Genomic DNA, 288,358 nt, shown 5'->3' on the forward strand with positions numbered 1-288,358 from the left:
CTCATAGGGCGAGGCCTGCCCTATGAAACCAATGTGCTGTGCGAGCCAGAAAAGCCACTTTCTCCCTCTCTGCCTGTGTCTAATTGTCTGTAATCCTAAAACCCTTTCAAATCCACTGTCATTCATAGTAACAGGTGATCTACACATGCAGCAGAATGAAATTGTTACGTACTGAGCTGAATCCTAGAACAATAGGATTCAGAATGCAGCAGGATGTCCGCAGGAGCCACCCAATCCAGCTCCAGATGGAAGTGAATCAGCAACCTGATTGGCCTGCAGGAGCAGCCCGGGAATAGCCAATTACAAGGGGCCCATTGTGTAAATAATGTACAGTGGTACCTCGGGTTAAGAACTTAATTCGTTCCCAAGGTCCGTTCTTAACCTGAAACTGTTCTTAACCTGAGGTACCACTTTAGCTAATGGGGCCTCCCGCTGCTGCCGCGCCACCACCACACAATTTCTGTCCTCATCCTGAAGCAAAGTTCTTACCCCGAGGTACTACTTCCCGGTTAGCGGAGTCTGTAACCTCAAGCATCTGTAACCCGAGGTACTACTGTATATATAGCAAATGTTGGGGAAAGTTTCATTCACTGTTTTACAAGCTGAAATAAAGAGCATGAACTCCGAGTATATTTCAGAAATCCATAGCTGCCAAGTTTTCCCTTTTCTCACGAGGAAGCCTATTCAGCATAAGGGAATTTCCCTTTAAAAAAGGGATAACTTGGCAGCTATGGAAATCATGCTGTCTTTTTTGGATTAGCCCAGTTCAGAGTGCAAGCAGAGGCATACATGTTGAAAGGTTTCCCCATGAAAAACAAGCCCTCCCTGCACATAGATTGGATTGCCCCATTTCACTATGCATAATTGCCTGCCTACTTTTGTGTGCTTTCATAGCACCTGACAGAAGGGGGGTGGGGTGGGAAAGAAACACAACCTATGAGGTTGGAGTCAACTGACAGTCAAAAGCCCTTGTCAAGACAAAGGGCCTTTTACCACACCTTTCATTCATCTCCATAAAACAGGACTGTTGTCTCTGATGTAGGCAGTATGCCTCCAAAGGCATCACAACTGGGGAGATTCCCCAGAGGCAACTGGCCTCTACACATACAGTTGCACACATGAAGGCCCATCCCTGCAGATGTTTACACTAGAGAGAGGGCCAACATCTTGAATGGATTTAAAAGATGAATAGACAAAGCATTTGATTCGATGACTTCAGTGGCCCTGAAGGTCCTTGCTTATAGGGCCTGAAACTTACGGATGTCTACTGCTTTCCTAGTTTACCGCAGAGACAGATTTAGGGCAGTGCAACCGGTTTCCTCGCACTGAGTGCCAAGCCAAGTGGGGCACTTTGGGGTGTCACGACTAGGATGTACTGTAGTGCCTGCACAGAATGGAAAGTGAGGTGGGGACCCTCTAATTTTGGCCTCACACAGGGCACTGCTGAAATTTGAAAGACCAGAGTCTGTTTACCGTATGGGTGGGAAGATTACTTTTTTTAAAAAAGGAAATTGGCTCAGAATTCACCCAACCAAATTATGGACAATTTTTTTAAAGAGACTTCACTCCTCACTTCTAGCTTTGTGCTCAGGCAGTGAGTTGGTGCACAGAATGCTTCAGCAGGTCCATAGCCTAATCCTCACACAGCTGAGGTACGTATGAGGGGGGAGAGAGTGCCATGACTAAGTTTGTGCAGCACGCAAGTCTCAGGTGTGTTCTGCTCAAGTCATTGGCTCATAGGGTGAGGCCTGCCCCATGAAACCAATGAGCCCTGGGCAAAATATGTCACTCTCTTTCTCTCCATATGTCTAACTGCTTGACTACTGGTGTGCTTTCATAGCACCTGACAGAAAAGAACAGGCGTGGAAAAGGGAGGGGAGGGAACACAGAAATAGACCTGTGAGGGACATACTAGCCAAGCTTGAGGAATTGCCTCCAGGCATGATTAGTGTTATGATTATCTAAAGCTAAGTTTTGAGGTTGGGCAGCATCAAGAGCCACCTCCAGCTCTATGAATAAAACGGTCAGCTTTCACAGCCAGTTTTAGAAATCTCTGATAAGCCTTTCACCATCTCTATCAGGGCAGGAGGAGCACAGGGACATGGGAACTGCTTCATATGTCCAAGTGAAGCCACATTCCCATCTAATTTAGTATTGTCAACAACACTGACTGGCCTCCCCAAGGTTTCAGACAAGGGCCTCTTCCAGCCCTGTCTAGAGAAGCCAGGAGCTGCAGCCTAGCACAGGGAACCTGTACTTTTATTGTCTTCATAAGGTCTTGTGACACCAACATGGTCCTCCTATTTGGGTGCTCGTCCTTTTCTAAAACAGTATTTTCCTTCAGAACTGGGTGTGCAGAGCTGAAGTCACCCTCTACTCTCCGGGTAGCTTCATTTTGTTGCCATCCGTTTCCTTATTGCAGGGAATTATTGTACATCTGTTCATATTGTTGCATGCACACACACCATTCTCAGAGCACTCAGAGACGCCAGGGGTTCCATATATATATATATGGACACCTTTGCCACCCGGAATAATTTTATACCTAGATGAAGAAGTGAAATTTACCACAATATCTATTGGCAATAAAACTCTAGATATGGAAGAAGGATTATTGTGAGTGGCTAGGTTACCGTAATGTAACCTGAGATGGTATGTTGCACTGAAGCTTTTCCTTGATAGCCACTTTGTGACTTTCATTTTCTGCTGCTGAACTAAATTTACCTGTAGGGAAGAGATAACATATATGTCACCCAGGATACTTTTCAGTTTATCTTTTTGCCAGCAACATCATACCCTGCATTGCTTGGGAATTATAAGAAACAAAAAATCAGTGCAGTTATGAAAGGTTCGGTTCACCATTCAAAATGGCATCCAAACATAAGTGAAAACCTTCTGCTTGATCTCAGGAGCCATCATGCAAAAAATTGGTTATGAAATCTGAAGAAGTGTTCAAGTGCATTGCTCACAAACATTTCAAAATGCAAAGCATAATTTATTTTATTTTTATTATTTGAGAATTGTTCTACATTGTTGTTTTGTTTGCTGAATGAATGTATAACAAAATCTGAAGTAGGTTGGCGTCAACAGCCTTCATCAAGATCAAGGGTCTTTTACCACACTTTTCATTCATCTCCATAAAACAGGACATTTGTCTCTGACGGAGGGAGGTCACATATTCCTTAAAACTACACAAAACCCAGTCAATGAGGTAAGAGTTTCTTCTCTGAAATGACAGGTGATGCTCAGCTGGAGGAATATGCATACCTGAGGGTGTTCAAAACACAAACAAAACAAGTGGTCACAGAAAACTGCCATTTGAAGGAGTTGATTGTTGAAGGTGGGGGAAGGATGTCTTTTTTAAAAACACAAGGGGCCCACGGCCCATCTAGTCCAGCATCCTGTTCTCACAGTGGCCAACCAGTTGCCTAGGCCCTCGGGGAATCCGTAAGCGGCACTCCCCAGTTACAATTCCAAGCAACTGGCATTCAGAGGCATACTGCCTACAAGACTGGAGATGGAACATAGCCATAAGGGCTAGTTTCTCTCCAAGAAACTGGTTCAAGTAAGGAAGCTGCTCCACAGATGTACAGCACAATCCTTGCTCAAAAGTACTGTAAATCCTATTGAATTCAATTGGACTTACTACCAACCAGGTAAGTATCCTTTGCAGTCCTGTTTAGGGAAGTTTTTAATGTTTAATGCTGTATTGTGTTTTTAACATTTGGTTGGGAGCTGCCCAGAGTGGCTGGGGAAACCCAGCCAGATGGGCAGGGTATAAATTATTATTATTATTATTATTATTATTATTATTATTAAGTGGAGTTTGGACAGCAGCCTTAGGGAATGAGTAGTTAGCTCAGCGGTACATCTAAGAGGGTGGAGAGTGGGAAGGATAGATGTCATTCAGAATGTCCCGGGTTCAATCCTTGACATTTCCAGTTTAAAATGTATTAGGTGAGCAGCAGATGTGAAAACCTCTGCTTGAAATCCGCTGCCAGTAGATAATATGGGGCTTGGGGGACAAGAAATCCGATGCCATATAAGATGGCTTGCGATGAATATGGCTGATTAATTTGGCATATGTTTTCATAGCTAGCAGCCTACAGACTGTATTGTTGTTGTTTAGTCATTTAGTCGTGTCCGACTCTTCGTGACCCCATGGGCCAGAGCATGCCAGGCACTCCTGTCTTCACAGAATGTATTAGAGACACATAAAATGGGATAGCAGGCCTACTTCCCTCTCTTAAGCAAAAATATTTTTTAAAAACTACTGCTTGCTTTGTAAACCTGGGCTTCTCCATTCATCTGGCCAAGCCATCACACTGCCTGCTTGTCAAGCCAGTTTGGCAGAATACGCTTTCTTGCCAAGCAACACTGGCAGCTGAAGAGCAAATTCCATTCTATCTTCCACACCCTGCTCCGCTCTGCTTGTAGAGGGGATTAATTGTGAAAACCATCTAGAACCACTTGAATATTATTAGACCAGCAACTAATCCTGAGAATTAGCTAGGATTCCTTTTTTTATTGGCAATCAAACCACATAGTCATCATGAATCACTGCCTCAGAATCAATGAAGTGACCAATGAATGGTACTATCAGCACTGCGGGGCCAAGTTAGTCACAGGCTTGGACTCTCCACCACTCCCTTCGCCTGGGTTTCAGAAGACATATTTGTGCATCAGCCGGATCCTTAAAAGTCGGTGATTTCACCTGTTTTGCGGGGGGAAGTTTGCATTCAACCAGTTTGTTGAACTGTGGCTATTGAATTCCAAGAGATAAATTCATGGAGAGCTATCAATGGCTACTAGCCATAACAGCTATATTCCACCTCCACTGTTGAGGCAGCATGCCTCTGAGTACCAGTTACTGGGAATTGCAGGTGAGAAAAGTGCTTATGCACTCAGGTCCTGCTTTGGGACTTCCTACAGGCATCAAATTGACCACTGTGGGAACTGGATGCTGGGCTAGATGGCCTTTGGCCAGACTCAGCAAGGTCTTTCACTCTCTGCTTCACATAGATGCCAGTAGCTGTACAGCTCAATTTTGCATTAAACAGTATGCGGATGATACCCAGCTCTACCTCTCTTTCAAATCAGAACCAGTGAAGGCAGTGAAGGTCCTGTGTGAGTGCCTGGAGGCGGTTGGAGGATGGATGGCGGCTAACAGATTGAGGTTGAATCCTGACAAGACAGAAGTACTGTTCGTGGGGGACAGGAGGCGGGCAGGAGTGGAGGATTCCCTGGTTCTGAATGGGGTAACTGTGCCCCCTGAAGGACCAGGTGCGCAGCCTGGGAGTCATTTTGGACTCACAGCTGTCCATGGAAGCGCAGGTCAATTCTGTGTCCAGGGCAGCTGTCTATCAGCTCCATATGGTACGCAGGCTAAGACCCTACCTGTCTGCAGACCGTCTAGCCAGAGTGGTGCATGCTCTAGTTATCTCCCACTTGGACTACTGCAATGCGCTCTACGTGGGGCTACCTTTGAAGGTGACTCGGAAACTACAACTAATCCAGAATGCGGCAGCTAGACTGGTGACTGGGAGCGGCCGCCAAGACCACATAACACCGGTCTTGAAAGATCTGCATTGGCTCCCAGTATGTTTCCGAGCACAATTCAAAGTGTTGGTGCTGACCTTTAAAGCCCTAAATGGCCTCAGTCCAGTATACCTGAAGGAACGTCTCCACCCCCATCATTCTGCCCAGACACTGAGGTCCAGCACCGAGGGCTTTCTGGCGGTTCCCTCGTTGTGAGAAGCCAAGTTGCAGGGAACTAGGCAGAGGGCCTTCTCGGTGGTGGCGCCTGCCCTGTGGAACGCCCTCCCAACAGATGTCAAAGAGGAAAACAACTACCAGACTTTTAGAAGACATCTGAAGGCAGCCCTGTTCAGGGAGGCTTTTAATGTTTAATAGATTACTGTGTTTACTTTTCTGTTGGAAGCTGCCCAGAGTGGCTGGGGAAACCCAGCCAGATGGGCGGGGTATAAATAAATTATTATTATTATTATTATTATTATTATTATTATTATTAACCAGGCTTCCTCAACCTTGGCCCTCCAGATGTTTTGAGACTACAATTCCCATAATCCCTGACCACTGGTCCTGCTAACTCGGGATCATGGGAGTTGTAGGCCAAAAACATCTGGAGGGCCAAGGTTGAGGAAGCCTGCATTAAACAAACCAACAAACCTGAAAGGGGAATTGATGAGCTGAAACATTAGACAGGCAGTTATCACTGGTCCCCCACCTATGCTGATCAGAAAGCAATAAAAAGGTTTAACCCGCAAAGAGGATTCTTAAAATTAACATTTCTGGTAACTTTCTCTGAATGGCATTTAGTATAAGTGAACATTATAAGGGGATCTTAATCTTGTCTGTACTCTGTTTGCTTCAACTTTTATTTCTTAAAGTCAATACGGTATTTTAAGCAAACATTATAGGAGGATCTTAGCCATGGGTAAAATGCATTGCTGGTTAATTTAGCACTACATTAAGTTTCAAGACTCTGTTTTTAATTCTAGCAGAAAAGAACTCTGATCTGGAAGCAACCTTAGTTTAGCCTCTAAAATCATCTTCTTCTATGGCTGCCACATGTCACATAGTACCTGCTTTTAATATTTTCTCCTTCACCACAATTTATCTACAATATATACACTGGATGGAGAATCAAAGAAGCATTGCCAACTTTTCTTCCCAGCAGAGGCTGTGAGCCTTTAATTCTTATGCTTCATGGCAAAGAGAAATTTAGCTGGTAAAACTTTGCACAGACGGCAAGGAGGGTTCCTGCCAGAAAAATGTTGGCAACCCTCCCTTGCCCCATTTACCTACCTGGCTATCCCGTTCATACAAGGAAACCATATAGACCAGGCACCCCCAAACTGCGGCCCTCCAGATGTTTTGGCCTACAACTCCCATGATCCCTACCTAACAGGACCAGTGGACGGGGAAGATGGGAATTGTAGTCCAAAACATCTGGAGGGCCGGAGTTTGGGGATGCCTGATATTGACCCAATCTTCTTGTAGATTAAGAATTGCATCCAACATAGTGTAATGATTTCTGCCTGTACCATCCTCCCCAAATCTGTTCCTTATGGTTCCTCCAACCGTCTGGAGAAAATGGGGGAGCATGGGTGTGGGAAAAGGTAGAGGAGACCCATGGCATAGATGGAAGTCCTTGCGCCAACAGGGCAGCTTTGTTAGATATGGGCCTAGATTTTGAGTGTGCAGATGCTCACATAATCTACACAAAGTTTTCTTGCACAGAAATATTAGGGTCACCACTTGTTTTATCAGCCTTTTAACAGCCAGTGTGGTAGGAGTCAGTGTGATATAGTGGTTTGACTGTCAGACTAGAACCTGGGTGTCCGGGGTTCAAATCCCCACATAAAACTCACCCAATGACCTTGGACCACCACTCACTCTCAGTCTAAGCTAACTCACATGTTTTTGCAAGAATGAAATGAGGAAGGAGGAGAACTAGTTACACCATCTCGAACAACTTGGATGAAAGGTGGGATATAAATGTAAGAAGCTAATAAAATAAAATTGATCAGTAGATGTTATTTCTTTTCTTTTTTATTATTTATTAAACTTATTAGTCACTTGTCCCCAAGAAGCTGTCCAAGTGACTTAAAGCAAAATATACAATACATGATACCATGGCAGGGGAAAAGGAGAATCTTATAATACACGAATATTTCATATAACATAGCGTTTATGGAAAAACCAAACCAACGCGCCAGCAATATAAATAGCAGCAAACATAATTAACAATACTCAAATAATAAAGCGATACTTCCAACCGCTAACTAGCAAATAAACAAAAACCATTCACATCAAACCAACAATGTCCTCCCTTAACCTCTCCATCCCAGCCAGAAGTGTGGTGCCACAGCCAGCTGTCGCAAATCAGCGGTAGGCAGGTCCATCGCTGTCCAGTGAAGGTTCAATGTCTCTCTTCTCCTGTCAGCAGGGGAGAAACAGTTAGTAGAATATCCTACTCCCCATGCTGTAAAAAAGCATCATATACCAATTTCTCAGGTGCAGCATCAGACAGCTGGCGCCTCTGTTGTTGTTGTTGTTGTTTTTTATTCGTTTAGTCATGTCTGACTCTTCGTGACCCCATGGACCATAGCACGCCAGGCACTCCTGTCTTGCACTGCCTCCCACAGTTTGGTCAAACTCATGTTCGTATTCCCCTTCATTGATCCCCTTCATGGATCAACGCCTTGTCGTGGCGAAGGGGCTTGAATAACTCAGAGAAGCTATGAGCTATGCCATGCAGGGCCACCCAAGATGGACAGGTCATAGTGGAGAGTTTTGACTAAACGTGATCCACCTGGAGAAGGAACTGGCAAGCCACTCCAGTATCCCTGCCAAGAAAACTCCATGGACAAAGACAACTGGCGCCTCTGAGCAATTGCCAATGGTCTGAGCCTTCAGAAGGGCTTGCCACCAAACTTACTGCCAATACCAAATGCTACCCAGGTTTCAGTGACCACCCAAGCACCAGAGACCGGGCAGCTGTGAAGAAATTCAGCCTATTAAAACAATCATATGACTCATCTCATAAATAAAGGCATTTGGAGAGAAGGAATTAAGTCCCCCCATTCTCTTGCTGCGTTTTATGGAGAGTCACCATAATGGTTATTTGACATGGGGGGGGGCAAGACTCTGTCTCAGGCGCCAACATATCTTGAGCTCCTCCTGAAATTGGATTTGCCCTGTTTTCTCCTCACGTTTCCTAGAACTCCAGCAACACTACTCCATTAAAAAAAAATCATTTCCATTTCTTTTAATTAAAGACAGTTGGACAGGGTTTTTTAAAAATATGTTCCCCCCACCAATAGCACATAGTTGATGTGGAGTCATCGCTGAATTTGCTGTACACTTGTTAGACATATCCAAAGTGTAGGCTGTGTGACCTTTTGCAGAGATTTGCTGCAGTACATGTGGAGGAGGTGGCGGGAAAGAAATGTGTTGAGGACATTTTCTGCGCTGGCTTTCAAAGTGCCAGATTCGGCTTCCCCCCTTCCTTCCCCTCATTAATGCATAGCCATGTTAGGAAAGGCTAGACCTGTTGAAGTTCTGCCTGTCGTTTTAAAGATAGTGATATCCGAGGACCTCGTCCACACCCCCCAACCTGCTGCCCCCCCAAATAGCAACAGATACTCTTCCAGAATGACTAAAGTCCAGAAAACAACTCATTTTAGGAAGTCTTCATTCTGCAGTGCTTCTCCTTTATAAGATGTGAATTGCCCTGCCCTGTGACCCCTCCCCCTTTACCAAAACAGGTAAAGACCTTGCTTGGTCTAAGGCACAGTCCAGGGCCAGCACAGCATCACCTGATCCAGATGTAGCAGAGATAAAAAATGATGCCCCAGACATTTAAAACACCCTTATGCCACTTTGTTGATCCTGGCTTTGATGGTCATAATCTTGGGGAGTATAGTTTGTTAAGGTTGCTGAGAGCTGTTATGAGATCCTCCAGGGAGCTACAAATCCCAGCACCCTTAACGAACTACAATTCCCAGGATTCTTTGGGAGGAGCCACAACAGTTAAAGTGGCACAAGAGTACTTTAAATGTACGGCAAGGATGTGACCATAGAGCTGAGTGCCACTGGTGTACTAATGACATCCCACCCCAAAAACTCACAATGGCTGCTCCCAGTGGCTTCATTGAGATGCTAAGAAGCATCTATATATATAAAAATGTAAATTGGCCATGTCCGTTAGTATCCACGTTTCACCAAAACCGCTTGACCGATTGCGTTCAAATTTTGACACCATGCCGCATGCAAATATGAGACTAACCCCGTACCGTTTTCAGCGGCATCACGGCGCACAACGCAAATGTCACGCTACGGAGCGGGTTGCCTCGGATCCAGGCACTGGAGCACCACCGCCAGCAACCCGCTCCGTAGGGCGACGTGTCCTTCTTCCTACTCAGGCGGAGGCGGAGCTGCTCTCTGGCCCGCCCCTTGCCTCCGCCCCACCAGGAAGAAGCGAGGGGCGAGGCCAGAAACACCGGGGCCTCCGCGATGGCGGTCGCGCTGCCACCACAGTAGCGAGGGGGCACTGCGCTGCCCCCTGCAGAGCGGAGCCCGGGGTGCCCCGCCCCCTATTGCGATGCCCCTGACCATTGTCAAAAACAGATGTCACACATGTGCCAGGTAAAACCCCAACCCCCCGTGTTTCTAAACACACCACTCAGACGAAAATGCATGCTGGGAAAAGAACCAGGTTGCAAACCAGCGCCCTCTAGCGGAGGCTACACTGGTACTGTACCTATAAAACCTTCCCTCTCAACAGCACCTCGCCTCTCGTTTACATACTAGGCCAAAGCCTGGGTGGGGGTTGTGGGAAGGAGGGAACAGGATAGGTCAGGACACGGTGGGGCCAGTCACAGGGAAGAGCCGGGGGTGGGGGGAAGAGGGGGCGGGATACGTCATGGGTCGGGACAGGGTGGGGGGAATCACAGGGATAAGCCAGGGGTGGGGGGAGGAGGGGGTGGGATACGTCATGGCATAGCTGCCAAGTTTTCCCTTTTCTCACGAGGAAGCCTATTCAGCATAAGGGAAAATCCCTTTAAAAAAGGGATAACTTGGCAGCTATGTCATGGATCGGCACAGGATGAGACACGGATGAGCCAGGGCCAGCTAGTTGGTGATAAAACCATACCATAACATGTGCATCCACTTAATACTGCTTGTTGGACTGGACCTTGGAGGAAGGATCAGAACATCACTGCCACACAGCACAGTCTTTACTAACAAAACTACTATAGGCCTCGTAGGGTTGCTGGTTACTCTGGCCTGTTCCTTTAACAGTTTGGGTATCAAGGAATCAGCAGGTGAAGCTTTTCAAAGCATGGAGAAGAGCATTATGAAAGCTACTGCTTCTTCCTGGATCTGCTGCCTTTTCAGGATAGAAATCTGTAGACCTCTCAGTGCCTTGTATTGCTAGAAAGAGTGAGGCAGATTGACTATTAAACAGGAAGCTTTTCCTACATCTGGAGAACTGGGAATAACATAAGGCTGAGTGGGTAAGGAAACCTTACTCATAATCACATGCTTTCAGACTTGCAATAAAATGTTGCAGTATGTAGCTTTCCTAAAAGGAGTTGTTTTCTGGACTTGAGCCAGTCTGGAACTTAAGAAGCCCTTAAGTTCTCTTGGAGATAGGGAGTTTCCACCCCTATCGTTCAGCCCACACACTGAGGTCCAGCGCCGAGGGCCTTCTGGCAGTTCTCTCACTGTGAGATGTGATGTTACAGGGAACCAGGCAGAGGACCTTCTCGGTAGTGGCGCCCGCCCTGTGGAACGCCCTCCCAGCAGATGTCAAGGAAATGAACAACTACTGTATCTGACTTTTAGAAGACATCTGAAGGCAACCCTGTTTAGAGAAGTTTTTAATGTTTGATGTTTTATCGTGTTTTTAATATTCTGTTGGGAACTGCCCAGAGTGGCTGGGGAAACCCAGTCAGATGGGCGGGGTATAAATTATTATTATTATTATTATTATTATTATTATTATTATTATTATTATTTGCTGGTGTGTCCTTTTTCAAGGAATGCTCCCTTCAGATTGCCAGCCAAATTTTTCCAAGTGGGACAATTCACGCCAGGTTTTGCTTTGCTTTTCCAGGTGTACCATATTCCATAGCTACTGAGCAGTCCTTGTTGCCGCTTTAGCTGTTAAAAAACAAGTTTTGTCCTACTGCTGTAAACTTGAGGTTCCCCCCAAAAAGCTTGCTGATACACCAGTCTTGCTGCTCAGGTGTCCCGTTTTGGTTCTAGTCCTGTTGGCACTCACAGCCTGAGTTTGCTATTAGATGAAATGATGTTGGAACATACATTCTTATCTCTGTACATTGAGGGGTTAAAGGCAGAAAGGGAAGAAGAGATTGATTGGTGGTGATTGGAAATCCCTGCTCCCTATTCAGGATTCTCTTCACCATAACTTAGTGGTAATTCTTCCTCTTGACCCTGTAGTAAAATAGTAATTGAAAGGTTATCTCCACTATAAAGTATAGTCCTTTTGTGCTGCAAGTGACTTTAAACGCAGTTCTTTATATTCTGCATTTATTCCCTACTTCCTTCAACCACCTCTGCTGAATTTCTGACTGACTGCCATTCTCATGGCACATGAGCTTGCCCAGAGGGCCATTTTCAGGCACCCATTTGAATGATTATTAACAAGTTAACAGACTTGTTAACTTGAGAGGTTGTGGACTCTCTTTCCTTGGAAGGTTTTTTGGCAGAGGTTGGATGGCCACCTGTCATGTACAATCTAGCTGAGATTCCTGCATTGTAGGGGGTTGAACTAGATGACCCATGGGGTCATTTCCAACTTTACAATTCTATGATTCTGACCTGTTCTTTTGGAACCTCAACAGTCTCACCTCTCCCCAGTTGGACCTTACTGCTCACACTGCAACGACAAATTCAAGGACTCTGTTTATATAAAGCATCTGAATTGTGTCGGGACACATAGAACTGATTTCAGCTGGAGGGAGAGAGACAGAGAACTTCAGCTGAGATACATGAACATTTTGAAGGAGGTAGGGAGAAGAAATCTTAAACACAATTTTTAAAAATCATCTTGCCTCTAGGCAAAACATATTTTAAAAATTCTGTTTTCTTATCTCTTCCACGAAGATGTGCACTTTTTCCTTCATGTACGCTTAGTAACAATGTTAACATCCCTTTGCGTGTCTTTGTACATTATTTTTATTTGCCTATTCACTTTAAAGATTGCACATGGATGAGTCACCTGGTCACGCTTGACAGAATGCAATAACAGAAACACCACCAGCTTTGGTGAATGGGTTTGTGCGCAACATTTCAGTACAATCGGAGGATCTTGGATCCTCTTGCAATCGAAGAACAGGTCTAGCCAGATCAAGGCCATCTCATGTGATATGTGTGCCCACCAATCATAGGCGATTCTACTTCGCTGCCTTGGGCTCTTTTAAAGAGTGATTGAGAGGGGATTTTCTTCAGTACTGTAGGTGTGTTTGGGGATCCAGCAGTGGAATAAGGAGGGTGCAAGGTGAGTTTTCTGTGTCCATGAATTGCATTCCTTTTATGCCTTTGAATGCTAAGGTCCTTTATTTTAAAAAATATTTATTAAGTCAATAGACATTCAGACCTGGTGCTTATTCATCATCTCTTTGCTGCTGTTTTCTGATAAATGCTTACTAAGTTGCAATTCTCTGCATGGTTAGATTGAATTTCATGGGATTTGAGCAGTTTTTGCACAGGGTGGGAGTTTGGAGCTTTTCATCTGTTTCCTACAATGATGATATCATTCCGTGTATCGCTGCTTAATGCTGATACCAAGTTAGGCTGCAATCATAACACTACTTACCTGGGAAGAAAACACTGCTGAATTTGATAGGACTGACTTCTGAGGAGAGTTGGTTAGGATTGCACTGTTAAGAGGCAGGAAAGCAGTACAGGTGAAGGATTTGCATATCCCTTCATTTTCTGTGAACAAGCACAAGATAAAAAAAGGATGAGTTTCTCCCGGTTCAGTTCAGTTCATCAAAAATTGGCATACACACACACTGGCTTTCTGCCTGGTTAACTCTCCATAAAGTTCTTGTAAGGATTGTTTCAGTTTTTCCCTTGTAGTATTTTGAAGGGAGCAGCCAACGAAACAGTTTTCAGGAAAGAGTCTTCAGTGCATTGAGAAGCTTTGAGCTATTTAATTAGGTTCATTGCAATCTTCTGACCTGTATGGTGAATCTGTGTTGTCTCGAGATGAGCCTCTTGTTTTGCTTGTGATCTCTGTGTTGATGAATCATAAGGGGAAACCTAGAGTGTAATTTTTTCCCCCAGATACTCATTATCTTTTTTTTTTTTAAAGTCCCCCTGAATATTATGGGGCTTGCTCCAAGTCAGTGTGTGGCAGGTTAGCAAACTATGCTATGACACAGCTTCGCTCTGATCATACATCCCACCCCAGATGGTTCATTCCTATTTTCTAAAATGTGTTTGAGCACTGTTATTTCTACTATATAATCTGCTTGTCTAGCAAGCCTGTTCTTATTTATCTAATAGCATTGTGTGGATGGATAGCTGTAATTTTATGTTTAAAATAAAATAAAAAAGATGTTCAAAAGCATGGGGGGGGGTGTTCAACTAAGTTTCACAAAGAGTAGAACCATTGAAATTAACGGATCTCACTTAGTCATGTTCTTTAATTCCAGTGTGTCTACTCTGTGCAAAACGTGGCTGAATGCCACCCCCACGACTCCACCTATTTAAAAGGGTTGTATTTAAGGGAGTGTTGTTAACTCTTGCAATTACGTTGCAAATGTTCAGGTGTGCTCTCTTAAAATCAAGAAAACCCCACCCTTTTCAAGGCAGTGTCGATGGTCTTTGAAGCACCTCAAAATCTTGTTTGGAGTGTATTTGTGTGTCCCTGTGTTGCTGTGTTGGGGTGTGTGTGTATATATATTAAAAATGAGATAATATGTAATTATAGCACATTGGAGAAGTAGTATAATCACTTCCCCAAAACAGAACTGCCAAACCATCAGGCACAGTGTTTGGGCATCATTTCCAGTTGATGAGGACAGGATAACAACAGGAATGCATTTGACCATGTGCCCTCTGATTGAAGCTGGTCAGAGGAGGGTGGCAAGGTTGCTCCAAGGTGTTGTGAATGCATTTTTGGTGCCAGCCACCCTCAAGGAGGCAGTGGAGTGCCTGTACCTACTCTTTAAAAAGCGCAACCAGGATCCAACATGGTGCAATGACTACCAACCAGTCTCCAGTAGGGTTGAGGGAGAGACTTGATTCTATTCTCATTTAAACACCAGCCTACCTAAATTTGCATTTTCGGGGGTGGGGAGTGAGAACAGAAACACAGCTATCCTTCCACATTTGCAGTGCTCTGAATTCTGCACACAGTTCTCCAGCCAATAAGCATGCACAAAAATTACATATGCCTATTCTGGTGGAGATAGTATATGAAAATGCATTCTACTGTGGGATATTGCTCTGTAAAAAAATGTATATAGTAGACAAACCTGCATGCTAATATGTATATTAGGAGAAGTTCATATGGAAATGCTGGTGAATATTCATGACTGTTTTTTAAAAATTATAAACTGCTGTGGAAATGTGAAGAACTGAGCTTAACTGTGGGGGGAAATGAGAAAGCGGGACAACCGAAAATGTACAAAATCACCCACACCTGGTCATACTTCTTTTGGGAAGAAAGTGGTGGCGCAGCAACTGCCTGTGTTCCTGGATAACTCTGATTTCTGGACCCACTTCAATCTGGATTTTGGCCTGGTTTCAGGACTGAATCAGCCTTGGTTGCCTTGATGTATGACCTTTAGCAAAAGAGGGAGAGGGGGAGTTGTGTTGATCTCTCAGAGGTCATTGACCACTGTTTCCTCCTAGGTGGGCTGTGTGAAATGAGTTACCAGAGGCACAGTATTACATGCCTACCTGTGCGGTTGAGTCCAGATAGTGCTCCTCATCCTGTGGCACTTGTGCTGTGGTGCTCCATGGGACACCACTTTGTCTCCAGTAAATATTTAACGTATTTATGAAATAATTGGAAGCGGTCGTTGGGAGTTTTGGAGCACGGGGACCTTAGCGTGCTGATGACACACAGCTCTGTTTCTCTGTAACCTCTAAATCAGTTGAAGCTGTGCAAGCCGTGATTAACTGGATGAAGGACAATAAACTGCATCTGAATCCTAGGAAGGTGGAAGCTCTGTGGGTAGGTGGTTTCTGTGTCTGGAAGACAGGCCAGTTGCCTGTTCCGGGTGGGGTTGTGTTCCCTCTAAAGGGGCAGGAATAATGCTTGGGGATACTCTTGGATACGTATTTGTCATTGGAAGCGCAAGAGACCTATGTGGCTAGGAATGCCTTTCGCCAGCTTCCTTGGGAGTACCAGCTACAGCCATTTCTGGATCAGGACCATTTGACCACTTTAGTCCATGCACTAGTAACCTCAAGACTGGATTACAGCAATGTACAGTATGTGGTGCAGCTCTTGGGCTCGATATGGAAGCTCCAGTTGGTGCTGAATGCAGTGGCTAGACTGACCACAGGCAACACCTCTGCTAAAATGTCTGCACTGGTTGCCCCTATGCTACCAGGCAGAACCCGCCTGCCTATGAGGTGAGGTGAGGCAGTTGCCTCAGGTGACAGATCCGGCCTCTGAAGAGTATACTACCACTGCTTGTCTGCGCCCGCTTGCCACCACCCACTCCTCCTTAACTTACCTTTATTCCACCACGACCACCAGCAGCATGGGGGATGGGGGAACAGCGGAGGAGAAACTCATAGTGGGGGTTGCGTTTTGTGTTTTGTCTGAAGCGACAAAATGTCCTGGGCCAGGTTGGCTAGTGGGCCACATTCAAGGCTCTTGTGATGATATACAAAGCCATGAACAACTTGAGTCCAGGATAAATTAAGTAACGCTTGAGGCCTTAGTCACTAGGATCATCTGGAGGAGAGCTGTTAGTTGTTCCCCATGTCGCAGACTCCTGACAGGATTTGACCAGAAGATAGGCACGTTGTGGAACACACTTTCAGCAGGGAATCAGCAGCCATACTCACTTTTAGCATTTATTGAAAACCTTTTTGCGGCTGCTTAAAACATTACTGTTGAGCCAGTCACTTGGTTGATAATTTTGATACTACTTTTAACAGTTTGGTATGTTTTAATGATGCACACTGCCCTGGTGTTTCATGATGCAGCAATATATAAATACTTTTTTATAAATAAAACCATTGCTGGTATACAGTGCTACTTTTCTAGAAAAAGAGGTACTAGAATTTACCATGAACTCTTAGACTCAAGAACCCTTGTTCTCTTAGAATGGCAATGGCGCCCACCAGAGAGGTGCCGGAACTGAGTTCCAGCGAGTTTTGGTGGTGGCGGGGGGGGGGGGCGGGGAGCCCTGCTGGTGTATAAGGTCTTAGTGAAGACCTACACCATTGGTACAATTTATGAAGCCATACTTAGAAGCCTATTTTGGCATTAAGATGCATATGTAATCTGAATGATTGACTTTCTCACTGCCACATCCCCACTGCTTTTGTAACAAAAGGTCCACAATGACAAATTCAAAATGACATGTGGAAATGCTAAATATGACTATGAAATTGATCAATGATGCCATAGATAAAAGTGAAGTGTCTCCCATTTCCCTAGATATAGATATGGCACCTGCGTGTCACGGAGCCTTGGGGCAATGCATTCTCTACCATCAGATTTAAAAATAGCTAGTTAGAAAAATGTATAGGGTTCACTGAAGAAACAGAGGTGTGGTCCTCATGAAATGGCTTGAGGACGTGTTATGGCATGGATGCGTCATGTCTTGGGTGGGTGCTGCTCCTAGAGAGCACTTTGCCAATCTTGAGAAAAATTCTTTTTCTTTTTCTTTTATGCTTCAATTCCTCTCAGTATGCATTTTGTATTATCTGGTGTGCCAATGCCCTGCCCTGAAAATGGGTTAACAGTGAGGTGAAACGGACAACTTCAGCAAGCACTGTTCTTGAACCAACAATCCTGTGGCAAAAGCTTTGGCAGACTATCTGAGACAGAGTGAAAAGGGAGAAATTCAGCCCCTGACTATGAAACTCCTGTATAGGAACACCAATCGCTGAATACAGTATTATCTCTAAGGCAGCAATACCTACATACTGGGAAGAAAGCATCACTAAATGTAATTGACTTCCTTCTGAGTAAACTTGCACAAGTGTGTGTGCTATAAAAGCGTTTCCAGGACGTGCAAAGGCTATAGAAAAAAGCCTTTTAAAAAATAAAAATAAAAACTTACATTTATTTTGAATGCACTCTTTATGTAAAGCACATAGAATATCCCCAGATGCAACAAAATGTCTCTCTTCCATATTGGTCTCTACAGCCACATTGTAACCTTCAAACACTTTTACTTTACTCCCGAAGGCTCACTCCTCCATTGTCTCCTGAGACAGATGGAATATCTTGGACTCCTGTAGATACCATTACCATATAATAACCTCTTGAAGGGGTGATGTCTGGACCACACATACCATGGCAGCTATTCATTCTTCTAATCTAATATAAACCTGGAACTGTCCTTTAGTGCTATTGCTGTACATAGCAATTAGACTGACATGACACTCAAAAGACAAACCCCTTCCAATAGGAGCTTACAGTCTCTAAATTGTTAATGGAGAATGACACAGGGTGACCTGAGAAAGGGAGAGGCATGAGTAATGAGGACTTGCGTTTTATTTGGATGGCAATGCACCTCTCACCTGCTAGTCTAATATGAGCAAGTATAGCTCTGTGAACTTCCACAAGTGGCGCACATACCGGACACCATTTATTTTTATAAAATTATAAACTGCTGGATCAAAAACTTCTCCATTCTCCAGTCTGCCACCTGGTTCACTTGTTTGCATAGGAATTTTAGACTGTGCACTCCACGAATCCACAGGCAAGCAGAAGAGGGTTCAATTTCCCATCTTGCTCATAACAATTCAGGGCAGTTGTCAGTATGGAAGCCGCCTAATGCTGTTTTCCCCTAGATGTGGTTTAATGTGCATCAAGATCATGGCACAGAATTCTCTGTCTCCACACATTATACACACCCACATGCCCAATAAACCCAACTGTTCCTCTTAGAATTTACAAAAATGAAATACAGTGGTACCTCGGATTAAGAACTTAATTCGTTCTGGAGGTCCGTTCTTAACCTGAAACTGTTCTTAACCTGAGGTACCACTTTTGCTAATGGGGCCTCCGGCTCCCACCGCACCGCCACCATGCGATTTCTGTTCTCATCCTGAAGCAAAGTTCTTAACCTGAGGTACTATTTCTGGGTTAGCGGAGTCTGTAACCTGAAGTGTCTGTAACCTGAGGTACCACTATAGATCAGTCTTCCCAGACCTGGTGCCCTCTAAATTTTTCAGACTTTCCTCTCTCGTGATCCATGACCATGACGATGTGAATTATAATCCAAAATATCTGGATGGTGAGCTCAGTTCGGCAATGCTGGTATAGGCTGTGGTAGGGGATGTCAACCTTCTTGGGCCAGTGGACTCCTTTCGATTTTGGATTTGATATCCCCACTACCCTAAGGAGTCTCAAAGCGGCTCACAATCTCCTTTCCCTTCCTTCCCCATAGCAAACACTCTGTGAGGTGAGTGAGGCTGAGAGACTTCAGAGAAGTGTGGCTAGCCCAAGGTCACCCAGCAGCTTCATGTGGAAGAGTGGGGAATCGAACCCTGTTCACCAGATTACGAGTCCACCGCTCTTAACCACTACACCACACTTTGCGATTCTGAGTAATTTCTGTTGGCGCCAGTCACAAAATGGCTGCCATGGAGGCATGTAAGAGAGACTGAGCAATCCAAACAGCTACTGAGAAGCCAGACAGCTGTCTTTCGTGCTTTGTGGATTTTCAAGGGGGTGCGACCTTTCATATGACAGGTGCATTTGGTGCCCATGAGTGCTGTGTAGGTGACACCTGGACTTTGGCTACCCTTTTCTTCATCATGGCATCCTGTTGTACTTTTACATTCTACCTTTTATTTCATACCATCTGTTTTCTTAATACATGCATGGCTTCATTTTGTCATCTGCACTAGACCTGGGCAAAGGGCTGAGAGCAAGTCAGAACTCTGGTTCTGAAAGCAAGCTTCCTGTGTTTGTTTTTTGAGGACAATAAATACATAAACTAACATGATATTAGTTCTGAGAGAAAGATAAAGAAGCCTGTTCAACTGGCTGAGGAACTGGTCTAAGCAGGGGCATTCCAGCCTCTGTGGCACGAAGGAAACTATTATCAGATCTCAAGAGATTTAAGGGCAGTGGAGGCGGTGCAGATTTCACTTGTTTAGGGAAGAGTAGGAAGTTAAATATTTTAAAATTAAAGATTACGATCCCATGTATTACTACTACTTGGTAGTAACTGACAGGCCTTTTGTCTGTCTATACATTTGTGGATTTGGAGTGAAACCTATGCTAGCCATCATATATAGAAAGCATTCATACATACATAATGGTAAAGCATGGTTTAGCATTTCAAGAAAGAGCCTCAGGTTTGTCTCTCTTCCCTACCCTCTCTTCCTCTAGTATCATAGTGAGGATATTGGAAACTTCCACTTCTGCTTTAGATTCACCACAATGTTGAATTAACTTTAAACTTTAAACCATTGCTGTGTTGAAATAACTTTGAACTATGGTTAATCTTAACTATGGTTTATGAAAACAAGCTGGCTTCTAAACTATGGTTTGAAGTTGGCTTGTTTTCACTAATCATGGTTAAGATTAACCAGTTTATCTTGGCTTAGACAATACATCAAGCTGCTCTTCATCCTGAATGGAACCAAAGCTTCTGGCCACCTCATGGCCAGAAAATAGTTGCTGTGAACAGAAAACTCTAAATATAATTGAAATATTCAAATCATAGCAATTGTTTCTAAATTCACACTTGTAAAATAGCATGTGAAAATTGTGTGCAGATCTCAGTCCTCTTCTACCCTCTTTTCACGTGATGAATTTTCTCTCTTTGGGGGTGGGGGACAGGTGTAAGTGGACACTCTACCTGTAGGTAGAGAACTGGGGACAAATACAATCCACTTCTCATTTAAAGGCAAATCTACCAAATTCAAACTTTCCAAAACAATCTGTGAACCCAGACACAGCCATCTTTCAAAATCTGTACATCTGCGAAATGTGCAATGGAGTTTTATAGCCATATATTGTGTATAGTCGAGTAATGCATGCATAAATATGTTTGCAAAGGTGAAAATTGTACACAAAACATCATATTGGTGCCAAGGTGTGCATTAAGGTAAAGGGACCCCTGACCATTAGGTCCAGTCGTGACCGACTCTGGGGTCTCGCATTATTGGCCAAGGGAGCCGGCGTATAGCTTCCAAGTCATGTGGCCAGCATGACAAAGCCACTTCTGGCAAACCAGAGCAGCACATGGAAATGCCGTTTACCTTCCCGCTGTAGCGGTTCCTATTTATCTACTTGCATTTTGACGTGCTTTCGAACTGCTAGGTTGGCAGGAGCTGGGACCAAGCAACGGGAGCTCACCCCGTCACAGGGATTCGAACCGCCGACCTTCTGATCAGCAAGCCCTAGGCTCAGTGGTTTAACCACAGCGCCACCTGGGTCCTCAAGGTGTGCATTAGACACAGTTATATACAAATGTGACAATTGGGGGGGGGATTGTATTAAAATGCTGGTGAACTTTCTTGATAACCTTTTTTAATAAAAAGGTTACAAAGTGATGTGGAAATGTGGAAAACTGAACTCAAGACTGGAAACATGAGAAACCAAGAGAAACTGAAATGGACAGATTTTCCCTTCCCTACCTGTGCAGCAACCTTTTTAGGGCATGCCTACTCTTCTTCATTAAAAGTGAGAACTGAATTGGTAGTGATGAAACAGCCTTTCCCAAATGTCTTCTACACCTTGTCAAAGACTGGCTTGGCTTGGATGCTCTTATGCCAATATCACTTTTTTTGCACCCCCCATCTTGTTATTCAATGTCTCCGTGGACATTAACCCTACTGCAGGGTTTCCCAAACTTGGGTCTCCAGCTGGCCTACTGGACCGTTGAGCCTCTTAGATATATACCCTGCAAAATATTTCATTCACAGTATCCCTACCATTTTAGTAGGCCAGGTGATTAGGATTACAGTGGGTGTTGATGGAACTGGCATTAGGGCTGTTGGTTTTATTTAATGGAAAAGAGGATCTATATCCAACAAAATCAGCGGAAATTTGACAGGGGCAGTCCCCCTGCCACCCCTAATTGTGTGTACTGGAATGGCTAATAATAATAATAATAATAATAATAATAATAATTTATTTATACCCTGCCCATCTGGCTGGGTTTCCCCAGCCACTCTGGTCGGCTTACAACAGAAAAATGAGATAAAATAATCTATTAAACATTAAAAGCCTCCCTAACCAGGGCTGCCTTCAGATGTCTTCTAAAAATCTGGTAGCTGTTTTTCTCTTTGACATCTGATGGGAGGGCGTTCCACAGGGCAGGCGCCACCACCGAGAAGGCCCTCTGCCTGGTTCCCTGTAACTTGGCTTCTTGCAGTGAGGGAATCGCCAGAAGGCCCTCGGTACTGGACCTCAGTGTCCGGGCAGAACGATGGGGGTTCACCTATTGATTTCAGCCTGTGGTTCAGTTATTAAAGGTGCAGAGGTTCTGTCCATGAAAAAGGTGACTAGCATGATGACACATCATTCCTGTCCATAGATGAAGGACGTAAGCCCTATTCAGATGTTTAAACCCATGCATTTCCCATTGTACAAGTGCGGGTGTATGTGTGTGTGATGTGCATCACTGTGCCCATCCTCACAAACCCTCCATGCATGGAAGGGTGAACTTCTAAGGCAGGCAGACTACTGTATCCTGCAGGCTCACAACATGACTTAGAACCCTGATCTGAAAGGGAGCTGAAACGAGTGTGCCAGGTTCTTCACTGCAGATGTTCAAACCCTGTACACGAAGGACTGTGGGATCCAGCTGTCCGGAACATGAAGGAGGAGCTTGCCTTGCCCCTGTCTGTAGCGTGTCAGAGTTCCGTGTTGAGGGTATTTGAATTCCGTTAAGAATTCCTGGGGTGCTCAGTCGAGAGGCTCAGAACTTTCAAAAATGCAACTGGAATGTGACTCTCCTGGTCTCTCATGTTCTAGCTACAACTGGCTCTTCACATTACCTTCCTGTGCCTCTTTTGTCACGGATGCTGAAGCATAGTTTTAGTGTCTCACATGGGTGTGACTTTCTCCCTGGGAAGGTTGGGTCAGACTTGCTGCAGGCAATCTGCTGTGAAATGGGCAATGACATTTTCAGCTATGCAGCAGAACCCATAGCCCAAGGTAGAAGGCGCCTCCTGGACTTGAAACGGGTGTGACAAGTTTATGAAAACACTTCATGGATGATGCAGCTTTAGACACAGAAGTGGGAGGGTGTACAAGCATTGTATTTTATTTTTATTTTTTAGAAGGTGACTGTAAATTGAAGCAGGGCTATATCGTTCCCTCTTGTTTCTGATGTTTGGGTTTGAGTACCAATACTCATTTAGTCAAAATTCCACCATTTATTATTTATTATTTATTTATTGACTTTATATACAGTACCGCCCTCTACCTGGGGGTCTCAGGGCAGTTCACAGAATAATATGCACAAAAGTGCACAATACAGTGGTACCTTGGTTTACAAACACAATTGGTTCCGGAAGTCTGTACGTAACCTGAAGCGTACTTAACCTGAAGCGAACTTTCCCATTGAAAGTAATGGAAAGTGGATTAATCCGTTCCAGACAGGTCCGCGGAGTACTTAAACTGAAAATACTCAAACCGAGGCGTACTTAAACCGAGGTATGACTGTATGCACAAAAGTGGGGTACCGGTTTTGAAGAAGTACAAAAAAGATATTTAGGAAACAAACCTAAACCTACACATGTGGACTTCTTTGGTGGCTACAGAATGCTGACCAGGGTGGGGGAGATGGCAAACCAGATGGAAAGGGTAACAGAATGGAGTATCCCAATGGAGGGCATGGCCCACTGACTAGAACACTGAACAAGGCTATTCCACAATGCATCCTTTTGTGTATTTGTGATCTTGGATATTTGTGTGTGTGTAACCTTACAAATGTTGTATTGCAGGAAATATAATCAGTCTGAACCTGCATGATCAATAGTATTAGTAAAAAGGCCCACCAGGGGTTGTATTTCTTGCATCAACTAAGAAAATTTAATTTGCCCCAGGAAGTGTTGATCCAATTTTACAGAGGTACCATTGAAACTGTTCTCTGTAATTCTATTACTGCCTAGTATGTCACAGCGTCCAAGATGGACAAGAAAAGGCTCCAACGAGCAGTAAGAATTGCAGAAAGGGTAATTGGTGTCAGTTTGCCTTTCAATAGAGACACTTTATACTATCCGAGCTAGGAAGAGAGCAGAGGGAATTGTTGCAGATCCTTTGCATCCCGGTTATCATCTGTTTGATTTACTTCCATCTGGACTTCACTACAGGACTCTATACACAAAAACGGCTAGGCACAGGAACAGTTTTTCCCCTTGTGCCTTCAAATTGTTAAATTTGTAGTTGTGTAGCGGAAGGAGAGGCCAGTTAGGGGTGGGGTTCCTTTGCTGTGCTATTGTATTGTGAGTGGAACAGTGTTTGTATAAGGTACGTTTACATTGCAATGTAGTCGAAGCAAAATTCCAAGTATGTTGGTACTTGGCCAATAAATTATTCCTCCTCCATTTATAGATCACTACACATTTACAACATCTGTGCTGCTGACTCTCAAACTTTGGGAATACACCAGGCATCCCCAAACTGCGGCCCTCCAGATGTTTTGGCCTACAACTCCCATGATCCCTAGCTAACAGGACCAGTGGTCAGGGATGATGGGAATTGTAGTCTAGAACATCTGGAGGGCCGAAGTTTGGGGATGCCTGATATAGACCCAATCTTCTTGTAGATTAAGAATTGCATCCAACATAGTGTAATGATTTCTGCCTGTACCATCCTCCCCAAATCTGTTCCTTACGGTTCCTCCAACCGTCTGGAGAAAATGGAAAAACCAAACCTGAAATACACACACACACACACACACACACACACACAAAAGCAACCAATCTGAGTTGTGCAACTCAAATTGGTTGTAAGGTAAAGGTAAAGGGACCCCTGACCATTAGGTCCAGTCGTGACTGACTCTGGGGTTGCGCGCTCATCTCGCATTATTGGCCGAGCGAGCCGGCGTATAGCTTCCAGGTCATGTGGCCAGCATGACAAAGCCACTTCTGGCAAACCAGAGCAGCACATGGAAACGCCGTTTACCTTCCCGCTGTAGCGGTTCCTATTTATCTACTTGCATTTTGACGTGCTTTCGAACTGCTAGGTTGGCAGAAGCTGGGACCAAGCAACGGGAGCTCACCCCGTCACAGGGATTCGAACCGCCGACCTTCTGATCAGCAACCCCTAGGCTCAGTGGTTTAACCACAGCGCCACCTGGGTCCCTTCAAATTGGTTGTACTAGACCCAATATTATTAAGCAATGTGGACTAAAGTTGCTTCTGGGGGCCATCTGGGATTAGGGCCTCCAGAAGTTTAAGCTTCATTAGTTCCATAGTAGATCGGCCCCTGAACCCACTGAACAGTTCTACTCAAAGGGCACCTTGTTGATTGCAGCATCAGGTATAGCCAGATGCATTTTGCCTATTCTCTTCCTTCTGTGCCTGGCCATTTGGATAATTGAGGATACCTGTGGAATTCATGAAACTTTCTTTTCCTAGGTATAGTTTATACCAGGGATGGGAAAGCTATGGCTCTCCAGGTGTTCTTGAGCTCCAATTCCCATCAGTCCCAGCCAGCATGTCCAATGGTTTTTAATAATCTGGAAGCCCCTCTCATTTCCCATCCCTGGTTTACACTGTGATCAGATTCATGTGTGTTCCGTTTACTCTGCTTGCCCTTTGAACAGCCTTTGGTCCAATAAAAGATCTAGCCTCTGTTTGCTCTCTCTTCTACTTTTTTATCAGTTCTCAAATGATCTCTGAGTTACCTTTTAAATTCCACAAATGTATACATATATCATATCTATCTGTGATGAAACTTTCCATTTTCCATGGCTAGGTATTGAAAGAATGTACAAACCTGCTTACAGGTACACCAAATAAAAAGTTATGTGGATAGTTTGTTCTGATGTAATTTCTGAGGCTTCTTTCTCAATATATCATAGTAGTTTGCGTGTGCTTGTTCTTGCTGTCAAGGGCAGAGGTGGGAGGGCAGGTGGAATGCTTTTGGGAGAACCTACAGTGCTGATAAATCTGTAATTTGCTTCTAGGTTGCACAGCAAACTGAAAATGGCAAAAAGTGATACTGGTGCACGATGTTTCCAAGGCTTGCTCATCATGGGGAATGTCGTCATGGGGGTAAGTGGACTTGACTTCAGGGCCGGCTCTAAGGCAAGGCTGGGTGGCACAGGGCGCCAGGGTGCCAGGCTGCCAGGGGGCGCCATGTGGCTGTGCCTGCCAGACAGCTGCGGTGGGAAACAGGGCAGGGGGGGGGGGCGCCGGAGCGATCTTCGCACCACGGCACCAGGGCTCCCGATATGCTTAAGACGGCCCTGCTTGACTTGTATAGTATGCGGGTTGGCTACTTCAGGGATGCAGTCCCTCGTGTACTTCTAGAGGGAAGCACTTTTCCAGTGATATGTATGTCTCTTGAAATTATCCGATCAATACATATGCGCTTGTGTAGTAGAAGGTATCATGATTATGCCTGCAAAGACAGATGAATATATAGATCCACATTTTTGATCCCCAATAGTCTTGTCACATTTGAAGTACCACTGTATTCCCTCCTCTGAGGATTGTAAATGCAATTTTGTGTGTTTTAATTTTTTAAATATATATATATATATATATATATATATATATGTATATATATATATACATATATATATATATGTTGGCAATGCAAGAAGGGTTGTCAAAAAAACCTTGAAGGCACATCTCCCATTTCACTCTTCAGAGAAGTAAAAGGAAAAGAATAGCAAGGTGTTTGTGTAGGATAGAGGTCAGCAAAATCTGGTATATGTCCGGGGGGGGGGGGGAATGCTGGCACAAGAGGCATCAAGTAGCATTTAACTCAAACACAAGCAATGGGGAATGCAAGAAAACTATTGCCATGTTAACTATTGCCTAGCTTGTTCGCAAATAAATCTGAAGATGGAGAATTAGCTGCGACAGGTCATGTGGCAGAAGTGTAGATAGCAATGTGTGGTTCTTGCAATCACAAATTTGTACAAGCATTGGACGATGTGGGGTGCCCTTAGTAGTAGGTCAGTGAGCCAAACTTTTGAATTGTGTGATCAATATGGGCTCAAGTTTTTGTCTCCAGGTCAAGCAAACACTCTTGGGTTGACAGTCACATGTCTGTTTGGTTGTGTCTTCTCAGTGTTGTGGCCTTGCACTCATGGCAGAGTGTATATTCTTCGTGTCAGATCAGCAATCACTTTATCCATTGTTGGAGGCTACTGACAATGATGACATCTATGGTGCTGCCTGGATTGGGATCTTCACTGGCTTCGCTTTCTTTTGTATGGCAGTCCTTGGAATTGTTGGTGTCGTGAAGTCAAATAGGACAATGCTATTGGTGGTAAGTTGGATAGTCACCAAGAGTATTCAGCATTCTCTAAGAGGTTGGTCAGTATATTTCTGACTTTTTGCAAACAAAGGAATTTCCTAAACGGTAAAAAGGGTGTTGGAGAGAGTATTTCCTTGGCAACTTAGCCATTACTATGTGTGCAGAGTCCCAGAAAATGGAATAATCATGAGTGTCAGGGACGTTGTACACAAATGAAACTTAATGTTTTGTCTTCCATTCTGTTGCAGTTCTAGCACAGAAGAAGTAGAAACTTATTCAATTATAGATATGTGTGCATAGTTTGCTGTCAATCATTGTGAAAGATATGGCAGAAAAAGTGAGAGACATATTATTCTGAGTAGATCCCTTGCATTATTATTCCACAAAGCACAACTGCAAAAAAGAAAAGAAAAAAGGATGTCAATGTAGGAATTGTATCCATGAGTCTCTAGTCTGAGAGGAAAAATCTTCCAGTTTACTATGACTGAAATTTTACTGTAGTGTAAAGCAGTTTTCTTCAGCCTTGGCCCCCAGATACTGTCTACCTGCAACACCTGTCCTCCATGCCCATGGCTAAATTGACTTATGATGATGGAGGTTGTCATCAGACAATATCTGGGGACCCCAAGTTGAAGGACACTTGTGTAAGGAAACATCTCTTTTTAAAGGGATGATGTAGCTATTATAATCCATGAATTCATCCTTGTTTAGGAGGAACTGTGTTGTTGTTGTTGTTGTTGTTGTTTGTTTGTTTGTTTGTTTTTGTTGTTGTTGTTGTTGTTGTTAATACCCCAAACAGATCTTCCTATTGAAGATAGAGTGGGCATGAGGTGGAAATTACTTTGCAGTATAGAATCAAGATGTACAACTTTCTGAAGAAAAGAAAGATTTTTCAGAGCAAAGGACCACCTATAACCCCTTATATTCCCAACGGATCACTGGGGTCTTTGTGGGAGTCCCTGTAGGTGATCTCCTATGACTTTGAGGCATGGCTCATTTACACTAGGAATCATGTGTTCAGAATTGGGGGCCTGATTTTATGAAACTTCCTTCCAGCTGAGCTCAAACAGGGTCTCTCCCAGCACCTGCTAAAGTCATATTTATTTCTTTATTTATTCCAGCAGGTGTTTTAGTTTTTACCTTTCCTCTAGTGTATTTTCTGTACACTGCTTGGAAGCAGTTGTAGCTAAGCAGTACTGTATATAAATTGTTTAAGTAAATAAATAATGAGTGTCTCAACTCTTGGAGGCAGTATGCCACTGAATGCCAGTGGGGATTATGCTGGGATATTGGGCTGGTGCTCTTTTGTTCCAGTCCTGCTTTGGGGGTTCCTGTAGTCATTTAGTTGGTTGTTGTGATAAGAGGATGCTGGACTACATGGGTCTCTGGCCTGGTCTGGCAGGCTGCACTTAATCTACCTTTTCAGAAGGAAAAAGTAGAAGCTTAGCAACCTACCCCAAGAACCATGTGCTCCTTTTCATCTCAAGGATCTAAACCTGACGGCTAAGTGTATGTAGCATTCTTTGTTGACATGCTGTTGTGTCTTTGTTTTGCTTTTCAGTATATCATCCTGCTGATGATAGTCTTTGCCTTTGAAGTTGCCTCCAGCATCACAGCAGTTGTGCATCGAGACTTTGTAAGTACTCTGCACCATTGGTTTCTCATTCTCTCAGATGTTCCTAATTTCATCCTTGAAGTGAAAAGGCAAAAATCTTTGGTGGAGGCCCTTCTGATGGTGCTTTCCTTAGCAAAAGTACATCATGAATGTTGGAAGGAGAGGCCATTTTCTGTAGTGGAGCCCCAACTTCGGAAGGACTTCCCCAAAGAGGTTGAACTGGCACCAACATTGCAATCTTTTTTGGCATGAGGACAAGGCATTTTGATCTGCCCAGGCATTTTAAATCAGGCACCCCCAAACTCAGCCCTCCAGATGTTTTGGGATTACAACTCCCATCATCCCTAGCTAACAGCACCAGTGGTCAGGGATGATGGGAATTGTAGTCCCAAAACATTTGGGAGTACTGTTTTAAATGGTTGCGTTTCCTCAGTCTGCCTCACAGATTTTGTTGCTACAGATTTTGCATTTTGTACAAAAGTATTTGGTATGGATGAATTTTATTTATTTATTTCTGTCTGTTTGTACACTGACCCAGAATCTTTCTGGCTGAAGGGTGGTTTAGCAATAAATTAATAAAATTAAAACTGCTTGGGCCTGGGTTGCACAAAGGCATATGGCTCTACATATGGCCAAAGGCATATGGCTCTACTCTACAAGAATGAGGCTCTAAGCAGAATGAACATGATGGCTAAGAAGATATATGACGGATGATTTGTTATTTCTTCTCTATGATTTATGCTATACAGTATTTATGATGTTTTATTATGTTCTATCATATTATTTATTGTTTGTAAGCCGCTTTGGGATTCATTTGGGTGAAAAGCAGCATAGAAATATTATCAGTCAATCAGTATGTGGGAGACTTGCAAGTATTTTAAAATGGAAAAGAAAGCTTCCTGCCCACATCTGTGGCCTCAAAGTATTATTAGGTTTTATTAGATTATATAAATTATTAGATTATCAAGTAATTTGGAGATATTTAATTTTAGTATTTTGGCCATTTCCTAACAAAAATTTAGGCAGCAATGAATGGCAAAATTTTCATTATTTATTTCCTTGAACTTTACTCATGAAGTAATTCTCTGTCAAAGTCTGGTCAAGGGTGTCTCTGCATTTACACAGCAGTTTATTCCATTTCCCTACTAATTCATTATATTTGAGCTTTCACAGCATGTAAAAGCCATTCCAGAAATCAGGTGGAAGATAGTGCAAGTTTTGTTCTCATTCCCCTGTTTCTTCTTCTTCTTCTTCTTCTTCTTCTTCTTCTTCTTCTTCTTCTTCTTCTTCTTCTTCTTCTTCTTCTTTCTTCGTCCTCCTCTTCCTCTTCTTTAATAATAAAAAAAACATTTGCAAGCCTGGGAACCTGGAAAATCAGGGGAGTTTTGCAAAGGGCTGTTGACTGGATTCAGCCAAGGCCTTACAGGATCACCCCCTCCCCTCAACAGGTGCTGAAAGGAGGTGGCAATCCCAATTTCTAATGTTCCTTTCACACTGTGGTAACCTACTGGTGTGAATAAGATTTAATGTGACATGGTGTGGTATACAGGTTCTGCAGTGCGAAAGAAATGTTGGAAATTGCGACAAGAAGTGCTACCATTATACTTAGTAAAACAAGCACAATAAATACCATGTTTGGATGATGATGATGATGATGATGATGATAATTTATTACTTATACCCCGCCCATCTGGGTGGGTTTTCCCAGACACCCTGGGCAGCTTCCAACAGGAGATTAAAAATACGTTAAAACTTCCCTAAACATGGCTGCCTTCAGATGTCTTCTAAACATCAGATACTGTAGTTGTTTATTCCTTTCACATCTGATGGGAGGGCGTTCCACCAGGAATGTAGCCCCTGTTGGTTACTACTGGGGTGGAGGCTTCAGTCCTATTGAGAGTCTTTCTTTCTCCCAAAAGAAATCTGGCTGACATTCAAACGCCCCTCTCTCATTGTCATGCAGCTCACCCCCAATCTCTTCTTGAAGCAAATGTTGGAAAAATACCAGAATCCAGACCCCATCAACAATGACGACAAGTGGAAGAGTGAAGGGGTCACCAGGACATGGGATCGGCTCATGTTGCAGGTAATGATGAGGGGTGCATTTTCGTATGGTAATGCAAATCTTCACTCCAGCCTTAAGAATACAGCTCTAAATGTTGTCAGACTCTCTATTGTGATGCTTCTGCAGGTACATCTTTCCTCTGTCCTGTGAGCAAACAAGCTCTTTCTGGACGGTTCCTATGTTTTGTATGAATATTAATAATGAAATGCTGCTAAATCCCTTCTAAGGCTTCTGTTGGATTTATTAAGTATTTGTTTATTCTTACTTTTATGTTGCTGTGCACACTTCCTTTGGGGAAGGCGAAGGGTTTTTGAGAGTGGTCAGTGTATTAACAATGACTTTCCACATCTTGTTACTGCCCAGTATTAGAAGCACCACCTTTCAACACTTCTTAAACTCATATTATCCAACTTCTGTATGTCAGCCCAACTGTTGTTGTTGTTGTTGTTTAGTCGTTTAGTCGTGTCCGACTCTTCATGACCCCATGGACCATAGCACGCCAGGCACTCCTGTCTTGCACTGCCTCCCGCAGTTTGGTCAAACTCATGTTCGTAGCTTCGAGAACACTGTCCAACCATCTTGTCCTCTGACGTCCCTTTCTCCTAGTGCCCTCAATCTTTCCCAACATCAGGGTCTTTTCCAAGGATTCTTCTCTTCTCATGAGGTGGCCAAAGTATTGGAGCCTCAGCTTCACGATCTGTCCTTCCAGGGAGCACTCAGGGCTGATTTCCTTAAGAATTGATAGGTTTGATCTTCTTGCAGTCCATGGGACTCTCAAGAGTCTCCTCCAGCACCACAATTCAAAAGCATCAATTCTTCAGCGATCAGCCTTCTTTATGGTCCAGCTCTCACTTCCATACATCACTACTGGGAAAACCATAGCTTTAACTATACGGACCTTTGTCGGCAAGGTGATGTCTCTGCTTTTTAAGATGCTTGTCTAGGTTTGTCATTGCTTTTCTCCCAAGAAGCAGGCGTCTTTTAATTTCGTGACTGCTGTCACCATCTGCAGTGATCAAGGAGCCCAAGAAGGTGAAATCTCTCACTGCCTCCATTTCTTCCCCTTCTATTTGCCAGGAGGTGATGGGACCAGTGGCCATGATCTTGGTTTTTTTGATGTTGAGCTTCAGACCATATTTTGCGCTCTCCTCTTTCACCCTCATTAAAAGGTTCTTTAATTCCTCCTCGCTTTCTGCCATCAAGGTTGTGTCATCTGCATATCTGAGGTTGTTGATATTTCTTCCGGCAATCTTAATTCCGGCTTGGGATTCATCTAGTCCAGCCTTTCGCATGATGAATTCTGCATATAAGTTAAATAAGCAGGGAGACAATATACAACCTTGTCGTACTCCTTTCCCAATTTTGAACCAATCAGGGTGGTATATAAATTCAATAATAATAATAATAATAATAATAATAATAATAATAATGCATGTATTGGATTTGAACTGGCCTATATATGGCTTGGAGTAGACACCTCTGTTTAAAACTTTTTTGAGATATTTTACTGCTCTCTCTACTTCTCCTGGATGGATGCACCATCTTTCCACACATGAATGAAATTATCTTAATCCAGATTTAATTATCCTGATCCAGACGGAATAGTTGGGAATAATTTAGGCCAGTTTTATTTTAAGCATGCCTTCCATGTGAATCCCACTCAGACGAATAGAATTATGAAAAGGATTCATCCAAGACCTAAAGGCTTTTGAATGCAATGTATGGTTAGGCTCCTTTTTGTTTGCAACTATGTGATTCCGTTATGTTTTAGGTAAGCCGTTTTAAGATGACATCTGTGCCCTGGAAAGGTGACCTAGAAATAACAAAAATATTTGATATCTACAGGTGAATTTACAGGATTTACTAGTCAGAGCAAGCTGTAATAAACATAGCCCATTGATGTGGTACTCACACTATGTTCTTATAATTTATATAAATATAATATAATAATATACTACTATACTATACTATTATAATATATTAATAAGTCACATAACATAGGACAGTCTTTAGGTGATGAAGGCTGCAATCCACCCCCCCACTTTTGCGCAATGGCACTGAAGCCAAGGCAGGATCTCAGTGTGGCTCAAGGGATTCCACCAGCGGAAGTCTTCCCCCAACACTCTTGGTAGCCAGCTTAGCTGGGAAAGCTGATGGGAGGGGCATCTCTGTCCACATCAGCTCCACCCACCATCCAACCCAGTGCCATGGGAGGTTGGATTGCTCAGTTACAATCACGTTTTAAAATCGTTAAGAACAACAACCATGGTGGAGGTGGGAAGCAAAATTTCAACAACTTACTATATGAAACAGTGTTCTCGAAGCTACGAACATGAGTTTGACCAAACTGCGGGAGGCAGTGCAAGACAGGAGTGCCTGGCGTGCTATGGTCCATGGGGTCACGAAGAGTCGGACACGACTAAACGACTAAACAACAACAACAACAACTATATGAAACATAAAACGCCAGCTTCCACCTGGCTAAGGGGAATGTTCTGGGACTTTTCAGCAGCCTAGTGCAGCACTAACATAAAGCCTTGAATCAGCTGGATGAAATTCCATGAAACACCCAAAGGGAAGGGAAAAGTCTTAAGCTGGTGTTCAGAAGTATGTGTGTGTTGGAGCCAGGCAGGCCTCGCTTGGGAGGGCAGGAGACCACAGCCAAAGATTCCAGCAATATTCTAGTAGTTTCACTATTTGTGGAGCATGGGGTCCCTTACTGAATACCAGCCTGAAATATACTCGGAGTCAAGAGTGAATTTCATGCTCTTTATTCAGCTCATAGTCATCAAGGAGGAGAAGAGAAGACGAATGGCTCTTTTCCCAAAACCATCTGCTTATATACATTATTTACACAATGGGCCTTGCGTGATTGGCTACTTCAGGGCTACACCTGTGGGCCAATTATATTGTGGATTGACTTCTGCCTGCAGCCTGATTGGCTGCTCCTACAGGCCAATCAGGTAGCAGATTCACTTCTGCCAGCCGCCTGATTGGCTGCTCCAGCAGGCCAATCAGGTTGCGGATTCACTTCCACCTGGAGTTGGATTGGGTAGCTCCCGCTGATTCTGAATCCTATTGTTCTAGGATTCAGCTCAGTACATAACACAGCCTATCCTACATTATGTTACATTCCTTTCCTTCTCAGCAAAGTTCTCTCTAGTTTTTGAATGTCGCATTAGGTGCTTTATTGCCTTAACCCTAACGAGCAACTTTCTCTCTCCTTCTTAAACCCAGAATCACTGCTGTGGTGTGGAAGGCCCATCAGACTGGCAAACATATAACTCTGTATTTAGAAAAAGGAATCAAGATGCAGATTTTCCTTGGCCACGCCAGTGTTGCGTAATGGATATTCTAGGAAAATCAACCAACGTGGATGCCTGCAAACTGGGGGTGGATGGCTATTACCATAAAGATGTAAGAATGCCTTCTTTGTCTTACTTTTTGGGTGATTGAAATGCTTATCTCAATTATTTACTTCCCAGAATGCTGGTGAAGTGCTGAAAACCAAAAGTGTTATAAAAGGCTGAAGCCCCGCGGCTGCAAAAAAATTTTTTTAATAAGATTATCTCTTCCTGCTCTCTATTTGGGGTGGGGCAATAGAAAGCACAGGGCCAGGGGGATAGGATGGAGAATCCTGGGAAAGGGACATGGCTGGCCTGATCAGGAGCACTCCACGTGGCAACATTTTGTCCCACTTATACCCTTTTATTACTTGGGAAGTGGCACTTGAACACAAGTTGTTTGCTGAGAGGTGGCAAGATGCCAGGCGAACAAATTGTGATTTTGGAATCAATTTCAATCTGTTACCTCCGAAGGTGAGGACAGGCTGCTTGGACGAATGAAACCAACCGCCTGTCTCCTTGATCCTTGCCCATCCTGGCTCATAAAGCGAGCCGGGAAGGGCTGGGTGATGGGCTCTGTGGGGTGGTGAATACTTCCCTCTGTGAGGGAGCCTTCCCAGACCTGCTGAAAGTGGCAGTCATTAAACCGCTTCTTTTAAAAAAAATCTTTAGACCCGGCCAATATGGCCAACTATCGCCCAGTTTCAAATCTTCCATTCTTGGGCAAGGTGATTGAGCCGGTGGTTGCTGAACAACTCCAAGCACGCCTGGAGGATGCAGACCATTTGAATCCCTTCCAATCGGGATTCAGGCCTCATCATGGGACTGAAAATGCCTTGGTCATGCTGGTCGATGATCTCTGGCGGGCTAGGGACAAAAGTGAAAGCTGTTTCCTAATTCTGCTGGATATCTCAGTGGCCTTTGATACCATCGACCATAACATCCTTCTGGACTGTCTTGCGGAGCTGGGACCTGGGGACACTGTCATACAGTGGTTCCACTCCTTCCTGCTGGGCCGTGTCCAGAAAGTGGTGTTGGGGGGTGAGTGTTCAGACCCCTGGGCCCTCACTTGTGGGGTGCCTCAGGGCTCTGTCCTCTTCCCCCATGCTTTTTAACATCTACATGAAGCTGCTGGGAGAGATCAGTCAGGGGGGTTGGGCTGGGTGTTCATCAGTATGCGGATGATTCCCAGCTCTACCTCTCTTTTAAATTGGAACCCATGAAGGCGGTGAAGGTCCTTTGTGAGTGCCTGGAGGCGGTTGGAGGATGGATGGTGGCTAATGGATTGAGGTTGAATTCTGATGACAGAAGTACTGTTTTGAGGGGACAGAGGGCGGGCGGGAGCAGGGGACTCCCTGGTCCTCAATGGGGTAACTGTGCCCCTGAAAGAGCAGGTGTGCAGCCCGGGAGTCATTTTGGACTCGCAGCTGTCCATGGAGGTGCAGGTCAATTCTGTATCCAGGGCAACTATTTACCAGCTCCATCTGGTACACAGACTGAGACCCTACCTGCCCGCAGAACCTAAGCAAGAACCTAAGTATTTATTTATTTTTAGGATACATATTCCACTTCTCTGTGTCCAGGGCAGCTGTCTACCAGCTCCATCTGGTATGCTGGCTGAGACCCTACCTGCCCGCGGACTGTCTCACCAGAGTGGTACATGCTCTAGTTATCTCCCACTTGGACTACTGCAACGTGCTCTACATGGGACTACCTTTGAAGGTGACCAGGAAACTACAACTAATCCAGAATGCGGCAACTAGACTGGGACTGGGAGCGGCCACCGAGACCACATAACACTGGTCTTGAAAGACCTACATTGGTTCCCTTTACATTTACGAGCACAATTCAAAGTGTTGGTGCTGACCTTTAAAGCCCTAAACAGCCTCGGCCCAGTATACTTGAAGGAGTGTCTCCACCCCCATTGTTCTGCCCGGACACTGAGGTCCAGCACCAAGGGTCTTCTGGCGGTTCCCTCACCGCGAGAAGCAAAGTTACAGGGAACCAGGCAGAGGGCCTTCTCGGTAGTGGCGCCCGCCCTGTGGAACACCCTCCCATCAGATGTCAAAGAAATAAACAACTATCTGACATTTAGGAGACATCTGAGGGCAGCCCTGTTTAGGGAAGTTTTTAATGACTGATATTTTAATGTATTTTTAATCTCTTGTTGGAAGCCGCCCAGAGTGGCTGGGGAAACCCAGCCAGATGGGCAGGGTATAAGTAATAAATTATTGTTGTTATTATTATTTGTGGCTGGTGCACTCTCATGTGCAGTGATCATTTGTCAACACACTAGTATGTACAGAAGCTGGGAGACATAGCAGCAAAGCTGTGTAAGTGCCCATAAGTTTATTTTTGTGCAAGTGGGGCCTGAAAGCATATTTGGACTTCAGGTTGACGGCTGCAGTCCTTGTTCCAAGGCTTAATACTGGAAACAGTGAGCTAATCTGAGGCTATAGAGTTTCTCGACAACCTCACCAACTCTAAGCTTTTGATGACTGGAATGATGCCTTGGTTGCCTGAAACTGATTCTCTTGTTGGTTTGTTTTGATTACTTAGGGCTGCTATCCAATCATCTCTGGCCCAATGGACAGACATGCTTGGGGTGTTGCCTGGTTTGGTTTCGCCATTCTGTGCTGGACTGTGAGTATCTAATCGTAATGTCTTGCATGTTGGGTAAGATGCCTCTTATTTAGTGAAAGCATGAAACTTGTTCTGTATCTGTTGGGGACTCTCTGAGTTCAGAATGGTACATATTCAGGTGCTATGTCTGAGTTTTCCATTTTTAAAATGTGGTGTCTTAATTGTTTTAACCTGCCCTGGGACCTTGGGGTAAAGGATGCTCAAATCATCATCACTATCATCTTCCTCTCCCCCACCCACTGGCTTTTAAGAATACAGTGGTACCTCGACTTACGAAGACGATCCATTCCACGGCACTCTTCGTAAGTTGAGGTTTTCGGATGTCGAAGCGCTCGTTCTGCACATGCACGAAGCACGATTTTACGCTTCTGCGCAGGCGCGGACCCTGCACGCGTGGCGAAAAGACTTCCGGGGTTGTCGACTTCGTAAGTCGAAACCTTCGGAAGTTGAAGCATTCGTATGTCGAGGTACCACTGTAAATTTCCTGGACTTATTAAAATACACAGTTTTCTTTATTGAAATGACAAAAATTAAGTTATTTTTTTGCTAATTGAGCTTTTGCCTTTGCTTCCAAGTTTCCAATCATACATTCACTTCAGTTTCCTAAGAAAGCTTTAACTGCCATGAATGACATATTTGAACTAATACTGACTTCTGATGGTGTGAGAACCTGATGACTTTTATAATATGTTGAATGTAGCAGTTTATGAAGATGATGATACACAGTTGTTTTAGAATTATAGCTCCTAGTTTTCGCTATTGGTAGAAATCAGTTGGCAGGATTTTTACTTTCAACGACAGTATGTTGGTGATTATTGCCAAAAAGACACAAACACACACCACAAAGCACAGTAAGTCCCTGCTCAAACACAACAGCTAAGAGGAGCATGTTAACTCCTTATCACTCATTCCCCTTTGAAACTAGTTCATCCCTTGTTACTCTTGCTGCTCTTCCACCCTCCTGCCATTTTAGAACTTGATTGTAAGCTACTTGAGGCAGAGACCTGCCTCTTCCTTCATATTATTCTGTACACTAGTGATATATAGCCAATGTCACTTGGTTATCAATGAATTATAGATAAATAATATGGCTTGATTACTTGAAAGACGCTGCTGGAAGAACTCTTAAAAATTTATTCCTGTTTTGGAACTATGCCTATGGGTTGATCAGTACTAAGCTTTTTGAGCCAGCTAAGGTCAAATAAGCCTTTTGCATCCGGGAAAACTTGTTTCAAGTAGCCAGTTTGTTTGCACTATCCTTCCAGGACACTTGCAATACCAACCCATGTTCACATAGTGCCTAAACTGGTGTAACCAGCAGCAGTGTAAATGTGAAATGACCTCTAGGGAGACAGTAAAATGACTGTGAATAAACCCGGGAGACGGGTTATTGCCTAATCACAGGCATGTGGACAGCACAGACTGGTCCGCACGTAATACAAAAACAAGGAGGAGTCACTGCAAACTTTGGGGTGTGTCCCCCCCCTTCTTCTCTCTGCATCCAACACAGCTGAAAGCAAGAGACTGGAAGTTTCTGCTACCAATTTCGAGTAGCTGTTCACTCAAACCGTAAACTGTAGTTCAGCTCAACTATCTTTTGTTAACAATGGTTTGAGGTTGGATTTTTTTTTAAAAAAAAGCAAACCATAGTTTAAACCCAGTTTGTTGCGTTCAGATGACATGGCAAGACTTGATTGATCTACAATAGAAGTGGAAGCTTTAGGATTCATCAATGCCGCCATAACAGAGGGGGAAGTGGGAGTTTGTGAGCCCTAACGGTAGTTAAGATAGTTCTCATAAGATTAAACTATAGCTTAGCAAATATTTGCACCACCCATGGGGTATACAAATCATCTAAATCAGGAGTGAAGAATCTTTTTTTGGTCAGATCTTTATTAGATCCTATCAGATCATGGGTGCCCACGACAATCACCTGACATCACATATGTTGTCAGATGGGTGTGGTCTGATGAACCCCCTGGTGGGCCAAGTTTGGTGCAAGGACCACAGGTTCCCCACCCAATCCCAAATTATAAGCACAGAGAAATAAAAGCATGAAATGACCAATGTGGAATTGGAGGAGGTGGAGAGATCAGGGCTGAGCAGGAATATGGACCTGCAAATTAATTAATAGCTTCAGACAAGTGGAATATAGTCTCTCTCTCTCTCTCAAATATTGAAGGATAGGGATCCAGCAGGAATTGGACCAGGGTGTCTGTGTGGTAGAAGGCATCAAGAAAGAAGTACCCTTCCAGCACAATAGCTTCTCTCCCCCGCTCCCCCAAGCTCTAAAAGGAATGGGTCAGTGGGAAGGCACCTCAACCTAATTTCTTCTCCACTTCCAATCTTTTGTTCCCTCCTTTTTGTCTTATCCAATGGGAAATGTCTTGAATGTTCTGGAAATAGATTGTAGCTATGCTGTAGTTTTTCTGCTTTGGATGGAAACAGTACTAAAATGTTAACATTATTAGAAGATGAACAGAATTGTAAAAAAAAGAAAGAAAGAAAATAGCCTGGGAGTCTTGGCAGGCCTCCTGTGAAAACCTCTTGTTGCTGCTGCTTTTCAGCATATAAGTCTCCTGCTTTTTAATTCCAGTGCATTGGTTTTCATCTGTATTTCTCCATTGTGGTCAAACATCCCACAGAAACTGGGCCCCAGGGTCAAATATAGCAGATGCAGCCCAGAGCTACTTCCATTCCACATAATTATGTTGTTTGTTCAGACTGACTTCAGGCTGTCCCTCTGGCTGGTGGAGTTTTGGGGTGGGAAATCTGGGCAGGCTGCATAAGTAAGCTGTTGCCATGGCATAAGGTGTGCTCCTTCCTGAGTTGTTCTTTCCTTTTTCCCTTGCAGACTTGGGTCCTTCTTTGTACCATGTTCTACTGGAGCAGAATCGAGTATTAAAGAAGCAGTATCCTACCAACCGGTCCTCCTTGGAGTTGACATTTTTCTTCTTCTTTAAAATGTGATGTCTATGTAATATATTTCTCTCTATGGAAGTTCTGACAATCTTGATCTCTCCTTCTCTTCAGCACAATGCTCCCCACCCACCCCCACCCCCATTTCAAACACAGCAGGTCTAATACCTGCAAGATGAAAAACGGGTAGTTGCCTTTTGATTTGCTCTGTATTCCAAAACTTTGGGTACGTTGAAACATCATTGGATGGGTATGCTACTCCCAGAAAGAGCAAAAGAGGAAGAAATGGCTCCAAATGCGTCAACTAATCTGAAGCCAGTTGTCTGGAACAAGTAGGTTTCAAGATGTAATGCTCCATCAAGTATTATAATTTCCTCTGCTTTGTGTGTCAGATCTCTTTCTTTTGTAATGTTTTGAACTATTTTAATGGACCATTGATCTCCTTACAAATATACAGCAAACAACTTTATCCATGAACTGATATATGTTGAGCTAGTTGGATATCACCCTTTCGCTATAAATATTGAATTGGGTTAGCCTGCTTTGCTGTGGTGATCAGTAAACTACATGTGTGATGCTGGTTTCATAGCTACCTATTTCAAATGATCACTGATATTCACACCTTTTCCCGTGGTTATTATATCAACCAGCCCACGTAATATTTGTTGTCACTTTTGCTTTGGAGAGCTTTATTTTTAAAGCAGCAGAACCTGGCAGTGGAAGAATATAACATTTTCTTCTCCTCTTGAATGAAATATGTTGTTCATGGAGTTCACTGGAAGGCTAAGCTTACTAACGTGACATGAGGGCAAAACTGGTTTTGCAAGGAATATTTGTTAACTGGTCCATTCTGATACTTTGTTCTACATACATCAAGTTTTGCTCCTTTTGTGATATTTTGTTCCTTGTACAGAATGTTCTAAGATGAAAACTTCCTCTCCCCCCACCACTCCACATGTAAGCTCTAAGAACATACCACCTGCCCTGTTTCATGTATATTTTATTCTTCAAATCTTTAATAATAAAGTGGAGTTAAAATATAAGAAAGACAGAAATGTTTAGGACAAATGGAGCTTTCTTTCACATGTGATCCAAGTATATTGGTTTTGTGTCCAAAAGCTGAAAAATGAGAGCAAATAAAAGTTTATGCTGGAGGAAAACCTTCGAGGACAAAACTGGCTAGTTAATCCCAATGAAACTTCACATTCTTGTGATGAATGCAACTTCACATTCTTGTGATGAAAATGATAGCATCGTTCCACAGTAGGAGTCTCAAGCAACAGGACCTGACTTTGAATATAATTTTAATGTTGTTATTTCAGCACTCAACACTGCCCACATGAGAAAAGTGAACTGCATATTTAACAGCTAAATTGGTAACTTACAAATGAAATAGCAGGTCTGTAAGGCAGCCCTGATCTACTACATGAAAACTTAAGCAGCTATTATTACTGGGGACTTATCTAAGATGAGGTTGCTTTAGACCCTCTGTCTACTGCTTGAAAATAATAGGGAAATGTGCCCTTTTTAATAACACACACACACATACAAACTTCCCATCGCTGTGTGAACGCAGATGTTTGCTTCTCAATATCCCACCTTCACAATATCTGATCACCTGATCAACAACACAAGCTGTTTCTCTTCATTGCTGAGTAAAAACAGCTATATTGCATTTTCCCAGCAGCTTATACAAGGTGGTGTGGTATTTAACTAAGCAGCCAAGTATGTGGTTGTCATTCTGCATAACTGGATTTTGTTATAAATCCTCAATGGTCATGTCACTTCTCTGCCAGCTTAGTACTTAACGAAGTTCACGATCTAATGGCATGTTGGCATAATAGAACAAGAATGGGTCAGTGCCCAATCCAGCCTGTATATCGTCATATTCTAATGTGTGCCCCAGTAACGCCTGGACTTTCTAGCTGGAATTAGTTTGGAGTGTTTTTCTTCAGCGTTGCAAGTAGGCAGAGGAGTGCAAGCATTTAGGATGAGATTGTCAATCGTCTTAATCTGAGGCAGGGACAAATGGCTACTTCCTGCCAGAGAATTACTAGGCTTAGTAGTGCTGTTTTTAACAGTCAAGTTATGTGTACTTTTCCCAAAGAGAGTTGCTGTTTATCACAGAACTGTACTTCCCTTTGATCGCATACCAAAGCACAGTCCATTCTATGGCCGAAGAATGGACTGGTGGCAGAATGCTGCCAGACAGGCTTACCTGGAGTTTGCACTGCTGGTTCTGGTTTTCTGGCCCCTGGAGTTATCACATGTCAGTCTTTATTGTCGTGTAAGCTGCTTCTACTCCTCTGCTGACTGTGGCTGTTGGAGATTCCAACACAGGGTGGGTAAAGGTCAGAGGAACAATTGCAGAAAAAAGAAAGGGAGAAGCAGTAAGGAGATCAACATGCTCATGCGGGATACATGAAGTTTCTCCTGGAAGGCAAATCTGCCATACCTCTGGTGCTTGTTTGGCAACAGAAGCCAGGTCTGAATCAGTCAGCGTGACTTCCAGTATGCAGACAGTAATAGTTTTGAAGCAGACTACTACAGTGTCTTTTATGAACACAAGCTTGGCATCAGCTAGCCTTTATTTGGTGATCTGCAGCTCTAGATCTGCTTAGCTTTAGCAAAATTGTGGCATCATGTGCCATTAAACCAGGGTTTCCAAAACTTGAGTGTCCAGTTGTTTTTGGACTACAGTCCCCATCATCCCTGACCACTGGTCCTGCTAGCTAGAAATGATGGGAGTTTTAGTCCAAAAACAAGTTTGGGGAACTCTGTTTTAGCCTAAGGGTGAAGGGAACCTGTAGCTCTCCAGATGTTGTTGGCCTCCAACACCCAACAGCCCCAGCCATCATGGCCAATAGTCAAGGATGGTGCAGTCCAGCAACATCTGGAGAGCCATGGGTATGAATGGGGGGGGGAGTTTGATTCAGTTCACATTCAAAACCAAGCCTAATACAAACTTTCTGAAACACCATGCACACTTCTCTGAATTTTGCCGTATGGGTCGCCAAACAAAAAATATGTTTAAAAAATGAATATGCTGCCATAAAGGGTGCATAAAGATGAGGATGTTGGTGAAAATAGCATGTAAAATGCATTGTGTTAGAGAAACTTGCTTTGCAAAAATGTGTATATTGGAAGAAATTTCACACTAAAATGCTGAATGTGCATGATGCTCTTTGAGGAGGGAGCAAACTAATGTGAAAATGTGGAGAACTGAACTTAGTGCTGGGGAAATGATAAGCCGAAAGAAACTGTAACTGACAGGTTCACCCTAGCAACAGGTTCCATGCTTTCCATCGCAGAAGCATTTCTGAACAGGTCATCCAGGACATCAGATATTTTCATTAAGTACATGAGATTTGCTGGATTAGACCAAAGGCCCTTCTAGTTCAGCATCCTGTCCTTACAGTGGACTGTCAATATCAGGCGTGACTGTGGAGGAAGAAACAGAGAGTGGGGGGCTGAATTGTTGGAACTGGGGTTGGAGAAGGGGGTTCTCCACTTTCCAACACAACAGACTCTCTGGAAGGGGTAGCAGGGACCCTGATTCCTTCCCCCAACCTCCCTGTGGAGAGAAGAGCCTCAGTGAAGGCTAGGGAGGGTTTGATCAGCTGGAGGAGGCAGAACCGGAGGCAGAGGCAGCAACTAAATGGGAGCCTGAGCAGAAAGGTGCAGTCTTGTTGCTTAGGATTGGGTGCTACATTTGCAGATGGGAGCAGAACCACCCACCCCAATGGAGCACTTACTTGCAATCATGATACTCCCACAAGGTGAGAGAGTCTTGCAGGTGAGCTCGCCATGCCACATCTTTGGTGGGAAGGGAGGGGAAACTTGTTGGGACATCTTTGGTGCTTCCATCCAGTTTGGAACTTCCTGCCCTACTCCTGAACTGTGACCCCTGAACTCTTTGTCTGCTGCTGAGCATACACTGTTACTTGCCTGAATAAAAACAAAATCATTTCTTGCTTTCAAGTACTAGTCTGTGCCTGCATGTGTCCCTTGAAGCTCACTTATTACCTTGACTTGACACTTCATCACTGGGAAATCAGTTGGGACTCCTCTCTTGCTTGTGGATGGAGTCAGAACCTGTAACCTCCCAGATGTTCTGCTCCAACTCCCACCAGCCCTAGTCACCATGGTCAATGGCTAAGGATGATAGGACTCAAAGGCCAGCAACAAGTGGAGAGCACCAGATCCCTAACCTTCCTTTACCTGGAGATTCTGGAGATTGAACCTGGCCACAGTATGCTTTTGATTCCTATGTTATGCACTCTCTTCAGAAGCACCATTTCTTCCTTGCCAACTAAGTCTTTCATGGATCAAGCTGCAAACAAGGCCGTGCTTGCTTCAGCCCTGCTCACAAGCATTTGAGCTGGGGCTCTCACAACATCCCCATCTTTGCTCCACCAGCACCTGAGGGTATTAGAGAACCCCAGACTCCTAGTTCACCATAACTTACATCCAGGACATTTCTCAAATGAATTTTGCAGTAGTAGCAGCTGATCCACTGAGGCAAAGCCGAACCCCAAATTTCCCTGTGAGCTCAATCCTACTCGGAAGTCTTATCTTCTGCAACCATTAAGCAAAGCCTTTCTGAAATGTGCAGTATGTGTTCTGTGGAGAAAATCCATTGCAGAATCTCTGATCTGAAGCATCTTTCTCAACTACCAGAAAGCTGGTTGGAAGATGCTAGGCTAGGTTTCTGAGTGGGGCATGAAGGCTTGTAGAAAGACTGGAAGGGGCTGGGCAGCCTGTAACAGAGGCTCAGGTAGCTGGTTGAAGCTGCGGGCACTCTAGGACACGTTGAAAAACATAAGGGCTCAATTGTGAGCATTTTTCTCATTGCAAAATTCCTAAGAAATGCAGTTGCCTCAGGCAACAGTAATGAGATACATTGAACCTTGAATGCTGTATATGCTTTTAATTCTTTCTTTTTTTAAAGAGCCGCCTTTTCAGGTTCTCTGGATATTTCAGAATGAATTCAGCATCTGCTTTTTGTTTGCTCACTTAAGCTTTGCCTTTCAAAAACGGCTCCTTATGCAGGCAACTTCAGCTACGTTAGTTTATCCCCTCTGCCCCTGCCTTTAATCCCATGGTTTATTCTTAAGAAGCTGCTGTATTTTCTTTGAAGTTCTAAGGTCTTTTCCTATGGACAGAATTAAATATTTCTGGGTCAGAGATTTGCTACAGCCAAGAGAATGTGTTGCAGTCCCTTGGTTTGTCAGCATCACCGCGATTGTATCGGAGAAAATTAGCGTAACTATTGTGGCTAAGCATTAGGGACCTAAAAGCCAAGGCTGAGTTCTGTTTTTCACATTAGTGCTAGTATATATAGGCCCAACTGTTGTTCCCTAGCTGTTGTTTCCATTTTTGCATTACGAATTCCATACCTGAAACTTTCAACTTAATTTCTTCCTAATCAAATCAGATTGCAACTTAGAATGTGCTGAAGCTTTTGCCCTAAACCATATGACAGCTGATATAATAGCAACGGCAAAGCCAGCACATTTATCTCCTACATCTTGTCATCTTGTCAGGCACTTTCTTTTGCACCTGGAGCTACTGTAAACATGAGATGCTATTTTGAGCAGGAAAATGGTAGACACGCTACAAAACCCTGCATCTGTTTGCCTTTGTGTCTCATGTCAGGATTTCCAAGCACAAGAGAGAGGATTACTTGTGTAAAAAAGGAAGAACGTCAGCTGGTATAACCTCTTTCACCAATGCCTTTCTGGCATTTTCCCTTGTATGTACCCAGGAAAGGAGGTGTTGATAGCCTATGCATGACTCTCCATACGTTGTTGGACTACAACTCCCACCAACCCCAGTCAGTACGGGCAAAGGGCAGGGATGATGGGAGTGGGAGTCCAACAACATTTGGAGGGCTACAGGTTTAACACCTCTGATACAGAAGCCCTGGCCCATTTCAAATCTTGGAACTTTAGCAGTGTCCTACATCTGACACCTGGGACCCAGGTGGCAATGTGGTTAAACCACTGAGCCTAGGGCTTGCTGATCAGAAGGTCGGCGGTTCGAATCCCTGTGACGGGGTGAGCTCCCGTTGTTTGGTCCCAGCTCCTGCCAATCAAAATGCAAGTAGATAAATAGGAACCGCTACAGCAGGAAGGTAAACGGCGTTTCCATGTGCTGCTCTGGTTTGCCAGAAGCGGCTTTGTCATGCTGGCCACATGACCTGGAAGCTATACGCCGGCTCCCTCAGCCAATAATGCGAGATGAGCGCGCAACCCCAGAGTCGGTCACAACTGGACCTAATGGTCAGGGGTCCCTTTACCTTTACCTTACATCTGACAAGAGCACAAGAGCAGGCCAGGGGTCCCGTCCCCCCGATCACATGGCAACTCTAAATCCAGTGCTGGCAAGATTTCAGGAAGGAGCTGGAGGTTAAACCAACCCTCCAAGTGTGGTCCCGGAGTTCTGGTGTTTCCCATCCAAACCCCAGGGCAATAGCCTTTGTAGAATTACACTCTCCCCACCCATCCCCACCCCCGTGGCAGCGCTGCATCTCAGCACACAAGCAAGACACCAATGAATGCATTTGTTTTCAGAAAAGTAACAGGCAGCTTCTGAAAGAGAGATTAGAGAGCACTAAATCACTCCTATTCAAAAGCTGGTGTGACAGCAGTCAAGATGGATGCTTTGTATAAAGGTGTGCGGATCAGCTACCACAGAATGTAGCATTCGATTTATTCAGGTTGCTGTGGAAACAGTGACGAATGGCGTGCTGCTAATTTTCCTTCAGGGGACTATACGGAGGGAGCCAGGGTACCACAAGGAGCCTCAGTCCATAAAGGACCGCAGAATTGCCACACAGTGACTTTCCCTTCTCGGACTCCTGCCCACAGGTCCGTCTGAATAAATGAACCGCAATGCATCCCTGTGGCCAAGCATTCTGTTCACTCTTCAGCGCTGATAACTCTGTTCCAAAGTACTCTTCTTCTCACATTCAGAGAGCTCTCTGTTCAGTCCCAAGGAAAATCCCAGCCAATCAGGGGGCATGCAGAGTGATGGCATCACATCAACCAGCATTCTCTTAACTTTGCCTACATGACAATGGCACAAAGCGGAACACAAGTGAGAACAAGAAGCGTTGCCCTCGCTCTGAAAAAGTTTCCTGATGGTGCCACATATATTTGGTTGTGTGAATATAGGAAACGTGAAATGGGGGGGGGTTTGCTTCCTTGCCTTACTTTGCATGACTTTTTCCAAACACCCAAATGAAGCGGAGCTGCATTTCTGGAATGTTAGTTTTTCCCAAGATGCAACACACACACACACACACACATTTTAGTTTATTTCTAGGGAGATGATAATTGCTTCAGACCCATTTATTTTATTTACAAATTCCAGGCGCATGCAAACCTTGTCGCCGTCCCCCACCAAAGAAAGCTGGGTTCCTGAACATCTGGAGTCAGTTTTCTTGTATTATATAACTAATGATGGATCAGTTCCAAATTCCATGGTGCTTTGGGCTAGCTAGTCAAATAATAGAGACCTCAACAGAAGCAGTTCTTTGCGTTCACCGAGATTGCAACAAATAAGTAATCTTCAAACACCACAAGGACACATTTCATATGTTGTTGTTTTTAATTAAAAAAAAAAAACCCTCCAGTTTAATCTCATGGTTGAGACTTAGCAAAACCCCAAAGCAATAAAAGCGCTGAAACAGATAGCCACAGGAACAACAATGAACCATGAAAACAATACCCACCAGGGCTACCAATGAAAACACAACACATTCATGCATGTTCCAGGCCTCTTCGCACTGTGATGGACTCTCTCTCTCCCCCCCCCCTCCCTACATGGAATTTAATGGATATAGGAGGAACTATACACTTCTGCTTATTCCTATGCCTAGAAAGCATGGGTCGGACCGGTTTTCCCCTTGCCCTATTCCTTTTCCAGAGAAAACCCACTCTTTAGTGCTAAATCAGAGGAAATGTCAATCCAGATAAACCTAAATTGCCATTTGCTCTGATTGAGCACTAAAGAGCAGGTTTATCCCCCGGGGGGAAACAGTAGGGAAAGAGGAAGTGTGGATAAGCCATAGGTTTGAGCACCCTTTTCCTGGAATAAAGATATATATTTATCTCTTGAGTTTACCCCTCCCCACTCCATCGTTTGTGTGTGTTCAAATATTAGGAAGGCAGTGATGTGAAAGAGCTCTGTACCTAGGATCCTAGAAAACTGCTGCCATGCAAGAGTAAACAATACTAAACTGGATGGACATATAGTTTAACATGGTATGAAGCAGCTTCCTGTGTTCCTATAGAGCAAGGAGAACCTTGTGTTCCTATAATGGCAAAGAGAACCCTGAACCATCAAATGTGTTGCAGTGTTGAGCCATCAATAAATATTCATTCTTGAGTACAGAACTTGGCAAGAAATTGCAGCAAAACCTATGCTGCAGGTTTGGGGGGATTGCGACCACTGTCCTGCGATTAAGAAAAAAAATATGTTCCCATTTCATTGCAGAGAACCACTGGGAAAGGGAAATGTTGGTGTGCAGACATGTTATAACTTGCACTTCTCCTCCCAGGCTACAGCTCCTGATGATAAACTTCAGTAGATGATAGATGATAGATTCAATAGATGATAAACTTTAATTACTGATCATTTGCTTGGTAGGCTCAAACTGCTATTATGGGCAATGCAGGAGAAGGGACGAGGAGGGGCGGGGATTGAAAGGTTGGTCTTGTGATCCCATTGCTTGCCTTCTTTAGAAAAGTTTTTGAAAACTTGCACATGAGGAGTTTTCAACAAAAAAGTCATTTCTGTACATTGGATCCACCCAAGATTCGCAGGTGTAACGAATGCTGCTCGGAGACAATTTCTTAGTTTTTAATTACACTTTAATATATTTATATACGTTCTGTTTATATATAAATTTAGCACAATATTAATCAATACAGCTATTTCAAAACTCTGAAGAGAGGAAAAGCTAGCTATAACTTTTGGTGGCAACTTTTGTGGGGCAGGGGAGGGGGGATTGGTCAGTGGGAAGCTGCTCAGACCCTTGTGCATTTTCATAACCGAAAAACTCAAAAGCATTTAAACATACAGGAACACTGTTTTGGAAAATTTCTCTGCTCTTGGCAAAACAATCAATACTCTAGGTTTTATGCAAGTCCTAGGTTTCGTTTCAACCAAGGGGAAACTAAGGTGGTGCACTGCAGGTCTTAATGGACTACAACTCCCATCAGCCCCTGTCAGCATGGCCAATAATTAGGGATGATGGGAGTTGAGTCCAACAACATAAGGAGGGTACAACGCTGGCTACCTTTGGATTAGACGAAGGGACGATTCCTTCCAACCAGATGAATTTTGCACTACCTCCCTTCTCATTTAGATAAGTAACTCTTCTGCCACAATTTGAACCAGCGAACTCTTCCCGCTATTCAGATAGTGGAATGATAAATTAACCTACTTCCCTCTGTTCAGACCACCTGTTTCACTCCTACACCGATCCTTCCTTATTTCTAACAAAGAGCACAACCTCATGATACTACTTAAGCTACAAAACCAAGCAATTCCATCTCTTCTTCACCCTCTTTCCCAGATCTTATAAGCAGCATACTGTGGCCCGGCCAAACTGGAGGATACAAAACCCCTAGCAGATGCCCCTCACATTTTTGCTCTATGCACAAACTTGAGTTAACTTGTGGATCGATCTAAAAAGCCATGATACCTAGTATATTGTTTAGCCGAGTTTCTTTATGGCCAAGCCAAGAAGATCATTTTCATTTTAATAAAAATGAGCAAAAAGGAAAGGCAGCACGGACCTTTCCTTCTTTAGAAACAGGCAGACAATGCTCTGGGACTGATGGTGCTCAAATCTACTCTTACCATAATCTTTCAAATGCTCCCACAAAGTTTTTGTTGCAAGGCAAAGTTAGGGTACCCCAAAGGACATCTAGATCTCTGGAGCCTCAGAGAAGAGGTAACCATTGTTTTTCATGAAGCAGCCATCGTGAAATTCAGTTCTTCACCATCAGGGTTGGAAATTCTAGGAAGAAGTACAGGCATCACAGTAGATATTCATGCAGCTCCCTGTCACTACAAAATCTTGGCACAAAGTGCCGCTCTCCAATACAAGCAAGGCTCCTCCATCATGCCGCCCCTTCCATTTTGCATGCCAACACTCACTACAACATAGCTTATCTACATTTTTACTGCCTGTAGCCAAGTCACAGATCCAATCCAAATGCACCCTGAGAAAATGTAACTCGAAAATGCAATGTTGTGACCTGGGCCCTGATCTATGAGAAAACAAAATGTAACGTTTTTAATGTGCCGGGCTTTCAGATGCTTTCAAGGCTCCCAGTTCCAACTTAGTGACTCACAATTGCAAATTAGCACGGGGATTTCTTCGCTAATCAGACCCTACAACTGTTTCTCGCCAGCTACAGTCCTGATCATGCAGACTGAGTGGCAGCTTAAAGAACAAGCTTATTTTGAGCAAGCAGCAGCAACACTTCTTGAAAGAGAGAAGAAAAACCACGCTGTGATGTCTTCAAATAAAGAGCAGCACACTATGAAAATACAAGAAATGCAGTTAGGTTGCAGCTTATTGCGACTGCTCTGTCCACCCCTTGCTTCAGCAGCTACCAAGACCTGCACCTTATACTGAGAAAGACTAGCGGGGGGGGGGGGATGCAGTGCTTTTTTGAGAGGGTCAATAGAGTCAGCACAGTGGTGGGATCTGTCCCGGCTATTGCATAGCTAACTCTGCCAATCACTGTGTGTCAGCAGGTAGTTTACATGGCTATTTGTACAAATCCTTGTAGACAATTAATATAAGAACTCTGCAGTTAGCTCTACATTATCAAAAATTACGAAGACACAGGTGCTAGGGGAATAGGACTGTAGACACAAGCAGGTGCTTAATAGCAATGGCAGCCCATCGGAAAAAAGCTTTAGCTCGAATTCATCACCATTCCTCTTAAACCACTTAGCTGAGTGCCCATTGAGCACATAACTCTCATCAAAGTAAGTCTGTGCATAAACAAGTACAAAGGGAAGGGAAAGCCTATAAACTTTTAATACAGATGTGGACTGGAACCCCAGGAATACGACAAATCAAGATCAACAAGGAAGCCATTTCAGGAACACGGCGAGGAACGGAACATTAGTTGCTGAGATGATTCTTGTGATTGTTCTCTGTTGAAAGCTGAAAGACAAGGAAGAGTCTGGAGGGGAAAACTTTGGCTAACATAACAAGGATTGATCTCTTATTTTCTTTCCAAATAATATTGCTTTCATTGGCACACCTTTTTGCCAAGGTGGACTCAAGGTCAAATCGACTAAACATTCTATCAATCGTCAAAGTGACAATCAGTAAAATAAGGGATTGTTGGAAATGACAAAGGAAGTACTTTTTGAGTAGTATGGGTTTAACAATAATCATAGTTCTCTGTGTGACCACCCCATCTCATCCACCAGGGAAGAGAGGTGAAGGGAATGGGCCTTATTCTATCTGTCTCCCGCTTCTACCATCCAGAATCACAGACCTCCTCTGGGGTTGGTAGAAGCAGCTTGTGGAAGTCTCTAGTCTTTGGCCATTCTTTGGAATGGTCATCTTGTTCCGAAGTGTGACCCCCTCTGAAGCTGTCCCTGACAAATCACTGGAAATGGGGCTTGCAGAAGGGGTCGGTAAGGGGCTTCTTATGGGAGAAAGCAACACTCTGGAGTCTGCAGAGGAGGAAGGATGGTCCATGATGGGAAAGGGAGGACTAAATAGTATAAGACTCTGAGGTCTTCCTGGTCTAGATCTGTAAGAAGGCTTAGAAACCCCTGAAGACCTCTCCATTTTTGAGGACTGGGGATTGTCCCCTGTAGATTCCCCTTCAGAGCTGCGTTTCCGACGAAAAACTGGTGCATCCTGGGTGGAATTATGATTGGCAAAGGATGGTTCTGCCTTTCTACTTGCCGTTGAATCTATAAAGGCTGCACTATTATTTTCCTTCCCCTTCCTTTCCACTGGTGGACTCTTTGGAGGTTGCAGCTGACCCTGAGAATTTTCCGTTGACTTGCGTTGACCTACATTGGCTTCCGTTTCTTTATTCTCTGGCGTCCTGCAGTTGGGGTTCTGTGTCTGCAGAGGCTGTGGGACCTGCGTGTATTGAATCTTAGGTGGTATAACCGGCACAGCTCTAGCCTGGCACATCTTAACCATGAAAGAGGTTCTCACTGCCGAGACACTCACCGGAGCAGAGTTGCGGCGACCAGTGGTAGCATGAGCCATCATTATGTAGTCTAGGTCTACATCTTGGGGGTCAAAGTGAGAACCCCAAAGGTCAGCTTTGTTTTTGCTCGGACAGGCCACAGGGAGTGATGGCACAGAGTCACTCGTCTTAACTTCTTTTTGCCCACACAGGAAGCACCTGGGTGGGGTGGGCACAGAAAGACTCTCAAAATTAAAAAGGTTGGTTGCGGGTAGGACAGAATCCAAATTGAGAGAAGAAGGCCTTGGCCTCCCTTTTCGTGGGATGTCTTCACCTTTACCGGTCTGTGACTCTTTGACAGAACATAGATCTTTTGTGGCAGAAGTTCCAGAACTTTCAGCCTGTTGTATACTGGGTACATCTTTTTCTGGGCTGTTTAAACTCAAGGAACTTTTCTCAGTATTATATTGTGGCAAAGGAGACTCAGGCTTCAAAAATTCTTGGTCTTCTTTGTCCTCGTATGCTTCCTTCTCACCTGACTCTTTGTGAGCAATAGGGTAGACCCTGTCATGACTGGATGACAGTTCTCTGGCTGCAAAGCCTGCTTCGTGGCTCAGAAGTCTCCTGCTTGTCTCATCTGGCTTAGAAAGCTCCTCTGGACGATTCAGCCAGGCTTCTCCTCCGTCACTTTCTCTCCACTCTGTTTGTGAGGGTTGCTTGACTCCTGATCGGATGTCACCACAAAGATGCTCCACATCTGCGCTCTCAAAAGGCAGCTGGATAGCCCGGTGCCTCTTCACAAAGTCTTTACTATCTAAGGAGAAGCTACGATTGAAACATGGCTTCTTGAAAAGGCTCCTGGTCCCTCCTTGGTTCTGTGTCTGAAACTCATGAAGCGCCTTTCCTTGGGTGTCCTTGAAGGTAGGGGAGTGGAGTGGGCTGGTGACCCACTGGTGCTCTTCCCATGGCTCCACCAACTCTAAGCTCTGAACATGGTCCACCCATGTATCTTCCTCTTGGTGGTCAAGAGAGTCTCGAGCTCGATTCTTCAGTTTACATTCCTTGAGCTGGTGGGCTCCAACTCCACTTAAGGTAACTGAACTCTGTAAGCCTCCGCTCCCTAAAAGCACTTGATCCTTTTTTGCTGCCTGGGTCATCACAGCAGCACCTTCCTTCTCTTTGAGAAGAAGCCATTCACTACTTTCCCACTCTGGTTGGTCTAGATGCTTTTCTTCAGGAAACAATGACTCATCTCTCAAAAGAGCCAAGTTTTCTTGTGGATCTGATGGAAGTTTCCAATCATCGGGCTGAGATGGATGGACACACCTGATGTCCTCTGTTTCTAAACAGTCCTTTGGACAAGGTTTCCCACATGGGATATTTTCCAGTTTTAATGAAGCGGAAGAAGCACCATCTTGCTTTGGGGATAGTTCAGAATCACAAACAGGTGAGTCCTTTGATCCTTTGGAGGGAGCACTGAACGAATAAATGTGAGGTGCGACTGGTGGATTTCTCACCGTGCTTTCTTCTTCGGGTGGCGTCACAGGCAGCCCAGAACTGCATGGCAAATTGTTTGATTCCAAGGATGAAATCAGTGAAGCACTGGGTTTAAGGTCTCGCTGTTGCTGGCCTTTCTCAAGGGCAAGTGGCAGCTCCTCTTCAGATTCAACAATTTTCAGCTCTTGTTGAATTTCTGGCCACAGAGGTTCCATTGAGGCACTGGGATGACTGCCATGAACCTGAACAAAAATAAAAATAAAATCAGCATGATCAGAAACTCTCTTTCTTGGCAGTTTGCTCTCCCTTTCTTCACACACAATCACATTCTTCCCTACATGCTGCATCCTGGGTAATAAATAAGTTAATCTACACATATGAGCACATGCACATACAGAAGCACACAAATGTGTGTGTAAGTACACACACACACATACATATACATGTAAACTAGAGAAATCCTTCTTCATGTGCCCCTCAAGATGGGGCTCAGATGAAGTCTGTTTAGTGATAGCACTGGCTATAGAATTGCCCTGCCTGGGAAACTCACCTGGCTTTCACATTGTTGGCTTTTTGGCACCAACATAAGACTTTTCTGTTTTCCCAGGTCTTTTAAGATCTGGTTTTATGTCCCTGTGACGTGGCTGGTGGTTTTAATGTATTTGATATAGTTCTGTGCTCCTTAGGGTATTTTCATTCAATGCTGGTTGTCTCTTAAGCTTATTATGGTTGTCACTGTTGTTTTTAATCATTGTACAAAACTTACCTACCTGACTAAATCACGCATGCAAGACCGGCGCAAGGCATTTTGCTGCCTGAGGTGGAAAGCAAGATGGTGCCCATCTTGTGCCTGTTCTATGTACAGAAGCTGACTAGACTGGCAGTTGGATCTTACTTCAACATGCTGGAGCATCTTCTATAGCACCTAATGGAAGCAAGCTAGCTTAAAGAGTGCAGGGTAGGCTGTGTAGCGTACACAGCACTGATTTTCAACACCATTCCACATACTTAGCATCTGTCGCCCTATGGTAGGGCCGGCCCTGAACACACACCATCTTGTTAAAACTAGACGTTCTTTAACATATGGATTTTCAAATGCAATTTACAGCAGCACAGCAGTTAAAGCATGTACCGTACCATGCTGAAAGAAAAACAAATTTCCTTCAGGCTTTGCATTACCCTTTTCTATTTTTTTAAAAAAAATACATGGCGCATCAAACATCACATTACGTAAATACAGAGAAATTGAAGTTCATCCCCACACTGACGGTAGAAATCTTAATTACTTGCCTATGCTGCTCTATTTGGAACCAAATGTTAAGAACACAAGATGTGTTGAGGAGCTCTGGAGAGGTAGGAATAAGTTTTGCAACCCACACACCCCTGAAATCATTTTCCCCAAAATTATTTCAAAGGGCAGCTGTGACTACCTGCCCCCACAGCCTCCAAAATGCATATATACTGATCCTGGTCTACCTTTTTCTGCAACTTAGGAAAAAAATTGCACCACAGCCACCTGTTTATGATGTTAAAAACTTTTCACCTGCTTCTTTTCTAAACTAAAAAGTCCCAAACCCTGAAACCTGTCCTCATAAGGGAGTGGCTGGATCATTTTGGTTGCCCATGTTTGAAACTTTTTCAACTCCACAATATCCTTTTTGATGTGAGGCGAACAGAAGTGCACACAGTACCCAAAGCACAGTTGTATTGTAGATGTGTATAATGACATTATGATACCAGCAGTTTTGTTTTCTATTACTTTCCTAATGATCCCTCGGAAGGACAGAAAGCATGCAGTCTGTTATTTCAGGCCATGACTCCAACACAAATCCTGACAGGGCTGACCCTATTATTTATTTATTTATTTATTTATTTAATATACCGCTCTATACCTGGAGGTCTCAGGGCAGTTCAGGGTCAGACAGTATTGACACATAATTAAATTTTTCAGTGTTAGACTTTCACTGTTAGACTTTCTGGGTTTGAGCTTGCATGGTTTGTCCAATCATATTCAATTTTCCAAACCTGTCCAACTTCAAAATTTAGACAGCAGTTTCCAGACACACAATAGGCTAGGGCAGTGTGAACCACCTGACAGTTAGCATGCATTGCTAACTAATCTGGATAATTAACTTGCATTGGTTCCCAAATAATAATAAAATGATCAACTGGAAGCATAAAACCTAAAGACACAATTATTGACAAATGGATTAATTCCATTTATATCCTCCCTTTCTTCCACCATGGAACTCAAAAGTGGCACTCGCAAAATCATAGAATTGTTGAGTTGGAAGGGACGATGAGGGTCATCTAGTCCAACCCGCTGCAATGCAGGAATTTGTTTTTTTACCCAATGTGGGGTTCAAACCCACAACCCTGAGATTAAGAGTTTCATGCTCTACCAAGTGAGCTAGCAGTTTCCAAGCACTGGCCAGACCCAGACCTGCTTGGTTCAGCCAGAGGTTTTTCTCAATGGGACTTTAAGCCACATCTGGGGACAATACAGCAATCCAAAGTGGAGGCAGCATCAGATAAGCAAAGTTATTGTAGCAGGGAGCACTGGAGCTAGACTTTAAGTCGAGGAGCCTTATAGAGGCTTTTAACTGAAAGGAGACAAGTCTGGGACTGCTTAGTAAGGGGTACATGCAAAACTATGAACTATAAAGTTGACAGGCGCTTGGTGGAAGGTGGTACAATGCAAAAAAAGAAGGTATTGCCAATGGGAGTTGCAGAGAAAACAAGTTTCTTAGCAAAGTGGTGAAACATTTCCCAACCAGTTCAGATGACCATGCAATCATAGAGTTGGATGGGACCCCAAGGGTCATCTAGTATAAGTCCCTGCAAGGCAGGAATCTCAAACACGCAGTCCCTCATCCAATTTGCAACCATACCAGATCCTGCTTAGCTTTGCAAATGTGCAGTCAATTTTACCCTGTTTCTCATATTTTAAGGCATCCCCATAAAATAAGCCATAGCAGGATTTTTAAGCATTCAAGGAATATAAGCCATACCCCGAAAATAAGACATAGTGATAGGAGCAGCAGCAATGCCGGCCGCGGCAGGAGGAGGAGGAAAAAAATAAGACATCCCTTGAAAATAAGCCATAGTGTGTTTTTTTGAAGAAAAAATAAATATAAGACGTGTCTTATAATATGAGAAACACGGTATTGCTGCGCCACCAGATGGAGGGGCTGGGGTGAGCTTCAGCAAGGGGAGAGGGAGGGGATTTAGGTTTAGCTTGCATTTTAATGCAAGTATATCTAATGTACATTTCCCACAAAAATAGGTGAGCCAAAACACAGATATCCTTTGAAATTCGCAGTTCTCTGAATCTTGCACTGTACAATTTTGTACATTTTTTTCTCCAACAAAATGTCTATATAAAATGTGTACAGTGGTACCTCTGGTTACAAACTTAATTCATTCCGGAGGTCCATTCTTAATCTGAAACTGTTCTTATCCTGAGGCGTGCTTTCACTAATGGGGCCTCCCACTGTGCGTGCGCCTCTGGTGCGCAATTTCCCGGGATAAAGTTTGCAACCAGGAGCAGCTATTTCTGGGTTAGCTGAGCTCGTAACCCGAAGCATGTATAACCCGAAGCGTTCGTAACCAGAGGTACCACTGTATGATGATAATAATAATAATAATAATAATAATAATAATAATAATAATAATAATCTATTATTTATACCCCGCCCATCTGGCTGGGGTCCCACAGCCACTCTGGGCGGCTTCCAACAAAACATTAAAATATACCAAAGTATACCAAAGTATACTAAGAGGGCACAAAGATGCACATATCAGGGGAAAATGCCTGCAAAAATGTGCATATAACTGGCAAGATCGTATTTAAAATGAGAGAAATGTGCATTAAAATGCTGATGAATTTTGGGGAGGACTTAATCACCTGCCACAAATGGATGTGAAATGTCAGGAGCTGAATTTAAGAGTGGGAAAATGGGAGACTGAAACTGAAAACTGCCCCACCCCTAGGTTCAACACCTTCTTCTTACCGGCTCCTTTAAAAGCGATGTGTTCTCTGCTTTATCCCTTGTCTCTTCCTGCGTCCAACAATCTTGCTCTGGCTTGTCCTTCATCCCTGGTTGGTCCTGGCTTGCTTGGCCTGCCTGTGGCTGGCTTGTTGGGATCTTGATTTGCTGCTTTGGTTCCAGTCCCTGTTTATCTCCTGAATCTTGGCTGCGGCTGCTGCCATTGCTCTTTGTCTCCCAAGTTTTCATTGTTGGCTGAGAGGCATTTGTGGACTCCAGCTTGTTGGCTATTGTTGGATCTTCAGTAATAGAATCTGTATCAGAGGCAAAAAGAAGAGCCTTAAAAACTTCATTGGGAATGGGGGTGGGTGGGACCCAGAAATGTAAGTAAAAGGTGAAAATTGTCACAAGGTGGCCGGAGCTTTCAGCATGGGCTTCTCTCAATAGCTCCACATTGACTACCCCCCTCTTTTCTTTATTTTTACTGCAATAAGTTCAAAATAGACTAAAAAAAGAAAGAGAGATTTATATGCCTACATGAGAGCTAACCATGATTTCAATGGGCTTAAGCACACTTATGTCTATTCAGAAATAAATCTCATTAATTTCAATGGGTGAGTGTTCCTAAATAAGTGGGATGAGTCTATTGCACTTCTTTTAAACTGAATGTTCTGTTCAGTGATGTGTTTCACATGAGACATCTGTACATTTATAGCACGGGGTTCTTCCAGACAGGGGTTTAATTTCCAAGGTGCTGGGGGGGGGTCACTGCCAATGGCTCAGTTTTCCTTATTGAATTTCTCCTGGAAAGGGTGGGTCTGGATTAAATGTGGCAGGGGTGGGAATATGGGCTGCCATTTTGATGCCGGCGTTGTGTGGGTGCTGCACAACACTGTAAGCACTAGGGCTGGGCAATGTATCGGTACATCATCCAAACCCAGTTTGAAGTCCATATTGCGATATCAATTTCATAATTTTTGACCTGGGAATATATCGCTTAATCATGGTGTGTGTGTGTGTGTGTGTGTGTGTGTGTGTGCGTGCTATGCAAAAATCGCAATGTGGGGGAAATCGTGAAGCCAATCAATGCTTCTCTCAATTCTTGCAGCCCCTGTTAACTCTGCTGGCTAAGTTCTCCCCTGCCTCCTACAGGGGGCAGCAAATCACAAGAACAGGCACCAGCAAAAATCACGGCCCAGGAAAAAACATGAAACCAGTCAATGCCTCTACATACAGTGGTACCTCGACATCCGAACGACTCGACTTCCGGAAGTCTTTTCACCCTGCGCGCGGTCAACGCATGCGCAGAAGCGCAAAATCGCGCTTTGCGCATGCGCAAAACAGGCGTTTTGACAACCAAAGACTTTGACTTATGAAGAGCACCGCGGAATGGATCGCCTTCGTAAGTCGAGGTACCACTGTAGCTCCATCCTTATTTCAGACATTGTGATATATATCAGTCTGTTTAACCATTTCTCTTAGTATGTTCTTGGGAGTGATTCTTTCAGAATCCTTTAATGACTACCGGTATGTGGGAATAATAATAATAATAATAATAATAATAATAATAATAATAATAATAATGTATTATTTATACCCTGCACATCTGGCTGGGTTTCCCCAGCCACTCTGGGCAGCTCCCAACAGAATATTAAAAGCATGATAAAACATCAAACATTAAAAACTTCCCTAAACAGGGTTGCCTTCAGATGTCTTCTAAAAGTCAGATAGTTGTTTATTTCCTTGACATCTGATGGGAGGGCGCTCCACAGGGCAGATGCCACTACCGAGAAGGCCCTCTGCCTGGTTCCCTGCAACCTCACTTCTCGCAGGGAGAGAACTGCCAGAAGGCCCTCGGAGCTGGACCTCAGTGGCTGAATGATGGGGGTGGAGATGCTCCTTCAGTCGCATCCAGCTGTTCCTTTCCAGGATCAAGTCCTCTGCTCAATTTGCTTCATCCTTTGTATAAACTTACCTTCTACTGCTTTGGAGTCGGGCTTCTTTTCTTCCTTGACGGTGGTATGCTCTGGCTTGGTGTGGCTGTCTGCTTCTGGGATTGTGGAAGCGGCGCTGTCCAGCCCCAAGAAAGAAGATTCCTGTAGGCTCGAGAAGGCGGGCTTCTCTTTAGCCGGCATGCGGCAAGGGGTGCTGTTGATACTGATAACAGCAGACACCCGAAGGGGCACCGACACAGCAAAGGGCTCTGAAATGTTCAGGGCTTTGCGTTGGTGGCGAGGGGAGGCTTCCAGGGGGAAGAGGGTCCCGTGGAACCCCGATTTAGCCGTCCCATCATTGGAAGTGTAGAACATACGGCACATCTTTGGGGACGTTTGCTCATTCTCCGGGTCTTCTATGGCACGGAACACTTTCAGTTGCTCAGGAAGTGGTCTGACATGAGTAGACCGGGGGGCATCGTTCTGCCCACCATCCTCCAAACCTCCTTCTGCTCCTTTCACAGCACCCTTTGGATCCCATTCGCTCTCCTGTTTGCTGAGGTCCGATGAGCTGCTTGGGCCCCCTGTCCGAGGTTTTATCGCTGGAACAAAGAACCCTCCAGCCATGACGGTGCGCTTGAAGTGGCCCTTCCCATCATCTCCTGCAGAAGGGAGAGAGAGCAAAGCCACAGAGTATTGCCAAAGGTACCCTCTTATTCCAAGCACATCTGGGGAAGACAAGGCAAGAGCCATCAGTCATACAGAGTTCTTCTGCGTGCTTTTTAAAAGGTTTAGTCACTGAAGAAGCCTCTCTTATGAAAAGTTTCCCAAGTTTATAGTGACTGAGAAGATACGGCCCCAGCCAGAACAGATCAAAGGGGTATCAAGGCCAACATTCCCTTTCCTACGATGGCCAATGGCCAGTTGCCCATGGTAGGAAAGGACCTTCCATTATTTGGAAGAGGGAGGACATTTACTTCTGGGTAGTACAGCCCAGAGACCCTGGTTTTGATTGAGGGGATACCTATTTTGAAAGATCTGCATTGACTCTTTATTTCCAAGCCCGAGTTAAGGTGCTGGTAACTACCTTTAAAAGCCCTAAATGGCATATGACCCAGGGAGTGCCTCTTCCCATAGCAGCCTGCCCTGGCCTTAAGACCTTTTGAAGAGGCCTTGCTCATAGTTCCCTTTTTAGTATTATTTAGTATTATTATTATAGTACAGGTACACTACACTTCTATGGGACACGGGTGGCGTTGTGGTCTAAAACCACAAAGCCTAGGGCTTGCCAATCGGAAGGTCGGCGGTTCAAATCCCCGCGACAGGGTGAGCTCCCATTGCTCGGTCCCTGCTCCTGCCAACCTACCGGTAGCAGTTTGAAAGCACATCAAAGTGCAAGTAGATAAATAGGTACTGTTCCGGCGGGAAAGTAAATGGCATTTCCGTGCGCTGCTCTGGTTCGCCATGGTAGGAAAGGACCTTCCACATGACCTGGAAGCTGTACGCTGGCTCCCTCGGCCAGTAAAGCGAGATGAGCGGCGCAACCCCAGAGTCATCAGCGACTGAACCTAATGGTCAGGGGTACCTTTACCTTTACCCTACACTTCTACAGAAGAGAAGGCCTTTTCTGTGTTGGTGCCTTGTTTTTGGAGTACTCTCCCTCTAGGCTCATCTAGCACTGGCATGGCAAACCCTTTAGTGCCTTCCTATTTGCCCAGGCATGTTAGATTGCAGAAGATTTTTTGGAATTGTGTTCTGTCCTGCTTTCTTGTATTTTTATTACACAAATGTGTTGCTTTTTAATTGCTGCAAGCTGGTTGGGTGACGAGCAGGAGGGGAGGCAAGGGGTTGGCCCCACACTGTCCTTGGCTGGGATTGGACTGGCTGTCTTTTGGTGGCCTTCCAAGCCTCTGATTCTGTGAACAGAAACACATTTGCATATACAGGAACATGCAAAACTCTTGGGATATTAAAAAAACAAACCTATTATTGTGAACAAAAACATATACTTTAAAAAAAAATACCCACAAAGGTAGCTGTAACAACCTCTCATGTGCATGCCAACAAAATCTCACCTTCTACTGGAAGTGAACACAAAGAGTCCATGCTTTTAGCTGGCCGAATGGTGACTTTTTCTGTAGAAAAAAAGGTTATAACACACTTAATTTAGTGCTCTGGGTTTTTGGGAGATTGAAGTGTAACTCCAGAATACAGTGCAATTACATGGAAACTAACTTTCCCAAGTGCAGCAGCAATATAGAAAAGGGTTTATTCTCCAGGGAAAACTCACAGCAGCTTCATCTGTGATTTGAAGCTAAGAATGTCAGACTAGGGAAGTATGAGCTCTTTCCTATTATTTCCACAGTTATTTTCCTACATTGCTGAAAAGGGGCATTACATGTTTGGCGTGTTTATCTGCCCAAATACAAGTGAATTTTTAATAGGGTTTTTCCAAACCACTAAATCACTAACTTGCATAATTGTGCATAGTTCGCCACTCAAAGAGTTTGGCAGCTTCTGTTTGGACACATTTTGTTTATTGAAGACACATATCTGAAACTGCAAACATGCAGATAATATCAGTTGTGTCTCTTTGCTATTTCATCGCAAGGGACAATGTAGGGGACCTAGTATAGCTTGAATGGGATGTTAATTTCCCTGTAAGTAGATCTCTAATCAGGAGCACAAATCAGTACAAAGTGCAGACTCCACCAACCTTTCCCAGTATATTTTGGGACCAATCCTTGCTAAAATGACTGGCAGATACATATTCCTAGTGACAGAGCTCTGGCACAAATATTTGACCTCTCTAGCTGTTTGCATGTAGCTGGTTGAAGAGATGCATGTTCACCCCAGTACTATAATGGGGCGTATTGAGAGCCTTTTGCTATGACTGCTTCTCATTGTCCCACTAAAGTGAGACTCCGTATGACGCATGAGGTTAAATATGTGATCTCCCCTCTGCTCCCTTCAAAAGCCTTTCATGCCATCTCTGAAATCCTTCTAGCTTTATTAGCATGAATGCCCCCTTGCAATGTGGTGGAACATTTCTGTACGACACAAAGAAGGCTGAGCTAATGGAGGAAAGACATGTCCCCCCCAGCAAGGCCCACAAACAATCCTTACCAGAGAGCTTCTGTCCTCGGACAAACACACTCCCATTTCGACTCAGTTTGGTCTTGGCTTCCGATCCAGACCTGCCCAGGTTGAATATTGACTTCCACTTCTTGGATTTTGTGGATAACTTTCTCCTGGAAGAGGAATTTAGTATTATTTCTATGAAAAGCAAGTAGGCTCAATGTATTTGTCCTATATAGGGAACAGCAGAGCCCAACTGGCCCCATTGTTTTCAACCACAGTTCAAGAAGGATACTGACAAGCTGGAACGTGTCCAGAAGAGGGCAACCAAAATGGTCAAAGGCCTGGAAACGATGTCTTATGAGGAACGGCTTAGGGAGCTGGGTATGTTTAGCCTGGAGAAGAGAAGGTTAAGGGGTGATATGATAGCCATGTTCAAATATATGAAAGGATGTCATATGGAGGAGGGAGAAAGATTGTTTTCTGCTGCTCCAGAGAAGCGGACACGGAGCAATGGATTCAAACTTCAAGAAAGAAGATTCCACCTAAACATTAGGAAGAATTTCCTGACAGTAAGAGCTGTTCGGCAGTGGAATTTGCTACCAAGGAGTGTGGTGGAGTCTCCTTCTTTGGAGGTCTTTAAGCAGAGGCTTGACAGGCATATGTCAAGAATGCTTTGATGGTGTTTCCTGCTTGGCAGGGGGTTGGACTGGATGGCCCTCGTGGTCTCTTCCAACTCTACGATTCTATGATTCTAGGCATCAACAGCCTTTAAAAATTCAAGCTTTAGTATTACATCAGGGCATCAAGAATGTCTCTCTCACACACATACTGCACATTATTATTATTATTATTATTATTATTATTATTATTATTATTATTATTATTATTACCTCAGGCCTCTCAGGACTAAATTCACCACAGCCTCTCATTCAAGCTAATGCTTCTTTGGATTAATAATTTTCCTGCGATGGTCTTACAAAGATGTTGTTATGCAGTGGCTGGTTTGATTGAATACCTTAGGCACAGTAATTTAAGTAACTTGAAAGCAGCGCTGACAACTCCACAGAGGCCAGATGACATAAGACTCATGTTAGCACTTCTGCCATCTTGCAAGAGTCTCCACATTGTGCACCCGGAATGAGAAGTAGGCCTCTCAGCTGCCCTTCACATGCAAGAACAATTGTGAGGTACGGTAAGAAGCGAGCGAGCGAGAGAGAAAAGAGAGAGGCAGAGATGGACGCTGCATGTGTCATGGCGGCAGGTCACCAGCAGGTGGCTCTCTTACGACAGACGTCTCAAGAACCAATTGCCATTCAGCTCACGTTGATCAAAACTTGTAAATGAAGGAAAGTGGGAAAAGCCATTTCTCCAAAACAAGCCTATATTCATCTCTCTCTCTTTCTGACTAGTAAGAGACATTTACACTGGTGGGGAGCCATAGCTCAGTAGTGGCACACATGCTTTGCATCCATAATGTCCCAAGTCTCCACCGATAAGCAACAAAGAATGGAAAACAGCTGGAAGTGCCAGGGAGCATCACAGGAAGCAATGCTTGGCTAGAAGAGCCTCTGGTCTCCACTCCCCATGTTCATGTGACAAGGGGAAGCCTAGTCCACCTTTTGGGTCCAGCTTTCAGATAACGGAGAGATGGAGCCACTTACTTGCTGTCAGGTAGGTCGAGGACGGTGTGGAAGAAGGAGCCTGTGACTGGCATGATTTCTGGCAAACTGTTCTCCCTCCGCTCCTTGCGGGCAGGATGGCAGGCGGACAGGCTCCGGGCCTGTGCTTCTTCCAGACTCACCAGCTTCATCGGCAGAGAGGTGGAGGGCAGCGTCAAGCTCTTCATCACGGGCTTGTTCTCTGGAAAGCGACAGGGATAGGAAATTGCAGAGCCCAGTCTGGTTTGAGGGTTGCAGAGTGGGAGAACAGAAGGTCCTCAGTGGGCCCTCAAGCGTTTTCTGATTGAACCCTTCCAGCGAAAACATCTTTTGGGAGCGCGCTTGTTGGTTGAATTCTCCTCTTACATAGCAATCTAATCCATTGCCCCTTCCTTCCACCCCAGCAGGTCCCTGGTCATGAGCCAGACTCCATAGTGCTTTGGCACGCATCTTCTAAATATGAGGCCTGAAGATCCCTGCTGAGCTGAACTTTAGGATGGCTCAGCTCCAGCTCCGACCTTTGAGATGAATGAACTTTCTCCTCCCCTCCCAATCACTTCAGGAGATTTGTTCTGAAAACTGCTGCCTCTTTTCCTATTTAAGCAATGACAACTCTTGTTAGCAGGAACTGTCAAAGTGCCAGGTCTGGAACCGGGGTGAGGGGTGGGAGGGATCCACACTTCCACTTGTCCTGTGCCTAGAAAGCACTTTCCAAGCATGGTTCCATGTGGTTTTCCCCTTGCCCTACTAATTTTTCAGGGCAAACCTGCTCTTTAGTGCTAAATCAGAGCAAAGGTCAATCCAGAGAAAACCTGAATTGCTGTTTGCTCCGATTAAGGGCTAAAGAACAGTTTTCCTCAGGGAAAAAGCAGTGTGACAAGAGGAAGTGTGAATAAGCCCAAAGTTCTGTGGAGGCCATTTTTCAGAGCTGGTACTTTAGCACTTCTCACTAACAACAATAGTAGTCACTGATAACCAGGAAAAGCAATGGTTAAGCAACCCCCCCCCCAACTTTCCTTGCAGAAAAACGGTGTGTGTGTGTGTGTGTGTGTGCGCACACACACACACACACACACATTTTTCAGATGCTTATGGGAAGGCTTCTGCGGGTGGTGGCAGGGGCACATGCCAGTGGTTGGTGAGGCCAGAGGCATATGTTGGGGAGGCTTCCCACCCCTGCAGTAAAATAAAGGGTGGAAACAAGCAAAACATAAGGGAACAAAGACCGGTTGGAATTAGGAGGAAAACAGCAGCCTGTACCAGGCCAAGGTTGCGTGAGATGGTCTATAAATTTAGTGATGGGCTAAAAATTGAAAACAACAACTACAGTATACTTAGGGTCTGTTTAGATGCTATTAAGGCCATCACACAAAAGCCATATAAATTGCTACTCAAGGCAACTATTAGTATGGTGGCACCTCGCCTTTGGATGCCACCACACTATGTAATATGTAACATATTAGATGGTGTCATCTCTGTTGTCTTTTTGGTGCCTATCGAACACTTTCCTCTTTCAACAAGTCTTCTAAGTTGAGCTCTTTCTCCTAGTTTGCATCTGCATTGCAACTAAATACAACTCTTTTTATATATAGACTTGCTTTTTAATCACTTTTTACACTTTTCTTATTTCATGACTGTAAAAAACTGTTTCATCTGGTTTTTTAAAAATATTTGTGTATTTTATGGTTCTAACCCACCCTGGGACCAAATGGGAAAGAGGGGGTAAGAAATCTAAATAAAGAAATAAATGCCTGTATTATTTTTTTAATCAAGACTGTTTGCATGCTGCCCCATTAACAAAATGTTCTCTGGGTGGCTTCTTGTGGATGCGGAATTGGTCATTTCTGACATGGAAGGATTAGATCAGAAGGACTCACCTTCATTTTCCTTTGGTTTGGCAGGGACATTGTCACTGAAGATTTCGCCCACATGGTTCAGTATGAACTCAAACACCAGCTGCTGGACTCGCACCTCCAGGAAAGCTGCGTCTCCATTGCAGCCTGCAGCCTCGATCTCCTTGGACCTGTGACACAGTAAAGGAGGAGGTTGGAAAAACAATTCCCAAGCCATTGCTTGTCAGGAACAGAATCGTAGAATCTCAGACTCCTAGAGCTGTAGAGTTGGAAGGGACACCGAGGGTCATCTAGTGAAGTGTCAACCCCATTATGCCTTCTCTGTACCTATTACACACACACACACACACACACATCTCCCACTAACTAGATGTGATGTTAAATACATTCTTTCATTTAACATCCAGGGTTGGTTTTTTTTTAAAAAAAGATGCAAACTCTGTGTGTATGTGAGTGTGTGAGTGAGCGTGCGGCTAATAGTTATCAGGGTGACAATAATTATCACGCTGAGCACCACAGAGGAAAGGTGGGATACAATTACAGTGGTACCTCTACTTACGAATTTAATGCGTTCCAAACGCACATTTGTAAGTAGAAAAAAATTGTAAGTCGAATCCCATAGGAATGCATTGGGAGAAAAAATTCGTAAGTAGAAAAAATCCTATCTAAAAATTTGTAAGTAGAAAAAATCCTATCTAAACCGCATCCAAGATGGCGGACGGAGCTCCATTCGTAAGTAGAAACATTCGTAAGTAGAGTTATTCGTAAGTAGAGGTACCACTGTATATAGTAAATAAATAAAGAAGAGCTGTTCTTTTAAAACATACTAAACAAATAAAATAGTGTAAGATTCCCCCCCCCAAAAAAAACTAATGAAAAAGAACCACCAGCATATCAGCAGAAACAAATGCATAGGCCTAAATCATTTCAGATAACTTCAAAGAGCATTCTGATCAAATGCTTATCTGAACAGCACTCTTTTAACTTGTCGACTGAAGACAGAAATTTATGGCCCAGACTTATCAGCAATGAACCAAAGGAGAGATCTTTAGACTGCAGCACATTTCTTTTATTATTTTATAGATTTTTGTTGTTGTTTGCTTATTTTATCCCACTTTTCTGGAGAATCTCATTGCAAAGCATTGTATATGGGTTTTGGTGGGACAGCAACCCCGGGGGGAAACCAAGAAGGGCAGGGAATGGAAGCCTAGCTGAAAGCATGAGAGATTCTTGCATGGAACACTCTGTCTGGAAACAATACTGCTGCAAGCTGTCTAGGAGGCATTTTACACTCTCAAAAGACCTGATGTTTTCCGAGGCACTGATGCGACATAGGACATTGGGACTAGGGAAGGGCAAATGTGTCCATTTCTTTTTCTAATCTTAGAATCATAGAGTTGGAAGAGACCACAAGGGTCATCCAGTCCAACCCCCTGCCAAGCAGGAAACTAAATTCTGTTCACCACATTTCTGCAACCGTTTGTGCATTTGTTTCGTTTTTTTTAAGTTCATGAATATTCACCAGCATTTTACTGTAACCCCTCTTACTATACATATTTTTGTGTTTAATTTAGCCTGATATTCTGTATTTCTGTATGACAGTTTCACAAATTTATGTGTTTCAATGCATACTTTCTCACAATAAATGCAGTTACGCATGCATTTCTGTCACTGATGAACTGTAACGCAAAATTCAGAGAAGTGCAAATTTCAGAGCATGACTGCATTTCAGTTCATGGATTGATTCATTTGCTTTCTTTAGTTTACTTGTGCCCAACCTTTCCTCCAAGGAACTCAAGGTGGCATGTGTGGTTTTCCCTCTCCCCATTTTATCCTTACAACAACCCTGTGAGGTAGATTAGGCTAAGAGAGAACGACTGGCCCAAACCCACCCTGTGAGCTTCCTAGCAATCCCAGCTCCTAGTCCAGCACTCTAACCACGACACCACACTTAGATATATCTTTGCATTAAAACACAAACTGAACTGCATTCCTCCTCGTCCCTAATTGGCACAAGGGACTTTCAGAGGGGCTGGGTCCACAGGAGCTGCAGATACCCGCTCCCACCATAACTAGCCTACCTTGCCAAGGGATTTCCTGGCAGGCCATTTCACTTTGCAGACCAAGCATGGTGTGATTCAGCTGCAGCAGTGCTAGTTACAGCTGGGGCTGGGGCAGCTTAAGCTAATCCTCAGGATTTAGTTTATCTCTGAGTAGAACCATCATATCAAAACAACATCAAGTGGGGATGGAAGGGAAAGCCTCAACTGTGAGCATCGCAGCTCCTCTTGGCGAATTTTGTGGGCCTTGTGCTTTTCCCAAATGCCTGCTTCTTGTTCTCCATCAGCTCGCTGGTATGGACAAACCAATCTCTCCTTCCACCCACATCCCCCCTCCCACCCCCCAAACAGAGTAGCAGACAAACTGTTCCTTATCATGACATGCCAAAGTGTTACTGAAGACATTATCTCTGGGCAGCGAATCCTTTGTAAAGTTAATGGCTGGAGTGTGAGATAAAGCACAGAGGGGGCTTTTGCCAGTGGAATAGCCATGTAAGGAAACTACAGCTGTGCCTCCCACTTCTTTCATGTTCTCCTTGGGACCTATATTTATAAAGGGAATTAGACTCCCATCAAAAAGAAAGAGGACAATAGATAGAATGAAAGATTTTGAGCTGTGGGTGTTCGGTAGATTTAACATCTCTTGCAGTCATCATGGGATCTTTTCTGCCTTGTTTGCAGTTGCAAAGTTTGAGAGAGTTTATCCACCCAGGACCAGCTGTTTTATTTGCTATTTATTTTTATTAACAAAATTTATATACCACTTGATTTTTTAAGAAGCACCTCTAAGCAGTTTACAAAAGCTGTAAACGCTGAGGAAGTTTATCTACGGTTACTCAGCTAGGTGACAATGCTCCTTATTTTTTCTTCTGCTATTCTAGTCGCCAGGCTATCACATAAATGAACCAGGATTCCTCAACTGAGCTGTCTTTAGCAGTAGCTCACAAATATGAAACAAATAGTTGAAACAAATATGACATGTGACTCTCATTTATTGTCTTGGGTTGTTATAAGTAGAAAAACCCATCAGATATTTCTATTTTTCATAAAACATTGCAAAACTTAATTGTGGGAACTGGTTGCGTTCTGATATAATTTCAAACCATAGTTTAGTGCTACCCATCTGGTTCTGTTTTCAACCAATCACACTTTTTCTTCCACCCTAACCAGGACAATCCATGGCCGGTTTAAGCTACAGTTGAATTACAGTTGAACTGCTAACCTAGCAGTTTGAAGGCATGCCAGTGCAAGTAGATAAATAGGTACTGCTGCAGCAGGAAGGTAAATGGCATTTCCATGCGTTCTGACTTCCGTCACGGTGTTCTGTTGCACCACAAGTGGTTTAGTCATGCTGGCCACATGACCTGGAAAGCTGTATGTGGACAAACGCCGGCTCCCTTGGCCTGAAAGTGAGATGAGCACCACATCCCATAGCCTCCTTTGACTGGACTTAACCATCCAGGGGTCCTTTACCTTTTTACCTTACAGTTGAATTAAGCAGTAGCTGAATTAAGCAGAATTAACCAGTAGCCCATGCACAGGGTTGGAGGCAATGGTGTCATCCTGCTGGTGCTGTCTTGTTGGGGTGAGGCGCTGGTGAGGTCAGATGAGTTCTGGGCTGGTGGTAGGTGCCAGCACCTTCATGGCAGATGCCATCAACCCAAGTACCTCTGACCTTCCCCCCTTACTGTCCCAACCAATGCAGCGCTGCTTTCACTGAGAAAACACCACTGCTTCCATACAGCCTTGCAAGCCACCACTGGCTGGATCACTCTAGCCGGTTCTTAAACTTATCGCAAATTCTAATAGACATTCTTAGTGCTCCCCGCTTCGTGATGTGAAAGAATAAGAGTGTCTACCATACCTGAGGAGATTAGGTGCCCACACTAAAGCGAGGTTCCTGGTGTGCATGTTGGTCATGCTGCTGAAGGACGCTAAGTGAGTTAGGTGCTTGCTCAGGTATTCCAGGGTCCTGCAATGATGTGACAAAGATAAAAACAAAACACACCCACATTGAGACTTGCACATGCGGTTATGTCTTGGCCAACTGGTTTTGTTCAGAGAAGATAGGTGCCCAAAATTCCCAAGCACCATATTAAATGTCTGAATTGAGTCAAGAGCTGCAACCCATGACACTCATGCTAGCCCAGTAACCTCTCCCCACTTGCATCCTGATTTCCCCTCTATCATCCCTTGCTTCTCCTCCTACCAACCCACCTGTGCCCCCTTATCTCCCCTCTTCACCCAGTTGCCCAAAGACCATGTTGCTCCTTCTCACAATTCTCGACTCTTTCCATCGTATCACGTTTAAAGGTCAGCATTTCGAATCCCCGCGACGGAATGAGCTCCCGTTGCTCGGTCCCAGCTCCTGCCAACCTAGCAGTTCGAAAGCACGTCAAAGTGCAAGTAGATAAATAGGTACTACTCCGGCGGGAAGGTAAACGGCGTTTCCGTGTGGTGCTCTGGTTCACCAGAAGCAGCATAGTCATGCTGGCCACATGACCCAGAAGCTGTCTGAGGACAAACGCCAGCTCCCTTGGCCTATAGAGCGAGATGAGCGCCGCAACCCCAGAGTCATCCACGACTGAACTTAACGGTCAGGGGTCCCTTTACCTTTTAAGGTCATCTACCCTGAATTGCTTGGGAGTCACGTGGGGCCAGCTGCTAGTACTGCTATCTGCCACAGTGTCTACAGATGTGAAACTTGGAAGCAGGTCTACCAGTGGGGCAAAGCTGCAGCAACAGCCTCCCAGCAGCAGCAGACAGTGAAGGGGTGACAAGGTTGGGGCTGGTGAGAGTGCTGGTCTGGCTCCGCTGATGCACCATGTTCACCACTCCCTCTTCTGGTAAGTGGCAGTGGCATTGCTGTTCAGAGGCTATTGCTGTGGCTCCCCCACCAACACAGCTCCTGATTACAAAGCAGAGTTCTACAATACAAATAAAATAAAAGGGTCCCTGTGACAAAATCCGCAATAGCCTCCCAGCAGGTACAAGGAACTGCTAACACCTGAGTAGCTCTGAAACATAAGATCAGCCTTTATTATACAGGTGAAACCTGGAAAATTAGAATATCGGCGAAAAGTGCATGGATTTCAGTAATGCAACTTTTTATTTTTTTATTTTTGCAAATGCTTTCTTTTGGAAATTCCACAGTAATAAAACAAATAGTTACAATAATACAAAAATAAACATTGCTATTACAGTTCATTAACTCCATTCCATTTATAATTGACCCGCCTAATGGCAAATAATTACAATTACAACAAATAAAGGCTTGACATATCTTGCTTTGCATGTCATGCATCTATCTCATATATTGGTTTCACCTTTTAAGTTGCGATACTGAAGTAAATGCACTTTTCGACGATATTCTAATATTCCGAGTTTCCCCTGTAGGTAAGACCACTGCACATAACTCATTCACAATTTGCCGTATGCATTCTGTGGGTTTCTGGGGAGAAGAAGCTTCAAAGAGAGTCATCTTTCCTTGAACAGGTGAATCAAGTCTGCCTAATGCAAATAATGAAAGGTGAAAATAAAGTGATGGACTCGCCATCTGCATCCCTAGGTAATTCAGGTAACTACCATTAATCATTACTAAGATTGTCCCTAAACCTTAGAAGCCAAGGCTTAGAGGCCAGGTTTCTCTTTTACCTGTAATGAGATGGCGGAAGTTCCTGGATGGCATTTTGAATTTGGGCCAGCTGCTCTTCCCCTGGGAAGCACGATACTGCCTCCTGAATAATATTAATAATAATAAAGTCAAAGACCTGTGGGACTGAAAAAGACTTCAAGGGTTAATTAGAGCATTACTTCCCGAAAGCAAAAACCACAAGTCTAAACCAGGAAATTATGATTAATGCCTTCAGAACACAACAGGATATTAAGCCATCTTCAAACCATGGTTTATTATGCTGGCTTCTAACCATCATTTTGCTGAAATGATAAAATGATAGTTCATGGGAAAACCTCCTAACTTATTTGCTCACTTGTAGCAAGGGAGGAGGGTAGGAATTGGGTACATACCCCAAAGGCCTCTTCAGTTGAGACGTGATTGCCTAAACGTGGCCAACATCAACTTCCCCCACCCACTGCACCTTCCATTTGGAGACCCGCTGAGTACCAAATATTGTTGTTGTTGTTGTTGTTGTTGTTTAGTCGTTTAGTCGTGTCCGACTCTTCGTGACCCCATGGACCATAGCACGCCAGGCACTCCTGTCTTGCACTGCCTCCTGCAGTTTGGTCAAACTCATGTTCGTAGCTTCGAGAACACTGTCCAACCATCTTGTCCTCTGTCGTCCCCTTCTCCTAGTGCCCTCAATCTTTCCCAACATCAGGGTCTTTTCCAAGGAACCAAATATAGGAAACTCAATGGATTATGTGTTCACTTAGCTCACTGTTGTATGCTGCAACTGGCAGAGCTCTCTATAGTCTTAGGCAGAAATCTTTCCAATCAACCTTATGAACTAGAGATGCCATGGACTGCAGCTGAAACCATTTGCTCTACTACTGAGCTATGGCTGTTCTCCAGAGAAGTGGCAAGAACCCCCACCTAGGGTACCAATAGGGGATTTTCATCATCATCATCATCATCATCATCATCATCATCATCATCATCATCATCATCATTTTCTGCCCTTCACCAATAATTACAACAGGTTACCACAATTTAAAATTAATAACAGTTAAAACAGATTACTCACACGAATGGTGTGGTCCCTGAAAACCCACATCTCAGGTGTCAAAAGCCAGGATAAAGAGGGGCTATGCAAATAGCAGCTCCAGAGGAAGGATTTCCCCCCTTCTCAAGGCATGTTCCCCATACTTACCACTCCCTCCCCTGTGAATGCTGTTTGCATTTAAAGGAATGTGCACGATAAAGTCACAGGTGCCATCTCACACCCTGCCTAGTTTGGTCCTGAATTGCTGTTCTCTGAGCATGTCTCCTGCTAGGAAGAAGGCACACTCAAAGCAGTGACTCATGCAGATCCTCGGGTGGCAGTCGCACCTGAGAGCATGCAATTCTGCTGCTGCTTTGCACCAGTTGTGATTAGAGGTCCATCATATTTGACTCATAGCTGCTCCGCTGTGGGTGGATACTTTGGGTTTCCTAATTAATTTCTCATAGTACATTAGCACGTCCCTTGCAACGCAGTCATGGGAAACGCTGTTTGTGCCAAACCTGACCAATGATTCACCCACCTGGTGCTAATAAGATAATGCTGGTTTCTTAACTGAAGCTCACACTGAACCTTTCACTTTAGTGGGGAAAAAAGAGTTGCCCAGAGATAGTCCCTTATTTGCAAAAATTCAACTCTGTAAATCCTCTCTCTTTTATCAGTTCTTTCTCTCTTTGTTTCCTGTCATTTTCAAAACCAGGTATGTTTGCTAAAATGAGAGGCAGAGAGAAGGGGAAACAACACAAGCAGAGAGCAATGCATCACTTTGTGAGCATTGCAGGAAAGAAAACCCTGCAATGATTTTCTGTATTTTCAATGAGCTCTTTTATAAAGTGTGTCGGGATGAAAGGGAGCAGAAATCTATGCTGCATTAAATATTCACTACCATAATTAGGCAGCTGTATACAGGTAGTGTAATTTGTTTGGCACAAGATTGGAGATACTTGGTGTAATGAGCATCTTAGGAACGTGATTGTATAGTTTGACAGAGGTGGTGATTCTGCTTCCCACACACGTCTTGCAGCATCCCATATTATTCAATATTCCCAGAGTTTAACAAAACTCATAGTTTTCTCTCAAGGCAAGCCCTTAATCCCATTTTATAGAGTGATGGCATAGGATAAACCAGTTGGCCAAGCACAGCAGTGCTGGGAGACTGACAGGAAGATGGGGTCAAAAAAAGAATTACAGTGGTACCTTGGTTTGCAACCGCAATCCGTTCCGCAGAGGCGGTCACTCGCCAAAGCAGTCACTCCCCGAAGGCATGCTTCTGCGCATGCGCGAAGCACCGATAGAGCGCTTCTGCGCACGCGAGAGCTGCGCAGATTGTGTCTGCGCATCCGATGCCACAGAACCCGGATGTAAACACTTCTGGGTCCGCGGCAGTCGCTCGCTGAAGTGAGGTAGACGTAACAGAGGTAGACGTAAACCAAGGTTTGACTGTAGTAGCCTCTGCCTGCCATTGGCTTTGGCTCCGCCCACTGTTGGTTTCCTGCCTCTCATCCTAACAAACTCAATGGGGATCAGCCATCGCTGGTAGAGAGGTAATTCTGCAGACGCAGGTGAACCTGACTGCAACACTGTGAGCCTTAGTTTTCAATCTGCGTTTGACACCTCGTATACATTAGTCACTTTTGCAATGAATAAACAATTATGATAGAAAATCAAGCTACTTAAAGCAGCCTTCACCAACCTGATGCCCTCCACCATGCCCATCACACTCCAGCCTGTTTTTCCTGGGGCTGTTGGGAGTTTTTAACCCAACACATCTGGAGAGCACCAGGTTGGCAAAGGCTGCTCTTATTATGCCTGAAGGTAGGCTGTATGCCTGGGATCCTTCCAAAATCTGGATCCAGCAAGTGTTTAAATCTAAGGAAGGATTCAAGTTGTCGTAACAGCCAGACACGTTTCTTGGTAACAGCCCTCTAAGTATAAGCCATTAAGGAAGTGGCTCTGTTCTAACTGGTGGTTAGAAAGACTAAGTTGGGAGTAGGTGTGTGTAACACAGAAGTTGGAGACAGGCTGCGGCTGAAGCCTGTGAGACAGAGCCATGCCTGATTTCTGCTGGAATGCAAAGCTGTGGCTATGGGAGAAGCAAGACCTTCTTGTGATGTTAATGCTGTGAGTCCCTCCACCATAGGCTCAGGCTGCATATATGTGTAAATAAACCATTCTGAGATTCTGGGACGCCTGGAATTTTGCACCTCTCGGAGATTGAGTTGGTGTGCAACAGCTGCCTTAAGAGTTGGTAGCAGTAAGAAAAGGTGAAGTCCAAAGCGGTATGAGTTTACAGTTCCTTGGTCAATTCAGAAGTGACGAGTGAATGGCAGTGGCGGTTGATCCCCATTAGGAGTGGCAAGGTAGAAAGTGACTAACAGAAGGTGGCAGAGCCAAGTATTTCTAGTTTTGTCCCCATCTTCTACAAGGGCACTACTGAGACTCAGGGGAAGGAAGCAGGTAGGCGGTGCCACTCCCTAGACTGGATGTAAGGAAGAAAGAAAGAAAGAAAGAAAGAAAGAAAGAAAGAAAGAAAGAAAGAAAGAAAGAAAGAAAGAAAGAAAGAAAGAAAGTAGGAGCTTGCTGAAGGGAAACTAATGTTGCTGGGGTAGTGCCCTATCTGCCCTGTGATGAACCAGCCTCCACTGGGAGAGGGGCCCTTGAAAGGGAAAGGTCACACCAAGGGACTGATGTTATGGCGATGGGCTGCATGCACGGTCAGTCATGACAAGAAGGAATGCTGCTCTCAGGGACAGGATAGTAGAGAATGGAAGGAGGCAGAAGGGTTCAAATCATGTATGCCCTTATCTCTGAGACCTCTTGGAAGGTGGTTATCCAAACTGCATTGGGACTCTACTGAGTGAGTTCCTGGCTGAGAAAACATCTGGTCAAACAACCGTACTGGTGTTAACTATTCAGCTAATTGACATCTTGCCACTGTAATGTTGTTGTTTAGTCGTTTAGTTGTGTCCGACTCTTCGTGACCCCATGGATCATAGCACGCAAGGCACTCCAGTCTTCCACTGCCTCCCGCAGTTTGGTCAAACTCATGTTCGTAGCTTCGAGAACACTGTCCAACCATCTCGTACTCTGTCGTCCCCTTCTCCTAGTGCCCTCAATCTTTCCCAACATCAGGGTCTTTTCCAGGGAGTCTTCTCTTCTCATGAGGTGGCCAAAGTATTGGAGCCTCAGCTTCAGGATCTGTCCTTCCAGTGAGCACTCAGGGCTGATTTCCTTAAGAATAGATAGGTTTGACCTTCTTGCAGTCCATGGGACTCTCAAGAGTCTCCTCCAGCACCATAATTCAAAAGCATCAATTCTTCGGCGATCAGCCTTCTTTATGGTCCAGCTCTCACTTCCATACATCACTACTGGGAAAACCATAGCTTTAACTATACGGACCTTTGTCAGCAAGGTGATGTCTCTGCTTCTGTAATACTTATGATAATTATTACATTTGTTGACCCTATTACAGGACCAAGGAACAGCTGCACAGTGCAGATTTTGACAACAGAACTTCTGGCCTATTGCTATGGCTCCTCCAACCTGCTCACAACTTTGGAGCTAATCTGTACTCATTTCCCCCCTCCTGAATCAAGTCATTACATTTTGCATTAAAGTTGTTTGAAGATTTCTGCTTGGACAGTTTCCACCTACACCCACTCTCTGCATTCATGGCATGACAATTTTGAACCTGATTTTCCACTGCTGTGCACCTTGACTCATTAACTTCAGCCTAAGCAGGGAGGAGAAAGTAGCTCTGGCACCAGAAAATATGCTGCTTTCACCCATTTTGCACTGGATTAAGTGACAGTAAAAGCCCCTGCTGATAAAATTATAATAAGAATCCACTGGTATAAGAATTGTGAAAGAAGGTTTTTTGTTTTTTAAAAAAAGAAAAGTTACCCAAGCCCTGCTTGGAAAATTGTTACGAACAGAAATAGTGTATTATGAATTCCCAGAACTGAAGATGAATCTGGTTGCAAAAAATGTGTGGAGCCCAATTTTTATTTCATTTTTAAATCTTTGATATTGCATCGATCTTGTGACCATTATTGTATGGCCTTTATAAATAACTGAATTTGTTTTTAAAATCTTCCTAAAAACAAATTGCAGGCAGTCTTTTATTATGATTTCAGTGCGCTACTATATTCTAGCAGCCGCCACCTTCTTCACATCCAAGACCCATCGTTAGTCCAAAAACAGCTGGAGACCCAAGTATGGGAAACCTGATCTAGTCCAACCCCCTGCAATGCGGGAATCTTTTGCCCAACGTGGGGCTTGAACCCACGACTTTGAGATTAAGAGTCTTATACTCTGCCAACTGAGCTACTCTTCCTATAGAAGAATCCTGTCCAAAGAATCCTGGGAACTATAGTGTGTTAAAGGTGCCAGGAACTGAGGAATAAACTACAGTTCCCTGGATTCTTTGGAGGAAGTCATGTGCTTTAAATATGCTTTATGTATATGACACGTGTGTAAAGTGATTTAACCATCAATTCCTCTTCCCAAGGAACTCTGGGAATTGTAATTCTGTGAGTGTGGTTGGGGGTCTCCTGACAACTGCCAGCACCTTTAACAAGACCACTTTAACAACCCCTCCACATGCGCAGGGGAGGGGGTAGGGACAGTCCCGTGCGATTGGGGGGTTCCCGGCTGCGTCACTGCCCAGGCGACCAATTGAGTCGCTCAGGAGATGTGGCCTGCTCAGTTTAAGCAGGACGCAGGCGGGACCTCTCCCCTTTTCACGCTTCCAGGACTCCCTGAAGACGGGCAGGAGTCAGATATAGTCGGTTAGGTCCAATGCCTAAGCCAATACCGCTCACAATCTGTAACCAATAAAGTTGTGGCCTTTTTTAGCCCATTAACCTAAAATACTGGTGTCAAGTGTCTTTATTCAACTTCGGGGTGGGACGGGGGGGCGGGACCTTCCCATGCAAACTACAGCGCCCAGAATTCTTTGGGGGAGGCCATGAATGTTTAAAGTGATATCATAGTGTTTTAACTGCATTGCATGAATGTGGCCCTGGACTTCTAAAATGGTAGTACAGGCTATAGGAAAGCCCACAAGTGATAAAAGTGTGGTGTGGGCCAAAGAGTGGAAGAGGCCTCTCAGGAATGGAGACATAGCAGAAAACATCTCACCGTGAATTTCTTGTAGAGCTCATACGTGAGGAGGGGATTCGGTAGCTCCCTGAAGTATAACTTGCAGAGTGAGCCCACACAGTGAATGTCCTGGAGGTAAACTTCCCTGGTCAGGTCTGGGCATTGATCTGATCCAAACTCTTGCCTGAAACAACAGAGATGGAGGAGGTGCAGAGGGTTTAACGAGCTAGAGATGGAATCAATTTGCATCTTGATTTCTGCCCAGACAAAGGCTAAAAAAGGTGTACTGATTGGGCAGCAAAGATCTGATAATGTATTACCTCAGTGACGGGGAACCTGCTCAGCACCGAGGATCACCATGGAAACCTATCATAACCTTGAGGGCTGTATGGATTCTGCATATGCTAGTTAGACATCATTTCCATGTTTTAACTGCCATTTGCATGAAGATTATCTACGATAAGCCACCGCCGAGCTGGTGGCCATCATTCTGCAATGGTTTTAGGGCTGCTTCACAGAAGGCCCAATTACACACGCTGTACAAAAGCGCCTTTGCAGGAACAACCCGTTCAATTTGTGTTCTTTCTCCCCACGCCATTTTTATTTTAAGAGGAATGGAGAGAGACCTAACTGAGTATATTCATAAGCAAGTCATAAGCACCGTCTAGCATCATCCATTCACCCCTTTCCTGCAGCAGGAAACTGACAAGAGTGAGGGTTTGACCTGTAACACACATATATAGGCCTTAGTTATACAGTGGTACCTCGACTTACGAAGACGATTCGTTCCGCAACCGTCTTCATAAGTCAAAGTCTTCGGTTGTCGAGGGGCCCGTTCTGCGCATGTGCAAAGCGCAATCTTGCGCTTGCGCGCGTCGCTTCTGCGCAGGCGCAGAACGTGCGTGCGGGGGGCGCGGGGCGAAAAGACTTCCGGGGTTGTCGACTTCAGAAGTCAAAACCTTTGGAAGTTGAGTCGTTTGGATGTCGAGGTACCACTTTACTATAAGGGGGAAAGGAGTGGGGCAGGGCTTACTCCCATAACCTAATGCAGGCATCCCCAAACTGCGGCCCTCCAGATGTTTTGGCCTACAACTCCCATGATCCCTAGCTAACAGGACCAGTGGTCAGGGATGAAGGGAACTGTAGTCCAAAACATCTGGAGGGCCGAAGTTTGGGGATGCCTGACCTAATGCCTATAGAACACAGAAGCCATGAGGATAAACCTCAGGTAGATCTTAAAAAATAATGAAATGAGCGTTGAAGAAAGGAATGAGTTTTCTCAAAGCCCGTGCTCTATGATCCAGAGTCCATCTGCACAGGAGGGCTTCTCTAAAAGCTGGACACATTGGTAATCTGCATTGCAAATGCCCTGTAAAGTTCAAATGACTTAGCCCTTGTTATGAACTCCTTTATCATGAGCTTTAAGGCTGCTCTGGAGTTGGCTTGCCATCACTGAGTTGCTATCTGTCCACCGAAAGCGAGCCACCCTCGATCCAGGCATGTTCGTATGCTGTTCTAACGCAGTGGATGATTAACACCGGGCCTTTCTTGCATTTGGTTCTCTTATTCACCTCACCTCAGTTTCTGGATGTTGGACGTCACTCCAGAAAGCCGGTAGATTCCGTCCACAATTCCGTGCGTCTCTATGAACTCTGCGCAGCTCCTCAGTACCGGGGGAACTAGAAGGAAAGAAAGAAAGAAAGAAAGAAAGAAAGAAAGAAAGAAAGAAAGAAAGAAAGAAAGAAAGAAAGGAAGGATTAAGCACAAACCTGGGGGTCCTCGTCTTGAATTGCCTTATATGCCATAATATGATCATTTACAGTGGGCAAAAGCTGATGAATAAAGAACATAAAGCTTTATTATTTGTCACATTCGTATGCCACCCAAGAACAGAGCAATCTCTGAGTGGCTTCCAATAAAAGGGGGGGGGATTATTTATTTGCAGTATTTATAGCCCACTCTTCATCAAATGTTTTCTTATTGAAGTAATAAAAATAAACCCAGGAAAAAAACCAATATACAAAATAACAAAATCATATAGGCAGGTCCAATAGACAACTAAACAATCATATCATGGGGTAAACAAGCAAAACTATCCTGCAACAAAAATATTGTTTCCTATTTAACCAAATACTGAGGTAAAAATGAAGAAAACGTTCAATTTGAAAAAGATTAACCAACTGAAGGTTCCAACAATATACTTCATTTACAGAAGCCAACTCATTCCCCTGTCAAGAGAATGAGGAATACACTATTCCATACACACATACACATGCATTGAACAACCGTAAAATCTAAGGAGATCTCCACACTTGCACCTGTCCAGCATACATAAATATGAATTAATACCAAAATAAAAACGTGGAAACTTTGCAAAGAGGCTTATGTCTCCAGACACTCATTATGAATTCCCTGTATAATTAACCTGCAGTACAGTGGTACACATGTCCAATCAGAAGTAATTTTGTTTGTGTTTAATAGGGCTTACCACTAGGTGAAGCCACACAGAATGGCAGCCTAGGCTTTGGTTTACGGTTGGCATTTGGGCTTAGCTGCCAAGTATCCCGTTTTTCGCGGGAAACTTCCGGATTTTAATCCGTTTCCCGCTGTTCTCCCGAATGGAGAAAAATCCCGGAAATCCCCCGGATTTCCTACCTGCCACGGAGCCTCCATTTTGGGTGCTGCTCTTCCCATGTGTGGGCACCGGAAATAGGGCAGAGCGGCACCGGAAGTCGCTTCTACGCATGCCTGGTGGCCATCTTGGTGGTGGCTGCATGGCGGCGGCCACCACCAAGATGGCCACTGGGAATGCGTAGAAGCAACTTCCAGTGCCACTCTGCCCTATTTCCGGAGCCCACACATGGTCCGCTGCTGATCCCACATTTTTCAGCGGGAGACTTGGCAGGTATGCATTTGGGAAAAGCATAGCTCTTCAGCCTTTAGCAGCTGTGTGATAGGCAGAAATTCAACAGGCTAAGCCTTTTCTAAAAAGGAAATACAATTATGGGGAAAGCTTCACCCGTTCATATTTCGGCATTCTATTACATGCATGGCTGCTGGTTTATATTTCGACCCTCCACTCCCAAGAGGACACAAACTTGCTTATGTCACAAAGCCTATGCAAATTGTATGTGAGGGGGTAAGAGGGCCCGATCTACAAACAGTGCTGGCACCCTTGCTTTGGCACACAGCAACAAATATGGGATCTAGCATGATGTGAAGTATGGATGGTGCAATATGGATGCTCACATTGTTTCTTCTCACGTGTGGCTTATGCTGTCTGCATAAAATCTGTGTTTTCGCACATCTGTGCCACGGGCAGGACAGAAATGAGTTCAGGTTGTTCATTTGAGTCAAAGGTCTTGGGATATGCTAAATGAACATATCCCGAATGGGGGGGGGGAACCTCTAGGTAAAATCACCCTTAGATTATATCCTGCTGCTAAACAATAATCTTGCAACTGTAGACCTTAGCTTCTTATTTCAGGCTTCAATGAAACAAATGGGGTAGGACAGCTCCATTGAAGATAAAACAGTTACAGGTTAAGAGCTCAGAAATCCTGAAAAGTACATCTTATAAACTGACAGGATCTACATGCGACAGTTTTCCACTGTCCATAAACCTGTCATCCGAATAATGTGGCTATCAAGAAAGAAAAATAACAGTCACAAATCTGAAATCGTTGCAAATCATTTCTTTCCTTTCAAGACTACTTGGTGAGAGTGTAGATTTGCAGCAGGAAATGGGATTACACTGAATACTGAAACCTCTTCACTTTATCTTATGCAGAACACATATTCTCTTAAGAAGCAACTTAGGTCAACAAGCACTGTGAACGAACCTCGCACAAACCAGTTTAAGGAAGCAATTTTCATCCACCCCACCAGAACCAGAGTAAGAGCCAGGTGGAATATACAAATTGCTTCCTTGAGTTTCCTTTCAGATGCTTGCATTTCCCCCTTTTCCTGTTCCATAAAAACCAGCCAGATTTCCTAACTTGATCTCTGTTAGAGGGACTCACTTAAATATGCCACAAACCCTGGAGCCCTGAACTATCCTGCTGTCTCAGGTACAGTGGAGGAAAGTATTCAGTCATCAACCTTGAAGTAAGATTCAGCTGCCAGTCCCGTTGCCTTCTGTAAATGGAATGAGGAAAGAACATCACCTTGGCTTTTGCAGCAAAATTGCAGGGACTAATCTTGGCATCAAGGGACACAGGAGGTGCCTGGCACAAACTATAGATAACCCTGAGGCTACACTAGGCCTCATTACACAGGCAAGGGTACCGTGGCCACATTCGCACCATATATTTAAAATGCTATGATACCTGTCAGGGACTGGGCAGAAGAGGAATGGTGGAGACCGCCTCCCCATCCTGACCCTTCCATGGAGGAGGAAGAGGAAGACTTTACAACAGGGGTTTGAGGGAGGTCACAGCTCAGAGGCAGATGAGGGGGGAAGTTCACAAATCATGGGAGAGCCGAGCAACACCTGGCTGACACGTCGCCATTAGAAAATATTCCAGACCCGCCAGCTCCCAGAACCCAGCGAGCCTTAAAAGTAGGAGAGCAAAGAGCTCAAAGACAGAGGGCACTTAGAAGCACCCATAAGAGAGATGATGAGATTGACGAATGAGGAAGCGGAAGAGATGGGGTTTGGAGATTCACTTAGGACAACACCATTATCCAAGAGACCAGGTTCTATAGCCTCTCTCTGTAAAGATTGAAATAAAAAAGGACTATAAGAAACTTTTCCTTGTCTTTATACTTTCCTAGGCAACCAGCTGGGAGCTGCTAACAGCATCCTGACAATACCACAAGTTATGGCTTGCCCCCAAAGAATGATCAGAGCTGTCGTTTGTTGAGGGTGCTGAGAGTTGTTTAGAAGATCCCTGTTCTCAAAGAGCTACAATTTCTAGAGCTTTAACAATCAATTCCTTTTCCCAGGGAATCCCGAGAATTGTAGCTACACCTCCCAGAATGCTTTGGGGGGGAGCCATGACCGTTCAAAGTGGCATCATAGCACTTTAAATACCTGATGTGAAAGTGACCCGTCTCTGAAGCATTCTGGAACCACAAGTTTGGGGTGGATTAGAATGGCATCACACACAAAAAAATGTATTCTCCTTTCCCCAATTTCCACATCATGGTTGCTGCTCCCCTTCAACCCGACTAGAGAGATCTTTGTTATTCGGGTTCTTGTGCCAATTTACTTTGCTTTCATCATTCTAGTTTGCCACAGCCTTGACCTGCAATGCCAAATGTGGCATTCCAACTCTACACTTCCCACACCACTGCAGCCAACTCCCTCCCCTAACTCCACACACATCATTTCCTGCTCTCCCAGTCCTTGAACTCTACAGAAAACAGGCTATTTTGTCAGACTGTGGTTTTGTGATGTCAAACAACAACAACAACAACCAGGGACTCGTTTTTGCTTCTGACCAAAAATTACAGCCCTGACCTCAAGTCCCTGGAGATGAAAGGGCTATGCATCAATTTCCTGCAGAGCCCAGCTCCTCAGTGCATTGATTGTACGAACGAAGAATACAAAAAAATGTTCTCTTTCAGGGGAGCCGAAATCCAGAAGTATCTTTGCTCTCTGACACATTAGGTAGTGCTAGCAGGAGGTGGGGTTAAGATGGTTCAGTAATCACTACATGGTAGGTCCTGAGATAATTTATTTCTGATTAGTCTGCAGAGGTTCTGTGCGGAAAGAAAACGAAACTCAGATCCATTTGCAGCAAGATCCGCACATGATACGTGTGGAAATGTAAATGGAAAATTCTTGAACTCTGAATAAGAACTTTTCAGTTGTTTCTTTGGGGGGGAGAGAAGGAGGAGGAAAGCATATGTAGGCAGCGGGGAGGGCAGGGGGTGGAGCTGGATGTCCCAATCTTCTCATGTCTATAATTGAAACCATATTCAAGGCTTGGAAGTTGGAAGAGGCAGCTGGTGTCACACAGTTTCTGCTAGTTGTGCCAGGCAGCCAAAATGTCCTCATTTTACAACTACAATAGAAACCAGATGTAGAAGAAAGAGAGAGTGTGGACCCCCGGCATCCGCTGGGAGGGGAAAAAATGAGTTGCAATGAAAACATTTCTTTCTTTTATTAAAAATAAAATCAAATCAAAAAGTTGACCAAGTGTGATAGAAACACTCCCCCAATCTAGGGTATTGTGTGATATCATTAACATGTCCTGATAAACCCAAACATTTCCCACTCTTGTCAATCTTCTTCCCATCTCCTTTGTGTATGGGTGCATTTTATATTTCACAGTCCCCTGCTTAACAATGTTAGATAGCATTTTTCACTTGTTTCCCTCCTATATCCAAAAAATAAAAGCACTTTCTGTAAGCTGCTCAAATCTGTTTTGAATTGCCAGTTTCTAGAAGCTTGGAGTGCATGGACGTAAGGAGGCTGCAATTTCTGTTCTGAACTGCATTTGTCACCATCGGTGCTGCTTCCGTTCAGCTGCAGTTTGGTTCTTGCCAAATACTACATTATTCCTCTGGCTGTCTGCTATTTAATGCAAGTCATAGAACAGTAGAATTGTAATATTGGAGGTGATCCCAAAGGTCATTTAGTCCAACCCCTGCAATATAGGCATAAGAATAATAATAACAATAATTTCATTATTTATACTCCACCCATCTGGCTGGGTTGCAAGGCTCATATTCCTCTCAGTGTAAAGGAAATGTCAAAACAATGTTTAAAAAAGCAATTTATATCATTTGTGGACTTAGAAACAACAACAACAATGATGAAGCTGTGAATGAATACTGATCGTATTTGCTTGACCAATTTCTATCCTGACTGTACACACACACACACACACACACACACACACACACTGCAGCAATTTCCCCTTACTTCCTTTTCAGTTTTCATCAGACTTCTCTGACGTGCCTATTCGAGTTTGCGTTTGATTAGGCCCTGGCTGGGCAGCTGAGCAAAATATTAAGCATATAAACTATGAGCAAAATATTAAGCATCTGAATGATCTCATTAGGAGCCAGGTTTCTTACATTTAATGTTAAGCAATTTCAGGAAAGCATGGAAAATTATACCAGCTAAGCCAGAGCTCGGCAGCATACAGTCGTTCTTGTCTCCTTGGTATTTTGTTGCATATATGTATAAATCAGCTTTTAGTTTCAGAAGAAGTTTCCAGTCTTCATGTCTCACATCTGCAGTATTGCACCTGCTTTGACATTTCAAATTATATTATAATGTGCTCTGAGTCAATGTGGCTTTTGTGCAAAAAAACCAAAAAACCTTTTATTGGTTATGAAGTATACCTCCACTTACTACTACCATTGGTGTGCCATCTTTCAGTAACAAGCCCTGCTCAAGAAATCAGGCCTACGTCCTTGTAGCTCGCTCAACCAAAATCCCAAATCTAAACACACACGCCCAAACTTACAGTAGGACATAAATCAAACCTTTATTGCCCATTGATGATAACCTTGGGACGAGAACCTTGTAGTAGAAACTAGGAAGCAGGCGTCCAAACAAAATGTTATCTCCACATTTTCTTATGCAGTTTACTGCATCCATTTTACTGCACATGTAGCAACTTCCTTGTTATACACGCTACCTTGTAGCTTCTTTCTTTTAGAACAAAACAGGAATTTGTTGCAAGCAATAAATATTGCATCAGCTAGAGCTGGAAACTTCACATATTTATTTCCTAATTTGAAGATCCTTGGACAGTTTAACCGAGAATTGTCATTAAAATTTACCTTTGGTACTAAGACAGCACACCCCACAGTGTGTAATGCATTTTAAAAGTGCAAATTCTATAATGAGGCAAATCAGGTATTTTGCATGAAGCAGGGAACTGGAGACCTATAGACCACTATGCCTTTCTGCACTAGAACAAATTATGTGGAAAGGCCTTCAGAGTTGCCCCATAAAAGGTGGTGCATTTCAGCTATTTGGTATGCCTGTTTATGGTGAATGTTTACCTACTGTAGATTTGCACACACTTCGGAGGAAGATACATAGCAAAGGTCCTTATGGGGCAGATGAGAGACTACTAAGGACTGGATATGTCCCATTTTCCTTTTAGACAGACCTACTGAGATCAGAGGATGAGACATGTCAACAGAACAGTGCGAGCGGATGTCTGCTCCACAGTGCCGTATGTAGACAAAGGCCTTCGTTCTCCACAGCTGTCAAACCAACACCTTTCACCAGCAATGCATTTAATTTCTAAAAGAAAGGGACCATGGACCAGCCCTCCTCTGCTAATGTTTACTTTGGCTAGGGCGGCTGGGCTGCTGGAAGTCCCAGGCACCTGTGTTTGAACAGGGAGATAGCTAACCAACATCAAACAGATTTAAAAATGAATCTCCCTTTTAAAACTTCCACACTCACTTCCACTCTGGTTGCCCCACGCCCGGCTTGGAAGAGGAACAGACATGTCGACACTGCTGTGATCCTGGACTATCTATGTAGCAGGTACTATTGCAATTTCCCACTTCATTTTGTTGGACAAGTTGCTACAACACCGTCTTTCGGTAAAGGAAATTGAGCCGTTTATCTCAATACTTAGATGGCAAGTGTTAGAATTCCTACTGCTCCACCAGCAAAGTTCTTCTGAAGCACAAGTCTAATAATGACAAACAGACATGTTCAAGTACTTTTACTAGCTCTCAGGGCTTGCCCTAGCAATAGGGGAGAAATTCAACGCCGTTCAAATCCAAAGGCAAATCTACCTAATCTGCACTTTCCCAAACAATCTGAGGACCCAGAGGTAGCCATTTTTCGACATTTGCACATCTCCCAATTTTGCCATGCTGTTCTCCATGCAAGCAACGGGTACAAAAATGCATATACAAGGGTGAAGTGTGTAAGAAAGGGCATACATTTGTGAAAAGGGGAAATGGCTTTGCACAAATGTGGGGCTGGACAAAATTGCATACAATCATGTATATATGAGGAGAATTTCATATCAAAATGCTGGTGAATTTTCATGAAGCCTTTTTTTAAAAAAAGCAACGTTATGTGCAAATGTGGAGAACTGAAGACTGGAAAAATGAGAGACCATGTTTGACAGATTCACCCATCTCTTACTTGACCGGAAGATTCAGGGGTTTAACTTCCTTCTCAGAGCCTCCAGCAGAAAGGTCACGGGGGCAGCCATGTCCTCCCCGTCAACTCCCTCTGGGAACGATGGCATGTCATCAAGTCCTCTTGTTCCCAGAGGCACTTGCTATAATGTCGTTTTGAATGTGTGTGCTGGTGGCGGCAGCGCTAGCTAGGCACTTGTAGGCCACTGCATTTGCTTTTGAAGGGAACCAGGAAGACAGAGTTGGAGAAGGATCCCTCGGGTCACCTTGCAACCCATTAATGAATTGCGCACATTTCTCCTGCTATTCTGTATGCAAACAAGGTAAATCTGCTTTTAGCCCTGTCCCATCCTGAAGCAGGATGTGCTGGATTTTGCTCCTGGTGACATCCCACTGGGTTTTTATGGGCGTTTAGTGACAAATCGCTTGTTGTTGTTATTCCGGCTGTATTTTTATTTGCCCTGGCGTTTCTAGTGTTTTATGTAGACGCTCTACATTTTAACTTGACACTTGCTCCGAAATTGTTCACAACGAAGAGTGTGGTTGATGCGCTTTTCGTAAACGAATAATATATAATTGAGCAGAAAATTCTACCACGAACCCCAGGCACGATTCCAAGGGGTTTCAGCTCCATCAAGCTCAGTGGGGCTTACTTTACATGCTGATGACTGCGCTACACATTAGCCTGGATGCTACATTTCGGGTCATCACATCACACTCACACTGGGGTGCATCTGGGGCACATTTCAGATATATCAGAATCAGAATCGGCAGGCTATGAAGCAGGCAGGCCTTAAGGAACTGTGCTGGGGAGAGCTCTATGGACGCTCTCCCCAAAATGTCTGCTTCTGTCCTAATTGATTCCTTTGCCTAAGTTCAGCCTCTACTTACAGCACCTGTTTGTGTCAAGAACTCTTAACAGACCGCTTCCTCTTTTTACCATTGCATGTACATGGCTTCCTTTCGGTTAAGTCGCCATAGTGACCCATCGTTGCTGTACCTCCCTCCCACCAGATCTCCCACACGCATTATCCCATTGATCTACATCATTCTAGAACTTAGGAAGGCTTGCTCTGATAAAATTTCAGAATGATACTTGACGAGTTCATTTTAAACTTCCAAGGCTCTCACAGAAAGAAGCAGCAAAAAATGGAAATGCACACACAAAGCAGCAAAAGTGAACACGGAAAATTATAGTTCCAGAAATTTAAGAAAAGCAGTATTTTCCCATTCAATTACATGCATAGCTAGACCTTTAAATATACCATTCTGAAACATATCTATACTCAAACTTTCCCTGGAGAATTTGAATATCTAATACTTAGAAGTATGAAGCCCAGCTTTTCTCCCACTGAAATCCCTGCTTTCCACTGGACCCTGCTATGTTCTGTGATTTGCTCCTTGTTTTGTTTTCCATTTCGCAGACCGCAGGCACAAAATCTATCATAAGGGAAAACAAGGCCTTTTCTCTCTCCGCTATCTCTGCTCCATGTCAGACCAGGTAGCGCTTATCATTTCCTCTCTACCACACACAGCAGCGTATATTCATTTCCTGCTAGCTAGCTCTAAATTACTGGCAGACATTGTTTCAGAGAGCTCTCTCTCTTTAAAGCAGCAGTAGCTGGGCTGCCCAGGGCTTCCTGTTGATGTCAGGTCCCACTTCCTTTTAAAGCAATGGAACTTCCTGTTAGCATATGTAACCTTTTCCATGAGAGCCATTTGCCTGCAGAGGAGATAAATAAATAATAAAAGAAAATAGTGGAAATAGTAAGTAGGTTTGACTTGCCTTACATTTTTCACAGGAAATCGATGTCTCCCCCCTGTTAAGGAAAAACGATAATATATCCAGAACAGAACAGCTATATCTCTGTGATACCCGTGCTTAAGAGTGATTTCCTGTGATGCAGAGTCTACAACAAAGACTGGTTATAGTTATTGATTTGTCACTATTACAGAATGCAGGAATAACAGAGCTGCTAGTCAAAGGGTTAGTGTTATTTGTATGTAATTTTTTTTCCTAGCATGACTAATTCTCTAGTGGTTCCCAATTAGCTAAGAAGTATGAACCCTTGTTTTTCAAAAGCCAAGCCATAGGCCCCCTGCTTTTGAATATTTTGATATGTCTGTGGTAGTTTTTGTTATGTGAATGGTGCAACAGACACCTAGGAGAGTTACCAATTGGGAACCACTGTTCTAGAGTATTGGCGGGGAATCTGTGCCCCCCCAGTTGCTGTTGGGTTATAGCCCCCATCACTCCTGAGCATTGGTCATACTGACTAAGGGCTGATGGGAGTTGGAGTCCAAGGATATCTGGAAAGCCACAGGTTATCTGACCATTCTAGAGGCTGCCAGTTAATTCTGTGGCTTTAAAAGTACATGCACAGTTCTTCAGGGAGCAATTGCCATGCTATTAGTGTCCATGTTGTCACGTTGAAAAGTGTGCAGAATAACGTTCACCTACACATTTTTGCATCTGCAATAGCAATTTTTCAGAAGTCTCAAAGCATGCAAAATGTGATTCTATGGCTTTACACTTTTGGAACAATTCAGGATTCTCCATTTTTTTTGCTCAGAAGTGGGAAAAGTGGGATGAGTGTATATACACACCATTTTCAAAGTGCCTTCAACCCTTTAAAAAAACTAAGGTCTGCCGCCACCCCAACACGCAACTGTGAATTTAGTTGGTAAAACACCAGAGGAATCCAAAGCCATTACAAAAGCACATATCCAGCATCTAGGTTCCATCAGAATAAAGAGATGGCTTTAAGCTGTTAAAACAATTGACGTGACCTGTTCAAGCAAGCAGGCCCACCAGAAATTCCAAATGACTAATAGTCTATCCCAGTCTGGGGAAAGCGAGAGTATGCAATTACTGGTGATAGGGTGTGACGGATTGGCCTGGTGGGCAAAAGAACTCCAGGGTGCAGAGAGTTAAACCCCAACCTCCTGGATAAATGACGCATTCCATTCCTGAGGGGCGGGACTGCCAGGAGTTTAAAAGGAATGGGAGGGAGTTAATTCGGTTGAGGGAGAGTTGTGGGAGCGAGGGAGAGGTGGTTAGGCAGTTGGCAGTTGGGAGTTAGGGAGTTGGTAGAGACTGGGATGCAGGAGCTGTATGAAGAAAACTGTGTTAAATAAAAAGAAGATTTGTGCTTTTAAGAACCAAAGAAACTCATGTTTAGAAGTTAAATAATAAAGTCAAATGTGCTTAAACGTTCACTGACTCGGCAGTGTCTCAGTACCTTCAGAGGTGTGACAAAGAGGGGAGAACAAAGCTTTCCTGGGGAAGAGGAAACTGTTTGCTGTTTCTCCTGTCATACAAAGGGCTGGTTAGCGAAGCCGAAGGAGCCACATAGTTGCCTAAGGGAGAGGCACACTGTAGCTGTAGGGAACCCAGGGAGGAAGACCCTACTGGTGGCCATAGGTTTCGAACGCAGAGCCTGAGGTACTCTGGAGACAAGTCCAGTTTGGACTCTGGAGGTTTTTTTTTTTCTCCCGTTTGTGGAGAAGCACAGGGAGAGCCTCTGAGGTTTAAGCAGTGAGGTGGGGGATCCATCACATTATTGGTGGCAGCGTCGTGATCTGAATCCACAACCAAAGTTGAAGTTTGTGGGAGTTTTAAAACGATATTTTCCAGAGAAGGAAAATGGCACATTTAAGAAAAGCAAGAGAGGCTAAAGGGGATGAGAGGACAGAAGGGGCTGAGGGGAGCCCAAATTCTGAATTAGAGCTTATGAGATTGAGAATTGAGATGTCTAGAATTGAAAGTGAAAAGGAGAAGGCTAGGATTGAAGTTGAAAGGGAAAAGTTAGCGGCTGAGGAGAGAATGCAGTCTGAGAAATTAAAAACACAATTGGAGCAGGAGAGATTGCAAGCAGAAAAGGAGATGCAGCTGGGGAGAATGCGTTTGGAAGAGATTCAATTGAGAGGAGAGGTATCTCCAAATAGAGAAAATGTGGAGGTTACCTCAGCAAACCTCAAGAGATTCCCAAAATATGTAAATGGGGATGATGCCGAAAGCTTTCTATTCAGTTTCGAACGCATTTGTCAGGAATTAAAAATAGCTGAGGCGGACTGGATGATGTATCTGAGGCCTCAAATATGTGGCATCTTGAGTGAAATATACTCAGACTTAAGGGATACTGAACTATCCAGTTATGAGATATTTAAGCAGCGGGTGAGAGTACGCTGTGGGCTAACTGCTGATCAAAGCCGAAAAGCCTTTAGAGAACTAAAAAGAGGTCCCAAAGAGACATTTTCTCAGCTGGCAAGCAAGCTAGATCGTTTGCTGGACAGGTGGATTCAGGGGAGCGGGGTGACCAGCTTCCAAGAATTAAAACAGCTAATTTGTGTGGAGCAGTTTTATAAACATGTCCCTATGAATCTACGCTGGTTTATTAAAGACAAAAGGCTGATGGATGTGTCCAAAATGGCTTTAATATTAGATGAGATTGAAGGAGATTGTCCTGAAATGCTGATTCCAAGGCAGTGGCCAAAGAACAGGCAGATGAAGCCTTATGAAAAAGGGGAGAAAGCTGACCGGGCTCCTGACAAAGTAGACACTCCAGTAGTCAGAAAAATATCTTGCTATTTTTGTGGATTAGAAGGTCACATAAGATCAAGATGCCCGCAATTAGCAAAAAAACAAAATGCCAACACGGCTACCAAGTCAGTAAAGTTGCTAACCCAAGCTGAGGAAAAAAAATCACCTCAGGAAAGTAACCCCGAATCAACTGTCAGTGCCTCAGAGACTGTGGCTAACATAAGGCAGGTCTGGAGAGCTGATCAGGGGATTAATAAAGACTTTATGGAGCCAGTGATTTTAAATAATCAAGAATATTTGGGTTTACGTGACACAGGTGCAGAAGTGAGTCTGGTTAGATCACACTGTGTGACACAGGATCAGTACCTTAAAGACCAAACTTTTAGTCTAAAGGGAATATGGGGACCTGAGTTCGAGGTTCCGGTAGCAGAAGTGGATATAGTTTATAATGGCGTGAGGAGAAAATGGAAAGTGGGCGTCTGGGATAACATTGATACACCATTTCTGATAGGCAATGATGTGATCAAGCCTGAATTTAAGGTTCAAGTTATCACTAGAGCCCAAACCTCCGCAAAAGGGAATCCACTAACTGCCATACCAGAAGCCCAAGCCGATCCTGAGGAGAACGGAATGTTGGGGAAAATGTCAGTTGTAACCACCATAACTGCCAACAGGGCCCAGTTCCTAGCAGAACAGGGGGAGGATGAAACTCTGAAGGGACTGTGTGAAGAAGATAAAGGGCAGTACGGCACAGTGGTGACAGTAGAAAGGCCCAGGGTTTCTTGTATAAAGGAGGAACCACTAATTAGTAAATCTGAGACAGGCAAAACTGCAGCGGAGTGGGAAAGCAAAGAGCAATCAGTGTTGCCAGAGAAGACCAGTCTGCAAGAGCCGCAATTGGCACATGATGCCCCCACAACAGCGCATTTTGAAATAAGCCAAAAGGAGAGAGTCCAAAACCAAATTTACTGGACTGCTATAAACAAAGACACCAGAGGTTCTAAAAGTGAGAACAGTTTTATTTTAGACCTCGGGGATAGAGCCCTAAGATTACCAGAGGAGATTCCTCTGAGGGAAAATGTAAATAAGACTGTGTTAAAAGTCAATGGAAATGATTTAACAAGACAGAGCTTACCTAAGGAGCTCATAGCCGACTTGGGTATGAAGGAGGTGTTGCCACTTGGCGGAGTTAGCTGTGTAGAGACTGCAAATAACTTTCTGCAAACCAAAGAGCTTAGTGAAAAGAATGAGGGAACACCGACCTCGTCTGTAACACCTTATCCTATCCACCAACAGTACAGGGTGTCTGAACGTTGGCAACCATTTGTGTTAAGTTTTGACTTGATTAGTCGGGAAGGCAAATACAGCCCTTCTGAGCTGGTTGATGGGCAGCAAACCAGTGCTCTTTTACAACTATTACTGCCTGAAAGGAAGGAGGAAGAGAGCGTGGCACATCCAGTGATTATATCTACCATACTGGAACTGCTTCGCTATGTGCCAGAGACTAAAAGGCAAGCTGTTAGCGGAGTGCAAAGGGCACAGCAATGTTCGACATCAGGGGTTGTATACCTGATGATGAACGGGAATCCCGTGTGTGGCAAAGGAGCAGCTCGAATATGTAAACATGCTCCTCATTCGTCATCTTGTGATCCTGCTAAGGCTGAGTATGTTCCAGCGAGGAGTCGGAAACAGCGCGAGGCCCACAGGAAAATGATTGCCCGTAAGCGAAAGCGGCTTGAGATTTGCTTGCGCCGGACTATTGCACCGAGAGGCATGTTCCAGTACCATCTGAAACTGTCTGCAGAGTCGTCAGTGCGAGGCAGAAGGTCTACTCAGCGCATGGCCGGTGCAGCGCAAAGAAGGAAAAGCGACGCGGCAGGAGGAGGAAAAAGGACTTGTTAAAGTGCAACAATTTTCTTCCAATGCAGAGTCGTCAGGAGTCCCACTGACTAACACAGCTAAAGACAATCTTATGCACCACTTATCGAGACTTATTCCTTCTAAAGTCATAATTGACTGGTGGGAGGAGGGTTTCTTTTTATTTATTAGGTGTCGCAAGAAGAATTGCTGAGAACAAGTGCCTTCATCATTTGGGGAGAATCTATTGTGCTTTTGTTGAAGGTGACAACTTGATCTTTTTATGACAGCAGTGTATTTCAATGTTGCTAGAATTTTGAAAATGTTTTTGATGGTATGGTATCAATTCTGTTTTGGTTGGGACACATAAATGTTTAGTGTATAATTTTGGGGGAAAACCCTGATTTTTGAATAGAAGGAAAGGTTTAATTTTACACTATATATACATAGGTGGGTATTATTGGGAAAATGCATTCTATTTCTTTTGAAATGTTAAAGTGTATAGTGCATATGTAAGCGTGTATATCTGAAGTCTAGGTTAACTGCAGGTATAGGGGTAAGTTTAGCAGGGGAATTGAGAGTTGCAACACAGGTTTGTGTAAACAGCGCACCTGGGGGGAAGGTAAGCCAGGAAATTCACGACTCTATCTCCCTGCTTCGGCATTACTCTGATATTTTTGAGTATGCCTGCGCAAGGGTTTTCGGGGGAGGGGAGAAAATGTGACGGATTGGCCTGGTGGGCAAAAGAACTCCAGGGTGCAGAGAGTTAAACCCCAACCTCCTGGATAAATGACGCATTCCATTCCTGAGGGGCGGGACTGCCAGGAGTTTAAAAGGAATGGGAGGGAGTTAATTCGGTTGAGGGAGAGTTGTGGGAGCGAGGGAGAGGTGGTTAGGCAGTTGGCAGTTGGGAGTTAGGGAGTTGGTAGAGACTGGGATGCAGGAGCTGTATGAAGAAAACTGTGTTAAATAAAAAGAAGATTTGTGCTTTTAAGAACCAAAGAAACTCATGTTTAGAAGTTAAATAATAAAGTCAAATGTGCTTAAACGTTCACTGACTCGGCAGTGTCTCAGTACCTTCAGAGGTGTGACAAAGAGGGGAGAACAAAGCTTTCCTGGGGAAGAGGAAACTGTTTGCTGTTTCTCCTGTCATACAAAGGGCTGGTTAGCGAAGCCGAAGGAGCCACATAGTTGCCTAAGGGAGAGGCACACTGTAGCTGTAGGGAACCCAGGGAGGAAGACCCCACTGGTGGCCATAGGTTTCGAACGCAGAGCCTGAGGTACTCTGGAGACAAGTCCAGTTTGGACTCTGGAGGTTTTTTTTTTTTCTCCCGTTTGTGGAGAAGCACAGGGAGAGCCTCTGAGGTTTAAGCAGTGAGGTGGGGGAGTTCATGATTTCATGAACAAAAGCGGACAAGGAAATCAATCATGAAGTGCAAGGTAAATTGAGAGAGGCAATTGGGATGCCAAGTGTGGATGCAAACGATACATCAATCTTCACACTAACTGAATTAGAAGTGGTTCTGAAGGCTTCTAAGACTGAAAAGGCACAAGCACTTGATAAAACCCATTGCAAGTTCCTTCATCATCTTCGGCCCCATGTCAAAATGAACCGCATTTCTTTAGCTTCCCTAAAAGGTGCTTGAAGTACTGTATTACTCCTGATATATGGTAGAAAGGTAAAATTGACTGCAGTACTCCAGCCAGGCTAGACTTTAAATGACGCACAAAGTTATAATCCAGTTGTTCTATTACATTGGTTGAAAACTTAAGAGCAGAAGCATTTTCAGAGCTTGCCACACATCTCCACCAACATCTATTTCCCCCCTTACTTTGGTGAGGCTTGGGACACCAGGCATCTAAGCCAGAGGACCTGAAGCTATTTTTATTTATTAATTTTACATACATACATCTAAATCCCACCTCTCCTCCAAGCAACTCAAGGTGATGTACATAGTTCTCCTCCTCCCTTTTTTATCCCCAAAACAATCCTGCCTATCATCTAAGCCAGTGTTTCCCAAACTTGGGTCTCCAGCTGTTTTCGGACTACAATCCCTGACCTTGCTAGCTAGGGATGATGGGAGTTATAGTCCAAAAACAGTTGAAGATCCAAGTTTGGGAAATACTGAATTCTTAAGCTCCTATGGTTATTATAAGCAGGTCCTAAAAAAGATTGATGCCAACGTGGAAGAGTCACCTATTATTTTACCTACTACTGATGTTCAGGCTGTGGGTGCTATATCTTATGCATCCAACATGGCACCACCCAGTAGGGTTGGGGGAGAAACGTGAATCAGTTTGCATTTGCAGGCGAATCTACCTCATTTGCACTTTTCAAAAGAATATGAGAACCGAAACACGGCATCCTTCGAAATTTGGACTTCTCTGAATTTTGCAGAGCAGTTCTCCAGCCAAGTGACATGTACAAACACACACACACACACACACTGGGTTAAACTGTGCATAGATTGCATATATCTGTGAAAGTAATATACGGACCTGCAATATTTTGCTTTGCGAAAATTGCATATTAGGCCAAATTGCACATGAACATATGCATATTAGGAGAATCTGTACAAGAATGCTGATGACTCATAGAAGAGTTGGAAGGGACCCTGAGGATGATGCAGTCCAACCCCCTGCAATACTGGAATATACAGACATCCCATACAGGGACTGAACCTGCAACCTTGGCATTATCAGCACCATGCTCTAACCAACTCAGCTGTCCAGGCTTTTGATGAAAACTTTTTGCTTTAAAAAATGCAAACTGATGTGGAAATATGGAGAACTGAACTAAAGACTGGAAAAATGAGAAACTGAGCAAAACAGAAATAGACAGATTCATCCATCACTGCCCCCTATCCACAAGAGGCTGGGATCAGCAGACTTGGGGGAGCCCCAAGGTTTGCAGATGTATGGCACATCTTTAGAGGGGAAAACCTAAGTGGAGAGGGAACCTCAAAGACTGCCAGTGGTGACTGAGCATACTTAGTAGCCCTGGAATGCTGAATGACTGTTGGGAGAGAAAAGGTGGAGGAAGAACTCAAACAGAGTGGCTGGAAACATGAAGAGCAGTTCCCCATCATGCTGCGGGTTCTATTATTCTTCCATTCCTCAAACCAGACACTGCAAAACAAAGACATGCCTGGTGCCAAACTTCAGTAGGTCCTTGGCATGGTGCTGCAGATGCCTCTCTAGACCTCTGGTGCTCTGCTACGGCTTGTCACACACTTCTTTGAGGTGTATTTATCTGGTTGGCAGCTGTGATGGCGTTGTTTGAATGGGAGCCAGGCCTTTGCTCTGATCTGTTGTGAGCAGTCATCATCTTAGATTGCCCAAACTTGCTGTGCTTGGGGCTGGGCATGGCATTTTGGGTGACCTAAGAAGGAACTGCCTACAGCAGAGCCCACCAGCAGCTCAGTTCACACCCAAAAGTGCTGTGGTTGCCTGTCCAAGAGGATAAGATGAGTGACTGCAACCCTTGAGATCCCCAGGTAGCACTGCTGCTCGCTGTCACTGCCAGTCACTCACCTGCTATGCCTGGAAGTGAGGGGGGGTGGTGCTTTTGGATGGGAGGAAACAAAGCCACCACTCAGCTCCGATGGATGGATGGATGGATGGCTGGTGGTAGCAAGCAGCAGCACATGGTATGGTCCCAATGGCCTTTGCAAGGCCAGATGGTGGTCTACAATGTTTGGGTGAGTGGGGCTGGACTTGACTGCTCAACCACCTCAAGCCCTGGTGTCTTCTTCCAAGTCCCAGGAACACCAACCTGTGCCCAATCATGCCAAGACTGAAGACAAACTTCAGCAAGAGAGAGATCTACTATGTCACGGGTGGCCAACTCCCAAGAGACTATGATCTACTCACAGAGTTAAAAACTGGCAGTGATCTACCCCCTTTTGGGGGGTTCGGGTCAAAGTTGTTGAGTTTTTTCAGGGAGGAGGTAAAATGTTGAGCTTTTTTTTAGGGGAGCCACTGTTGTTCAGCTTCTTTGGGGGAGCCAATGATCTACCAGTGATCTACTGCAGATATCCAGGGATCTACCTGTTGGACTTGCCTGTACTATGTCAATAAATCTATGTACGGTAGGCAGGACTTATGTGTCAACACAACAAAAAAGCAACTAGAGGTAAACAACAGGGAATGGAATCACCTTCATTGCTTTTAAGCTTCCAGGGGCTTTTAAGCTTCTCGTTTGTTGCTATTAGAAACAGAATGCTAAACTTGATGAACTCTGTATGCTCCAGCAAAGCAACTCTTAATTTTTGCCAGGCTGCCAACTCCTCAAGAACCTTTTAAACTATGACATTACAAGCGCTGATTTGCCCTTCTCGGCAGGAGAAGCATTACTATGCTTATCAAGCAAAACTGCGAGACAGAAAGCCCACTAGATGCTGTGCAAAGGGTTTATGAGTTTCTAACTCTACCAATCTGCTAGTAAATTGATCTAACAGACCCGGCATTTGACAACGATGGATTTACATTGGCTCACAGAACTGGATCATTATTTTATGTAACAACCATATTCTCCATCCAGCTTTCCAACCACACCTAATCATAGAATTGTAAAGTTGGAAGGGACCACAAGTACCATCTAGTCCAACCCTATTCAGTGCAGGAATATTTTGCCCAATGTGGGCTCAAACTCACAACCCTGAGATGAAGAGCTTCATGTTCAACCAACTGAAGCTCCTGAAGCTGAGGATCCAATACTTTGGGCCACCTCATGAGAAGAGAAGACTCCCTGGAAAAGACTCTGATGTTGGGAAAGATGGAGGGCACAAGGAGAAGGGGACAACAGAGGACGAGATGGTTGGACAGCAGGGCCGTCTTAAGCATGTCGGGCGCCCGGGCGCCGTGGTACGATGATCTCACCGTGGCGGGCGGGCGCAGCACTACTGCAGCGGGCGCAGCCGCACGGCGCCCCCCTGGCGGCCCGGCGCCATGGCGCCCTGCGCCACCCGGGCTTGCCTTAGAGCTGGCCCTGTTGGACAGTGTTTTCGAAGCTACCAATATGAGTCTGACCAAACTGCGGGAGGCAGTGCAAGACAGGAGTGCCTGGTGTGCTCTGGTCCATGGGGTCACGAAGAGTCGGACACGACTAAACGACTAAACAACAACAACCACTAGCCAGATCAAAATTATTCACTGGAAAAATTGCATTCATAGGCAGCCAGCTATCCATCCCTGTCTTGCTTTTCATTATTTTGAAATTGGCACCTCCAATTATTATTATTTTTAAATTCAGGATGACTATAAAATCTTACTGATATACAGACATAAAAATGATAAATGCTGGAAAAACAAAAAGAATCTGTAACCATTTCGAGGAGGAACATTTTAAAAAAGAAGCTAAATTTGTCTGCTCTCTAACATGATGTCAGCTACTGTAAACAGCCCTATGGTCTCCTAAGTATCACCAAAATACAGTTATATGTGCCTGAGAACCACTTGTGTCTACAAAGCCAGAGAAAAGGGGATGCTGACATCACTAGTTGGTTCTTTAGAAGATATTTCAGATCCAGTGGGCTTAAAGGTCTCCATCCGTTTCCATCCCTGGATATGCTATTTTGTTGTGGGTACACACACAGAATTCCTGCACTGTGTTCCCTCCCACATATGCATACCTCCCTCCTCCTCTGCTATACTGGGAAAGAGGTAGGGCAATTTAATTTTGAACAACTGACAGCCTCCCATTGATATTTTTGTGTTTTGTTCTGCACTTGTATGGTTTCATATTGTTATGAGTTTGCAGTGCTGGCCCCTCTAATCCCTGGATCCAGCAAGTCACCTGGTGAAGTGTAAGGAGAACAAATGAAGGGCTTGGTGGGGCAAACATGAACAAGACAACCCTCTTCCCAGAAGGAATGTGGAGCGAGAACCTTTGGCTCCCCCCCTTTTATGAACATTGTATATAATACATATCATTGGTTCTGAACAGAAACCAAGAATAGATGCAAACAAGTTTGCCCCCGTTCCACTCCTCCCCAATCAAGATTCTTCCCTCCCTCCATTTCATTGGAAGCACTGGTGTGCTGAAAGATAGAGCGCTACTCAGCAGTGTAAGTATCATGTGGAGAAGAGTTCAAATTCTTTCTTTCTTTTAAAACATTATCTGGATACAATCTCAAAGCGTTTCATGTTCAATCACCACTTAACAGGTTCCGTACAGAAAGGAATTCTGCTGGTCAGGGCCCTGACAGCGTCTTCAGATCCTACAGGACAAAACTTCACTCAAGGCGAGCAAGCCATGCGATTCTTGTTCCTTGTTAGAGAAAGTACATATATGCTTTAAAAATGTTCTACAAAAATAGACCAGCAATTACCACAGAAACTCAGTTTTTCCTTTTGCTGGCACTCTCAGATTTTCTCCTTACTTTTCAGTACAGTTCCCTACCCTTGAATGAATTACCTCAATCCCTTCTTAAACAGCATACTGGCCAGGAAACGGGTGTGAGGATTATTAATGGAAAAATCCTTGAATCCTTTAACCCAGTGTTCTGTCTAGTTACAGTTACAGGGAGAAAAACAAAACAGGATACTGAGCTGTTTATGCAGAGGGCTGAAGCTGTGAAGACCTAAAACTTAAGGGAGCAATGAAAGTAAATGCAAAAATAGGTGTGCAATAGAAAAAGGAGGAGAAGGAGACTTAGGTTGCGTATACACCGTACACTGAAAGCATATGGCTTCCTCTAAAGATTCCTGAGAACTATCGTTTACCTATCACAGAGCTGCAATCCCCAGATCCCTTGACAAACTACTGTTCCCAGGATTCTTTAGGGACAGTCATGGGCTTAAAATGTATGGTATGCACACAGGCCTTGTGTTTGTAGGAAATGTTTTGTGTGTGTACTATTTGCATTTTTTGTAGGTGTTTGCCCTGTATCTGCTGGATAGGATTAGTTAAGGAGAAATTTAACTGCTACACAAATATGGACACTTGGGAACAACAAAAAAAAACTTTAGATTTTAGTGTGGGACAAGAACTTAGAGCAACCTAGTCTAGTCTCCAAGTGGCCAAACTAGAAGCACACAAGCAAAGCAAAGTGGGGACAGCCATCCCTTTGAGCTGGCCCCCAGCTCTGAGAAATCAGGGGTATACTTCTGCTAAATGCAGACTTGCATTTTAGCTGTCCCATTGCAGAAACCTATCTGCTCGGGCCGCAAAATACTGTGCTCAGACATCCATATTATAAGTTTATTGACCAAATGTCTGGCATAGAGTTTTCCTATAATAGAGAGGAGGCTGATAGGGTGATAATTGCGAAGAAGAAGAAGAAGAAGAAGAAGAAGAAGAAGAAGAAGAAGAAGAAGAAGAAGAAGAAGAAGAAGAAGAAGAAGAGGAGGAGGAGGAGGAGGAGGAGGAGGAGGAGGAGGAGGAGGAGGAGGAGGAGGAGTTTGGATTTGATACCCCACTTTATCATTACCCGAAGGAGTCTCAAAGCGGCTGACATTCTCCTTTCCCTTCCTCCCCCACAACAAACACTCTGTGAGGTGAGTGGGGCTGAGAGACTTCAAAGTAGTGTGACTAGCCCAAGGTCACTCGGAAGCTGCATGTGGAGGAGCGGAGACGCAAACCCGGTTCACCAGATTACAAGTCTACAAATCTTAACCACTACACCACACTGGCACACTAGTGGGTGGTTGCTTTCTTAAATAAAGGTACCAGCATTGCATTGGTCAAAGAGCCCAGCATTAAGCCAGTTTCATCAATTATTGTAAACAGAGCTGCCAAGAGATGGCTTGCCAGTCCAGAACAGCTATAAGAAACTCCAGTGGAATTGCACCAGGACCCAAAGCCTTCCTAGATACTAACTGGACATTTTAGCTGTCACAGAAAATTGCCACTGATAGGCCTAGCTTCCAAGCATTTGTCTTTCTTTTAAAAAGTCATATTGAATACTGAAGATGAAACTAATTCCACCCAGAACAGGCACCCAAACCTGTGTTGCAGATGTATGTACACACACACACACACACCCTTACTTTTGATGAAAGTATTGTTAATTGCTGTTGGCTATGCAACCAGAGTACCCAATCCACCAGTCTTTTATGTATTTAGTATCTGCTCTCTTTGGGCCGATCAGTTGCCTTGACTGTTTCTTGTCAAGGTTTTATCTGGCTGTTAATCTACTCCAGATCTTCAGTCATTGTTCATAGACCCTGTATCCATCACATGACATCAGCTAAGAAGAAGATCCAGCTGGAAATTTAACTCTTCTAACCGCAGCAAAAAGCAATCAAGGCAACTAGCTGGCCCAACCAGAGAAGATACTCATTGAACAAAGGGCTATTTGTGTCAGGTGGTCTTGATCACCTAGTTCACAGTCTCAGGAAGACACGAAGGAGACCAAAGGCTTGATTACCTAGTTCCTCCCCAGGTTAGGGGAGGTGGACATAGCTAAGCTTAGCAGGACAGCTTACTCTATGGTATTAACCCCTTCATCCATTAATTAGACTTCGGCATGTTTGTTAGATGAGCTGGTTATCCCACAGATATCAGCATTCAATTTGTAAAACGTGTGAGCATTAAAAGCTGAAATGAACCTAAGAAGAGACCCTCTGGATAAGATGAAAGGCTCATCAAGTCCTATATCCTATTATCAGAGTGGCCAACCGCATGCCAACAGGAAGTGTTAATATATTTTATATATGTTTATAGTTTAAATTTTATCAATGTTTATTATTATTATTATTATTATTATTATTATTATTATTATTATTTCCACTTTTTAAGCAGTTCTTATTTTCATCAGTAAGCTGCCTTGAGTCATGTCAGGCACCTGACGGCAACAGCAGTCTCCCCACTTGTGTGTCCTAGTAATCGGTAAACCGAATCAAATAACTGCGAAAATCAGGGGACATAACTAAATCTATCCTAGAAGCCATCACAGTATCTTCGAACGAAGCAGTGTTTTCTTTCAGAAGTTGGTACACAAGGTGTCTAAATGTATTTTTAAGACCCCTTTTGCTTTTTTCAAAACAGTCCTCGAAATCCAGGCACGGAATACCAGATGAGGAACTAGAGGATACAGAAGGAAGGAGCTAGCTGATACTATCCATCTGCTCTTCCTGAATCGTCCCTGACAGGTGCAGCTATTGGTGCCGCTTCCCAACTGCTGAATAAATACAACAAATAAGCACAGAAGTGGACCACGAAACAAACCCTGAGATTGTAAAAGACAACACAATAGTTGAGGAAATCCCAGGAATTTATGAATCTGGCATTACTGCCTGTGACGCAAGACTGCACCATAAATCACCTCAAAGAAGCCACGCTGGCTGAGAGAATACAACAGCTAATAAAAACCCAGAGAACATCTATTATATGCTTAGTGGGTGACATTTAAAGCCTGTAAAATTTTACATTTTATACATCAACTTTGTGCATTCAGAACATATGCCCAAATGCAGTGCTCAAGAAGAAAGTACGCCGCGTGTACTTTGGCTCTTAGGGGAAGTTAGGTCAGGAATTTTACAGGCACAGTCGGTGAAGAATTTATTCAATATTCTGGACATCCCTCCCCTCCAAAAACAAAAAACACAACCCCAAACAAGCCTTGCAATTAATCACAGTGCAAAAAAATGGGGGGGGGGGGTTGGAACCCACCTGGTTTTACACATAAAGGGTCATTGCTGTCACCTAAACTGCATCCCTGTGATTCCTTCCCTCTCCCCATAAAATCTAATGTTACAACACATCCAACTACTTTTCTATCTGGGCTGACGGTGCCAGTAGTCCTACCGATATTAGTCCCCTTCATATGTTACTCAAATGACGAAGGGCTCATGCGGTCAAGAAACAGTGTGGGTGGCACAGCTTCCCCTGGCCCCAATCCTAACATCCATGCATTAGAATGGGTGTCTACAGCAGCGAAGCATATACTATATGTGTAGATCCCAGGTTCCAGGGAAGACTGTATGTGTAGTGAAGCTACCGAATCAAAATGTTTAGCACTCAGCAAACCACACAGGAGAAGCTCCTTTGAGATTCTCTCTCATGTGTTCCTGTTCTCACAACAACCTTATAAGGCAGGTCAGTATTATTAACCCCTCTTTTAAGAGATGAGATGGGAGTTGATGCTGTGAGACAGCAGCCTGCCTATAGTGATTAGTTCCATTTATAACAGAGTGAGATTTGATCTAAGCACCAGGGTGAACTTTCTGGTGGTAAGAGCTGTTTGACAGCGTGGACTCCCTCAGAAGTGATGGGCTCTCCTTCACTGGAGGTTTTTAAGAAGAGGTTGGATGGCCATCTGCCATGGATGCTTTAGGTGAGATTCCTGCATTGCAGGGGGTTATTATTATTATTTATTAAACTTGCATACCATCCTATACTGCAGGTCTCAGGGCCGTTCACAAGGTAAAATCACAATATAAAAAAACAAAATACATGATCAAAATAAAAACAAAAACAAAAAGATTTTAAAAAGGCATTGGATGTCAATCAATCAAAGGCCTGGTTAAAGAGAAACACTTTTGCCTGGTGCACAGAGTGCGTTGAACTAGATGACCCTCAGAGTCCCTTCCACACAATTCTATGATTCTGTGATATGACCAGGGGCCTTCCTGATTCACAGGTCATTCTGTCATCCATTCTGCTACACGCTAGTCCTCCTCCTCCCTTTTCACCTGTATTGACATTTACGAGGAGTATAAGGGGGAAATCCCTGGTATGGTGAAGTCTTATATGATAACACTTGAGGGTGACCTCTGGCTGAGTACATTTAGAAAAGAAAAGAAAAGAAAAGACTTCAAAGTTCCTCAAAATCTTATTTCAGATGAAATTGGCAGTTGGTTCATTCCAACAGATTGCCAAAGACATCAGGAAACACAGCCAGATGAGGCAGCAGGAGAATCCCAAGACTCTTTCTTTGTTGTCTTTATTTCTGGGAAGGAACGCCAGTGCTTCAGACGCTAAACAAAACTGCGCAAAACTCCAGAAGAGTCCAGATGTGTTGGAAACACCAACACTATGGTACTTTAGAGACTAAGGGCCAGTTTATAAATAACATCCACACAGAAAAAGCTCTTGCAGATGTAGGCTGCCCATATGGCCGGCACTAGGTCTAAAATATTCTTACTCTGTGCACTGGTTTGTATATATGCAGCTATCTGTGGCCCAGGCATGAATCGAGATGCCTTTCATATGTTGGCTAGCCTTTCACACATGATGCCACAATAGAAGTCAGAGCTGGCTCAGGTGAGTGTGTGTTTGTGGTCTCCATGTGTCCATTGTTATATTTAACTGGATCATTCAGGTGATATTAGAGTTGTCACTGCCTGCCATACACAGCTTGTCCCCCCACCCCGGCCCCCATCTACAACAACAACAACAACTTGTTATTTATACTCCCCACCCATCTGGCTGGGTTTCCCCAGCCACTCTGGGCGGCTTCCAACAAAGATTAAACATACATAAAACATCAGTCATTAAAAACCTCCCTAAGCAGGGCTGCCTTCAGATGTCTTCTAAACGTCAGGTAGTTGTTTCTCTCTTTGACATCTGATGGGAGGGCGTTCCACAGGGTGGGCACCACTACCAAGAAGGCCCTCTGCCTGGTTCCCTGTAACTTGGCTCTCTGATACATTTTGGTCCAACTGCCTTTGCCTTTGCCGTGGCACTTACTATAATACCTGAGAAAAGCCAAAATTACCTTCCAGATGTGTAACCACCAGCTTTGCCATACACATGTGTACTGTACAGTGGTACCTCGGGTTACAGACGCTTCAGGTTACAGACTCCGCTAACCCAGAAATAGTACCTCGGGTTAAGAACTTTGCTTCAGGATGAGAACAGAAATCGTGCGGTGGCGGCATGGCGGCAGCAGGAGGCCCCATTAGCTAAAGTGGTACCTCAGGTTAAGAACAGTTTCAGAATAAGAACAGACCACCAGAACAAATTAAGTTCTTAACCCGAGGTAGCACTGTATATTTTAATGTGATAGTTGCAAGCACACATTGGATAATGTCCATGCTAGTAACATGCTCACCTACCATCTGCACATAGAGTACATTTTGATGTTGTTGTGTGGAGTCAGGGTTGCAGCTTTAACAATTTTGTTGTACTATTTTACTGCCTAGTTTGACTGCCTTTTGGGGTTGTCTTTTACAAGAATGGTGGGTTACAAAATTCTCACAAATAATTTTAAAATAATTCATGATGAGAAATGAATAATAACTACAGAGATACCCTAGAGCAGTGGTCCTCAACCCCCGGGCCATGGACCGGTACCGGTCCATGGATCAATTGGTACTGGGCCGCCCAAGGAACATTTAAATACAATTAAATTAAAATTATTAAATCAAAACAATCTAAATAAAATATAAACAATCAACGTTCCCCCCCCCCAGCGGGCCGCGGTAAAATTATCAAACGTCGACTGGTCCGCGGCGATAAAAAGGTTGGGGAGCACTGCCCTAGAGGACTGCGTGAAACCTAAATTGAATACACATAGAAAGTCTTGGCCAAATCTTGGTCTTTCCTCCAGTCCTCCAGTCTTGGCCAAATCTTCCTCCAGTCCTCCAGTCTTGGCCAAATCTTGGTTTTTCCTCCAGTCCTCACCAAGTTGAGAGGGAATAATAGGGATCTACCTCTCAAGGTACTCTGATGCCAAACCCAGTAAGATGCTACAGTGCTGTGTGAAAAGTAAAACTGTGGCAGGTTATTTATTTTTTGTTTTACATAGCAGTAGCACTAGTAAGTACTGTAGTATGAAAGTCTGCAGAAACAAACATTTCCAAGGCACTCTTCAAAGCAGTGCTGTTTTGTTTTACAGCAGAGCTTTCCAAACTTTTCACGTTGGTGACACACTTTTTAGACATGCATCATCTCATGACACAGTAATTCAGTTTTGCATCATTTTGTGACACAGTAATTCAGTTTTACTAGCAAACTGGAGGTTAAATTAACCCCTTTCCAGCCCCAGGGGGGAGCGTGGGGAGCGTTCGCACAACACAGCTACATACTGCAGCCGACACGCTAACATGTCGCGACACACAGTTTGGAGAGCTCTGTTGTACAGGGAAGGTTGCATGCTGTCTTAAACACTTCTGAAACCGGATAGATTGCCAACTGCTTCAACATCCACAAATAAACAGTCTCTCTCACATGGCTGCCTCTGTACTTTGGGTCATTATGCTGCCAGCGGAATACAAGAAAACTGCTTTGGTGCAGGCAGATCCGGGCTTGTCCCCTCCATTACAACGTGAAAGGAGCATCTGTTGTGTGTGCTGATTTCTGAACTCTGGAAAGGCCCCAGCTGACAGAGGCTGACTGATGCATTTTCTCTGATTAAAGGCCAACTGTTTGGAGATCTTTTTCCTGTCTCTTATTAAGACCTAAAAATGCACAGACACTTAGGGTAAGGGCGGGATAGCTGCTAAAAGAAAAGAAAAGGTTATGACCTTGAAACCATGCAAATCCTCTGCTAATCCAGAAACACATGGTTTTCTATGCCCTGAAGTGCATGTCGCGGTTGGCGGGGTGGAGGCGGGTGGAGTATATTTTGCCTACTCTAAACAGATCTCTGCTGTGTGTCCTGCAACTGGAAAAAAATCACCTTTTTTATTCGTTTGTCAGCATCATAGACACATTAAAAACGATTGCAGTTGAGAGAGAGAGAGAGAGAGAGAGAGAGAGAGAGAGAGAGAGAGAGAGAAGATGTTGCAGAAAAATGCAAAGATCTCGCTTAAGCTTCCTCATATGTTGAAAGATTTATACTTGATGCATTTAATGAAAGAAATTCCACAGCACTGCATACTTCCAGCATTCAAAACAATGTCAAACTTTAAGGAGTCTTGGATCCAGAATCATATTTAAAATTCGACAGCTATTTCAAATGATGGATTTTGCTGCAATAAAAGCTAGGCCTTTACTTCTCTGTTGCATGTAAACAGCAATTTATTATTTTTATCTATTCGTTGGAAAACAGCCATTTTTCTAGAGACAGTCAGTGGGAACAGTACTCATCTGCAGCTTCTAAACAGCAAATGAGGGAAAGGGGCAGCACAGCTCCTCACTGACCAACAGCACTCCCTATGGATTAAGCCTACACCTCAGCTAGGCCTGATGTCAACAACAACAACAACAACAACAACAACAACAAATAAAATTCCATAAGCCCCCTGAAGACAAAAAACCTCACTGAGCATGTGCAACTCAAACTATTACTCCCATCCATTCTTAAAAGTCCATAACCCAAAATTATACATGCAACGGTCACTAATCTGCCTAGGTGTTCTCCTGGGAAGCAGTCCCACCGAGTGCAAATCGTGGTTTTCCAATGCTCAAACAGCTAACAGAATTCCACGGGGAGGGTGCCATTACTGAGAAGGCCCTGTTCCTTGGAACCACTCTTCTGGTTTCTGAAGACTGATATACTTGGAGCAGAGACTGTGCCCATGATCAAAGTGGGGGGGGGAGCAGTGGCGAAGCTGCATGCTCCGCTACCGGGGGGGCAGAGAGCAGGCAGGGGGTGTGGCTGGCGCCCCCGAGTGTGTGGCGCACCGCCCACAGGGGCAAGGCGCACGTTCTGGGGGCCTGATGCGCCCCCTGTGGGGGCGTGGTGCCCGGCATGCGGGGGTGCATGGTGCATTTTGAGGGGTACGCCGCAATGCCACTCTACCCGAATAGTGGTGCCAGGGGTGGTTCGCTCCCTCCACACTCCCGTTCCCCCACCAGTGGGGGTAAGGTTCCTTAAGATATTCCGGTCCAAGACCGCTGAGAGCTGAAAACAATAAAAGCCAGTGCTTTGAATTGCATGTAGAAATTCACTGGGAGGCAGTGAAACTCTCACAGCACAGATGTAAAGCACATTCTGCGGCCAATAACTGGGATGTTGCCTTCGGAACCAAACTTAGTATCTGCATGATCAACAAAGGCAATGCCACATAAAGAGTTTGTCCATGAAATCTGACATTTTCTGAAGTGGGAGGAAAGGTGTGGTGAGGTGATTGTCTGTCTGTCTGTCTGTCTGTCTGTCTGTCTGTCTGTCTGTCTGTCTGTCTCTCTCTCTCTCTCTCTCTCTCTCTCTCTCTCTCTGCGTGTGTATGTGGTAGATGTTTTGTATTTTTCTTTAATGGTACAATGTAACTATGTCTAATAATACATTGTAAGTCGCTTGGAGATCTTTGCAACTAAAAAATCTAAAATAACAACAACAACAACAACAAAAATAAAGCATAGGGACGTGTGTGGTGTGGTTGTTCAATGAGGCCTTTAAAAATATGACAAACTCTATGGACAGTAATAGAACACTATCAGACCATGTATAACAGTGGGCTGGCCCTCCCTCTCTCACCCATGTTTATGTTTATGTGTAAGTGGGATGGCTATGATTGAATGGTGATTTTTATATGCTTAGAGGCAGTATAGACTTTTGGGTATAGGGCGGTATAGAAATTAAATTAATAATAATAATAATAATAATAATAATAATAATAATAATAGTTTATCAGTGCAAGTTCCAGACACAGCACTGCAAAATAGTTGCAAGCAACTAAGCTCTGATCTTCTCCATATTCTTAAACAGATCAGAGCCTATTTTCAGGGATTTGATCTACAAACTTTGCAAATCTAACACGAGGCCTTCCATGCCTCGCTTTAAAACAAGAGAAAATCAGGTTCTTCCTCTCCGCCACCGCAGAACACCATCTGGTTGATTCGCAACCCTTCCTCTAGCATTTTGCCTGGCCAGATTGTTCATGCTCACTTTCTTCCTACTTTCATTTCTTCTTCAACTAGTCTTCAGATTTCTTTCCTCTCTCCATCAGCCCTGCTTTTGCTGGACTGTTTGGGATTTCATCCGCTTTCGCCACTAATGACTTAACTTGGTCCTAGTGGTTAGGCGGGAGATTTTGAAGAAAAATCCAGGAACTCTCTGGGTGACTCACCAGCACCAACCCATCTGGATGAGTCACTGAACCACAGCCCCATGTCACTATGGAGCCCTTAATATTGTAAAGTGGACAAAAACCAGATACTGCTCACTGAAAGCCTTCCCTATTCACAAGATGTGAGGCAAACAGAATGCTGCCTTGACAGTGCTGGCGGATATTTTGGCACATGCTTGTGTTCAGCAGGATCTGTCCTGGCTGCCTAAATGTCATCAGGCCCAATTTATGGTGTTAGTTTAGGCTTATAATATATACAGTACTTGTTGAAGTGCCTTTTTCTATATAGGCCACCCTGAGCAAGCAGGGTCTTCATCACATGCAGGTGTGGCTCCCTATGCAGTGACACAAGGCAGGGCCTTCCCTCCAGTGGCACCCTGGCTGTGGAAGGCACTTTTCCTGGAGGGCTCAGATAGCTACAACTTTATTAAGTGTCTGACACCTGGTTAAAACTTCTCAGGCTTTTGGTTGGTTGGTTGTAAATGGTCAAAGGCTTTGTCTGCTCACCTGTTGTTCGTTTACTGCAATTGTGTGTACTGGTTTTTGGAACTGCGTGGTTGGCTTAGTGTGTTATTTTTTATTTCATTTTTCATTTTTTAAGAAACAAATTCATTGACAGCTTCACAGTATAGAGGCACTTGAGTGGTGTGCATGTTAAAAAGAGAGAGAGGGAGGATAAAGCATAGAAAACGTTGTTGTTGGAAAGTTCAGTGTCATTACTACGTAATGATGGGTGACTTATAAATAGAGTTTAAAATAACAAATAAATAAGCACCTCAACCCAATTTCAGGAATTTCCTTCTGCTATTTCACTTAAGACACTTGGAAGGGTTTTCTTTTTAACGTTATGGGCGAGGTTGCTGTGAAGCATCTCGCAGTTTTAACTCAAAGGAGTTAAAATATGCTCTGTCCTTGTCATGCTTCAGAGCAGTCACTGACTGCCAGAAGGTGAAAAAGGGATTCCATTAGGAGGTCTTTATTAAGTCTGCCCCAGTCGGCTTCCCATAAGCTCCTCTACAATGCTGAATGTAAAAGGAGAGTGAATCTGAGAATTCGAGGGGAGAGAGCTAGATGCTACTAGATGCTAGTGATAAGAGCAATCCTGTGTCCAGTTTACCCATCTCTTTTAGCTTTCCGGTCTCCAGCAACTGGTGTTCGGAAGCAGACTGCCTCTGACTGTGGAGGCAGAGTATAGCCATGTAGCCACTGATAGCCCTCTATGAATCCGTCCAATACAGTGGTACCTCGACTTACGAACGACTCAACAACCGAATTTTTTGACTTATGAGTGGGGCAAATGGCCGCACGCTTACGAATTTCTCGACATCCGAACAGAAACCGCGGCGGTTTTAGATAGGGTTTTTCCGACTTACGAATTTTTAGATGGGGTTGCTTCGACTTACGAATTTTTCCATTTCCAATGCATTCCTATGGGAAATCGCGTTTCCAATGGCGCTTTTCAACTTACGGATTTTTCGACCTACGAAGGTGCCTTCGGAATGGATTAAATTCATCAGTTGAGGCACCACTGTACCCGTAATCTAAATTGGTGGCCATCACTGCCTCCAGTGGGAGTGAGTTCCATAGTTTAACTATGCATTGCATAGAACCATAGAATTGTAGAGTTGGAAGGGATCCCTGAGGATCGCCCAACCCCCGGCGATGCAGGAAAATGCAGCTGTCCCATATGGGGATCGAACTTGCAACCTTAGCATTATCATCACCACGCTCTAACCAACAGAGCTATGCAGTATTGGAAGCATTTCCTTGTCTTTGTCCTGAATCTTCAAGCATTCAGTTTCACTGGATGTCTGTGAGTTACCATGTTACGGGAAATGGAGAGAAGATTTTATCCATGCACTTTCTCCATGGCAGGCATAATTTCATAAACGTCTGTCATTTCACCTTTTACTTGTCTTTTCTCTAAATGGAAAAGTCCCAAATGCTTCCAGCCTTTCCTGATAAGGAAGCTGCTCCCTGTGAAAACAGGAGCTGCTTCTTGTGGAAACTCTTCCCAGTTGAATTCACCATTCTAGACTTTGTAGAAACTGCAGCCTTTCTCTGCAGGTTTAATTTTCTTCTTTTCACCCCACTACCTTAGTGGCAACACACAAACATGTGTGGGCATGGATAAAGCACAAGTATAAAAAAGGAATCGGCATGTGCTTGTCTGCCCATCTTAGACTGTATGCCCTTCAGATCGCGCACTTGTGTGACTCTAAATGCTGTCTTATTTACCTATGCAGAGCCTAGAGGGGGCGGAGACAAAAACGGAAGGAAACGGAAGCTGCAACAAACTGCATACACACCAGTTGTACAAGTAATTTTTAGAAATTCTCTGCATTAATTCGGAAGGGAGGTGGTATGAAATCCTGTGCCGAGCAAAACCATAGAACAATACAGCCAGTCCCTTGAAATGAACAGTGATAAAGCTAAGGCAACGCTGGTTTGTTGTTTTTTTCATGAAATGTGCATCGAATGTCCACATATCAAGTTTTTTTTAAAATGACCAGTTGAAGTTAGCTTGTATGCTACTGAGCATTTTTATTTACAAAGAAAGGCACTATTTTAATAGATGTGTTCCAAAGTCATTAGTTCAATTGTCGCAAATTGTACTTTAATGAAAATTCAGCTCTCTCCTCTGAAATGTGTGTGTGTGTGTGTGTGTGTGTGTGTGTGTGTGTGTGTGTGCGCCAGGACAGCCATGAGGGCAATGAGGGCCACCAACTTGGACAGCTTTAAAAGAGGACTAGACAATTTATGGCTACGAAACCTGATGGATATGTTCTTCCTGCACTGTTCGAGGCAGTATGTTTCTGAATACCAGTTGATGGAAACCCCAGGAAGGAGAGAGTACTGTTGCAGTCAGCTTGTTCCCCCAGGCATCTGGTTAGCCACTGTGAGTAAAGGATGCTGAACTCGATAGGCTACTGCCCTGATTCAGCAGGCTCTTCTAATGTTCTTAAAAACTTTATTTTAAAGCCATGACTGGTCCTTCTTATAAGGTATGGCGAGATCCTCCCTGGTCTCAAAGCAACAGTATTTTAGTATATTGTTGAATGGAAGCAAATTCTCAATTATTTACTTTTTAATTAGATGTTTACAGCCATGCCGGGATCCATTAGGACTTTCTGCATCAGTCATGGGCTGCCTTTTGGCTAAGCTGGGCAGTCATGAATTGTGGGGTCGTGGGGACGATCAGCTGCTGGAAGGCCCCGTTGCCAAGCAACAAAGAGGAGGGTGACGGGGACGAGGGGAATGAGGTAGCACTCACACTTGAATTATTTAATTACTTAATTTTTAATCCACTCCCGCCTTCCTGCCAAATTGGCACAAAAATAAACTTTAATATCCATTTGCCCCATTTCAGAATTCCTCTCACATGGAAGGGCAGGGTTCACACCATGGTCAGGAAGTTTCTCCACTCTCTCTCCTCCCCCCCCCCAGATAAACAGAAGGCCATTTTAAGACGGGGGACACAGGCAGTCCCTGAGGGGGCAGAAAGTCTCCCTCCGCCTCAAACAAGTAGCTCCCAAGCCATCAGAGTTGCTGGAGCCCTCGAGTTACTCGAAAAAGCACTTTTCATGTTTACATTATAGATGAATCATCAGCTGGAAATTAAAACAAGACTACGGTTTCCTAAGTGTGCTTGCTTAGTTAACGCAATCCGAATCAACAGGCCTTCATTGAGAGAAATGTATGCTTACGTGGGGAAGTTAATTTGAAAAACAACAACCCGTTATTTCTCTTTCAGAAAATCTAACGCAAGTTCCCCCTCTTGGCTGCCCCATGCTTTTTCTCTCTCTTGTGCTACCACTGGTGTTTTGCAAGAGGTATTCCCTGATGGCAGAAAAAGCTTAGAAAGGGACCAGTTTGAGAGATGTAGGAGTCTGCACAGATAATGGTTTAAAAATTGACTGCATAGAGTTTGCAACTTCCAGGCTGCCACTGTTTTCAGGAGGGATTCAGTTTTCAGGGATACCAGCAAATTCAGATTTGCTACTCCTGTGCAACAAAACCATTTCCCCCTCAAAAAAAAATCAGGGGAAGTGGGGACTACGATATGGAAAGTGCCAGGAGAATGCACCATAAAGTATGGCTTAACAGTTGCTTGATGCAACATCATATCAACTCCCTACAAACAAATAAGAATGAATGCTTAGGGCGCCTGGAAGCGACCCGAATGTCAAAACCCCATCCATACCAGTATCAAGAATACATTTAGAGCAGTAAGCAGTATCATACCACTTTAAACAGTCATGGATTCCCCAAAGAATCCTGGGAAGCATAGTTTGTAAAGGGTGCTGAGAGTTGTTGGGAGACACCCCCCCCCCAAAAAAAATCCCCCTCACAGAACTGCCAATTCTGGAGTGGTTTAACAATCAATCTGTCTTTGCAGGGACTCTGGGAATTGTAGTTCTGTGAGGGGGACAAGGATCTTCTAAGAACGCTCAGCACTCTTAACAAACTACAGTTCCCAGGATTCTTTGAGGGAAGCTATGGCTGTTCGAAGTGGCATCATGCTGCTTTAAGTGCATAGTGCAGTTGGGGTCATCTTCTTAAACTTAGCATAGGCTTAAAATCCCAACTGCTGTTGGCTGGAAGCCTGATCCGAGTTTGTTGCTACCCCTTCCATCACTTCAGCTCAGTTCTCGGGGTAGCTGTGCTTTAGCTGGGAGTGAAGATGCTTCTAACACGTCTGGCAATTCTGCTTTTGGTAGCTTTGTTGGGGGGTGGGGGGGCTTGGCTGAAATTGCTGACATGTCTCAAATTCCCCCCAAGCCAAGCCAAGTGAGTTCAAGGAGCCATTTGGCTGCGTTTGCAGTGTCCACGCGCCAGCAGCCTGCTCCTTGCTCCCTAAGCTGGGATAATTGGACATTGTTTAGTTACTGAATTGACGCTCTGTAGGTCTGCGTGCTCCTGCCGTAGAGCTGAGCTAATTAACATGCAAACCGCTAAAGGAAGGAGCAGGTCAGAGAAGGCCCTATCTCCTCCTGTTTCCAGATAATAAAGAGAGGGATTATACATGTAACCAGAGCTCCTGTTGATGCTGCAGAAGGAATGCCGCTATGAAACATGCTCTATTTCTCTGCTTCAGACGCATCTGATTTGCTAGCTGGAAGCCTGGCACTCAAAATCCACAGCAAATTCACCAAAGGCTGCACCGACTTTTGCTTGACTTATGAGCCAATCATTATATATATTTGTCACCAACTTCTGCAGAAGGGTTGGGTGGGTGGAGGGCTGGCCTCTCACGGTGTGAACTTCGGGAAATGTCAGTAGCAATGCAAGTGCCTCTCACTGCTTTTTTGACCCTCTCTCAATTTCTACTGCAGAAAGACCACTTCCCTCCGTTTCTGCCTTTCCCCAAAACTCAGCATGCAGAGAATCCTTCATCCAGGTTCAGTCCACAAATAAAAGTATCAAACCCCTTGGCAAATCATATTTCAGCAGTTCCATGTTGTAGTTCCTTTGCTCCATTCTGACTACTAACTTATCTTTTGCCCTGCTCTTTCCACACTTTTGATGCTCTGTGTCCAAGCATGGTTTTTTTTTGCCCCGAGCTTTCCCTGTGAAAGGCAGCTCTTTAAAGCTGAATCAAAGCAAATGGAGACATTCACTCCGATTCAGCTTTAAAGGGTGAGTTTTTGCCTTTCTTGGGGCAAAATAAAGGGTGTGCTCAGGCATGGAGCTTTAAATCTGGGCTGCATCAATAGGAGTATAGCATCTAGATCAAGGGAAGTAATAGTACCGCTGTATTCTGCTCTGGTCAGACCTCACCTGGAGTACTGTGTCCAGTTCTGGGCACCACAGTTCAAGAAGGATACAGACAAGCTGGAACATGTCCAGAAGAGGGCAACCAAAATGGTCAAAGGCCTGGAAACGATACCTTATGAAGAACGGCTTAGGGAGCTGGGTATGTTTAGCCTGGAGAAGAGAAGGTTAAGGGGTGATATGATAGCCATGTTCAAATATATAAAAGGATGTCATATAGAGGAGGGAGAAAGATTGTTTTCTGCTGCTCCAGAGAAGCGGACACGGAGCAATGGTTTCAAATTACAAGAAAGAAGATTCCACCTAAACATGAGGAAGAACTTCCTGACAGTAAGAGCTGTTCAGCAGTGGAATTTGCTGCCAAGGAGTGTGGTGGAGTCTCCTTCTTTGGAGATCTTTAAGCAGAGGCTTGACAGGCATATGTCAAGAATGCTTTGATGGTGTTTCCTGCTTGGCAGGGGGTTGGACTGGATGGCCCTTGTGGTCTCTTCTAACTCTATGATTCTATGAAATCACAAGCCATGCCTGGGAAGAGTGGGGAAAAGATAAGTTTGGATAAGCCTGCGAACTTGAAATCTTTCGCCGCTGGCCTTGTGAAAATCGCCATTTCAAATTTCCTGGCAAAGTGAGACTGCGATGTTATAGGGCTGAATTACGAGACATCAAATTCAGTGCTACCAACTGTGAACTGAACCAAGACAAAGTATTTTCACTGTATGTGTTAATTTGCTTACCAGTGCCAGAATGTCTGTGTTACCAAGAACTGTTCTGTGAAGCATAAGAAGAGGGGAGAGGGAAAGGCAGAAGTCCATGGCACAGGCAGAAGTCATTGTGCTAATGGGATGCCTTCATTAGATATAGAACTCTCTGTTAATTACTGTCTGCACTTTTCTGGATTGCATTTCCCTCTGACCTCACTGTGACTATATATTTATAATTCAGTGTAACCCTTCATGCAGCTGATGTGGCTTCATGCATATGATAGCTTATGCCAGAATAAATTGGTTAGTCTTTTAAGGTGCTTCCATGTTCGTTTTGCTGCAGCACAACTATTCCTTTGGAGGGGGAGGGAAGCACAAAGCTCATTCTAAGAGAAGCACAAAGCTCATTCTAATTATTTCTGAACCAAGTCATTATGCCTATCTATGCCAGTATTAATTTCATTTTCAAACTTTTCTTGGCCAATCGATAGCCATGCAGTTTCATCTCCCTCAAAGCATTTCTCATTCATTTAGTCTCGTTGGGCTTGATCTGCTTCCTCACAAAATGGGGCAGGAAACAGCCTAAGCATGTTAACTGGCTCCTACAATCAGAACGTGAGTTTTTGGAAGTGGAGAGCTGGAAAGCACTTCACAGGCCGGGCTACAGAAATTAATAGCTAACGATACAGTACTTCACATTTATGTAGTGCTTTTCTGAGTGTCAAAAATGTTTAGCGCACAGTACCCCAGCAGGCAGCAAACACAGTAAAGGTAGATTGTGGTATTATTATCATCCCCATATTGCAGACAGCGTGGAGACAGGATGCTGAGAGAGGGCCTATTGCAGATATTAATATTGCACAGCTTGAAGCAATCGGATGAATAAAAACTGACTCCTCTTGGAATAAGACATTGTCCAGAACCATAAGTATTGTTCAAAGCTTTACTAACCAGAACTTTTTCACACACAGAAACAGGTACAAAACATCAATGATATATCCAAATAATTCCATACAATCATGTGCATGTCTAGCACAGGCTCAGCTTCTTATAAAATACTCCAAACGGATCTAAAATCAGAGGCCTGCCTTTCCCCATAGCCTCCATTACAGCCTGGAGAGGTTTTCCCTTTAGGAGAGACCACATTATCGCATCCTTTGTCTTAGCTGCTTGAGAAACATTCAACAGGCAACTCCCTTCAAGATGGAGATCTGCAACTGAATACCCTCACACGATCTACTATACAGTGGTACCTCGGTTTACAAACACAATTGGTTCCGGAAGTCTGTACTTAACCTGAAGCGTACTTAACCTGAAGCGAACTTTCCCATTGAAAGTAATGGAAAGTGGATTAATCCGTTCCAGACAGGTCCGCAGAGTACTTAAAGTGAAAATACTCAAACCGAGGCGTACTTAAACCGAGGTATGGCTGTAAGGTGAAACACTCACATGAGTGCTCAGAAAGCAACAACAGTTAAGTATCAACTCAATTAAACACTTAGAGAGCTCTTTTTGCTCTTCTTTAGCTTCAGTGGAAATTTCCAGTTAAACCCCGAGTAATATACAGTGCAAGACAGGAGTGCCTGGCGTGCTATGGTCCATGGGGTCACGAAGAGTCAGACACGACTAAACGACTAAACAACAATATACATACAGGCATTCTCCATTTCAGTGTGCAATTAAACAATTATACTTAACAGTGCCATGGCTAAAGTCACTCTGTAAGCCCATCCCGGAGGTAAGATTTGAATTACGGGGTTCTTAATTTATAGCTGAATCTATTAGCTGCTTCGTTATAATTCCAGCAATATCATTCCCTAATATGAACACTGGGTTCAGTTGCAACAGATGCCTTGGCCAGGATTTTGTCCGTTTTTGCTTTGATAAATAAATACCCATGAAAATGTTGCTTGCTTGCAATGGGCCCAGTGGAGACTGGTCCATTAGGGCACAGGGGGCTCTAAATGCTCTAAGTCACTCCCCGCCTCCCTCCTTCTTACTTGCCACCACCTTAGGGGGTGGCACTGCCTATCAAGTTCCTCCTCATTAGTCAGCTTTTCCCACACTTGGGTCTCCAGCTGTTTTCAAACTACAGTTCCCACCATCCCTGACCACTGGTCCTGGTAGCTCGGGATGATGGGGGTTGTAGTCCAAAAAACAGCTGGGGATCCAAGTGTGGGAAACTCTGGTCTAAGTGTTGCCCTTGTAGAACTCAGCAGGAAAGAGGATAAGGAGAAAATGAACTGGGTGGCTCAACCTATCATTGGCTCTGGCCCCATCTACTGTAGGTCTCCCTGTCTTCCAACCTACCAGATCCCAAGGGCACCAGCTAGCACTGAATGGGCTGGATAACCCTGCATTTCCTTTCAGACTGCTGGGATCACCCATAGTTTTAGAGTATTTCGCTCCCAAATCTTCAGATACAGATCCGCCGAGCAATTTGGAACCTAATTCTTAAGGACTGGTTGCCTGCAGACCTTGCTGTTTTACTTACCACTCTTCCCTTTTCCCATACTGTCATTTTCTTTCCCATTCATTTTATCTCTTTCTCTTTCTATCAGTCTAGATATCACACTATTGATAGCTGTCTTAGAAGGAGGATAAAATGTGTGGCAGAGGGGTGGGTAAGGAAGAGAAAAACATATTAGGACTAATCTCTTTCTTAATTATTTCTGTTCGCCCTTACAAATAATTATAAAGATTTTAAAGCTTAACAGAAGCTTATCAGGAAAAACATTATTGAAAGACATACTTTCAGAGAGTTTGTTTAATTGATTGCAAATGCTTATTAGAGTTTTCCCTCCAGACTACAGCAGAGGGACATTCTCACCTCCGAATGCTCTCATTATGCTAAGGAGAAAGATTCTGAGTCATCAACATCCTATTTCCTGCTTTTCCTTAGAGAACACCCATCCAAGGACCAACCAGCCGTGGCTTGTATAACTAGTGCTGCTCACTTCATAGCCTCCAGATTACGGCGCTGCCATCTTTGTGTGTGCATGTGGGAGAGGGGTCATTAATCTCCCTTATGCTGATTCTTCTGACAGTGTGAGTGGCAGCCCGCTATTTAAGTGGGACAAAATTTAGACCTAATTAGAATTCGCCACCTTCCTGTCTGCAGATTAGATAGCTCCTTCTCCTCCTTTGAAGCTACCTAATTGATAGTGTCAAGGAGGGGGCTGCCTGCCATTTGAAGTTGCTGTTTCCACTGGCGATGCAAAGTGATGCGGCTTTATCCAAAGCAATGTGGCCTGGATGGAAAAAGCCTGCTGCTTGGTCCTAGCTTCAAGAGACCATACTGAAACCTGTCTCTACTGTCTTGAGTCTCCTCATCCAAATCCCATGCCTCATATATCTTGCTCTTTCATCTCCAGACAGCACATACATAAACACTAAAACAGTCTCTGGCAGGCACCTGATTCCTCAGAAAATGACAGCAGCAGACATTGACACAGTCAACCCGTCCCTCTCATTTCTCCTGTTAGATCTGCCCTTGGCACAAGAACCTCACAGAAAGATTTGGCTTGGCCAGTACTGAGATGAAAACAGCAGCCTCAGGAAGGAGAAATTATGTATTAGGGGTGTGTGTGTGTGTTTGTGTATTCTAAAGCATTCAAAAAGATTCCTGTCAGCATTAGCACATTTGGAATTCATGTCTTCTTTTTAAATCTGCCCCCGTGCTCGAAATGACCTCTCGTTTTCTAATGACCAGGCTGATTTTCTATCCCTCTTTCAATGCCTCATCAAACCATTTTGTCTCTCGCTCTGAGTCACTTTACACTCCAATAAATGTTATCTGGCTTCAGTTTCCAACCTGCAGAAGAGGGGGAAAATATTGTGCTCTTGCGATGGCAAAGACATCAAGGTCACCAATCACTGGGTGGATGCGTGGGAATTATGGGCTCCAAGAACTGAGCTGAAGCTCTGTTCCTTGAGCCACTGCCAGGGGCGTACCCAGGATAAAAACTGGGGGGGGGCAAGGGATGGGGCCAAGGCATGGGAGGGGAGGAGCCACAAAGTGGGAACATGGGCCCTACGGAGCCCAGGTAACTGACTCCGGTCTCACCTAGGCGCCGTGAAGCTTTTTGCAGTCAGAGGCACTGGGGCTCCGCTGACAGCACGCAGCCAGGGCGCTCGCTCTGGCCTGCCGGGCTGCCCCTGGTGCACTATGGCCAGGACCCCGGCGGAGCGCGGAGCCTTGGGCGACAGCGGCGCTGCCGGCGGGGCTGGTGGGCAGAGGTGGAGGCAGAGCACAGCCCAGCGGAGCGTGAGTTCGGCGTTCCCGCCCGCCGCACCACGACTTCCAGCTTCCCGTCACGCTCTCTGGTTCCCCGCCGCGCTTGGCCTTGCTGGAGGGCGTGGCGGGGAGCTGGAGGGAGGGCGCCGAATTCTGCCCACCAGCCCCATCGGCAGTGCTGCTCTCGTCCACAGCTGTGCCAGCCCTGCTTCTGGGGGGGCAGCTGCCCCCCCGCCCCGCACTGGGTACGCCCATGGCCACTGCAATTCTTGGGGAAACTTTGGCTTCTGGTGCTTCCAGACAGGAGTTTAGTTTGGAATCAGGGCAACTCACAGTGTGTTACATCCTCATGATGTCATCATCAAAATAACAACCCGTACTTTTTGAACATTTAACCCAGTTATCCTCATACTGCAGAAAACCCAGTTAAGTAGAACTAGGCTGTTTTGCATCTGCAATCACAGTTGGTTTGTAAGCTCACAAGCACATCTTTTCTGGTTGGTGGTTTGTCATGTGTGGTGGGTGATGTTTCAGTGGGCAGGCTCTGACATCTACTTCCATCATCTCCTTACCAAAGCACAGCCTAGCCATTTTGTTTCTGGCAGCCAAATGCCTGTTTCCAACAGTTGCACACTCAGATTTTAATAACCCAGTTAGGTTAGGGCTTTTAATTATCAGTGTTATTTTGAACAGATGTCTTGCGCAACACCTCTTTATCACTTGCTCAGGTAAATATCACTCTTAGGCAAAACTTCAGTATTTTTTTTAAAAAAATGTTTAAACCATTAAAGTACAAGCCTCCATTTTGCTTTGATAACTAAGGCCACATTCATACAATGCATCTAAAGCATTATGATTCCCTCACTTTAAACAGCCATGGCTTCCCCCAAAGAATTCTGGGAGCTGCGGGTTGTTAAGGGTTCTGATAGTTGTTAGGAAACCCCCTATTTTCCTCAGAAAACTGCAATTTCCAGATGCCTCTTCAGAGGGATCTCTGGGGACAGTAGCTTCCAAGATTCCTTGGGTGTTTCTCTCAAGCAAGAGGTTCCAATTTTCCTTCAGATGTTCACTAAAGGGGTGCTCATTTCAGATCCTCACCACCACCACCCAACATACAGAATGACCAGCATGTTTGTTGTGCTAAGGAATGATAACCTGAAAAGACCCCCAATCCTACTATACAACTACAGTGGTATCTTGGTTCTTGAACTTAATCTATTCCGGGAGTCCGTTCAACTCCCGAAACCATTGGAAAATTAAGGCACGGCTTCCAACTGGATGCAGTGGCTTCCTGCATTCAATTGGAAGCCACGTCAGACATTTGGCTTCCGAAAAGCGTTCGCTTACTTGCGGGTTTGCGGCATCCGGGAGCCGATTTGTTCAACAACTAAGCTGTTCAGGAACCAAGGTACCACTGTACTTTTTGTGGCTGAGTGTCAGCATCCTGCCTAGATTTCCTCTCCAGAACAGGGGTTGGACTAGATGATCCTTGGGGTCCCTTCTATGATTCTATCATAGGGGCAGCCCTGCTCCAAAAACACTTTGACTGACGGAGTCATAATTGGGAGAGCAGAGACTTAGCCCAAGGACTAAAAAGTACTAAAGTACTAAAAGGACTAAAAAGGACTAAAAAGTTGTTGTTGATTTAACGTGCATGCATTATTCAAAGAGAACGGATAAAACTCCCTGATTCCGTTGATAAAGTCCGACAGATGCCTCTGGCCTGTAACACCATATTGGATAAGAGTATCTCCGAAGACAGCTGGAGCTGCTCAGCCTTGAACATGGAAGAGGGCAAGGAGTGAGAGAGGGGAGGAGGGCAGTTGTGTGGTATTGGGGGGCGGGGGGCGGGGGGGCAGCGGAGGATGAATGGAAGTTAACTCTGCTCAGATGCAAAGGCAGAATTCCGAGCCTCAGCAGGCAGCTGAGAATCCAAGAGCAGGACAGACATTCCTCCTGCCTGCCTCCCCTCTCGCCTCTGCAGAGCATGGTGTATAATAACAAAGCATCTCTAAAGCAGCCTCTGAACTCTCTGTATTAGTTGCAGGCATGCCCAGGATCACATTACAGCAGAGAAGAAAACAAATCCAGGACTAATTGGGAGGGGAGGGTGGTGCAGGCATCACACATTGTTTGCCTGAAATTCGTGTGTGTGTGTGTGTGTGTGTGCGCGCTTTGGTGGAAGCCCTGAACAAGTTTGTGAAGCATGACATACTGACCACGGCTCACGTCTTTGAACCCGCGCTGCATTTAAATAGCTGCTGTACCATTTATTTCCCTTAAATTGATAATAAAAGTGAAATATGAGGGCGATGGCCAGCCTCTCCCACCAGGAACACTGGAATTCCCCACTTCACAAATTGCCATTCCTTGTTATTTCATACAGTGGGATGCCCAAGAAAGGAAAACATATTTTAATATTGCTGCTAGTGAAAAGGAACATTTCAATTGTTATTAGAAACAGCTAAGGTCAGTAACTTAAACACCATCATGTGTGTGTGCTGCTGCAGAATTAACAGAGCAGTGGGCTACTCGTCCGTTAGATTTAGCACTCAAGAGCCCCTTATTCAAGAATCCATTGCAAAGTTTCAACACGTTTGGTGACTAAGGGTGTTTTGGGGTGGGATTCAATCACATGCTAGCAAATTCAGGTTGCGCGATTATAGATAATTAGGAGCTTTGATGCAACTAATCCTCTTCCCCCCCAAAAAATAAGAAAAGTGTGTGTCACAAGAAAGTGTGTGATGACACTTGCTTTGACAAAATGCCAACTAACCTCCGCACAAACAAATCAGAATGAACACTCATTGTATAGTCAACATCACCCAATGTCCTTGCAAAGAAAAAAGAAGGACCGCTCAATAAACAGGCCATCTGGAGGTGTCTTAAGAGCAGACTCGTGTCAGCCTTCCTTGATGCATGCAGGGCGCCATGTTGGGGAAGGCTGCTCACTGTGCAAACTGCTCATACAACGCACATGCAAGCAGTAATTTTGGGCATATAATAATGAAAAAAGCAGCTCTTGGCAGCAAAAGATCATAGCACCCACATAACTTGAATTCCCATGCAGCTTGATCCATAACCCAGTCAAGTTGGAATACCTAATTTGTTTTCATTAAATTGGCAAATCCATCCGTCTTGGCAGAGCATTCCGTCTTAACTGGACTGTGGAGACCAACTACTAAATATTTATTTACTGAGCCAAGACATCCATTTAATTGGGGGGGGGGGTTGTATGTTGGCATGATATAATACAAGTTGCTCAGGAACCACAGAATACAGTACCTTCTGAACTGATAAAACGCTTGTTTCATGGAATGGGGAGATCCATTGAAGGTTCTCTTTCATCCCTTTCACTTGGGCCCTTAGATGCCTCTCAGACCAAATCTGCAGATGAGAATCTGCATTCCACTTCATGCTGGACCCTGTTTAAAGAAAACATCTGCAAAGCAATTCCCCAGTGACAGGCTTAGCAGTCTGGAAAATCTGATGCATTTATGCTGAGTTCATTATGGGGAGTTTCAGTCAGTTAAATATGAAAACTAAATGGCTGCTTTTTAAAAAATGAAGTGCAAAACAGTTTTACAATTTCTTTATGCTAATCCTTTCTAACTTTTGCATCAATAGGCTATTAATTGCCAAGGAAAATGCAAAATATCAAAGAATGGAGAGGGGGGCAGGGGTTGTGGAAGAATAAGGAGATAGCGTGTTTGGCACCCAAACTACTATGACAGTAAAGTGCAGATACCCTGGAGAAGAAAAAGTTACTATGCCAGAAGTACCAGTGAATATTGTATAGATTTGGTTTTTTAAAACAGGTTTCAGCATAACGGGAATATTCACATCACTGGCTGGGTTCCCGACTAAAGCTCATGGCAGAGAACATGGGTACTATACCTGAACAGGAAATATGAACACAAGTAGGAAGCATAGGGCTGCACAAACCACCAGGCGTATCCCTGTCTGCTCAGTCCCCAATCTTCCTGTGTTCAATCTGGGAAGCTACACAGGAGTTTCCATTCATGTTCCTGCTCAGCGCAAGTAGAAGCCTCTCTTTTACCAGGGTTCACAGAAGCACAGGAAGCTGCATTATACTGAGTCAAACCATTGGCCCATCTAGCTTAGTATATTGTCTACCCTGACTTGCAGCAACTCTCTTGGATTTCAGGCAGGGTTATCTCCCAGCCCAACCTGGACATGAGAAGGACAGAGCCTGGATCTTCTGAATGCAAAGCCACTTCTCTATCACTGAGCTACGAACCTTCCTGATTGTGCCAGGCTTCTAGTCATGTTCGAGTGAAGAAGCAGAGGTAGCTATTGACATTTGGGTGCCAGGAGCCATTTTGAATCACGATGGCGGACCAAAACGTGACTTTGGTGTGACTCCACCAGTTTTTAAGCAAAGGTTCTGCTGCCTCTTGAGATATTGTCATCGTACTCAGTATGAGGGATGCTGAACTGGGGGGTGAGGGTGTACATCGCCATGTGGGTTCTGAGAGCCATTTTGAATCAATATGGTAGACCCAGACGTGACTTCGGTGTGATTTCACCTAATTTTTTGGCTCACAAATTACACACTATCCATTTCAAAATCACAATGGTTTTTTCTTCTTGTTGTTGTTTCTAGAAATTCACAGGCAGTGCCGGGCATTCCACGGTGATAATAATAGCGATAAATAAAAATAAGTTGCACTTGCAGGCTCTCCAGGGTAAAACCATGAATCACTTTGAAGTCTAGGCTGGAGAATGAAATCAGGCCACAAAGTATTCCATTACTTCTTTGCCTCATGTATCTGCCTTCACTCATCTACAACGTCTGTAACTTTTTACAGCTGAAATATACTACATGCTCCAGAATACACACCCACCCACCCACCCACCCCATCCCAGCATGTATCTGCTGTAAGAAACTGTTGAAAAGATGGGGGTGGAAATGCCTTCCCTTTGAAAAAAAATATGTATCCTTGTAAAATCTGATTTGGAGAATATGCCGCAGAAAACATGTGATTTGTTTAGCAGCCTGGGAAGAGGAGAAGGGGGCCCAGTGCATTTGAACGAGATGCGTGCCTCACGCAAGGACTGCAGAGGGAAAATGTAAAACAGGATATGCAGCAGAGTGAAACGTTTTGCGTTGTTGTTGCTGTTGTTTCAAGTTTGCTAAAGGAAACGCAGAAACAAAGCCGAGAGCTGTGATAGCACCACGAATGTTCAGCTGCAGCGACAATAAGCCGCAGCTCCCAGGAAACAAGCAGCAGATTGAGGAAATAATGAAAACATAATCTCAGATGAGAACGGACAGCAAAGGAACAAGAGCAAACATATGGCTTCCGCTCCCAGTGATATCAGTGTTAATACATGGCCCTGATTGACAGGGTTTGTCAGTTTTCCCTTTGAGGTAACCAAATTGCTGAATCTCCAGAGGAGATGTTAGCTAAAGACAAGGGGGGGCGGGTAGAGGGGGGGGAAGAGGCACAGTCTGCTGTTATAGATTCTTGTTCTCTGCCACTCTGCAAAGACTGAAGGATGGATTTCATGCACCTGTGGAGATTGAGAAAAGCGCTGAAGTCCCCACTCCCCAAAACTGAATGCCTGATATCTCTGAATATCGCCAAGCAGTTCTTCTCATGCACTAATTATAGTGGGCCTGTAAATAGCTGTACATCTTTGATTGACTTGGGCCAGTCCTTCCAGGTGACCAGGCATACTGCTCTGTGTACATCAGGAGATAACAGGTGTTCTGATGCGCCAAGAGGGCAGGCAGATGCACATACGGTAATTCTAGCCAGAAGGCTGCTGTGGAAACACAGCCACCGTATTTCAAGCACACGTGCAACCCACAAGGGAAACTCGTCCTTCTAGCTTTCGGCAGCACTGATTGGCTGCTCCTAGTGTGAGTCATAAAGCCACCTCCCCCTTTTTCAGGGCAAGGCTGTGGACAGTGCTAATTGGCTGACCATTGTCAGTTACATGTGCAACCACCACCCACCACCCTGCTGCCACCTTCTCAGCTAAGTAAAGTAGTAGTAGTACAGTAGTAGTAGTAGTAGTAGTAGTAGTAAATGTTGAGTAGGAAAGAAAGGAAGATACTAAAAAACTGAAGACAAAGTGGAAAGGCAGGATGAAGAATGAGAAGATCAGATGGAGGATAGTTTGGGTGGGTGTGAAGGTATAGTGTGTTACAGGAGCAGGGATAAGCAAAGGTCAGTCCACACCATAAATCTGCATTGCTTCTGTTTGAAGGTATGCCTGGATGCTGTCTAACTGGTGTATTTTTTTATGTGTACAGGTTAATTTTTATGAACTTCAGCCTTGCAGATAATTTTCTTTCCAAATAACTTTTTCTCACATTTGCCTTCTGAGAGCTGACTTCAGTACTGTACAAGGCAAATCTAAAGTGGCTGCTTAGGGGCACATTTTTAAAAAGTGGGTGCCTCTTAGTGCAGCAGAAAGTAAAGACCAAATACTGCAAATGAAACTTGTCACTAATTATAATACATTACTTAGTTCACATTCAATCACACCTACGTAGTCATATCAATATTTGTAGCTTTTTAATATGCATATTGTGCACACATTTTGTCCCCTTCCAGGCAAAAGATATGCAAATGGAGCTAGGAGAGAGGGGGGGAGGGAGGGAGGGAGAAATATAATAAAATCTTGTGCATGGGTGCTTTAGTTGAGATGCCTGCATTGCAGGGGGGGTTGGGCCAAATGACCCTCAGGGTTTTTCCAACTCTACAGTTCTATGATTGTATGCTCAGATGCACTCTCTTTATTGGTTTAGCATTGTTCCACAGCACAAATAGTTACCAGGAATGACTGCGGGGAACTCTAGCTCACAGCAAGCCCAGCTTAGAGTGCCAGAATGCCTAAAACTATCCCAAGCCTCCAACTTTTGCAAACACTCAGCTAGACAATTTCAGTTTATTAAAAGCTGAAACAGCCAAGCCAGTTTTTTTTTTTGCCCAGCAAGAGAAAAAGTCACATATATGAATTTGCAGAGCTATTTTGCACATATGCCAGTATCTACTGCAGTATACGCCTACAGACCGTGCTTATTTCAGTATACACCACTATTTGCAGCCTGCTATGTTCTATAAATAAGGACTCATTTGCCTGGACATTTTGCTCATCACACAGCGTTCCCTCTAACAGTGAAGCGGGTGGCACCATGGTGACCAGCGAGGTGGAAAAACTGGTCTCACAAGCATGTGGGTGGAGGGTGTTCTGCATATCTGATAGAAACCCAAATATGCAAGAAAAAAATTCGTTTAAGTATTAAATAAAAGAGAAGCCAAAGAAACCAAGCTACTAGAGCAGGCATCCCCAAACTTTGGCCCTCCAGATGTTTTGGACTACAATTCCCATCATCCCTGACCACTGGTCCTGTTAGCTAGGGATCATGGGAGTTGTAGGCCAAAACATCTGGAGGGCCGCAGTTTGGGGATGCCTGTACTAGAGCAATCATTTGCTGTTTTGGTTAGAGTGTCGGACTAGGACCTGGGAGACCCAAAGTGGACTTGGGCCTATCACTCCTAGAATCACAGAATTGTAAAGCTGAAAGGGCTCAAACTCACGATTAAGAGTCTCATGACCTTTAGGTCCCCTCTAACTCTACAATGCTATGATTCTATGCTCTACTGACTGAGCTACATTCCTTAAACTTTAAAGTATCCGGGAATGAGTGGAGCTGAGATTAGGATCAGGTTATGCACAAATGTAGGTGTGCACCCTCTGCCTTCAATTTCCCCTGAACTCTCACCCATTCTAGCCCCACGTCATGGCCCTCCGGTCGAGGCCTGGCTGGACATTGTGCTGCAGGAGAAGCACCCCTAGCTGAAACACCACCACTGCATGCTACATGTGAAGTTTTAGGGGTGATTGTGCCACATGCTGCATAGCCTGTGTGGAGCCTGGTGCTGTAGCACTATAATGCAAAAACTGAACACTCAGCCCCTATACTGCCCATAGTATGAATTGGGGAGCAGGAGAGGTAATCAGCATGGAATCATACAGGTCATAGACTACTCATAGCTGGCAGGTTCCTCAAAGGTCACCTGGACAAACCACTTCCAGTGCAGGAAATCTGCCACTACTGCATCCCTGCCAGGTGATCATTCAGCCCTTGCCTCATACTGCCATAGGAAGTTTGCTTCTGAATACCAGTTGCTGGAAACTACAGGAGGGAGAGAGTCCTGTTGCACTCGGGTCCTGCTTGCAAGCTTCTCACAGGCATCTGGTTGGTCTCTATGAGAACAGGATGCTGGAATAGCCGGGCCACTGGTCTGATCTGCTGCCAAGGAGTGTGGTGGAGTCTCCTTCTTTGGAGGTCTTTAAGCAGAGGGTTGACAGCCATATGTCAGGAATGCTTTGGTGGTGTTTCCTGCTTGGCAGGGGGGTTGGACTGGATGGCCCTTGTGGTCTCTTCCAACTCTATGATTCTATGATCTGCCAGGGCTTATCTGACATTGTTCTGCTTAAAGGACTCTAACAAAGGAGAAGTAATGACCTTCTGAGGCTGTCTCTTCTGCCGTTGAGGAGCTCATACCATCACAAAGGCCTTTCTGGTGTTTTGTCAGAATCCTCTTTCTTGTCATTTGAACCCGTTGGTTCAGGTTTCATTCTACCATCTATGTGACAGCCCTTCAGATCTCTGGAGATGGTTATCCCATCACCGCTGAATTGCCTCTTCTCATAGGACTCAGCTGCCTCAGCTGTTCCTCATAGGCAGGCATCCCCAAACTTCGGTCCTCCAGATGTTTTGGACTACAATTCCTATCTTCCCCAACCACTGGTCCTGTTAGCTAGGGATCATGGGAGTTGTAGGCCAAAACAACTGGAGGGCCGCAGTTTAGAGGTGCCTGCTCATAGGACTTGGTCTCCAGGTTTTGGGAAGTTATCAATATGCACAGATCAAATTCAGCTTTAAGTCAGCAACAGACTAAGAGAGAAACAGTAGCAGGGGTCTTTACATACCTGGCTCCAGACAGGAAGTTAATTGAAGCACTGTGTGTGAGAGAGGGGCAGAAAAATGTTTGAAGACATGTGGCTTTATTTTGGTGTGTTTCTTTCCTCTTCAGTCGCCTGATTAAAACATTATCGCTACATCTGTTGTAACTGTGCTGAGTGCACTTTGGGCTACCTACTAAATTTAAATCTATCTGTCTTTTTTGTGTAACAAGCCAATACAACGATAAAGTATGTACACAGGGAATTTTTTTCAAAATGCACTCCCTCCCTCGTACACATATGTATCCAGAGAAGAACATATCACACTGCCGAAAAGTTTATAAAAATACAGGCCTGAGCATGCAGTTAGGGGAGGGGGGAGCCACAATAGAGACAACCCAAATTCACATCTGGACAGCAGGTTTAGAGTTTGGCTCAAAGAGAGCTTCTCCTCAAATCAAAATGCAGATGCCACAGAAAGCATGACTGTTCAACAGAACAAAGAACAAAAGTACAAATTATGCAGCAAACAGCATGAAAATCCAGTTTCCTTCTCACGTGTGCCCGATGCCCAGATTTCAAGATCTCTCCTAGGGAATGTTTGCAGAGGAATAGATGGAGACCTGGATATTTTCCTACATTTCTCTGGCACTAAGTGTTTTGCTCTTCATATGTAAATCAAAAACCAAAGGCAGCTTTAACATTTTCATCATGTTATCAGTCGCACAGGGGACTGATGGTGCTGAGCTTTAAAGCCCTAAACGGCCTCAGCCCAGTATACCTGAAGGAGCATCTCCACTCCCATCATTCAGCCCAGACACTGAGGTCCAGCAGCGAGAACCTTCTGGTGGTTACCTTTCAAGTGAGCTTACAAGGAACCAGGCAGAGGGGGCCTTCGCAGTGGTGGCACCCACCCTGTGAAATGCCCTGCCATCAGTTGTCAAGGAGATAAACAACTACATGATTTTGAGAAGACTTCTGAAGGCAGCCCTGTTTTTAAGTTTGATGTCTTATAATTTGTTGGAAGCTGCCCAGAGTGGCTGGGACAACCCAGTTAGATGGACGGCATATAAATAATTTGTGGTGGTACATAGGAAGTTGTTCTATATTGAGTCAGGCCAATTATCCATCCAACTCAATACTGTCTACACTGCCATCATCCCTGGTCATTGGCCATCTTGATGGGAGTTGCAGTCTCAAGCATTTGGAGAGCACCAGATTGGGGAAGGGTGATCTACAGCTCTCCAGGATGTCAGACAGAGGTCTTTCCCAGCCATGCCTGGAGATGCCAGGAATAGAACCTGGAACCTTTTGCATGCAGAATAGATGCTTTACCACTGAACAATGGCCCATTCCCTAAAGTTAAGGGATTTGTAGCACTCGGGAAGAAAAAGCTTGGTGCACCCCCCTCCCCAATACATGTGGCAGTTGACCAATGCCCCTGATTTATCTTGGCGCAGTACTTTATAATTATGCCAACAGAACCTTTGCATTCTTTCTTCTATATACCACGGAGCCACCTGGGATGAACAGAGACATCAGATTCTTATCTCATTATGCATGATCTAGCTTTCTTTTGTGCCTCAGCCCTTGCTCCCCCCCCCCCCCCCCGCAGGACGAATTGCAGTCATCAGCAGGTTCACCACTACTTTCAGCCCATCACCCATTCCCACCCACCCACCCTCTGAATATACATAAGGGTCTGGTTGATTCTGTTTCAGTGTATCTGACGAAGTGTGCATGCACACGAAAGCTCATACCAAAATAAAAACTTAGTTGGTCTTTAAGGTGCTACTGAAGGAATTTTTTTTATTTTTCTTCTATATGTGAGTGAGTCTGTTCTCAGGATTAGATAATTAATGGTCTTGTCCTCAGTCAGTATGGGGACCACAATGGCCAAAACAGTTCTCCTACGGCATGCTTAGATGGTGCTCAAGACACCTCCTCTGAAACCGTACTGACTGTGGCAGCGAGACTGGGACAGCGTTGAATGAGTTTATCCTCAAACACATTGCAAGTCTGTGAACTGAAGGCTCCTGACTGTCCAGATAATCCCAATTTAGGGCCAGACTTCACCAGCCCACTAACTACTCTAAACAGCTCTGCTTGAGAATGCAATAGTAGCGGAGAGGCAAGCTTTCTCCAGTGCCATCACCACCACACGAGAGGCACAAGTATGTACAGTAAACCCACAATTTACGGGCTTTTGCCACCTTTACATGCTTGCTGGAAAAATGCAACCTGTGCCATTGATAAAGATAGTGCAAGCCATAAAGCACGTTGGCGACAAATATTCACACAGTTGCTCACAAATAATTTTACACCATTTATCAAAATTTGTGAGAAAGAGACAATTACTTACAACGTGCCATGAAAACTTACAAACTACCTAAAATAAAGTGAACTTGCAATATCAGATTTTACTAGGTTCTTACAAAGTCTTGACTCAGTTTTTCGTTGTTTCTTGTTTTTTAAATAAGTTCAAGAAGATTCAAGAAGAAGGTAAGTTCAACGATGTTCCCAGTAGCTGTGAGGTGCAGATGAACCCGCGCATGAAGTTATAAAGAAGACAGGGTAACAGCGTTCTATCTCCTTTTCGCCCTAGCAGTCCATACAGTTGAGAGGCTGCTAAGCTATTCAGTCTTTTATGCTTAAGCCAAGAAATTGTCTCTTCAGCTATATGTAAGTACATAATTATGAACTTTTGCATCAAATGTGATTCTTTGTAGAATCATAGAATCATAGAGTTGGAAGAGACCGCAAAGGCCATCCAGTTCAACCCCCTGCCAAGCAGGAAAGACCATCAAAGCATTCTTGACATATGCCTGTCAAGCTTCTGCTTAAAGACCTCCAAAGAAGGAGACTCCACCACACACCTTGGTAGCAAATTCCAGATAGTGGGAGATTGTATACAGTATTTACTTTATATTTAATTGAACACCTAGAAGTGTATTATGTTAATTCTAATAAGATTCTGTTTTGATTATTATCAGTTAGCACTAGTAGACACATAATGGCTCAAGACTACTGAAGAAGCCCAGAAAACTGTGCCCAGGGAGTGTGCTATCCGCCAACCCCAACAAATTGGCCCCACCGGGGGCAAAACAGCAGCTTCTCTCAACTGTATGGACTGCTAGGGCGAAACAGGGATAGAACGCTGGCCCCCCAAGTCGAGAATTTGTAAGAACCTAGTAAAATCTGATATTGCAAGTTCACTTTATTTTAGGTAGTTCGTAGGTTTTCATGGCACTTTGTAAATTATTGTCTCTTTCTCACAAATTTGATAAATGGTGTAAAATTATTTGAGAACAACTATGTAAATATTTGTTGCCAACGTGCTGTGCAGATTGCACTAGCTTTACATGCTTGGCAAAATATATAGAAACAAATAGAAAGGGGGCCGGAAAAGGGGTGGGCTTCCAAGAAAAAAAAGACATTGGCTGTCCAACCCACCATTGCACCCAGTGTGTTACTATGCACAATTTTGGCTTCTCCCGGAACATAACCCCAGCATAGGTTGTGGGCTTACTGTACTCTAACTTATCTTCCGTTGTGTTTGCTGTGAGCTTTCAACCACTTGCGTCCCAGGCGTTGTTGAACTGGGTTCATTGTCCAAAGTTCTCCAGAAAACCAGGGTGCTCTTTGGGCTCTATAGCACAGGAGAGGATATTTAGGACCAGGGACGAAGGAGAAATTTGGTTTGGTTCAAATGCTAATGCAAAACTGCCCAACTCGCACTTTCTGAAACAATACGAGAACCGAAGCACAGCGATACTTTGAAATTTGCACTTCTGTGAATTTTGTAATGCAATCTGACAACCAAATAATGCGTGCAGAAATATGTATATGAAGAGGAAAGTGTGCCTTAAAAATGTATATATGGTGAAAATAACATAAATGCATACATTGGACTAATTTGTTTGCAAAAATGTGTATTTAATATAATTTTGCACTAAAACGCTGACAAATTTTATTAAGGTTTTTGTTTTGTTTTCTTTTTAAAAAAATGCAAACTGAACTTAAGACTAGAAAAATAAGAAATCCAAAACTGTCAAGCCTACTCAGGAAAGGTTATTGGCAGGAGTAACATTCATGTCAACTGGAAAATTTTCAAGAGAAATAGTTTTTTATAGTATTTTTAAAAAATAAAAATAAAAACTTTAATTGTATGATTTTTCAAAACATAACAAAAACAATTATCTGTCCAGTGCAATAAAGTTCCAATGCAGATTCCAGTACCTTATAAAGGAGTTCATTTATCTAACAAAAAAGCTGATGTGATAAATGCCATTTGCCATTTTATAAGACAGTGTGACCTTGTTGCCTTGCCTTCAGTTTGTGATCCATCAAAGACCCTGGATCCTTTTTGGCAGTGCTAAAATCTGGCTGGTATCCCATTTTCTATTTGTGGCTGTGAATGCTTCTTCCTTCTCTTCCTTGATGTTTCATTAAACTGTTTCAGGCTGAGCTCAGTTTACATTCAGGGTTGGGTTTCAAAACTATACAATGGGAATCTATTAACGTTAGCCAGAAAGAAGACCCCCTGTGTCTAATGAAGTTTACTCTCAAGTAAATGCACACAGAACTCCAGCTGCAGGCTATGCAAAATGAGATTTACTTCTGAGCCAACATGAATAGGATGGGGCTGTGTGTCTGTTTGCTCAGTCATCATCCAACCACCAAATTCTAAAAGCCTGACTTAGCATAAATGCCCAGAGAGTTAAGTAAGTGTTCCCTTTGCTTGAAGAAGAAATTGTGGGCTTGGCTCTGAGCAGACAAGGCAGCCCAAGAAAAAAATGTGCTGTTTCCAGTGTAAGCTGGGGAACAAGGAATTCCAGTTTACATTGCTGATGTCAGGGATTAATAACATTTTGTTTTTGTTTGGTTTTTTTAAAAAAGGAACTGACAAAGTTTCCATCTCCGGTTGCAAAAGAAAGCTTGAGAAAGTATCTGCTACCACAAGGGATGCAAAGGAGCTGAGAAATTTCCTTTTTTCATTTAAAGGAGAAAGCAGTGGGGAAGGAGTGCCAAGGTGTTTTCATCATCATAAAATATTAAGTTGCTGTAAGAAATCCCTAAAATAGTGAGGGGAAACACCTCTGGGAGTTCATGTGGTTTCAAAGAAAATGAGAGAATGGATACACTTGTGGCATAACCAGTATGCCTCCCTTTGACCCTTCTGCTGTTGTGTGTAAGGGGGCGTATTTTAACATTCCTCCATGGGCAAGACGCATGGCTACCGTCTTGCATGTAATTTGCACCAGAAGTGCAAAAAAGAAAAGGCTGGCTTGTGATGAGTTGTGTGCACACTCCTTTTCACACTGCACAACACCCCAAGCTACACTTCAAAGCCAAGCTTAAAAGCCACTTCCTACAGAGAAGGAAAAAGGAGGGGAAAGAAAGCTCATCATGACCTCTTCTCAAGGAGCTCTAGATTTCCCAACCTCTGGCTCTTCCACTTTTGAAACCCTCTCTCACATCCATTAGTTTCTCTTCTTCCTTTTGTAACGCTTACATTTCGTAATGTATGAACAGCCAAGTGAGTGGCTGCTTTCTCTGTTGGTACACGCTGCTAGCAGCCAATATATGGCAGGGCAGAGCTTCATGTAGTAAGACCATGTTTTACAGCAAAGGTGTTGAACCATCAACTCGTAGGCCCATTCTGGCCCAACTAGACTTTTCTGCTGGTCCACCAGATCCTCACCCATTTTACCAGGGCAGGGTGTAGAGGCATCAGCAGTGGCAGAACCTTAAACATAAAGCATTCAGGCTTCTGAACCAATGTGCCAGCTACAGCAGGGTGCATAGCTCCATTTTTTTCCTGGGCACTTGAACATTGCAGATTGGAACACTCCTTCCTGTTTCCTAAGCATTCCAATGTTTCCCACATCCTGGGAATGACTAGACAGTTGCGAGGAGGAGGAGGAGGAGGAGGAGGAGGAGGAGGAGGAGGAGGAGGAGGAGGAGGAGGAGGAGAGGCTTTCTTTGGCTATTCTTAAGGGTGGGTAACATCATGGTGCAGGGCTGGGTGAAGAGACATTTAATGTTCTGCACCCAGCCCAGCACTGTGATGGCTAGGAAAAAATGCCCTCTCTACTCTTCAGGACAATTATCTGAAGATCAGAGAGGGTATAATTTTGCTTCCCATCTCAATGCTGGGCTTGGCAGCAATGAGGAGGGAATTGCCCCTTTCCCTGCTCCTTGCTGATCTGCACAGATCACATGAGAAATCTCTGTGCACCCCACAGATGCACATGAAAGAGAAAAAAGAAAGGTTGAAAACAAAGGAAAGTGAAATGTGGTGATTGTCTGGATGCGATCCAGGAGGAGCAAACTATTTTGCTATGGGAGGCTCAAATTCCAGGTGAGCAAGTCAGGATAGTGGCTATGCAGGCAGGTAGCTTCATGGGAACCCCAGCTCAGATGACTGTGTGCCATTCAGTTGTTCTGAAAGCGTCCACAAGCCTGCTCGCCGTGCTTCTCCTTCACCTGCCAATCATCAGAGCAGGAGAAACAAGTCTGTGTTTATCCCCCCTTTTGCCTCAAACAGTTTCACCATGGAAAAGCCCATCAGCCTCTGCAACCTTTGTGCTCTTCGGTGGCAGAGCAGACATGAGGTTAGATTGACATCTCAGCCAAAAGTAAGCAGTTCTAGCGACCCAGTCTCCTGCTCACCACCCCGCTCCTTGCCGCTTTACATAAGCCAAGGGTGATTGCTAAGAGATGACCTAGAAGGAAGAAAGCTGTACAGAACTGCCAAACCACTTCCTGTGACTACATCTAGACATTTGTTTTAGTCGGAATCTCTCTCCCAACCATCAAACTAGTAAGTGCCCTTCCCTAAGTCGTAACGAGAGCTGGGAGTATCAGTGCACAATTCAATCAAGTGGAGGAACTGGTTTGAGTGGAAGACGCAGGACAGGCAAAAGAAAGTACCTCTTCAGTGTGAAACTCACTTTCACAAGTAGTAAGGGGGTGACTCTCCATATGTTGCTGGACTCCAGCTTCCACCAGGCTCAGCCAGCAGGGCTAATAGTCAAGGGGGGGTGCCAGTTCAACATCTGGAAGGTCACAGGTTCCCCACCTCTTCCTCACAGAGCCCCACATCTGAATGCTTTACTCTGAATAAGAAGAGGAAACGCTCTAGCTCAGTGGTTCCCAAATGATGGTCCAATTAGTGGGTCCGTGGCACCGTTCACATTAACAAAAACTACCGCAGAGATAAAGTAGGGGGTCCATGGCTTGGCTCTGGAGAAATAGGGGGTTCACAGTACTTAGCTAATTGGGAACCTCTGCTCTAGCCCCATATCATATGTTCAAGCTCCTTGAAGAAACAAAATCTCAAAGGAATCCTAAAACCTTTTTTTACAAACAAAAAACCCCCCAAAAAACAATAGTGGCCAGATCCATCTGTAATGTCCACCCTTTCCACACAGGGTGAACTATAACAGATAGAACGCTTCCGCTTTCAAGGTTATTGCTTGGCTCCCATTTGTGGGGAGGGTCTGAACAAACGCTTTCCCCCGATAGATGGTTGCCCATCACAAATGAGGCCATTTCAACTCAAGGGCTCCAATTAGGGTAATTTGAAGACTTCTAAGTCTCAATACTAGTGATATCTGACCCCCGCCTGCCCTCACAGCTACCTAGAGAGCAGATTTGGCTTTAATATTATTCCACCTCCTTGCCTTGCCGCAGAACAAAGGAATAAAAACTCCCACATCTCTTCTGCTGCTTGTTATCGTTAAGATTTAACCTACACCCTATGATCTAACTCACATCCTTCTAATGGCTCCTGTAACAATGGAGTCTTTCATTACTAGATCACACACTGCTGGCCAATGGGACATGCCATTCAGCAAACATGAAAAGGAATTCACTTTTGCCCATTTTTGCTCCTCACAACAAAGCACGCTGGTAGACCGAGCCATCTTGCAAAAGAAGCTGATGACAAAGTCTGCAGTCACTGGAGAATATACAGGATCCCATCACGCCTTTCTTCAAAATAAATAAAGGCTGCCTTCTTGTTCCTGTTTTCCTGGCTACATTGAATCGAGAACAAGGCAGCTCAACTGGAGACCCACAAAGCTATGTATGGTGTCCCACAAGGGACCAGTAAATCTTCTGTATTTGCTGCCCTTCTGAGACTGCAAAAACCCAGGGCGGGAGAAGGTGGGCGTCACGCAGAAAACAATACATTTATTTATTAAGGCACTTTTCTCCCCGCGTTTAGCCCCAAGGGCAGCTTACAACCATTAAAGAAATGCATTAAAGCAATAAGCAAGCAAACAAAACAACAACGGAGAACTAAAAACCATAGCCAGGTAGAAAATACTCACATAGGAAGCTGCCACATCAAAACAGACCTTTGGCCTATCTAGTTTACTGCTATCCACACACAAAAGGTAGTCAATGTTGAGCTCTCCAGATTTTGCTGGACTACACCTCCCACCATCCCTTGCTGGCTGATGGGGCTGGTGTGTTGCTGTGTGGGTGTTGCTGTTGTTGCTGTCCAGGGACCACAACTGAAAAGACCCTGACTCTAATCCCGAGTTGGAGCAAGGCCTCAGATGAAGAGAGCAGGCAAATCACTAGGGTTGCCAGACTCAATAGAGGACAGGACTTCTGTGCCTTTAATTGCCCTGCTCTCTGTTGAGTTTGGAAACCTTGAAGAGAAGCCAGCAGACCCTTTGTTTAATTTCCAAGCAAAGGGTCTGCTGGTTTCTCTTTAAGGTTTCCAGACTCAAAAGAGAGCAGGGCAATTAAAGGCACAGAAGTCCTGTCCTCTATTGAGTCTGGCAACCTTACAAATCACGTAATTCCACATTTAAAATGACTGGTGGACAAGGCTTGATTTTGTGGTTCCCAAGTTGTTGAGACCTGATTTGGGAAAACTTAGACCTCCCCCTGCAGCTCATCCTTCAGGTTCCTCGATGAAAGGGCCTGAAGCATTGCTATGGACAGCCAAACGAGAAAAACAGCAACCTAAAAGTGGCTGCATTTAGGCACCAGTTGCAATGTATCACAGCGACACAAATGCCATGAACATTTGTCAAATGAATTAAGTTTGATGGACTGATCTGGGGGAAAAACACATGCTCTGTATAATGTGCTTCTGTAACAGAGGAAACATGAGAACAACGTCATGTACTCTGGCAGCCCACAACACTGAGTAACAGCAAAGTCCCTTAGTTTATTATGAATACACTTCCTTTCTGAGGCCTCTGTAATGACTGTCACCCACATTTATTGAATAAACACCCTAATAATGTTGCTCAAGGAGCCGCCTCGCTCGGAAAGTCTGAGTTTTAGGAAACCAAATAAATCTAAACTGTGGGAACGTCATGTGGATGCAGATGGCAGAGGAGGGGAAGAATCCTGAGCGATTTCTCATCAAATATTAGTTTCCAAGAAGAAGGTGGGAGGAATCCTTCTACCTTCCAAAGACCCGGCAATATGTTTCGCGTCACCCAGCCCACTTTTAAGAAATGTTCTCTGCTTCTCTCTCCTATCTCCTATCTCGTCTGCTTGAAAAGAAGATTGGCACTGCCACCTCCCACGGTCTGACACATCATATGCTCGCCTGAGAAAAAGGATTGTAGGCAAGGGGTGTGGGTTTCTAGTAAGAAACACCGGCTGCTGTGCTCCCACTTTGGCGGGTCCTTCTCCCACATCCTTGTCTTACAAGTAAGAAAATTTGGGGAGCCTTGCTTGGGCCTTGGTTACATCTTCATTACAACCTTTATTCTGAGAACTGCTGTCTGTCTCCTGTTTCCATTGATTCGGTGGCATCCTGCCACATCCTCAGGAGCAATCTTGAAGCCTCGTGCTCACACACCCCACCTCTGAGTAACTGAAAAGTATGCTTTCTCTGTGTGCTTCAAGTTAAGAGACTTGGTGGCAAATAGTTAATCTTCCTCTCTCACACACACAGCAAAACATTTCCCTGAACTAAGCATATTGCTAGTTGGTCGCTGACAGAACAAGGCACTAAAGTCCTATCCACACCAGATAATCATTCCCTGCTTTATTTCTGTAGACAATTAATCCTCCCATTCAAAAGGCACTGCAATAGTCCCATCTCTAGACAAAGCAAGAATAAGGCCTTGGTTGTTGTTGTTTTTTTAAAAAATATATTACCATCTTGTCCAGTGCTCTCCAGATAGTCTGTCAGATCACAGCCGAAGACGTTTGTGGCTCCTTTCCTCTTGACTTTCGGCTTTCCTCCCTTGTTCTTCATGAGTTGGTTCCGAAAAGAGCGTTTGCCCCCCTCCTTCTTTCCCCCCCCACCCCCTCACTTTGCACCAGACAAGTGCAAAGCTCCCCCGCTCCCTCAGACCCTCGCCGTCGCCCGTGTCCCGCTTCCGGTCAGCCACATCGAAAGTCCAGAAGAACTTCCAGCTGGACGTCTCCACATTAATCCCCACCAGATGTGAAGCCGCTGCTGTGGCTGCTTCTGTTGCAGAAGGGAGAGGTCAGGACAATGCGGAGATCTCCAGCAGGCAGCAGCAGAGAGACCATAGCCCAAGTTCAGGAGGCTTCTCCAAAGAGGGAGGTGGATGGTGGTGATGAAGCAATGCCTCCAGGGAGACTGGTAGCAACGGGGCAGATGTTAGCTGAAGTTCTCTCTTCCTTCGCTCTCAGGTCCCAGGAACCTCCAGAACCAATCCAAGCCGGCAATCAAAAGTATATCAAGCTGGGTCCTTCAGGCAGTAGAGATTGCAAAATGATTCTTCCATGAGCTTGTAAAAAGACGGAGGAGGAGGGCAAAGAGCAAAATGACAGAGAGAAAGGCAAGTTAACTACTTTTTACACCCCTGGTTGGTTGGTTCCCCCCCTCCCTGCAGCCACTGGACAGTGTTAGGAGAAACAAGGGCTGAGTTTGCTAAGTTAGAGCCCTCACTCTCGCTCTCCCCTTTCCCCTGTTTTTACAAATCCTGGGATTATCCAGCTCAGGAAATGCTGGAAGGAAGTTAGCTGAGGAGGGGGGCGGAGGATGGACTTTTTTGGCAGTGGAGAGAGAGAGAGAGAGAGAGAGAGAGAGATGTAGGAGTGGGGGAAGAGGCAGAGAGTGAAGGGGGCTGTTCAGAGCAGGGAGAGACGGGGACGTCCTGCCAACTAAAAGGTAACGGGACAGCCTGAAAGGAAATAATTTCACTGAGTCGGGCTGCAGCAGCTCGGAGCTCTGACGTTTCCTGTTCCACAAATGGACAGCTCTGAAAAAGGCCTAGGGAGGGGCTAGAGGAGGGGGGGGGGGAGAAAGAGCATAACTGATTTCAATAAATGCCCAGCTCTACTTATTGGATTGTTGTTGTTGTTGTTGTTGCTGCTGCTGCTGTTTTGCTACAGCACTGCTCTCAACCCAAATGCATCTTACTTCACACTTGGGACAGAGTGCTCTTCTCTCTCCTGTGTGTGGCAGAGTTGTGTGCAAAAGGGGATCGGGCAAGCAAAAAAGAGTTGTGGCACAAGTAAAGAGAAAGGTAAATGCAGCAAGAAGATTCTCTCTGTCCAGCGCCCGCGCCCCCCGGCCGCCCCCCTTCCTCAACACTCCTTCAGATCAGAAACCAGCCATCAATTACCTCACAGCCTGCCCCTCCGCAGTATGGATGCAGTGTAAAAAAAATTACCAGTTAGCAAGAAGGAATCTGCTACCCTGTAAAAAAAGTATGGATATTACTGCACAGCTTTCATCCTCACTTTTCTAAAGTATGTTCGGCACCCAAACAATAATATTATATTGTTGCACGCCAGCACAATTTCCGAGCGGTGCAAGATTCCAGGGGTTCCTGGTGCTTAACCAGGGTTTGTATTTCCTCTGGGAATGAGGCACAGCAGAAACTGTGGTGTCTTTATGATATATGGTTTATTTACACATGAGCCTATGGTGGAGGGGTTCACAGCATCAACACCCCCAAAAGGTATTATTTATCCCATAGTTGCAGCCTTGGATTCAAACAGAAACCCAACATTGCTCTGACTCTCCAGCTTGCTGCTTTTCAGCCAGCTCACATCACTACTTGCTCTCTGCTCTCAACGCTGGCTAAATGGATAAATGGACATAAATCTGACATCAGAAACCACAAGACAGAGAAACCAGTAGGAGAACACTTCAATCTCCCAGGACATTCTATACAAGATCTCAAAGCAGCTGTTTTACTACAGAAAATTTTCAGGAACAGACTGGAAAGAGAAGTTGCTGAATTGGAACTCATTACCAAGCTTAAAACCATGGAGCCACCTGGGATGAATAAAGACATTGGATTCTTATCTCATTATGCATGATCAAGCTTTCTTTAGCGCCTCAGCCCTTGCTCCCCCCCCCCAGGATCAATTGCAGTCATCGGCAGTCGTTAACAGCCATCTACAGGTTTACCACTCCCATCAGCCCATCACCCATTCCCATCACCCCCATCCCCCACCCTCTGGATATACATAAGGGTTTGGTGGATTCTGTTTCAGTGTATCTGACAAAGTGTGCATGCACACAAAAGCTCATACCAAAATAAAAACTTAGTTGGTCTTTAAGGTGCTACTGAAGGAATTTTTTTATTTAGCTGGCTTTTTCTGTTGAGGAAGGGGGCCCTACCTACAGCAGTACCTTGGTTCTCAAACTTAATCTGTTCCGGAAGTCCGTTCCAAAACCAAAGCATTCCAAAACCAAGGCGTGATTTTCCATAGAAAGTAATGCAAAACGGATTAATTCATTCCAGACTTTTTAAAAACAACCCCTAAAACAGCAATTTAACATGAATTTTACTATCTAATGAGACCATTAATCCATAAAATGAAAGCAACAATCAAGGTTTTGTACTATAAAATAATTAAAAAACAGTATTGTAGATGATGAAAATAAAAAATTAAAAAAAATCTTACCTGCATTGATGATAGCCATTGTTTGGAAGGGGGGGGGCTTTATCCATTTTCACAGTCACACAATCAACCAATCAGTAGCTGAACTGGGTTCCACACAGTCACAAAAACAAATTAACCAAAAAAAGCCTCAAAAACAAAAATACAAAATAAGTTGCAAAAACAAAGCACCAAACTTAATCCGTTCTGTAAGTCCGTTTGACTTCTGAGATATTCAAAAACCAAGGCGCAGCGTCTGATTGGTGCAGGCATCCCGGAAACAATAGCTGACACCCACATCAGATGTTCGGCTTCCAAAAAACATTCGAAAACCGGTACACTTACTTCCAGGTTTTCGGTGTTTGCGAACCAAGGCGTTTGAGTACCAAGGCATTTGAGAACCAAGGTACTACTGTCTTTGCCATCTCACGCTGAGCCCCTTAATCACCCATCACCTTACCAGGAAGCTAGGTTGACTATATCTAGGAATTAGAAGGCTTGGTTATCCTTTAACACTTGCTGGATCCAGGGATCGGAGACATCTGCCATACATCTTAACACTCGCACCCCAAACTCATAACAATGCATTTCTGTATCTTTTTTTTTAAACTGAAAAATGCAGAAAAACATTTCGATAGGTGGGGCAAAGAGTCCTATCTTACAAGCTGTATTTTTTACTACTGGTCCAATTATTTTTCTATCCCATCTTTGTTTATAAATTAAAACCAAGGCAGCTTACAGTGTTCAGATTACAAAGTACCAAATGCTTGAAATGTTATCAGTAAAATATCCAAACCTTTTTTTAAAAAAATAAAAATATATAGAAGATACATGAACCGTCTTCCTATTCATCTTTGCAATCTCCATGCTCACAGACAGGTATGACTCTACTACAGACACATTTTCTTTTCCTGTTCATCACTCCTCAGAAGTCAGAGATAGGATGGCAGTAAAGCACTTTGCAAACTAAACATCTGGCAACATAGAGTTTGGGGGTTTCCGCCATTGCTACCATCTTCCCTGGGATTTTTTTATTTTATTTTTATTTCTTTTTGTGCGAAACATGTCAGAGTCTGGGTATTTTGAGCTTCGTAAGTCAACCACGTTGGGCAATCACATGAGTCCTCGCGGACCTTATGACATACAGTATAATGTCATCACTGAGGGCTGTTTCACCAAAGATGGTGAAACAGCATTCTAGTGGGAAATCTCTCATGTACTGTAACGGATGAGGAACAAACTTCAAAAGGGCCAGACGTCGGATTCAGACAAAAGAGCCCCAAGAAGCAGATATTGCTCAGATATTTTTTTCTTTTTAAAAAGGAATAAATGATAGCAGCCAGACAGAGACTTGCTTTTGTAAGACAGCAAATAAATCTTACTTCCCACCAGAGAGAATATCTCTCTCTGTGTGTGTGTGTGTGTGTGTGTGTGTGTGTGTGTGTGAGAGAGAGAGAGAGAGAGAGAGAGAGAGAGAGAGAGAGAGAGAGAGAGAGAGAGAGAGAATTGCTGCTTCTTGGCAAACTAAGAAACCACCAACCATACCCATGCAATGTTTTGCTGAAGGGCTTTATTTGTATATACCAATCGTGTTCCCAGTTGTCCAAATGCTGGTCCTTACTTAGTTAAAACAGCATCACCAAAGGACAAGATGGAAGGGGTAATCTAAGGAGGGACACACAGACACCGAAAGTAGCCCAATGGAGACTTCGTACATGCTCAGCAGCCACACGTAATGCTGATTACTTGTGTGGATGGACATGGAATGGAGTATTTGTGCAAAGAGCAGAGAAAGATGGATGGCATTCTGCAGCGTTTTGCACTGCAACGTTTCACCCCACTTGTTTTTACCTAATATTGGGGTTCTTGCTTTGCCATCTTAAAATTACAGGAGGCAGGAGTTAGGTTTCATTGACAAACCAGGGGAAAGTGAAGCAGAAGAGCAGAAGAGAAGGTTAAGGGGTGATATGATAGCCATGTTCAAATATATAAAAGGATGTCATATAGAGGAGGGAGAAAGATTGTTTTCTGCTGCTCCAGAGAAGCGGACACGGAGCAATGGATTCAAACTACAAGATAGAAGATTCCACCTAAACATTAGGAAGAACTTCCTGACAGTAAGAGCTGTTCGGCAGTGAAATTTGCTACCAAGGAGTGTGGCGGAGTCTCCTTCTTTGGAGGTCTTTAAGCAGAGGCTTGACAGGCATATGTCAAGAATGCTTTGATGGTGTTTCCTGCTTGGCAGGGGGTTGGACTGGATGGCCCTTGTGGTCTCTTCCAACTCTATGATTCTAGAAAAGAGTAGTTCTTTTAAAGCGTTAAGTTTTCCAAAGTAAAGTGCGACAGTTAATAGGGCTCTATGGAAACGGATTGCTCATGCCTCCAAATTGCTAATTTGATATGGGTGTGTGCATGTAAAATCACTAAGGGCTTGCGGGGTTGGTGGGGGCCTAAAAAGGAATGTGCACCCATAGTGGTAAACACAAGAAAGAACAAACAAACTCTTGTTGAATCGCATCACCATAACATTGGAATAGAAGGCTATTCCACAAGGCTGGAGCCATCTTAAGTGTTTGGAAATGGATATAGCTGCTTTTCAGCCCAACCAGTGCTTTTACAAACTGGGTAGTATATGGTGCAATCCTACACTATGACTGAGAGGCCATAGAATCCAACAGAGGGCGAGAAATGTTAGGAACTGAGATATAAAAACTAGGAGCTGAATGGCACCTTAAACCTAGGTTATGGGCACAACAATGGAATGTCTAGGCCCACTTTTTTAATAACAAGAATACAAAGCTGAAAATGAATGAACTGCAGCTAAAATATTATGTTCATTTTTCACATGGCCTAGTCTTTCCCTTGCACACACCCCTAATATTCTTAAGAGGGTCTCTTCTGCAGTCTTCAGAGAGTAGCTGGAAGTGGGGAAGCAGAAAAAAGTCCTCCTTTCCTTCCACTCTGCAGCTTTAATCCAAAATCTTAGGAGCAGTACTGCACCCAGAACTCGGAGACTGCTTGCACTAATGAAATTCCCTGTCGCAAAATGCGACTAGAACAATGGGAGTTTTGAACACTGAGTGCGAGTTACGCTGGAGACACTTGCCTTCTGTATACCATTTTCTGGTTGTGTTTTCCCCCTCCCTTCCTGAGGCGAACAGAGCACACAGAGAATGCAGTAGCTATTCTACAGGCAAAGTGGTGATGTTTTGCCACCTCTACCCCCAGTGTATAGAACTGGAGTAGAAGATTGCTCTACACTCATAAAACACTCATTAGGGAGCCATCCCTTTCAAATACAGCGGAACTTACTGTTGTAATGTTGCTTGCAAGGTTTTGCAATTGTTGGCAATCAGCTGATCATCGGCACTTTGTGCCTTTGCCCACAACAGTTTCATTTCATGCCACATAGACAAAGGAAAACAGATCACCTGACATCACAGTGACATCAGGGGCTTGGCCCCGCCCACCTGCCAAACCAGATCATCAAGAGCTCCGAAAGCTGGTTTGTCAATCTATCAGCATAGTGGTCAAATACCTGACCTGAAAGGTCAAAGGGTTTGATCCAAATCAAGTTAGTCCCACGTGGTACCACTGAAATCAGTGTAAAATTACTCACAACTAATACATGTCACACTAAAAACAATGGGACCTAAAGTACAATTAACTTGACAAACGATGTCTGCCTCTGAATAAAGCTAATAATCACAGTATCGCCTCTTTTTTCAAACCACCCTAAGGTCCAATTTGCAGATAAGAAAGTGTTTTGTTTTCAAATGGCACAAAAAAACCCTCAAGCCAGTTAAAAAAGCATATCTCGGATGATGCCCTTCACATTCATAAACAGCTGAGAGAATGCCTATTTTTATCAAAAGGCTAAATTAATTCATGAATATCAAATGCTAAGGGTCTTTCTGTATGGACCATGGAACTATCCATTATCCAGAATTTATTATTGTTATTGTTAATATGTATTTATTTATGCCCCACCTTTTTTCCTGACAGAGAGTCAAGAAAGCTTACAGATAAATATAAGAACAGCTAAAAACATAGGGAAAAACAATTAAACATTGATAGAATTAAAAGTGTATATACATTAAAAATATATTAACAACATACAAATAATTACAATAAAAAGAGCACAGTGCCAGTCATTTCATTAAAAGCAGTCAGTCCCCCAAAGCCTGTTGGAATAACAAGGTCTTCACTTGCTGACGGAAGAACAGCAAGCAGGGAGCCAGTCTAACTTCTCTAGGGTAGGAATTCAGGAGTCTGGGAGCAGCCACCAAGAAGGCCCTCTCCTGTGTCCCCAGCAAGTATGCCTGTGAGGGTGGCAGAACAGAGAGAAGGCTCCCACCCCAAAGATCTCAGAACCCAGGCAGGTTCACAAGAGGGAATACGATCTTTCAGGTAGCCTGGACCTAAGCCGTATAGAGCTTTATAGGTCATAACCAGCCCTTATTGTGCCCAGAACAGATCAACAGTCACTGGAACTGCTGCAACAAGGAAGCCGCATGCTCCCTGTAAGAATAAAATTAGTGGAGGAGGAGGAGGATTACAATTATTATTACTATCATACCCACATCTGTGGGAATGATGCTTAGCAGAGTAATGACAACAACAATACAAAATACTAACAGCAGCAATACCCTTGCAAGACTCTTTAAAGGTAAGCACACAACTGGAGTACAGCAACGAGGAATGGCCTTGGATTTCACTGAATTTTGTTGTAATTTTCAATACAGTCAAAATAAGCACTTTCTGTGTGGGTGGGTAAGCATGTGGCCCTCCAGATGCTGTTAGACTACAACTCCCATCATCCTTGACCACAGGCCATGCTGGTTGGGGCTGATGGGAGATGGAGTCCAACCGCATCTAGATGGTCACCCTGCTTTAATAGTTTGTGTGCTTACTGTAGGGACATCAAAACCTAATGCTCCATTTGGAGATCAGCAGATCCTCCATGTGTCCCTATTTTCCAGGGATATCCCTGATTTAGAGAAGCTGTCCCAGTTTCTGATTTGATGCCGGAATGTCCCACTTTTCCTTCGGATGTCCCTATTTTCATTGGAGAAATGTTGGAGGTCATAGAGCCGTCTGAAGGCAGTTCTGTATAGAGAAGATTTTTTAATGTTCTATTATGTTTTTTATATATATGTTGGAAGCTGCCCAGAGTGGCTGGGACAACCCAGTAAGACGTGTGGGGTAGAAATAGTAAAATTATCATGATGGAATGAGACATCCCTATTTTCTTCGGAGAAATGTTGGAGGCTTTGGTTCAGTAACTCGCTAAGGTAGAAGCCGAGACTATGGGCTGCAAGGCTGCAGTTTGGAGTGAAGTAGGATTTATCGTAGGAGCACAACCTGGCATCAAGTTACCATAATAATTGCAGCAGCCTGACCCAATAAACCAATCTGCCAACCTAGGCATCTACAGGGAAGCGGGCCTGATGATCTGTTCCAAACAAAACTGAGCATAATCTGGAGCCGAGGGAAGGCACTCTCCCAAACCTATTTTGGGGAAGCGTCATCCTCCGTTCCCCTGTCATTTTCCCTTTACAGCATGATGTGTTTGATGTTTACTCATATCCATCTATGACTTGTTAAGTCTTCGCCTACCTCCCGGGCTGAGGAAAAGAAGTGGGAGGGGCCAGGCTACAGGAAAAAGAAGAGAGAACTCCCCTAAATATAGCTTTGCTGCGAGGATTGTTTTCCTGTCACACACACGGTTCATTGTTAGACCCTTCCCTATGACCTCCCTCTTTCAACCTCGCCCCCAACTTTCTTTTCCGCCTATACACACTCACACACCCCTACACACCTTATTCAGTTTCCTGTCAACATTACAGCTTCTACCACAGGATGACGCGTGTGTGTAAATTAAAATCGGCATTGTCTGTGGGTTCTAAAACGCCTCCTAGGCAACTTGACTTCCTACAAACTAAAGGATTATTTGGGGTTGTGGGGAATATCTGTTGCGCACAAAAGACAAAGAACGACTTATCTTCAGTAACTCCGCAACTTACAAAGGGACCTCACCTAAAGCCAAAATCGCATATAGCCAAAACACATTGGGTTCAATGGCGGGTGGGGTTGTCAACGTCTTTTTACGGGATGCTTGCGCCCTTTTTAGTTATTATTTTTCCCCGTTATTTTGCCAAGCACATAAAGCTGAATGCGCACAAGTTAAATGCACGTAAGTTGTGGGCTTACTGTATAAAATCCAAGTGAAAGTCAACAACAGGTGAAATATTGCCATTCCCAGTAGCAACAAAGCAGTTTAGAACAAAGCAGTTTTCTTCGATATGGCTTCTTGAACTGGCCACATCGCAGTTCAAGGTTAGGCTCATAGTGTAAGGTTACCAGATGTCCTCGTTTCCCGGGAACAGTCCCCGGATCTACAAATCAGTCCCCATACAAAATCCTATCATTCCTACTGAAGTTGAAAAGTGTCCCCAGATTCATTGAAATAAATCTGGTAACCTTATAGTGGAGGATATGACATCGACTGCCAACCTCTAGTCCAGCCCCACACCAGTGAAGGGACCATACTGTGTACATTTAAAGCACATTCTAAACACATTCCCCCGTTCCAAAGAATTCTGGTTACTGTAGCTTGTCAAGGGTTGCTGGGACTTGTAACTCTGTGAGGGGTGAACCTACCGGTCAGAAACCCTCTCAGTGGTTTACAAATAACATTCTAAAGACCCTCCTAATGCTTAATCTAAGCAACTGTCTGCCGTATGCATTCCTCTGGCTGGGGAGCATCCTTGACAGATACTGGGAGGGGATTGAAGCCTGTGTTTTCTGCAATCAAGCCCAAGTCTCTAGCTGAGGGGCAGCCAGATGTTGCTGGGCACCAACTTCCATTGGCTTCAGCGAGCATCACCAGTATTGTAGTTCAGCAGCAGCTGAAGGGCTACCCCTGCTCGAGCTAATATGCCACACTGTCTCTCACTTAAGGAACTGCTTGTATTTTCTCTGTATTGTTGATTAATTCCACCTATGCCTCTAGCTTTACGCAAATGCTTAGTGTTTCAATTAAATGGGCGGTGTGTGCTTTGCACAGTCCAAGTATCTATACCGTGCCAGAATGGATTTTTAAAAACCAGATACAATTTATAACAAGTGCAGTGGTTTTAATCCAAATGTGCACCCTCAGACCCTTTTCATGTTCCAAAGTAGCACAACAATAAAGATTTTAGAGACGCACAACTGTTTCTAAACACCCCTCTTACAGCTTTATAAAGGCTGTTCTTCCCACTACAGTTAATTCCTTTTCACCCCAATTGCTCCCTCTTTGCTTCAGTAAGGCAGCCGCATTAGTCCTTTGGGGGAAATCACCAGACTGATTGTGGCTTTTTTTATTTTTAACATTCCAGTTTTATTCTGAATGCAGCTTGTGGTTTTTGAAAGACCTGAAACGCGCCCATCTTTTATATGCAACTTTCCATAGCCATTTCAGCCAATGCTCATGTCTAAATTGGCAATTCAGGTGTCGAATTCAGATTCACCTGTGATCTCCTCTCCATGACTCCAAGCATTTGCTTGCTCATGCTCAGCCATCGTTCGGCTTAGTGTTGTGTGTGAACATCAAAATACAGGGAACAAATAGGGATAAACAATATTAAGCAAATGCAAAACTCTACATTGTACAAGCACTTAAGAATCCATTAAAAAAGTTCTTATAACGACAAAAATTAAAAAGCAAACGAGCTACCTATAAGCCAGTCTGCAATAAATATACTGTACACAAATTGCTGCATGGAAAGCAAACCGCCATGGACAGCCCTCTAAGGCAAATCAATATGAGTAACTTCCTTCATAACACACTCTCATGTCTAATGTTTCGGCTGCCTTAGTCTTCCTCAGTGGTGCACTGTAGTTTTAATAACCCTCATGAAAAAATGTTACTGTGTCTTAAAAGCATGAACGCAGAGGCAGTTGAAGTTGTTTTTAAGTGATGCATGAAACAGCCTCACTTCTCCTTGCAGGAACAGGCATTTCAGTCCATTCACAGTATGCAACACGTCTCCAATGAAAATAGGGGCGTCCCATTCCATAATGATATTTTTACTATTTATACACCAGACATCTTACTGGGTTGCCCAAGTCACTCTGGGCAACTTCCAACATATATAAAAAACATAACAGAACATTTAAAAAATCTTCTCTATACAGAATTGCCTTCAAACAGCTCTATAACCTCCAACATTTCTCCAATGAAAAGAGGGACATCGTAAGGAAAAGTGGGACATTCCAGGATCAAATCAGAAACTTGGACAGCTTCTCTAAATCAGGGATATCCCTGGAAAATAGGGAACACTTGGAGGGTTTGGAACAGTGAAGAGTAAGCTGCACAGAGGTAGCCATCATGGTGCCCTCTGGTTGGGGCTGGACTACAACTCCCAACATCCTTTGCAACTGGCCATGCTGGCTAAGGTTGATGGGAGTTGAAACATCTGGAGGGGACCGTGTTAGCTACCTTGAGGCTCCACATAAGATGATTATCTTGTTTCTCCTTCCTTTCTGAGACCCCTCCCTTTCCTATCAAAGCCCAGGTGCTCAGCAACAGGAAGGGATACCTCTCTCTGCATTCAAGGGGCATTCTTGTCTTCTCCAGCTGAAACCATTTTCCTGTTTCCCAGAATGATATCAAGTTTGGGGTGAAACCCTCCAGCTGATTTCTTGCACACAAGCTGAGCTGAAGCACTCCCATTTTATTCTGTGGGGAATGTCACCACAATAAACTGCTTGGATCGTGACAAAACAAAACAAATCCACAAAGAGGGCTAATTGCGCCTCGGTTTGGCTGCCCAATAAGTTTTTGAGAGACCTAGAACAGGTTTGCCACCCCTGGCTGGATCATTTCACTCTTCTTCCTGCCTTGGTTATCATACAAAATATTAGCCCTTCCTCCTACATCACAATGGGGCTGTAGTTCAGTGGTAGAGAACATACTTTGCATACCAAAAAAAACCCCCAAGGTTCAATCCCTGGCACCTCCAGGTAGGACTAAGGAAGCTGCTGTCAATCTCTACTCTTAAGTATGATGGGCAGAGCAATACAAATGGGCAGCTGGTATAATGTATGCTGAGGTAAATTATCCCAGTGTAACTCACCCCTATTCCAGCTAAACTGGCCTAAGCCTGAGCCTTTAAAACAGAGCTTGATTTGCACCACCCTTTCGGCCACTGCAACTTCTGCTGAGTTCCTAGATAATGTGACTGAGCTGAGCAGAGTTTGGAATGAGTAAGTCCCATTCTTGCCATGCCCCCTTTTGGGGGACTGAATGGAGGACTTACACCAGTGTCTCTATGGCCGAGATGGCATTTCCACAAAAGAGTGCAAAGAAAATGGTTGGGCAGATCCACACCACACCTTTAAAGAATACCCAATGCACATATAAATCACATGGCATGCCCCCAAAGAATCCTGGGAACTGTAGTTTGTTAAGAATACTGGGGGTTGAAGATCTGCGAGTGGGAAACAACAGTTCCCAGGATTCTTTGGGGGGTAAGGCATGTGCTTTAAATGTGCACTGGGTGGTACTTTAAATGTGCGGTGTGGATATACCCTCTACGTCATGTGTTGCTCTTGTGTTGCTTCACAGTCAACCTCCACAAGATAGCTGGACTGGGTGTGCAGCTGTTTTGGACTCTGCTTGAGCCTGCTTCAGAGCTTCCTTTAGAAAAAAGCAGTGAGGTTTTATCTGTGGAGGAAGCTGCAGCCGAGAAGCTTGGCTCCCTGAAGCTGCCTCTCTATTTTTAGTCCCTCGTATGTGCCCACCCAACGCTGTTCCCCTTGTTTGTTTCCTACCAAACAATGAGACCTGAAAGAATTGCTTGGAAAACAGCCAGCCTTGATGGCGGAGCTGTCAGCTGCCAAACCTCGGACAGCTTTCTGCAACCCCCAAGGTAGTATGAAATAGATGTGAAATGTTAAGTATGCTCTTCTGTTCCACTTGGAACAGTTTTCAGGCCGTAATGCCTTTGTCTGTTTTTATAACTGTATGCTGTGATGTTGTAACCCATCTTGGGACTTCATGGGGGCAAGACCACGGACAGAACCTCCGCAGCATTTCATGTCCCCTCAAACACACGTGTTTTTCTGTGGAAAATGCTCACTCAGGCCATTTGAAACTCTCGTCTCGGAAATACTGCTGAAGAAAGGAAGAAGAATCGGTACAGAAACAGGGGGCAGTGGATAGGAATTCCCTTCACACATAAAAAAATAACACAATTGAGAGTCTTCCCCCTTCTTTTAATATGGTCTTGTTGTTTAGTCGTTTAGTCGTGTCCGACTCTTCGTGACCCCATGGACCAGAGCACGCCAGGCACTCCTGTCTTGCACTGCCTCCCGCAGTTTGGTCAAACTCATGTTCGTAGCTTCGAGAACACTGTCCAACTATCTTGTCCTCTGTCGTCCCCTTCTCCTAGTGCCCTCAATCTTTCCCAACATCAGGGTCTTTCCCAAGGATTCTTCTCTTCTCATGAGGTGGCCAAAGTATTGGAGCCTCAGCTTCACGATCTGTCCTTCCAGGGAGCACTCAGGGCTGATTTCCTTCAGAATGGATAGGTTTGATCTTCTTGCAGTTCATGGGACTCTCAAGAGTCTCCTCCAGCACCATAAATACAAAATTTAGGAGCACAGAAGAAGTCTGAAAGTCTGGTTTTTTTTCTTCAGTACACCCAAGCCTTGAATCCAGGGCTGTCTCTAGCAGGTCGGGCGCCCTGGCGCTGAGGCACAGAGATCGCTCCAGCGCCCTCGCCCTCACAGCGCACAGCACGGCTTCTGCGCGGCTTCGTTGTGCAGCGCCCCCCCCTGCCGGCCCGGCGCCCTGGCGCCCTGCGCCACCGGGACTGCACCTAGAGCCGGGCCTGCTTGAATCATGTCTATGTCTGTGGCGGACCTACAGTTCAGTGCTGTTATGAATAGTTGCTTTTCAATGCTCAGCTACGCACTGTGGGGACACTGCACACTTTTGCCTGTGCCAGAGTGTCTCCTCACCTTTTTCTGATTCAGTGCTTCCAGTGTCTGAACTTTTCTTGTTTTAATATACATTTTTATTAGTTTTTACATATATTTTCCAAACAGAACATATCATCTCATCTCATCTTATCCAACATTCCGGCTATTTTAGCCTGAGACTTCCATCAACAGCGTCTAATGATTTTCAAACCTCATCTCTTAATCTTACATTTATTATACTAACTATGACTTTTAATAATCCATAACTTAAAATCCATTCTTATACTGTAAATTTTTTCTGCAATATTTCATATAGTTCTCCTTGCAAAACTTCTTGTAGTCCTACAAGCATAGGTTACAATTGTCTTTCAGATAACTCGTATATTTACTCCAATCTTTCAAGAATTTCTGGTCCCGCTGGTTTTGAATTCTCCCTGTCATCTTATCCAATTCTGCGTAGTCCATCAATTTCATCTGCCATTCCTCATTCATCGGTAGTTCTTGCTGCTTCCATTTCTGTGCCAAAAATGCTCTTGCTGCAACCAGTGTCTGGACTTTTCAAACTGTCCTTGGGTCTCAAGAGACAATGTATAGAGCACAATAGTGACGACTTACAAAAAAACAACACCCCCTCAAAGCCCCCCCCCAAAAAAAACCCTGAGAGAAAAGCAAACATATTAGCAAAACACTCATACGCATGAGAAATAAGGTGATAAAAATAAGTCATGATTTGTTCCTGACATTCTTAGGCTGAGGGGGGGATGGGGGGGGGAACGGGACAAATAGGTTTGTTATTTTTCCCTAGCTTCAGTTCTGAGTTTTCTTGTTGCTTTTCTGGATATTATTTTAGAGCCAAGTAAAGAAAATGTGATAGAGACAGGAAGCTGCCTCATATCATGTCATATATGAACTGACCAGGACTCTGAGACCAAGAGGAGATTTGATAGCAATCTTCAAATACTGCGAGGGCTGTCACATGGAAGAGGGAGCAAGCTTGTTTTCTCCTGCTGCGGAGGGGTAGGGCTTATTTCATGCTGATATCTGCAGGGTTTCTATTAACTAACATGGTTAACTTTATAGACAGAACTATCTAATTATATAAAAATATATATGGCATAATATGTATATTAAATGTATAATACACATTAAAGAGTCACACCCCAAGCACTGCTTTATTTCAGCTTCATAAGTAAATAAGTATCCATGCACAGGTATTTTTATACAGTTCTATCCATTATTCTATGTATCTATTTACGTGCTGGCTACTTTAGAAATCCTGGAGTGGATATGCATAAAATATACATATAATAAGAATTATTCAGATTTGGAGAGTCCTTTTGCATCTTATATTGTTTTGTTTGCATTTCTTTTGCCCAAGTTTGTGTACCTTCTGCTAATTTGGGCGACACGTCAGAAGCTTACTTGCCGCTTTTCTTGCCTCTGCCAATTAACCATGCTGGCATCCTCCTGCCTCTCCCTTCCCTGATGTGTGAGATTTCTGCGATAATTGCACTAGTGTGCACTGAATGTGACAGGGCCTTCTCAGTGGTGGCTCTTTATTTATGAAATGCCCTCCCTGTTGAGGGGCATCTGACTTTCTCCTTATGAACATTCAGGAGGAATTTAAAAACAGTCCTGTTCACCAAGGTATTGGATTGCTGAAATATACTTTGACATTATTGGCTATGAGGATATGTGACTGTCTTAAAAATGTTTTTTAAGACATCTTTAATATTTTTAAATCTTAAAAATCCTTTGGGAAGAAGAGCAAGATGGAAATTTGATTGATTAATTAATTAATAACAAATAAAATGGCAAGCAGTATTAGTTCCATACTTTATCGCTCTCTTTCTGCTTCCGAAAAGTCCAGAAAAAAGTTGAATTAATGTGTTGCTTCACCAGTATTGGCATCCTCCTGCTACTGATTATTTGGAATGGGGTTGTGTATGGTTTTCCTTGTGCTTTTTATTTGAAATTACTCACAGGAGCATTTTTTTTCTGTGTGTGTGTGTGTGTTTGTGCGCATGGGATTACTGAATGCTGGCCATTTCCTGTTTAAGCTGGCCTCCAGTTAGATTTAACTGGTTGTTGTTTTTCTCGATGAATGTACCCTTGTGTGTAACGCTATTAGCTGGTTTCTATAAATCCTCTCAGCATTTAGAAATTCTCTCTCTGAGAAAGTTTGCACTGGCACATTTTTGAGCAGTTGAATATCCGCAGATGATGGCAGTTACCAATTCTAAATGGATCGCTGTTGAAATAATTGGGAGGGACACCCCCCCTCCCCATGTCTACTATTATACTTATCAATTTAAATATATCACATCTTTTGACTTCCAAAGCACTCAAGGCAGTTTTGAAACTAATTCATTTAAAGCCTAGTAAAAAGTTAAAACCGATGCAAAAAGAGAGAGAGAGAGAGAGACCTCAAAAAACAACCTAAGGTTATAAATGATAAAGCTACCGTAGATGTTAAAAACAAATAAATGTTAAATAAATATTGAAATATAAAAGACCGGGACAGTTTTCTCCTGGCACTCTGGATACCCAAGTCCTGGCCCATTTGGGGTTGTAAAAGTCAATGCTAGCAGGACAGCAAGCCTCTTAACATTGATTTTCTTAAAATTCCACTCTGTTTTCCCTTTGTTTCTTATATCCTTCTCTTCTTTTTCTTTTTTCTTTTTTGAGTTTTAAATTTATTCATTAATTTACACCCATACTCAAACTTAGGTTCATACACAGCCTTAAATAAGTATACAGTACCATTAAATATTGATTTAAACTTGCTTTTTTCTTATAATTTCTAACTAAACAAAAATAAACCAAAGTAAAAAAATCCAATAAACTAAATTCCAATAAACTAAATTATATGAAAACAGACTTCCCGTCATTTCCTGATGTAAGTTACATTTTTGCGTGAATGATTGTTTTGTATTTCCCCTTAATCTATCTGACAATTGAGCCAATTCTGCATATTCTAGTAACTTATTCTGCCATTCCCTTACTGCTGGTACTTTCCCCCCTTTCCAGTTCGATGCAATTAATAACCGGGCAGCGGCTGATGCATATAAAAAGATTTCTCTTATACTTTTATGCCTAAATTCCAAGTAGAAATGCTTCTGGCTTCTTTGCGAATGTTAATTTAAAGATCTTTTTCATCTCGTGATATCCTAATCTTCATTCAGTTTCAAAAATAAAATAAAATTGGAGTTAGGAATGAGTTTGTCACAAGCCCAAGGGATTCTTGTCTCCTTGAAATCTGATGGGAGGGCATTCCACAGGGTGGGCGCCACTACCAAGAAGGCCCTCTGCCTGGTTCCCTGCAACTTTACCTCTCGCTGTGAGAGAACTGCCAGAAGACCCTCAGAGCTGGATCTCACCATCCAGGCTGAATGAGGGGGTGGAGACACTCCTTCAGGTATACTAATTATTATTACAGTACTGTATTATTATCAACAGTGCCTACAGTTTAATAGATGAGACGGGGATGGAAAGAGAGATGAGGGGCAATGTGTGTAGTGGAATGTAAGAGAAGCAGGTGTTTCCTAAGCAACCATTGGGTAAGTGATATTTTCTTGCAGCTTTGAGGACAGGCATCTGGATCCCACAATAACCAAGCAAAAGCTGTGCTGTTGTGCTTTTTTTTGTGTGTGGGGGGGTGTTGCACAAAAAGGTACCCTTTCCAGATGCAAAGGCCACTTGCATCAGTTGTAAGCAGCCACTTGCATAGCCCGTCCAGTCTCCTTTCAGGTATCCGTTTCATCCTGTATTTTATGCACTGTGATGAGCCTGCGCTGGGCTCATCCACACCACATTTTGTCCACATGTTAGCACAATATGACACTTGGGGAGAATGCACTCTTGCTGCTTACTGCCACCCTCGCCATTTAGTGGTGACAGTGTGAAGGATTTTGTACATAATACAAAAGTGGCAAGACCCTACCCTGAGGAGATTGTTGTCATCTAAGTAGGACAGATAGGACAAAGGTCAAGCAGGGGCCAGAGTATGAAAATAAGTAGCTATTGCTAGAATACGAGCAAGGAAGGTCGCGGTTGGACTATGTCTCCCAAGTGCTTCTCTCTGACCTCACTGAGGTCACATTCACACCAGCCATACATTTAAAGCACTAACCCTAACACTTGAGCAGCCATGAAGAATACAGTGGGCGCTCGGGTTGCGAACGTGATTGTGCGGGAGGCATGTTCGCAACCCGCAACACTGCATCTGCGCACGCACAGGTTGTGATTTGGCACGTATGCATATGCGCATGCGCAAAGCGCGATTTAGCACTTCTGCACATGTGCAAGCGCTGAAACCCAGAAGTAACCCGTTCTGGGACAGAGTTCCCAGCACCCTTCACAAACTACAGCTCCCAGTGTTCTCCATAAAGAGTGCTTCAAATGTATGGAGGTGACATTAATTTGTTACAAAACTGGAAGTACCCATGGTGATTATTATTATTATTATTATTATTATTATTATTATTATTTATCAGTTATATCCCGCCTATCTGGCTGGGTTTCCCCAGCCACTCTGGGTGGCTTCCAGCGAAATATCAAAATACAATAATTCATCAAATATTGAAAGCTTCCCTAAACAGGGTTGCCTTCAGATGTCTTCTAAAAGTCAGAAAGTTGTTTATTTCTTTGACATCTGGTGGGAGGGTGTTCCACAGGGTGGACACCACCACCAAGAAGGCCCTCTGCCTGGTTCCATCACCAATGCCTTCTTTTACCACCTGTGTGTACACAATTTGGCACACCTAAAGCGTGTGCACATATACGGCTCTTCCAGATGACCTGTTTGTTGAGCACGCATCCGGGTTTCTTTTCACTAAGTTTGCGTGCGGTTATATGACATCAAGCAATTGTTATTCCACGTAGACTAGTGCAGTGTTTCTCAACCAGTGTGCCTCCAGATGTTTTGGGACTACAACTCCCATCATTCCTGACCACTGGTCTTGCTAGCTAGGGATGATGGTAGTCCCAAAACATCTGGAGGCACACTGGTTGAGAAACACTGGACTAGTACATCTCCCTTAAGCAGAAAAGGCCCGTGTTTGTTTTGTTTTGTTGAAGTTCTCCCTGCTCCATCTTCACTATCAAACTACCCTACAATATGTGAATGCCAGCAACGTGAATGGGGCGAAGTTGTACTTAAGTCACACAGTCCGATGCCAGCTTTTTATTAAATTAATTGCCTAGTGCAATTAATTGCCATTGTATTTAAATTAATTGCCTAGTGCTCAGTCTGCATAGGAACCCCTATGGGCTCACCATCACTGAAGTACCTGCGTTCAGAGACTTACTTAGTAAAGAATCATAGAATTGTAGAGTTGGAAGGGATCCTGAGGATCATCTAGTCAAACCCCTTGCGATGCAGAAAAATGCAGCTGTCTCAAATGGGGATCGAACCTGCAACCTTGGCGTTATCAGCACCACAGTCTAACCAACTGAGCTATCTGGGCATTCAATAATATGGTATATAATTATAATATAATGACAATAATAGATGCCACAGATCTGTCCCCTGTCTTTGTCTATTTTTTAAAGTCTCTCTCTCCAAACTCCACTTAGCTCAGAAATTCTCTCAAAACTTAATTATGAGGTGCGAATCTTTTTAAAATGCTCCCAACATCTGTGTGTTTCCAATGCTTGCAGGAGCAGCTGACATTCTGTGTGCTCGTTCTGGGCCAACAACTCTGGACTGCAGACTCTACAATGTCTCCTGCCTCTTATTTTGCTGGAGTAGGGAAGGGAATTTATATGAAGGCATCAACAGACCCCACTGCAGACTGTAATTGAGGAATGGCTGGCTGGGGTGAGTAGGGGCATGATTAAATTTATTATTATTATTATTTTAGCCTGCACAGAAATGGCACTGGCAGCCATAGCTAAAGCCATTTGACCATGCCAAACACTTTCTGCTGGGAGAATATAATGGAATCAGCCCTTTCACTGAAAGGGCAACAACAGGAGCAAGACAAGTCCTCCTAAGATGCTCCTTGAGGGAGGCTGGGAAACTGGGGCAGAGGTTGACACCTAGTGGTAACAAACACTGTAGGGATTGCACATGGAGCATGGGAAATGAGCCACAGAAGATGCTGTGAAACAAACCCTGTGCTACAGCTGTAGACAAATGTCCTTTCCAAATTCCCCACTTTACTCGAGGACAGAGAAATTGGGGGAATCTACGTATTTCACCAGATTTCTTCAAAGAGAGGAGAAATTCTCCATCCTTTTCCATTGGGTTGGGTCCACCAGCAGCAGAGGGTGTAGCATGGCTCCATTCAGGTGGTCTGTGTTTTGTGTGTGTGGATTTGTTGTTGAAGACAGAAGGCTGCACATCAATTGCTCTTGGGTTGTATTTTTTTTTAAAAAAATTCTTCTTTTAGTTCTTACACTGTACTGTCTTTTATCATATTGCACTACTGTTTGAATTCTGCAGAATGCAAACTGCAACACAATGAAAATAAACAAAAGAAGCAATTAAATACAACTGAAACCATCCACTTCCCAGCACAGAACATTGCAATTTGCTTACAACTACCAGAAAAATAATTAAGTGGTCTGTCAGGACCCTCAACAGCTTTAAAGTGCACCATGAGGGGAAAACTCTAAGGACCACTGCTCAGGAGCAAACCTTCTTATGGGGCATTGTGGCAAGGTGGGGGGAGGTACAATGGCTACACTACCAAACAAATGATGAATAATACACTGAGGAAATTCTGCAAAGCAACCTTCTTCTATGAGGAGTAGGGAGGAGAAGAAAAATTTCAGAACTCTTCACAGGAAAAAAATGAATTGTGATAAATTTCAGAGTCAACCTGAACTGGGCCTACCTGCTTTGAACATGAAACAGTTCAGAAACATGGATGAAACCGGCTGAGGCAGTTGCTTCTCAGAACACAATGTTGTTATGAACAGATCGCCTCAGGGATTGCTTTGAGCTGGGCTGGCTTATTATGCAAGAAGTTTCTCTCCTTTAGTTCCCCTTAAGGCTTTGGGTGGCCTGGAGATCACTGGGAAGTAACCAGTAGTCAGAGTTGGTCACAGCAAGAAACACTTCTGGAATGCACGTGTGGGTGGGTGGAGATTCGTTTTGTCTGGTCTGCCAAACTTGCTAAGAAATTTGCGGAGAGAAACAATGTGTGAATGCAAAGGTTAGCTCCATACCCTCCAACATTTCTCCAATGAAAATAAGGATGTCCTAAGGAAAAGTGGGACATTCCGAGATCATATTAGAAACCGGGACGGCTTCTCTAAATCAGAGACGTCCCTGGAAAATAGGGACACTTGGAGGGTCTGCGGTCCTGCTTGCTTTATTCGCCAACTCCATCTACCTCCCACCAACCACCCCTTGCCCAAATCCCCCTTCCCGGGAGCCCACCAAAAAACCCCTCCCACTCAACTTAGACCTCACTAAAGCATCACCACTCACCTGCCTGCTCACTCTGCCACTTGCCTGGCTCACATAGCTGGTCTCTCACTCTCTTGGTCTGTCCATTTACTTCGGCCACCTGCCCATCTACCCATTAGCCCTCCTACTTGCTTGCTTCCATCTCTGGTTCCCTCCTCTCACACTCCAACCAGTGGTGGAGGAAGGGGTGTGTGGTGGGCGCGGGCCGCCCTGGGTGTCACCACTGAGGGGGTTGACAAAATGCCAGGCACTCACCACGGGGCCTGCAGTGTGCCTGCACTGACTGTCAAAATTGGCTCAGATAATGCAACTTTTGCATCTGGGGCTAGGTTTTCCTAATGACTAGGGAGTTTGCTTTTGGAGTTTTGACAGCGTTTGTCCCTGGCTGAAAATTTGAGGGGTTCCATGCCAGATTTAGATGCTAACTAGTTTGAGACAATGAACTGAATTTTTTTGTCACCCATCTGGTGAAGAAATATGTTAGAGGCACAACTGTCACTGGAGAAATTAAGCGTTAACAAAACTAAACAATAGCAATTCCCTTAGAACCTGTAGCTAGGCTTGTTGTTTAAAACGAATAGGAGAAAGGAAAAAAATGTTTTGATATTTTGAAAGGGGACTCACAATCTGCAAATATTTGATCAGTTCATTACTTCTAAATGTATTATAATGGACTACTGGTTAAATTTTAAACACAGCTTTTCTTGCATACATGTTTATAATTCATGTGATGCATTCATGAATTTGTGATATGTTATTTGGTATTCATGAAGTTGGGGTTATGAACCTTTGTTTAAATAACCTGTGGTTTGCCCAGGCTACACTCAAAACCTTCAAATAATTCAATTTTGTGTGTACGTGTCCATTAAAGACAAAAGGTTCACTTTGATTTTATTAAAGTGGGAGAATCAAATTAAGTGCAGTCAGAGTCACTGACATTTAGTTAAACAGTCTTGAGTTTGCCAAAGTGAATTAATTGAAGTCAGAGTTCTAAAAGGACATACTTTTGAACTCAAAAGTATATTAAAGAAAATGAAGTCTTATGTTTGATTTGCAAATTTTCAAAACACGCCCCCCCCCTTCCTGGTATGCTAGTAGTCCAACTCATGAACTCTGTAACAGGAGTGCACTAGAACTGCTTTGGTGATTTGCTGATCAGGTACCTTAACCCAAAACAATCACCTTAGAATTGTTCTCCTTCACCAGCTTTGTAAAGTGCAGCAGCTGGGTGAAAACTAGCTGAACCATATTGTTGCAGACACAATAGGCTATGGAGAAATAAATCAAATTATAGCTTCTGTTGAGAAATTTCTGCTTTGGCCCTGACCTCCTCTCCACCGGTTGGTTTTGAAATAAGTTCAGTTAGGATGAAAACAAATGTAATTTTTTTTACAGAGCAAGGTAGTTTGATAGTGATGCTGGTGGCATTGTACTACAAAAAAACCACATACTGTTTCTGCCATATGACAGAAAATGCCGGCTCTGCAGTCTTTAACACTGTACACTATGAAAAGGAGAAAATCAAGCCAGGGCAAGCACTTATTGGACAATGTCTGTAACATTGTCAACACATCTCAGTACAATAAAAAAATTCCTTCAGTAGCACCTTAAAGACCAACTAAGTTTTTATTTTGGTATGAGCTTTCGTGTGCATGCACACTTCTTCAGATACAGTGAAATGGAAGTTTCCAGGCACTTATGTAGAGAAGGGGTGGGGAGGGGTGGGGATGGGGAGGGGGGATCAATCACCCATTTCCACCACCCTTCTGAGTGATCCCCCCTCCCCATCCCCACCCCTCCCCACCCCTTCTCTACATAAGTGCCTGGAAACTTCCATTTCACTGTATCTGAAGAAGTGTGCATGCACACGAAAGCTCATACCAAAATAAAAACTTAGTTGGTCTTTAAGGTGCTACTGAAGGAATTTTTTTATTTTACTTCGATCCAGACCAACACGGCTACCTACCTGTAACCACATCTCAGTACAGGAAGTGCCCTGATCTTGTGTTTAAAACTTTTTTCTTTTCTTTTTTTGGTGCGGCTGCAATATCAGCTGATCAAAGTAGTGTGGGGCTTCTTTTGGCAATACGTTATCTTCCCAAGGGTGGACTTTGGCACAGGATTCCCCACATCTGATGTGACCCCAACCAATAGAATGTGTAAAAAAAAAGGTAAAGGTAATGGACCCCTGGACAGTGAAGTCCAGGCAAAGGCGACTATGGGGCTGAGGTGCTCATCTTGCTTTCAGGCCAAGGGATCCGTTGTTTGTCCACAGACAGCTTTCCGGGTCATGTGGCCTGCATGACTAAACCGCTTCTGATGCAACAGAACACCGTGACAGAAACCAGAGCACACAGAAACGCTGTTTACCTTCCTGCTGCAGCAGTACCTATTTATCTACTTGCACAGGCATGCTTTCGAACTGCTAGGTTGGCAGGAGCTGGGATAGAGCAGCAGGAGCTCACCCTGTCACATGGATTTGAACCGCCAACCTTCCCATCAGTAAGCCCAAGAGGCTCAGTGACTTATACCAGGGGTCCTCAAACTAAGGCCCGGGGGCCAGATGCGGCCCAATTGCCTTCTAAATCCAGCCCGCGGTGGTCCGGGAATCAGCATGTTTTTACATGAGTAGAATGTGTCCTTTTATTTAAAAATGCATCTCTGGGTTATTTGTGGGGCATAGGAATTCATTCATCCCCCCCCCCAAAAAAAGATATTTTTCGGCCCCCCACAAGGTCTGAGGGACAGTGGACCGCCCCCCTGCTGAAAAAGTTTGCTGACCCCTGGTTTATACCAATAGATTGTGTATAGATGACATGAAGCAGGTAAGCCTTGTATATAAAAATGGGCTCTAAACATGTGATCTGTATTGCAGCTGATACTGCTCCTCTGGGGAGCAATAATGAGGTAGCATTGGGAAAACATCACAGAACAGAAGACACCCACAAAAAAGCAAATCAGCAGTTGGAGGAAACCCCAGAATCTTCACTGCCAGTGGCAGCAATCTTGACTAGAAAACAGAGTGGTGGGAAGCTTTTTTGTTTATTTCAGTTGAATCTCCTTGCTTTTTCCTTGAACCTTAAAAAAACTGAAAACTAGATGGCAACCTTTCTAAATGTATCTATATCATTTATTTACATGCTGCCTTTCCTCGAAGGAACTCCAAATACTCCTGCCCCCTCTTACCTATCCTCAAAACAATCCTGTAAGGTAGGCTAAACTTCGAGATATTGACTAGTCCAAGGTCACCAATGAACATCAGGGTCAAGTGCAAATTATCCTCACGTGTCCCAAATCCTAGTGCAACATTCCAACCACTACCACACTGGCACTTAAAAAAGAAAAAGAAAATGTGGCTTATAATAAAAGATGGGTGGTTTGGATAGTTTTCAATGGCATGAAAGTAAACCCTCTTAAGCGCAGCAGTAGTTAGGGTGCAGGGCATGTCTTTTATGCAAGGGAATCTTTTCTCTCAATGATATCCTATCTGTAAAATTATCAGTGTCCTACATCGTAGAGTTATTGTGGGAATCAGTAAGATGAGGACTTGGGTGGGTGGGCATTGTATTGCTTCTGGGCTTTTTGACCAAGTGCACATGAGCTTTGCAATGCTAGGATTTGCTGCATAAGAAGATGGGCACTTAAGATGGACTGTCCCAGCTGCTGCCACAGCATACACTATATGATGTGCCAACTCAGGTGTTCAAACATGGGATTAAACCTCAAACATGGGATTCAAACCTCAGAGATTTAAAAGAACAATTCTGAGTGGCCCGCAGGTCCACCAGGACGCTGTACTGGTTTTCTAATCTCAGCGCAATAAGAAAGTGTGGGGAATTATCCTGCCCTTGAAATACAGAATAAATTTGAAAGGCCGGTGCAAAAAGCTTCCAATGTAAAATTGGAAACTCCCTACCCAGGCCATGGAATGAGTCACCCTGCTTTACTCAGTCTGTGTGTCAGCGCTGGGCCAACCTGCACACAGTCGTCTTGGGTGAACCAGGACCTGTGAGCCAAGAGCCAACAGTTAGGACTCTTGGGTCCTGGCACAGTGTACCCATTCCTAACCCGTACTCCATGAGCAGTGACCTTTTCCCCTGGTACCCCTGCTGTTGTCCATTTAAAAACAGCCAGCTTTTTCTTCATCCTCTTTCCTTTTGTGAAACGAAAGCTTTTTCTGCCATGAAGCTAAGCACAAAGATTTACTTGTCACATTTATCTGTGTTAGCTACAGCAGCAAGGGCAGTGCAAAGGAGCTTACGTATCCAGAAGGAGACTCAATCCGGGGCTTTTCCCCATCTTTGATTTTGTGTCTATGGAAGACAATATTGAATCGGACATCTGCTTCAGAATCTGATTTCCTTCTCCTTAGTAGGTTCTCTCTATCAAATTACTGTGCTTTCAAAAGGCTCCATCTTTCGCTAACTGGGTCATTGGAAACCTGCAGCTCTCCTTCATGGTCCTCAGCCCTGTGCTGCCTTTCACTTCCGCAGGCAAGTTCCTCCTCCTCTCACCCCTTTCCTTGGGGAAAAAAAATCCAACCATCTGCTCAAAGTCAAATGTCAAACTCAGGGCGGGGGTGAAAATGCAAGCCAAATGACAAAGGAAAGGAAATGCTTGGGCATTTATTGAATTGCCCCAAGACAGGATCCAGGCTGGTAGTTATTAAACGATGAGGTGGATCTCCTCTGCAGCAGCAACTGGGTTTGGGTTATGTTAACTAAGGGACAAGTATTTTCAGACACCAGGAAATTAGCCATGAAGAGTTTCCTGTTTTTAAAATACAAGAAATGAAAAATACAATGAAATGGAAATCTTCTTATTCTTTGGCATCCACTCATAGCCGAGTAAGATTGTCTTCCATAAACACGGTTTTAACAATGAGTCCGTAAGTGACTGTGGAGACCAATTCTGAATCCACACCTCTTCCACCGTGGGGATATTGGTTTCCAGGTGGGAGTTGATCATGGTGTGGATTTGCCAAGCATGCCGAAGAAGAGGAGGAGGAGGAGGAGGAGGAGGAGGAGGAGGAGGAGGAGGAGGAGGGGGAGGAGGAGGAGGAGGAGGAGTTTGGATTTGATATCCCGCTTTATCACTACCCAAAGAAGTCTCAAAGCAGCTAACATTCTCCTTTCCCTTCCTCCCCCACAACAAACACTCTGTGAGGTAAGTGAGGCTGAGAGACTTCAAAGAAGTGTGACTAGCCCAAGGTCACCCAGCAGCTGCATGTGGAGGAGCGGAGACACGAACCCGGTTCCCCAGATTACGAATCTACCGCTCTTAACCACTACACCACACTGGCTCTCCCTTAGCACGTTTCTCCCTTGCATCCTGAGTTCAAGTGTCTTCAAAGCCCATGAAACCTTTGGTAAAGGCTGTTCTCCAACTGGAGCGCTCACAGGCAAGTGTTTCCCAACACTCTGCAGAAGGGGCAAGTCAGCCAGCCTTGTAGCAGTAGCATAGGCGCCAACTATGTGGGGCCCTGGGTGCCCGGGCACCCACAAATTTTAAATGAAGGGGGTGGACAACACCTCAGCTGGGAGCTTGTCATCATTTCAACCCATTTCAGTGCTTCAGCTATTACAATTTCACATGGTAGTTTTGTACATAAGAAAATGCAAAAAAAAAAAAAACAACCCACACCCCAAATACAGCTGCTTTATTTTAATGCTTGAAAATAAAGCCCAATTTCCTCAGGAAAATTCAAAAGGCTTAAGATGCTTTTAAAAGTCTTTAAAGATAGGATTCTTTATATGAATCATTTCAAAGCCGATTTCCATAATTTTAATGTGATTGGTAGTTGAGCTTTTTAAATATGTAAAATATAAGGCTAAATCTTCAGAGAGAAACCTACGAAGACCCAGTTTTTTTTTAAAAAATGATTAATTCTTATTAGAAGTTAATGACCTGAACTACAGAAAAGTAGAGCTCAATTTCATCTGCTTGGCAGGGGACTACATTTCTGCTCTTTGGATTTCCTTCAACTCCCAGAACAAGTAGCAGCCAGGGCTGGTGGGAGTCCGCCCAAATCCCGGTGCAAGATGCTGAAATTTCAGGTGTCCCTGCTGTCCTTTCTTAACAACATTAAAACCACCCTTTCATGGTCTTTCACTGCCAGTAGAGCAACATGAACACAAGGCACCATCAGTCATGTGCTACGCTGTGATAACAGAAGGGGAGTTTTTGATATATGCATAAGATGCTAAAGTAAGGATGGGGAGATATTGAAAGACATGTTGCGGTTTCTTCTTAATTCTTGGTTGTGTTTGGTTTTCAGTTGAATACAGGTTTTCAGAATACAAGTTTTCAGAATGTAATTGGAGGGGGTGTCTCCGGGGAAATTTAAATAATAAAAATACGTTTTAAAGGATATGTCCTGGAAGAGATACTGAAAGATAGATTTGTGTGTGGCGTTATTTGAGGTTATTAAAATTCAAAAGCAATTCCTGGATGGTGGGTTGACCTGGGATAAAGCTGTAAAGGTGCCAACAGCCATGAAATTCACAGGATTTGCATCTTGACAATAAGGACCCTGAAAGCAAGACTATAAACCAAGTGCACAACTCACAACAGAGACCTGGAGAGATGCTGTTCATCCTCTTGGAGAAGCAGGGATATCTTTGAAACAGAAGGAACTCTTATTTCTTATTAAACTACAAGATTGATAAAGAGGGAGTTCACCCATAGCAGGCAAAGTGTCTATATTTAACTGCTCTCAGTCTCTGGGGGCTTGTGACCAGGAGATCGTGAGCAGGACTAGTAAAAAGGGGCGTTTGCAAGGGATTCTTTGAAGACACAGAACAAGGTGAGCTTTTTGTCTTTGGGATTAAGGCTGATGGTTTGTCAGAGTTGTTAGGAGATTTTGCTGTGTATTTTGCTGTGTGCTCTGCTAGAGCACATGCTCCTAGTGGAAGGGGCTACTGCTGCCTAATGACACCAGGGAGACAAGCAAAGAAAGGCTTTCCAAGAATCTAAGAGGCAAATCCAATTCAAATGAAACTCCGGTCCAATTCAAATCCACACAAGGAGTATGAAACGGGGGTATTTGTAATACCTGTACTTGGAGATGATGATGATGATTTTATTTATTAAATATATATAACACCCTTAATCTGTAGACCTCAGGGTGGTTCACAAGATATGCAGGGAGAAATCTGTAAATGCTGGTTTTTCTCTGTTCACTACAAATTTTTTGCATCAGTTGGCAATTTTTTTATTTTTTAAAAAAAGTCTTCATGAAAATTCAGTACACATTCCTCCTAATGCACATATTTTTATGTGCAACTGGCCCAATATACACATTTCCATCAATTTTCCACAAAACAACAACTTTTGTATGCTATATTTCTAATATATGAAATCTTGTGTGCACTTTTCTCAAATATACATTCTTTTATTATTATTATTATTATTATTATTATTATTATTATTATTATTATTACATTTTGTGGTTGGAGAATGACATTGCAGAATTTGGAGAAGGATACATTTCAAAGGGCAGCTGCACTTCTGGTTGACATCTTGGTATGTGAAATGTGAATTAGATAGTAAAATAAAAAAATTCCTTCAGTAGCACCTTAAAGACCAACTAAGTTTTTATTTTGGTATGAGCTTTCGTGTGCATGCACACTTCTTCAGATACTTAGAATTAAGAACCCTCTTCAATCAACTTATCCCACAGAATATGCTAGAAAACTATGCCACAAGGGTCCGTGAATTAGATAGGTTTGCATTAAAATAAAAAATCGGAAACATGCTGTCCCGCTAAACTGCAAGTCCACCAGACTTTCTTGCAAGTCTAATATATAAGCTCAGTTGGAAAGAAAGCCCACAAATTCCAACAGAGCTGAAGAAGGTTGATAATGATATATCACCAGCATAAAATGAATTATTATTATTATTATTATTATTATTATTATTATTATTATTAAAATTTGTATACTGCCCTTTATTAGAAGATCTCAGGGCCTTTCACAGCATACAAATACACGATAAAAACACACACAAAATACATAACCAAAACAAGAGGACAAACAAAACAAGCCAATAGCCTCACTCCACCCCTCCCCCTCCCATGAACACATCTAAAAGGATATTGGATAATACATATGTGAGGCAGGATAGAGGCTGAAGCATCAACCCCATATTTAACAAATGTGTTACAAAGAAACAGTGCTAAATGGCATCCTTAGCTGGACTCCTTGAAACATGAAAACAATCAATACACCCTCCATTAGTCTTTGATCCAACCTGCCATAGATTATGGCAGTAAACAATTCCCAGGATGAACTAAAACCTTAAATCAATGCACAGATCTTTAAACTTTAGCCAAGCCTCTTTGTAGTTTATAGAATCAAAGGCCCCCTCCCAATCAATGAAGGCAGCATAAAGCCTTTTTGCCTTTCAAACGATTGAATTAATAATGGTTCAGGGATTACAATAATGTTTTTTAAAAAAAAACAACCAAAAACTGGAATTAGTCCAAATCTGCCTGCTCCATCACTGGTAAATTGGTGTCAGTTACCCAGCTTCCCAAATTAATATTTTTTCTTTTAAAAAAAACACCAAAAAACCCTCCTTTCTGTTCTCTCACTGTAGCACTTAGACTAATAAGTCCACATCTGGAGTTTTTCAATTTCTCCCTCCTGCCTTACTTTCCCATGATAGTATTTAAAAAGTAGTGATTTAATGCTGGACACAAGCCTTGGGGCTCACCCACACTTGTCCTGATCCTTATTTTGACTGTGTTGTGTTCTGATTAATTCCCCCAAGGTCCGAGAACTGTTTCCATCGTTGCATGGCTGTGCCTTGCGAAAATCTTGCCTGCTGAATCCGATCTTATCAGATGCATGGAAAATCTGAAGAGAGATTGTGCTTAAGTTAACCAAGCTTCGATTCAGCAAGCAAGATCAGATTTCCGCGAGGCACAGCGAAACATGCTCTCAGACCCAGGAGAATTGATTGGCACACAATGCAAACAGATTACGGGTCAAGCGAAAGCAGGGGTGAGCCCTTAGTCAGGAGAGGGGGAACTGCTATTTCCTTCAGAGCTACAATTAGAATCAGAGGAAACTGCATCAAATCAGATCAGACCTTTGATCCATCTACAGTGGTACCTCAGTTTTTGAACGTCTCAGAAGTCGACCATTTCGGTATTCGAATGCTGAAAACTCAGAAGTAACTGCTTCGGTTTTCGAATGCTTTTTGGAAGTTGAACGGTCTTCTGGAACGGATTGCGTTCGAAAACCGAGGTACCACTGTACTTCAGTATTATTTGCACTCAATGACAGTGGCATTCCAGGTTTGCAGGTGGGAGACATTCCCAGCTCAGTCGCTAGAGCATGAGACTTTTAATCTCAGGGCTGTGAGTCCGAGCCTCATGTTAGGCAAAAGATTTCTGCATTGCAGGGGGTTGGACGAGAAGATCCCCCTTCCCACTCTACAATTCTGTGATTCCTTCTGCATGCAAAACAGATGCTGCACCACTGAAGATATCACCCTTCCCTGAATTTCCAGAGTTCCCCGAGAAGAGCAACTGATTCTTAAACCATTTTGGGAACTGAAGCTCTGGCATGGAAATAGGGGTGTCCTGGCAACTCTCAGCACCCTTAACAAACAACAGTGTCCAGGATTCTTTGGTGGAACAAGCCATGATTGTTTAAAGTGGTATGATATACTGCTTTAAATGTAGAGTGCAGACGGGACAGTAATCAAGAGGCAGGAGATTTCATGACCTGAGAGGGAATAGCCAACGATAGTTCAGCTGACTGAAGTTTAGATTGTTAGATTTATCACTAGAGATAGAGGTGCAATTCATTTTAAATGGATTGATACATAGAATTTAGCAGGTTCTGACCAAACTGATCTTTATCAAAATCAGACCCTCCTCTTGTACAGGTGAGGACTGTCATGAAGAAAGCACAGCTTCTCAGCGTATTCAGCCAAATGCCCCTAGAAGCCCACTCAGGGCCGGCCCTAAGGCAAGGCTGGGTGGCGCAGGGCGCCGGGCTGCCAGGGGGGCGCCGCACTGCAGTGCCCATGAAAGTCACGCTGCGCACTGTGCCTGCCAGACAGCCGCGTGCTCGAAAATGGGGGGGGCGCCGGAGGGATAGTTCGCACCACGGTGCCAGGGCACCAGCTACGCTTAAGACGGCCCTGAGCCCACTCCAGCATATCCTCCAAGCGTCCCAATTTCCCAGGGATACTCCTAGAATTATGAAAGCCATCCTGCCTTCTGATTTGATACTGGAATGTCCCTGTTTCCCACCAGCAATGAGCTCAAGGAGGAGGAGGAGGAGTAGACACTCGTTCTGAGCAAAGGCAGCGGCACCAGTGCCAGCTATGAGAGAACATCCTGTGGCCTCTCCCTGGCCATCACTGCCAGCCTTGGGCTCCCTTGGGCAGCTCATAGCAGCTGGAGGGCTGGCGAGGAGAGGCTACGGCTGCGAAGGTCCAGCCCTGCATGATGGAATGGCTCTGATGTGCAGACAAAGAGCAGGGCTGCCCTGGATGGGAGGAATGGGGGTGTGGAGAGGAGGACAAGGAAACTTGATCTTTTTATTTTAAAAAATGCTTTGTGTGTCCACATCTAATCTTGCCACTTTCTAAAATTAATTTAGGGACAAAAAAATGAAGGGGTTGAGGAGGGTCATTGGGGGGAAAGTGAGAAATGTCCCTGTTTTCATCTGAGTGGTGTTGGAGGGTATTTACTCCAGTGTAGTGGGTGGCAGGAGCACAGGTGAGGATGTATGGGTGCCAAATATGCCCTGCTTCTATTGGGATACACCCATCACTAATTAGCTAAGTGAAAATGTCAAGAGGGTCCTTTTGCAAGTGTTTGTCTAGTGAGCCTTGAGCGCTCTGTCAATAGATAAAAGTTTCCTGGAGTGGGAGGGGAAGTGCAAAGCGTTGCTTGCTCCGATAAAGGAAGTGCCTCCTGTCTTGGGCAGAAAGCAAATAATGGACAAACTACGCATGGCTGGAGAGAGCAAAATAATTGCATCTTCTGCCTACACAACCCCGAGACGCCATATATTATGCTCGAAATGCATCCCTCTTTTTTTTAAAAAAAAAATCAGCAATACAGTCACAGTATCTGCGTGTCCCTGTTGCTTTGACACACAGCTAAGCTGTAACAATCCTTTTAAATTTCCCACTATGCTTCGGAGCAAAACAATCTTTAGATTGCTGGTTTGAGAGATTCCTTGCAGGAAATGGGTTTCTGAGTTAAAAGGAGATAATTAAAATAGAGAAAATTGCTGAAGTGAGTGCTATACAGCCTGTGTGGGTTGCTTTACGAAGAGAACGGAGTGGTGTTAGTGTCTCTCTGGAAGCAAATGCTTGTTAAGCCCCTTGAAATGAGGGTTGTTTCCCCCTTTTTTGCGGGGGGAGGCTGTAAAAAGCTCGGAGCCTGTTTGGGAAGCTGATTAGCGGGTTCACCCAGTTCTGGCCGCCAGGGGGCAGACATCCCAAAAGGACTCTCAGCATTATTCCCATGATAACCAGAATTAAATATTTTGCTTAGAGAGGAGCATAAAATCCCATCTACATTATGACATAACTACAGTGATGGTATGACTGGAAGGAGTTTTCCCCAAGAGATATGACAGCCATTACAAAAGATCTTATATTTCCCATATCATGGATACTTTAGCTGAGATTCCCACATTGCAAGGGGATGGACTAGATGACCCTTGAGGTCCCTTCCAACTCTCTGATTCTATTATTCTTTGCCAAGAACAAGGGCAAAGGCCGGTGATTTCTGGGTTTTCAATATTCCTAACTTTACATGGAATAGTGTCCAGGCTGCGAATGTAACATAGCATCGCCCTATTAATCTGGTACCCCTGGGCTGGATGGATAAATACTCAATGTGGACGGATCACAACTCATTGCATATGCTTTGAATGCAAAAGGTTACAGTTTCAATCCCAAACATCTCTGGATTTGGGGCTTCTTCTTCTTTTTAGAAAAAGGGTAACAGGTAATATAAACAAAAACCTCTGCCTGCTGCCAGTCAGAGTAGATTATTCTGGGCAAGATGGACCTGGTATAAAAGCATATTCCTGCGTTGCTGTGACAAACCAGCCTCACCGAACCCTTCTGCTTCTCAGTGAGGTTTCACTTGACAACTTCTCAGGCAGAGTTTAAAGTCTACTTAGGACAGTAGCTGCATATCATTGGATGTGATGTCCCTCACTAAGGAGATGAAGACGGAGCAGAGCTCACCCCCACACTTCCCCATGGGGCCTTGGCCTCCCAATGATGGAGTAGTAAGTAGAAGCATGTGAGGAAGAGAAGTGCTGTTATGCAACAGCATCCGTCCCACCCCACAGCCTCCCTCATGCCCCTTGACCTCTCTGCAAACACACACACACACACACACACACACACACACACACACACAGCCTACCCGTGATCTTCATTCTGGTATGAATGAATCTTTGTTTCTTCTTCTGCAGCTAGGAGTCCAGGAAAAGAAGCATTTGTGTAGGGAGATACCATGATCTAGGAGCTCAGTCTTCACGGTGGGTTCTAGAGCCACAGAGGCAAAGGAGGGATCCACCAGGAGCTATCCTCTGATTGGCCGGCATTGTGGTGCCCCGATGCTGAAAATTCAGGGCCTTGTATCTTTCTGTGCTGCTGCTGTTTACCTTTTCCGCAACAAAGAATAACGCCCGTTGCCATCTTTTTCTGACATTTGTAGCACTAAAAGTAGCTGAATATCCCCAAACTGCTGAAAGGTCCTTCCAGGGTAGAAGCATTGTAATGTCCCGATATGGTTTTAAAAAATGACTCATTTTCTCTCCACAGGAACCTTATAATTCTTCCTAATGAAGCTAGTGGCTGCTCTAGTTCCAATTCTCCCTGCTCAGCTTGAAAGCAATGTTAGCATCCCTTTGATCTACACCCAAGGGCCAATGGGAATAATGAAGGCTGTGATCAAAAAGACCAAAATGAGGAAGGAGGGAATCTCGGCACTAAATGAACTCTTTCTCTGTGTGTGTTTGTGTCTGCGTTCTGGGCCTCCACCCAGGTCAACATACTCTCAGGTAATTTCCCGGACACATAATATGTCTCTTTCTGCGATGGCAGGATAATATAGCTCCAACCCTCAAGTGCTTCATTACCTGAGACACAGTAGCCACATCCATGCCATATCTTAAAACACCATTATACCACTTTAACAATCCTGGAATCCTGGAAAGTGTAGTTTGTTAAGGGTTACACCAAGGTTAGTATATTTAGCATAGCTGCCAAGTTTTCCCTTTTCTCGCGAGGAAGCCTATTCAGCATAATGGAAAATCCCTTTAAAAAATGGATAACTTGGCAGCTATGATATTTAGCTGCCCCAAGCAATAGGAGCAAAAGGTGTGCTCCGCAATCCTCTGCAATGCCTGCTTTGTCTAGTCAAGTTGTGTGGGATCAATTCCAATCTGTTACCTCCAAGGATGTGGACAGGCTGCTTGGACGAGTGAAACCAACCACCTGTCTCCTTGATCCTTGCCCATATATGTTGGAAGCCACCCAGAATGGCTGGGGCAACCCAGTCAGATGGGTAGGGTATAAATGATGATGAGGATGGGTGATTGAATAGGACATTCTTATTTTAATTGGAGAAATGTTGGAAGGTATGATCCTGCCTTTGAATACCAGCTGATGGGAGTCGCAGGTGGGTAGTGTGCTCAGGTTCTGTTTCCCATGGGCACTTGTTTGCTCCTGCAAGCACAGAGTCCTGCACTAGATGGACCACTGGCCTGGTCCAAGATATTGGCTACTCATTTGAGCTGGCCCTGGACAAAGATACACATTCCATTTCAGCCAAAACGGAGCCCAGCCATTGCCACTTCCACTTCCAAAGTCAGTGAGCAGCCTATTAAACTAACATTTGGAAAGATGAAAGTCTGCTGGGTCTTGGAGTGTAGAGCATCGAGCTAAGGGAGGCTGACTCATTCCTTAGCATTATTTTATGAACACTTTAGATCCTTAAAATAAAATAGAAGCTGAAAAAAATGTGCAGGAAGACCAACGAGGTGCCGTAAAATCAATTAAAGCCGTCAAATGAATGGAGCCACACATATGCACAAAAAAGCACAAAAGAGACAGCTAAAGGGTGGAGGAAATATATAGGTGGCTTCTATGCAAAAGTTAGATGTCAAAGAGCCAGTGTGGGTGCATTGCAGCGCCTGGTATTTAAAGGAGAACATAGGCAATAATAAGCATATCAGAAACCTGTTGAGACAATTAAAATCAATGGGATCCCGGGATCCCAGGGTACACAATTTTAAGGCAAAGGAAGAGTAGGTTTTTTCTGGGGGTGGCTTTATCCTGTATGCTAAAGAAGGCACATAACCAAATAAGAAAAGAATTAGAAATCTGAAACAGTAAAATCACTTTGGGAGGAGATTACTGGATAAAACAGGAGTAAAATGTTAGGGATATAGCAAAAAGGTTACAGGGATTTTCAGTTAGGATAGGCAAGACACACATTTCAGCTATCCACAGAGATATGGAAACACAGAGTTGTATTCATGTATTGCACGAAAATGAATGTTCCATCAGCACAAAGGTTTTTCCCTTGTGCAAGGGAACATTCTCTCCGTCTCCTCCCACTATGCACCCCCTAAATTTGTTCTGGTCTTTCCTCCCAACCCTCAAGAGCAGTTGGGGGGGGCAGTTTGTAGGGGAGAACAGACACAGAATTCCCCTTGTGCACAAAAACGTTGTTGAATATTGCCATCAGATCACAAAGTACCTAATTCAGATCCCATAAACGTATTAGTTGGCCTGGTGTGACGGCAGCTGCCTTATACAGAGTCAGACCATTGGCCCATCGAATTTAGCACTATTTACACTGGCCTTTGGCAGCCTCCTGCCCTCTCTGTATTTTGGACTACAGCTTCCATCAGGACCTGTGGACATGGTGTTGTTGTTCTTGTTTAGTCGTGTCCGACTCTTCGTGACCCCATGGACCATAGCACGCCAGGCACTCCTGTCTTGCACTGCCTCCTGCAATTTGGTCAAACTCATGTTCGTAGCTTCGAGAACACTGTCCAACCACCTCGTCCTCTGTCATCCCCTTCTCCTAGTGCCCTCCATCTTTCCCAACATCAGGGTCTTTTCCAGGGAGTCTTCTCTTCTCATGAGGTGGCCAAAGTAGTGGAGCCTCAGCTTCACGATCTGTCCTTCCAGTGAGCACTCAGGGCTGGTAGACGTTTACAAAATTATGGCATGGAGAAAGTGGGTAGAGAAATGTTTTTCTCCCTTTCTCATAACACTAGGACTCGTAGACATCCAACAAAGTTGATTGTTAGAAGATTCAGGACAGATAAAAGAAAGTACTTTTTCATGTAGAGCATAGTTAAACTGTGCTCACTTCCACACGAAGCAGTGACGTGGCCACTAGCTGGCTTTAGAGGAGGAATAGACAAATTCATGGAGGAGAGGAGGACTATGGTGGCTACAGTCATAATGGCTTTGCTCTGCCTCCACAACTGGAGGCAGCAATGCTTCTGAATATGTTCAAATCCTGCATCATCTTCTTTTTTTAAATTTTATTTTAAGAGCTTTATTTCTCATTAAAACATTCCAATTCATAACAAACAAACACATAACAAGTCACATGAAATCATATCAAAACATATCAAAACATATCAAATCATATCCAACTCCAAATACAAAGGAACAAAAAGAAGTAACAAAAATCAAGAGGAAAAAAAGAAAAAGAAAACAAAAAGGGGGGGAAAGAGGTTCATACCTTTTAGCAAAATATCATCCAATCACAATTGCAGGTACAAAAAAGGAAAGGAAAGGAAAGGGAAAAAAGGAAAGGGGAAAAAAAATCCCCATCCACCTATTCACCCTACACACACACACACACACCCCACACACCCCCTTTGTGACTTCCAGCCTGTTCTCTATTTCGGTTTCGGTTTCCAAATTCTTTTGTATACCTTTTTATATCTTTTATTCCTGAATTTTTTATCTTTTTGAGTCATTCACCTGTCTGCTAAGAGGTTGGCGTTTTCCACATTTTTTTTCTTATATTCATTAAAAAATTCCCAATCCTTATAAATTTTCTGCACTGGAATCCCCTTGGTTTCTCCTATTTTGTTCGCCAAATTTTGATAATTTATTAATTTGATTTGCCAATCCTCTAATTTTGGAATCTCATCACCTTTCTATCTTTTTGCGATAAGAAGCCTAGCGGATGTAGTCGCATACATTATTAAGCATTTATCTTTTTCCTTGATTTCCTTATTTAACATACTCAGCAGAAACAACTCTGGGGTTTTTTTTTGAAAGAGTATTTCAACTTTTTTTTTTCAATTCTATACAGATCTTCTCCCAATATGTTTTAATCTTTTTACTTTGCCACCAAATATGGATATATGAGCCTACCTCTTCATGACACCTCCAACAAGTATTGTCACTCCCTTTATATATTTTCGCCAATTTCGCCGGGGTCAGATGCCATCTGTATTGAACAAATGAAAATTGAAGATGTTCAAATCCTGCTTATGGGTTTCCCACAGACATCTGGTTGGACACCATAAGGACAAGATGCTGGATTAGATGGGCCATTGGCCTGATCCAGTAGGCTCTTGTTATGTTGTTATGTACTACATAGTTCTTATGTAACAGAATCTCCTTCACTTTGCTATAAAATGTTATGTTAAAAAGTAATAATGAAGAGGTTCCTCCCCAAATGCATGTTTGGACTAGAGGTGGGTCCTGGATCTGAAAAGTATGAAGCCTGCTGCCACAGAACAAGCATTAGAAAAACTTGTGGAAAACTCCCTTACCCAAAGACTCATAAAGAAAAATGGTGCCCAGTGTGCTACCATGTGATAACTGTAATTATCACATGAATAGTGCATTTTTTTTATTTTATTTTTTGCCAAGAAAATGAGTAACAGCAAAAACCTTTGATGGTGCATAAATCTGCTTTAGACCAGATGTTCCGCAAACATTCATATGAAATCAAAAGAAACTTTTGTATGAATGCTCAGAACTAGCAGATAAAAACAGGATAAAAGGGATGAGCAGAACAGCTGCTATAGAGTTTGAATGAATGAGCTCAGATGCAAATCATATTTTGGCTGGATCATTTCTGTTCTCGTAAAAATTTGTGTATCTGAATGGACCAAGTACAGAAGGGGCCTGTATCAAGAGTGGTAGGCTTTGGGTTCCTCTTCTGGTTTGTTTACATATGGGGTTTGCTTGTTAGACTGGCAGGGTTTTTAATCTATCTACTACAGTTCAAGCTTTTATTTGGCCTAGAAGAAAAAAATGGGCCTGGCAAACCTCCTCCTTTAGGAAAATGTTCATATGCAGAAACCAGCAAGCTTTTAATGGATCATCTGCTAATTGCTCCAGATCAAACTGCTGCTAAAGAGACAGCTGGTTCAAAAAATGGCATATTGTGTCCTCCCTCAAAGAGGGAGGCAACCGAACCCTGTGTTGTGGGTGGGAACGATTGGTTAGCCACAACACCCTATTGGTAGGTCCCTTGATGCTGGGTTTAATCAGGCCAATGGGATGCTAGCCAAACCGATCAAGGGACCTATATATGCCCATGCACGCGTGACTCAGAGCTTCCTCTTTTGGTCTGAACACCAGCCCACCTCTCCCTACTTTTAGGGCTTGCACGCTTGACCTTGCTATGCCGTCGTGTGTCGTCTGTCATTGGGACAGGGGCATGGCAGGAATTTTCCCCACTTGGCTGATTGGCTGGTGCCACTTGGGTTTCGCCTGCCATGTAGCAAATCGTCACAACTTGTAAGGTTGTGGATAGGCTCTGGTTCAGGTGATAGGGATGGGGAAACGCTCTTGCCAACCCTATGTGAAGGGTATTCCGCTAAAGGAATCCAGGGACTCAATGGTTTGGTCAACCCTGCGAGGGGTTGTGCCCGTGCCTGCCTGAGTCCAGGGGGAACATCTGGGTGGTGGACATAGCATGTCCCCAGCTTCCCACCATTCCAGGTGTTCACCCTAGGCTGACCTATGCTGGTTCCCTGGGTCAGCGCTACCTGCAATGGTGCAGGGAGCTAGTCGAACCAGAGCCTATGCAACCACTCACCTGATGTAATCAATAAAGTTGTGGCCTAAATTCTGCCAAAAACCAAACCAAAATATGAGTCTTGTCTGAATTTATTTAAGGCGGGAGGTTTAAAGGTCTAAACACGCAACTCCAATCATAGGCATGTGCAGCACATTTCATTAGGGTGTGGGCCCAGGGATTTCCTCACACAAGCAGCCCCTCACCCCACAGATCTTGCTCCAAAAAAGATGGCCAGTGAAGCTTAGGTGCAGGTAGAGGCATGAGACAGAGACAAACACAAGCAGAAGAAAAGGGCTGGGATGGATATGCAACTGTAACTTCTCCGTTCCTGCTGCTGCTGGAACCAATCACCCCACTTCCATTTCCAGAGACAGGCGCAGGCAGAAGCTGCAGATCCATTCCAGATCCAGTCCAGCCTTTTTATTCTGCCTGCATCTCTCTCTGTAAGAGAGTAAGCTCCCGTGGATATACCGTAGCACTGCATGCCTTAAGATGATCCTGTATCTGGATGGTTGAGGGCCTTGTCTTCATGCTGGAGGTGGGGAGTCTGTAGCCTTCTTACTGTGGTCCATTTGGCCATGCTGACTGGGTCTGATTGGATTCAAACGACATTGGGGGGGGCACAAGTGCTCTGCCCCTACACTGGAGATAGAGGATTGTGAGTGACCTTATAAAATTGGTGTTACACATCAAAAATTCATATGTCACCTGACCATCTTGGAATCAGATCTAGAGTCAAACCAAGGGAAACCAAATACACAAAGGAACCTAGCTGCCCATGGAGTGAGTTCCCACTCCAAGCATTATAGCTGTACAAAGCGTCTCACAAGTGTATTGTATAAACATAAAGCTGCCTTATACCAGGTCAGACTATTTGTGCATTTGGTCCTGTATTGTCTACACCATGGAAGCAGTTCTCAAGGCAGGGTCCTTTCCACTCACTTACTCTCTTGCCTTTTTTTTTGAATTGGATACACCAGAAATTGAAGCTGGGACCTTTTGTATACAGTACTTATGTACTAGCAGCCTCATACTAAGCATTGCTTGGGAATTCTTAACACATACACCCTAAAATTGGTGCAGTTTTGAAATCAGGGGTTAAAATCAGTGCTGTTTTGAAAGATCCAATCCACTATCTTGATCCAAAATGGTGTCCAATTATCCAAACACAGACATAAATCTGCTCCTTGATCCCAGGAACCATCATGCAGAAATTTGGTAAAATCAGTGCAGTTTTGAAAGGTCCCGTCTGCCACTTTGGTTCAAAATGGGGTCCAAATGTATCCAAACATTCCCTGGAAGGACAGATCGTGAAGCTGAGGCTCCAATACTCTGGCCACCTCATGAGAAGAGAAGAATCCTTGGAAAAGACCCTGATGTTGGGAAAGATTGAGGGCACTAGGAGAAGGGGACGTCAGAGGACAAGATGGTTGGACAGTGTTCTCGAAGCTACGAACATGAGTTTGACCAAACTGCGGGAGGCAGTGGAAGACAGGAGTGCCTGGCGTGCTATGGTCCATGGGGTCACGAAGAGTCGGACACGACTAAACGACTAAACAACAACAACAGTATCCAAACATAGATGAAAGCCTGCTCCATGATCTCAGGAACCACCATACCAAATGTGGTTACAGTATCTTAAGAGGTATTTAAATGTATAGCAAACAAAATGCTTTTCGAAATACAGTGGTACCTTGGGTTACGAACGCAATCTGTTCTGGGTCGCAGTTCGTAACCCGAAAAGTTCGTAACCCGAAAAGGGCTCAAACCGCCATTTTGCGCATGCGCAAAGCGCTATTTTTGCTATTTGCGCGCTTTGCGCATGCGCAAAGGCGTGCAGCGCTTCTGCACACGGCGAAAATACTTCCGGGTTTGCGAAGTTCGTAACCCGGGTTGTTCGTAACCCGGGTTGTTCGTAACCCAAGGTGTTCGCAACCCGAGGTACGACTGTATGGAGTAGAAGATTGTCCTTATTTCCTTGTCTTCCTCTGAGATGCCTCAGAGTCCCTTTCATATAGTTCCCAGGAAGAGTTCCCTCCAAGCATCTTATGGGCCCAAGCCCAGACTTACTTACCTTCAGAAGAAGAATTGTGTCAGGCATTTCCAGACCACTCTCTGGCAATCAACAGCACTTCCCACCAAGCCCCCAAAAGGCATGCTAGCAGCATTTTTGAAGCAGAGGCATTTTGCCCCGTCCCTTTTCCTCTCCCTGTGGGTGCACAGTGACCATTTAGGGATTCACAGATGGCTTGTCACAAATTGCCACTTGCGGTATGAATTGTTGAATTTAAGCTCTATCACCACCTGCTCTACCTCCTTTGCTTGTAAATTCTCCATCCGCAGCTGCCACTTCTAATGAATCTGGATATTATGAGTAGAGCGCAGTCAAAAACTTTTAACATTTGGGCATGGTGTTGAACTGCAGACACCAAGGCTCGAGGGGCCCATTCAAACATTACATTTTGATGGCCCTTCTCAGTAGTGTACCCAGAGGAATGCCGATTAGTAATGGGAATCTTTCTCCTCCTACAGGAATTATGCCACATGGTGAAAATGGCTGTGTCTGCTTCGTGATTCAAATTAGATCCTACATTGCTGTGAGCTTGATAGGCAGGGAAAGCGAACGAAGTGAGAGGCTTGGGGACCATAGCAAGAGCACAGAGCAGATGTGCACTTAAATACATAAGCCGGGGATTGCCAATGCAGCACCCATGGGCATCAATGTGCCAACCAGTACCTTCTTTGGCTCCTGTGAATGGTCCCAGTGCCCTCAAAAATCCGCAATGCATGAGAGACTCGGTTCCTGTTTGCACTGGCTCACCCTCTCCTGCTTTGAACACACTCCATTAAACATGCCCACATTTCACTGGATGCCAAGAATGGAGGCCTACCCTCCCATCCATCCTGAACAGAAGAGAGGTGCAAAGAGTTCCTCTTTATGGATGAGCATGGCAGTGGCTGATATAGGTGCCTTTTTCCCATTGAAGGGCAGTTTATGGTCGGGGACATGCCCACACCACTTTGTGATCCTGTTTCTTTTTCTGCTCTTTTAGGCAGCCATTTTGCCATACCACACAGCAGCCATTTTGTGATATGTGATGCCCTGTGGGAGCCATTTTGTATCATGTCATTCCTTTGGGCAGCCATTTTGTGTTGTGCCATGCCCTGTGGCTACCGTAGCACCAAAGCCCTTTTTCAAAATTCCAAATATGCCCACTGGCCCAAGAGCTTAGGCCTATTTCCCTACTCTCCCATTGAGAGAGGTTTTTCCCCCTGGTCTTAGGGGGGGGAGCAGGGCCATCTTAAGCGCCCCTGGCGCCGTGGTGCGCCGGATCCCTCCGGCGCCCTCCCGCCCCGTTTCCCAGCGCGGTGGGCGGGTGGGTGCAGCGCGGCTGCCACAGGCGCTGCTGCACGGCGGGCGGGCAGGCGCAGCGCAGTTGCCGTGGGCGCAGCTCGCGGCGCCCTCCTGGCGGGCCGGCGCCGTGGTGCCCTGCGCCACCCAGCCTGCATGTAGGGCCGGCCCTGGGGGAGAGTGAATTAATGCAAATTAGGACTTTCCCTCCTGAGCACTTTCATGCTTGCAAGTTTCTCATAGCTATTCTGAGCCGTGTGGGGAGCAACCTGCATTAATGGGGGAGTTCAGACATAAACCTCTCCTTCCCACACATTGACTTTGCAGCAAAAATTGGACTCCTCTATCCCTATAATTAGTTAAGGAAAAACAAGATACATATCTCATTTGGCTCAAATTCTCTATGCCCTGCTTGGATAGGCAAAAGAGGCATTTGCAAGAATAAAGCAGATTTTATTTCCACAAGCTACATGAAGAGGTTGTTTAATTCCTGCTTTGCCCCTTGCTCACCTCTCCCATTATATCTAGACATCTCTCCCAGATGCACAGAAATAATTCACACACACACACACACACCATTAAAAAGTGTGTGGAAAATTTATGCAATGTGGTTAGATAATTTAATGGACTCTTTATGACTGACTGACTGCTCCTAACTAAGTGGGCTCCTTTGGTTTCAACAGGACTTTTTCTAGCTACGTGCGCAACCTAAGTCAGTAAAAATCATTATTACGCTGGTTCACTTCTCTTTCATATTTGTCAGAATTGAAAATCCCTGTTCACAACAATATGTTGTGGAGTACTGTATAAGAATAGGCAGTGCTCCTGAAGACAGGGGCGGTGGAAGTGCTGTGACGATCTGCCCAGGGGGGTGGCGCAGTGAGCTGCCCACAGAGTCCGCCTGGTGGGCGGAAGCCCTACACTACCATTTCGGGCAGTGCAGGGCCCGAGCCACTGTGTCACTCCCAGGAGAGACGCGCGGCTCAGGTGCGCTGCAGGCCAGGCCCCGCAGTAAGTACCACCTCCCACAGTGCGCCATTTTGTCACGCCCTCAGGGATGACAACTTCTTTACTTACCCCCTCAGGGATGACACACGGGGCGGTCTGCACCCTCCTTCCTACACCCCTGCTTGAAGAGAGGTGTGACGATCGGCCTCTACCTTTCGCCTTTACAGTGGAACCTCAGTTTACGAATTTTAAGTTTACAAACGCCGCGGACCCATTTGGAACGGATTAATTCACTTTCCATTACTTTCAATGGGAAAGTTCGCTTCAGTTTATGAACACTTCAGTTTAAGTACTCCGCGGACCATCTGGAACAGATTAATCCACTTTCCATTACTTTCAATGGGAAAGTTCGCTTCAGTTTATGAACGCTTCAGTTTATGAACAGACTTCCAGAACCAATTGTGTTCATAAACCGAGGTACCACTGTACTTCTTCAAACCTCTCAAATTAAAAGAAGTACTAACAGGGGTTTGTTATGTAAAATAAAAACCTCCCATACTTCCCTTTAGTCTTACAAAACACCCCTATAACTCTTGGGGTTTTAGAATAATTTGAGAGTAGTATTTCGAGCACATACGTGGCCAGGTACCTTAATGGACCCATGGCTATAAGTGAGACAGTTCCTTGTGTACACAGATAAGGGCTTCACTTCACTAGAAACTCCCCTACTGAAAAGCTTTCCTCCTTGTAACAACTCAGAACCTGTCTCCTTCCTGTCCCCTCCTCCTGGTGCACTCTCAGACACAAACTAATCCTTCTAGTCCTGAAGGCTGTTTTGTCTTTAAAAAGAGTATTCCCACCAAATGAGTTTCAGGATACCTTTGCTGGCAAAAAATATCACAGACAATGGTTTGTATAACACTTCAACTATGCACATTTATTGTATTGTTTCTTGATGGTTGCTTTCGGGTTTTATTAGTACAAACTTAGTTTCATTGGTATTGTTCCTAATAAGCTAATATCAGATAACCTCACAAATACCACATCTACTCTAATCTACCCTTCTCACAACCTCCCAACTCCCACACCCAATCCCTCTCCCACTGACATAATGGTTCCCCTTCCCATTTAAACCCCAGGCAGACCACGCCTCCCATGGAATGTTGCTGTCAGTTAACCAGGAGTCTGGGTTAACCCTTTGATAGGTCGGTTGTGAAAGAAAAATATAACAGAACAGTTTCACATTCGTCACAAGAGCTTACCTTCCAAGTCCCGGACTGCAGAATCCGGGACCGGCAGCCGTGTGACACCGGAAGTTGCTTCAAAAGTAGCTTCTACGCATGACCAGAAGTGCGTCAACGTAACTTCCGGTGTTGCCCCGCCCATCTATGGGCACCAAAAATGGTCGCCACCGACACCGGAAGTCGCGTCTACGCACTTCCGGTCATGCATAGATGCGACTTTTGAAGCCGTCAGCGGCCATTTTTTGTGCCCATAGAAGGGAAAATCAGAAAGGGGAAAAAATGGCCGCCAGCAGGAAAAAATAATGGAGAAAAACGGGAGACGAAGTGATACGGGGGACCACTGGGAAAAGGTAAGTAAAAACGGGTGTTTTCCTGCGGAAAACGGGGTACTTGGCAGCTATGCAAGAGGCGTGAGTACTGTTTCTGACAGTATATCCCCCCCAAAAAAATATTTTGATATTATAGTGTAGTATACTGTACTATACTGACTATACTATACTATACTATACTGAAATGTTTAAATGTATCTTTTATTTTCCTTGAATCTTCCTGCCACACTTGCCATCCTCTCCTGCCACACTGGTGTGGCATGCCATTTCCTTTGAGGACCACCTGTAACATCTAATTCTCTTTGCTACCTAGACTATATATTGGCACTTTGCTTATTTTAGTGTAATTTGAATGATAAATGTTGGCTGATATACTGCAGGAGGAGAGACCAAAAGGGATATTTTAGGCTGCAATCCTACACACACTGAACTCTGAGCAGACATAGCACTGCTAAGTACACTCCGATGCCTTGATTCCATCAGTCAAAATCCTGCTTGTTCTTGAAAGATTCTCCTGGGTACAGAGCTCAAAGTAAGCTCACAGCTACAGTTGATAACTGATAGGGCATACATGCATCCACTCCACAGATGAAACAAGCACAGCTAAAGAGAAGTTGCTCTTTATTTGTTTATGTACTTCTGAAGTGTCCAAAACGATCTGAGCACTGTGCAGAATTCAAAAAGACAGTCTCTGCCCACAGGCTTGCAGCCTGAAAGAAGCAAAAGGAGAAGAGAAGAGAAGAGGATACATCTCCTTAGCAATCCATGTTTCTTATAGCCAGGTGAACGGGAGTGAAATTGTAGCATTTCAAAGAATAAGGGGCCTGCTTAAGAACTGACGCAGTAGTGAAAGGGTCAGTAGAGATAACAACAAAGGGGTTTATGGCATCTTAAACATTGTGACCATCAGAGCAGGATTTTAGGGGAGACATCCAGGGCCCCACTAAGAAGGATGAACAGGAGCTTCCCCACCCACCCAACACAGCACTAACTGGTGTGCCACATTTTAAAGTGAGTGAAGTAATACACATTACCATCTAAATCAGGGGTAGGCAACCTCCGGCCCGTGGGCCGGATGCATAGCTGCCAAGTATCCCGTTTCCCATGGGAAACCCCCATTTTTACTTACCTTTTCCCGGTGGTCCCCCATATCACTTCGTCTCCCATTTTTCTCCGTTATTTTCTCCTGCCGGCGGCCATTTTTTTCTGATTTGCCCTTCTATGGGCACCAAAAATGACCGGCGGCGGCTTCAAAAGTCGCACCTATGCATGTCCGGAAGTGCATAGACGCGACTTCTCGTGTCGTCGGCGGCCATTTTTGGTGCCCATAGATGGCCGGAGCGACACCGGAAGTTGTGTCGATGAACTTCCTGACATGCATACAAGCGATTTCAAAGCCACCGCCGGCCATTTTTGGTGCCCATAGAAGGGCAAAGCGACACCGGAAGTTACGTCGACGCAAGTTTGGGGGTGCCTGCTATAGACCCTACAGACACTTAGACCCGGAGTTTTTCAGCCCAGCTGGCCACAGTATGTCTACTAGAACAATGAAGATGGTATTGTTTTCTAGGAACAGCAGAAATAATCAGAGGGGGCTCTGATTCTTTTTCACTTACTGTAATGCTTTAATTAAAGGATTATTCAGTCAGTCAACCAATCAATCAATCAATCAGTTGGTACTTGTTCTCTCCTTGCATAGCTGCCAGACCCGCTTGATGCTTCATTCTTGGGTTTTCATCTTGCTTATGGAATAGGCTCCCTTGCCAGGCTTCTCTAAATTGGTAGCTCTGGCTAGCTTCCCTCAGCTGCTGCCAGTTAGATCAGGAAGTTGGGTCCTTATCTGAAGAAAAAGAAGAAGAAGGGATGGCTCACCTCCTGGGCTCACCCAGTTCCAGTGAAAGTAGATTTTCGATTCTTTCAGTTACAGTTGTTTGGTCAATGAGCAGTGTGGCTGCCTTTTCTCATGGTGTTGGAATCTGCTCAATACGATTTGAGGAATGGGGGGGAGACTCATTATATTTCCAATATGTGCTACTTTCACCTTTTCTACATTGAGCTGTGAGTTTTGTTTTAAAACCACCTCTCAAAATGCCTTCTCTGGCTTAATTTCAATCCTTTTAAAGACTAAAACATTTTCTAAAAGCCTATTTAGGTCTTAAAACATATTTAATTGGTGCTCTCTCAAAATATGCATTTAAATGTGTCTTTCTGTATGTTTAATGCAGAGCTTCATTAAGTTTTGGGGTTACACATTATTGCAGCTTCTACCATGGTGGAGCAGCACAGCTCAGCTAACCTCCCTCCAGCTGAGTCATTGCTGCATACCAGGACAGAGCAGAGAGAAGGGCGAGGTCAGAGCAGTGCAAACGTGCTGGCAGGGGTGTCAGATTGGTTCTGCCAATGTGTCTCCACTGTGCCAACCTCAGCCCCCCCCCTCTCCGTTCCCATATGCAGCAGGGACTCTGCCAGAGGGAGATCAGGTGAGCAGCTCGGTCTACTTCTCGTTTAAACAGTGTGAACCACACCTCCACATTTTGAAAAGTGTGAAATTGAATGGCTAGGTAAGATCCAATGGGGATATTAAGTGCAGACCAGAAGTGGCATTTGCCTGTGTTTTACTCAGAGTCAATCCATTGAAACGAGTCTAGAATTGCAGAGTTGGAAAGGACCACAAGGGTCATCAAAGGGTTATTTTGCCCAACATGGGGCTCAAACCAACGACCCTGAGTTTAAGAGTCTCGTGCTCTACCGATGAGTACTCTGGATAAAATTCTGTTAGCTACCACCTCAGGTCACTTCATATGGGAATTTGCAAAGACTTGTTGTTGTTGTTTAGTCGTTTAGTCGTGTCCGACTCTTCGTGACCCCATGGATCATAGCACGCCAGGCACTCCTGTCTTGCACTGCCTCCCGCAGTTTGGTCAAACTCATGTTCGTAGCTTCGAGAACACTGTCCAACCATCTTGTCCTCTGTCGTCCCCTTCTCCTAGTGCCCTCAATCTTTCCCAACATCAGGGTCTTTTCCAAGGATTCTTCTCTTCTCATGAGGTGGCCAAAGTATTGGAGCCTCAGCTTCACGATCTGTCCTTCCAGGGAGCACTCAGGGCTGATTTCCTTAAGAATGGATAGGTTTGATCTTCTTGCAGTCCATGGGACTCTCAAGAGTCTCCTCCAGCACCATAATTCAAAAGCATCAATTCTTCGGCGATCAGCCTTCTTTATGGTCCAGCTCTCACTTCCATACATCACTACTGGGAAAACCATAGCTTTAACTATACGGACCTTTGTCGGCAAAGTGATGTCTCTGCTTTTTAAGATGCTGTCTAGGTTTGTCATTGCTTTTCTCCCAAGAAGCAGGCGTCTTTTAATTTCGTGACTGCTGTCACCATCTGCAGTGATCAAGGAGCCCAAGAAAGTAAAATCTCTCACTGCCTCCATTTCTTCCCCTTCTATTTGCCAGGAGGTGATGGGACCAGTGGCCATGATCTTGGTTTTTTTGATGTTGAGCTTCAGACCATATTTTGCGCTCTCCTCTTTCACCCTCATTAAAAGGTTCTTTAATTCCTCCTCGCTTTCTGCCATCAAGGTTGTGTCATCTGCATATCTGAGGTTGTTGATATTTCTTCCGGCAATCTTAATTCCGGCTTGGGATTCATCTAGTCCAGCCTTTCGCATGATGAATTCTGCATATAAGTTAAATAAGCAGGGAGACAATATACAACCTTGTCGTACTCCTTTCCCAATTTTGAACCAATCAGTTGTTCCATATCCAGTTCTAACTGTAGCTTCTTGTCCCACATAGAGATTTCTCAGGAGACAGATGAGGTGATCAGGCACACCCATTTCTTTAAGAACTTGCCATAGTTTGCTGTGGTCGACACAGTCAAAGGCTTTTGCATAGTCAATGAAGCAGAAGTAGACGTTTTTCTGGAACTCTCTAGCTTTCTCCATAATCCAGCGCATGTTTGCTATTTGGTCTCTGGTTCCTCTGCCCTTTCGAAATCCAGCTTGCACTTCTGGGAGTTCTCGGTCCACATACTGCCTAAGCCTGCCTTGTAGAATTTTAAGCATAACCTTGCTAGCGTGTGAAATGAGCGCAATTGTGCGGTAGTTGGAGCATTCTTTGGCACTGCCCTTCTTTGGAATTGGGATGTAGACTGATCTTCTCCAATCCTCTGGCCATTGCTGAGTTTTCCAAACTTGCTGGCATATTGGGTGTAGCACCTTAACAGCATCATCTTTTAAAATTTTAAATAGTTCAGCTGGAATATCATCACTTCCACTGGCCTTGTTATTAGCAATGCTTTCTAAGGCCCATTTGACTTCACTCTCCAAGATGTCTGGCTCAAGGTCAGCAACCACACTACCTGGGGTGTATGAGACCTCCATATCTTTCTGGTATAATTCCTCTGTGTATTCTTGCCACCTCTTCTTGATGTCTTCTGCTTCTGTTAGGTCCTTACCACTTTTGTCCTTGATTATGGTAATCTTTGTACGAAATGTTCCTTTCATATCTCCAATTTTCTTGAACAGATCTCTGGTTTTCCCCATTCTATTGTTTTCCTCTATTTCTTTGCATTGCTCATTTAAGAAGACCCTCTTGTCTCTCCTTGCTGTTTTTTGGAAATCTGCATTCAGTTTCCTGTATCTTTCCCTATCTCCCTTGCATTTTGCTTGCCTCCTCTCCTCCGCTATTTGTAAGGCCTCATTGGATAGCCATTTTGCTTTCTTGCATTTCCTTTTCCTTGGGATGGTTTTCGTTGCTGCCTCCTGTATAATGTTACGAGCCTCCATCCATAGTTCTTCAGGCACTCTGTCCACCAAATCTAAATCCTTAAACCTGTTCCTCACTTCCACTGTGTATTCATAAGGGATTTGATTCAGATTGTATCTTACTGGCCCAGTGGTTTTTCCTACTTTCTTCAGTTTAAGCTGGAAGGTTTCTCCAAATGTCTCTAATTTGGCTTTCTTGCAAAATTGTATTTTCTTTCTGTCTTCTTTGATATTGTGTATCTGACAGAAGCCGGCACTGCCTACTGCTTTAGAGGAGATGACAGGAGGGAATAGAAGCTCCCCATTCTCCTTATGCATTTTCATTTTCAGTAGTTCTACCCTGAGAGGAATTTCCTTAATTCCTATCTGCTGATGAGTTCCATGGCTTGGAGCAGGAGGATGGCAGGAAGTGGCTGAGCTTTTTTTTTTTTTTTGCCTTGATGGAATCCTTGTGTGTTCTATTCCTGTTGACAAAGTTCTGGTCTCACCAAAGCTTTGCTGCCCCTTGTTCTCTGTTTTGTACACAACATTTCATCTCTCGGTTTAGCATATGCAATCTATGTTCTCTCTCTCTCTCTCTCTCTCTCTCTCTCTCTCTCTCTCTTAAAAGTGGATTTGTTGTGCTAGAACTTCAATCCACTATAATTGCAGAAACCACAATTGCAGCATGTGCAATATTCCCTGTGTAAGAGCCTAGTGGCACCCACAGATAGCTGGCCTGAGGAATAGATGGATTTGTGGTGAGGTAAGTTTTTCTTTAATACTGTAGGCAAAACTACCCTAAACTGGCTAGCATGGATTTCCAGAACTGGTTCATGTGAATGTGATGATTGGGTAGGGAGCTCTTTTTTTGCAAGTGAAAAATGACCAGGGTGAGGCAGGGAGTTGCTTAACCCTTTCCCATGCCACCAGTCATTTGCTGCATATGCCTTACTCTGGACAAGTTTCTAGCTTCTTCTGGTCTCAGAGCAAGGCAGGGAGATAGGGAACAGTAAAACTAAATACATAAGCATACTTGCAAGGTAGAATCAGGGAAGCAAATGGTGGGCTATAAATGAACTGAAACAAAATGAAATGAAATGAAATGAATGGAGGATAGTTCTCGCAATGGCCATGAGCTGTGATAGTTTGACAGAACTTTCGTGTTCAGAGGGGTTATGCTGCTGAATAGCAAATGCTGGAGGCTAGGAATGAGAAAAGCTGTTGCTTTGATGCTCCCACTTGTGAACTTCCTAGAGGCACCTAGCTCTTCAGGACTGGAGTCAGAAGACTGGAGGAGCCAGTCCTCTATGTGATCCTGCCAGGCTCTCACAACTTCACCTGGGCACGCTTGATGCTTTGTTCTAGTCAGTATTTTCAATTCCACTCAGCCAAAAATATGTGAAAACAGTGGTGCTGCCCTATCCCTCAACCATCTTGATTTGAGAGGGTCATCTTGGAATTACAGAAGCCATCCCTCAGATCTTTCAGTGCTTAAATGGGACTTCCATATCCAGAGAGGGATTTGACTATCAAATTTGGGGAACAATTGGGAACGTCTGTCCCTATCATCATGCCCTTTTTGTGACCCTTTCAAAAAACCATCAGCTGGCTCCTCCTGGACAGAGAGCTCTGGACCAGACGGACCTTTGGTTGAGTGAAGCACAGCAGCAGCAACAACAACAAATGATGTTGATGATGATGATCTGAAATATCAGCCCTGTCTTGGGAGTTCATCTCAGTGGCTTTCTCCTCGCAACCATATGATGCTCCTAAAAATACACTGGAAGATCTCCAGCATTCTTAACACCCCTCTCTTAGGAACATTTTCTTCTCCATTGCCTTGTGAGCATGGCAGTCTGATACGGTGCCCTGTAGCCAGGAGACCATATGCACAGGAAAGATGTGAAGCCTGATTAGCATGCCTGCCTTGGGGAGAGAAAGGCTGAGTACACTGCAGAAGGGTTATGGTGTCTTTGACTTCTGAAGTCCCGCTTGACTCTGTAATAACAGGAAGCTACTGGATCCTCCAACTATTTGACAATCGACGTGGAGAGAATGGATTGATCTCTGCAGAGGCCAAGAACACCCCCCCCCCGACTAAGCAAATCTCCAGCTTGGCTTGGGGTATGCATAATTATCCCATTGTTACCCAACAGTCTTTGTAGATTTAGGGCAAGGCAAGTGTTGGGCTTGGGGAGTTTGTTTTATTTGCTTTTGTCCTATTCTTTGCAGGCTTGAGGGGCAGATATTTTCCTATGAAAGTCATTACAGTGGTACCTTGGTTCTCAATCATAATCCGTTCCGAAATACCTTCCGCATTCAGAAATGTTCAAAAACTGAGGCACAAAAGGCTGTCTGCAGATGCAATTGAGAAAATTGCAAAACATGCAGCAGAAGCTGTTCGACCTCTGAGGCGTGTTTGAAAACAGAAGCATTTACTTCCGGGTTTTCGCCGTTCAGGTTCCGAAACGTTCATCAATGGAGATGTTCGAGAACCGAGGTAGCACTGTATCCACATCTCTCCTCTCTCCCCACCCCCATTAAGAAATCCATAATAAAATCAATATGATTATCATAGCAGGAGGGGAAAATTTCCTGGGGGCTAGGAATGGACCCAGAAAAGCACTTACAAAACATCTGAGGGTGCATAAGCACATAAAAACCCAAGAAGAACCTGCTGGATCAGGCCAATAACCCATCTAGTCATGGAAACATAGAATTGCAGAGATGGAAGGGATCCCCAAGGGCCATCTAGTCCAACCCCCTGAAATACAGGAAGCACAGTTAAAGGATCCCTGACAGAAGGCCATTTAACATCCGCTTAAAAACCTCCAGTGAAGGAGAGTACCGGTACATGTCTTTCAGATGGGAAAATGTTCCAGCGGGCTCTGCAAAACATGGAGTCCATTCATCAATTTGAGCAAGGCTCAAGGCAAATTTAAATTCTGGGACATGAATTGTTGGAGCCCAGAGCAGGATGCGGGTGGCACTATGGGCTAAACTACAGAGCCTAGGGCTTGCCGATCAGAAGGTCAGCAGTTTGAATCCCCGTGACAGGGTGAGCTCCCGTTGCTTGGTCCCTGCTCCTGCCAACCTCGCAGTTCGAAAGCATGTCAAAAATGCAAGTAGATTAGCAGGTACTGCTCCGGCAGGAAGGTAAATGGCATTTCCATGTGCTGCTCTAGTTTGCCAGAAGCGGCTTAGCCATGCTGCCCACATGACCTGGAAGCTGTACGCCGTCTCCCTCGGCCAATAACTCGAGATGAGTGCCGCAACCCCAGAGTCGGTCACGACTGGACCTAATGGTCAGGGGTCCCTTTACTTTTACCTTTAGAGCAGGGACTAAACTGGTGGGAACAAAGGAAACTACCTTACATCAGGCCGGACAGTCCAGCATCCTGTTCTCACAGCGGCCAACCAGATCATAGAATCATAGAGTTGGAAGAGACCACAAGGGCCATCCAGTCCAACCCCCTGCCAAGGGAATGCCTGAGGGAAACTCCCAAGCAGGACCCATTTTCTTTGAGTTTTTCTTCTTTAAGCTATTTCTCCCAGAGGAAGGTGGGGAGGTCATATGGGCCCAGCCCCTTGCTTCCTTCAACAATCTCAAAATAATATCTTAGCATTTTAAAACTGGATCCAAAGTTGCGCCCAACATTCAACATGGAGGCTATTTCAACAAAACATTTCTGAGTGAGAAATTTCTAGAACATACATAAAAGGAGATGTCGCATTTAGAGGGGGATGAACAGCTTTCGAAAAGCTTGTAGCAAAGAATGACATGAAGACATTTTCAGAAATCTATCAACTTGTCGGGGCGAAGAATTGTGCTTGGCGAAAAGCTTGTAGGTTGATGCGGGATAAAGATAAGCACAGTGGAAAATCGATGCTGATATTTGGGCATTACTCTTTATAGTTTTCAGTCAGCTTAAATTTAAGAGGGAGCCTTTCTAAGACGACAAATCATTGGTACATATAGCATCATGGAAGATTCATAACATTTATAAAAACTCGCTGTGGAGAAACCTGCTGATGAACCTTTAGGGCTATTTCTTTAATCTTTAGTGGAGATGTAAATGGGCTCAGAAATGCTGGACAAGAGGGAGTTGGAACAATTAATGAAATGATGGATGTCAGGATCTACAGGTGCCTCCATTAAATTTTATTTTAAAATGATGTAGAAAGGCAATTAACAAGAAATGGTGCTAACTAACCTTATTAGTCGTGCAAGGATAATGCGTGCAAGCCACCAGAAAGGACAAGAATTAGCCAAATGAGAAAGGATGGCTGCTGAAGAAGTGAGGAATTATTGAAATGATCAAATCTATCAGTGTTTAAGATGTCCCATGGCAATGTCTGTTATTGCAGGAATCTGCTATGAACATAGCTACCAGATATTCAGTAGACAATGAGAAGATTGGCTGGATTGCGATAAATGATGATAATTTCATCTTAGAATCATAGAATCATAGAGTTGGAAGAGACCACAAGGGCCATCCAGTCCAACCCCCTGCCAAGCAGGAAACACCATCAAAGCATTCCTGACTGATGGCTGTCAAGTCTCCGCTTAAAGACCTCCAAAGAAGGAGACTCCACCACACTCCTTGGTAGCAAATTCCACTGCCAAACAGCTCTTACTGTCAGGAAGTTCTTCCTAATGTTTAGGTGGAATCTTCTTTCTTTTAGTTTGAATCCATTGCTCCGTGTCCACTTCTCTGGAGCAGAAGAAAACAATCTTTCTCCCTCCTCCATATGACATCCTTTCATATATTTGAACATGGCTATCATATCACCCCTAAACCTTCTCTTCTCCAGGCTAAACATACCCAGCTCCCTAAGCCGTTCCTCATAAGGCATCGTTTCCAGGCCTTTGACCATTTTGGTTGCCCTCTTCTGGACACGTTCCAGCTTGTCAGTATCCTTCTTGAACTGTAGTGCCCAGAACTGGACACAGTACATCAGGTGAGGTCTGACCAGAGCAGAATACAGTGGTACTATTACTTCCCTTGATCTAGATGCTATACTCCTATTGATGCAGCCCAGAATTGCATTGGCTTTTTTAGCTGCTGCATCACACTGTTGAGTTAATCACAGGTGTCTCCCTCAGATGTCCACCTGATTGTGTCATTTGTGTTTCTGCATTTTTGTGTATTGAAAATTTGTTTAATTAAAAACACTTTCCAAAGAGACGTCATTAACCCTTCCTTGCTCTACAGAAAGACAGATGCCCTATAACAGCCAGACCTGTTTTCGTGGCAGCTCAAAGCAAATGATGACATGCAGAGTTTATCCATAAATGCTTGCTCCCACTTCATCAACTGAGCTGTGAATTAACTATTACAAACCAAACACAGGACTTTCCTAGCATCTCAATGCCATGTTGTTCAAAGGACTCAGTCCAAGTGTGATTCAGGCCCCACAGAAAAAAACCCCGAGTCAGGTTTGAACCATCGGAAACCCAAGACTAACTTGGAGGACTCTTTCTAAAAAGCGTATCGTTTCATCTCTACCGACTATGTTTATTGAGGACAGTGCTTACGTTTAAAAACAACATTATCCCTTGTCAGACTATAGCAGCCAGCTCCATCCTATAGGTGGACAATGTCTTATCTGCACTGGCATATGCCAAGACAGATAGACTGGAAGCTCCGTTATGTCAAAAACTTCAGCCTCAAGTTCTTATAAGAGCAGAAAAATCCCAGAGTCAGCACCAATGGACTGCCAGCGGTTGCCCAAGGGTGAACGGAAGGGTGCCCGCCTTGGTGCTGCGGTGAATCATGATGAGCAGAGAAACCGCCCCTGCCCCAGCATCTTAAAGGCTGACAACTCTCTTGTGTTGCTTTGCTTATCTGTTTGCTCTTTCAAAATTTGTCGTGGGGATTCCAGGCATCTTTCCCATTGGAAAAGCATCTAAGGACCGAACTAAGACTGTACGTTAAATGTGTGCTTGCATTCCATATGTAGGGTTTGTTTTATTTTAAATAATACAATCATTCAAATAGGTGCTGGTCAGGATTGTGGTGCACAGCTGCTACTGCTAGTGGTAACTTCCTTCTTGTGATGAATAGTAGCTTGGAGGTGAGCCATTTTTCCAGGCCCATGATAGGGAAAAGGGCTAACTGCCTTCCCTGTGTGTCCTGATCCCAGTCTTGACTCCCCTTGCCATGCTCCCTGGCTATTTTTTTTTTAACTAGATACATTAAATGCAATCACGCATTTAATTTTTTCATCTTGCTTGGCCTTAAGTTCCAGTGCTGAGCTAAGCAAAGATGCAAAAATAACTTGTGGGTCCTCGCATGTTAATGGGATGCGCCTCCCAGAAGGTACAAACGAGTCAACTGCAGCAGCATCCAAACTCCATAACCTCAGTCTCCAGAAGCAAACCGCAGTTGGCAAAGGACGGGGTACCTGGCAATGAAAGATCATGCAACTAGCCAGGGGTGGAGCTAGGGGCGTAGGGGGCAGGCTGTCCCGGGTTCCACTATGGGGGGGTGACAGTCGGCACCCCACCCAGCGACTCCCAAGGCGAGCCCCTCCAGCCTCCCAGTAAAAAGCCCGCTCAGCGCGACGCAGCGTGCAGCACCAGTGGGCTATCTACCTGGAGCCTGGACGCTCCGTTAAGCTCTGTTTAGAAGTCGCGGGGGCGCGATCCCCTTCTACGTAGCACGCATGTGTCATTACGTAGCGACACATGCGTTGTTACATAGCGGTGGCGCCCCCCCCCCCCCGGGTGCATGGCAATTTGCCACCCCGGGTGTTGTGGCGGCTCACTACGCCACTGCAACTAGCCCTGGGCTTGAACTTTCTTGAAGGCTTCCCTGGTCTGCTGAACAGCTAACCTACTTCTCTTAACTGCATGAAAGGGTTATTGTTTCACTTTTCTTGTGATTGAAATGTTGTTGTTGTTTTTTAAAAAAATCTTTTCTTTTTGTTTAAAGATCTCCAAGGATTTAATCCAGTGAAATACAGTACAAGAGGCAGTGTGATGGCATGGATTAAAAAAAAATTGCATCCTTGACAGCCCTGCATCAATGTGTGGGTGCATAGCCCCAAAACTCACAAATTCCACTACCATTTAAACATCACAATATTTTTGTTTTGGTTTTTTTAAAGAATTCCTCGGCAGTGCCTGGCACTTTCTTCTAGTTTTCTTCTACAGTATTTCTAAAACATTGTACAAGTTACTGTATATTGTAAGCTGCTATTTGGAGGTAATATGCCTTGGAAAGCAGGGCAGATATACTTAAACAAATTAAACAAAATCAAAGGGTTTTTGAAATGGGCTTTTTATTGTATTGATTTTATGCTCTTCCCCCTCCCCACTGTGCACCACTTTTTAGGTGGAAAAGTGGCTTATAAGTGTTAATGTCAAAATCATTCAAGATGTGCTGAAGCCCTACAATGACAAAATGACGTTCCTTCCTTGCAAATTTCAGCACATGCATACACATATAGGAAAGCTATGAATGTCTGGCTAAGACCCAAAGTTAAGCAAGTTGATTCATGGGTGATTGGCAGTGTGCTAGATGACCCATAGTTCCTTTCATTCCCATGATTTTCTCACAAATTGCTATTCCTTTCCCATGTAAATTAATATTTGTATTTCAACTTTAACTGAATTTTGTTAGGTCCTGATAAAGGAGGCCTTTTCCATTTGAAAAATATAATAATTCTGATTAGGAGATACAAAAGTCTTCTATCAGACAATCACTCAGGTCCCTGGGCCATTGCAATGTATTGATGCATTATCTTTTTGATTGTTCATTGTAGGATAAAGAAAGAGTGAAATGGATTCTGCATTTTTCTTTCTTGTACGGGGAGAAAAGATCATTACTTACTGGTTTTTTTTAAAGAATAATAATAATATATTCAATTGCTTCTTCTGCCTTTCTCTCTAGTAATATAGGAATTAATTGGAAATATATTTGAAAGCATTGTATTTTGCTGTTCCTCTTAACGGGGATATAGGTTTTATTATCATTTCTCTGCTTCAGGTTTTGAATATCTCTTTATGCATATCCATGACTTTTTACTATTTATGGCACCAGTTGAAAAAGAAATAATCAACTAAATGATAGAATATTCCAGTCCCATTGCAATAAATGTTTAAAAGCCTCGTTGAGATGTGAGAAAGGATATGAAAAACAGGAGGATTCCTGGGTAGCATACAAAACCTTTCGCCAGAGCAGTGCAGTACATATTTCTCCTATGTATTAATTGACTGTGCTCTTTTCACTTATCCCCCTCAGTCATTTTGGCAATCTATACGGAGCCTCCCTACCTTCAGACATTTTGCTTCCGTGCCCGAATATGTAGTATCTCTCTCCCTCTCCCCCTCCTTCTCTCTCTCCCCCTCTGTCTCGCTCATCATCGCATGCTTTGCCTTCTCAAATACTAATATCGCTATTAGGAAGCTGGCATTTTGCAGTAGCTACGTTTTGACCCACGCTAGAGTTCTCACCTTGATCAGACTGACAGATTCTCAAAGTGTGTGGCTTAAAACAACCGGCCCACCATTGCAGGAAGCAAAGCCACCACTCTGGTGAACTGCAGAGATGTTCGTTATCACGGGCTCGATACACCTTTAACTTGGAATTCTGTGATTCTTCTACCCAGTGCTTCTTTTCTTTAAAAAAAATGTTTAGGGGTACTCTCATTTTCCTACTCATATTGAAACGCTGCCCCTCAATGAGGCCAAACTTAGATTCACGAAATGTTTAGGGGTATGAATACCCCTGCATCCCCCCAGGAAAAAAACCACTGTGTCTACCTTTTTTTAACCTAGCAATCTGGGATTGGGACCCAGGTGGCGCTGTGGTTAAACCACAGAGCCTAGGGCTTGCTGATCAGAAGGTCAGCGGTTCAAATCCCCGCGACGGGGTCAGCTCCCGTTCCTCGGTCCCAGCTCCTGCCAACCTACCGGTAGCAGTTCGAAAGCACGTCAAAGTGCAAGTAGATAAATAGGAACCGCTACAGCGGGAAGGTAAAACGGCATTTACGTGTGCTGCTCTGGTTCACCAGAAGCGGCTTTGTCATGCTGGCCATATGACCTGGAAGCTATACGCCGGCTCCCTCAGCCAATAATGCGAGATGAGCGCGCAACCCCAGAGTCCCTTTACCTTTACCTTTAATCTGGGATAAGGCAGCAGCTGAGCGGAAGCAAGACTGGTGAGGAGAGATTGCATTACCCTTTACCCTCCAGCCATTTCCCACTTCAGACTTACTCCAAGCTTTTCACTTGTGGGTTGAAAGTCAGGGCACAAGGTAGAGGGACATATATTCCCCCCCCCCTTTGTGGGGGAAACCAGCTTAGGAAGGCTGGTTTCAAGATGGGAGAAAAAGCGGAGGGGAAAGGATTAAGTCTTTCCACACATTCACCTTTTCAGGCATCCCCAGGCTCCTTTGGGTTAGAACATACTGAGGAAAGAATCACAGAACTTCACATAACATGACAGATGGGTGGATCTGCCAGTTTTTGTTTTAATTTTTGTTTTGTTTTGTTTATTTAAAAAAACTGCATGAAAATTCAACAGCATTTTAGTGCAAATTTATCCTCATATACATGCTTTTGTACGCAATTTTGCCTCACGTGCACATCCTTGCAAAGCCAGTTCCCCATCTGTAATGCTTTTTTTTCTTGTATGTTCTTTTCATAAACATATGCATCTTCATGTGCATTATTGGGCTGGAGTACTCACATGCAAAATTGGGAGTTTTGCAGATTATGAAGGATGGCTATGGTTCAGTTCTCCTGACGTTTCAGAAGGTGTGAAGAATCGCTAGGCTCACCTTTAAATGCAAACTCAAATCAAATTTCTCCTCCGTTCCGACATAACATGCGGGCAGAGCTGTCAGCGCCTTGGCTTTTATATTGCTACTATTGTGAGGGAAACTTCCAATTATAAGTTCTGTCTTCCTGATGGAAAGGCAGATTAAACAGGAAGGAATTAAGGAAGTAAAATTTCTAGTTTTGAGACCTTTGGGGGGGGTGTAAGGACACCTTACATTTATAATTACTCTCAACTTTCTATCTGCTCCTGAAATATTTTAACAACTTCTGCCAGTAAGTGAGTGAAGAGCACAGGCATATGTCATTCACTGTCATTAATATTGTTCCATACAGCCCCAAACTCTGAACGGTGCGCGATTCCAGGGGTTTCAGGTTGTCCATGTTTCCTTCAGAATGAGGTACATTAGAGATGGTCTTTATGATATATGGTTTATTCACACATATATACAAGCTGAACCTATGATGGAGAGGTTTTAACCTTTAAACCCAAAGAGGCTCTTGCATCAACCACAGCCACAGCCTTGGATGCAAGCAGAAATCAGGCATGGCTCTGTCTCTCACATAGGTTTCAGTTTGCTTCTTCCTCCAGCTTCTAGTTCACACACACACACACACACACACACACACACACACACACAACTCAGCTCTAGCCTTTGTCTTTTCTAACTACCAGCGAGTTGAAGGGGTGGGGGGTAGGCATCCATTTGCCATCTGGCACAGAGCTACTTTCTACCTTATTTAGAGGGCCATTATTAAGAAGCTTAGGGACCCAGGTGGCGCTGTGGGTTAAACCACTGAGCCTAGGGCTTGCCGATCAGAAGGTCGGCGGTTCGAATCCCTGTGACGGGGTGAGCTCCCGTTGCTTGGTCCCAGCTCCTGCCAACCTAGCAGTTCGAAAGCACGTCAAAATGCAAATAGATAAATAGGAACCGCTGCAGCGGGGAGGTAAACGGCGTTTCCATGTGCTGCTCTGGTTTGCCAGATGTGGCTTTGTCATGCTGGCCACATGACCTGGAAGCTGTACACCGGCTCCCTCGGCCAATAATGCGAGATGAGCACGCAACCCCAGAGTCGGTCACGACTGGACCTAATGGTCAGGGGTCCCTTTACCTTTACCTATTAAGAAGCTTATCTGGTTATTCCAACAGTTTGAATCCTTCCTTAGATTTTAACACATGCTAGATCCAGGAATTAGAAGGGTCTTGGCACACAACCCCCACCATAGCTGCCAAATTTTCCCTTTTCTCGCGAGGAAGCCTATTCAGCATAAGGGAAAATCCCTTTAAAAAAGGGATAACTTGGCAGCTATGACCCCCACCCTCACAAAAAACCCCCACAAAAAACTCATAACAATGAGAATCCTCTTTGTCACATGTCCTCAGTCAACACATCAGTAGTGCACCAGCATAATCACCCAACCCCACCAGATTTTTTCTCCGCCAGGGAAAGGATGCATTCCCCAGAAATGAAAGATTAGCACAAAGCCGGTTCTGTTCCTCAATGGATCTTTCCTGCAAGATATTGCAATCCGACATAACTCTAGTAAGGATCCTGCCCCCATAGGTGTAAGAACGATCTGCACATCTGAGCCACCCTGTCCACTGTGGTCACTCCAGAAGCAACAGCCAATTTCAGCATCACTCCAGGAACCCCTGGATTCATTAGAGATGTGCTCCTCCTAGACCGCACTGCTGTGCAATGATTTGCCTCTGGTGCTGCTGACAAACTGGCTGCAATTAATGCCATTCAGACGGAGCGGGGCTCTCGCTGAGCCTTAATGAGCAGGCATCACTATGAAATGCCAGGGGAACAGCTGCTGGTGTGTCACTTCCTTTGATAACACAGTTTTTTCTAAGGGCTTGAATCAGCAGAGAGGTGACCAAGTGTGTCCTGGACGAGTTTCACTGGAGCTATTACAACAGTGCGTCAAGCACCAGAGATTGACAGAAAAGATAAGATGCCTTATTCTGAGGCAGAACACTGCTTCATCTCTCACATCTTATGTTACTGATATATAGAAGAGGCTTTACAGCCTGAGAAAAGAGACAACACACATACTTTTGCAAATCAAGGAAAACTTTAATAATAATAAGTAAATTTAAAAAAAACTTTGTTGACAAAAACTTGCAGCAGCTCTTCAGAATTTCAGAAAGGAGTCTCTCCCAGCCTAGAGATGCTGAATTTGAACCTGGGACCTTCGGCACGCAATGCATGGGCTCTGCCGCTGAGCTATGACCCTTTTGTTGTTGCCTTAAGACTTAATAATAAAAATAATGGTTTCATTATTTGTTCCCCACCCATCTGACGCAGTTGCCCCAGCCACTCTGGGAGACTTCCAGCAATACAAAAACATAATTAAACATTAAACATTAAAAACTTCCCTATTCAGGGTTGCCTTCAGATTTCTTCTAAGGGTTGTATAGTAACTTATCTCCTTGACATCTGATGGGAAGGCGTTCCACAGGTGTTCCACTACTGAGAAGGTCTTCTGTAACTTCACTTCTCGCAGTGAGGGAACTATCAGAAGGCCCTCGGTGCTGGATCTCAGTGACTGGACTGAACGATGGGGGTGGAGGCACTCCTTCAGGTATACTGGACCAAGAACGTTTAGGGCTTTAAAGGTCAGCACCAACACTTTGAGTTGTGCTTGGAAATGTACTGAGAGATTAGACGTTAAGTGAAAAATTGTTTAATATCAAGAGTTACACTTGTTTTAAAGAAATACGTGTCCGCTTGTGTTAGGTTTTTCCCCCTGCCTCATCTCAGATAACTCATAACACCAGAAATGGTGTGAATCCAATGAAGCTATTGTCCCTCATGAGACTTATGATAATTTAGGGGAAGGCTGGGGATCAGTGGGACCCAAGTTTCACCTCGAGCATCTCATAGTAGGGCTCGGAGTATCCTCTGTCTAAAACAGGCATCCCCAAACTGTGGCCCTCCAGATGTTTTGGCCTACAACTCCCATGATCCCTAGCTACCAGGACCAGTGGTCAGGGGAGATGGGAATTGTAGTCCAAAACATCTGGAGGGCCGAAGTTTGGGGATGCCTGGTCTAAAACCTTGGGCAGCTGCTGCCAGTCAATGTGGACAACCCTGAGGTAGATGGACCAATGGTTTGACTCAGCTGAAGGGAGCTTTCTATGTTCCTAACAAGTACTTAAAATGGTGGCTGCTCCTGCAAACGTCGGGAATCACTTTTGTTCTCACTTGTGGCTCAGACACAAATGTTTCGAATAGAGCCCACTTGGATCCTTTTCTCCAGATGGAGTGAAAGGGGTGGGAGGAATATCCATCGCTGACAAACAGCATCTGCTTTCCGTTCACTAAGGACTCTTACTTGCAAGACTCAAACTTATGATTCATTCATACTATTCCGACAATGCCAGTCGGGCTCTTAAGAGGGTGAAGCACTGTCAGCGATTCCCACCCTCCTGACAATCTCTGACCTGAAGCACCTCAGTGGAACAGGAGAAACAGCCCGGTGGAAATAAGTACACAGGAAACGGAAGATATTGGTGGCATACAGTGAAGAAGGGGATTTATTTAGAGTCTCAAAAGGATCCTTGGCAATCTGATGACGGTCTACCTCTTATTATACTGAGTCAATCTCATTCTGAATGTTAAAACATGCAGTGCCGCTCTCTGACTACGATTCAAATGCTTATATCAGTTTTTCATATCCCCTCTTAATGTGTCAGGATAGTCAAATGAAGCAATCTTGATGGGCTTGCAAAATGGCTATGCCTGGGCTAGTTCCGGATACAGTGTAAATATAAGTCACGCTTGTAGGCAGAGATGAACGGCGGAAGTATTAACACCACCAGTGGGGGCCACCTAGTCCAACGTTTCTGAACAATATATGCAGTTCTTCCTCCTTCTTTTTCCTTCATGAAAAACTGGCATTAGGTGTGTTGATGAGGAAAGAAAGAAGGGAAGGGATGCTTAGCTTTGTATTTGCCAGTCATTTCTCTTCTCTCAATTGCCCCCCTCCCTTGCTTTTCCCTTCTAGGGAGAAAAATAGCTTGAGGGCAGCAATTCTGAGAGGAGAAATGGTCTTTGGGGAAAGGCTTGAACATCACATACATGCACCCTCCTGGCCTTCTTCCACTGCCCCTGGGAAATACTTTATTTTAAATGTGTGGGCCAAATAACAGGATTTTTCTGCATCTTGAGGCTTCCACCTCCTTTGTCTCAGACTATTATCACCATGACATTGCAAACACTGCAAAATTGTTTTTTAAAAAGCCACACAGCAACACCCTGAATGCAGAAACTAGTGTATACTAATATAATACAGTAACAAAATTGCTCATTTCCTCCTAAATTGCCCTCCCCCAGAACCCATAACTACAAACTTAACAATATCCAAAAGCTGGAATGGGGTTTCTTTTTTGCTTGCTTGCTTGCTTGTTTTTAAGAAAGATGAAGGGGGTAGAATGTTTTGTAATAGAACCAACAGAAACCTACCCACACAGCATCATCAGACACCTACAGTACCTTGGGGCAAGCTCCACCTAGTGGCCATGGGCTACACTACATGCTGCACTGTTGTGGGCATGTTGGGAGTTACCCATGGCATAGACTACTGTGCCAGCATGTGCCCGGCTGCTGAATTGTACTTTGGGAAGGGTGATGGGATAGCACCCGCCCTGCACCTGAGGCAGCATACTAGTTTTCGGGAGCAAGGCAGGCCATGTAGCGCACACAGTTCAGAATTCCATTCAGACAAGAATTGCCAGGGAGATTCTGCTGCTGCATCCCAGCATCTGATGCCAGGGGCATTTGCCTCCATTTGCCTAAGGGCAGGGCCAGCCCTGCTGAAGCTACCTTACACTGGATGCCAGGTAAGTATGCATTCCTCTGCACAAGGGATGGGGAACCTGCAGCCCTCCAGCTGTTGTTGGGAGTGGAAGAAATATCCCATCACTGGTCACACGGGCTGGGGGCTGATGGGAGTTGTAGTCCAATCCCACCTCAAGAGCTATGGGTTGCCCATCCCTGTTCTATACCTAAAGAAAGGAGAATGTGACGATGTGCAGTACACCTGTTGGAAAGTCAGTGGTTGTGGGACCCTGAAGTGTAGAGTGAGAATGCGGATGCAAACCTGGGTTTGTAGCAATGTAATGTGTGGATGATCCCATAACAGGTGCAGCATTGCACAGTACCAGTGGGAAGTGATTTGAGATACTTTTATTTTGTTTTTATTTTAAAGTTACCTCAGTTGTCTCAGGACTATTTTTCTGCCACCGAAGCATTTGTTGTTCAACGGATGGTTACTTTTTGCAGCTACTTTACTGCAAATATGACATATACATTTCGACAACAACCTCCAAACCCAATCATTTAATTTGGGTTTGGTTTGGTTTTTTTAAAAAAAGCAAACAGAATGTCAGCAACTATTTCAATGGCATCATTTGCAATGTAGGAAGTGATTTTTGTCAAATTGTTTCCCTGAGAATGGCACTATTGTTTATAACCAGCACTCCTCCATCTGCTTGGGGGGGGGCTGTATCATTGAGGTTAGAATGAATAGATTCTGCTGTAGTGCACCACACTGATCTTAATTTTTTGAAGGAAAAAAGCCAAAGGGGGGAAAGTTTCAACTCAGCTGCTGAATGTAAATCAAATTCAATGTCTCAGCATTTCCATAGCAGTTACAGGGTCTTCTTAGGACTGTGCCTCAATTTAATGAATCAGCAACATGCTTTTATTTTCTTCATCCCATTTTCCTTCCTGCCCTTGTCTTCCTCCATCTTCAGTTTTCTTGCCTTGCTCTCTGATTGCTCAAATACTCTCCCATTTCTTTCTTTCCTCTCCCCCCCTTCTTTGAATAGGTCATTTCACATTATCAGGATCTCGATTCCTTCATTACAAGGGGCTGGAATCCCTACAATTCTATAATCCTATGCTCTCTGCAAAATAAATGCATGATAAGGTTCATTGTAACTCATGCACTGGTAACTGTCAGGAGCTGGTCAGCAAGAAATCGCACGGAGGAAGTGAAGTTATCTCTTTATTAGAATAAACAAGGCCTGCTCGGGAATTCTAGGCCTAATGAGCACAACAACTTGCCCCTATGAGGCGCACAGCTAAGTCTCCTCCTCTCCTAGGTCCTTCCCAAGCAATCTGAGACTATGCCGGTGTGCCTCTTTGTGCTCTTCCCACTTCATACCTCTTCATACCTGGGAGACCAGAAGCGAACGGAGCTGGTCACAGCAGGAGGGGGAGACACCCTGGCTTCTTCAGCAGCCTAACTCATCTCTGCCTTGGGGACTCCTGCTTCTACCTCTGCTTCTGGACTTCTCTCTGCCACAGCCTCTTCCTGCTCACTAAACCCTGTTACCTCTTCAGCTTCCGGCGCTGCCTCCTCCCTCTGACCACTCATCCCACCAGCAGCTCTGAGCCTTCTTCCCCTGGGGGTTTGCCAGCTGGTGCCTCCCCCGCCCCCTCTGTCCTGCCCTGGCAGTGCCACTGGCTCTGATGTCTCCATTGGCCTGGAGACCTAATAACATGAAGGGTTAATCATTCATTGGCGCATCCACAAATTTGCTATATGGCATCACCCGCCATTAATAACCATCAGTGGTTTATATATTGTCTAAGCAGCACAATCTCTGTGCAAGGGAATGAATGAGTGCAAATTTGACATTAAAAATAGGAACGCTCTGAAACCTGTAAAGCGGGAAGCACTCCAGCCTTTCCTGTCTCCTATCTTACAGTTGCAACTTAAACAGAAGAATTGTAAAGGTCATTTGGGAAATGAGACTTCAGCCCTGGAATCTGATAGCAAACCAGATAGCGTTTCTCAGGATTTTAATGAGGACTATCTTAGGTCTCTCACTACAAGAAAGTAAATTGCCTTCAATTTGACATTTGATGGAATACATTTTTAGTGCTCCAATAATCAGGGTGGCTTCTTTTGTTAATCCATGTTTCATGAGAGCGAGCACAGTAGATTGTGAGTTTCTGCTGTGAGCTGTGACACCCCAGCTCAGACTTCAACTCAAGGCGTGAATCGACGAGTGGGTCATTAGGCAAGCCCCTAGATCTGCAATATGGGTGTGTGATAATCCTGGTCTACAGGATAAAATGGTTGTAAAAATCACTTTGGCAATGTATGTGAAATCTCTGGACACCCGAAAACACAACATGAATACTTTAAATATTTCATTGTGGTTTAAGCTATCTAATGATGTGGACTCTTGCCCTCTGGCAGCCTTTCTTCCTATATACATTAAAAGGTCGGGCTGTCATCACGCAGCCCCCATTGGAGGATTTGTAAGGCTGCATCACAATCCTGACTTTGCATGAAGAAAAATCCAACTCTAGTGAGTTAACATGGCAGGTGGGTGGCAGAGGGGTTGGCAAACTGAGCGAGCCAGGGTGCAGTCCTTATTACTATAATAAATGTATCAGCCTCTAAAGTGCCACTGTGTAGCACAGAGTCACTACATTACCTTCTAGGCAGGTGATTGTTGCTTACCGGGAAAGGGGGCAGAGTAAGGGCAGCATGGTGCAAATGCCTCAGCGGAGCCAGTCTATCACTCCTGGTAGTGTGTTTGCCCCATGGCAACCTCCCCATTTCCTTGGCCCTCCCAGTAAGCAACAACCCACGTACTGTTGCTAGCTTTGTGGTTCTGCCTCACCCAGCAAGCAGCTTCCGGGCGCTGTGGGACTCTTTTTTGATTTCCAATACACCAGACTAACACAGAGCTCCCTCTGGAATATAACTGCTAAGTGCTATTATGTGCATGGACACAGATGTCTTGTAAGTGCATCATCCCCTGTCTATCGCATCCCTGTGTAGATTTATTAGACTGAGTAGGCTGTTTCTATGAAAGCTCATGCTGCAGAAAGCCAGCCAGGGTCCTTTGACACTACAGCTGCCAAGGCACGGCTGTCCAGGAATCGGACAAACAATCGTTCCAAATGTCACATAATATCATGCTATAATCGGGGAAGGGTCATAGCTCAGTGGTAAAGCATCTTCCTAGAGACTCCTGCCTGAAACCTTGCAGAGCCAGGCAGTGTGGACAGAATTGAGCTAGTTGGACCAATGGTTTGACTGATCATAAGGCAGCTTCCTATGTCCCCACTGTATGTTATACAGCATTGTCCCCTTATGATTTTTCTATCAAGTTCTGCTCATCAAAGGTCCTCTGCAACTTTAATTAAAACCTCCCTTCTGGCTTCTGCCTCTAAATACTTCCTGCTCAGCACTAGTGGATAACTGATCAACCACCTCTTAATTGCCTGTAAATCTGCTAGTTTTTGTTCCCGGGGTAGGGGTGGTTTTCATTATTGGTATCTTGTCCACTTTTTTCATTCATTTAAGTTGTGCTATTTCACTCTCAAAAAAATGAAACAGAAGGATGGTCTGAATGAAAGAGCTCTTTTTCCCCCACTGGCTCCTCTTCGTTTGGGACTCAGCTACCTTGGCAAAGAAAAAGCCCTTTGTATGCATTGTAAATGCATTATAACACCATGACACCTGATGGCGCTGTGGAGTTCCATTTTTGCCAACCCGGTTTCTCGTACAAAGTTTACAATGTGTTTAACTGAAATGCTTCTTTGATGTGTCTGGATCCAGCCCTGGATTCCCCAAAGCGTTTCACCCCTGTACCCTTTGTTTTCTGTTTGCCTGTGTCAGGAGTATGGGCAGGAGTCGGGCTCTGGGGCCTGTAGTGCTTTGCAGGACTGGGGCCTGCCTCAGCTTGTGCTGGAGAAGCAAGGAGTGGCCACTCAGGTGAGGTCACTTGATAACTCACTGCACCTGGTGGCAAGAGCTGGGAGGGATAAAAGCTCAGCATTTTCCTTCAGCTCTTCGCCACAGCAATGCAACCCCTGCCCATAGCTGCCAAGTTCTCCCTTTTTTAAAGGGAAATTCCCTTATGCTGAATAGGCTTCCTCGCGAGAAAAGGGAAAACTTGGCAGCTATGCCCCTGCCTTGTTGCATCTGGCCTCCTGTTCCTTGATCCTTCGCCTTGCTCCTTGGACCTTCACCTTGCTCCTCGACCCTTGGACCTTCGCCTTGCCAACGCCTTGCTCCTTGACCTTCAGACCTTTGCCTTTGTGACACCCTGCTTCCCGACCTTCGGTTCTTCGACCCTGCGACTTCCTGCTGCTTGACCCGCAGCCCCACGCCACCTGGACTCCCGTTCCTGCTTCCACCCTGCCATCTTGCCCCTGGTCCTGACGTCCCGAGTCGGGACTGCTACCTCCCGCTGACCAAACTGTGACAGCCTGCCTCTTTTCTGGGGTGATCTTCTTCCCTTGGCATTTTGGGTTTTTTGAGGTGGCTTTTTAGCTGAGGGTGAGATCCAGCTGCCAAAAGTCAGGCTCCTGGACATTTCTTTTCCTCTCACCCAATGGCCTTCTGCCATGGATGCTTTAGCTAAGATTCCTGCATTGCAGGGGGGTAGGACTAGATGACCCTTGGGTCCCTTCCAACTCTAAGATTATGTGATTCTATGAATTCAGTTCTCAATAAAGCCTATCCAGAAGTTTATCTGTAGAACAGGGGGTTTAGTAGGCTGTTCGGTTGAGTTTACCCCATTGAGTCATAGCTGCCAAGTTCTCCCTTTTTTTAAGGGAGATTCCCTTATGCTGAATAGGCTTCCTCGCGAGAAAAGGGAAAACTTGGCAGCTATGCATTGAGTTCATCCCAGTCTTGCCTAGCTCCAGCCATAGTTGAGACATCAAGTGTCTTCAAGACATACCTGGAGTTTATCAGCTTGCCCCTCACTTCTTTTAACTTCTTCCCCCATTTTTTTGCATCTCTCTTTCCACTGTTCCTTAATCTTCACGCTTCCCTTGCTGCATCTTTCCCTCTTGGCCTATCCCCGCTGCTTTTCCTCTCCTCCCTCCCTCCCTTTCTTCCTTGAGTACTGAGTTCTGACACCGAAAAAAAAAGTAATATCTTGCGAGAAAATAATAGAATCGTAGCCCCAAGCTGTTTAATGGCAACCAGGGGTGCACTCCAAGAATGGCTTGTAAGTCCCCGAGGAAGAGGGAATATTTCGTATTAATATTTGATATCTTATTTAGGTTGTGAAATCAGAAGCATGAAACCAATAGGGAGGCCGTGAAAGCAATTCTCCATTAAATAATACAGTGTTGCAGCTGGCCTCCCCAGCCCGCCACTCGCTTGGAGCCTGACCTCACTGATAGTCTTCCGAGCAGACTCAATCACGTTTCTGCGGCACACAGATTGATGAAAATGCTGCTGGTGGTTACTACAGAGACGTATGCCACTACTTTTATTAAGCACTGACTAGCAAAATGCCTGTCAACATGGCAGGTGGGGTGAAATTGGAGCAGGGGCCTGTATATTGCAGCACCCCTGGGGTGGGTACAAGGCATCTCTTTACTTCCCAGTCCCTTGCAGTGAGAGCCAGGCTCCTCTCCATAAAGGCAGAAAGAGCACAATGGCCACATTCACACCATATGTTGAAAGCACTATGGTGCTCTTCATGGCTTCCCTCAAAGCAGGCATCCCCAAACTGCGGCCCTCCAGATGTTTTGGCCTACAACTCCCATGATTCCTAGCTAACAGGATCAGTGGTCGGGGAAGATGGGAATTGTAGTCCAAAACATCTGGAGGACCGAAGTTTGGGGATGCCTGCCTCAAAGGATCATGGGAACTGTAGTTTGTTAAGGGCCCAGATGAGAGACGTTAAAAGACCCCCTCTCAGAGCTGCAGCTCCCAGAGTTTGCTGTGAAGGGTTGGTTAACAAACGACAGCTCACAAGATTCTGGGGGGTGTACAGACTACTCTTGCTCTGAAGTTCTAGACTGAACCCCCGCAGAGGGCTTTTGCCTCTCCTCCTTCCATCGCTACATCCTTTTCAGCTCCCCCCCCCACCATCCCACCCTGCTCCTTTCCCTCTGCCTCTGGCACAACAGGAAGTAAGGCCGAGGGCCACATGAAATTAGGCTGAGGGCCAGATGGTGGTACGGTAGGTTGTTAAGAATCAGCTTGTATAAAAAGCCAAGGCCAAAACCAAAGGAAGTAGATCCTTAAAAGAAGCTCAATTTTGCCTAGACCCAGTTGACTCTGGCCACAGCTGCTGACCGCCCCCCCTCCCCCAGCTTCCTCCCCCAGCCAAATGGCTGCTGGTCATTTTTATTCAGCCTATAAAGTGTGACAGATGCAACATCCACACAGTGAACAGATGGAGCCGAGCAGCTTAGCACTGCCTATTGCTTTAGTTCTTTCTGTTTTTCTTCAAGGGATATTTGGCTTTCCTGTTTTATCACACTTCTTCCACTGAACTTCCTTTCCTTGAGGGCTGCGGCAAGAAACGATTCCTTAAAAGCCCTGGGGTTGCCATGCCTACCTTAACTCGGGGCCATGAGGAAGACAGAACGAGATCTGGCACAGCTTTGGCAGGAGCTCTGACGTGTTTGCGGACAAGCTTTATTTAGGGTTGCAGAGATTCAGAGTTTGTATGTAGAGCGGGAACGGGGCTTCAGCAGAGGTGATGAGCGCAGAGAAAATTCGTTTCTGTCTGCTGTGATCTCCAGCGGATGGGAAGAGCATTTGTGAGAATGTCCAAAGAAACGAGGCTTTGTTGGCTTCCATGGTGGATTATCGGCCGGCCGACTTTGGGTTGATTTTCCTGAAGGCGACAATGAAAGGACACAGCCTTGGCCAAATATGGTCGCTTCTTGTCAGTTGTCTGATCTTGGGTTTTCAAAGCCTGAAGAATATATATATGCGCTTCTAAAGCTCAAACACATTCTGGAACTATTATTTTGTGGGGGGGATGGCAAACTACTTTATTCTGCCCTTATCCTTCAAAACCAAACCATCAACTTGGTTTTAAGGGAAATTTAAAGAAGTCCAAATCTGAATTGGTGGTCCCTGTTACATTCCCTAATCCCCTGCCAGATAAATGCTGCTGGTGGGGTGGTTTTGAGGGGGGGGGCGGGGAGGAAAATAGTGGGCAAAGGAATTTAAAGAGCCTATTCCCCACTTAAGGCAGCAGATCTATGGAACTGGTCCTGTTACTGGTGCCACATAATAACCATTCCACATTTGTAAGAAATCAGTCTTTTAGTGTGACTTTGGAACTTCTTGCCTATTGACATCAAAAAGGCGCCTTCTGCCATCTGCTAAAAACAAGCCTACCCAGATATGCAGAATATTGGTGTGTGTTTTAATCTCTTTCTAATATATCACTGATTTTTAAGTATTTTAAATAGTTGTTTTTAAACTGTTTTTTTTACCAATAATTCATTGGCGGCGTTTTTTGTAAACCTATTTGATGCGGGTCTTTATTTTTACAATCAAATGGTATATACATTTTAAGAAATAAATAAATAAATAACGAAAACAAATCTAGAGGCCACCAGGTTGGGGAAGACTGATGATGACCTATGGTGGCCTACATAAAGTTTCACTCTGCTGATGGATGCCACTGACACCGATCCTTGTTATCACAGACCCATAGTGATAGTTACTTGAATCAGCCCCCAGTAGGTTCTTAGCTTCTCTGTGAAATTTTCAGACTCTTTTAAAAAGCTGGTGCAATGACTACAACAGACTGCATCTAAAATTTACTTCTGCCATTCTCCTGCATGCTGGCTACTCCAGGGAAACATTTTCACTTCTCCGCCTCCCCTGCGGTTTGCCTCACCGAAGTTTCCTATAATATAGATGGATATTTTTCTTGTTTTTCATTTTCATTTCTGCCACTGGCTGGCCAGAGAGAAAGAGAGACTGTGTTGCAGCACCCTAGAATAATTTTACTTCAGAGTCTTGAACTGGGACACCAGTATTTGTTCATCTGTTTTAGACATTTCTATAGAGCTCTTCACCAAGTCAGATTCTAGAGGGAATCCTTTGACCGGCCAAGTGTTGCTGAACTACAACTCCCATCAGCCTTGGCCATTGGCCATGCTTGCTGAGGCTGATGGGAGTTGTAGTCTAGCAACATCTGGAGGGCCACAGGTTTTCTCTCTCCTGACACAGACCACACATTATCATTTATTATTATTTTTTACAAAAGAAACCTAATACAGTTCAATAAAGCGTGAACATGGATGGTTGGAGTGGCAGAACAGAACTCAAGGCTGGATGAGGAATGGAGTGAAATGAAATTGTCCATGCCTACTCAGAGACAAACATTGTCATGTTACGTCTGCAGTGAAGTGAAGGGTGGGTTTTATACACAAATGGCCAGTGTGGGGGCCCTACTTCAGATCCATAGCTGCCAAGTTATCCCTTTTTTACAGGGATTTTCCCTTATGCTGAATAGGCTTTCTCGCGAGAAAAACAAAAACTTGGCAGCTATGTTCAGATCAGACATCTAGCATTTAGCCCTTTGCCCTGCCTTGCTATGGTCTGAATCCAGACTGTGGGCTCAAGTTGTATAGTGGTGTCGAGGGGAGCTCCCACTGAGGCAAATGTCTACAGACACAGAGGGTCCAATCTGAATAGAGACCACAGCAGGCAGTAAAGGATGAAAGCATCCCAAACCAGAGATGATCCTCTGAGCTGACGATTTGTGTTTTAAAAAATCCCAATCAATTTGCATTAAAAGCTACAACAACATGGTTAAACTTCATGGTTTGGCCCTGAGGATCTCTTTCCACTCATTTCATCTCAATAACCTTTCCTGTTTCTTTATACTGGCACTCACTTTTTCTTGGTGGAATATTTCCTGCTTGATACTGAAAACCGATGTTCTCTTAGAATCATAGAGTTGGAAGGGACCAGAAGGGCCATCCAGCCCAACCCCCTGCCAAGCAGGAAACACCATCAAAGCATTCTTGACATATGCCTGTCAAGCATCTGCTTAAAGACCTCCAAAGAAGGAGACTCCACCACACTCCTTGGTAGCAAATTCCACTGCCGAACAGCTCTTACTGTCAGGAAGTTCTTCCTAATGTTCCCTCTTACCAGGGAACAGGGAAGAGCCTAGGTTTGTTTTATTCATTCATTCCTTCATTCATTCATTCATTTTAATTTTATTTACTTTATTAAATATAATTAACTTAAAACTAAACATATAACACAGAATACAAACTTTGTTTTTCATTCATATCAACACATTACAATTATCTTTGAAATAATGCTAAAGACAAAGGAAAGGAGAAGAAAAGAAAGAAAGAAAGAAAGAAAGAGGAAAGAGAAGAGAAAGAAAAAAAAGAGAGGAAACAAGAAAGAAGACATTGTGTGATAAAAGACTTCCACCGCATTTCACACAGCGTTCGTATGTTTCATACCAAAACATTCTGTCGTTCTTAAACGATTCAGTCTTAATTTTACTCTTTCACATTCTCCTAATAAATTTGTTATCCTTCATACAATTCCTGCAAGGTTAATCTAGACATAGCCAAATTTTAGTTCCCAGACCTTGTTTTCCCAAGTACTCATTCAAACATTCCCACTGTTTGTAGAGCTTATCTTTTGATTTTTGTCAGATCAAATCCATCAACTTCGCTAATTCAAGATATTCACACAATTTATTTAACCATTCAGCTTTAGTTGGAGTTTCCTGTCTTTTCCATTTACTTGCAACTAAAATCCTTGCTGCTGTGGTTGCATACATAAGGATGTTGACTTTGTCACAGGGGATATCATTATATATAATTCCTAATAAATAAATAAATTTCCACTCTTTTAGTAAATGACATTTTTATCAATTTTTTAATCTCTTCATGAATCATCTCCCAATATTTTTTGACCTCTGGGCACGTCCACCACATGTGGTACCATGTACCAGTCGCTGCATTACACCTCCAGCAATTATTATTCATTGATTTATTCATTTTTTGCTATTCTATCTGGAGTCAGATGCCATCTGTGGTGCATCTTCATATGATTTTCTCTTAACAGATAACAAGCCGTAAAATCTATGGTCTTAGTCCAAAATTTTCTCCAATCCTTATATTCTATTTCATAACCTAAATCCCCTTCCCATTTTTGCATATATTTTTCTTTAACTTCTTTGTCCAGATCTACATTGTCTGTCCATCTTTGAGAGTATCTTTTCATTATTCTGGAGGATTTCTCTTTCTAATTCTGTACTTTTCTTTCCAAATCCCCTTATTCTTATATCTTTTTGCATAAGTCGCTTTAAGCTGATGATATTCTAACCAATTTATCCCCATTGTTTTGATTGCCTCATAATCCTTTAATTTATAATTTGTTTTATTTATTTGCTTCTTTTGTTTATATGCCACCTGTCAGGGGATTTCCAGTCTGCACTGTCTTTAAGAGTTTTATTGTGCATACTATTTACAGTGCAGAGATAACGGAAAACATGACCGCCTAGTCCGATTCAGAACCCGGCAATGGTTGCCACCTGCTTTTCGGCCAGCATAAAAGCCTGGGCACCCCAAAACGCCACCCCTTCGCCCTACGTGTGGGCACGCGCCTCAATTCAGGCTCCGGAAGGAGAGGTTTCGCCTCTTGCTGGCTCCGACATCTCGCTGAGTCCCTCATCCGCTGACCCTCGACCAGAGCAGTGCCAGGGCTCTGACCCATCTCTGAGCCCTTCCTGCACATTCTGTTCTCCATAGTATAGCCAGGGCTCAGACACCTCACTGAGCCCTCTCTCCAAACCGCTCCATTCCTCATTCCCTCCTCCCGACTTGCTGCTTGTGCTGTTGCTGGGCAAAGTGCTGGTCAGGATGACCGGGGGAGGGGAGGCTCCCTGTAGGGAGTCCCCCTGACACCACCTTTTCCTCCAAGGAACTTAATCTGATGCACATGGTTCTCCTTTCCCCCATTCAGTCCACACGACAACCCTGAGATGTAGGTTAGACGGAGAGGCAAGGGCTGGATTAAGGTCACCCAGTGAGTTTCATGGCTAAGTGGGAATTGGAACCCGGATCTCCAGGTCATACCCCAACATAGCACACACTAACACAGTTTGGAAGACTGTCCAAAATCCAAGAAATACTTACTAAAACAGCTTCAAGAGACCAGCTTCAAATCCAGATGGGCATCTGAGGGACGAATCCTGTCTGCCCCTTGACGGAAAAAGAAAAATCCAATTTACAGATAAATTTGGCATTGAGTCTTAAACATGATGAGGCTGGGCCGAAACCCTGAATCTGATTTGAACACCTAAAATTGAGGTCAGGTGAAGCAAGACCACGTCTAGGTCATATTTTAACAGAAGCTGCTTGCTCGTCTCCAGCCAAAGCGACAGAATGTAGAAACGGCTGCCAACTTCTGCCACAGACTGTCTCCCCCAAAGGCAATATCATTTGATGCATTTAGTTCATTTACTGCAAAGCCTCATTGAGTGGGAACATGAAACCAATTCATATAAATGAGGCTTTGGAAAATTACAGGGATTGTCAGATACCACGAAGGTGTCTGGCTCCTTTTGCGGGGGTTCCAATTCTGCGAACCTAGCCTTAATATCGCTCTCCTCCTCCAGAGTTTGTTCCGATTACCGTCAGTAACAAAAAAAATCCCATGTGGGCGTGTATGGGGTCACTGGAGTCCCATGCACTATCTCCATTGACCAGGTAACTTCATTTTATTACCTTTTTATCCCCCTTCTCCTTCAAAGAGCTTGGAATTTTGCCCATGTCCCTATCCCTTCTTTGTATGCCAAGGCTGGCCCCATCTTTAGGCAAAATGCAACTGTTGCCTCAGGCAGCAAATACGGCAGCCAACAGCAGTCTATTTCCCCCGAACACCCCATACATTGTCCTGTTTTGTAGATCAGAGCTCTGGTGCTCATTCTGAGCCAGACCATGAGTCCATCAAACTCAGTATTTGTCTATACTGATTGGCAGTAGTTCTCCAGAGCTTCAGGCTGGAATATTTCCCTAGAAACGTCAGGAGGTGAACCCAGGGCCTTCAGTATGTAAAGCAGATGTTCTGCTGCTCTCTCCGTGGACCGGCAGAGACAATGCCTGCTATGCAGGCTTTAGAAGCATCCTTTACTGTTACTTCAGATGCTCCAGCGCTAATGCCTACTGAACCTTAATTCCAATTAAGCCCTGGATCCTCTGCCACAAACAGTCTTCCAGTCCCCAACCAACCCCTGCTCTACACACACACATACACACATTTTCCTGTCTCCCAGCCCATTTATCTTCACTGCGAACTGAACTGGTAATTTGGCATGTCAAACACATCCTCTATTCAGACAAACCAATTTGATGGCTAATTGCAACTCTGGTAATTGAGGTTTTTACTGTTTTAGTGCTTTTATTTAAAGCAGAGCAGGAGATCCTGGGTGGCTTCTAGCCAGGTCACACATTCTGCACCCTGATGTGATGCCAAGCTGCCAAGTGCAGAATCTCCTCCTGTGCCCCACCACCACCACCACCACTTTCCAGGGGTCGGAGGCCCTTGAAAATAAATAGCAATGAGCACATAGGCCTTGCTCTGACATCGAGAAGTACCTCCTTCCCGCAGCTTCACCCAAGACTGCATTTCAGTGAGCAGAAGCCAGCTGCTGTTTATAAAACAGCAAATAGTTGCTTCTTTGATTGTTATTACTGCGGGTTGCTTTAATGAGATGCCATGAAGAATGCAGACATGGGCAGTAGGACCTCAGTGGGTGCTTCTTAGACCAGTGGTTCCCAAACTTTCCGGTTCCATAAACTCATCCTCAGTGCCTGCTACCGTGCGCAATAAAAAGTATCGTTCGGAATAGCCATTTGCATGGCCCACTAAGGAAGATGAAAACTCAATAAAATGCAAAACAGCAACAACTAATTGCACATTTGTTCAGAATCCAATTCAAACTGGTTTAATTAATTCAACAAAGCTGATGAACTTGATCCAGTGACACCAGCTTTTCAAAGTGATAGCCATTTACCACCTTCCATGCCCCCCGCTGCCCCCTTGCCTCTTAGCACCCTGCTAGGTAACCCCCCCCCGGGGGGGAGCAGTACCACCCCACTTTGGGAACCACTGTACTAGATGGTGTGGGAGGGACTCAAGTACATCCTGAGGTCACAGCCACATATACGTTTAAACCACATGGCTTTCCCCCAAATAATCTTGGGAACTATAGTTTTTTTGAGGGGGCTGGGAATTGTAGCTAAGAGAAGGCTAAACAGGATTCATTTGGGGAGAGCTGTGTGCTTTCAACAATGGCAGCCCATCCCACTTCACTGCCTGAGGCAAAACAGGAGGGAGCCTGGTCCCCTGCCAGTACTCCCTCAGAGCAAATTCCCTGGCTCAGAACCTGCTCAGAGACCCCCTGCTCTTTATTTCTATGTTCCTTTTGCAACTGGCTCAGGGGTGGTGGATTTTGAGGTTCTAGGAAAAAAACTAAGTAGATCTGTGTAACCTGAAATCTGCCCATCCTCCTCTGGGTTGGGCCCATAGCCAAGTGGTGTGGAATATGCTTAGCATGCAGAAAGTTCCAGGTTTGGTCTCCAGTTAAAGTGGTATCCTGGAAAACACCTCTGTTGGAGAGCCACTGACAGCTTGAGTAACTATAACTGGATAGACCAAAAGTCTTGAGGTTACAGCCACACTATACATTTAAAGCACATGGCGCGCACACACCCCTACAAATAATTCTGCGAGCTGTGGTTTGTTAAGAATCCTGGGAATTGTAGTTCTGTGAGGTAAACTACAATTCCCAGGATTCATTAGGGGCAGCTATGAGTTTTAAATGTTCTCTAAAGACATGGTGAGGATGTGACCTGACTCAGCCCATGTCAGTTTGCATTTCTTAGTGCAGAAAGTATTGATCTGATGTGTAGAGATCTTTCCTATTCCAATTAATTCAAGAGGGTTCTGGAAGCTTTTCTGCGTGAAAGAAGCAAGCAGAAGGTTCATGACGTTTGGGTTATACCTTCAGAGAAGCTGAGTACAGCTGGCTTAAACTGGTTCTCTTATCTCTTTCTGTCAAGGTCATGCTGACTATAATAAGAGGCCGGGAAGGTTTCACTTTTTCTATCACTTTTCCTTCTGGTGTGGTGTTCTGTACATAGTAAGCTTAGTGTAAAGGTTTAGATTTATTATAAGTTATTGTAAGTTTAAGTTAAGTCTGCTGCAACTGGATTTCTTATGGGTAGTGCCAATCCTGAATGTATTGGGTTTGTGACAATTATGCTCACTTGCCTTCAGTAGCCGTAAAGCTCTGCTGAAGGAAATACAATTGCCACTGGGCTATTTTTTGGGAGTCCTGCAATGTGTTTAAGTTTCTACTCTGCTAGCTATACATTGGAATCTGCTCTGGATCAATATTACAGGTGGTAAGCACAGTCACACAGCTCTCTCTGTTTTAGTTGGCCTCGTGCAGCAGCCAGTGACTGTCTTCGTGGATTGAGCCCCATGTTCATTAGTGTCTTGGCAGAGGGGGAGCATGATGCAGACATTCCATTTCAGGCATCAGAAAGTCTTGAGCCAGCTCTTTTAGGGAGATGCGGTGGCCTTTTAACACAGCAACCCTCCCCGTCCCCGTCCCCAAATCAAATGAATCAGGAGAAAATGGGAAATGAGATTATGTGTGAACTCAGCAAATCACACCCACCTTTCCCTGACCTTGCACAATAGCAGCCCTATTGCAGGGCCTGTGTGGGAAAGATCCTTGCCACTGAAGAAGCAGGGCGGAAACTGAATTGCCGTTTCAGCTGCCTACACAGAGTGGCCTCGTTGGTACCCAAAAGAGGTCACTGGCAGGACAGCCACGGGAGGGGAGTGACAGAAAGCTGGAATTTAGGAACGGATAGTGCTAAGTCATTGTGGCTTTTCATGCAGAATGCCATCCTGTTGCATTTTGAATTATAAGGCATTTCAGTACATAGAATAGGAATGGGTCCCCCATGTTTGTGGTAAAAGTGAGCCCTGGGTCAGGAAAAAGTCGGAGATAACCTGCTTTAAATGTATTGTGTAAGATCGGTATCCACTAGTTGGCCACATGGGATATTTAAACTGCAGTCAAAACCAACAACTCATGTTTTGCTAGATAGGCACATGATAGGAGCTGGGGTTTTCCTGTAAGTTTGCTAGAGAGAACTCTGTGAGACACATTTCCATTTGGCCCTGACATTGGGATTGTCATAGCTATATATACATATTCTCTTACCTACCTGGGCACATCTTCTTTTTGCTCTTTCTTCTTTTACTTCTCCATCTCATCACCAAGCCAGAAACGTGAAGAACATAGCTGTCAAGTTTTCCCTTTTCTTGCGAGAAAGCCAGTTCAGAGAGAACTTGACAGCTATGGTGAAGAACATTATCGCATGTCTGAGCTCCAATGCTCAGACACCATTTTAAACTAGACTAAAGTATGCCTTTATAACCTAATTACCATTTTAAGCCTGCCTGAACTAAGCTGCTGTATCTGTTACTCAGCAAGTATTCTGAGTGAGTAAATGTCATTTTAAAGCAAGACTTGGTGTGATTATTGCTTTAAGTGGGAGAAAAGGGGAGAAATACCAGGAGACTACAGTCTACAGGCTAAAGCTGGCCTAAGCTTCCTTCTAAGTTGCAAAGGGATACACTCTGGAACTCACAAACGTGAGGAAGGAGGGATAATATCTAATAAATTTACCCTCTCCTAGCATCTATTGACATCCCTACATGCCTGATCAACCAACTACAGTAGTGTGTTTTAGGTAAACGTAAAGGGGCCCCTGACCATCAGGTCCAGTCATGTCCGACTCTAGGGTTGCGGCGCTCATCTCGCTCTATAGGCCGAGGGAGCCAGCGTTCGTCCGCAGACAGCTTCTGGGTCATGTGGCCAGCATGACAAAGCCACTTCTGGCGAACCAGAGCAGCGCACGGAAACGCCGTTTACCTTCCCGCCGGAGCGGTCCCTATTTATCTACTTGCACTTTGATGTGCTTTCGAACTGCTAGGTGGGCAGGAGCTGGGACCGAGCAACAGGAGCTCACCCCGTTGCAGGGATTCGAACCGCCAACCTTCTGATCAGCAAGCTCTAGACTCTGTGGTTTAACCCACAGCGGTTTGCTTAATAAAACTAATATTCCTTATTTGTTAATGCTAAATCTATAGCGTTAGGATGTGTGCCTTAGGAACCTCCATGAATGTGTCTGCATTGCATTGTGCTGTATTAGACGTGTGCCTTAATAAAGCACCAAAAAGGCCATTTGATTCTGTTTCCTCCTTGGGTCAGCTAGGAAGTCTCCATGGTCTCTTGGGTTGTTCAAAAGAGACCAGAATTGAGCCAAGTAACACAGCAGTGCTATATAATGGCAGTTTCAGCCTTTCCATGGATATCTGTTTGACCCTTCTTCAGTCTATTCATTCCCACCACACAAAAGGCAGTCTTGTTTAAATCCATTTTGATGAAAGCCATTGAGCAGAAAGGAGCTGGGGAATAGAGGCTACTTTCTCAAACCTCAATGCAACTGGGTGACAAGCGCCCTCTGTTTGGGTGCTTTCCATTCTCACCTCCCCTTTGGAGCTGTACAAAGGATGTGGCATTTTGTAAACGGGGGTGAAAGAAGAATTTGGCATCTGCGCAAAAACAAAATCATGCATGAAAAGCAGCTTAGTTCCCATAATTGCATATATCAAATTAATATTCCCTTTAATAGTTGCTGTGACAGCAATCTGCATAGATTGGATCTGCCAGCATGTGAGCTGGGTCTACACTGCTGGTTCCTAAAGGAGGGGCTGGGTTTTTTTTTCTGGTCTACGACATCCGACTCTTTGTGGTGCTGTGGTTCAAGAGCATGCGTCAGATCAAGCTGCATACAAAAATAACCCATTACTCTGGTTCAAAGTTATTTATTTATTTGTTTGTTCACAGTACTGTACTTACAGCCCACTGTTCATTGACTATTTTCATTCCCCGGGTTGGGAATAAGGCAGTAAAAAGTAAGCAAAGGGAAAACAACAATTTACAGAAATTATCATACAAAACAGCTCCAATAAACAACATCTTAAAAATTCTCTCATAAGGTTACCAAGCAAAACTAATAACAATAATAATTCAAATCTAACTGTACACAAGACATTCAAGCCGACTGAAACAGATTCCGCAACCCAAAGTCTTAGCAACAGTTCTCACCCTGCTTTTCACATATGACAGCTCCCTCCTTTCCTCTCTACCTCTTCCACAAAAAGGGCCCCACTCTGTGCCTATGGGCTCCCTCTTACTCTATGGCAGGCATCCCCAAACTTCGGCCCTCCAGATGTTTTTGGCCTACAACTCCCATGATCCCTAGCTGACAGGACCAGTGGTCAGGGATGATGGGAATTGTAGTCCAAAACATCTGGAGGGCCGAAGTTTGGGGATGCCTGCTCTATGGCTTTTGAGTGACAACACCCCCCTCTCTCACACACACATTCAAACCAATTCATGTTCTCACCCTGAGTGGTATGAATGAATTGTTGCCCACAAGCATCTACAATAAGTCTCCTGCCCCTTACACAGTAGCAACAGAGCAAAAAGATGATTGGCCTCTCACAACACCTCTGCACAGAGTTTTCAGCACTACATCAGAAGCACACAAAGCACTCTGGGAGATTTCCTTGACACAGAGAATACTTCTCCCCCAGAATCAGGATCATGTTGACATCCTTCTGCAATGTGGAGGACTACCAGAAAAGGGCAAGCAGTGTGGGAAAATATATGGCAGCCTCCCCCAACCCTTCATCCCCAGCCAGCCTGGCCAGTTGTCAGGGATGATGAGCATTATAGTCCAAATTACATGTCTGACTACACTCAGCTTTCCCTTGCCTCTGTATCATGAAACCCAGGAGGACATGAACACTTCCTCCCAAGTTTCTAAGTACTTACACTTTGTCAATCAGTTCTTCCCTGTTGGTGAGGACCAGGTCCAATATGGATGATTCCCTTGTTGCTTCTTCCACCTCCTGGGAAATGAAATTGTCAATGAAGCAATGGAGGAATTTGTCAGACCTTACATTCTTGGCAGCATTTGAGTCCCAACAGATATCGGGGAAGCTGAAGTCCCCCATGACCACTATATCTCTCCATCCAAGTCATCAGTCTGTCTTGGAGGTCTATAGCAGATACCCACAGTAAGGTGTCACTGTTGTTTCTCTCTCTTGCAATTTTTACCCATATACTTTCAATCTGCTTTCCATGCTCCAGGTCATGGATTTATTCACAACTGTACACATCCTTTACATATAATGCTACTGCTCCACCCTTCCTGTTTAGTATATTCCTTTTGAACAGGTTTTACCTCTCAATTCCTACATGCCAATCATGAGTCTTCATCCCACCAGGTCATATTTGCCATCCTGTATAAAAAGCTCCAATTTGTCTTGTTTGTTTCCCATACTCTGTGCATTTGTGTAGAGACAACTGAACCACGAATCGTTCCCTCTAGCTGCCTCCTTCTTTTAGTTTCTTGGATCAATTATACAATCTTAAGATTAGATGTCTTAACTCAGTCCCCAACCACAGATTTGGACTACCTCATCTACCAAGCCTTTGTAGGGCCAGTCTATAGCAGGTCTATACAACCTCGAGTTCATAAACTGACCATTTGACTATTTGATACTTCCAAGGGAAATTCCACATACCTATTATATGTGGTCCATTCCTACCTATAACTGACACTGATCTGGTTCACACATAATGCAAAGCCATGGTTAATGTTAACCTCCAGGCTCCAGTAATTCTCTATTTCAATGTATTTCCAAACACATTTTTTCAACCTGTGCATTATTCTGGTTTTTAGGGGGGGGGTTCCTCCTTCCAATTTTGCCTCATTGTATATATTTATTTGTTGGTTTTAAATTGTATTTATATGTTGCATGAAGCTTATTTGCAGTCTTGTGCACTGCCCTGACATCTTTTGAGGAAGGGCAGCTAATAAATATTGTTAAATGAATAAATTAGGTAGCCTATCCTCCATGTTTTTAGGATAACAGGTGCACAAGCAATCTGTCTCTAGATCATATATGCACCTCCTGCCCCCCCCAACAAAATCTTTGTAGTAATGGAATGCCTCCAAAGCATTTAAAAATAGACAGAACAATAACAATCTTTCCCCATCACTCTCTCTCTCTCTCTCTCTTTGTCCCCCCAGGCTGTAGCAAAAATAGCTTGATTGGTGTATAGATCTGTTGCTGCTAGGAGGCAAGGAAAAGAAAATGCAGAGCTTAGCTTGCAGAACTGGCTTTCAAGTTTCTCTTTAAATTGCAGGTGCTAGCTACCTTGGCATAGCCGCTCATACCCTTTGCAGAATGGCAGGCTTGGAAGATCAAGAGCCAAGCAAGTTAGCCAGCAGTGAGAAAGTTAATGTCTCCAGTCAATTAGAAGAGGTGATGGGCAATTAGTATTCCTGCATTCTGTTTCTCTCTCTCTCTCTCTCTCTCTCTCTCTCTCTCTCTCTCTCTCTCTCTCTCTCTCTCTCCAACTTGACTGTGTGACCTTGACCAGATCTGCGCTCATACTTAACATGCAGTAGTTCCTCCCTTAAAAATTAAAAGGAACAATAGTTCACGACGTGTTGCGTGTTGGTCTGTATTTCACTTCTAGATGGTTGAAGGTGCTTTTTTAAAAAATAAATAAATAAAAAGGTGCGCAACAATGTCATTAATGAAAATACAGTAAAAGAAGTCTGTGAGAAAGAAAAGGAAATGGAACAGTGGGATAGTTGCAGGTGTGGATGCATGCTATTATTGAACGATGGCCTCTTCCCACAAAGGAACCATTCCGCGTTAAAATGCTCAGTTCAGTTCAATGGTTTATTTGAACTACAAGCAACTTGGCCCCTCTGATTATGGCACACTACGAGGCGCCTCAATCAGTGGGTTTAGAGTTTAGACAGTCTTTTAATGGTAATAACCACATCACAGGAGAAGAGTCATCACTACTTGTCAGGGACTGGCTGGATGACAAGGAGTAGTGGGAGGGTCCAGCTGAGGAACACCTTAGGGAAGCCACAAGGAAGAAGGCTCAGACCCAGGGGACTGATGGTGTGACACAGAAGACAGATCAGAGGAGGGAGGAAGCTGGGAGGTGGAAGACACAGAAGGCTTGAATGAACAAGAAGAACCAGAGGCAGGGAGCCCTCCAAGGACTGAACTGGGTGCATAGGCACACACTTTGAGCTCAGGATCTGAAGGAGAAGACAGGGAGGAGCCAGGTGTTGCAACAGCTTCACAGCAGCTGCCCAGTCCCTCTGCATTGAGCTCCCCTTCCCCTTTGACTCTGAGGTCAGGCGGAGCTTTACACATAGCTGAACAGAAAGCAAGAAAAGCCCAGGAGTCCTCCTCCACTTAAGGAGATATACAATATATAACCATCTCTTGAATTCCTTGCAGTGAGTTTCGCCTCTTGTGCTCTTTCTGATGTTCTCCCGCAAATGTGGTTCCTACCTGGCAAAGCAGAACAGGAAGTTGGCAACAGATAGCTAGGAATGGGAGCTCCACTCCCTGCCTCTCCATCGTAAAATAGTGAAATATGCTATGCAAGCTGCTGTGCAGTAGCCTGGAGAATCCAGAGGAGAAGACAGATGCTGCAAAGGTAAAGGTCGTGCTCAAAATCAGCAAACCATGGGTAGCTCATTGCAGAAATGCAAACAGCAAACCTTTCCATCTCCCCCATCTTTCAGCTCCACAATTTTCCATTTTAGGTTGCAAGAGCTCAAGATACAAGAGTATCAAAGTCAGAACAATCCAGTGGACAGACCATGGCCATTTTTGTATCCATTCATTTGTAACGCCACCCCTTTTCTGCATTAACCTGTGCTTTTCTAAAAAAAAACAAAAACAATATCCACATGGAAATCCACATTTAAATAATATTTTGCCACAAAATAAATAACGTGCATTTTTTTTTAAAAAAAAACATATCCTAAAGTACAGCTTCTAAACACATTTTGGTACAATTTTTTGTCCCTCGCTGCTGGACAAGGAACTCAAATTCCCAGTTCTGTATCTGCCAAAGGCTTTAATGTATAAATCAGATTGGCACAAGCTACAGGATGAAGCCTGTATAGATACATGGCTAAGACATTGGTCTAGCAAGCAACATGCCCCCCTACATTTCCTTTTGAAGAGCAGAGTCAGGAACATAGCTAGGGGTTAGCTGGTTGGCCCCTGCCAAGGGTCCAGTCCCAGGGGGGTGCAATTGTGCCTCGTCACTCTGGCCTGGAGTGGTTAGCAGCCCGCCTGCCCATGGGACTGATGGACTACAGGGGAGGAGGGGGAGGCAGAGCAGAGCACACCTGACCCTGGCGGCCATTGAGGAAGCCACTGGCAGAGTAGGAAAGGCGACAAAAAATGAACCTTTTGAGTTTCTGGTCCGTGGTGTCTCCCAGCTTCAGAGGTGCCAATACAGCTCCTTCTGAAAGGCACAAGGGAACCTAGGTATGCCTCTGAGTAGGGCGGGCACATCTTTAGCACGGCAAGTGGCCAGAGTCCCATGACTGGGCAAGCAAATGGGCACACTTCCAAGTGGGTTGGGTCTGCTAGAGGATGCTACAGGATGCTTCTATGAAACAGCTACCCAGCCCTATTACATTATTCTTCAGGTAACCCCAAAAACTGCGGCATTTTGTGAACAAAAAATCCCATCTGTGCCCTTGGAGACAAAGGTGGTGCCAGCTCCCCATTTGATTTACTTCTCAGTCACCACCTTAAAAAAGGAGTCTCTTCACTGACAGGAGGAGGGCCCAGGGAGGCATCTGACTAGAGTGTGTCATGGGGTGGAGGACTCCTCTGCCAACCTGCTTCCCCCCCCCTCCCCGGATCCAACTCTCCATTCCCCAGATTCCTGAGCTCACACCTTTCTTGAGGTCCCAATTTCACCTCCCCTATCCCACTAGGACCCTTCCCATGGTTGTTCAGCTCCAACTCACTGAGCTTCTCTCATTGGGAATCCAGCCATCCCCACCATGGTATCTCCATGAGACTCATGGCACCAGGAAATGAATCACAAGATTCGGAAGAGGTGCAAAATCTGAAGGATTACTTTCCAATCCATGTATTGGCCCAAGAAATAGAATTTGGTTGGTCCAATTAAAAATGTGGATGGAAGGCCGGAATCCTCTGGGCAGCTGAAAGGTATACTGTAATTGTAGGGTGTTATCCAGTGCTTTTCTTTTGTGAATGAACGAAGGATTTTTTTTTGGATGCTCTTAATTATTATTAGATAATTCAATAATCACTCAGAACTTTTACGGCAACACCTGGCAACTGATGGTCGACCAGGCCCTTAAAAAAACCAACCTATTACTCGTAGTTTTCTATCTGAAACCGCACAGTGAAAGAATATATATTTGAAAATATTTGATCCCTAATTCACCCTCCTCCTTTCTCAGCCCATTCAGCCTTTTCTCATAAAACTACCCCTCCCCTTCAAATGCCTTTCCCCTCACCCACCCACCCAAATCTTAATCTCAGAATGCCAAAATCACATAAGACACACTTTAGCTAAATTAACAGATATATAAAAAGAGTGGAGTGAAAGAACAGAGGGGGAAGGGGGGGGAGGGATGTTTTCTGAGCTGCTCTGTCAGCTAATCAGAGGTAATTAGAGGTTCTACACATCCTCTGAACGCCCAGAGACGTTCAAGATATCTGGCAGGGCTTCTTCAAACTCATCCACATTTGTGGGCGTTCCACAAACCTTGTGGTGGCCTGTGCATGTTGGTGACACTTTCTAAGGAATGAGGAAAGGAGTGGAGCAGAAACAGCAGCAAACTCTTCCTGCTGCTACAGCAACATATTGGCAGAGCTCCAGTCCAAAACAAGGCAGTAGAACAACTTGCAGGAGCCTCACACAGAGGAAGATGCGTGATTTGCCCGTCGTTTGCACCTTCTCATCTGATGAACTGGCAGTTTTTAGTTTTTATTTATTGCATTTATATCCCACCCTTTTTTTTTCCTCCAAAAAACATCCTTCACACATGGTTCCCCACTTCTTCCTTTTAATCCCCACAGCAAGGAGAGGCAGTGACCAGCCCAAGGTCACCCAGCGGTTCCCGTTTCCAGGTCCCATCCTGGCAATTCTAACCACTATGCCACACGAGCTACAAAACGAGGAGACAAAACTGGGTTTTGGTTATTTGATCCGTGGTGGCTCACTCCTCCATATGCTACAGGGTGCTTCTATGAAACAGCTACCCAGCCCTATTACATTATTCTTCAGGTAACCCCAAAAACTGTTGCATTGCAAGACAGGGGAGTGCAAGGCAAGGGGCCAAGGCAACCAGAGCCAGTGGTTCTGAAATGTTCCCCCTATGGACCGCTTGAAAATTTTTGAGGGACTTGGTGATTTCCCTGCCTGTTGTAACGTGCTGTGCTAGATGCTGTGTGGTTTTTAATTGCATATTTGTTGCTGTTTTCATTTCTTATATTGTATTTTACTGTAATGCAATTAGAATTGCACATTAAACTAAATACAAGAAGCAACAACAAACTGTTTAGATCCATATGAATACAGACACACCACAGACCACCTGAAAGAAGCTTGTGAACCACTTTGGGACCCCTTGTAAAAGGTTTTTAGTGCAGTATTCCCTGCTCCAGCACCTGAGTCTAGATGGCCTCAGAAAGTGTTTTGGCAATTCCATGTTGTTGGTTCAGTTGCATGTGACTAAGGACAGCAGTGTTAAGTCTCTTCCTGTGGATTTTCATAGTATCTCACGATCTGTGATGGAATGTGTATTGCTACAACTATCCACATAAAGACAGCTCTGTGGCACCTTTAAGGCTAGCAAATATATGGGGGCATGAATTTTTGGGGGAGATAGCTCACTTCTTCTGATTCATGGCTAGCCTCTACAGCAGGGATAGGCAACCTAAGGCCCGTGGGCCAGATGCAGTCCAATCACCTTCTCAATCCGGCCCACAGACAGTCCGGGAATCAGTGTGTTTTTACATGAGTAGAATGTGTCCTTTTATTTAAAATGCATCTCTGGGTTGTTTGTGGGGGATAGGAATTCGTTCATTCCCCCCCCCAAAAAAAATATATAGTCCGGCCCACCACATGGTCTGAGAGACGGTAGACCGGCCCATGGCTGAAAAAGGTTGCTGACCCCTGGGTCTGCAGCTTCCTCCATTTGGAATAGGGACTCCAGGTCACAACAACTTACAAGTGACCTCTGGGATCATTTGCAGTCCACCAGTCTCATCCCTGCCAACAGGGATGGGCAGAGGTGATCTCCCACAAGAGGAAGTGTTTTTAGTTCAGTCAAGATCTTGCCTTGTCATAAGCAGCACCAGGCATCTTTGATCTGGCAGGGCTATGTGCCAAGTGAAATCGCACACACGCCATCCAGAGCCCTTGCATCAGACACCCAGCTTCTCTTTGGTGGTTTCCCACTTTCCAAACTCTGCTTCCCCTCACACACACACTTATTGGTCTACTCCAGCCTTCAACTTACCTGAAAGGGAAGGAACCTCATGCCCCAAACCTCCCCTGTCTACCACAGCCTCTTGCTTGCTGACAACAACTGTCTGAATATGGGAAGAATGAGCTCCAAGAATCTGGGCTCCAAATAGCTCTCTAGTTGCTTCTTCTGCCAAAACACAGCCAGCGGCTTCCTTTATCAAATCCAATGGTATGCAGGCATAAGTTGCTCTGAATCTGGGGGTGTCACAGTAAACACAAAAGATAAAGCCACATTTTTATTTTATTTTATTGGGGGGGGGGACCCAATTGTGTAAATGTGACAAACAGGCATGTTAAACAGGCATATTTGTTATGGTGCCAGGATTAGTTGGCTTCCTCCCTGAGTGGATGCTTAGTAGCAAGGCTGTGCCATGTGCAAGATGGCCCAAGGATATAAGCAGTCAGCAGAAAATGGCATCACGCTTTTTGCTTTGCCAACTGTTAGATATCCCCTATATGTTACAGCTTTATAAATGTCATTTTGCCTATAAAATCCAGTTTGATATCTTTGACAGCGTTCTCAATCTTCTCTTCCAAGCTCCCCAGAATGGCTGATATCGAGATAACCTTCCATGATTTGTGGTGTGTCTATGTGTGGGTGGGTGTGTACTTTTTTTCCTGTGAGTCAAACCCACAACCTATAAAGCCTGTTTGTTCAAGGTCACAGTGAGCAGAATAAACCTAGGCCAGATTTGCCAAAGGATGCATCTCTGTGGGGAGGGCGTTTGGCAACTTAGGGGCTGCCCCAGAGAATGCCTTCTCCCAGGCCGCACCTGCCCTGAACTTCCAAGTGGTTGAACAACCAATAAATTCCCTTCTGCCAATCTTAACATCCATGGATCTGTAGGGGAAGAGGTGGTCTTGCAGAGATTTTGACCCTAAGTAGTTAAGGGCTTTAAACACTAAGCATACCCTCCAACATTTCTCCGATGAAAATAAGAAAAACCTAAGGCAGTGGTGGCAAACCTATGACACGCGTGTCAGATGTGACACGCAGAGTCCTCACTGCTGGCACACACACCCCATCAGCCCATTCGAACTGTTGTTGTTGTTGTTGTTGTTGTTGTTTTCCCCATTTGTTCTCCCGCTCCTCCTACAGCTTGTCTCCGCTACAGCTTGTCTCCGCTGTTAAAACCTGGATCCTTTGTTGTTGTTGTTGCTGCTGGTAGCCAGAGATTGGTTTTTTAACCCGTTCTGTGCTGGTTTTTTTGGCGCTTTGGCAGACTACGTCGGTGCTGCATGTTAGTTCCAGCGAAGGTATTATTCACCATTTATTTCTGTTCTCTTTCCCGCCCAAAAAGTGCAGCAGCTTTGGGGTATCCCCCCAAAAAAGTAAAGCAACTTTTGCACACACACCCCAAAAAAACCTCCAAAACTTTGGTCAGCAGCTCCCCCCAAAAAGCTCAACAACTCTGGGCACTTTGTGATAAATAAGGGGTTTTTGGTTTGGTTTGGTTAAATAATTAGTTTAATTATTAAATACAGTTAAATAAATACAGTTAAATAAATACAGTTAAATACAGTTAAATAATTAGTTTAATTATTAAATACAGTTATATATGACAATTATACATTTTTGTTATTTAAACTATAACTATCACAAAATTATGGTTTTTTTCTCTAAGTGACACACCACCCGAGTTATGCCCGGTTTTTTGGCAAATTTTGACACACCAAGCTCAAAAGGTCCTAAGGAACAGCAGGACGTTCCAGGATCAAATCAGAAACTGGGGTGGCTTCTTTAAATCCTGGACTGCCCCTGGAAAATATGGACCCTTGGAGGGTCTGCTGACGTGAACACCTTGAATTGAGCTGAGGAACCAACTGGCAATGCAGGAGGTGAAACACTCACTCTTGTTTAAGCAAAGAGATGTGTACCTTTGGCATGCGTAGCTTACATGCAGTTCAGTTTAATTGTCATGGCAGCATGGGTCAGAAATGCAGGAACTCCAGGAAGACCCTCTGGCAGGTTGGCTGAGTGTGAGGACAAAGAACCCTGGACCCAGGCAATATCCCACAGCCCTTTGCTTTGCTTGGAAGCAAGCAAGAGGAACAGGTGGTTTTTCAGGCAGTCAGAGTGGATATACAGTATATACACTGCCGTGTCAATGATGCCTCTTTGCCAGAGCCCAGTCAAGCAAGGCCAGAGGTTAGAGGCAAAGCTCTACCTCTCATTACACTGCCCAGCTGAGGCTAGGATTGGATGGATGAGGGTGTCGAGGAACCTTGCCCCGATGATCCTGTTGGGAGCCGCTTCCTCCAAGCAGAAGTGCAAATGCAGCGGGGAGAAGGGAAGAGGGCACATTGCTGCTGGCAAGGACCAAAATCCTCAGAGAAGGGACCGAGCAGAACCAAACCCTGGTTGTTCGGCAGTTCCTCTCTCTGTGTGTCCTTTTCTCCTGTCTAGAGAAATGACTGGTAAATTACACAGCAGCTTTGGGAAGCATCAACTTCTGTAGGTGTTCTCCTGCAACCAGGATTTCACAGAAATTAATTGCTCATGGCTGCCGCAGAATGCAAGGCTTGTGCTGATTAACAGCCCGACCTAACAGAAGCCGGGTCTGTAGCAAGCTCTCTCCTCAGCTACAACATTTAGTTGATTAATCCTTTAGATTAACATTCTAATTGATTAAAAACAAGCACTGCACACATCTAACTGGGGCAACCAGTTTTTTTTAACCTGGTAAAAATAAAAATAAAAAATTATTCCTGTGCTCTCCTCCATGAGCTCTCTTCTAACTTGACAATCAACAGAGCAGTGGGAAGGGGGTTGTTCAGAAGCACATCAGCTAGAAAGCTGCTAAAAAGCTGAATAGAAGAGGGTGAGCCAATAGGCCAAACATAGGCTCCCCTCCTTAAATAAAAAAAAACACTCTATCTTTCCACAACTGCAAGTCATTAATTTATTTGAAATCCTGATTGCAGAATGGCACCTAAATCATGTAGCAACATGTCCCTCTCATTTTAAAGGTGATAATGGCTGGCGAATGTTCTAAGAACTAAGTATGCAATTTTTATTCAGATCAATGCTGTATTCATATGCAAATTCATTCAAATTTAATCATGTAATTGGCTACAAATCACATTACTAGTCAGAGGTTTCTTTAACTGGGAAGCAGCTCTACAGTTTATGCTTTTCGTAGTCTGGCATGCTTGCAAACAGCTGCTTTTACCCAATGCCAGTTAGTAGGGTACTGACCAAGACGCAAGGCAGGCGTGCTCAGCCTGAAGCCCTACAGTTGCTGCTGGGTGAGATCTCCCATCGCTGCTAACCATTGACCATGCTGCCTTAGGTTAATGGGAGTTCTGAGTCCAGCAGCCTCTGGAGAGCCACAGATGCCCAGCCCTGAAGCAGAAAAGGGGGTAATTTTAAGAAAAGGTACTGTTTAACATGGGAGTTTGGCAGTACTGCTGCTGTTTAAATGCAGTGATGGGTCCATCACCTATTTGGGCTAGGAGTGATCAGCACTCTGGTCAGTTTGACACAATTTCAGAACTATTCCATCTGGAAGCACCATTGTTCTCTCTAGAAACAACAACTGTCTACTAATGCTGAAACAAAAGCTGATAGAAACAAAAGATTTAGGATGCTTCCAGGTGGATGTTTATTATGGGATTGATGTTGCTTGTGCATATAATTTTTTTCAGTATCCACATGACATCAATGGCAGCAAAAGGTCAGCCCACATACCCATTTAATCTGGATTTCTCCTTTCTGTGGAGAAGTCTGATAAGATAAAAAAGAAGAAAAACCTGTTGTCAAAGTGATGCCTGAATGACTACATGCAACATTAAGCCTCTATCTAGAAGTACCCTAATATATGCATGATGCAGCTTGTAAATTGCGAAAGGGATCTTCAGGAGTTCTGACTACAAAAGTAAAACAATAGTCTTGTGTCACCATAAGATGTGAAAATGGCCTCAGCCTTTCTGGACTAATAGATGCATTTAAGATGGAGCTTGTGATCATACTCTTTGTTGTGTCTGCTGCAATAGACTAACCGTTACAAAATTAAAGGTTGTAGTGTGCATGCGTGCACAGGATTAGTATCTCGTATGAGAAAAGGGCAACCAAAATTATCAAGAGAAAGAAGCAGCCCTCCTATAAGAAAAGGCTGCAGCATCTGAGAAAAATATGAGTTTGAGGCAATATGACAGAAGTTTATAAAATTGTGCAGGGCATGGAGAAGGTGAATAGAGAATTTATTCTGCTGCTCTTATAACAGTAGAACTTGTGCACATCCAATGAAGCTGAATGTTGGAAGATTTGGGATAGATAAAAAGAAGAGCTTCTTCACACTTAGTTGCTGGCATCCGTCTGTCTCAGGAGACAATGTGTGAAGTCAAACTGTTGGAGAGTTACCAGCGCCTGCAGTGGCTGTAGAGACCGATATGGGAGAGACATGTTTTGCTGCAGCTGGGGCATACGAAGGCGTCCAGTTGAGCTGCTGCAGATGCACCATGGCATTTCTTCTCTCTGTGCTCCTCCTCCCAGTGGTCATTCCTTCTCTGGACACTGCTGTGCGCATAGTTAAACAATGGAGCTCCCTCCCATGGGAGGCAGTGATTGCTACCAACTAGGGTGGCTTTAAAAGTGAATTAGTCCAATTCATGGAAGGATGAGCTACCCATGGCTATGTTCTGCTGCCTCTGTCAGGAATCTCAGGTGAAATGCTGTTGTGCTCTTATGTTCTTATTTGAGCTTTACAGGACTCACAGTCACTCACATGTGACCTGAATGCTTGTAGATGTGCAGAATTCATACAATTCCCCATTTCAGCAATTCTGCAATTTCAGCTCTCCTTATACCAGCCTCTTTTTTAAACAAAAAACAAAAAACAGATCCCACTGGCAAGTTGCTGGCTCAGTTGCACAGGGATGTGAAAAAATGCAAAGCGCACTTGAAGATCACCTAACGAGGATTAGTATATAACGTTGGATTAATAACAGTGAGAGCTTTAGTCAATTGATTAATTAAATTGCATATATTTGCATATGAATAAACAATAGCTTTGCCAAAAATACTTCCTTTGTTTGTGGATAATGCAACATGTCTAAGATGGCAGGTGTCTTAGGCATGCCATTATGTGTGTGTCTGTGTGAAGGGGGAAAGGCAAGGTCTCTTTTAAGACAGTATCTGCCACCTACATTTTTGCATTCTATAAAACCCTGTATCTAACTTTTTAAAGTGCCTGATTAAAGTTAAGAACTGGTGATTGAAAAGTTGACCAAATGACCCAACCATTTATTTAATGATATTCCAGCATCAATATAACTGCTAAGGGAAACACTTTAGTTGGCATCCATCTGTCTCAGAAGACAGAATGGAGGAGTGTACATTTGGGAGTGAGCTCAAGCTGTCAATGGGAAACACTGGCATTGAAACAAACATAAGAGCCTTGCAGGATCAGACCCAAAGCCCATCCAGTTTACCACAGCGGCCAACTGCATGCCTCTGGAAAGCCCACAACCAGGCCAGGAGCACGAGAACACTATTCCACTTGCATTCCCCAACAATGGGTTTTTAGAGGCAGACTGCCTTTCATAGTGGAGGTGCCACCCTAATGAATAGCCACTGGCACCCTTGTTCTCAGATTGCCTAGTCTTCCTTTAAAGCCATTCAAGTTGGTGGCCATCATTACATCTTATCGTAGAGTGCTGTATTGAGGGGAGGGCTTTCTTTGGCCTGCCCTGAATCTTCCAACGTTTGGGTTCACTGAATGACCCCAATCATGAGAGAGGGAGAAAAATATTGTCTATATGCTTTCTTATACACTATGCATACTTGTATAATCTCTATCACATCATCCCTCTTTTTTCTAAACTGAAAAAAGCCTTTCAACTGTTCAACTATTGGGGAGCATGGAAGCTCCCTGGGTAGGAGGGATGGGCAATTCTGTCAATTTCAGTTTCTCATTTTTCCAGTCTTAAGTTCAGTTCTCCACATTTTGACATCAGCTTGCAAATTTTTGTTTTAAGTGCTTATGATACTTCAACAGCATTTTAGTGCAAATGTCTCCTTTTTATAAAAAAAATTGTGCAGTGCTGCCTAATATATAATGGCTTTTGTAAGCCATTTTTTCTGATCCAATGAATTTTTGCATTATATGGACTTTTTTGGACACTTCACCCTAGTATATGCATTTTTGTACACAGTGCTTGGCAGGAGAACTGCATTGCAGAATTCAGAGAAGTGCGAATTTCAAAGGGTGGTTGTGTTTTTGGCACATGCATTGTTTCCAAAAGTGCAAATAAGATAGACACACATTTGAATGATGAGACTCAGTTTTCTCCCCTCTCCCCTCCAGCCCTACTGGACACACACACATCTACTAACCACGAATGGCCTACCGGTTCCTAGAGAGCACAGACCCGTATGTTGCGCCCACTCGCTGAACATTTGTCATGGGACACGCAGGTGCAATACATACAGGTGTTCTCTTGTAAAGGACAGGGCTGCCTTGCTAAGCTCGGAATCCTTTCAACATGGTTTTCTCCTGCATTTTCTCCTCCGCTCTCAACACTTGGCACCCAAAGCACCCAGGAGTCGCAAAGTCGCTTTATACGTATCAGGTCCCTTCCATAAGACTAACTGCCGGTCCTGGGATCGGCGCCTGTAAGTTTCTTTGCAGCGTCCACAGCACCGCGTTGCCATCAACCTGTCAGCCCGCTCGCCCTCCCCCCCATCTAATCCAGATTCACCCTTTAAAGCCGACCCGTTTGCAACCCAAACCCCAATGAGGAAGCCCCCCTCCCTCAACACGCTTCTTTGCGCATGCCACCCGCATCATTAAACCGTGGTCATTAAGTGGGGGGGGGAGAGAAGCTTTCCCACCAGCCAGGGTCTTCCCGGTCTCCTCACAGCCCCCGTCTTTCCCCGCATGCGAGTATGTGCGTAGCTTATTCGTTTTCTAACCCGGGATAGCGATTGTGGGAACAGAAGAACCCGGCGGCGGCGGCGGCGGCCTATGGAATGAAATCGCGTAGGGGTTTCCGCGCCGGTGCACCCCCTGGGGATTAAAAAGGCAGGGTGTCGGAGAAAGAAGAGGCAGGCTCTTCCAACCTGCCTGCTCGGCGAGCGAGCGAGCGAGCCCTTTTGCACCAGGCGGGACCAAGGCGCGCGTGCCGTTTTCCTCCCGGGTCGCCCTTCTCGCTCTCAGCCCGCTTTCTCTCCTCTTAAGGTGGCGCGCCGGGATCTGGGCCGCTGCTCTGCGTCTCCTCCGCCGAGGGGGCCTTAAAAGCAAACCCTCCTCCTCCTCCTCGCCTCGCCTCCTTCCACCCAGAGCCGCAAGCTTCGAGGTGCGCCGAGCGGCGCTGCTTTGTAAGGGCGCCCGGCGAAGCGGCTGCGCTCCAGTCAGCGGGAGGCTTGGCCAGGAGGAGGAGGCGGCGGCCCGGAGTTGGATCGCGCGCAAGACGCCACCGCCGCCGCCGCCACTGGGGCACGTGCTGCAGCCGCAGCCGGCAGACCTGTAGCCTTGCAGCCGGACGGACGCCTGCTCGCCTCCTTTCACATCCTGGAGCGGGGTGCCACGGACGCCTTTAAGCGCTGGGAGATCCCGCCGGAGACCCTCGCCCGGGTGATCTTGGAGATCCTCGTCGCAACTTACCCGCGAAACAAGCCGACGCATTTATTTCCTCAGGTAAAAAAACCGCATGGAGAGGAATAGATCTGTGTCATGAACAGAGAGATCTTCACCGTATTCTTCTTCTTCTTTTAAATAAAATACTGTAAATAAATAAATAAATATTGAGTGAGGGGCAGGAGAGTCTCTCTCTCTCGGGGGACAATGTTTTAAGACTAAACAGCCTTGGCATTGCCCACTTTCCCCCCTCTTTTTGTAAGAGAGTCTCGTCTCTTCTGGACACAGTTAACTTTAAAAGGTGCTAAGCGAAGCAAACAATTGCCATGAATTTAAAGATATATAATGGCTCGAATAGCACCCTTCTCCTTAGGTACGAATATTTTCTCAACCTCAGCAGATTTGATGGATTTAAGAGAGACAGAGAGATGTAGGAATGTTTTTACAGGGGTGGAATAATGCCTTTTTCTACATCCCTCCCATATTTAATGCTCCGGCGAAAGAATCCTAGAGGATATTATCCAATCCATTATTTAACCCTCCCATCATCTTTACCTGAAATGTCAACCTGTGTTTAACTACGTTTGGAAGAGGGGGAAATAGATGTGCTGTTGCAAATTGCCGGGGAGCCTGCTCACCTAAGGATAAAAAAGCAGCGCTAGAGATGGGCATGGAAGAACCCACTGCATTCTCCAATTCCCAATCAAATCTTCCTCTTTTGTTTGGATTAAACAAAAGGAGTCACACACAAAAAGGGGGGGAGGGGGAGTCGCGGTACTTTAACAAAAGAAAAAGGTTCCAGGATGTTTTTTTTAAAAAAAGTCTGACAACTTGGCAAGATGCAGTAATCCAAGATTCAGAAGACTGGACCACTTTTAGAACGTTAAGTGGAAGAAAATATTCTCTCTTTTTTTGTCCTTTGCCCTTGCCGTGCTTGTTTCTATTTAGGATGCATCTTCTTCCTTTTCTAGGATGTAATTATTGTTTAGGGGAGGATGAATCTGATGAGGGTAACAGCTTCACTTTCCGTGCCACTCTAAACCACTCAGGTGCAAACAAGGTCTAATTACCCAAATGAGAGGCATGAGCTCAGCATCCCTCGCTATCTGACTTGGAAGCCATAGCCAGGTACAGGAGGGACCCTGGGCAAATTGTAGTTGCATATTGGCGAGAGGTGAGCACTCGGGGTTCGCTCATGGGGATCGGCATGCCCCCGCGCTGAGCTGTGTGACATTAAAGAGATCCCACAGCATAGCCCTTGAAGAGATGCAGCTCAAATTAATCAACGTACAGAGCATGCAATGGCAGTGAAGATTTACAGTCGTGTAAGTTCTGTTGCGATGCAATACAGGAAAAGGTTTAATAGATGTGCTCTGGACGGCAGGCGTCCCACATCTGTGCCGAGCCGAGTTACAATGTCTGAGGATAAATGGCAGGCTACTAATATCTGAAAGGTGCTCTAGTGCCTTGGAAATCTGTATTCCAAGGGGAAGTTGTGAAGGTGCAGTTTCTGCCATGGTGTTGCAGTGATAGATGAGCCATATCTGATGGATATCTCCCTGCCACATAGATTTTAAAAACAAGGGGAGACAGTTTTTGATCCAGATTTGATAATATGAATCTTGCCCTCAGTCCAAAGAGAAAGTGAAGGATCATATCTCCAGAGCAGGGAGATGCATAAAGTGTAGGACTTTTGTGCTTTTTGTATAGCCTGATCTGCTTCTACAGTCCAAAACAGCCTTAGCAATCTAGCATACTCTCTCACATGCAACCACGCTTGGCTTAGAACAGGGACCGTGGAGAAGAGGCTATTGCAGCCCTGATTATATATACGTGGGCTGGTTGAGCGGGGAGAAGAATTGCATTTTGATCAAGCTAACCTGAAGTGGCTATTGAAATTCAGGACCGTGATGTGCCTGGAGGAAGTTGAGGGGCTGCCAGCCTGTTTTATTTGAGGCTATTGCAAAGTGTTGGAAGGTGCTGGGGGACAGCTGGGGGGAGGGCTGTAGAACTGAAATGGCAGTCAAGATTAAGGGGAGAAGCAGAGCCAAGGAATGGGAGCCAAAGACTGGAAGAGGTGGAGGAGTAAGTAGCTTGAGAGTGACTGGCAACGGCCGATTTCTCTAGACAAGAGCTCAGAAATATGGCTGCCTGGTCGCCAGTGGTGACCATAAATTTAGTTCAAGTGACCAGCAGGGAAACTTTCCTATATATTCTGCCACACCATTTTTTTAAAAAAAAACCTGCCAGCAACACAAGGAGATGGAGAAAATGCCCCTTTCAACATTGTGCCCTGCTGTCTGACTTTGCGCTCAGATACAGCGTTGGTGACATGGGTTACAAGCACATCCACTACCCGGCTCTCGTCCTGTAAAATCTTTTTGGCAGGCAGTGGATATAGAAGAGGCATGCTGTGGAGCAGGAAGGAAAAGAAGAAGAAGAAGAAGAGTAAAATCTCTCTGCCAGTTAGAAGCAGATGTTGGCTGTCATGCCCAGGTCTGATCTACAGAGGAGGTGTAGACAACATGGTGCCCTCCAAATGTGGCCAGACTCCAACTCCCATGATTCCTGACTATGCCGGTTGGGGCTGATGGAAGTTGGAGGCCAACATCTGAAGGATGCCACGTTGGGCACACCTGCTATAGAGGACATGAGTGTCTTCACACATTACTTGTTTTGGGGCACACCTAAAAGGATAAAGTGTCAATGCGCCTAACATGGGTTTGGAAACGCTTGCTAGGTCTATGAGAAAGGATTGTGACCAGGGCTTTTCTGTTGGCTCATTTCTTCTTGTGTAATGTGTGAATCGGCCTCGGGAGAAGAAGGGAGCATTACAAGTCAAGGTGGGGGATAAAACTAGAACTGCAGAAAGTATTGGAGGTGCAAGTCGTAGGCCATTGTATAACAGAGGGAGAGAGGAGCAGGACCCTGAGATCAAAGGATGGTGCAACCTTTGAATGAGCTGTGTCTTGTGTTTAGAAAGCTTCCAAGTCTTAGCTACGTACATGGGCTGTGTCCTCTGATGCAGGATCAGGAACCAGTGTCACCCCTGCAAGAGTTGCATTTGCTTCTGGAGGGATTTGCATCCAAAGTCAAACCTCTTCAAGGGCCTCAAGGCAACCTGGCATTACTTGCACTGCTGTTATTTAGCATGCATGTTTTTCACAGCTGCTGGGAGATACCTAATTATTGAGATCGCAGCCCTAAGTGCTTTTCACGAAGTTTACCATTGCCAGAGTTCCCACATATTTCACCATGTGTGTCTAGGCATGAGGGGAGAGCAATGTAGCCCCATGTCTTAAATATGAAGTTTGTGCTTGTTTTGACCTGGATAGCTCAGTCGGTAGAACATGAGACTCTTAATCTCAGGGTCATGGCTTTGAGCCCCATGTTGGGCAAAAGTTTGCTGCATTGCAGTGGATTGGACTAGATCAGTGTTTCTCAACCAGTGTGCCTCCAGATGTTTTGGGACTACAACTCCCATCATCCCTAGCTAGCAAGACCAGTGGTCAGGAATGATGGGAGTTGTAGTCCCAAAACATCTGGAGGCACACTGGTTGAGAAACACTGGACTAGATGACTCTTATGGCCCCTTCCAACTCTGATTCTATGATTTGCAGTAGTATTGCAGTCACAGTATAAATTTACACACACACACACACTTATAATTTCTCCAAAAAGACTCAAGAAACTGTAATAAAAAAACCAGAATGAAACAAGCATTTTCCCTGAAATACAACAACGGACATTTAAATAAAAAAGTTAGCAGTATCCAACCTGTTTAACAAATTCCAGCAGCACAAAGATGACACAGAACTAACCCAGCAAAAATTATGCAATTAACTAAAAACCTTTTTTTTAAAAAAAAAAAGGCAGCAGCGTATTCAGTGATCACCCAGCACAGTACAGTGATAGGGCATGGCTGACTTCGCTCAACACAAATCCCACAACACAAATCCCAACCCTTGGCTACTGAGATGGAGGGATTTGGAACAAGCCCCCAGATGATGATGGCTCATGAGGTGTAAAGCATACAGAAAATGGTGGTTCCTAAGGAGTCCAAGCCCCAAGCTGTTAAGAGATTTAAAAGATTAACACCATCACCTTCCTGTTGAACCTGGAAATGAATCGCTGATCAGCAACTAGTGTGAATTGCATAGAACTCAGATCACCTGCCGGCATAAATGCCTTTTCCCACTTGTGCAACAGGAATTTAGTACTGACTGCCATCCTCATGCAGCTGGCGTAACTTGAATATAGGATTGGCTACGTATGTGGCACACTCTGTACCTAAACGCTGTTCATTGAGCGAGAGCTGTGAGTCCCCCTGCAGGAGGGTCAGAAGCACACAGAGTGTGATTGCCATGCTTGTCTCGCAGGAACACCAGCAGCCTCTTAGCATCACTTTCAGTGCACTTAACTGTGCACTGAATAAAAGGCCAGTGGGAGGAGGAGGAGGGACCCCTGCAGCAATTAAAACTCTATATTGTGTGTTTTGAAAGTCTATTGATATTGAATTAAAAGCATGCTGTATGCCAGAGCCAATCAAAAGTACCAACACTCTGAATATCCATTAATGAATCATTTCCACTTTTTGAGCAACGGTTGCCCAGAGAAGTGTGATTCTAGGTGCTTTTAGAGAGAGCATTGCTGAAGGGGGGGGAGAGAGAGAATAGGCAGCCCCCTTTGATGTGAGGGGAAGCAGCATATCACATTTGCACAAAAATGTCACGTAGGGTGGACACGACGGACATGGGAGCGAGAGGTGCTGAATTTTGCATGCAGCGATTCTGAATTTTTGTTTGGAAGAGTGGTGTTCTATAAATCCCATGGCATTTGTGTAACATAAGTGGCAGAACTGTGATCTCATTCAGGTCTCTCCCAAGGCCAGGCTCGGTTGGTACCCCTAGCATACACAAGTGTGCACAGACACACATGAGAAATATGTTACAAGGCTGGTGTAATATGATTGTTATGTGCTTCAAATGCATTCTGTCAGTGCTACGTGTTATTAATGAGCTCACTTCACTTTTGGCTAATGCAAACGATTCCATCCTCACCCCCAGAATCAGAAAGCGTATTGAAATTCGTGAAATGTTGTGTCACGGCGGAGAAACAGAAGCAAGTGTTCTTCAGGTTGACTTTGGCAATAAAATTTGTACTAGATTTTGGAAAGTCCTGGTAAGATAGAGTTAAAAAGGAGGGGGCACTAGTTAAAGCATTTAATAACTTTTTTTGAAAATCCTATAAAAAGATGTTGAATGGCTAGTCCCCAACGGTTTGCTTTACACAAGGAGCCTTCGGGTTTTCAGATAGGAGGAATGATTTCATACTTTAAAGGGGGGGGGAGTAAGATGTCTGGAACTCCATTGTCTCAATGAAAAATTGTAGCGATAAAGAAGTTAGCTTTGCAGAGTAGTTTAAACTGTAGCTTTTGTGTGGTGTTTAATCTATGTTCTTTCCTTGTAATCTTTACAGCACTTTCTTTGTACTTTTAGTTTTTGTTTTAAATGTATTATTCAGACAGAGCCTGCTCTGAAATTTGGACTATGTGATGCTCTCAGTGACATAATCAGGAGCCACCAGGGTCCAAATTCACCCCTTGTCCCCTGAAAACTCAAATTCTGAGAAGCCTCTGAACCCCTTCCCTATTTATAGATAGATATTTATTTGCGTCAGCCACCAGCCACTGAGTATAAAATACAAACATGTAGAAACACAGCTAAGCAGGTAAAATGACCAGCCTTTTCCTTTCCTTTTCTTACCTTCACTCTCTTTGAAACTCACCTGATGGTGGCAACGGGAGGTCTCTCTGGCAGCCTGTAAATCAGGAACCCTGCAAAATGCTGTTTCTTCTCAACAACAGCATCCTTGGCACAGGGGGCCCTGGAGCATGTCATTTCTACAACACCTGGCACCCATATAAGCTACCTGTGCCTGCTATAAAGCTACGTGGCTTATGGCCCTTTGCACCTGGGATGGTTCCATTTCAGGGAGCTTCCACATGGGGGTTTAATATTGTAGATGGAGCGTTGGCAACAGTTTTTTTTTTAATTCACAAGATTCTAAAGGTGGGAAATATGTGGGCTGGCATTTTGAAGCAGGGATCCCACGGTGAACACCCACTTGGGAAGGGGTGCAGCTTATTGGTGAAGCACCTGCTTTTGCATGCAGAGGTGAGAGAGAGAAGCCTGCCTGAAATCTGCTGTCACAGTGTAGATAGTCCTGGATCAGTGGACCAGTGACTTCACTCACTATACAGCAGATTCCTGACATTCCTCACCCATCTGGAAGTACCTTCAGTGTTCAAGGCACCAGCGAGACAGAGAGCAATGGAGTCATCACAGAAATAGCTTTGCTGAAGCTTCCCTGTTGTCAGTGTGGTGTAGTGGTTAGAGAGTCAAAACTAGGACCTGGGAGGCCAGGGTTCAAATATAATATAATAATAATAATAATAATAATAATAATAATAATAATAATAATAATTTTATTTGTACCCCACCCCAGATTTTGGAAGGCACCTTTCAATGCTGTAATACACACGCACACACACACACACACACACACAGAGAGAGAGAGAGAGAGAGAGAGAGAGGATGTGTATTACAGCCTTGATTCAGATTTTTAAATATAAATATTATTATTTACTGCAAACTGCAGGAGGCAGTGGAAGACAGGAGTGCCTGGCGTGCTCTGGTCCATGGGGTCACGAAGAGTCGGACACAACTAAATGACTAAACAACAACAAACAACAACAATTATTATAAAGGTGCTTTATGAGGGGGCAGTGGAGATACTGTACAATCAACTCTTTCCAGTCTTGCTGTTTTTCTACTCTAAGCTGTGTTAGAAACTCAGATATATAAGCTAAGCACCAAATGGCACCTTAAAGCTAGGTTGCAGTTACCACCATAGAATGTCTAAGTCCTTTCCTTTCCTTATCTTTTCTTTTCTTTTCACAATGGAGTTAATCATCATCATCAATTTCTTTTCTATACCACTTTATATTTTAAAGAACAAATCTCAAAGCAGTATGCAACACGTTAAAGCATCAAATAAACTATCCAGAATACAGTGGAACCTTGGTTCTCGAACAGCTTAGTTGTCAAACAAATCGGCTCCCAAATGCCACAAACCCGGAAGTAAGTGTTCCGGTTTGCGAACAGTTTTTTTCGGAAGCCGAATGTCTGACACAGCTTCCCACTTGAGTGCAGGAAGCTCCTGTAGCCAATCGGAAGCTGCGCCTTGGTTTCCGAACGTTTCGGAAGTTGAATGGACTTCCAGAACGGATTACCTTCGAGAACCGATTCAAGCTTCAAGGAAAATATTTTGGATCCTTTTCTAAAAGACGTTTTGCTTTCCCAGCCTGGCATCCAGAGATCTCCATGTGGTTGCAATTGGAGCAGTGCCGGTTGCCCAACGCACCTGGATAATTTCTAACACTGACTGTAAGGGTACGCTTGCATTACCACTTACTCCCGCTGCTAGCTTTTGAAGCCTCAGTCTCATGGCTTTAGCTGCAGTCCATATCGATCTCCTAGTTTCTCGGCCAATCCTGCTGTTTGATGCAGGGGTCCCTACCCACCCAGCTTCAACCCAACTAGAAAACTGAATTCGGAGTAAGCAGTGACAGGAATGGCCGCTGCACATGTGTAGTTGAGGACACATGAGCAGATGACTGCTTTGTGAATGGGAGCTTGGGGGTGGGTTTGGAGGGGAGAGGCAACTGAAAGGGCCATGCACATTGTGCAAAGACATCCTTGCTCCATCTCCGATGTGAACAACACCGTTTGAATGCGGCTTGAAATGCAGCAGAGGGGGAATGACCTTGCTGCCTTTCAGGCCCCTCATTTGAACATACCTTTTGTAGCGAGGGAAATGATGTACATTTTTTACGGGAGAACACAAATTTGGAAGTCTGCAATGGGAAGAGCTGCTTGGGAGGCGATTTGCAGCAGGGAAAGGGCTATAAGCCTCTCTTCTCTGTCGCTGCTCTCAGTAATCCGCTCTCATAATAGTATTTCTTTCTTTTCTTTTAACAGTACACATTATACATGTATTTGCACATTCTCTCTCTCTCTCTCTCTCTCTCTCTCACACACACACACACACACACACACACACACACACCTCATTAATGGTCAGGCACCTTCTAAGAGCTACAGTTCAAGCAGTTCCCTCTATCCCAAATGTGTGAAGTGCAGAAAGCAGATGGAACACATTGACCCTAAGAGGAAGCAGACCCTGGAGTAGAAGCGGCTCTGGAATGGCCCTGTGTGATCATTCGTAAAATTATATATTTTCAAATGGGAAACAACTGTTGATTCAACTGGTGGTGGTGGTTTTAAGCCTATGGCTACCAGTGAAAAGATACTGCCTCACAGAATAGCTCAGTTGGTTAGAGCATGGTGCTGGCAATGTCAAGGTTGCGGGTTCGATCCCCATAAGGTACAGCTGCATGACCCTGCATTGCAGGAGGATGGACTGGAATGGCCAAACTTGGCCCTCCAGATGTTTTGGGACTACAACTCCCATCATCCCTAGCTAACAGGACCAGTGGCCAGGGATGATGGGAATTGTAGTCCCAAAACCATCTGGAGGGCCAAGTTTGGCCATGCCTGGACTAGATGATCCTCAGGGTTCCTTCCAACTCTATGATTCTGTGAGATTCTATTGAGAACGGAAAAGAGCTTTTGGGGAGAGTGGAGTTAATAGTTAAAAGCACGTAGCTTTCATGCTACATTATCTAAAAAGTGGGTGTTTTGCAATTAAACACAATTTATTCATTGAGGAAAAGCACCTCATGTCATCGAATGGGGAGGGAATGAAAATCAGTGTCGCGTGAAAATAATGCAGGTTTAGCCATTTTGGGGGGCAGTTTCATTCCATGAAGAAATGAAGCATAATTCATTATATCTCGGTACTCAGAACACCAACAGACACAACAGGTTTCCTGTAGCTCAAGAGCAAAAACAATTGGATGCAGCTGAATCCGATGGTTCAGTGTATAATTTGCACTGCCCTTTGCTCATGAAGCCTGTTTGAGGCATTGTTTTACGAACCACGCTGGAATACAAAGGCTGGGCTATACTGTTCTGAGCCGGTGTGCTTTCAGTTGCCCCAGGTATTTTGCATTAATGGCCACAGCTCTGGTAGCTCTCTGCTTGCTAAGTGAAGCAATGTAATAAAAGAGAAATGAGCATTCATAAAATTTAAACACTTGATGCAAACCTGGTAAGGCTAGTCGTAATGATGCAAGGTTGCCAGGTTTATGTGGCTACATATTACAGTACGTTAAGAAAAGCAGTTTTGTTCGGGGGAAGTGCTGCAAGCCAGTCACAGACTTTGGATAGACACACTACCGTTCTACTGTGAAAAGATCATACTGTATTATGCTTCTCTGGCGGGTGGGCCCTCGCTCAAAGTAGGGATGGATGAATCTGTCAATTTTTGGTTCTCTTAGTTTCTAGTTTCTCCAGTTTTGTGAAGAGCTAAGGGTTGTGACCCTGCTTATATTGCTCACCTACCCACCCACCCCCACTTAGACCTTGTCAGCCATCCCTTCTCCCCTTATAACTCTCCAAACCACCATGCCCTTTCCTTACATGGCTGTAGGGAGCAGTGTGGGTTGGTGTCGGGGACTGGCTGGACGACAGTGACTAGTAGGAAGTGCTAGCTGGGGAACCCCCCAGGAGAAACCCCCCCCCAGGAGAACCCACAGAGTCTCCCAGGTGGGCGCCATTGCCATTCCAAGAGAACAAGGCAGGTTTTCACAGTGAGTTCCAGCACCCCCTTCTCTAGAAAAATAGCACTGGGAACCCCCAAGGGAAATCCTAGAGGTGGAAGGCCCAGATCCCAGGGATTGGTGGTGGAACACTGAGGATAGATCAGAGGGATAAGATTGGGAAGAGGGGCAAGATACTGAAGTGACACCAGGGTTTAGTGAGCAGGAAGAGCCTGTGACAGAGAGCAGTTCATACTCGGAGGCTGAAGCAGAAGAGGCAGTGTGTGGGTGTGCCAAAGGCCACCATTTTAATTGCTTTCATGCATGGTCCTTGCAGTGTGCAGGTTCTCCTTTCAGCTAGTCTGGTTTTTCTCAGTGAGGTGGCAATATCCATAAAGCAGACCCACATGGGGCCAGGCAAATGATGGTCTTCTTTCCTATATCAGGGACCCAGGTGGCGCTGTGGGTTAAACCACTGAGCCTAGGGCTTGCTGATCAGAAGGTCGGCAGTTCGAATCCCTGTGACAGGGTGAGCTCCCATTGCTTGGTCCCAGCTCCTGCCAACCTAGCAGTTTGAAAGCACATCAAAATGCAAGTAGATAAATAGGAACCGCTACAGCGAGAAGGTAAACGGCTGTTTTGCCAGAAGCGGCTTTGTCATGCTGGCCACATGACCTGGAAGCTATACGCCGGCTCCCTCAGCCAATAATGTGAGGTGAGCGCGCAAGCCCAGAGTCGGTCACGACTGGACCTAATGGTCAGGGGTCCCTTTACCTTTCCTATATCAGTGCTGCTTGGCCCCAGAGAGGGCTTTCTCCATCTCCCTGTATAATTTGAAATTGGCATGGCTTCAAATCCATGGTAGTGATGCTGGGTGTGCATAGCAGGGGAAGATAATAATTCTGGATAAACAAACATGGTCTAGTAGAGCATGGTCTCATGTGTGACTTATTTGATAGTGTTCACAAATGCTGAGGTTTTGTGGTGTGTGTGTGTGTGTGTGTGTGTTTGAATGGGATTTCATTTTATTTATTCCCTGCATGCATACGCTATTTCCCCCCTATTTTGGAACTCAAGAGAGTGGGTTCCTCCAGTTGACCTATTTATTGTGCATTCATCCTGATGTGCTTGCGTTGTGCCCAGTCTTCATTGGACATTTGTTCAGCTTCGTTTGTGACAATGAGCGAGCCTCTTGATTTGCTTCTGAGTGTTCATCCTCTTCCCCGTTGATCATTTGTTCATCCCACACAATGCATTTCCCTGTCACTTTCCTAATCTCAAAAAAGAGGGGTCAGTTTCTTGTTAAAAAGCGGGTCTGTTTCGCCAGGGCGAGGGAGTGCTTTAGTTTAATAATAATAATAATAATAATAATAATAATAATAATAATAATAATAAATTTATTATTTATACCTCACCCACCTGGCTGGGATTCCCCAGCCACTCTGGGCAGCTCACAACAGAATATTAAAAACAAGATAAAACATTAAAAACTTCCCTAAACAAGATGAAACAAGAGCAGCCATAGTCACACTGGTAACAATTTCAGGGTCATCATTTAAGCTTTTCATTTTGTTTTTTAAAGAAATAATAATAATAATAATAATAATAATAATAATAATAATAATAATAATAATATATTATTATTATTCATACGCCGCCCATCTGGCTGGGTTTCCCCAGCCACTCTGGGTGGCTTCCAACAAAATTTTAAAATACAATAGTCTGTTAAACATTAAAAGCTTCCCTAAACAGGGCTGCCTTCAGATGTCTTCCAAAAGTCTGGTACAGTAGTTGTTTTTCTCTTTGACATCTGGTGGTAGGGCATTCCACAGGCGGGTGCCATAACTGGGAAGGCCCTCTGCCTGGTTCCCTGTAACTTGGCTTCTAGCAAGTCCAAGATCTATGTAAGAAACTGAGCTTAGCACATCCCTATTTCATCTGGGAGAGCATGAGGGGTAAGGAATTAGGGGTAATGGTGCAAACTTAAATTTACAGGATAATCTTGAACCCTTACTGAGAATTAGTGACAGCCCAGAGGGACCCAGCATATACATGGTTCCTAGGCAGTCCCCCATCTGGCTTGCTTAGCTTGAGGGGAGTGATGTTCCTAGGGTAAGGCTGGGTGGCCACCAGGGAGGTGCTGCGCTGCGCTAAGCGCTCGCCACCCAGCTGTGCTGGGAAACGGGGGGGGGGGCGCCGGAGGGATCGCCGCACCACAGCGCCAGGGCGCTTGATATGCTTAAGACGGCCCTGGTGATGTTGTGTTGCCCGCCTTAAGACTGCCTTAAGAAATCTGATTTCGTCTCAATCAAAGGTTGTCTGACCGATGTAGAACCCTGTTAGCTCCTATTAGCAGTAGTGCAACGAATGCCTTAAAAACAATTGAACACAGATTCCATTGACTGGAAAGGTGGGGGAGAAGGGGCTGTCACCATTCGCTGTATATCAGATAGTCGCTTGAGGCCAGTGTGCAAGGTGTGCAGCAATATCCATTGGTTCCCGGCTTGTCCTGGTTAAGCATATGCAAATTCCCAAGGTTCAGCAAAGTGCCCGGCTTAATTTAAAGACTTATTTTTGCTTTAACGGGGGACGTCCCCCTGTTGTTTAATACGTTTCCTCCTTGTTTATTCTCTGAGCATAAGGCAGAAAGGGCTCCGTCTCCTGACGCGGTTTGTATGCCCCCGCCCAGCTGCCCCGGCCTCCCCACTCCACGGTTTTGGATGCCATCCCATCTACAGACTCCCCCAGTTTGGCTGCTTTCCTAGGATGAGACTTCACAATTGCTGGCTACTTCAAGCCAGAAATCAGTCAGCCAGGAAATTCCTTCCGTCTGGCACTCAGAGAATTGGTAGCCTGTTTCCAAGAGGCTTCAAGGCAGGAGTGTGATGAGTTGCGGGGGTGGGGGGTGGGGGCAGGAGGGGCCGCGGGAAGGAATCGGGGAAGAACGCCACTTTATTTGAAAGCAATTGACAACTCAGAAATAATCAGCACGGAAAGCGATGCCCTTGTATTTTGAGAGCCTCCCCCTCCCCCCTCCTTGGCCTCACCTGCCCTTTGAGCGCATCACTGCATAATGCTATCGCTGTGGTTGCCCTTAACTTTCTTTATAAAGTCCCCTGCAAGCACACGTTCCCTATACTTTGGTTCACAGTTGAACACTGTCGCGGTCACTCTGACCTGCACATCACCCCCGGACGTTTGACGGTCTATTGGTGATGTGCCAACGACAAACAAATACTTTCAATCACTCACACACCTCAGACCAGGATATAGTAAAATAAAACAAGATGGTTTATTGAATGTTCTTATGCGTATTGGTTACTGTACAAAGCTTAAACGGTTTCAAAATCACAGATGGTTCCTATACCGGCCTAATACCTCTAAATATGAATTACCGGCCTATTACCTCTAAATATAACTAATAATAATTATCACTAAACTCATAACACTGTATCCTGTCTATCTCACTATTTAACAGCCACCACAATAATAACCAGCTCTTATCTTCACACCAACTCCTCTCATCTAACTCACTCTCCCCTCATCTCTCTAACTCTCATCATCTAACTCTCCTGCCTGCCTGCATTCTTCCTATATACACCCTGCTTCTGGCTGGGGAGCTCCCATTGGCCATCTCCCTCCCTGGCAACTTAACTCCTTCTAGGCCCTCTAGAGGTGAAACTGTGAGCCCAAAGTATAGGGAACGTGCACCTGCAGGTGATTTTATAAAGAAAGTTAAGGGCAACCACAATGATAGCATTATGCACCTTGAACACCTTCAAGGTTTAATCTGTGGCATGCCCCACAGCCAAAGTAATTTCAACATGGCAGCATATTACAGCGAATGTCAGGAGCTCACAGGGTGAGGCCAACAGGGGGTCCTCACACATCCTCCTGCAGTGGACGCTGGTGGGAGCAAGGAGAGCGGCTCCAAACTTAACGTAGTGACCTTGGGACCGTACCCCACCCCCACCCCGTGTGGCTGTGTTTGAGAAACCACGGCCTGGGGTTTCAAAAACATAGTAGGGGGGAGGCACCTGCGAATTATAAATGGCTTTAAACCAATTGACAAGCTGGAACGTGTGAAGAGGAGGGAAAGGAAGATGGTCGAGGGTCTGGAAACCAAGCCTTATGAGGCATGGTTGAGGGAGTTGGGTATGTTTATATCTTGATTTTATTCTGTGAACCTCCTTGAGAGACCCCCAGGTATAGGGTGGTATATTATTATTATTATTATTATTATTATTATTATTATTATTATTATTATTAATGTTTAGCCTGGAAAATAGGAGACTGACAGGATATAGGATAGCCATCTTCAAATATCTCAAGGGCTGTCACATGAAAGAGGGAGCAAGCTTGTTTTCTTCTGCTCTGGAGGGTAGGATTCAAAACAATGTCTTTAAGTTACAAGAAAGGAGATGTTTCCTTTTTGTATTTCTTTGTATGGGTGTTAATTTTGTTATATAATTGATTTAAGTTGAATTTAATTTTGATTTACTAATTTAGTATTTATTATTTGTTTTTAGTATTGTTTTGTTTGTTTGTTTATTTTTATGTATGTTTTTAAAGAATGAAATAAAGTTTATTTTAATCTTAAAAAAAAAGACCAAACCTACAGAAAAACTTTCTGACATAAAGGTTGTGGAATTCCTTGGAGGTTTTTAAGCAGAGGCTGGATGGTCATCTGTTATGGATGCTTTAGCTGAGATTCCTGCATTGCAGGGGGCTGAATTCCCTTACAACTCTGTGGTTCTACGTCAGACCATGGATTGGTCCATCAAGCTCATTTCCGGTCTGTGACCATAATAAATCAATTCTACTTCAATTCTGGTCCATCAAGCTCAGTTTTGCCTACACTGTCTGGCAGCAGCTGTCCAGGATTTCACACCAAGGTTTCTACCTGGAGATGCCGGGGATTGAACCTGGGACCTTCTTGCATGCAATGCGGTTGCTCCAATAGACTTTTAAGGCACATCAAATGGCCTCAGCAAAAGAACAGTTGCTTTCTAAAGGAAAATAACAGGAGCCACATAGGGCATTCTTACTTAAGACGGCTCTTTTGCAGGGTCGAGGGAGGGCTGAAAGCGCCATCTGATCTTGTCCTCCTCTGTTCCGTAACATTGTACCCCCTTTTTGTTGCTTTTCATCTCCACGTGCAACCCCCCTCCCCATCTCTCTCCCAAATCCGCACAAAGGTGAAAAGGAGCGAGGAATGAGGCAGGGATGGCCTTCCTCTATCTGCTACTTCTCTCCCCACCTCCACCATGAATGAGCCCCTTCATCCTCTCCTCCAGAGGAAACACAGATGCTTTTGTTTGGCGGGCTTGCAGGATAGGATGGAATTAATAAATCGGAGAGCTGATGTTATGCTGCTACATTCTTTGCAATTTTAAGGCGAGAGCCTGAAAGAAAAGTTAATTTGCCTTCAGAGAAACCGCAGAAGCTCAGCCGACTGTTTATCCCCACTTTTATTTTTCTTAGACACCGCTCCTTTTATTTCCTTCTTCTCTCGCACTCAGCCCCCTTCCCCTTTTCACCTCCCCCCCCCCCCCCCCCCGGTAATCCATCTCTGCTTTCTCACAAGGAGGTGCCTTATGCAGAATCAGGCCATGAGTCACTCCAGCTCAGTATTATAGAGAGCTGCCCAGGGATCCAGACAGGAGAAGCTCCCAGACCTACATGGAGACGCCTGGGATTGAACCTGTGACCATTGTGCATCTTTCGCCATCCTGCCCCACCTTCCTCTTTTTGTCCCTTCGCTCTTGACGCTTGCTTTTTCCTACCAAAAACAGACCAAGGCAGAGTTTCTATGGCTAAATCACTAGCAGTATGAAGAACACACTTAAGTTTGCTTCCCAGCTCAGGGGAGATGGCTTTCCACATTCAGATATTTGTTTGTGCAAACCAGGTAAATATTGGGGGCCATTGTATAGGGTAAAAAGGTAAAGGACCCCTGGACGGATGGAGGGGTTCACAGCATCAACACCCCAAAATGGTATTGTTTCTCCCATAGTTGCAGCCTTGGATTCAAAGAGAATTGAGCATTGCTCTCAAATGTTGCTCCAGCTTGCTGCTTTACTTCTAGCTCACATCCCGGCCCCAACTCTGCTCTCAGCTGTGGTTTTTTTCTGTCCCATTTGCCCATCACCTCACCAGGAAGCTAGCTTGGCTATTTCCCAGAATGAGAAGGCTTGTTTAGCTGTTCATGCTTGCTGGATCCAGGGGTTAAAAGAGTCTGGCATACAGTTTAACACCCACCCACCCACCCACCACCAATTCATTAGCAGTAAGTAGAATGTGTCTTTTTCCTTCCCGTTTTATTGATGGGATGCCGAGGTTAAGAAGTAATGATTTGCCTAAGGTCAACCTCTGTATAAGTCCACTCTAGAGCAGGATCCAGATTGCCGTCCAACATTTTGTGCATTTGAAAAGGGGCCGGGGTGTACAATCACTGCTTTGAAACTAGAACACCTAGGAACATGTTGACTGCTCTAATTTCCCATACATGACATTTCTCTGTGTTCCTGTGAGCAGAATAGGATCCTGCTGCCTCCGGACTGGCAGAGGCTCTCCTCCTTGAATTACAACCAAAAATATGCCCAGGCTTCCCCTTAAGCTTATGTGATTCTGTTGATTCTGTTCAAGCAGAATCTGTTGCGAACAATTCCATATGCTTGCGTGGCAGAGAAGCAGAGCTGGAGGAAGGCTTGAGAAATCTCTGTGGCACCCTTCGCCATCCCTGGTGCTGTCCCGTGCAGGTTGGGGCTGATGGGACTTACAGCCCAAAATGTATGGGGGGGGCAGGTTGGCAAAGGGGGCCATTGCATACCGCACATTAGCTGTTGTGGAATCCATACAAACACTTGAAGAGAAGGCTGAGAGGTGATCTGATAGCCATCTTCAAATATCTGAAGGGTTGTTACATGGAAGATGGAGCAAGCTTTTTTTCTGCTGTTCCAGAGGGTAGGGCCCAAACCAATGGGTCTTGTTATTCCAATAACAACAAAGGAGATTCTAATTAAACATCAGGAAGAACTTTCTGGTGGTAGAAACTGTTCGACCATGGAACGGACTACCTCAGAAGGTGGTAGACTCTCCCTCATTGGAGGTGTTTGTTTGTGTGTTTGTTTTTTCGTTAGTTGGTTGGTTGATTGGTTTAAAAAAGGTTTATGTATGCCGCATTGATATTGCTGGGATATATATATATATATATGCCCAATTATATAGAAATTGTGCTTTTTGCCTCCCAAACCTATTGGTTGATAATTTTCCTGTTCTGATGGAGCGATGTGGTTTCTCTCTGGATCATTTGTGGCTATGGATGAAGATTTGTGAACTTTTGTCACTATGCATATGTGCATATTTATATATAATCAAATTTTGGTTTTAGTTCATATCAATTCAGCGCGCGCGCGCACACACACAACTATAACAGCAAAGGAGCAAACTAAAATGCAGCAGAAGTGGAGATGAGGGAAGGTTGAGGGATGTGAGTAACATTCAAAGATTTTGTTCACTTTCATTTTGTGAGAATGTCAGAAAGCGACATGCTGTGATCTGCCAGAGGAATTCGGCATTTTAAGTTTGTTTATGCTGCATGTAGTTTTGTTTGGGGGGGGGAGTTATCTTTCATTGATGTTACCTTGTTAAACTTTTGTTTTGTGATGGTCCGATGACTAAATACAAATAAATGAATCTTGATCATTGATTTGGAAGGATTTGATTGCCGTGATGTACTGTTAATAATTCAGACTGAAACAATTGGTGCTGATGGGAAAGTGCAGGCTTGCACATCCAATCAAGGCACAAGCGTCGAGTGCGCCAGGCAGAATCTGCAATGTGCTTTTGCCACTAACTTTACTTCCAACTCCTTTCCAAGGAGGCCCCTGAACCGTGGAATTAGATTTTCAATTGGCAATATCAATTCCAAACCCAGACCCTGCATTCTTGCATCCCTTAAACTCAAGATCTAAACTTATATTATGATTGGAGGACATGAGGCTGAAAAATAAATAAAATATGTTGGGGCCTAATGAATCTGTTCTACCTGATGTGTTCTACCTTGTCCAACCCCAAACAATGAATGGGATTCAAGGAGCCTAACTTCTAGAAGGGCAGTAGCTATGTTAGTCAGCTGCAGCAAGTACTGTAAACAATAAAGATTTCTTTGGCACTCAGTAGATTAACTGTGGCATATGCCTTTGCGGGCGAAAACCCACTTCATCAGATAAATTAAGTGCTACCCGAAGTTGGCGGGTATGCATGGATAGAGAGAGAAGATGTAAGCACTCAATGAAAGCTAGTGCCATAATATGTTGGCTGCTATGTAAGGTGCCACAAGATTCAACAATGTTTTAACAGTAGTTTGGAAACTTTTGCAAGTTCTGCAGCTAGTAGCCCTACTCCCACTACTACTACTAAGCAGTATGGTTTTTTTATCCTGTATTTTATCTTGTGAACTACCCTGAGATCTTATGCTGAAGGGCGGTATATAAATCTAATAGATAAAACAAAAATAAAATATGTTGTTTACATTAGCCCCACCTGTCCAGGCAGCAGATAAGTTTTAGATCCACATGTGAACTCTGCAGCTGGAGCCCATCCCTCATTCATCTTGGCTCAAGGCTGCCATTTGTCCTGTCTGAAATAAATGACAGGCAATGCATCTCTGAAGCATCTGCAAAGGGCTTGGATGGACCATGGATGAAAGGTGGGTTCAATACTTGCCTGTAGCTGGAGCCCAGGTCTTTCAATGGGCTTGAGGCTTTTCAGCTTAATTCTATCATGAGTCAAATAATTTGCAGGATGGATGCATAGTCTGTGGGTGCCTCTGCTGACACCTATGACAACCTGTAGCACGGGCATGGGGAACCTCAGGCCTGGGGGCCAGAAGCAGCCCTTCAGACCTCTCTATCTGGCCCTCATAACTCTCTGCAGGCCATACCCATTACTGGTCCTACTTTGCACCCCGAGAGTTTTTGCCTGGTTGGAATGTGCCTGATCAAATGCCTCTTCCTTGTCCATGTGTGTGTAGCAGCTAACCAAATGTACAAAGGTGAAAAAGATTGCCATTGTTGCTCCACCTACATGTCTCTTTAGTCCTCCCCACCCCAGGTATGTGGCCTTATTAAGGCTGCCCAGAAGGGAATGTGGCCCTCAGGCCGAATACATTTCCTCGTCTCTTGCTGTAGTGCCATTCATTTCATGCGATGCCTCAGATCCAAAAAGGTGCCAAAGAGCTAGTGACACAGCAGCAACAGCGTTGGCACCCCACCCCACCCCACCCCGGCTGAAGATGGAATGGGGAAGCAAAGCCAACGAGAGAGGCAGGATCTCTCTTTGATGAGTTGACCAACTACATACCCTCCAACATCCTGCAGCGGAAAATCAGGATGTGTGTCTCTCTGGACAGCACCCCCATGTGAGTCACAGGATTCATCCGAGAGCATGGCTCCCCAAAACGTGCATCTTTCGGGGCTGCACCATTGCGCGATCCAGGTCACCGGCAAGAGAGCATGGCCCCCAAACATGGGCATCATTCAGGGCCACACACTTATGGCAACCAAAACGGGACATCCCAGGGTCCAATCTGAAGCCAGCATGGCTTCTGTAATTCCGGGATGTCCTGCTCAAAGTGGGACAGTTGACAGGTATGCAACTAGGCAGAGGACTTGGTGCTGCAGGCAGCAGCAGCAGCTGCTACATGTCAAGGCATCCCCAGGGAACCACTACAGGCACTTGGAGGTGAGGAAGCTGTGCCGATTCCACACATGACATGTCAGCAGCATGGCTTCCTTGCTGCCTCATAACAAGGCTCTGGGCTTGTTATAAGTAATACCTCCCCCCCACCCCAAAAGAAATATGCTAGTTCTTGCTGATCAGTGATTCTTCTGGAGAGCACATGTGTGATTTTTAGCATGACGTGAGTAACTAAGGTTAGTCACAGATATAAATAACTTGATTTATCAAAATCCATCTGTTTCTTAGGGTATTGTCATCCAGAAAGAGCCAGTGTTGCTTTCATCAAAATAATATATCAGTGCCCTCAGTTACCCTTTGTGCAGTCTGAGAAAGTTCACTGGGGGAGGGGGGGGACCAGAACTAGCCAACAGGTAGTATCTCCCCACAACTCCTGGAGGCAGAGCCAGGTAACCAGCAGCCTTTATCTTTTCAATGGGGAACAGCCCTTGCTTTTGGATCCCAGTACAACCTTAGTGCAATCTGTCATGTTTTTGCACCCACTCAGTGTGTTTCAAACTTGGGTCTCTCGATATTGTTGGACTCCCAACTCCCACCACCCGGTGGTCAGAAATGATGAACATTGCAGTCCAATAACTACTGGGGACCCAGGTTTGAAACACACTGATTCTAACCTTATTAAAGCTGCCATTCTGTATCCAGATGCCCCACTGGACACAACTGGACTTACTTCTCCGAGTAGGGATAGGATTGTTTCCCAGAAAATATGACATACCCATAAAATAAGCCATGGCAGGACTTCTAAGCATTTGTGCAATATAAGCCATACCCCAAAAATAAGAAAATAAGTTCTGGAGGGTGCCAAGGAAGAGGCGAGGCTGGATGCGTAATAAAAAAATAAGACATCCCCTGAAAATAAGCCATAGTGTGTCTTCTTGAGGAAAAAATAAATATAAGACAGTGTCTTATTTTGGGGGAAACACGGTAACACCTCCTTCTTGCAACTGTTAAAAACTTTAGACTTCAGGGTCTTTTCCTTCTCATCCCAACTTTTTCGTAGCCTAATATCCAGTCCAGTGTTAGAAACTGAGATATGAAAGCTAGGAGCTAAATGGCACTTTAAACCTAGGTTATCGGCGCAACAACGGAATGTCTTCGTGCCCTTTTTTATAACAAGAATACAAAGCTGAAAATGAATGAACGGCAGCTAAAATATTATGTTCATTTTTCACATGGCCTAGTCTTTCCCTTGCACACACCCCTAATATTCTTAAGAGGGTCTCTTCTCCAGTCTTCAGAGAGTGGCTGGAAGTGGGGAGGCAGAAAAAGGTCCTCCTTTCCTTCCACTCTGCAGTTTTAATCTGAAATCTTAGGCGCAGTCCTGCGCCCAGAGCTCAGAAATTGCTTGCACTGATGAAATCCCCTGTCACAAAATGCACCTAGAACAATGGGAGTTTGGAACACTGATCCAGTCTGAATATCAGGGGAACACAAAAGCCTGCCAACTGCTGTGTGACATTTTACTTGATCCTAATTAAATGTATTGCCTCCCTGGTTTATTTCTGGGTCTCCCCACCCACCCCGAAGCAACCCACAGTTACTGGATCTACTACAAAAGTTTGCACAATCCCCATATAAACCAGGGACACCGGGAGAAGGATCATGATTCAACATGGCATACTCCTCTGAAGCAGAGGAGACCCTCTAGGTGTTGCACCTCCACTCATCCCTGGCCATGCTAGGTGGGGCAGACAGGAGTTGGGATCCACATGCGCCTGAAGGGCTACATGTTACTCAATCCTGCTCTAAAGTCGACCGATGTCTTGAACATCATGCAGTACATGGTTTTGTGCTCCCCTGCTGCTGCGGAAAATGCAGGTTTTCCGCCTCTCTGTCCAACAACTTTTAACAAGAGACTGCTTGCTCTTTTTTTTGCCCCCCATGCCCCAGCATGTAAACTGTAGTAGACACAAGGCATGCAACAGCTGCCCCTAGTCGGCTACGTGTTCTTAAGCAGGTGAGTTCATCTTAAGGAACTACATACGCCATGCATGGAAACTTGTATGTCATGAACTCCCATCTGTTTAGTCCAGCATTCTGTTCTCACAGTGGCCAGCCAGACACCTGTGGGCTTTGATATGCATTTATACTCCAGCCCGTATAATCCATGCAGTTCGACTATTATCTTTTCACTGATTGCAGGGTGGGGTTGCTTGAATGCACATAGGAAACATTCTCTGCCAGTTGGGCTGGTGGCAGCAGCATGAGATCAGGCTTTTAAGCTCCAAGCAACCATCCTCTCTGGAGCAGAGTGTGACTGACTGAAATAAAAGTAAGTCCCCTACAAATGGACCTAGGATATGAAAGCTGTGCTCACACATATTCCCTGAGTTCATTAGTAGCACTTTGCTACATAGGCAATGGTTTTGGGTGTTTATCTGTATATGTATATGTACACACACACACACACACACACACAACATTTTGGAAGCTTCTTGCAGCAGGATTTGCTGTCGTGTTCCTTGCATTTGATGAAAATTACTGTTTAAATATTTAGTTTATTATTTTGCCTTTGTTGTTCAGGCAGCATTGCATGTAATTTTAAACAGGTTTTAGGCTCCATTTAGTTGGTTCTCATGTTTGAGAGTTGTCTGATTTTTAGACATTTGGGTTTTTGATATATGTGTGAGAGAGAGGGACAGGGGGGAACCATTTAAAGGAACTTGATGATTTTGTTTCAGTTTGATTTAGTGGAAGGACTATGAGAGTGCATTATATCCTACATTTTATGATCCCATTTCTTAGGGCATATACCGTAATATTTATATACTTATAGTGCCCCTGAGAAAAGATTTGATCCAACGTGTGACAGGGCTGGAATGAATCTCATTTGAAACATCTGGACTTTCTTTCCCCTTGCAAGTGGTGCTTTCCCAGTTGTGTGGTTGGCTTGGTGCTACGTGCCTTTTTGCAGTGGTGTTTCTGAATACAGCCTAATTAGCCATTTGCATCAGGACCAGGGTGGCCTTTCCACTAGGTGGCTGCCTAGGACAGCACTTTATAGGGACCTGTATCTAACGCTAGAACAACCTGGTGGAAGCAAAAAGGCAAAAGAACCAGGGAACAGGTAGGGAAAGTACATCAATGACAAGTCCTATGCAAACATCTTGTGTACATTTACTTTGATATAAGTTCACTAGGCCTTTCTCCCAGTTAAGTGGGCATGAGATTTCGGCCCCAGTATATTACATGTGCTATTCTTTTTTTTTAATAAAAAACAAAACCAAATAAAACAAAGGGTGATCATGAGCCCACTGAGTGCTGTAGGAGATGAAAACGAAGGTTGGAACAAGGGTGCCTTGTTAGAAATCAATAAGCCACTGTAACCAACAGGATGGGAGAAAAGGGGGAACCCAGGCTAAGAGATCCAGGATGGAAGAGTATACCCAGTACATTGTTGTTGTTGTTGTTGTTAGGACGTGGGTGGCGCTGTGGTCTAAACCACTGAGCCTCTTGGGCTTGCCGATCGGAAAGTCAGTGGTTTGAATCCCCATGACGGGGTGAGCTTCCGCTGCTCTGTCCCAGCTCCTGCCAACCTAGCAGTTCGAAAGCACGCCAGTGCAAGTAGATAAATAGATACTGCTGTAGTGGGAAGGTAAACAGCGTTTCCGTGTGCTCTGGTTTCCGTCACGGTGTTCCATTGCGCCAGAAGCAGTTTAGTCATGCTGGCCACATGCGTCTGTGGACAAACGCCGGCTCCCTCGGCCTGAAAGCAAGATGAGCGCCACAACCCCATAGTCACCTTTGACTGGCGTTAACCGGCCAGGGGTCCTTTACCTTTATTATTATTATTATTATTAATTTCATTTCTATACTGCTTTATATTTTTAAGGGGGGACTCTCAAATCAGTTTACAAACTACTTTAAAACATCAAATAATACAATCCAGAAGAAAACATTACTGAAGAAAGTCAAATAGACATTTAAATACAATTAACACTCATTCAAATATAATGAACAGGAAACTAAAATATCATCCTAAACATTTTTTTAAAAACAAACAAACAAACACTACAGAGGAAGTCGGCTGCAGAATGTACATTGAGCAGAGCAAAGTTAACAAAGCAATTATCTTAAACATTTCAAAAGAAAGCATTACTAAGTGAAGTTAAATATAAAATATGTGATTTGAAAGACAACGGTACCAAAAGATCTTGGTCCAACATGTCCACGCAAGCCCTTTCCTGAAGTTTGGTGTACTTGAGCTGCTGAAAAAAATGGGGAAATTGCCATCGAGTTCTTAGGTGTGCACAAAATCTGCCATTCAGGTACTACCCCCAAACTCCAGGATAGAAATCTTTCAGTGAAGTGCTCCAATAAATTGAAACCATTGTTGTTTTCTCCTTCCCGCCTCCCTAAAGCTTCATTTACCCTCTCCACCAAAAGCCAATTTCACAAACCAGGTAATAAGTGAGTGTGTTCAGAATAAACCTGAGATTAGGTGAGAAGGGCTGCCTTTTGTTTACCTTCCCAAGTATTTACTGTGATTGTCTTAATGGTGATGAAGCATAGCTCACGCAAAGATGCTGGAAGGAAGTTCCTGGTGCAACGGTGGTAGAATCTACACACATATAAAAGACGCTGTGAAAATGTTTTGTTTTTGTGTTTTAAAAAAATAGTTTTGAAAAATACATTGAATTTGGCATAGCTCAGTGTCGGCATCTAGTGTCACATTTGTATATTGCACTTTACAATAGATTTAAAATGTTTTGTTTACAGCTGTATAGTTGAGTCCTGTGTTTCTAAAAGATACGAACCTTCAATGAGGGGCAAGTGCAGGTGAGCTTGTTGCAGGTGGTGGGGCTAAGATACAGGGTCTTTTTAGCCAAGAGCACACCTGCCTATATGACTTTTGTAATACCATGATGTGGTATTATGTGGAGTGCTCTAGGGCAGCGTTTCTCAACCGACGCTGGCTGGTGTGCCGCGACGTGCAGCGACGAGAAGGGCGATTTGCATTGTCACGTGCCTGGCGGCCGCCAATACACAAAACTAACCCGCCGGAAAGCAATATTTCTCCTCCTCTTTCTCAAAGCTCAGTGCAAACGACTGGAGGGTGGTTTTAGACAAACTTAAAGAAGCTGGCTGGATGAGCTCAACCTGAAACTTGCTGAGCAAAGGATTGTGCTGGCAGAGAAATCAGCGGCTTGTGAAGCCTTATTACAGGAGATTGCAACCAACACAGCAATTGGCAAGTGTTTCTTACAGTCATAATTATATAGTCAATATAGGGCGGCACAGAGTTAAATTTTTTAACTTTTTTAATGGTGGTGTGCCTCGTGATTTTTTTCATGGAACAAGTGTGCCGTGGCCCAAAAAAGGTTGAGAAACACTGCTCTGGGGCAACCTCTAGCCCTACAGATGTGGTTGGACTCTAGCCTCCAACAGTATCTGGAGGGCTACAGGTTCCCCTGGCCTAGACAATCTGTATTAGGAGGCAGCTAAAGACACAGGTGGTGCTATGGTATAAACCACAGAGCCTAGGGCTTGCGAATCAGAAGGTTGGCGGTTCGAATCCCCATGACGGGGTGAGCTCCTGTTGCAGTTCGAAAGGACGTCAAACCTAGCAGTTCGAAAGGACGTCAAAGTGCAAGTAGATAAATAGGTACCGCTCCGGCGCTGGCACCCTGATATGCTGGTGTTCTGAAAGCCCCTGCTGGCAGGCTGCGGCAAGTTCACTCCAGCAGGAGGCTTTGCGGATCCCCGGGTGTGCCAGTCCACCCATGCGATCGGGTGAGGTAGAGCGCTTCTCGCGCCTGTTCTCTGCTTTCCCGTGATGGCCCAACCAGAGGGGAGCATGAAGCGGGAGCGTCACGGGGACGAAGGTGAGAGCAGCGGAGTTCTTATTGTTTTGTCATTGTTTTATGGCACGACCCCCCTGAAAAAGCAGCAGAACTAAGCCCCCCCCCAAAAAGCTCAACAACTTTTGTTTGCCCCCCCCCAAAAAATAGGTAGATCACTGCCAGTTTTTTATTCCGGGAGTAGATCGCAGTCTCTTGGGAGCTGGACATCCCTGACCTAGATGACCCACAGGGCCCCTTCCAACTCTACAATTCTATGAGGCTGTATGTGTGCGTGTGTGTTGTACTGGCAGTTTTTTTAAAAAAAACAATGTCATCTCCATGGGGCCCTGTGGGAATGTTGGGTTAAAATGTGCTAAATTGTCACCCAGTGCCCTTATATTGCCACTGCTCCCATTGACACCCCCCCATACAGGTTGTAACAGTGACCATTGCCTCCTTTCCTGCCCCCTCTTGCTTTGGATGCTGCGACTTTTCCTTCCCTTATTAGCAGTACATCCCCAACGTGCAGCAGAGCCGTTCTCTGATGCGGAAAGCTCATTGCAGATGTGCTTCTTTTAGGGGGGGGGTTGGAATCTGCTTCAACAACGATCTCATTAAGTCTGCATAGCAATGGGAGAGCAAGGAGAAGCCAAGCCCCTGATTAGCAGAACTCCATCTCAGTAGCTGCCTCCTTGAGCCAGTGCTATCCTGTTTCTTAGGGTGATCTATGCCTGCTGACCAGCTGCTCCATCAGCCACAAGCTGCTCCCACAGTCCGTGGAATGATAGGGATAAACCATAATCTCAAACAGTACGTTGACCACCGCTCTGATAAATCTCCTGTGGCTGATTTGAATCCCCTTGTTAGCCCACCTCCCCTTCGCGTAACTGAGGATGAACGTCTTTGCATACATAGCTCTGCTCATTGCAGTGTGCTGTCAGGAAAATGTACTGTGGATTTTTTTAAAAAAAAGAAAAAGAAATTGGTTTTGCTCCGTTGCTTTTTTCAGAATGGATGCTAAGTGTTGATTGCTGTGTTACCATTTGGTGTCCCCGGTCTAATCAAGAATTTAAAAGGTTCAAATTTGTACAAAGCATTCCATGTTTTTGGAATCTAAGCACCGGTTTTTGGATCTAGGCACCAGTTCATACTCCACAGAAGAGCTGGACTGCCACAATTTAGGAAGGACGTTGACAAGCTGGAATGTGTGCAGAGCAGGGCGACCCAGATGATGAAGGGTTCTGGAAATCGGAACGGTTGAGGGAGCTGGGTTATGTTTAGAGCTGGAAGAGAGGGAACTGAGAGGAGATACGATAGCCATCTTAAAATATCTCAAGGGCTGTCAGATGGAAGATGGAGCAATCTTGTTTTCTCCTGCTCTGGAGGGTAGAACTCAAACCAATGACTTCAACTTACAAGAAAGGAGATTCTGACTAAACATTTGGAAAAGAAGATTCTAACTAACACCAGGAAGAACTTTCTGAGAGTAAGAGCTGTTCAACAGTGGAACAGTCTTCCTTGGGAGGTTGTGAATTCTCCTTCCTTGGAGGCTTTTAAGCAGAGGTTGGATGGCCATCTGTCCTGGATGCTTTAGCTGAGAGTCCTTCATTGCAGGGGGTTGGACTAGATGGCCCTAGGGCTCCTTCCAACTCTACGATTCTAGGTAGATAGAGGAGTGTGATCAGGGAATTCTGGAAGAAGCCAGCTATCAACTATTGCAGGAGTTACCAAACTGTGAACCGCAAGCTTTCTTTCAGGTGGTCTGAAAGAGAGGTAGGTCCGCATTAAAATATCCATATGGATTTCAATTGTGTTTTTATTGCTTCTATTACCATTTGTATTTATTTTATTGGGTTACGATTTGAGTTCTGTGGAATTCAAATTGTAAAACGGTAAAATACAATATGAGAAATGAAAGTGGCGATAAAAAAATACAATTAAAAACCCCATGGAATGTAGCCCAGCGCATTACAAATGCTACAACCTGCAGAAAAAAAAATCAGAAAATACCCCCCAGGTATTTTCCAGTGGTCCATTGGGGGAAAGGTTTGGGATCTACTGACTCCATTACCTTGGATCTGATGGTCTATTGGCACTTTACCATTTTCCTATGACAATGCAACCTTCACGATCAGGCTTGATAGCTGTTTCATAGAAGCCTCCTGTGGCAAAGGGAGGCATGAGCCACCAAGGCTCAAATAACCAGAGACCAAACACCAGTTTTGTAACCTCGTTTTGTAGCCAGTGTAGCACTTGCAGACTATGTGGAAGACCAGGGTTCAAACCCCCACTTAGCCGCATAGCGCACTGGGTGACCTTGGGCCAGCCACTGCCTCTCAGCCTAGCCTACCTCACAGGGTTGTTGTCAGGATTAAAATGATGGAGTGGGTCGCGTTCGCTACCTTGAGCTCCTTAGAGGAAAAGTGGAATACAGTGGTACCTCGCAAGATGAAATTAATTCATTTCACGAGTCGCTTTGTATAGCGAAAATTTCATCTTGCAAAGCGCGGTTTACAATTTACCCAGTTTACCCGGTCTACCCATTTAATTAATGCGTTCCTATTCGTCTTGCGGCCATAGGAAACTTCATCTTGCGAGACGCGTCACGCAACACAAAACGCTTTTGTCTTGCGAGTTTTTCGTTGCACGAGGCATTCGTCTTGCGGGGTACCACTGTATAAATGTGACAAATAAAATAGATAATGAATATTGTCAGAGGGCCTGATATGGCTACTCTAGAGTAACGACTCCAGCATGGTCTTTTAAGGCTTTTATTAAGTGCTGATTATTTACAGTGTTCAGAGCAGTAAAAGTGCATCCTTAAGGTGAGGTGTCAGAACCTCCGAATGGCGATTGGCGCGTTTTCTTCCAGCACCAAAGTTTTGGCAGACCCAACCTCTTCCCCCTACGTTTGCGTCGCAATTCGGGAGTTGGGGGGATTGGCCTCCCCCCCGTGCGTCCAACTTCCTGTCCCACCTGAGGCATGGGCTCTACAACCTTGCCTGAGCCTCGGACACCACTTCCTGACTCTCCGCTGGAGTCAGAGCTCTCCTTACTCTCTCCAGCGCTTGGGGATGGGCTGGAACTTAAGATGGGAGGGACTTCCCTGTATCCCTTGTCCCTCACATCCACCCCCCTCCCAGGCTCCTCCCCCCCCTCCCTAGGGTCTCTCTGCTTGCTGGGGACGAGTGAAACCCCAAGAAGTCTGTGGCATCCGAGCCTGTGGGTGTAAAAATTTCCCCCCAATCCGGCGATCTTTCCCCCTCCCCCTGAGAAGACGGGAATCCCAAGAAGTCAGTGGCGTCAGAGCTGGTGGGAGTAAAAATGTTCTGCCAGTCCTCTCCTGCCTCTGACGTCGTCGACCTCGGTGAAACCCACACCTCTTCTTCCGTATCCTCAAATTCCGCTTCCCATCTCCATGGAGAGCTGCTGCCTGCGATCCCTTCCTCCCGCCCCTCCCCCTCTTCCTCCCTTTCCATGTGCCAGGGCTTGGGCCTGTGGGGGAACAGGGCGTGGAACTCTTCTACTAAAAATTCCTCAGGTACTTCCGTGGCTGGTATCCACTCATTGTGGGACGGCGGAGTGTCCTCCCATGCTATCAGGTATTCCAGCCCTCTCACCCCCCTCCTTGAGTCTAAAATCTCAGTTGCCTCATTGAGCTGACGGGCGTTTCCCGTCTCCCCCCCTCCCTCTGGAGGCTGATCGCTGTCCCTGAACCTAGTACTTTCTCTGTACGGCGACAGCAGCGATCTATGAAACACTGGGTGCACTCTCATGTCCTCAGGCAGTGCTAGCCTGAAGGCTACCGGGTTGACCTGTTGCGTGACCGTGAAGGGGCCCAGCCTCCTGGGTGCTAACTTCTTGCATCACCCCCTGGTGGGAAGACCTTCCGAGGATAACCAAACCTTGTCCCCCACCCTGATGATCTCTCCCGGTCGCCTGTGGCGATCTGCCCCCTTCTTGTACGCTTCCTTGGCCCTCTCCAAGTGTTCTCTGAGCTGCTGGTGCACCGTCTCCAGGTCCTCTGCCCAATCCTCTGCCTGTGGGCCCTCTTCCTCCTCCTCCCCCTCCCTCTCCGGGAAAGATCTGAGGTCGCGCCCGTAGTTGGCCTTAAAGGGCGACACCCCTGTGGAGACGTGCACCGCATTGTTGTAGGCAAATTCTGCCAGTGGCAGGCGATCCACCCAGTCCGTTTGCCTCTGGCTGACGTAACATCTCAGGTACTGCTGCAGAATGGCGTTGACCCGCTCCGCCTGTCCATTGGTCTGCGGGTGCCGAGCCGTAGACAAACTGACCTCCACCTGCAGGAGGTTCATTAGCCGCCGCCAGAACCTGGAAACAAATTGGCGGCCACGATCCGAAATAACTCTTAAAGGCAATCCATGCAGTCTGAATACGTGGTCAACAAACAGTTTGGCCGTCTCTTCTGCCGAGACCGCCCTGGCACACGGTATAAAGTGGCACATTTTGGACATGAGGTCCACCACCACCAACACTGCGGTCTTGCCCCTGGACGACGGCAGGTCTGTGATGAAGTCCATGGACACTACTTCCCACGGCCTGTGCGGTGTGGCTAAGGGCTCCAGCAAACCTGCTGGTGGCGCTCTGACCACCTTTGCTCGCTGGCAGGTGTCACAGCCCCTTACATAATCCCTCACATCCTCCCACACCCCTGGCCACCAGAAGTGTCTCATAACTAGGTGAGTGGTTTTGTCCCTTCCGAAATGACCCGCCGTTGGGTTGTCGTGCATCTGCTTGAGGACCTTACCTCTCAGCTGTTTGGTGGGCAGGTACAGGGCTCCCCTGTAAAAAAGCAAACCCCTCCTTTCCTCAAAGTCTTTAGCCTGCTCCCTCCCCCCTCGCAGCTCTCTGAAGATGCGGGAGGCAAACTCATCTGCTGCCGTCAGTGCGGTGAGTTCTGCCTCGCTCACCACTGCTGCTCCGCAGGACCATGCTGATGGGGGGAAAATGTGCCTGGGCGCTGGTGGCAACTCCTGCTCCATGTACTCTGGTTTGCGGGAGAGGGCATCCGCCCTGACATTCTGCTCCCCCGGGATGTAGTGGATGGAGAAGTTGAAGTTCGAGAAGAACTCTGCCCACCGTATCTGTCACTGGTTGAGCACCCTGGCCGTTCTCCAGAACTCCAGGTTCTTGTGGTCTGTGCACACCTGGATGGGGTGCTTGGCGCCCACCAGGAAGTGTCGCCAGTGCTGGAAAGCAGCGTGGATCGCAAGAAGTTCCCTATCAAACACCGTGTAGTTGCGTTCAGGCTGTGTCAGCTTCCTGGAGAAGAAGGCACAAGGTCTCCACTCTCTGTTGGCGTCCAGTTGCAACAGGATCGCTCCCAAAGCCCGGTCCGAAGCATCGGTCTCAATGCGTAGGGGCGCATCCTGCACTACGTGGAACAGGTTCTGGTCGGACGCGAACACCCTTTTGAGGCTTTCGAACGCTGCTTGCGCCTCTGGCGTCCACCTGAACTTCTGCTTGCCTCTCAGGCAGTCCGTGATGGGAGCCGTAACCCGCGAGAAGTTCTTGATGAATTTCCTGTAGAAGTTGGCGAATCCTAGGAGGCGTTGGGCATCTTTGCGCGTCCTGGGGCTGTGCCAGTCCAGGATGGCCTGCACCTTGTCCTTGTCCATCGCCAGCCCCTTGTCTGACAGCTTGTAGCCCAGGAAGTCCACTTCCCTGGTGTGGAACTTGCACTTCTCCAGCTTCACATACAGGTGGTTCTCCTTCAGGCGTTGCAACACCTCCCTGACATCCTCCACATGTTGCACTGGGTCAGCGGAATAGATAAGGATGTCATCCAGGAAGACCAGGCAGTTCTTGAAGAGAAGGGACCCCAGGACGTGGTGCATGAAGGCCTGGAAGCATGCTGAGCCCCCTTGCAACCCGAAGGGCATCACCAGATATTCAAAAGAGCCCAGAGGCGTGAACATCATGGTTTTCCACTCATCGCCTTCCCGGATCCTGATCAAGTTGTACGCCCCCCTCAGGTCTAGCTTGGTGAAAATCTTGCCCCTGCGTGCCGCTGTCAGGAGATCGTCCACTCTGGGCATGGGGAAAGCCACTGGCTCTGTCACTGAGTTGAGCCGTCTGAAATCCACCACAAGACGGCGCTGTTGCGTGTCTTTCTTGTCCACCCAGAAGACCGGGCTGCCTCCTGCTGCCTTGCTTTCTCTGATGAACCCCCGTTTGAGGTTCTTGTCTATGAACGCACGCAAATCCTCGAGTTCCTGATCTGACATGGCGTACAGCTTGGCTGGGGGTATCGTTGCCCCTGGTACCAGGTTGATCTGGCAGTCGAAAGACCTGTGTGGGGGTAGGTGGTCGGACTCCGCTTCGCTGAAGACCTCCTGCAGGTCCCAGTACTGCTTGGGTATCGCCTCACCCCCTTTGACATGCATGGTGGCCACCGTGGCTATTGGAGGCCCCTCCCCTGGTTGGTGCTGCATGCAATGTTCCAGACAAAAGTCCGACCCAAACGTGATGCATCTCTGGTGCCAACTTATGGAGGGGTCGTGGCGCGCCAGCCAGCTCATTCCCAAAACGATGGGGGGGGGGTCTGAGATGGTTGTGACGTTGAAAGCCAGTGTCTCTGAGTGCCTTCCCACCGTCATTCTCATGGGGGGGTTGATGAGTGATGGCCCCTCCCAGCAACTCTCTGCCGTCAATGGTGGCTACGTGCAGGGGAAAATCCAGCTGCAGAAGCTGGATCTGGTGCTCTTCTGCAAAGTTTCTCGAGAAGAAGTTGGCTGAGCCACCACTGTCAATTAAGGCGAGGACAGTCAGGGGATAGCCATTTGGGAGCGTTAGCGTGACTTCTAGAACCACTCCTGCTCTGGGAGGGGTGGGCTGGCTCTGCTCCTCTCTGTGCGGGTGGGCGGGCTGGGGCTGTTGTCTGCTGACTGTGCCTGGCTGCTGCCCCTTGTCTCCTGCAGCCAGGCTGTCTCGTTTCCCTGCTGTGGTGCTGCTTCAGTGGGGGAAGGTACAACCGTTCCCGCCTTTCCTTGCCACTCTCTGCGATGAGGGCAGTCTCTGACGCGATGCCGGGGGGAGTTGCAGAGAAAGCAATTCCCGCCCCTTCCCTCCTTGCGTCTTGGCGCTGCCGGGGTTTGAAAAGCCCCCGCGCGCGCTCCACCGATCTCCATCGGTTCTGGCTCTGGGCTTGGTCTGGGCGGGTCTGGGGGTGGTCCCTGGGGTGGGGTTTGGTGATGTGGTCTGTCCTGGGAGCGTGGGAACCAAGGTTTTGCTGCGCGCGTCGCTTGTTTATCATACCATCTGGATTCCTGTCTCACCCCCACCGCTAGCGCCGCTTTGCTTAACTCATCCATAGTCCGCGGTCTAGGACCTCTTGCCAGCTCATCCTTAACATCTGCATGCAAACCCAGGTAGAAGGCTGATTTCACTGGCTCACTTTGCAGATCCCACCCCAGTTTGTGCACCAGCATGGTGAATCTCGCCCAGTAGTCCCTCACTGTCGATTTTCCTTGTGTTAAGTTATGAAGCTCCTGTTTAGTGGCCTCCATTTCACTGTCACTAGCGTACATTATTTTTAAAGCTTCTAGAAATAATTTTGCGTTCTTCATGCAAGGATTTTTTTGCGCGATGAGCGGTCTTACCCATTCCCGGGCGGCCCCCGTCAAATGCTCTATGATAAAGGAGACTCTGTGCGCGTCATCTGGGAATTCTGCTGCATGCAATTCCAGCGCATAATTTATTTCTGTCTCGAATCCTAGGTACTCCCTAGGGTCGCCGCTAAACTTGGTGACTAGGCTCTGTCCCCTTCTCACTTGGACTAGCTGCGGCTGGGGCGCCCCCCCACCTCTAGCGGCTTTCTCCTCTTCCAACTTTTTCTGCAGGTCCAATACCATCACCCTTAGCTGTTTCTCAGTCTCCTCTTTTGTCCTCACCTGGTCCACCAGCTTGTTCAGCTCCTCCTGCGCCCCTCGCGCTTCCTCCTGAGCGGCATGCAATTGCTGCTGTGCCTGCGCTGTGAGGTTCCGTAGCTCCTGCTTCGCTGCTTCGGCCTCCAGCCTCCACTGCTCAGCCTCTTGAGCGCTCATCGCTGCACTCCAAAGTAGCCAAAAAAAGATTCGGAGGTTGCTGTCAGAGGGCCTGATATGGCTACTCTAGAGTAACGACTCCAGCATGGTCTTTTAAGGCTTTTATTAAGTGCTGATTATTTACAGTGTTCAGAGCAGTAAAAGTGCATCCTTAAGGTGAGGTGTCAGAACCTCCGAATGGCGATTGGCGCGTTTTCTTCCAGCACCAAAGCTTTGGCAGACCCAACCTCTTCCCCCTACGTTTGCGTCGCAATTCGGGAGTTGGGGGGATTGGCCTCCCCCCCGTGCGTCCAACTTCCTGTCCCACCTGAGGCATGGGCTCCACAACCTTGCCTGAGCCTCGGACACCACTTCCTGACTCTCCGCTGGAGTCAGAGCTCTCCTTACTCTCTCCAGCGCTTGGGGATGGGCTGGAACTTAAGATGGGAGGGACTTCCCTGTATCCCTTGTCCCTCACAAATATATATTCTGTGTATGGATTTTCCAGGACTTGTACACACACACACACACACACACACACACACACACACACACACCTCAATTGTGTATTTATGGGCTGACCTACCTCTTTCGGGCGGGGGGGGGGGCACAGAAAATGTGACCCAGTTCTGTGACGTTGCCACTTCAAGATACAGGTGGGTGGGTGGAGAATCACACAACTGTTGTGCTCCTCACAGGCACTCTCCAGCAAGTACATATGACATCTGCACAGTTGTATCGCACACAGCCCTCGCCTTTGCAACTGATGTTAACAGCAGAGGAGCAGAGACAATTGCTCCCCCCACCCAGTAATAAAAACGCTGCTGTGTAGCTGCTGGGGAAAACACAATAACCTGATAGTGAGCATTACTTGGCCAAAGAGTATGCAAAGGAATGCACACAACTCTCGCTCAGTAATGACGGCATCTTTCGTTGCACGAGGAAAACACTTTAATTAGAAAAATAAAATTAAACCCTGGGTGTTTTGAAGCAGGCAGGGGGTGGAGAGATACAGGTCTATAGCAAATTCTGTACTTGACCCCATATCACAACATCTGTTTGTTCTGAGATAGTAGGAAATGGCCTTATGCTGAGTCAGACCGTTAGCCCATCTATCTCAGTATTGTCTACACTGACTAGCAGCTGTTCTCTGGGATATCAGACAGGGATGGAGATGCCAGGGATTGAACCTGGGACCATCTACGTGCTGGGCACATGCTCTACCCCTGATCTATGGTCCTTCCCTCCCAAGTGGGATGTGGAGGGAGGAGGGTGACAATGGGCAACAGGAAGTTCCTCCTGATTTCAGGGAGCAGAAGGAAGAGCTGCCGAGCGCCAGACACCCGAGCTGGCATGAATTATGCATCCCTTGTCTGAAGAGAGGTCAGCCTCATCAATAATGAAGGGAAGGCTCCCCGCTCTGCCTTCTGCCTGCGTCTTCCAGCACCAACAACTCATGAAATCTGCATGGACTTTCTCAGGGTGTTTATGGGCTGCTGGGGGAAAGAAGCCGCAGAGCAGGAAGCAACCGGCACATCGAGCTGCGGCAAATTTCTGTGCATGTTTACTAGGCACCGAATGAGTGCGGGATTCATTTGCACAGATCTGATTAGATCCTTTCTGGCCCACAGGCCCGCAAATGCACACTTGCCTGTGAAATGCAGCTGACTGCAGCTCGTGCATCTGGGCTTGGGACTTGCAATCCTGACTTTGTTTCACCAACTGGTGACAAATTTTAAGGCAGACACATCTGTACTCACCAGCACAGTGTCGTTTAGTTTAAAAGAGAAAGAAAGAAAGAAAGAAAGAAAGAAAGAAAGAAAGAAAGAAAGAAAGAAAGAAAGAAAGTGTCACTTCTCCAAGTTTTCCAGTGTTGTTGTTAAGGCCAGACTGGGCAGGTTATTTGCCTGCCCTGTAATGTTTTTTAGAGCAAAAATACGCATGTGGTGCATATCTGAATGTCAGGGCTGAGCCATGTGTGGCTGGACTTGAATCCAGGCCTAGGAAGAGCCTTGCTGTCCGGCACTAGAACTTGACTTGAGCAGCGTCTGTGCTAAACTAGGGCTGAATCTGATGTGCAGTGGGCAAAGGCCATTGATATATTGATCAGGCCTGGACAGAAGCCCAATATCCTGTTGTTGTTGTTGTTTGTTTGTTTGTTTGTTTGTTTGTTTGTTTGTTTTATACCAGGTCTGGCCAGTTCAGAGGCTGCCAATCACAGCGACTGGTTTTGCATGGCTCTGAGGCCTGAGTATCCACAGACCTAGGCAGCTCACTAAGGATCCGTCCCAACCTGGTTTGAGTCTCTGGATGCTCAAGACAATTTTAAAAATTGTCTTTTGCAGTTAGAAAAGTGACAGGGAAAACACACTCAAGATGGTGTGTCACCTCCAGACTGTGAGATAACTAGACTCATATAACCAACATGCTTAAGTCTTATGCATGAAGGGGTTAAGACCATAAAGCAAGCTGCCCTGCCAGACTTAGCTCACCTTGGGAGGGACTGCACATGCACAATCAAGTCTTTGTTCCTTCAGTCTACCAAAGAAGCTCAACATGTGAGGAGATCTGAGATGGTTGCTGCAGCTCAGACCATATGGCTTTCACAAGCCATGCTTCTGTTTCCTATACCAATAATTCAGGTTCTTTCACCACAGTAACTAAGATGAGTTTTACTGCCTGTGCAGCTTTTCTGACTTCTGTCATTTTTAACTTGCCAAACGTGTGGTCTTTTTCTATGCTGGGGGAAGAGGGAAACTTTGGAAGGAACTCACAAGGGCATATTGTAAAGGTCTAAGACTATATTTCCATGCTTTGCTTTGCTGCATATTTTGTGATTTTAAATCTCTGCTGGGGTTCTCTCCCCAAAGAGTACTTGCCCCAAGAACTTTCCTTTTCATATAACTATTTTTTCCTTGCCAACCAATGCAGACCTCATAAGAGGATTCCCTCCTATGTTTGAGATCCTGCCCAATGCCATTTCCAATTCTGGAATGAGCACATAGCAGAAAGTTCACCCCCAACCTTACCTACTGCCGCAACCAGCCTAATACACTTGAGTGCAGATCTTCCAGCCATCTTTAAGGGTCATAGATTTAAACTCCCAATTTAAAAGACACAGAAAGGTTGCAACATTTTTAAGGAAAGAAAACATGTTTTATCTTTCTGCAATTAAATACTCTGTGGCACAAATAAATAATTGGTTTCCATGAGTGTGGCAAAACTTTTATTAAACTTCCTTCCTCTTTTTCCTCTCCTAGGTTCTGGAAGGTTTGGTTCTCTTTAGAGGGATGTAGGAATATTAGAAAGGCTGGCCCCCAATGTATTCCCGGACTGCAGTTCCTGCCTATCAGTTTGCATTAAAGGTAACGTAAGGGGCACCAGATATTTGTGTGTGTTAAATAGTGAGCAGACGACACATCGATTCTTTAAAGCAGCTCTTTATTTGGAAGCTGGAACATAACTGACAGCCTGCTGAGCCGGCCTGTTTTATAGAGGCTGGCTCAAACAATGTAACAAAACATAATTCAAAGTTCCCTCCAAAGGTTCTCTCCTAAAGTTCCCTCCTAAAACAACTGCCAAGAACCTGAAGGAAAACTATGTACTGTACAGTACGTACACCAATACATAACAGTGTGAATCTCACCAGCCAAAAAAACCTTCAAATTCCCTTTCAGGTTCCACACAGATCTACACACCAACCACATGCCTGGTGCATAGAGAAAAGGGCCTTATTCCCACTCTTGAAATTAATGTCCCTATTTCTTTCTTGGCAACATCACACACCTGGTTACAAATATGTGATAAAGCATTTACAGCCTGACCCAGATTCACTGCCCTTTGAGAGCAAAGTGAGATGTTTGTTTGATATAAAACATACAGCTGTGTGTTAAGTTTGAACTTTAATCACAGGGGTGTGTGTTTGAGTATGTGCTTGTGTGTGATCCTTTCCAGGAAGGTTTCGTGCAGCGGGGGGGGGTTGTCTCTTCCTTTTATAATGTGATCACTTTCTTCGTACAGCTAGAAAGGTGTTTTTTCCCCTCCCTAAGATCGCATAGCTTCCCCCAAAGAATCCTGGGAATTGTAGTTTGTTAAGGGTGCTGGGAATTGTAGCTCCTTAGGGTGTTATTTCTCAGGATTTTGGGGGGGAAAGCCACGAATCTGACCTAGTTTGGGAACTTTGCTTGCCACAGCAAAGACTGGGCCATCCAAATGTGCTTTTTGCATTAGGATGTCTTCCATTGCTGTTAAGGGGATGTTTCTTTCCAGTATAAATACTATGTGCAAGGGCCTGATCCAGATCAGCAGCAGTTGGAGGTTTAAAGCCCCTTTCCTCCTCATCGCCACCATCAGAGCATCCATCCCAGTCAGTCATCTCCCCCTGTATGGGCCAATTTCATATATGCAGCTAGAATGGAAATAGCTAGAAGTTGGACAGCAACCCACTGGAGCCAATGATTACGGAAAGCGACTTTGAGGGACAAACTAAGAAATATACGTGGCCAATGGTGTCACGTAGCCAGATTTCTTCATGGAGAGATAATCCCTTGTCTGGCATGTATACAGACTGCCACACCCTTTACCTTTGCAGCTGGTTAAAATCTAATTGCTCCATAATTTGGGTATCATACTTAACCGTTCAAAACGAACCTGCCCAGTGTAGCATGTGAAATGGAAGGTTGTGCTCTGTGCTTTTCCTTGGGGCTCCACGTAGAGGGATATGCAAATCTACTTCCTACGGAGAGATTTCGCTTGTAAAGATATGGGGAGAAATGTGTAGAATGACAGATCTAAAGCATGCTTGTTCACACTGTCAACAATCTTTGAATGGCTGCTAATTCCAAGAGTCTACTCCTCCTCTTCCTCCTCTTCACATTATATTCATTATATTCATTTTACCTCTTTGACTTGAAATCAATACTTGCTTTCCTTTGATAGAGGGGTGGAAACCTGTGGTCTGCCAAATGATGCTGGACTCTAATCAACTCCCATCAGCCCCAGACAGCTTGACCACTGGGATGGGATGATGGGAGATGTGGCCAACACATCTGGAGGACTACAGGTTCCCCATGCTTATTTAGCCAATCCTTCTGACTCATAACCCCCATGCACAATTATTAGCCAGTTGCGTTGACCACAGGAACACTTAAGTTAAAGGGGAAGCATCTGTTTTAAAGGCTGCGTCTCAAACTTTTAATTATGAAGCTTTCCTTTAGATATCTCTATATAAAAGGAAAACGGATGATGGATGGCTGAAATTAAAGCGAGACGTGTATAATTGGAAATCGACTCAAGGATCTTAGGCAGCATATTGAAGGCATCCATCATTCGGCCAGTGAGTGTTGTTATAGGTGGTTAGGAATGAAGTTCTGAAGCAGGTATTAACAGATATGGGAGCTGAGAAGAGGAAACCTCAGAAAAGAAGAAAGGTGATGGAAGGGAACAGGGAGTGATGAGAGCTCATTTCTGATCCTAGCTTTTAGAGGCGCTTCCAACATTTGCAGGCTTCATTTAAACTATTAATACTAGTGTATAGGCAAATGCCATGCACATCTGCCCCATTTTTGTCTCTCTTTGGTGATGCAGCTCACATTTTTTGTAACCAATTGTGACTACCTGACCAGTATACTTATGTGATGTGATTCCAAACACTGGTTTGTTCATCCGTTGAGTTCTGTAGGTGTACTTTTGAAATCATAGTTTTTGGAGCAGCATTTAGAATGTGAAAAGGTCAAAGAAAAGCAGCCCCTGGTTGCTGTTATTTAATTGCTCCTGAGCAAAGCCCTCTAGAAAGTGTCTAGTGCAGGCATCCCCAAACTGTGGCCCTTCAGATGTTTTGGCCTACAACTCCCATGATCCCTAGCTAACAGGACCAGTGCTCAGGGATGATGGGAATTGTAGTCCAAAACATCTGGAGGGCCGAAGTTTGGGGATGCCTGGTCTAGTGCATTCAGACATTACAAATCTGACACCATGTTAATTAAAGGGATGTTGCCATGTGAGCACGTGTCTCAGTGCTATGGATCTTTGCAAGAAAAAGTAAAGGGACCGGGTGAAAATGTTGTGTTAACTGCTCTTTTCTGTGCATGTGTTGTATTCAGAGATCCAAAATATGATTTGGAACAAGCTATCCAGGCTGGCTCGTTTAAATCTGTTTGTGTTTGTCCCTTGATACAGTTGGAACAGGAAGTAGTTCATCATCATTATGTGTCATGAATGCATCATCCCACTCCTTTCCATAATTAATCTGGAAATCTGTTTTATTTTTATTTTTTTAAATATTTTTATTAATTTTCCAATTAAAACCAATTATATCACATTCAATATTTCAAATTATACACATATATATATCAATCAGACCGAATGTTATGCCAAATCATCTAAAGAGTTTTTTATTTGGGTTCCCATGCTTCAAGAAATTGGGAATTCCTCGCAACTGTCCACTGCCGTCTTTTTTCTAAAGTTCAAATCGTCCTTCAAGTTCATAATAATCCAGATCTTCCCCTTACAGTCACATAGATGTTTTCCACTTTCACGATTGTTTCCCAGCTGCTGATATAAATATCAAACAAAGTCTCACAGATGTTCTTTCTCCTGTGTGAGTTAATCAGTCCAGCCTCCCCATAAATCTTCTTAATGGAGCTCCTGTTGCGTTGAAGCAATTCGAAGTAGCGCCATCTTAAAAAGCTCAAATCACTTTCGCTTTTCTCTCATAGCCATGAAGATTTACGATCATTATAGAATTTACAGCTTTTCCAGGCAGGAGACCCAAACATCAAACAATCTGGAAATCTGTTTTAAACACAACTGCTTTCGCTGCTCACTATTAACCGTTTTGCCCTCTGCTTCTAGTAATGAGAACAAGTTACATCATTGTTCGGGTTTCTTTTCTCCCTGGTATATTTAAATGCACACTCACAATAGCATTTTCCCCTGCCAGCTGTGGATCTTTCCCTGTTGCATATAGTTCTTTAGTCATTCTCTACGTCTCCCAGTGCCTAATTTGCATTAATTGTTTTCCATTCATCTGCTTTTATTATATGTCACTGCCCTTCACAGTTCTTCTAAACTCCTAACAAAAGTTGCTTGAGTTTTTGCAGAACGCCATTAACTATCAAAACTTCTCACGGCATTTTTCCATTCCCAGGTTTTTAAGTGGAATATTAGGGGTGGCACAGCACAAATACACACTGGGCACCCAGAGCTGACCTGAAGGTGTGTAACATTATGAATGGAGAGAGATGTTTTTCCTCCCTCTCTGTAACACTAAAGCCCAATGAAACTGAATGCTGAAAGATTGACAGCAGACAAAAGAAGTATTTCTTCACACAGTGCATCATGTAACTAAGGAATTCATTCCCACAAGAAGTAGTAATAATGCCCACCATCTTCCAGAGCTTGAAAGAGGGGGGTTAGACAAATTCATGGGGAATAAGCCTAACAATGGATACCAGACATGATGGCTTTGTGCTGTCTTCAGTGTTAGAGGCAGTGTGTCTCTGAATACAAATTGCTAGGCATCACAAGTGGGGGGGGAAGTGTTTGCACTCCTATCTTGCTTGTGGAATTTCCATAGGCATCTGGTTGCCTGCTGTGAGAACAGGATGCTGGACTAGATAGGCCTTTGGTCTGATCTAGTAGGATGACCCTTATATTCTTGAGGTGTGAGCGCATGCTGGCAAAGGTGTGCCGTCATGGCGGAAGTGCTCTCCTTCCCATTCAGAACATCCCCTTTTTATACGATGGACTAAAATGGCAAAATTATTGCCATCCTTTGGAGCACTAGAGTGATGATGACTACTTGGTCTTTCTCAAATGTCACTGTAAACTTTGGAAAGAACACTAATTAAGCACTGGAAGGAAGACTAGCTGTGCAAATGTAAAGTGAAGATTGGAGTCGTGGTGAAGAACGAACTGAATGTGAGTCAGCTATGCGACACTCCAGCACAAACGCCAGTTCAATTCTGGGTTGTGGAAACGTTCTACCTAAGGCTCAGGCAGGAATAATATGCTTTACCCTGCACTGGTAAGGCCTCATGTAGATTACTAGGAACATCACAGTTCCAGGAGCATGTTGCTAAATCAGAAAAGATTCAGGGCTCAAGTGAAACCTGTCATCTGAGGAAAGGCTTGGAGCACCTATGTACTATGTATGTATGTATGTATGTATGTATGTATGTATGTATGTATGTATGTATTCAGCCTAGAGAGAACAAGATAGAGATATTTTTTTTAAAAAAGCCAACCCTTTAGCAACAGTTTTTGTTTTTGTAAAAGCAATTATGTACAGTGGTATCTCGCAAGACGAATGCCCTGCAAGACAAATTTTTCGCAAGACGAATGCATCTTGCGATCTGATGGTGACTCGCAAGACGAATTTGTTTTGCGAAAAATTTGTCTCGTAAATCGCAGTTTCCCATAGGAAAGCATTGAAATTTAATTAATGCGTTCCTATGGGCAAAAAAAGAAATTTCAATGCATTCCTATGGGAAACCATGATTTGCAAGACGAATTTTTCGCAAAAACGAATTGACTCGCGGAACGAATTAAATTCATCTTGCGAGGCACCACTGTAATTGACTTTGTAAACGTATGGCTGTAGCACAGGGACTCCTGAAGATGCCTGGTAAGTATGTGAATCAGCTTTTCAAATGAAATACTTGTACGTAGTTGTGCTTTTCGTATCAGGAACGGCCACACTCGTATTTCTTCTAAGCAGGTAAGAAACTTTGCTTTGTGACTAATGAGATCTGTGTCTGCTTAGGCCTCCAGAGAAAGCGCAGTCCCCCCCTGACAGACAGGAATGTGGAAGAAGGCCTGCAAGGAAGTGCCAAATGTATACACTCTGCACCTGAGGAGCATCTCAGAGGACACCAACTCCCGGCAGATCCCAGGAAGGCCAGGGGGCTAAACAAACCTGCCAGCTAGACTCTCTCCCTCAAAGCCATTGGTGTCAAGGCATGCCCTCTGTTGTGACAGATAACTGGTGAGTCATTTTGCAGCATGGCTGACGAGGTACCGGTACGCTCGCCTAGCAAGGGAAGGAGTGCCGTTATTATGAATAGGGTTTTCTCCTAAATTTCAGAACTGTCAGCAGTTACATATTGCAGGCAAGGACAGGAGAATCACAGCTCTGACTCGGGGGTGGGGAACCTGTGGTCCCCGAGGTGTTCCTGGACTCCCATCAGCCTTGATCAGCAAAACTGCAATCCTAGAGAGGGATTGGAAATGGCTGGCAGGATTATGACATAACTGCTCTGTCCCTGCCTATCAGCTCTGCTCTTGCAGCTACTGCTTCCAATGTTCTGCTTTTGCTGGCTAGCTTGAAAGCACTTCATAAAAGAACAAACAAACTTGAAACACTGCAGAAACTGTTTTTGTTCCTCTACCAGGAACTAGGTAACTGAATGCAATTATGAGACTGGTTTTGGGGAAACGTCTGTTGCTTGTTTGCACGTAGCGCTGACAGTTCGTTAGACTTGCTGGCTACTTTCCATCAGGGACTTCTCGTCCACCGCCGTCCCTGCCGCTTCCGTGCTTGCCGCCACCGCTGGGCTCACTGCTTCTTCCTTGCCTGGCCCGGCCAAGGAGCTTGGAGCACCCTGCAGTGGCGGGCGGAGCACCTGAGCCAGCGGCCTCAGCCTGGCCCGGCCAAGGACGCCTGCCGCCCCGCCACCCAGAACCGGTGGCTGCTGCAGCGCCGAGCACTCAAGAGAGCCCAGCAGCGCCCTGAGCCGTAAAAACCGTACCGGTAATAAAAAAATAAGACATCCCACCGAAAGTAAGCCACCCTGTGTTTTTTGTGTTTTTTTTTAGGAATAAATGTTAGAAGACGGTGTCTTAAAAAGGGGGAAACACGGTAGTTGCAATCCTGGCATTTTTACTCAGAACTAAGAATCAGACCATAAGAGTGCCTATTTATTAAACATGTTTTACCTGGTTCAGCTGCAACAGGGTGGCAATTGTTTACTTTTTACACTCATGGGACTGTCTGGGAGTGTGGAGTCACACCTGTTCCAAACCCCAAGCTCCATTGTTTTCAACATTTGCTCCCTGTCAGGATGTACTTTGTATGAATTTTCAGTTAGTTCATGCTTGAATTTCAGTTCATGAATTAAGACCAGTATTTGTTTCATTTTCATGTCTCTTGCCTGATTAAAATATTGACCAGTTTGTTTGTTTTTGGCAGAAATGGATAAAATTTTCAGGCATTTCTAAGACAATGAATGCTGCCAAATTGCCAAAGTACATCTGCAGTGCTTTACCTGCCAGGGCAGCATTTACAGTTGGGAGGTGGTTTTTAAAAGGGTTAACTTAATTCCCCTATTGTTTTGTGGGCAATAGGTGTGAAAATAATTGTGTGTGGAAATAATACATATCAGACAGGTGTCCCAAAGCAAGAAAGCTGCCAAAATTCAAAAGGATTGGTGCAGGGGCTTTTGTGCTGGGTACTTTTTAAAGTTGATTTTCTTGAGGAGAACTAAAAGGGATTCATTCCTCCATCCCTGACATTTTGCAGGTAACAATTTTACATGAAAATGGCATGCATGGTATAGTTGCCTTTAGGAAAGTAACTTGCAAAATACCAGAGAGACAGGTGCAGAAGCTATGAAGTTATAAGGAAAGGGAAAACAGCTTCAGGCTTGTGTGCTGCTCAGTTGGCACTAAAAGCCACAGAAACTTAAGTGCAGAGTTGATTTAATGGGAGTGGATATGTGGCATTGGCAAAGGCAGAAGGACTTGAATGTGCAGCATTTTCCAGATAAGCAAGCATCAGTAACAGAACTAGCAAAATGCACAGAGCAGATCAAGGTGATGCATTGCTGTGATTGGAAAACACTTGTAAAATTATTCCCTCTGGTTATCATTATTTTTCATTTATTTATAATTAGGGGGGAAATCTCAACATTGTTTACAACCTACATTAAAACGTCAAATAGAACATTAAAAAAATAAAGCAGAACCTCTTACAGAAGAGGTTCAAATATAAAATATACATACTCAGTGATCTTGGGCCGGTTGGTTGGAGCATGGCGCTGATAACGCCAAGGTTGCAAGTTCGATCCCCGTCTGGGACAGCTGCATATTCCTGCATTGCAGGGCGTTAGAATAGACAATCAATCCTCGAGGTCCCTTCCAACTCCAGAATTCTATGATTGTATGAAAACAACATAATTAACAATAAAAGAGAATGTAAAATAAAAAAATTCCTTCAGTAGCACCTTAAAGACCAACTAAGTTTTTATTTTGGTATGAGCTTTCGTGTGCATGCACACTTCTTCAGATACCTGAAGAAGTGTGCATGCACACGAAAGCTCATACCAAAATAAAAACTTAGTTGGTCTTTAAGGTGCTACTGAAGGAATTTTTTTATTTTACTTCGATCCAGACCAACACGGCTACCTACCTGTAATAAAAGAGAATGCTATCTTAAAGATTTCAACATAAAACATTGTGGAGGAAGGTGAAATACAAAATACACATTTAACACAGCAAAATTAAGATGAAATGTTTTCTTAGACATTTCAATATAAAACATTACTAAAGGAGGTCAATACACATTTAAAATGGCATAATTAGCAAGAAAATGAAGTATTATCTTAAACGTAAAATGTAGCTGCTGCTGCTGCTGCTGCTGCTGCTGCTGCTGCTGCCGCCAATGGTGAGTCATTTCGGGAGGCGGCCACGGGAGCTTGGACTTGATGGTCTTAGAAAATGGTTCCAAAAGCAACTCTTAAGACCTGCCAATCACAAAAGAAGTCTCCCACCCCACCCTCTCCCTCACCTCTATAGAGTTTTCCTCATATGGCAAAGTTGGGAGGAAAGATTCCACTTTTAGTATTTTGTCTGAATATCCAAAACATTCCAAATAACTTTGGTTTCCCCAGCTTCACTTCAGGGCACTTTGGAAAGGCCCCATTCTGGTTCAGACAAGAATCTTTCCCAAAGCAGCTTCAACTCAGGATTCAGGGTTTGTCTGAATCTGATGCACGTGCAAAATGTATTAAGGCACCTGTTAGAGCGTGGGACTAACTACTGAAATGATTCCCAAGTATTTCTTGATAGAGTGAATGCCACAGAGAGCTGAATGTAAAAGTTGACAGTTCTGTGTGAGTGCCTGTCTCAGGTTTCTTGCAGATAATAGCAGAAAATCCAGCAGGGGTTTTGCAAAAAGCATCTAAGTGCTAGGATTTCACAAAAATAAAAAAGCTATGTTGTAGCCTGCAAGTTCTTATACCTAGCAATATCATTCTCACCACCATTATTTAGCACTATTATAAACTGCCTATTGTTTTCTACGTATTTTACAAAGCTTACAAAATAAGACTCTCCCTACTGCCGGGCTTACAGTCTAACAGACATTATACAAAAGGAATACAGAGTTAAGGAAGGGGGTGGAGAAGCACTGGAGCAGCTGCACCTTCTCAGCCAGTGGATGGTGCCAGGCTTTCGGGAAGGCAAGAGGTGTTAGCAGACCTCTAAGCTTGGGTGGATTAGATTAGAATAATCAGTTTCTGGAACATGGGTGTAGACAGGGGGGGCAGGAGGGGGCAGCTGCCCCCCCTAGAAGCAAAAAATTATTGTATTTTACAGACCATAACCAATACTTTGCCCCTCCAAAAACTGAAGTGGAAAGGGCTTTGCTTTAGCAAGAGCAGCTCTCCACTTGCTGGGGGCGGGAACACAGCTGTAACAAAAACACATCAAATAAATAAAGCAAAGTGGCTACCAGTACTTAAGCAGTTAAGACAATGGAGCAGAATATCCCTTCAGGCAAGGTCCACCCTATTCACCCTATTGTTATTCAGTGGGAGTTGTTAATGGGCATTCAGGGATCGCATTAACAGTTCTATTGGCGATTTAATGAGGGTGCAGAGGATTCAATTTGACTAACGTGGCCCTGCAAGGCTAAAAGGAAGTGAATAAGAAGGGGGGGGCTGTAGCTTTGATAGACACAGTGATGTTTATAAAAAGCATTGGTGTTCCAGTCTGCCCCTCCTCCTGCATCTGTATACTGTAAATCAGGGGTGGCCACCTCCCAAGAGACTCTGATCTACTCACAGAGTTAAAAACTGGGAGTGATCTACCCCCTTTTGGGGGGTTCAGGTCAAAGCTGTTGAGTTTTTTTAAGGAAGGGAAGCCCTGTTTTGGGGGGTTTAGGTCAAACTTGTTGAGCTTCTTTTAGGAGGGAGGGAGGCCCATTTTTGTTTAGGGCTTCAGGTCATAGTTCAGCTTTTTTTAGGGAGGAGGAAAAATTTGGGTGAGCTTTTTTTAGGGGTGCCAGTGATCTAGCAGTGATCTACCACAGACATCCAGTGATCTACTGGTAGATCACAATCTACCTGTTGGACGTGCCTGCTGTAAATCAAGCAGAGAGAAAGCTGCTTACAAGGCTCCTGTACAGGTGTACCGGTATCTTCCTCTTGCTGCAGAGTTCTAGCATCACAGCGTCACCCAGAGGCACCCACAAATGTGAGTTATCCCTCTCTCTATTTCTTCCTTCCTTCCCTCCCTCTTCAATTCTTAATAAAATATGGGGGGGGGCAGATAAGCCCCACATAGAAAGCCCATCAACATGGGGGGGATGACTCTTTCACATACGGTATTTACTAGTAATTGGGGGGGGGAGGCACCTAGGCCTCTAGGAGTTGGCTGCTATGCCTAGGAGTAGGACAATTCAAGAAAGCAGAATGATGCATATGCTATGGCAATATATCAATAGAATCATAGAATTGTAGTCGGAAGGGACCACAAGGGTCATCTAGTCCAACCCCCTGCAATGCAGGAATTTTTTCCTAAGGTGGGGCTTGAACCCACAACATGGTTGAAATATTATGCTGATATGCAGCAACGCCTCGGAGCCGTCGTGACTGCGGCCGTGCCTTGCCTTGCCCTCGCCCACCCTGTCACCCCCTCTTGCCTGCCCGACCCTCCCGTCCTCTCCAGCCAAGCAGGGTAGCCGCCGCCGTTGCCAGCCCCAGAAGCACAAGGTGGCCGCTGCCGCCGCTGCCGCCACCACGATGTCGCCAGGCCAGCTGGCCCTGTAGCCCCGCCCACGTTCCCACTTTGTGGCCCCGCCCCTGAATGATCATGGCTTGCCCCCCCCCCTAGTTTTGATCCTGGCTACGCCCTTGTTCTGGAATTCAAAGGTTTTATTCATGCAGGAACTATTTACAGGATGCATGGAAATAGCTGGGAAGAAATAGAAGACATGTTGTCTGGAGAGAACAGTAAACAAAATGACTCAGTTTTTAAGGGTGGAGTTAATGTAGACAGGGACCCAGGTGGCGCTGTGGTTAAACCACTGAGCCTAGGGCTTGCTGATCAGAAGGTCGGCGGTTCGAATCCCTGTGACGGGGTGAGCTCCCGTTGCTTGGTCCCAGCTCCTGCCAACCTAGCAGTTTGAAAGCACGTCAAAATGCAAGTAGATAAATAGGAACCGCTACAGCGGGAAGGTAAACGGTGTTTCCATGTGCTGCTCTGGTTTGCCAGAAGTGGCTTTGTCATGCTGGCCACATGACCTGGAAGCTATACGCCGGCTCCCTCGGCCAGTAATGCGAGATGAGCGCGCAACCCCAGAGTCGGTCACGACTAGACCTAATGGTCAGGGGTCCCTTTACCTTTACCTAATGTAGACAGCTACCAACAAATGCTGGCGAGATTGCTACCGTACACAAACAGGGCCCTCTGGTTGTTTACAGCATCACATGCATTAACAAAAAGCTTAAGAGAAGGAAATGCATTTACTTTCCTTCAACAATAGAGTGTATCCTCTGAGGAAAATCCAGTGAAGTTCCCCTTCAGTTCTGCAATCCTAGGGTTGGAACAGATTTCTGGCAAGAAAACAAATTCATTGCAACTGCTTCTTCTTTGGCCAATGGATGGAACCCAGCCAAGTCTACAAACCCTTACCATATCAGCACAAAGGTAGAGAACAAGTATAGTACCCACTATCCATTCTTAAGGAAATCAGCCCTGAGTGCTCACTGGAAGGACAGATCCTGAAGTTGAGGCTCCAATACTTTGCCCACTATATGGATAATGTTTATTGAATATTTTAAGAACCAGAATAATAATAATAATAATAATAATAATAATAATAATAATAATAATAATAATAATAATACCCCGCCCATCTGGCTGAGTTTCCCCAGCCACTCTGGGCGGCTTCCAACAGAACAGAACATTAAAATGCAATAATCTATTAAACATTAAAAGCTTCCCTAAACAGGGCTGCCTTCAGATGTCTTCTAAAAGTCTGGTAGCTGTTTTTCTCTTTGACATCTGATGGGGGGGCATTCCATAGGGCGGGAGCCACTACCAAGAAGGCCCTCTGCCTGGTTCCCTATAACTTGGCTTCTCATAGTGAGGGAACCACCAGAAGGCCCTCAACACTGGATCTCAGTTTCCGGGCAGAACGATGGGGGTGGAGACGCTCCTTCAGGTATACTGGACCGAGGCTGTTTAGGGCTTTAAAGGTCAGCACCAACACTTTGAGTTGTGCTCGGAAACGTACTGGGAGCCAATGTAGGTCTTTCAAAACCGGTGTTATGTGGTCTCGGTGTTTTTTTTCTGACAAGCATTCTGGATTAGTTGTAGTTTCCGGGTCACCTTCAAAGGTAGCCCCACATAGAGCGCATTGCAGTAGTCCAAGCGAGAGATAACTACAGTATGCACCACTCTGGCGAGACAGTCCGTGGGCAGATAGAGTCTCAGCCTGTGTACCAGATGGAGCTGATAGACAGCTGCCCTGGACACAGAATTGACCTGCACCTCCATGGACAGCTGGGAGTCCAAAATGACTCACAGGCTGCGCACCTGGCCCTTCAGGGGCACAGTTACCCCATTTAGGATCAGGGAGTCCTCCACACCTGCCCGCTTCCTGTCCCCCACAAACAGTACTTCTGTCTTGTCAGGATTCAACCTCAATTAATATAAATAAATACATAGCTTAGGAGGTCTTGAGTAAATCTAGCAGAGTTGAAATAGAGTTTTTAATAGATAATAAACTGAATGATTAAAAAGATGTGGATTACACAGAGTAGTAGAAAAGCAAAGGAACCAGGATAAGGGTGGAAGGGAAGTCATATGGTATATGTATACATGTTGTATTTGGTATGAAGTTGTAAGTGGGACTGGGAAAGGGGAGAGAGGGGGAAGGCGATAAGTATGCTCCCTGTTCCTGATTTTGAAAATGCAAATGAAATAATAAATGGGGGGAAATGTAATACAATGCGATATTTAGGTATATAAATAATGCTATTATTCCAACGAGTACACTTATAATTATTAAGTCATTATAATTTTTACAAGTGCGTTCCAAGTGTCATCATATTTATCCATACACTTTTATAACTCCCCCTGCTACCTTCTTCTGAATTGTAGGGAGATGCCCAGGCAGTGGGACATCTCTGCAGCATGCTGAGGAGACGTAACCTTCTCACTACACTTCTGATTGCTTTGCCATGGGGTCTTCTTCTTACATTGTGGCATCAGTACCCAACTACCCGCTACCTCAGCCTTCTGAGAAGTAAGTGCACCAGGCGCAGCCTTACAAAGAGCTTCTGTGACTTTCCCCCCATAGCAATTACAGGGGGAGGGGAATTAAAATAAGAATGTGAATGTGGTGAAGGTCTCGGTGGCACTGCAGTGGGTGTTTTATGATTTATTCTCTCTGTTCGACTTGCCTTAGAGGAAACAGATGAAAACGTGACGGCCAAATCTCTCTTCAATAATAGCACATCGCTCGCAAGGGAGGATGGACTCTCATCATGTGCTCGGCTACCAGCTGTTGGGGCAGCTCCAAAAATAATCCGGAGCTATGTGTACTCCAGGCCTCCCCCATGGTCAGAGGCTCTGCCTGCCATCTTTGTGATCACCCCGACCTACAGCCGGCCAGTGCAGAAGGCTGAGCTGACCCGTCTGGCCAATACTTTCCTCCACGTGCAGAACCTCCACTGGCTGGTGGTGGAAGACTCTCCAAGAAGGACCAACCTAGTATCCAATCTGCTGGAGAAGACAGGGATCAATTTTACACACCTGAACATTGAGACTCCTAAGAGTCTGAAGAACCCTTCCTGGCTCCCATCTCACAAACCGAGGGGCACGTTGCAGAGGAATCTTGGACTGCATTGGTTGAGGGAGAATTTTGGCACCACACCGCCACCAGAGGGTGTGGTCTACTTTGCTGATGACGACAACACCTATAGCCTAGAGCTCTTTGAAGAGGTATGAGACTCGAGTTTAGGGTGGTTTCATCTTTGGGGTCCATTATTCAGGCACATTGGTTGAGTGCATTGCCCTGTCCATAGTGGACAGCATTATTTGGGTGGATAGGAAGAGATGCCAAGCCGATGGCAAATGAGAGGTGCTGCAGCTCAGTGGTAGAGCACTTGTTTTTAATCCCAAAGGTCCCAGATTGGATCCCCTGCATGCCTTTAAAAAAAAAAGAGGCCTGTATGAAATCCTCAAGAGCTTCAGCCAGTCATTGTAAACAACAGTTAGCTAGCTCTTGACAAAGTACCTCACCAAGGACTCCAGGTTATGCTTAGCAGTCATGGAATAGGAAGTGAGGTCCTCTTGTGGATCGGTAAGCAGAGAGTAGGAATACTGTAAATGGTCAATTCTCCCAATGGATGGATGTAGGAAGTGGAGGACTGCCCCCAAAGATCAGTAATGGGCCTTGTGCTTTTTAACTTGTTCATAAATGATCAAGATAAGGTAATCCAGTTTGCTGCTGACACTAAACTGTTCAGGGTCATTAAAACAAGAAAAGGATTTTCTACAATAAAACAAATGGACCTCACCAAACTGAGGTATTGCTAATGAGTGGCAATAGAATATTATGAAACAAATCTACCGTGCATCTGAATTTGGAATACTATGTACAATGGATCTGGTCACCTCACCTCAAAAAGGATATTGTAGAGTTGGAAAAGGTTTAGGAAACGGCAACCAGAATGATCAAGGGGATGGAGAAACTCTCCTGTGTGGAAAGGTTGATGTACTTGGGGCTTTTTAGTTTAGAGAACAGGCAACAGGATAGAAGTACCCTGAAGGGTAGCTCAGTCAGTAGAGCATGAGACTCTTAATTTCAGGGCCGTGGGTTCAAGTCTCACGTTGGGCAAAAGATTCCTGGACTCTACAAATCTGTGATGCTGTGTAGTGTATAAGGTTGTGTATGTTATGGAGAAACTGGTTAGAGAATAAAATTTTCCCCCTCCCTTATAACACTAGACCTCATGGTCATCCAGTGAAGGTTGGGAGAAAAAAGAAAATAATTATTCACACAGTTCAGCTATGGAACTTGCTCCTACAGTAATGGTTACCAACTACCCTTTTTAAAGAGGATTAGGCAAACTAATGTATGACCAGGCTTTCAGTGGCTACTCGCCACGATGGTTAGCTCCACAGTCAGAGGTAGCAATGCTTTTGAATACCAGTTGCTGGAAACCTTAGCAGAGGAGAGTGGCCTTGCGCTCAGGTCCTACGTACAGACATCTCATGGACACCTGGTTGGCCACTATGAGAGCAAGATGGGCCACTGACCTCTTTCACCTTATGTTCATCCTCCTCCTCATTTTATTTGTATGCTGCCTTTCCATAGTTAAAACCATGTTCAAGGCAGCTTACAACACGAAAAGATTTACATAATTCCAAACATACAAAGGCCTAAAAATAAAACGCATCAGAAAGTACACAGCCAAATTTAAACGATTTCCACATAAATCATATTAAGATCTAAAAATAAAGGTGCAAGAATTAGTACCAATAAAAGCAAGCAGCTGCAGTCCTTGAACACAATGGGAAATAAGCATGAAGTGTTGGCTGCAATCCTAGCCCCAGTTACTTGGGAGCATACCCTCATGGGATTTATTTCTGAGTAGACGTGGTTAGGATTGTGCTGTTAGTGCCACCGTTTTTTACAACACTGTTGCTGTGCCCATTAACCTGCCGGGCTTTTCAGAAGGTGGGTGCATAAGAAGGGAAGTCGGAGGAATCAAAGGGGAACACTTGAGGAATTCTCAAGAGGAACAGCCATCACAATTTTGTTTTCTTTCTGACAAGCAGATGCGCTACACAAAGAGGGTGTCCGTCTGGCCAGTTGCCTTTGCCGGGGGCCTCAGATACGAGTCCCCAAAGGTGAGCCCGGCAGGCAAAGTGGTGGGCTGGAAGGCCGTGTTCGACCCTAACCGGCCCTTTGCCATCGACATGGCTGGCTTTGCCATCAGCCTCAGGTTGATCCTGGAGAAGCCTCAGGCCACTTTCAAGCTGGACGGAGTGAAAGAAGGTTACCAAGAAACTAGCCTGCTGAAGGATCTTGTCACGATGGATGGACTGGAGCCCAGAGCTGCCAACTGCACAAAGGTTAGCATGGCGGGGGGAAATTGCGCAACAGCCTCCCCACCCCCGCCAGCCATTTCCACTATGGAAGGTGCCTCTCTTAGGAGATTAGGCCAGCCAAAGGTGGATTCTGGGGAGCGGGTCCAGTTCTGTTGCATTGGACACAGAGCTTCTGGGGTATCGCAGATGGTGCCGTAACTATGACATCCAACAGAAGGGGGAGAGGACCAGATTTTAGGGTCACACAGGGGTGCCACTGAAATTTGAGACACC

At 44.7% G+C, this 288,358-nt stretch overlaps 3 protein-coding genes across 4 annotated transcripts in view; 2 read left to right on the forward strand and 1 right to left on the reverse strand.

Annotated features, from left to right (window-relative positions):
- Window positions 1-12,929: 12,929 nt before the first annotated feature.
- Window positions 12,930-39,775, forward strand: UPK1B (uroplakin 1B). The gene is made up of 8 exons (XM_035115573.2): window positions 12,930-13,054; window positions 25,860-25,947; window positions 26,975-27,175; window positions 28,725-28,799; window positions 30,742-30,864; window positions 34,081-34,260; window positions 36,747-36,830; window positions 39,685-39,775. The coding sequence occupies exons 2-8, from the start codon at window positions 25,879-25,881 to the stop codon at window positions 39,733-39,735; spliced, it is 783 nt and encodes a 260-aa protein (XP_034971464.2). The 5' UTR covers window positions 12,930-13,054; window positions 25,860-25,878; the 3' UTR covers window positions 39,736-39,775.
- A 7,286-nt stretch (window positions 39,776-47,061) lies between these two features.
- Window positions 47,062-140,046, reverse strand: ARHGAP31 (Rho GTPase activating protein 31). 2 transcript variants are annotated; one of them, XM_035114770.2, is made up of 12 exons: window positions 138,972-140,046; window positions 79,371-79,473; window positions 77,834-77,978; window positions 71,667-71,749; window positions 69,877-69,984; window positions 65,977-66,122; window positions 64,103-64,301; window positions 62,487-62,611; window positions 61,436-61,495; window positions 59,402-60,022; window positions 57,451-57,740; window positions 47,063-53,679 (listed from the first exon to the last, which is right to left on the reverse strand). In XM_035114770.2, exons 1-12 carry the CDS (start codon window positions 139,069-139,071, stop codon window positions 51,244-51,246), a joined length of 4,416 nt encoding a protein of 1,471 aa, XP_034970661.2. In that variant the 5' UTR covers window positions 139,072-140,046; the 3' UTR covers window positions 47,063-51,243. The 2 variants fall into 2 exon arrangements, with proteins under 2 accessions (XP_060129745.1, XP_034970661.2); XM_060273762.1 differs by lacking the exons at window positions 77,834-77,978; window positions 79,371-79,473; window positions 138,972-140,046 and having other exon boundaries at window positions 47,062-53,679; window positions 69,877-71,522.
- Window positions 140,047-284,971: 144,925 nt separating this feature from the next.
- The window catches only part of LOC118085568 (galactosylgalactosylxylosylprotein 3-beta-glucuronosyltransferase 1-like), a 4,225-nt gene continuing 838 nt past the window's right edge, over window positions 284,972-288,358 (forward strand). Inside the window, exons 1-3 of the mRNA XM_035116379.2 lie at window positions 284,972-285,272; window positions 285,435-285,970; window positions 287,813-288,109. Of these exons, the coding sequence (XP_034972270.1) occupies window positions 285,161-285,272; window positions 285,435-285,970; window positions 287,813-288,109 (945 nt within the window). The 5' untranslated portion in view covers window positions 284,972-285,160. The remainder of the gene's footprint in view (window positions 285,273-285,434; window positions 285,971-287,812; window positions 288,110-288,358) is intronic.

The sequence above is a fragment of the Zootoca vivipara genome, chromosome 4 (genome assembly GCF_963506605.1).
Source record: "Zootoca vivipara chromosome 4, rZooViv1.1, whole genome shotgun sequence".
Classification (NCBI taxonomy): domain Eukaryota; kingdom Metazoa; phylum Chordata; class Lepidosauria; order Squamata; family Lacertidae; genus Zootoca; species Zootoca vivipara.

Coding starts and splice junctions, on each gene's coding strand:
- UPK1B (XM_035115573.2), top strand. CDS start 25,879: ATGGCAAAAAGTGATACTGGTGCACGATGTTTCCAAGGCTTGCTCATC. Junction 25,948..26,974: donor TGGGGAATGTCGTCATGGGG/GTAAGTGGACTT, acceptor GTGTCTTCTCAG/TGTTGTGGCCTTGCACTCAT. Junction 30,865..34,080: donor GGGATCGGCTCATGTTGCAG/GTAATGATGAGG, acceptor TCTTAAACCCAG/AATCACTGCTGTGGTGTGGA.
- ARHGAP31 (XM_035114770.2), bottom strand. CDS start 139,071: ATGAAGAACAAGGGAGGAAAGCCGAAAGTCAAGAGGAAAGGAGCCACA. Junction 77,979..79,370: donor TCCAACATCCAGAAACTGAG/GTGAGGTGAATA, acceptor CTGTTGTTTCAG/GCAAGAGTTTGGATCAGATC. Junction 71,750..77,833: donor AGCTCTACAAGAAATTCACG/GTGAGATGTTTT, acceptor AATATTATTCAG/GAGGCAGTATCGTGCTTCCC.